The sequence below is a fragment of the Eptesicus fuscus genome, chromosome 22 (genome assembly GCF_027574615.1).
Source record: "Eptesicus fuscus isolate TK198812 chromosome 22, DD_ASM_mEF_20220401, whole genome shotgun sequence".
In the NCBI taxonomy this organism is placed as follows: Eukaryota; Metazoa; Chordata; class Mammalia; order Chiroptera; family Vespertilionidae; genus Eptesicus; species Eptesicus fuscus.
This window is the reverse complement of record NC_072494.1, coordinates 14984835-15265885: the sequence shown is the minus strand read 5'-3', so window position 1 is coordinate 15265885 and position 281051 is coordinate 14984835. Positions and strand designations below refer to the sequence as shown.

Genomic DNA, 281051 nt, shown 5'->3' with positions numbered 1-281051 from the left:
TCGGAGGGAGACACCAACCCTGCAGACGGAGTTCCTTTCCAGCCGCTGTTTCAGGTCCTCAGGGCTACGAGTTTGAGGGGAGGCCAGGCATTGTTCTGGCAACTCTCCACGTGCTGTTCTAGGAGAAGTGCGTTTCCATGGGGCCCAGACACTGCCCCCCCCGGAGAGCTGTCGGAAGCCTGTTCTGGCCGGCGGGTGAGGGCGTGTCCTCGCACACACACCACCAGGAAGGCCTCGGTCAGCAGGGAGCCCTGAGCACACCTGCATCAGGAGGAGCTGACCCAGAAGGGAGGTCAGGGCCAAGGCCAGTTCCACCTGAAGATGCTCCAGAGAGACCCACCCGCTAGACCAGTGGTCGGCAAACTCATTTGTTGACAGAGCCAAATACCAACAGGACAACGATTGAAATTTCTTTTGAGAGCCAAATTTTTTAAACTTAAACTTCTTCTAACACCACGTCTTCAAAATAGACTCGCCCAGGCCGTGGCATTTTGTGGAAGAGCCGCATGTGGCTCGCGAGCCGCGGTTTGCCGACCACGGCGCTAGACTCCCAGAGCACTCCCTCCAGCTCTCAGTTCCCCCAGACACGGGCCCTGTTTGGAGCGACTTGGTTTGTTCGAGAAAGAGATGGGGTAGAGGAGAACCAAGATGTCCCGGCTTGGGCTTCAGACTTCGCTGAAACCCTCCAACCAGCGGCAGCTGGTGACAGCGTGCCCCAAGCCCGTCAATAGACGCCTGCTCTCGCCGCCTCCCACAACCACATCAAAATCACAGCTGAAATGCAGAACCACCACGAAAGCTGGCTGAACGGAAGGCCTACTTTCCATCACAGCTAGAAAGGTAACGAAGAAAGCACTCTGAGACCCGTAGGAGTGGGGGAGGCGAGGGACCGGCCGGTCTCACACCCGTGTGTGCTGTATTTTTAATCCGGAGGGAGACTGTCTCTGCGGAGGCGGCCCGTGAGGAGCAGGGGGTCCCAGCCCCACCCCAAACCCCAGCCCAGCGTTCCAGAGCTGGGGAGAGAAGTCCACGCACCTACAGGCTGTAAAAGCCACCAGGGACTGGGGCTGAGTGACACCGAGGCTGCTGGAATCCCGGGTGTGAAGGGCCGGCGCACAAACTTACACGGTCGGCTTCTTCTGAGCTCCAGCGCTGGGGACCCAGACACACACGGGGAGGAACTCGGGGCGGCTTTCTCCCAGACAGGGGTGCTCGCAAGGGTCATGGTCCCGGTGCCGGGACCTCCCCTGTGGCAGGGCTGACTGGCAGGCACATTGGAGTCTCTATCAGCCTGGAGCACACTGTCTGCTCCGCCCTAATGAGACCCCGCCCCATCCAATTTGCAGGCTCACCCTAAGCTGTTTGCAGCAAGAACAGCCTCAGGCTTCAGACAAGCTGCAGCTGGTGACCACGTGCCCCAAACCTATCAATAAAAGGCCCGAGACCCAGCTCTAGCACAGCAGCTCTCCCACTGTTCTCACAGCTGGTCCTCACAGCCAATTGGCCTGGAGGTCGACTCCTCCCAGAGACGCCAACAGCAATCAAGGCTCAACTATAAGACTGTGCACACAGCCCACACAGGGGTGCACCTAGAGTGCCCACTCAGGTGACTGGGGAGGCTGAGCCACTGGGCCCTACAGCACCTACTACACAAGGCCACTCCCCCAATTCCAGGAGACAGAGTAGCTCTATCTAATACACAGAAACAAACACAGGGAAGCAGCCAAAATGCAGAGGCAGCCCTAACTGGTTTGGCTCAGTGGATAGAGCGTCGGCCTGCGGACTCAAGGGTCCCAGGTTCGATTCCAGTCAAGGGCATGTACCTTGGTCGCGGGCATATCCCCAGTAGGAGGTGTGCAGGAGGCAGCTGATCGATGTTTCTCTCTCATCGATGTTTCTAACTCTCTATGCCTCTTCCTTCCTCTCTGTAAAAAAATCAATAAAATATATTTTAAAAATGCAGAGACAAAGAAACATGTCATAAATGAAAGAAATGGAAGCAAGCAAACTACTAGATATAGAGTTCAAAACCATGGTTATAAGGTTACTCAAGGATCTTATAATGAGAATGTCAAAGACATGAAAAAGGACCAGTCAGAACTTAAGCATACACTAATTGAAATAAAGAATAATTTACAGGGATTCAACAATAGAGGATTCCAAGAATCAAATCAATGATTTGGAGTATGAGGAAGCAAAAACACCCAATCAGAAGAGAAAAAATAAAAAAGAATCCAAAAATATGAAGAAAGTGTAAGGAGCCTCTGGGACAACTTCAAGTGTACCAACATTCACATTATGGAGGGGGTGGGGGGCTAGAAGGAAAAGAGAGAGAGCAAGATATTAAAAACCTATTTGAAGAAATAAAGACAGAAAATTTCCCCTACCTGGTGAAACAAATAGACTTACAGTCCAGGAAGCTCAGAGAGTCCCAAATAAGAGCAACCCAAAGAGGCCCACACCAAGACATATAATTAAAATGCCAAGGGTTAAAGACAAAGAGAATCTCAAAAGAAGTAAGAGAAAAGCAGTTAGTTACCTACAAGGGAGCACCCATATGACTGTCAGCTGATTTCTCAACCGAAACTATGCAGGTCAGACGGGAGTAGCAAGAAATATTCAAAGTGATAAATAGTAAGGACCTTCAACCAAGATTACTCTACCCAGCAAAGCTATCATTCAGAATTGAAGGTCAGATAAAGAGCTTCACAGACAAGAAAAAGCTAAAGGAATTCATCCACCAAACCAGTATTATATGAAACTAGAGGCCCAGTGCACAAATTCATGCATAGATGAGATCCCCTGAGTTGGGGGGAGGTGATAGGGGGGCAGGGATGGCAGAGGGGAGGGGCCGCGGGAGGTTGGCCAGTGGCCCCGCTCCCTGCTTGAACTCGAAGTCGAACTCCTGGTCGAGGGGACAATATTTGCATATTAGACTTTTATTATATAGGATGTTGAAGGGTATTATTTAAGAAGAAGAAGAAGAAGGAAAGATTAAAAATATGAACAATAAAATGGCAACAAATACATATCTATCAACAATTAAACCTAAAAATCAAGATGAACAAGAAATCTAATGAACAAAATAAACTGGTGAATAAAACAGAGTCAGAGGCAGGGAAGCATGGAACAGACTGACGAATCTCAGAGGGAATTGGGGTGGGGGGCAGGAGGAGATTAACCAAAGATCTTACCTACGGACACAGACAATAGGGTGGTGAAGGCCTGGGGTGGGGCAGGAACTGGGTAGAGGGGAGCAGTGGGGTGGGGGGGGGGGGAAGAGGGACATCTGTAATACTCTCAACAAAAAATATTTTTTTTAAATAAAATAAAAGTACATAAAGACTAAAAATGAAGAGAGAGAGGGTAAGCAAGGGTCTAGGGGGAGGCTGACATGACAGGTGATCCCTTCCCACCAGCTCTGACTGCTCTCTGACTCCACAGTAACAGACCATCCACTCTGCCCGAGAGAGCACTGGGCTTTTTCACAAACATCACCTCATCCTCACAGCAGCCCCATAAAGAGGGCATCACTGCCCCCATTTCATAGGTGAGGAACAGAGACCTAACAGGGCAGAGACTGCTCCAGATGGTTAAGTGGCAGGGCTGGGACTAGAATCCAGAATGTGACCCCTGTTCAGCGCTCTGCATATGCCGTGTGTCTCCTCTCCCCCCCCCCCCCCCCCCCGGCACCCCAACCTGTGCTGGGCCTGGAGGCACAGGAGTCCCGCCGGGCTCGAGAACAGCATGGTGTGTGGGGGCCAGACCCCTCAGTGCACTTGGCAGACTGACCCCTCTGTGGCCGGCCACCTGCTGGCCCAGCACTGAGCACAGGCTGGGACCATAAATCAGAGCCAGTCCCGTGGCAGGGATGGGGACAGAAGATCCCGTAAGATTTCTCCTGTGCTAACAGGCCAGGCGGCCTCCAGCTGCCCCCTGGGAGCAGGGTCAGAATACAGCCTCCACAGCCTCCCAGGACGGGGTGCCTCTGGGGAGCTACTGGCAGCAGCAGTCCGGTCCCACTGCACCCTGGCTCGGGTTCGGGTGGGCGGGTAAGAGGAGGGGCGAGAGCAGGAAGAACAGAGCCCTGAGGAGTAGGGCGGAGCAGGAGCAGCCCTACATCCTGATGTGGCCACTCCTGGCAGCCGGCTCTGCTGAAGCAAAAAGGCTGGGGCTGACCCGGCCAGTGTGGCCCAGTGGTTGAGAGTTGGCCTATGATCCGGGTGGTCATGGTTCGATTCCCAATCAGCGTACATGCCCAGGTTGCAGGATGGATCCCCAGTGTAGCGTATGCAGGAGGCAGCCGGTTGATGTTTCTCTCTCATCCATGTTTCTCTCTCTCTGTCCCTCTCCCTCCTCTCTAAAATCAATAAAAAATATATTTTAAAATTTTTTAAAAAGCTGGGTCTGCTTACAGCTAGCATCCTTCACTTACTTCAAACAAACCAGTCAGTTCAACTGGGGGTAAAAAAACAGCCTTCTCACAAAGTGTGTATACTCAGACCTCAGGCTCCAAACAGGTCACGCAAAGACTCAAAACTCAGAGGCTCCCCATCCCCAGGCTTGCCCATCACACCCTGACCGAGCAAGAAAGGAAGGGAAGTCCAGGGGGTGTGGAGAATGCCTCACCAGGAGGAGGGGAGCTGGGGGTGTGGAGAATGCCTCACCGGGAGGAGGGGAGCTGGGGGTGTGGAGAATGCCTCACCGGGAGGAGGGGAGCTGGGGGTGTGGAGAATTCCTCACCAGGAGGAGGGGAGCTGGGGCTGTGGGCCTGGGCTGCAGGCTTCCTCCAGGAGGCTGACCACAGCAGCAGACAAACCCTCTGGGCAGGAACCTGTGCCCACGGTGAGGCCCACCCAGCCCAGCTGCAGTTCACCGGCGCTAAGGCAAGCGTCAGGTCACACCCAGGCCTCTCTCCTCTTGCTCCTCCCTGCTGAGCTGCCATTGTGTTGGGCCAGCCCAGCACAGCGTCAGAGCCCCTGTCCCTCTCCCCTCCTCCTCCACACCCTTTCCCAGACTGGGAGGCAGTGAAAGATTCTGGCCCCTTCGTGGGCCCTTCCCCTTCACACTGTCCTCAGGCTGGAAGTCGCTGATCCCTCCATCCTCCTTTTCTCAGCCTTCATCCTCCACCAGCAGCACGATTGGTGCAGGAGGAGGAGAGCGGCCGGCCCAGCTTCCCCGGTGCAGCCGGCTGTGAGTGGGCCCAGGTGTGGGGGCGAGGGGCTCCAGGAGACGTGGAAGGATGGATCTTTGTGGGCAGCGCCCCTCTTCCTGGTAGCTCATCCTCTTCCACCCAAAACTATTGTGCAACGGAGGGCAAAGGGGCGAAGGGCCCTGGAGCTGGGTGAGGGAGGCTCACTTGGAGCCGGGAGCCGAGTGGTCTGCATGGAGGAAGGTGGCGGTGGTGTAGTTCTGGAAGAGAGGCTGCAGGAACATCCCGATGGTGCCAAAGACACAGACGAAGACAAAGATCCAAAGGAATAGCCGGTCGATCACCATGGCGACATACTTCCAGTCCTCGCACACCTGTGCGGAGACAAATGATGCCCAAGTATATCAGTCACATGATGAAAGATAGGAACGGAATGGGTATAAGCAGGTCCCACCTTACACACACACACACACACACACACACACACACACACACACACCACACGCCCCTCCCTCATGACCCCAGAGTGACCTTTCCAACGCATGCTTAAAAGCCTCCAGCAGTGGCCCCCCTGCCTTCAGGACCTATCTAAACTCCCAAATCCGGAATCAAGACCCACCCATGGCAATATGAGCCTACCCCCTATCCTCTTCCATGCTATACCTCAGATTTACCAAACCCCACATGTTCTCTCAGTTCTCCATGCCTTTAGGTTTCTTTTCTGTCTAGAATTCCTGTCCTCTCTGTTTACACCCGGTGAACTCCTATACATCCTTCAAAGCCCAAATCAAATGTCACCTCTTCTATGAAAGCTTTCCTGATGCCCCTGATAATGAACCTTTGTCCCTTTAACACTGTGTACACATTTCTAGCACTGTATTTTTACTGCACTCTGTTACCATTCCAGTTTGCATATCTGTGCCCCAACCCCACCCCATACCTCTTCCTTCAGCTCCTAAACTACAAGGGCCCGTCAAATTCATCGTTGTAATTCCAGCACATGGAGCACGGAGTACCAGTAAGTGGGTGTTGAATTAGTAAATGAATGGCTCCCTCTGCTCCTGACATGACTGCATGGGGAGCCCCATCCAACAGTATCATCTTGAGCACAGAGGCCCCAGGCGGTGAGGACTAAGTCCCAGAGGTGACCAAATTAGTCAAAAAGACAATGTCCTCTGTGGGTTTCCGGGGAAGCTCCGGCTCCCCTCAGAGCTGCTCCACTCCAGCCTGAGTCTCGGTCTTCGCCCACATGTTCACCTGCAGCCCAGCTAGCTGGGGGATGGGAGGAAGGCACCCCTGCACCTTCATTTGGTCGGCAGCTGAGTAATGACGCATTCAGGTCACAGGTATGCCTGCTATGTGCCCGGCACCGTGCTGGCACTGGGGACATAACGAGGGCAAGACAAACACATCCTGTGGTTACAGTCTCCTGAGGGAGGTGGACACAAAATAAACAAAAATAAAAGCATTACGCCCTGGCCGGGCAGCTCAGTTGGCTGGAGCATCATCCCAGGCACCAGAAGACTGCAGGCTCCATTCCCAGTCAGGGCACACACCTAGGTTTCGGGTTCAAACCCCATTTGGGGCACGTACTCAAGGCAACCCATCCATGTTTCTCACATCAATGTTTCTCTCTCTCTCTCTCTCTCTCTCTCTCTCTCTCTCTCTCTCTCCCTTCCTTTCTCTCTGAGACCAATGAAAACAAATCCTCAGGTGAGGTTAAAAAAACAACAACAAAGCAGCCTTGGCCAGCATGCTCAGTGGTTGGAGCATCACCCTGCGCACCAAAGAGTCTCAGGTTCAATTCCTGGTCAAGGGCATGTACCTGGGCTGTGGGTTCATTCTCTGCCCCCTATGGGGGTGCATGCAGGAAGGCAACCAATCAATGTGTCTCTCTTACATCAATGTTTCTCTCTCTCTCTCCGTCCCTCCCTTCCATTCTCTCTGAAAAAGCAAAGGAACAAATATCCTCAGGTGAGCATGGCTGGTGTGGCTCAGAGGTTGAGCAGTGACCTATGAACCAGAGGTCATGGTTCAATTTCCCGATCAGGGCACGTGCCCAGGTTGTGGGCTCAAACCCCAGTGAGGTGCGTGCAGGAGGCAGCGGATCAATGATTCTCTCTCATCACTGATGTTTCTATCTCTCTCCCTCTCCCTTCCTCTCTGAAATCAACACAAGTACATTTTTTTAAAAAATACCCTCAGATGAGGATTAACAAGGAGAAAAACACACCGGTGTGGCATCGTCCTATGCACTGTAAGGTTGTCAACTGGATCCGCGTCAGACTACATGCCCAGGTTGAGAGCTCAATCCCCCATAGACAGCATGCACGAGGCAGCTGATCCATGTTCTCACATGGATGTTTCTCTCTCTCCCTCTCCCTTCCTCTCTCTCTAAAAAAGAATCAATAAAAATATATATATTTTAAAGAATTACTCCAGAAGTCGAGAGTCACTCCAGGTTTTTAGTCTGAACCCATCAGGTGGAAGGTGATGCCATTTGCTAAAATAGGAGGTGAGAAGAGGAGGAGGTGGGGGTGTAGATGAAGCACTGTTTGGGACATGTTCAGTTGGAGATGCCTGGGAGGCAGCCAAGTAGGTCACTGCATCCTCGGCACCCTGCTGGGTAAATGCACATGATGTGCGTGGACTGCGCAGGGGGCGGAGCTGTGAGAAGCTGGCTGGATTCCTGCACCCCCGCCCCCACCCGTGCAGCCTCTACTTGGCCTCTGCTGGCTCCGAGGCTTCCACCCCATCACCTCCAGCCTGGGCAACACCTCTTTTGCCATCAGGACCTGCTCAAACGCCAGGCGCTGAAGTCCTCCTCCCCCTCCCCCCAAACAGCAGTGCAGGAGCTCGCCCTTCTTCACCCTCAAACTGGAATGGCAGCGACCCAGCAAAAAACCTCACCGGTCACCATGGCAACAGCTGAGCAGCTGCCTGGACCTAGCCAGGTACCCAAAGACTGAGTTTGGGGGGGGGGGGGCACTCAAAGTAGGGGCATGTCAACTCTTCATACTGGCTCTCCGATTCGGAAACCATGGGAGTCGCCTTTCTGGGGAGCTGCCAGGAAAAGCCAGCTGTGCAGAAAGCTGGGGGCGAGTCTCACCTACCCCTACCTCCATAAATAGGTCACAAGGCCATTCCCCTGGACCCAGACGAGCAGAAACAGTATATTGATTGGGGACTGTCTCCTCCACAGCAGGCCCTTGGAACCTCTGAACACCTACCCCTCCTCAAACCCCCCCCACTCTCCTCCCGCTGCCTTTAGTTCTGCCTTCCCTTCTCCCGTGGGGCTCACGAAGAACGCAGTCTGGGTTTGTGCTAAGAGCTGAAGATTAACAACTTGGACTTGGGAATGCGAGCGGCGGGTACAGGCCCACTGCCAACTCGGAGGGGCCTCCTCCCCTTCCTGGCCGCCCTCCAGACACTAGTGATGCCCCGTGGGGCATCTCCCCACTGGGTGCTGGTCCTCAGGAAGCCGCAAGGTCATCCTGTAGGACCCCAGCTTGGGCGGCGCCTCATCCCGGAAGCCAATCCAAAACCCTGGCCAGCACCCAAGCCCCCAGTCCCCCCCGCTGACTCCCATTCCCGCATCCAGCCGGACCACAGCTTTGCGGGTCTCTACACCACGCGACTGCTTTCCAGATGCCGCAGCACCCACGCCCTGAGTCCCCCGCCCCCCGTCCCCGTCCCCCCACCCATCCCGGCCCGCACTCACGCTCTGATCCTCGTCCTCGCTGCGCATGTGGTCCGCGATGAAGCGCACGCCGTCCACTGCCTCCCGGAGGCCACAGCCGCAAGGCCCCCGCCAGCGCCCAGGGACGGCTGCGGGCGCGGGCTCCGCCCCGAAGGCCCCCGCCAAGCCCTGGACAGACGCGGCGGCGTGGTTGACGAAGCACGTGCAGGAGTCGGCCCCGGGGGCTCCGCGGAAAAAGGGGGCTCCCGCGCCCTCGCGCTCCCGCTGGCGCCGCCTCTGGCGCAGGCGCTGGCGGGCGCAGGGGCGGCGCGGCTGCTGCATGAAGAGCAGCGCCGGCAGCTTCTCCAGGAAGAGCGCCTTGACCCAGGGCGCCATGGTGTGCGTGGTGGGCGAGCGGTGGTGCACGTTGAGCACGCACACGCTGGTGACGATGGAGAAGGTGACCAGCACCATGGTGAACATGAGGTACTTGCCCACCAGCGGCACGTCCAGCGAGGTGGGCGGCACGATCTTGGAGATGAGCAGCAGGAAGACGGTGAGCGCCAGCAGCACGGAGATGCACAGCGTCATCTTCTCGCCGCAGTCGGACGGCAGGTAGAAGACCAGGATGGCCAGCGAGGTGATGAGCACGCAGGGGATGATGAGGTTGATGGTGTAGAAGAGCGGCTTGCGCCGGATGATGAAGTCGTAGGTGATGTCCACGTACGTCGAGTCCTCGGGGTTCTCGTTGCGCCGGCCTGGCAGCGCCACGATGTCCCACTCGCCGCTCGGCGTGAAGTCGTCCAGGCTGGCCACGTCGCTCTTGAGCACCAGGTCGATCTCGGTGCGGTCGTAGGTCCAGGAGCGGAACTTCATGGTGCAGTTCTGCTGGTCGAACGGGAAGTGCTTCACCTCGATCTTGCACGCGCTCTTGTAGATGGCAGGCGGCAGCCAGAAGATGCTGCCGTCGTAGGAGACCAGGGCGTTGGAATAGAAGGACACCTCGTACATGCCATCAGCGCTGCCGAGCGAGGAGAAGGAGTCAGCCCTGGCCTCAGCCTTCCTCCACCCCCACCCACCAACCCAGCCCTCGCTGGCCGGAGAGGAAACCCAGGTCCAGGGTAGAAGGTGGTCGAGCAGGAACTGAGCGAGAATGGCATCTGGGTGGGTTTGTGGGGAGAAGAGGGGTTCTCTGAGGAGATCTGGGAGGCCTCAGAGATGAAGAACTGGATGAAGGGGGTGAGGGCCACGTTTGCTACTTGCCATGCATTGTGTAAGTTGTTTGCTTCGCATGCAGAAGGGGGAGCTGGGGGAGCAATGGAGGGGGACAGAGGCGGGTGGGAGGAAGAGATAGTCCCACTGGTGGTTTTGGATCTTGGGGGTAAGAGGGATTATTTATTATTTCAGGAGAGAGTCTGGAACCTGGAGGAGAAACTGAGACCTCCATGTTCTCTGATCCTGCCTAAGCCTCCAGGAAAAAGTCTATTCCTTTTTTAAAAAAAATATTTTTTATTGACTTCAGAGAGGAAGGAAGAGGGAGAGAGAGACAGAAACATCAATGATGAGAGAGAAACATTGATTGGCTGCCTCCTGCATGCCCCCCACTGAAGATGGAGCCCACACCCCAGGCATGTGGCCCGACCGGAAACTGAACTGTGAATCAGTTTAGGCACCGAGGGCTGTCCATCCTTATTTGTATCCCACTGCAGCTCCAAACACAGGGACTCCTAACTGGCTGAGAGGGGGCTGACCAGGGGCCAAGTCACCTTGGCCGTCCATATTATACATCTCTGGTCTGAGTCTGTCTATCTGGGTAGTGACTGAATCTGTGCCAAAGAAAAATATCTTCTCTACACCCGGCATGAGCTGACTTAGTTTCCCCAGGACCCCTTCCTCCCCTGAGCACTCCCATGGTCTCCCCCAGCCTCCCCATTACTCCAGGGTCACCTACTTGTTGTATAGGACCACATCTGGGAGCCAAATGTGCTTGGAAGGGAGTCGAACTTTCTTCATGTTGTCGAACTCCTCAGGATTCCAAGTAAGGCGATAATCCTCCCATTCCTGAGGAAGGGAGAGAGGGAAGCAACATCAGCCTCTGCCCTGGGAAGGGCTCAAGGTCAAGAATAGGGACAAGAGGGGGCCCACCTGGCTTGAGGAAGCTTTTCAAGCCATCACCTTCCGACGGTGACTAATCTCTGCCCAGCAAATGTGAATCATAAAATACTTTCTCATTTAATTTTAACAGCTGATCCAAGACATTAGAATCCTCATTTTACAAATGAGAAAATGAATCTTGCAGAGTTTAACATGTTCACGTCACAGAGCCAGTGAGTGGAAGAACCAAGATGCAAATCCAGTTCATTGGGACTCCAAAGTCTATACCTTTCTGCCTCTTTTCAGGAGATTAAAGGAGGGGAAAGACACATGAAAAGAAAGGGAAAAGGAGGAAAGAGAAGACCAGGGGTGTGGGTGGGAAGAGCACTAACCTGGGTCAGCCAGACATTGGTGGTCATGACCTGCTCCCGCTCATGCTACAGGAAAGAAGAGAAGCTGTTGAGAAGGCCCTCCAGCTGTTCAGCCCACCACACCCACCCATGGGTCCTCCCACACCTCCCAAGCCTTGGGAACCCCAGAGGAGTAAGCACAGCACAAACATGAACACATTCTGGCGTGTTGATTTCAGCAGCTGAGCATAGAGTTTGGGACACACACACACACACACACACACACACACACCCCACTCACCACACTGATGAGCTGGGCCAGGGATACCATGAGCTGTACTGTCACCAGCTCAGAGCCATTGGTCGCTGGGCGGATAAGCTTGTTATAGCGGGAAGGATCCAAGAGATGCTCCACCAGCCGCTCCTCTGTGTCCGTACCCCCGACTCCTGGGCAGCAGGTTGAGGGGCAGGAAGTAAGTAAGTAGGCAAGAAAGGCCCATCCAGGATCCCACTCTCCCTAGGCAAATGGGGCAACCCAGGCCCAAACAGGAGGCTGTACTTCCCCGCGCTCCATCCCCAAGGTCTCAGCCGAATGCTTAGGTTTCCCCATGGAGGCCCCTCAGAGAGAAATCCCTCCCTGGCATCACTGACCAAGTTGCCCACACAGCCCAACATCGATTCCTCCAGACTAAGAAACCATCCTGCAAGCATCACTGGAGACCTGCTCTTCCTGCAAGGTCTCGGAGGGTGGTTTCAAGAGAAACCCATGTTTCATGGCTTCTCCTAGAACAGTGGTCGGCAAACTCATTAGTCAGCAGAGCCAAACATCAATAGGACAACGATTGAAATTCCTTTTGAGAGCCCAATGTTTTAAACTTAAACTTCTTCTAACGCCACTTCTTCAAAATAGACTCGCCCAGGCCGTGGTATTTTGTGGAAGAGCCACACTCAAGGGGCCAAAGAGCCGCATGTGGCTCGCGAGCCGCGGTTTGCCGACCACGGTCCTAGAAGATACCTACAATTCCGGACGGCTTTAGAGGGTGGTCAAAAGGAACAGTTATTCATGTCCCACCACACACCCTTCCCCTCAGTCAGTGCTCATCTATGCATGCAAGTCACATTCTGTGCCTCCACATGTGGGAGTCTCATTAGGTTGTACATTTCCTTTGCACCTGCCCTTCATATACTCTCTCACCTTCTGTAACTCTGCACAAATACACCCCATCCCCTCAGAGTGCTCCTCCCTGGCCCCAGTCTGGCAGAGCTTATGCCCTCCCAAGTCTTCTGTCCTGCTCTAGGAGAGCGTTGAAGAGTCACTTCTCTCCCCGCTCTGCCTTGCCTCTGTGGAGCGACCAGAATCAGGACCCCAATGTGGTGGACAGGGAATGATGGAGAGACAAAGGAGGGTGCTGAACCAGGTAGATTTCTTGATATAACGTTTCCCATGGCACCTCAGCTGCAGAGACTGCCCTCCTGCTGGCCTAGAGAGCCTGGGGAGATTCCCTCCCTCCTTCCTTTGTGTGTCCACACCCTTCCCAGCACCACTGCCCCGGTTTCTACCTCTTCCCTGCATCACTTACTCCTTAGGGGATGTCCTCCTCCCAGTGCAGCACCCCAGGGCCTCCCTGCAGGCCCCGAGGTCTGTCCCCTAACTCCCAGCAGACTCCTCCAGCTCTAGGAATCCCTTCCTTCCACCTTTGACCCTGACCGGGGTGAGACAGAGCGCAGTGACCTGTGATTACCTGAGCACAGCCAGAGGAGGCCGAAACCGAGTAGCAGCGCCATGGGCTCGGAGCGCCAGGCCATGCTGTGGGCATAGCTCGCCGCCTCACCTAGACCCGCGGGAGCGCGCCGAGGGCGAAGGGCCGCGGTCCGGGTGCTGTCCGTGGTGCTGAAGTCTCGCCGGAGCCCGCGCCGCCTGCTGCGAGCTGGGAGCTGGCCCGGGAGAAGTACCGGCTTCTGAGCGGCGGAGGCTTTTCCGGCTGCTCTTGCAGGGAATACAATTGGGACGGTGAAGGGGGAGGAGTCTTCGCCCCGGAGGCGGAAGCGCCGGAACCCAGTAAAAAGGGGTCTCTCGGGATGGGAATCTTCTTTTGCTGGTCCTGGTTAGTGAGCGTGTGTGTGTGTGTGTGTGTGTGTGTCAAGCAAAAAAAAGGGCGGCTCGCCGACGGCGGAGGGGTTGTGAAACCCAGAAGTTGGGGCAGGACGTGGAGGTTGAGAAGGGGAGGGAGAAACAGTGCGAGTCTGACAAATAGGTCAGGACCCGCTTAGTGCAGAGGATCGGAAGGCCAGAACGAGGGGCGGGAGTCGGGAGGAGGTTCTGGGTCCCCCCTCTCCTTTTTTCTCTTATCAAACCCAGACCATCCTGCCTCCCCGGAGGGCTGAGGCTGCAGCAGAGAAAATGCCCTAAGGAAAAGAGACAGGGGACTGTGGGTTTGCTGACCTTAAGAAAACGAACAGTTTTGGAGTCTGGGAGCAGGGTCCCTCACCTATCCATTCTCTACCTCCCTCCATAAATTCCCTAAAAGGCCAAGCTTTCTGTCCTCCCCCAAGAAGCCTCAGGTGAGGACCTCTGGACAGAGCCTGAAAAGAAGGTAACCTTAAAGGTCTTGAAGAGTGGAAGAAAGATGAGTGGCTTTCCTTAGTTAGCCTTTCACCCCCCATTCCCTTCCACTCGTCTTCGGCTTCTGTGTGACAAGGAGGATCAGAAGACTATTTCACAGAGACCAGTCCTAGAATGAAACTCTCACAAAGGAAAGCAAAGATGAGACAGAGAGAGGTGTCAAAATTCAATGACATCTTTGATCTTGAAAGCCCTGAACTTGTAGCTTCTGAGCCAATAAAAGCTTCCCTTTTTTCTTAGGTGGATTTTGGTCACTTTCAACCAAAAAATTCTTAACTAAAGCAGGCTTATCATATATCAAGGCTCTGTCTTATTCCATCTCTACCTACTTCTTCAACCTCATCAGGACCCCTACCCCTGGCTCCACACTTCAAATATTGGCAATGTCTTTAAGATCCTTGAACATTCTTTCCTTTCCACCCTCTATACTTCATGGCCCTTTAAACATGTAGTTCACTTGGCTCTTTTGTTACCCATTTCCCCTTAACCTCCATGTACTTAACTTTGAACGTCTGGCAGAAATGTCAGTTCCTTAAGGAAGCTATGCCTGACCAAGGACTCAATCAGATGACTTGCTATATGTTTCCAGAGGATGTCCGATGAGTACATGAACCAGTCTAAGGCTGTGACTGTCTCTCCTGCTAGACCATGAGCCAGCACAGTGCCTGGCATATTGTGAGGGCTCAACAAATAAGGAAAGGGCTAGTACAGGACGGACACCTTTTACCGTGGAGAGGGACATTCCTCTCTAAAAGCTCAGTTCCTGGGCTCTGGCTGCGGGTGCAGCACAGCTGCCAAGCCAGCCCGCTTCTCGGAACATGGCCAGCATGGAGCTCACCTGCATCGCCATCAAGCCTGACGGCATGCAGTGCGGCCTGATGGGCAGCATCATCAAGTGCTTTGAGAAGAAGGGGTTCCGCCTCGTCACCAATGAAGTTCCACCGGGCCTCTGAGGAGCTCCTGAAACAGCACCGCATTGACCTGAAAGACCACCCATTCTACCCTGGGCTGGTGAAGTGCGTGGACTCAGGGCCTGTGGTGACCATGGTCTGGGAAGGGCTGAATGTGGTGAAGACAGGGAGATCGATGCTTGGGTAGACCAATCCAGCAGGCCCTCAGCCAGGCACCATTCACGGAGACCTTTGAATTCAGGTCGGCAGGAACATCATTCGCTGCAGCGATTCAGTAAAAAGCGCTGAGAGAGAAATCAGCCTGTGGCTTAAGCCCAAAGAATGGGTGACTACACGTCTTGTGCGTTTGGCTGGACCTATGGATAAGAGGTGGACAAAGCATCAGTCCCCTTTGACTCTTGAGTCCATTGACTTGGGAGCAATAGGATCTATCCTTCTTTTCTAACGCGTATTTACTAATAAAGCCTTTGGAACCTGGGAAAATAAAGAAAGAAAAGCTCAGTTCCTGGAATTGTGGAGGAAGAGCAGGGCAAGGACTCGAAAAGGAAGGACTGGAGAGAAGTGGGGCGGCTGCAGGCTCCGTTCTGCACGCGGAAGTGGGCCATAAACCTGCACCACAGGCTCCAAGGCAAGTGCATGCACGAACATGTAATATTATCTGAAGAATTTAAAAAATCTTGGAACCAAGGGAAGGACTGAAGAACAAAAGCCTACAGAAAAGGAAAGGAATGTATGCCGTCACATCACGTGGGGAGAGGGTCAAAGGCAGGAAGAAGGCCCACCTTCCAACAATCAGATCCATGTTTGTAGGGTCTCTGCTGCAGAGGTGTTGAGATGCAGTGATCAAAAAGACCTAGTCCCAGCTTCTTTATTGCCACAGTTTGGCAACAAAGACTTATAACACAATATGGTGGCTGCTCGGTAGAGATACAGACAAGGTGCTATGGAAGCACAGAGGAGGGAGAGGTTAGTAATGTCTGCGTGCCTAGAGGGGGTGGAGATAAAAACTGAGATTTGAAAGATGAGAAAGCCAGTAAGACCAGGTGGCTTAAAGGCATTTTGAATTCTTGAAAGAGAGGGATGGGGAGCTTGCATGTAGATAGAACTTAGTACTTTCCTCTTCTGGTGGATGTGGGTGATTGAAGAGGGCTTCTTTTATGAAAATCTCTTTCTGGCCCAGCTGGTGTGGCTCAGTGGTTGAGCATCGACCCATGAATCAGGAGGTCACAGTGCGATTCCCAATCAGGGCACATGCCCAGGTTGTGGGTTCAATCCGCAGTAGGGGGAGTTCAGGAGGCAGCTGGTCAATGATTCTCTCTCATCATTGATGTTTCTCTCTCCCTTCTTCTCTCTGAAAGAAAATCTCTTTCTGGAGTGCTTGCTTGTCTCTGGTTTGACAGACTGGGGGGACATTTGCTTTCTTGAAGCCCTTGGTTGCTACCTGATGCTTTTTTAGGCCAGTCCAGGCAGTCTGCTCACCTTGGCCTTTACCTTATCTTTTCACATTCCCCAGCTTTTACGTGAAGATGAATTCCAGCCTGGCAGGGAGTGAGTCCTCTCAGCATAACCACCCAGTGGCCAAGGAGAGCTGGAGCATCCTCTCTCCCTCATTCTCCCCCCCACACTCCTTCCATCCCCACCAGGAAGAAAGGCAGCCAGAGAGAGGGGGCAGGTCCGAAACCAAGCAGGGCGATGGACCGATAGAGAAGTATCAGCCCTGAGGCAAACCAGGGACCAGGCCAAGTTGGGTGTGACACTCCCTTTGCCTCTGATGGTAAGGAACATTTTCTTTTAAAGGCATTATAAATCAACTGATCTACACATTTATGTATACTTAGATATAACATACATCCAAAAGTATATAAATCATAAATGTACAGCTAGGTAAACTTTCACACGAACACAGCCATATAATTCCCACCCAGACTTTTAAAAACTAGGACACTAGTAATATCCAGAAGTCCCTCATTATGTCCTTCCCCCACACCCCCGTAATTATTCTCTCCTCTTCAAAAGTAACTTCATGGGGGCAGGGAGGAATGGGGAGTGACTGCTCAGTGGGTACTGCTTAAAGTTCTGGATCTGATGGAGGTCATGGTTACACAACATTGTGACGGTAATGAATGCCACTGAATTGTACACTTTAAAATGGTTAAAATGGTAAATTTTATGTTATGTGTATTTTCCCACAATTAAAAAAATGACTAAAAAAAAAAAAAAGTAACCGCTATTGACTTCTAAGAGCACAAATCAACTTTGCCTGCTGAATTTCATATAAATGGAATCATGATCTTTTGTATTTTTAACATCATTGACATTGTTGAATGCAGTTGTAGTTTATTCATCTCATTGTTATAGAATATTCCATTGTATGAATATACCATCACTTATTTGGGTTGTTTACTATTTTGTCTTGTCTTCTTTATTTTTAGAGAGAGAATAAGGGAGAAAGAGAAGGAGAAACACTGATTTGTTGTTCTACTTATTTATGCATTCATTGGTTGATTCTTGTCAGAACCCTGACTGGGGATCGAACCCACACCTTGGCTTATCGGGACGATGCTCTAACCAACTGAGCTACCTGGCCAGGGCAATTGTTTCCTATTTTGGACTATTAAAAATATTTCTATGAACATTCTTGTTAATTTCTTGGTGTACAAAAATGTGTTTCTGCTTGGTACATAACTAAATTGTGTACATTTTATTTTTAAAAGGAATCCTATCTAATAAAGAGGGAATATGCTAATTGACCCCACACCATCGCAAAGATGGCAGCGCCCACAGCCAATAAGGAGGTAATATGCTAATTGACTGCCCCACCCTCAAAGATAGCAGCACCCACAGCCAATAAAGAGGGAATATGCTAATTGACTGTCACGCCCTCAAAGATGATGGCACCCACAGCCACAAAATGGTGGCGCCCAGTCCCCTCAGCCCCACAGGGGCAGCAGGTGCCGGCCACTCCACATACCTGCCTCTGGAGTCCCCCCAGTCCCCTCAGCCCCTCAGCCCCCCAGGGCTGGCCTGAGGTGCAGGCAAGCCTCGGATGGCAGCTGCCCAGCCGCCCAGTGCCGCCCAAGGCTCAGGTAACCAGGGCTGGCCAAAGCTTGCGCTGCTGGCAGTGGCAGCAGCGGAGGTGTGATGGGGCGTCGCCTCCCCCTGATCACCAGGTGGCCTCCCGCCCCTGAGGGCTCCCAGACTGTGAGAGGGGGTAGGCCAGGCTGAGGGACCCCCTCCTCCAGTGCATGAATTTTCATGCACTGGGCCTCTAGTATGCTATAATACAATTTGTAACCTTCCTTTTTCATTTACAATTTCTCAAATATTTCTTTATAACAATAAGTATTCTTTGATGGCTTTTCTTTCTTTGATGACTTTTTAAATAGTTACAAAGTATTCTACTTTCGGTACATTTTTGCATATGTCTTTAATAATTTCCAAGTGAAATTGCTGGGCCAAAGGTTTTAAAGTTTTTTTATTATTTATTATTTATTGCTAAATACTTATTTTATTCTACCTCCAGAGAATTAATACTATCAGGGTTACACGGGGGCCTCAGTCTAAATCACTGATGGCCAACATCTCTACAATCATGCCTATGCTGAGCCCCCTCCTGTCTTTCTCTTCTTTTCTCCTAAGTCCCTCCTCCTTGTCTTCCCAACCTCTTTCTACTTTAAGGCCCAGTTCTTCCAGAATATCCCTTCATTTCCATCTAAGTAACTTCCGTCACATTCTTTCTGGGGAGTTAATCCTGAGTAATATCACCCTTCAAGGCCCTTACCTTTCATCCCTATTATTGTTTGCCACATTGTACTACAGTTGATTATCTCTGCCCCCAGTTCACCCATTACCATGTGCTCCTGAGGGCAGGAGTAAGAAATACAACAAAAACGATGAGTAGCAGCTGTCATGGAAGGAGCCCCTCCTGTGTGCCAGGAATGAAGCCAAGCACTCCCCACAGGGACTGTATTCTATTTGTCTCTGCATCCCCAGTGCCCACTACAGTTCCTGACAAAGCACAAGGGCTCCCCTCATATTTGTAGGTCAGTGTCAGAGTGCTTCGCTTCTGGGAGTAAGTCAAAGGGGATGCTCACTCTGCCCCAAATAAGAGCATCTGCTTCTTCTGAGAACACATGACCTTTAGAAGAAAAACATCTCTATGGTCCATTTTACATACAGCATCCAGAATGATCTTTTAAAACTTAAAGTCAGATCATGTCACTCACAGCTTAAAGTCTTTCAAGGGTTCCCCACTGTCCCATGAATAAACCCAGACACTTCCTGTGGTCTCTGTAATCCAGCCCTCGCTTTTTTCACTGGCCTCGCCGCCTACCTTACCACCCCCTCTCTTTCATCACTAGACTCAAGGCATAATAATCCCCTCTCGTTTTTGAAAAACCAAGTTATTTTTTAAAATATATTTTAATTGATTTCAGAGAGGAAGGGAGAGGGAGGGACAGAAACATCAATGGTGTGAGAGAATCATTGATTGGCTGCCTCCTGCACACCCCACACGGGGATCAAGCCCTCAACTCAGTCATGTACCCTGACTGGGAATCAAACCGTGACCTCTTGGTTCATAGGTCAATGCTCAACCACTGAACCCAGTCGGGCGAAAAACCAAGTTCTTACTTTGTGCACGATTCTAAGCACTTTTCGTGCATCTCACTTAATCCTTCCACCAGCCTTATGAGGTAGGTACCATTATCATTTACACGTTACAGATGTGGAAACTGAAGTACATCCAGGCGAAGTCACACCATTAACAGCTGCCAGAGCTGGGGTTCAAAGCCCATAAGCCCAGCCAGGATATCATTAACTTCCTATTTCTAGTCCAGCCATCTTTGTTCTCACTCAGGGTCTCTGAAATTGTTGCTCTCCTTGCTGGAAGGCTCTTCCCCTCCTGCCATGCCTGCCTTCTCTTCTTCAAATTTCAGCTCAAACACTGCCTCCCAGGGAGACCTCCCCAGACTCGTGGACTTAAAGTGACCCCAGTCCTCCTCTCCCACATGACCCTACTCTAATTCCTGCAGATACTTACCAGTCACTCTTCTGGTCATGCATTGGTCTGGTCTCTGACTCTTTGCATTAGAAAACAAAGACTAGAGAGCCGGGATCTCACCTGTCTACTGCTATATGTTCATACCTAGACCACATGGCAAAGCCCTACCCATGTTTACTGAATGGTGAGTACCTTTTGACTTTGTAGCAATAACAGTAATCATAGTAATAGTAGTATTTAACATTTGCCGAGCAATGTATCAGGGGCCCATCAGTGTTCATCACTTTACATATCTCGTTTCATCTAAATTGGAACAAGGATCCACCCTGCAAGGCAGAACGAGTATCATGCCCATTTTACAGATAAGGAAACCGAGTTTCACAGAAATTAAATCACTCGCCCAAGGTCACACAGCCAGCAAAGCAGATGAATTCAACTCCAAGCTCAGTTCTGCCTGACTCCCCAGTCCATGCTCCGTCAGCTCAGCTGTGCTGCCTCCTGTATGGGCTAATTCAAAGGACAGCTGTAGCCGATTCTCTAATTAACACCTATGGCTCTGCCTTTTTCCTGAGCTCAGAACACACTCCACTGATGTCTGCAGGAGAATGTCCCACATCTCCCCTCCCTCCACACGCTCAGTGTATTTATAACCCAACTCCCCGCTCTTCCCACGAAACTCAGCTCTCCTTTGGGACGTCTCATGAGCTTCTGTTAATGCTACTGCTGTTAGTTGCCCAGGCTTGCACAGCTTCTCAGAATTCCAGTGATCTTTTCATCTTCCTTGGTCTGAACACAAAGCCCCAGTTCCCAAACCTGGTTTTGGACGTCTGCCAAGATTTAAGCCTTGCCTGCCTTACCTGTATCTCTCCCCCTTGTTGCAGACACAGGCCTTCTTTCCTGTGTCTTGCCAGGTCCTCCTACTTGCCATGGTCCTACCTCAAAACTATTGCGTGTGCTGTCCCTTCCACCCGTGTCCGTGTCCTGCCCTTCCTCCCCTCATAGGTAATTGCAATGAAGTGACTGGATGTGTAACAACTCATAAAGTATCTGGTTTTCTACCAGACTGAACGCACAGAAGAGGCGAGGACTGGTTCTGTCTCATTTAATGCTGCATCCCCAGTGCATCCCATGTAGTAGGTGCTCAGTAAATATTTGCTCAACTTCTCTTACATCTAGAGCCGTGGTCGGCAAACTGCGGCTCGCGAGCCACATGCGGCTCTTTGGCCCCTTGAGTTTTTAGCAAAGGCCAGCTTAGGAGTACCCTAATTAAGTTAATAACAATGTACCTACCTATATAGTTTAAGTTTAAAAACTTTGGCTCTCAAAAGAAATTTCAATCGTTGTACTGTTGATATTTGGCTCTGTTGACTAATGAGTTTGCCGACCACTGATCTAGGGAGTCAGCTGGCTTTGTAGACTCCACCTTTATCACGCCTATTTCCCCCAGCAGAAGCTAAGCTCCACGAGCTCAGTGACTTTTTAATATATTCATTAAATGAATATACGCACCATTTCCATTCCATGCGTAAGGCCCCTTCCCTTCACATTTTAGCAGAACACCAGATATGACTCCATTCGAGGCTCCTGCCAGAGGGCTCTCTCAGCCAGAGAGCGGAGGCACTGAACAGACCAGCAGAGAGGAAGAGACAGGCCTCAACCCAGTAACCATGACTTTTGAGTTTCCTCACTGGGCGACTTGGAGTCTGTGCAACATTGTGGGACCATCTCATTACCTTGGTTTATTCTTTTTTTGTTGTTGTTGTTAATCCTCACCCAAGGGTATTTTTCCCCATTGATTTTTAGAGAGAATGGAGGAGAGGAGGGGAGACACAGAGAGAGAAATATCGATGTGAGAGAGACACATCGATTGGTTGCCTCCTACACATGCCCTGACCGGGACCAGGGATCAAGCCTGCAGCCGAGGTACATGCCCTTGAGCAGAACTGAACCTGTGACCCTTCAGTCTGTGGGCCAACGCTCTAACCACTGAGCAAGCTTGTCTTATTCTAATTAAAGTCATTGCTAAAATATGGAATTCAGGATCTTTCAAATGGCTGCATTTGTAGGGTTTTGGGGTAAGGGCTAGAGTCAAGTGACATGTAAAAAACTCTTAAAGAAGGTAAGAGAGAGAAACACTGTAGCTTGACTACCTCTGCTAAGAAATGCCATCAGCTTTAAACACCTCTTCGGCAGAGGGAGGTTTCCAGCCATCTTGGGCTCATTTATTCATTTACTGGCTTGTGACAGGAAGTCAGGCATTGTGGCAGAAAGTCTAAAGAACACAAATATGTGTTATGCACAGACTTCAAGTCCTGCAGAGAACTGGGTGATGATCAGGACATCACACATAAAAGAAGAGCCTATCAAGGAATGACTGCAACATCCTCTGGCTGTGGGAGAACCAGCCACATCCTCACTTTTCACAGTCTGCGTGAGCCTGGAAAAACATGGCCGCCTGAGGTCAGGAAAAGGTTAAACACAGAGAGAGCAGCCCTTTCAGAAGGCCACTTCAGGGCACAAAAGGAAGGGCCTACAGAAACCAGCCAGCAGCTTGGGCACGTAAGAAGCTCACAGGTTGGTGGGAACGAGTACGGTCTACAAAGGCGGCAGCAACAGTATGAAAAACGCTTTGATGGGGTACGGCCCCGGGACCACATGGTGAACGTTACTGTGGGCCAATTAGGAAAAGTTTCACTGAGGTGTTGACACGAAGTTAGGTCCTTATTTCCAAAAGCTCCTTGTTTAGGAATTCATTGTCCACAAGATGAATGAGGAACCAGCCATATCTAATATAAGGGATTCCTCTATAGGGAAGAGTGGAGGTCAGGGCGGTAAGTCACTCTGGGCCCTTTCTGGGAATGGCACAGGACACACACACACACAAGGATGCGTACGTCGGAAGGAGAGGTATCCAGTCCTTTTCTCCAGGGATAAGACCACCAACAGCCACGACAGCAATCACAATAGTAGTGATGACTAACACCTACATAGCATTACCATGTGCCAGCGGCTGTTCTACGTGCTTTTCACAGATAAGCTCTCATAGGCAAAAACAGGTGGTGGTGAGGTGGGGCCCAGATAAGGGGTCGTGCATTCTGGCAGGGGCTTACCTGGCTTGAATCTCCCATGGATGCCAAAGGAAGAAGCACCCAGATTTTCTTCTCCACTTGCCCGGATGTGAGACGCAGGAATAGAGGCTTAAAAAAAAAAAAAAAAAAAAAAGCATCGGAGGCCCCAGCTGGCTTGGTTGAAGCATCCCATACACCAAAAAGGTTTCAGGTTCGATTCCCATTCAGAGCATATCCTCATTCGGGATGTGTGGGGGAGGAAATCAATCGATGTTTTTCTCTCACATCAATGTTTCTCTCTCTCTAAAATCAATAAGGTGGGGTTTTTTTGTGTGTTTTTTTAAGCATCAGAGGAAGGCAGAGTGGGATAGGGTGCGAACTTTGGAGACACACCCAAAAACTCTGCTTACTAGTTGTATATCCTTGGGCAGTCATCCTTTCCCCCACTTGTAAAACAGGGATAGAAAATGCTTCCTTTGCAATGTTGTTGGGTGGTAGGGGGTTAGAAATATTTACAAGATACCCTGGCTTAGGAAGTGCTCAATAAATGGGAATCCTTACTACAGCCTTTTATGCTACGTGTAGCTAACTGTTCAGGCTCCCCAAAGAAGACATATTCTTCGTCGTGGGGACCATGTCTCAGTCATCTTTAAAAACCGAGAGCCCGACTTAACCACAGAAGGCCCTTATCAAGCCCACTGACTACTTAAATGAGTAACCCAGCACCAAGCACCAAAGCGCTCAACTTCCAACAAAGGCTAGCTCATTTTGGCCCATATGGGAGAGAGGAGGGTGGCACTTTGCCAGGGGCTCAAGCGCTGGCTGCGCTGGCCCAGCAGAATTCACCTGGCCCTACCACAGGTTCACATTTGGCAGGGGAACTCCGGCTCCCAGCCTCTGGACCCTCAGCCAGCTTTGTCCTTTGTGACAGTGCCACCTAGCGAGAGCCCGGAGGCACTGCCGCCTGCGCCCGGCAACTGCTAGGACCACTGCGACAAAAGGCTAGTCCTTTAGGCTTCGGGCTTCGGACGGAGACTGTGGTCCTCCGCGTCTGCCTCCTTCCTTTCTACTTCCAGGCTAATGGTTTAGAGTGACTTTATTGAAGCACTCCTTCCGTGACCCATGGAAGCCCATGCTGTCCCTCCCCGACCTCGTCCAGACCCCCCGGATCTGATCAGCGCGAAGGGTCAGCAACCTACTACCGCTCACACGTAATTGACCAGCGATCTATCATCACACACTTCACGGTCTCCTGGCATCGAATCTTCGGGAGCAGGCAGAGCAGGCATGACCCTCATCAGTCATGGCACAGATGAGGAGGCTGAAGGAAGGTAGTTAACCCAAGTCACACAACGCAACGAACTAGCGGCTGGGCCGGGCGAGAATCCAAGGCTCTGGGTCCTGGGTCCCTACCTCCTTCCCCAACTACACGCCCCTGATCCGGTGTGGCGACAGAGCATGCCCACGTGGCCTCACGAGGGCAGGGGCTGGGGACCCTGCGCCGAGGACCAGCGCGGGGGGTGCAGGATGAAGGCGGCACCGCGGCGACCGCAGGTCCCCCTCTCTCGTCTCTGCCCCCCGAGTGCCCAGCACGCCGGTCGCGACGTGGAGAGGCAGGGAAAGGCACCCAGAGCAGGAAACAGGGTCCCGCGCGAGGAGCCCCTGGGAGCACGCGGGGCCGGGTCACGTGAGACGGGAGAGCGGCACGCACGCACGCACGCTGTACGTAAACGCGCACTGGGGCGCTTAAAATCGGCGAGCCGAGAGCCGCGGTCACATGTGGAGGGTGGCAGGCTAGAACAAGGGGCGGGAAAGCAGGAGCGGTCACGTGGAAGAGGCCGAGCGGGGAGGTCACGTGAGGAGCGGGGGCGGGGCTTCCGAAGAGGAGGAGGAGGGGCGCGCGGCTTCCGGCGGCTAGGGGTGGGGGGAGCGGCGAGCGGAGGGGGGGGGCCCTGTCCCGGAGGTGGCGGCGGCGCCATCTTGGCGAAGGGGGGATCAGGAAGTGCGGACCGCGGCGGCGGCGGCGGCGGCGGCGGAGCCCGGAGCGGAGGCCGGAGGCTCCCGGCCCGCCGGCCCCGGAACGGAGCGGAGCGGAGGATGCAGCAGCCGCAGCCGCAGGGGCAGCAGCAGCCGGGGCCGGGGCAGCAGCTGGGGGGCCAGGGGGCGGCGCCGGGGGCCGGGGGCGGCCCAGGGGGGGGCCCGGGGCCGGGGCCCTGCCTGAGGCGGGAGCTGAAGCTGCTCGAGTCCATCTTCCACCGCGGCCACGAGCGCTTCCGCATTGCCAGCGCCTGCCTGGACGAGCTGAGCTGCGAGTTCCTGCTGGCTGGGGCTGGAGGGGCCGGGGCGGGGGCCACGCCCGGACCGCATCTCCCCGCACGGGGGTCGGTGCCTGGGGATCCCGTCCGCATCCACTGCAACATCACGGTGAGGATCCCCTTGCGTGCGCCTCTCTAGGAGCCCCCTCTCAGGGACTCAAGATCCCCCCACACAGCTTTTATCTCTAAAGATCTGGGAGGCCGAATCCTCTCTCGGGGCTTGCTCCTTCTCTCCAGGTTACACTTGTTTCTGCCCCTTGAGGTTCTGCCGAGCACCCAGAAGCTCTCCCGTTGACCCTTCAGAGTGAGGGACACCCTGACATAGAGCGCCTCCACTCCCCCTTTCCACTAACCCACCCGCATCCCAAGGCTCATGATTTGGGGTACTCCACGACTTTACCTTGCCACCTAGGAATGCCCTTTTCTTCCCCTCACTCTCATTTCAAGGTTCCAGGCCTCCGCACTGACCTCAGCTGGAAGGACTTGGTTGGGAACTCCACACGTTTCAGTGATGCCCCTTCTCAGCAGTACCTTTAACTTAGGACGTTGCCACCTGTGAGATCCCTGCCCAGGCATCTCTCATGCCGCCCCTTTGCTCTCTGAATTTTACCGGGTGGTAGTTTGCAGTACGCCGACTCCTCTTCTTCCTCTCCCTTGGATTCCCTTTTCTTCTGGTGTAACCTCTAACTCTCCTTTTGCCCCAGCTGGTAGCAGACCTGCCACTTCCTCGCTGTTCCCTGAGGATATCTCCAATTGTCCTGGGTTGTTTGTTGCCTTTCCTGGTGAGGGTGGTAATATTTGAGGACTATCCCGCTCTGAACAGTAACAGTTCCTTTTCTCCCCAGGGAACATCATTCCATCCTAGGCATGCTGGACTAGCCCACCCTCCTGCCCAGTCCACCCTCACAGACCCCTTGAAGAGGGTTGGCCTCTGGTAACCTGGGAATGCCTGATACTGTCTGGGATAGCACTTAGGATGTGCTCCCAGGCCAAGCATTGGTTAAGGACTCGGAGAACAGTACTCGATCCAGGCAGGCAGCGGACTGCAAATGAGAGCAGCCTGGGAAAGACGGGCTTGTGAATTGTGTGGTACTTTGGGTCCTGATTCAATTTACATGGCTCCTGTTGTCTGTCCCTTTCCTTCATCAAACCAGGGCAAGGTTTGGTGAGGCAGGCCCCAGCTCAGATTGGATGATGCCCCACCAAAACTCTGTGTCCCACTTCTTCTTCCATCCCCACCACCACACACACCACCTTTTTTTCTACTGAAGTGGGAAGTTCAGATTGAAGCACTAGGTGTGGCTTAGGTGAAGACATGAGCATCTTTAATAATTTGTTTACCTCCAGCGTGGAGGATGAGGACCATGGCAGAGCTAAAACTCCTACTAAACGTGGATATGGTTTCCTTAGCAGGTGTGGAAACCTCGGGAGTTAATTTTGTTCCTCAATTTAGCTCCCAATTCCTTAAGGGTAGGTTTTCCCCCCTTCTGCCTGCCCTTCCAGTTGCCAGAGGCCATCTACTATCTTGGTCCCTAAAAGGAAGTTAATTTAGAAGGTTCTCGGTTAGGCTCTCTGTGGCTCCTGTAAAGGAGACTCGGCCTGAACTGGCCTGGCCCCCTTGGTGTAGGCAGAGGGGGAGTCTGGTCAGGCTGCATTTGGCACTGTGGCTCAGGAATGCTGGGAATGTTAGCAGCGTAGGCCTCTTCCAGCCTGCCATGTGGAGCCCTACATCCTACGCCTGGACGAAGAGGGTGGCAGGTTCCCAAGAGAGAGGTGGGGAGAACTGGCCTCTGAGGGGTCCTGTTGGAAGTGGGGTGTGGAAATTCTTCTGCTACCCTTTCACTTTTAGATTCTGGAGATACAATCTAGTCTTCAATCCCTGCTTCCACAGTTAAAATGAAAGTGACCTATAGTCTGCTTTTTCCCCATCAGTGTGATTGTGGTGAGGTGATCTGTTCCTCAACTGATTATAGAGCTGGAAAATCAGAAGAGGACTTGATGCTGGGTGTGGGAGAACTTCAAGTCCAGAACTTGGATAAGCCTCCCTCCCTGTTCTCGGAGTTTGGCTGTGCTGCTTTCTCTTCTCATGGTCTAGGATTCGTTGAAAAGCTGCTTGATTAGATACTGCCCTGCTGAGCTGGGCTTTTATGAGCTGGAGAAAGAGCAAAGGAACGAGAAGTTTTGAGGAGTGGAGGGCAGGCAGAATCTAGCTTTTCCCAGAACTGCCCACCTTGACCGCTCTCTCTGCTCTTTTTCCCGCCAGGAGTCATACCCTGCTGTGCCCCCGATCTGGTCGGTGGAGTCTGATGACCCAAACTTGGCTGCTGTCTTGGAGAGGCTGGTGGACATAAAGAAAGGGAATACTCTGGTAAGGGGGCCAGGGTGTTGAGGTTGGGCCCGTATCTTGAAGACGAACTGTGAAAGGGAGATACCTGGAAAGTGGATGGTGCAGTAGGCTGAACTTTGGGGGCAGACTTCTTAGGGGAGTTGCTTGCAAAAGACAAAGGGGGAGACCTGTGCCAGCCCCAGGATTGGTCCAGTAAACTCTCCCACAGCTACATGGTCCATAAGGTTTAGTGAACTAGGTACCAATTTGGGTTCTGAGCTAAGAGCTCATCCATGTACCTGTCAGATTGGGTTGGAAAGGAGTATTTGATGTCACTGTGGTCCCCTACCCCCAGCTATTGCAGCATCTGAAGAGGATCATCTCCGACCTGTGTAAACTCTATAACCTCCCTCAGCATCCAGATGTGGAGATGCTGGATCAGCCCTTGCCAGCAGACCAGGTGAGGAGTCGAGGAGCTCCGGCCTTGTGCAGCCTTACCCCACAGACAGCACTCATGCAGATTGAGACAAATCGGCAGCAGTGTCTCTACACCCTACCCACTCCAAACACATGCATGGATTGTGACTCTTGGCTTCTTTTTTCCCGACAGGAATCTAGTTAAATGGGACGCTAATAGCTTCACCTATCAAAACTCACTCTCGTGGGCAGTATCCCTTATGTGGAGAAGAGTGGAGGTGGGGGGAGGGGTGTTTACCAGAAGTTGGTGGCCATTGGGGTCTCCGGCCCCTTGTTAAGAACCAAGAAGCAAGAATCCCTCAACTGTCTAGGGATTCTTGGGGAAAATAAACTGGGATTTGTGAGGTGGGCGACAGAAACAGCCATTTTGCTTCTCTTTTATTCTTTGGCATATGGTAGGAGGAGAGTAATGGGCTGCTAGTGAAGTCATTGCCCGAGCTGTTGCTTCCACTCAGATCTGGCTGGTGGACAGGCTGGCAGCATTATGGATAGGCACACAGCTTCCAGACCTGGAAGTTTGGGGGAGTAGGTGAGGGGTTGCGTTCTAGGAAGCCACTGGGGCCCTGATCTCCCACCTTTCCTCTCCCCATTGCAGTGCACACAGGAAGACGTGTCTTCGGAAGATGAAGATGAGGAGATGCCTGAGGTAGGCTTGCACCTGAGGCAGCATTGGCAGGAACCTTTCAATCAGCAGCTGTGAGCACCCACAGTGTACAGAGCTCCAGTGTAGCCCTCGCCTGTTTTGCTCAGTGGTTAGAGCATCGGCCCGTGGACTGGAGGGTCCTGGGTTTGATTCTGGTCAAGGGCACGTACCTCGGTTGCAGGCTTGATCCCTGGCCCCAGATGGAGTATGTGCGGGAGGCAACCAGTCCATATGTCTCTCTCACATCGATGTTTCTGTCTGCCTCTCCCCCTTCCTTCCACTCTGTCTAAAAATCAATGGAAAAAAAATATCCTCGGGTGAGGATTAACAGAGCTCCAGTCTAGAACTGGGGAGGGAAAAATGCCAATGAGTAAAGACAGATTTACTGACCTGGAGGAATGGCCAGTGTAATAGAGGAGACAGGGCACTCACATCCAACCACTGAGGACAGTTAAGTGCAAAGCTGTTTATACCAAATAGCAACAAGTTAATTTCTTTTTTTTTTAATCCTCACCCGAGGACATTTTCCCATTATTTTTAGAGAGAGTGGAAGGGAGTGGGAGAGACAGAAAGAGAAACATTGGACTGGTTGCTTCCCGCCCCAACCTGGGGCCAGGGATCCTGCCTGCAACCAAGGTATGTGCCCTTGACTGGGAATTAAACCCGAGACCCTTCAGACCATGGACCACTGCTCTATCCACTAAGCCAAACTGGTCAGGTGCAGAAGTTAATTTCAGATGGCTTTGGAGTCAGGCCTGGGTTTACATCCTGTATCTCCAAGATTATCTTAACTGGGGAATTTTACCTAATTTTACTAAGCTGCAGTTTCCTTATTTATAAAGCAGAATTATGATAATCTATATATGGTTGTCTTGAAGATTAAATGAGATATTGCACGTAAAGAGCTTCATGCAGTACATAGTGCTAAACAATTTATCTGATATATTTTAAAAACATGGATACTTCTGCATAACGTTACAATTAAGACTTGAGCTTCAGAGCCAGGCAGATTTGATTCACATTTTAGCTCTGCTAAGAGTTGTATGACTTTGGACATAAGAGTTAACATTACTAGATCTCAGCTTCCTTACCTGTAAACAGGGGAGTAACGATCACATAAAGGCATGGTGGTTGTAAGAATGAACTGAGCTGGTGCGTGTAGCATCCAGTATCGTGCCCGACGTATAATAAACATTCCGTAGATGTCAGCATCAAGGTAGTAATTAGGACGTCAGTATTGCTGTGTCCTGCTAGAGCCAGGAGATCACTTGGATTGCTTTGTCTCCAAGCATTGCATTAATGTCCGGGTTCTATAACTTTGTTAAAGTCTTAAGACACACAAGACTCGTGACACATGAAACTTACTCCTGTCAGACAGTAGAGAGCCCTCTGCGCTATCCCCCCAGCATCTAACAGAGGGTTCAAATCCTGGATATGGGCTTTCCCAACATGCACAGTGAACTCTGTGTGTGATGGAAAGGCAGGGTGAATTCTGTTCTTGACCTCTACCAAGCTCCCTCGCTGGACCTCCTTCCCCATTTCCCTCTTGTCAGTGGGTGCCTTTGCTTGAATCAGGTCATGCACCTGGGAGGGCATGAGATTTCTGATCCAGGTTTCTCCTTTAACTCTTGGGTGCAATAGTCACCTGGTGAAACATGATCTTTCACAGTGTCAGGCCAAAGTCATTCTAGGAATTAAGAGCTGCTGCCAAGGGAGAGTTTTAGGAATGGTTGGAGCAGGGTCAGGCTGGGAAACGAGGACTGAGTCTCTGCTTGCTTCCCCTGGAGCCATACGTGGTTCTGCTGAAGAACTGACCGGGAGGGGGATTTGCCATGTTGTTTAGATTGTGGAGGGAATGAGGCTGGGAATTGTTGCCGAAACAGGATGCTGTGTTCTTGGCTTGCTGGAGAGTCCACTGTTCCTTAACTTGCAGCTCTAGACCAAATAGGACTGGGAAGGCGATGGCCCCTCTCCACAACCTGTATTGGTTTCTTTTCTCCTCCATCCCATACCACCCCCAGGACACAGAAGACCTAGATCACTATGAAATGAAAGAGGAAGAGCCGGCTGAGGGCAAGAAATCTGAAGACGATGGCATCGGAAAAGAAAACTTGGCTATACTAGAGAAAATTAAAAAGAACCAGAGGCAAGATTACTTAAATGTACGTACCTTCTAGGGAGAAGCTGGGCCAAGGGTTTGGTGGGTACTGGCTAGAAGGTGGTAGGCCATCACGAATCAGTCTGGGGAGCAGATTGTTTTCTGGGGTGAGTTATGGGTGTGCCTAATCCTTGCTCAGATCCTGAGCAAGCTGCCAGGCTGCCCCTAAGGTCTAGTACAGTGGTCGGCAAACTCAGTCAACAGAGCAGCAAACCGCAGCTCGCAAGCCGCAGTTTGCCGACCACTGGTCTAGTATGTGTGTTTTCAAACCACACGACCCTGAGATGTTTGTCTTCTCTCCCTTGCAGGGGGCAGTGTCTGGCTCGGTGCAGGCCACTGACCGGCTGATGAAGGAGCTCAGGGATATATACCGATCACAGAGTTTCAAAGGTGGTGAGTTTGCCTCAGGGAGGGGCCTGAACAGGAGCTTCTCATAAAGAAGGATATGAGCCAGAATGGAGCTCCGCAAGCCAGTGGCTTAGATTGGCTGCATGTCCATGGGGTGCATCTGGAGCCTTGATACTTTTCCTCTCAGCTGGGTGGATCCTCAACTGGAGCACCCTACTAACACCTGTCTTCCCGCCTTCCAGGAAACTATGCAGTCGAACTCGTGAATGACAGTCTTTATGATTGGAATGTCAAACTCCTCAAGTGAGTGGGGACTCTGGGATTGAAAAGGAAGTTGAGGCCTAATATGTGGGGAGCCACTGCTGGGAGTCTCGGGCAGTCCCAGGAGCAGGTGTGGGCAGTGGGGTGTCCCTCTGCTGCTAGCCAGGGGAAGTGGGGGTGGACATGAGGCTCCTGAGCTAGGACAAGGAGTCTGAGCCCAGACTCATTGCTTCATAGAGTTGACCAGGACAGCGCTTTGCACAACGATCTCCAGATCCTCAAAGAGAAAGAAGGTGCAGACTTCATCCTACTTAACTTTTCCTTTAAAGTAAGTCTGTTTCCCTCCCAGCTCCTCCCTCCTGGGCCTCGGCCTCCTTCTCCACCTCATTAGTACAACCTTGGGGCCGACACTGGCCTCCCCCGCTCATCATGCCTTTGTCTCCCACAGGATAACTTTCCATTTGACCCACCGTTTGTCAGGGTTGTGTCTCCAGTCCTTTCCGGAGGGTGAGTGGCTGAGGGCAGCTCCTGTTACAGAAGGTGAGAAAGGGGCGTGAGCTTTTGCCAGGCACAACTGACCAACCTTTCTTCTGCAGGTATGTTCTGGGTGGAGGCGCCATCTGCATGGAACTTCTCACCAAGCAGGTGAGCCTGTCTCTTGCTCTTGGTCAGGCTGGCCAGGGCAGGGCTCAGCTGAGCTTTACCGCACACCTCTATGGGTTTTGGGCGATGGGCTTAATGTGGCCCTTTCATTTTGCCAGGCAGAGCCTGGCACCCATTGCCCCAGACAAACGGGTGGTGGCTGTTCCGGGAGTGAGGGGCAGGGCCCCTTCCACAGATGCAGCTCCTCGCTGGAGAACGGGTGTAAGGTTTCTGGGCACTCGCCTGACTTGCTGCTCTCTCCCCCCGATTCCCAGGGCTGGAGCAGTGCCTACTCGATAGAGTCCGTCATCATGCAGATCAGCGCCACCCTGGTGAAGGGGAAAGCACGAGTGCAGTTCGGAGCCAACAAAGTAAGGAGCTGGGCCTGGGCTGCTCGACGGGCTGGAGCCAGGTTCCATGGGGGCCCAGGCCGCCTTCTCTGAGGGCCAAGAGGATGAAGCCCTCTGGGCTGGTGGCATCGGATGAGTGGGCCTGGGCACCCGTGGTGGGAACAGGAGAGGGCCTGGGCCTGAGGGGCTTCCTAAGACTTTGGGGAGGACACGGGTCTGGAAAGGGAGGGCTGTGGGATTGCAGCCCAGAGGGCCCTACAGGTGGGGGCACTTACATGTTAGCAGCACAAGCCTGGGTCTCTGGGTGACGGTTTATGGAAGGTGAGTAAAGCCACAGCTGGCCATGGCCTGATTGGGCGGCTTCCTCTCCCCAGTCTCAATACAGTCTGACAAGAGCACAGCAGTCCTACAAGTCCTTGGTGCAGATCCACGAAAAAAACGGTGAGGCTGGAGCCAGGACTCGAGACTCGGACACTGGGAAGGCCCGAGGTTTTCACTTCCAGCCAAATCGCAAGAACCCCTTCTCTTGGTTTCTGAGCCTTTATCACCCATTAACACAGCCACCTGCCCCTGTTACCCCGAGAAGGCTAGAGGTGGCTACCCCCACTGCCTCTTCTCCCAGAAAAGTACCAGTGATCATCCCCATGTGGACTTGGTGCTGCCCCTTCCCGACCACCCTGTGAGAAAGCTCACCTCACGGTCACCTCAGGCTGGGCACATCCTTCTCCCCTGCCTTGTGCTCTCCAGTGGGCAGTTTCCGCTTCCCCTGCACCTCTCCCGCACCGGAAGCCCTGCCTCGGGTCATCTCACCTGGAATCCTGGCGTCTTCAGTGATGGGACTGGGAGCAGGGCCTTCAGCCGCCCCCTCACTGTTTTGTTGGGTTTCTTTGCAGGCTGGTACACACCCCCAAAGGAAGATGGCTAACCCTGGAGCGCCGTCCCCTGCCTCCTTCCCCAGGCACCACTGGACCAATTACCTTTGAATGCTGTATTTGGATCTTACGCTGCCTCTGTGGTTCCCTCCCTCATTTTTCCTGGACGTGATAGCTCTGCCTATTGCAGGACAATGATGGCTATTCTAAACGCTAAGGAAAAAAACCAACACCGAACTGTCTCAAGTACTCAAGACTGACTTACAGACCAACCAACCACCTGGCTGGAACCCTTGCTAGCAGGCATTCTTATAAAAGAAACTTTTGAGCCTCCTTATATTGCTGGAAACTCAGCTGTGCTCCAGACTAGAGCCTCCTTACCTATGCTATGGATTTTTAATTTATTTTCTCTTATTTCATGTACACTGCTTTTTTTGGTTACAGTGTATGATGGATGTGTATGAAAAAAAAATGTATCTTTGGGAAAACAATTACAGTTTGTTAATTTGAAGATGCTGGTCTTGACTCATCTTTATTTTTGTTCCCACATCCACCCCACCCCCATCCCCTAAACTATTTGGGTGGTGGGGGAGGGGTCGAGATGAGAGGCTGCACTTCACTGCTAAAGCCAGAGGAAGGTGGAGCTGAAGCACAAGCCCGGCACTCAGATCTCTTCTGAAGGCCTTGGAGCGACCAGCACTCGTTCCCCTGGCATGCAGAGCCTGCCCTGCTGAGCCACGGTGTAGCAGGCTGAAATGATGACCTTAATTCTTAGGACTACTTTTCTCTTCTACTTGCAGATGTTTCCAAATTTCTAAGAACGAGGAAATGGGAAAGGAGGCTTACCAGGCTGCTGTTTCATGGAATTGCTTTTAAATGAATTGAGCGGGGATGGGGGCAATCTGGTGTGTACGCGGCCTCTGGTCTCAGCAATATGCTATGTATGCCACAACTCCGGTGTTCGCCGATTCCTCCCTCCCTGGAAATGGCTTCTGGCTAGCACTGAAGGCTGTTCACTGGTCGCTTCTTTGCTCACCTTCCTCTCCCTCGCTTCACTTGGTCTCGTAAGAGAAAACAGGTATAGCTCTGAAATTGTTTGGCTTGAAAAACTGTGGATTCTTTTCAAGCCACTTCCGTAAGATGGGTCCTCTGGGAAGGTCAGCTTTAAGGGGGCTGTTGTATACACCTGTGTCCCCACCCCAGGCTCTGGGAACTGCTGGGGCGGGGAGAGGGAGGGAGGAAGTCTGCTGGGCTAGAACCGTCAGCGCTGTGCTGCCTGCCTCCGTCAGTGAGCTTGCGTTGGGGTCGAGACAGGCTCTTAGGGACAGACTGCCTGCAGACTAGATGATGGCCGCAATAACACGCCAGGGGCGGCTCAGTGACGATGCTCGTCTCAAAGCCCAGAGCTGAGACCGCTGCCTGGGCGCCCACAGGATGTCAGTTCTGTAATGCTTTAACATTGGTCATTCCCCCCGTTTTCTTTTAAGGGATTAATGTCTTGCTGCTTCAGGTGGATGGAGAGTTCAACAGTCCCCCTCAATGCTGCTCTAACTCTACCCACACCCACCTGATATGGGGTGCTAAAGTTTAGATAAAAGTGGGGACCCCAGGGGCAACCTTATTCCATAGAGCGGAAATCCGGTGTTCTAGGCCTTTGTGGCTTTCTTCTGAACTTATCACCAGCCCTGGCTGAAATGTAGATTGTGTTTTTAGTAATGTGTACTGTGAGCTGTCCTCTGTATAATGTATTTTGTAATGTATTTTTCTCATCTACCAAAGGATGAAACAAATAAAGTTATTTAAATAGTTTGGCTCTAATCAATTTTTTTTTAAAAGAAATAATGGGGTCCCTGTTCCCCCGCCATAAGGGAAGCACCAGCTCCTGTGAGTTGTACACCAACGCTCAGAACCCTCCACTTTTCTTGTCAAACCTAATATTCCCTTTATGACCTTAAGTTTAGGGTTCTCGTGGCGTTACAAATCATGGGAGAATCAACGCCATATCATTGTGAATCCATTTTCTTCTAAGGCAAGGAGAAATGAAACAACTCTTTGAGGTCAGTATCCTACACCTCAAGTGTGAATGAATCTACATCCCAGGCAGGGTCTGCCCAGCCCAGAGCCCGGTGAGCACCTGAGGCAGCTTAGCCTCACTGCCGTGGGTAGGAGAGGGCAGGGCTGGGGAGGGGTGGCCAGACAGGAATCAGTCACCCAAACTCGTGAAACCTGCCAACATTTATTCACCATAGTGATGGCTCACTGGTTAAAGGTTCCCCCGCCCCCTGGTTCTACAATGGAATCCCAGGAAAATTAAGCAGTGGGCCCTTCCATTCTCCAGAATCTGTTAGAGCAATTTATATCATGCTCTGGGGACACACACAAAAAAAAGAGAAAATAAATACATGGCCACCTGAAGCTTCCCATGTAAGCTTCCTATGTTTGGTCCAAATGTTCATGCTGAGTCCTGAACACCTGACAAATTGAGACTCAGTTCTGAGAGGAGCTGAGGGTAAAGGCAAATGCAAATCAAATCAATCCTGGGCACCAGTGTGGCCTTTCTCACTCCCAAGGCCTTACGAGTGGAAGGGGACAGGTCAGGGCAGGCAGGGGGAGGGGGAGGGCGCTGCTGCTAGCCACATTATCTTAACTCTTCAAACTTCAGGATGTGTGGCTGCAAGAGAAAGAGCAAGTCTCAGTGGGAAGGAAGGACCACCGTAGCCAGTCTACCCAACCCCTTGGATAACTTCAGTTATTTTGTCTAAGAGAATGCCAGATAAATCCGCAATCCAGGCCTTGGCAGTGGCCTGCAGCTGAGACCCTGGGGTGGGAGGAGAGGGAGAAGGGCTGAGTTAGGTACAGGGGCAGTTACCTCCAAGTTCAAAGCCCCAGTGATTTTCCCCTTGAGGATGTGATGGGTCAGCTGATAGGAACTCAAAATGCCTGCGAAACAACACACAACAACAAAACCCTGGGGGCACTGGGTCAGGCAGGAGGAGCCAGGGAGGGAAGGGGAAAATGCAGAGCAGCTCCTACAAGTCTCTGCTAGTTAGGGCTAACTCCCTGCGGCAGGGTAAAACGAGATAAAGCTGGAATGGGGGAGGGGGGAGGGGAAGGGTGCACAAAGAATATATAAAGGAGGGGACATTATTATGGTTACTAGAATAATTACATGAATCTGGGATTCTACATTCATTCTCTCTCTCTCTCTCTCTCTCTCTATCTATATATATATATATATATATATATATATATATATATATAATTTTTTTATTTCAGAGATGAAGGGAGGGAGAGAGAGAGAGACAAACATCGATGAGAGAGAATCAATGATCGGCTGCCTCCTGCACACCCCACAATGGGGATCAAGCCTGCACCCTGGGCATATGCCCCAACCGTAAATCAAACTGTGACCTCCTAATTCACAGGCCGAAGCTCAACCGCTGAGCCATGTCGGCTGGGCGGATTTCACATTCTCGAGTGGGAAATTCTGGGGACAGAAAACTTCATCGTCTCTGCTCTGAGCATCTGGGCTAGAGGGTAGAAGCAGAGGCTTTCACACGAGCATGTTTACATGTTGGAACGAGGCAGGGCAGGCCGCTGGTCAAAATGTCAGCTCCTGCTGTCCTGCCAACCTCCCAATTCTGGGACTGTCCACGCAGGAAACTGACCGTATTAAGTCAGACCTCATTTCCATCCCCGCCTATGCCCGTTTCTTGCTGTGAGAGGTGAGGAAGCTCCTTTCACTTTTTTTGAGCTTTGTGCTCCTCACACAGGGAGGGCTGTACGCCGCCTGCCTGACCGCTCAGGGCCCTCTCTAAGTCCAGGAGGGAGCTGAGCACAGCCCGTATCTGGGTAGGGCACTCTGGCCCCTCTGACAGGCGGGGAGCTGCTCTTTGGGGCCATCCCCTAACACCCACGCGGTCTGCTTCAGCCTGCCTCAAACTCCAGAGCCCTGGCCCTGGCCCTGGCCCTGGCCCTGTTACCCGCAGGCCCCTTCATGCAATTACCCAAGGTGACCTGTGGGTGGTGGCCCTGACCACGAGGCACCATTCCCCTCAGCCTCCCAGGGCTGCGGGGGCCTTGGGCCTACACTTTGGGAGTGAGTGTGTCTGTCCGTCTGTTGTCTTCACCTCTGCTTCTCCTGACCCCCCAAAACATTCTTTCACCCTTTCACAGAGCAGCTCAGCTTTCATCTGTTTTATGTGCACTGAGTTTTGCCTTAAGATTTCGCTGGGAAAGGATTCTGTTACAGAAGGAAACTAGAATTTGAAAACAAACCGTTAGGTTTAGAGCACTGGCCTCTGGGTCTTCTTTGGACGTGCTGTTCCTTTAGACACAGCAGCTCTGGCAGAAGCCGGGGTGAGGAGCCTGCCCCCACCTCCCTGCACCCAGAGAGCTCAGCCTTTGGACAGCACCTGCTGCGGCCGGCCGCGGAGCCCAGGTGTGAAAACTAATACCCAAGAGGCAGCTCTGCAAGAGGCAGATGCCAAAAACCGGGCAACGATCAAATGACGCGAGGCTTCAGGGTACGCTGAGGGCCTCGGCCGCCCCCACAGCCTCCCCCACGGAGGTCCTGGAGGCAGACACAGCATCTCCCCTCCCTGAGCCTCGGGAGGAGGTCGGAGGGCATCTTACCTTTCTCCAGCATGAAAGGCTGAGTCAGCGGGGGGATGGTCCAGAAGTCATCACCATCCAGGCTGCGCAGGCACTGTACCGGGACGGTGGCCGACTGGCCGAAGTCGATGAACCAGACCACAGCCCAGGCATCCACCCGGTCCACTACCCAGCACCTGGCCAGAGGGAGGGAGGAGCGGAGGGCTGTTCCACCTGGCGGCATGCATAAATGGTCCTCCACCAAGAGGCTCAGAGGTCAAGGCTCACGGAGCAGAGTTCCCTTCGTTCTCCCCTTCCTCGGGCAGAGAAGTGGTCATAGTCACAGGTCTCGGGAGAGGAAGCAGCAAGAAGGAAACCAGAGTCCCAAGGAGGGAGACGGGAAGGAGTGGCTGTCCGCCGGCCTCCCTTACACTGTCCACCCTTATACCGTGCCCCCCCGCCGGGCACATACCTGTTCCAGGCCCGCCCGTACGCGCCCAGGTGGTACTCGGCCAGACAGCGGGTCCCGCGCCGCACGGCGGCGTCCTGCAGGTAGGGCTGCTGCGCCTCCGCCTCGGCCAGGGTGCTGAACAGCGCCTGCATGTTCTGGTGCAGGGTCTGCGGGGGCACACGGGCACGAGCCTCGCCGCCTGCGTCACACCCACGTCTGTCTCCGCAGATGTCACCGGCTGTGCCCGCACCACGGATCTGCCCCCCAGGGAACCAAGGTCCGAGGCGGGAGCGAGGAAGACACGGAACCCGGGGATGAGAACGCACCCGTCTGGATCCCCCCGCTGACCGGCCCATCACCACCCCCACCCCAGGAAGGCTCTGCGAGAAGGCACCGAGCCCACGGGGGCCCCCACAAGCCCATACCTCCGTGATGCGCATGGCCCAGAAGAACGGGGTCTGAGGGACAATGCTGGTCACCAGCAGCCCCGCGTCCCCGCCCGCGTGGCAGAGGGTGGCCAGCCAGCTCAGGTCGCGGAAGCATTCCCTCAGGAGCAGCACCAGGAAGGAGCCTCTGGGGGAGACGGGGGAGCATGGGGTGAACGGGTGAGCAAGGTGACCAACCTGGTCCTGGAGGATGCTGGGAGGGCCAGGCAGGGCGGTCACCTGGGTCAGGTCCACTCCCTCCAGGGAGGGGATGAGTACATAACGCAGGTGGCACCAGGCAGCACCAGGGCGGGGGGGGGGGAGAGGGCCCTGGAGGAAAACACCCCCCCCCCCGGCTTCCACAGACAGAGGGGGCCAGAGCCCTCCCTGGGCCGACTCGGCCTGAAGCAAGTGCGGACTGGACTGTCCAAAACCCAGGACACGTTTCCAGCCCCAGACCGCTCCTCCTGTGTCTAATTCACGCCCAACTCCAGCCGCCCACCCCCTAACTTTGTCACGAAGGCTCACGTGGTCAGCAGACACACCTGCTGCTGTGGAAACACACACGCCACTCAGCCCACAGCCCCTTCCCGTCCGGGATGGTCCTGGCACCTCTGACACTACGAATGGTGTCCACCGTCCAAGCAGAGGAGGTGGTGGACATGATGGCCGCAGGGGACCCAGGGTGGGGGACAGCCACAGGCCTTCACTGTCCCAAAACCGAAACAGATTTTCGTAGGTCCCTGTGGGTCCGGTGCAGGAGCTCCTGAGAACTTCATGCCCACACGGGGACCACCCCTACCCACCCTCTAGGGACGGAATGATGTTTGCAGGTGCCACTTGCTCTGGGGGGTCCCTGCACCCCTCCACTAACCTCATTTCCATGGGGACTGCAAATAAGGGTGTCCTCGGTCTCGCTGTCTCTTGGGGGTTACCGGGAGCTTTAGGGGTGATCTGTAGATAAGCTGGAAAGCAGGAGACTGAGTCTTGGAGGCACCAGAGCTGCCCCTGCCCCCCAAGATGCCCTGGCCCCTGGCCCCCAAGATGCCCTGGCCCCACCCTCAGAGGCAGGACAGGATGGGCCACGCGGCCTCGTCCTTCCGCGTCTCAGCCTCTATCCCAGGGGTCCTCAAACTTTTTAAACAGGGGGCCAGTTCACTGTCCCTCAGACCGTTGGAGGGCCAGACTATAGTTTAAAAAAAACTATGAACAAATTCCTATGCACACTGCTAAGTTGGCTGCTAAGCAGGACAGGCAGCGGGGGCAAAAACACCCGGCGGGCCGGATAAATGTCCTTGGCGGGCCGCATGTGGCCCGCGGGCCATAGTTTGAGGACCCCTGCTCTAGATCTTCAGCGGGGTGGGGAGGGTGTGCTGCCTGATAGTCATTCATCGAGAAAGCATCCTGGAGGAACGACCAGGGGTATTTCCCCCACGGAGAGGCCCACGGGGGGCAGAGCTGAAGGGGAGGCTGGGAGAATTGAGTCAGGAGTTGCGAAGACCCGTCCTGGGGAGTCGGGATCTCACCGGTGATTTTGGCAAATCCTCGACCAGAAGCCCTCTCCAAAACCTGGGGAGAAGAAGACACGGCGTCGCTCGGGCACGGCGCAGTCACTTCACTGGTTTGTACGTCGAGTCGCTCCAAGCGGACCCGGCGGCACAGTGTCACCGCCCCCCTGCACCCCAAACCCCCGCTGGCTCCCCTCTCCACTGTGCTCGCCTGGAAAACACTCAGCCCTGGTTAAAGCCATGTCTGTGCCCGCCCTGCTGCTCCCCGGCTCTGGCCACTGACGGCTGCGGCGAGCACCTGCGGCCCCTGTTCTCTCGTGGACACAGGCTCCAGTCCCACCGTGAGCCCCCTCGTAAGCTGCCTTTCCTCTTCGCCAAATGGACGACTTCACGCCCCGGACCGCCCCACTCCCCACCCCACCGAGGAACCTGCCTCTTTATCAGGTGAAAACTGGAAGCAGTGGGAGGGAGGTCCCTCCCCTCCTCTCCATGCAAACCCCTACCCCGCCCTCTCTGCCATCCCTCCTGCTCCCAGGCCACCAGGCGCCTGCTCTAACACTCTGGGTCTCGCACCCTCTCGCCTTCTGAAGGGCAGCAGCCCTGAGGGCATGCCCTCTTCCTCCCCCACGGCCCTCCCTCCCGGGAGGATGTCTCCCACCAGGAACATGCCCTGTTATCCCTGTTTGAGACCCTGCCTTGACCCCACATCCCTCTCGCTGCCAGCTTTCTCTGCTCCGTCACCGGCCCTGCTGTCTCGAGTCCTGCCTGCTTCCCCGCCTGACATTTCCCTGCAGCACATCCCGGTCAGGCTGCCGTGAAATGGCTCGCACAGGGTCAGCATGACCTGCAGGCTGCTGAATCCCCATGTTCTCCGCTCTGAACTCACTCGCGGTATTCCACCCACGCCCTCTTTCGAGAAACACTGCTCCTCTCGCCTTCCTTGACATTGCACACATCCGGTCTTCCTTATCTTTCACTGGCTGGCCCTCGAATAAATACCTTTTTATTTCAGAGAGGAAGGGAGAGGGAGAGAGATAGAAACACCAATGATGAGAGAGAATCATTGATCGGCTGCCTCCTGCACGCCCCGCACTGGGGATCGAGCCCACAACCCGGGCGCGTGCCCTGACCGGGAATTGAACTGTGACCTCCTGGTTCATAGGTCGACGCTCAGCCACTGAGCCACGCTGGCCGGGCTGACTGGCTGGCCCTTGACAGGAGCTGAACCCGTAAATGCCGGCCAACCCCAGGAATTGGTCCTCTCTTCCGTCTACCTTCTCTCCGAGGTCCTCTCCAGTTCTGTGATTTTTAGGAATCAACAGTGTAACCCAAAATCAGACCTCCAGCCTTCATCACTCTCTGGAATTCAACTGAAATACAGAGATGTCTACTCGACTGGACAGCTAAGAGGTACACGAACTCAGCATGTCTCTAAACTAGACCCTGCACAAGCCGCTTCGCCCAGCTCTCTCAACTTCACAAATTACGTCTCTATCTACCCAGTGGCTCAGGCCAAGTTCCTCTCTCTCCCCGGCTCCCTACAACAAGCCAAGCCATCTCTTCTTCCAAAACACACCCGAACCCACGAACTCCCCGCTTCGCCACAATACAAGCTGTTGCCACCTCGTCCCAGGACCCCAGCAGCCGTGTCCACAGAGTCCCTGCAGCCACACTGGCCCCATAACCCAGTGGCCACCCAGCAGGTACGATCTTTTACAAACAAAAACCCAATTCCCATCACTCCCCCGATTAAAGCCTTCCAACATCTTCCCACTGTGCTTAAAAGTAAAATCCAGACTCTTTGGCTCATCGAGGATGCCAGGACATGACCCTCCTTCCCACTGGGCTCCTGTCTGCCCATGCCCCTTCTCCCGCCACATCACACCTTGGGGCATTTGCGGGTTCTGTAGCCTGAAATTCAATGTTCTGCCTGTGTTTGCAGGATGGGCCCCGATTTGTCCATTCAGACCTCAGGTGAGACGTCACTTCCTCACAAAGAGGCTTCCCTACAAACCATCTAAAGAAGTGATCCCCCTCACATTCACCACATCAGCGTATTTTAATTAGTACGGAGGGCTGGGATGTTCTTATTTATTGGTTATTGTAGGTCTCTTCCCACTGGAACATAAATACCATGAGAATAAGAACCACATTTGTCTTCCGACAATTACACGGAGGTAGCCCGGGGCCTAGAACGCTCCCCCGTGCCTATTAAGCTCTCGGTAAACAGATGTTGAATGAATGGATGGATGGGGTGGATGGCTGGGTCAATGGAAGGGAAGAGAAGGAGGAAAGGGAAGAAAAAGAGAGCGGGAGGGTGGGAGAGAGGAAGAAAGGAAGGAAGGAGAAGTCAGTAACTTCTGGGGCAAGTTATTAACTCTCTCAGCCTTGGTTTCCTCTTCTGTTCCGTGAATCACATCGGCACTGATGGGAAGGTTTACTTGGGCTCGTATTTGTTCAGGACACGACAGGAAGTAGGTGCTTAATACACAGAAGCGGAATGAGGGGAGGGTGACAGGTGCAGGGCTCCATCCTGCTTCCAGAACTGACAGGGCTCCTTCACTCTGGGCTAGTGACTTGGTCCTCATCTGCAGGACGGGAGAGGAACAGCACCTGCTGCTGTGATTACACGAGTTCACAGGGCAACGCGGTTAGAAAGAAGCCTGCAGAGTGAACCCTCCACAGAGGCTAACTCCCTGTCAACCAAGGAGACCAGTCAGATCTGCATGTGAGACCTCCTGCCCCACCTGTGCACCTGCAGCGAAACAAGGTGACCGTGCAAACAACTGCTCTCCAGCCAAGCACAAGTGACTTTTTATTTAAAACTAGAGGCCCCGCGCATGAAATTCATGCATGGGGGAGGGGGGTGTCCCTCAGCCCAGCCTGCACCCGCTCCAATCTGGGACATCCCTCTCACAATCCAGGAATACTGGCTCCCAACTGCTTGCCTGCCTGACTGCCTGATTGCCCCTAACCACTTCTGCCTGCCAGCCTGATCACCCCCTAACATCTCCCCTGCCAGCCTGATCGATGCCTAACTGCTCCCCTGCCGGCCCGATTGCCCCTAACTGCCCTCCCTTGTCAGCCTAGTCGCCCCTAACTGCCCTCCCCTGCCAGTCTGGTCACCCCCAACTCCCCTCCCCTGCAGGCCTGGTCGCCCCTAACTTTCCTCCCCTGCAGGCTTGGTCGCCCACAACTACCCTCCCCTGCTGGCCCGGGCACCCCTAACTTCCCTCCCTTACCAGCCTGGTCGCCCCTAACTGCCCTCCCCTGCCGGCCCGATTGCCCCTAACTGCCCTGCCCTGCCAGCCTGGTCACCCCTAACTGCCCTCCCTTGCCAGCCTGATCGCCCACAACTTCCCTCCCCTACTGGCCTGATCGCCCACAACTGCCCTCCCCTACTGGCCTGATCGCCCACAATTGCCCTCCCCTGCTGGCCATCTTGTGGCGGCCATCTTTGACCACATGGGGGTGGCCATCTTGTGTGTTTGGAGTGATGGTCAATTTACATATTACCTCTTTATTAGATAGGATCTCTTAAGACAGTTCCAAATACCAATCCCGAGAACCAATTCGCAGCAGCGGCTTCAAGCTAAAAGTTATCATCAATATGTAAACATTTTAAACCATTTCTGTCTCGTTATTATCCCCTAATGACTTAAGAGATAAATATAACAAGGCTTTTGTGACAGTTTGTGAGATTAAGTTTCAGAGGAAAATATGTAATTATCATCCAGCCACCATAGCACGTCACCCAAAAACAAGCCTCAAATGTCAAGATGCGTGTGTAACAAAGGTGGCCACCTGGACGCTACAGAGGTCAGGGCAGCATCTCCATCTCTGCCCAACCAGACCATTTAAATGAGTTCTCTTGTTGCTGTAAGCACAGGAACCCTCATGCCCAGACCCATCCCCAGCTGTGAATGGGCTCTTTCCTTTGTTCTGGGCACTGCTACCAGCTGGTCAAGTGTCCTAAGAGGCAGCAGACTCCAGAGCGATGCTGGCGAGTCTGAGCAGTGGGGGAGAAGGCAGAGGGCACACAAAGGTCAGCAGCCAGAAAGCACTGGGGTGGATGGGGGTCCATTGGTTCCCCTGCACTAGGGGTGGGGAATGACTGGCCTTGCAGACCCATGGGCCCGCCTCCCTCCCGCCCCCATAAGGCCCGCAAAATCATTTGGTCTGGTCCTGCCAAGGCATTAGGAGTTAATTAAATGTGTGACCAAATACAGCAGGCCAATTTTTAACTGGATAATTTTGTGTGGCCCAGGCATGATGTTACAAACATCCAAATGGCCCTTGGCGGGAAAGAAGGTTCCCCACCCCTGCCCTACACACACCAGCGAGAAGCTCTCGGTCCACTGCCCAGCAGGGGTGCAGGCCTCACGTCTCGCTCGGAACAGCGGCAGCTTCCCTGCCCGCAGCCTCTGGGTCTGCTCACGGCCACCCCCGGGCTGCGGCTGGTCACCCGGGCCACGTGCCTTGAAGGCCTCTCACCCTACCCAGGGAGCTGCACGCGGGCCGCCTGCAGGGCGCGTCTTGGTGGACATGTAACATGTACGGTGTTAACCCCCCACAGCTTTCCTCTCCTCCGGGTCATGCACATTGTGCTTCCCCTACATGCCAGGCGCCGAGTGCCAAAGGCAAATGACGCAGACCCTGTTCTCAGGAGGCCGACATGCAGCCGCTCCACAAATATCTATAAACTGTGTGCATTCCAAACACTGCCCTCAGGTGCTCACACTCTGATGGGGGCAGCAGGCAGTGAGCATACACACAGGTATGCCGCCACAAGGCCACAAGAGCCACGACAAGACACAGGCAAGGAGCAGGGATGAAGAGGGCGGGACGGGAGGTGGGGGTGACCGCTAAACAGGACCTGAATGAAGTGACAAAGCACGCCCCCTCAATACCTGGGGAAGAGCCTTGGGGCTGAAGACAGCAGGTCCAAGGCCAAGGCGGGCATGTGCTGGGCGTGTTGGCAGGACAGCACGGGGGCGGGCGTGACAAGACACTTTCATTCTTGTCTTGGGGCGCCTGTGGCAGGCCTTCCTGCTTCCACTCTGCTCCCTGGAAGCTATTCTGCAGGGTCCCTTTAAAACTCAAACCTCGGTGAACGGATGGACGAACAGTGACACGTCCACGCCACAGAATACCACGCGGCAACGAAAAGAGAATTGCTGATGGTGCAACCGCACGGGTGACTCTCCATCACATTCTGCTGAGTGGAAGAAGCCAGACACAACGACGCACAGACAGCACGATGCCATGGCCACTAAACTCTAGGTAACCCTCGTCTGCAGTGATAGAAAGCGGGTCGGCGTTGCCGGGGACGTGCAGGGGGACTGCTGAGGGGAAAACACCGGAGAACCTGGTGGGTGGTTGAAGTGTTCTATACTAGATTGCAGTAGTGGTTATGTGGCTTCATACTGTAAACCCTGAGGACTAAGAAGGCTCTGGTGGCTACTTGGTCTTAAAAAAACAACAACAAAAACAAAGCCTAGCCGCCATTTCTGCACAGAGGCCTCTCATGAAACAGCTCTTGACCCAGAAGGCTCTGCGCTGCACTGCCAGTCTCCACTGAAGGGCCTGCCTGCACCGCGCTTCTGACATCTGAGCCAGCCCTTCCAAGTTCTTGGAGTCCCATTTCAACCAATAGGACTGAGGCTTTCCCCATCCAATTGGAGCTGCACAGCTCCAACCAATCAGGGCAGCTCTATTCTGACCAATCAGGGACGAGGGGCGGGGACTTCTGGCTCTAAGCCAGCTCCCCTCTGGCTCCGGGGGTGCCCATTTTCCACCCAAGACGGAAACCTGGATTTACTGGCTGAAGATGGTTCAGAGAGGGCAGAGTGGAGCCGACCTGCAGACCATGGCAGAGTGGGACTGCGGCAGACCATCACAGAGCGGGCCATTGCAGAGGGCAGCTGCCCAGCTGGAGAGAGGCCTGGCCCCTGGGCCGCCTGGCTCAGCAGCCTTACTGCACCCGGCCGCACGGTGGAGCTGTTTGCACAGCAGCAGCCATGCTGCACTAATGGGGAGCTGTTCACACTCACGTTTCCTTCTTCCCTGCACCCCAAATTGTGGATTCCTGTTGGTATTTGAGTTGGCACCAATGACCATCCGCTGACGTTAGGTATGTCAAAATTCATCAAACTTTAGGAAGCCATACTTCAATAGTATACTTAATACTTCAATTAAGTTGGTGTTTTAATGTAAATTGGTTAAACCTGGTTACGTTGCTCCCTGCCCAAACTCTCTTTTTTTTAATCGTCACCCGAGGATATTTTTCCATTATTGACTGGCTGCCCCCTGTACCCGCCCCTACCAGAGCCAGGGATCGAGCCTGCAACCGACATATGTGTCCTTGACCAGAATCGAACCCGGAACCCTTCAGTCTGCAGGCCGATGCTCTATCCACCGAGCCAAACTGGCTAGGGCCAGTGTTCTCTTTATTATGTAACTACTAGAGGGCCGGTGCACAGATTTGTGCACCAGTGGGGTCCCTTGGCCTGGCCTGTGCCCTCTTGCAATCTAGGACCCCACCCTGGCCGGGGTGGGACCGAAGGAGGGCTCCAGGGCATGTCCGCCATCTCACCCAGTCCTGATCAGCTGGACCCCAGCAGCAAGCTAACCTATTGGTCAGAGCATCTGCCCCCTGGTGGTCAGTGTACATCACAGCGACTGGTCAAACAATCGAACGGTTGAAGGGACAATTAGCATATTAGGCTTTTATATAGAGAGAGATGTAAACACCAATCACAGATGAATCAAGTTATGTATTATGATTGATTGTTTTCATTCTTACACAATCTTTGCCCCAGGAATTAACTGCTTTTTCCTCCCTCCATTTACTACTTGGATTTTCTTAAATCTCTGGCTCAGTTTTCCCACCCACCAATAGCTCTTTATCATACCTCTCCACTCAATTTTCCATTTTTCTTCATGCAAATATTATCCTGCAGTCTCACACCACCCTGCTCTGTCCTGGACTGGCTGCTGAACAACTCTTCTACCCCTTTGTCATCATCTTGGAAGTCTCAGACCCCTCCACTGGGTTGGATCTCCTAGATCACCTCGTTGTTTAGCTTACCGCTTCATTTTATTGGAGCACATCCCTCTGTAGCTTTCTGAGAACAGGTACATGAGGAATTCATTTCTGAGATTCTACATTTCTTTTTTTTTTTTTTTTTAAGAGAGAGAATGGATTTGTGGTTGGACATCATCTTCCTGCAGAATTCAATGACACCACACAATTCCATACCCTTCCATGTAGATTCTCATTCTGAAGCTTTATCCCAGAATTCTAAAATATTTCTATAACGTGCCTTGGTGTCCATTTTTATTTTCCCGTCACTTATCCTGGGCACTCATTGGTGGTTCTCCCTCTGGAAACTCATTCCTTTCCTCCTGAGAGAGTTGATGTCATTTGATGCCTTCTCCTTCATGTTGACCTGAACTCTTCCTGGATGCGCATGTTGCACTACTGAAGCTGATTCTCTAATTGTACCTTTCTCCTCTTGAAAACAATTTTACCACGAAATATCCCAACTGATAAATCCTCTCCCCAAAAAGCATGATAAAACTTGACACAATTGTGAAAAACAGCCATTTCAGGCCCTGGCTGAGTGGCTCATTGGGTTGGAGACTTGTCCCGGGTTCAATTCCCAGTCAGGGCACATTACCTAGGTTGTGAGTTCAATCCCTAATTGGGAGGCAACTGATTGATGTCTCTCTCTCTCTCTCTCTCTCTCTTCCTTCTTTCCTTCCTTCCTCCCTCCTTCTCTCCTTTCTTCTCTCTAAAATCATAAAAAATATATCCTACAGTGAGGATTAAAAACACAAAACAAAAATAAAGACAACCATTTCAGGACTCTGGAAACTGACCAGAAACATACAACAAATTGAGAGTGTCTATTAAAAGAACAGTGGTTAGAGCGTCGGCCCACAGACTAAAGGGTCTCAGGTTCGATTACGGTCAAGGGCATGTACCTCGGTTGCAGACTTGAGTCCCAGCCCCCCTCTCTCACACCGATGTTTCTCTAACCCTAACCCTCTCCCTGGCTCCCTCCCACTCTCTCTCTAAAAATCAATCGGAAAAAAACATCCTCAGAGGTAGGATTAACAACAAGTTCCCCTAATTTCACCCACGGTAAAACCAGGCTGACGGAGGAGGTCTGCAGCCCCCCGATGAGGAAGCACAAGCCCCCCCGCACGGAGAGCCTGGAACATGTACCTGCAGCTCCTGGGGCCTCTGGGCCACGGCAGGGGTCCTCTTGGGAGCGCTCCTGTTAGAATTCACATACAGTTTTCGATTGTGGAAGAGCGTCCCATTCAGCTTCTGGATGGCAAGCGCCACTCTCTGCACGGAGCCCAGGTCCACAAATGCGAAGCTGCAAGGAAGCACACAGGGCAGCTCTGAGCGCGTCTCAGGACAGAGCGGCAGGAGGCAGCCACGCCCAAACGCGGGCGCTCTCCTCCCCTCCCCGCCAGAGGGGGGCGCTGCAGACACACCAACAAGTCACTGAGGCCCAGGCTTGGGATCAGAAGACGTGTGTGTGCGCGTTGACTATACCGCTCAACACCACCTGGCTACGTATGGCCTTGGGTTTCTTTCCTACTGCTCCCCCCAAAGGTTCAAAGCACTCTCGCTGCCCTGAAAATAAGGGGAAATATGAGTAGGTCCGGTTTCCTGCGGCAACCAAGGCTGAGGACGGTTTGGTCATTTACCTCCAGTCAGAAAACAGAGCAAGGGTGCTACCGAAAATAAATCCAGGTCTCCGGACTCCTAAACCAGGGCTGTGTGGGCAAGACAAGTCCACGGGGGCTCCCAGGTGTCACCTGGCCAAGTCACAGTGGGTGCGGACTTGGGAGCGCAACGGCGAGGGCGCAATGTGGGTGCATCGGCAGGATGGACCGAGAGGAAAGGAGTTGCTTCCCAAAGCAAACAAAGGAAGTCCAGTCATTACCATTTGCAGCCGCTCTGGATCCTGTGGACACGGAGAGGGTTGAAGTCCTTCAGAAGGTGCCGAATTTCGTCCTACACGGCGGGGTTTGAAAGAGAAAGAGGCCCAGAGACAAAACTTACAACTCGTTCTCAGGGTTTCAGACACACACACACACACACACCCCAACCAGCTCATCTGTCATCAGTGGAACACATACTTCCTGAAAAGTCTACTATGCCCTAACCCAGTGGTTCTCAACCTTCCTAATGCCGCGACCCTTTAATACAGTTCCTCATGTTGTGGTGACCCCCAACCATAACATTACTTTCGTTGCTACTTCCTAACTGTAATTTTGCTACTGTTAATGAATCGTCATGTAAATATCTGTGTTTTCCGATGGTCTTAGGCGACCCTGCCAGCGGTTCTCAACCTGTGGGTCGCGAAGTATTAATGTCCACTAACCGGTTTGGCTCAGTGGATAGAGCGTTGGCCTGTGGACTGAAAGGTCCCAAGTTCAATTCCAGTCAAGGGCATGTACCTTGGTTGCGGGCACATCCCCAGTTAAGAGGTGTGCAGGAAGCGGCTGATCTATGTTTCTCTCTCACTGATGTTTCTAACTCTCTATCCCTCTCCCTTCCTCTCTGTAAAAAATAAATAAAATATATATTTTTTAAAAGAAAGAAAAGTATAGTATATGCTGTGTGCGCCAGGTTTTGTGCTGAGTGATGCAAACACAGAGGCAGGAAAGACATATCCTGCCTCCAAATGAAGCTCACCAGCCCAGCGGGGCTACAGACAGGACCATCAAGGGAACCGACCCTGGGCAGAGTGAAGTCTGAGTGAGAGAGGTCAGGACAGGGGCGGGGCAGGCAGCGTGCGGAGGGAGAGGACCTTTGTCTGGTCAGCCTCCCCTCAAGCGGCTCACACCCCTTCTTTGCACGTCTCCCTGCCCCCTTTCCTCACTGTAGCCCTCCGCTGCCCGGCTAGGGTCACCTTCCCCCTCTCTGGGCACCTCGCCACACCTGCTCTCCACTCTTCCTCCCCTGCCCTCCGGCTGCCTCCCTTCCCAGAGGCGACTCCTTGCACCTGGCTAGCGAGGGCCCTCAGTGCATACACACACCACCCCCTTTCTTGGAGCGAACGTCTTCAGGACCCGGAGGGCCTTCTGAGCTGCACCCTACTTTTCCTCCTTTCTGCCCCACCTGCAGAAAGACCAGCTCCTCCGAACGCCTGTTTCCTCTGCCCACTCCCTCCTAATTCCCTGCAGTCTGGCTCCTGCCCTACTAAAAACGCTTTCTCTTTTTTTTTTCCTTTTTCCTTTTTTGTGTGTTTTGTTAGTCCTCACCATGAGGGAGTGGAAAGGAGGGAGGGACGGGCAGAGGGAGGGTGGGCGGGAGGGAGGGACATCTATGTGAGAGTTACATGGATAACTGCCTCCCCGCACACGGGGCAGGGGATCGAACCTGCAGCCCGGGTACACGCCCTGGACCGAGAATCGAATCCAGGACGAAATGCTTTCCTTAAGGTCCCAGATGTCTCCCCCCCCCCCCCCGCCCACCCCACCGGGAAGCGCTCCCGCAGCCTCCATTCTGAACCCCTACTTCCGCCTCTCCTCACAGCCCCTTCCTGCCGCCCTCCCGGCACACTGCCCTTGGAAATTCCACAACCATGATAAAAACCATTTCTTTTCCCTAGAAAGTTCTATTCTGGAAAAAAAAAAAAAAAAGTGTGACATTTAGACAATCTTCTTTTAAAAGCAGCTTTTACCAATCTAAAGTCACTTTGTTGGGTGAGGAAATTAGACATACATTATGTATAACTCATTTTCCCCCCCGTCTTCATGTTTATATTACATCTAAATTCAAATTTTCTAATTTGCTTTTACTTTTAAATATTTAATGTTTATTACACATGACTCTACAAGATGCTGAGCAACAAGCCAATTTGTCAGCACAGGCAATATATGCTTAGCGTGTTCCGTTTACAAAGCACTTTCACCAACCTTGTTCCATTTGACCCTTAAAATCACCCCGAAGAGTACACATTATTATTGTCCTCATTCGCAGAAGCATAAAATAAGGATCAGAGAGGCTAAGGGACTTCCCTAAGACGACACAGCCAATTTAGAGTCGGGGTTTGAACCAGGGATTCTAACTTCACATCCTACATTCTTTTCTTTCTCTGCTAAACCTCAGCTGTCTTCTTCTTAGGTTTTACCATTATTAACGTAAAAGAGGAAAATACTTCATATTTTTGGTATCTTCTATAGCAGGTGTCAGGAAACCACAGCCTCAAGCCAAATCCAACCCACCACCTTTTTATCAATAAAGTTTTATTGGAACACAACCACACACACACACACACACACACACACACACACACACACACACACGGTCGTTTACTTATCGTCTAGGCTGCTTTCTGGCTACTACCCCCGAGTCGAGTATTTGCGACAGAGGTACATGATCTGCAAAGCATCAAATACTCACTACCTGACCCTCTGTGGAGAAAGCCCGCCAAGCCCCGTGCCCTCGCAATGCTGGCTGCAAATGAGATCCTGCTGGACGGCTCCTTTTCTTTGGGGTTGGGATTAAAGCATCAATATTTTTTAAAAGCTCCCCAGATGGTTTTAATGGGCAGCCAAGGTCAAAAATTACTGTTCAATGGTATCGAGCAGATTCAGGAAGTACTGCTTTTCAGAAAATGTGCTTGAGGGCGAGAGGAGAGAAAAACCACCACCACCACCACACACACAAATACAAAAGCAAAGTACAAAACCCTGCCAGCATCTTCCCATCCACGGCCTTCAACCAACGCTCTCAGGGAGGCCAGCCCCCCAGCAAATGCTGCTACTGCTAACGGCTGTCATCCGGCACTCCTAAAATCTGAAGACATGCCCTAGCCATGACTTTCTTTCTGCCCCTTGTATGGTAGTTATCCCCCCCTTATCCACGGGATGTACATTCCAAGGCCCCCAGTGGGTGCCTGGAACTGCAGACAGTACCAAACCCTATATATACTGTTTTTTTCCTACACATACATCCTATCTAATAAAAGAGTAATATGCAAATTGACCATCACTCCAACACACAAGATGGCTGCCCCCATGTGGACACAAGATGGACGCCACAAGATGGCCAACAGGGGAGGGCAGTTGGGAGGGACCAGGCCAGCAGAGGAGGGAAGTTGGGGGTGACTGGGCCTGCAAGGAAAGGCAGTTGGGGGGGACCCAGGCCTGCAGGAGAGGGCAGTTGGGGGGTACCAGGCCTGCAGGAGAGAGAAGTTGGGGGCGACCAGACCTGCAGGGGAGGGCAGTTGGGGGGTACCAGGCCTGCAGGGGAGGGAAGTTGGGGGCGACCAGGCCTGCAAGGGAAGGGCAGTTGGGGGCAATCAGGCCTGCAGGGGAGGGAAGTTAGGGGTGACCAGGCCTGCAAGGGAGGGAAGTTGGGGGCGACCGGGCCTGCAGGGGAGGGCAGATAGGGGTGACCAGGCCAGCAGTGGGAAGTTGGGGGTGACCGGGCCTGCAGGGAAGAGCAGTGGGGGGGGACCCAGGCTGGTAGGGGAGAGCAGTTAGGGGTGACCAGGCTGGCAGGGGAGGGCAGTTAGAGGTGACCAGGCTGGCAGGGGAGCAGTTAGGCATCAATCAGGCTGGCAGGGGAGTGGTTAGGGGGTGATCAGGCTGGCAGGCAGAAGCGGTTAGAGGCAATCAGGAAGGCAGACAGGCGAGCAGGGGTCCCAGATTGGAGAGGGTGCAGGCTGGGCTGAGGGACACCCCTCCCCTGTGCATGAATTTCGTGCACCAGGCCTCTAGTACCTATAATAAAATCTAATCTATAACTAAGCACAATAAGAGATTAACATATAGCCCAGCTGGCTCAATAGTTGAGTGCCTACCTAGGAACCAGGAGGTCACAGTTCGATTCCCATCAGGGCACATGCCCAGGGTTGCGGGCTCGATCCCCAGTAGGGGACATGCAGGAGGCAGCCGATCAATGATCCTCTCTCATCATTGATGTTTCTATCTCTCTCTCCCTCTCCCTTCCTCTCTGAAATCAATAAAAATATTTTTAAAAGATTAACACATATAATAGAACAATTATAACAATATACTGTAATAAAAGATATGTAATAAAAGACATACAAATGGCCAATAAGCACATGAGCAGAGGCTCATTAGTTAAGGAAATCAAAACCACAATGAGATACCACCTCACGGCCACTAGGTGGCTATAGTCAAGAAGAGGTTTTGGTGAGAAAGTGGAGAAATTAGAATGCTCATACATTGCTGGTGCCACTATAAAATGGAACAACTGTTCTGGAAAACGGTTTGGTAGGTCCTCAGAAAGTTAACCATAGAGCTATCATGTGACCCAGTAATTTCACTCCTAGGTATATACCCAAGAGAACCGAAACATATGTTCACACAAAAGCTTTTACACCCAAGTTCAGAGCAGCATTATGGGTAACAACCAAAAAGTGGAAACAACCCAAATGTCACTGAATGATGAGTTGATGAACAAACTGTGCTATATCCACGTAACAAAATATCATCCTATATAATAAAGAGCGAATACGCAAATGGTCACCACGCCCTCGTGCCGGGGCTGGGGGACCTGAGGCCACGCTCCCCGCCCAGCGGGGCTTGAAGGGGGACCTGAGGCTGCGCCCCCCCGCTCTGCGGGGCTTGACGGCAGTGGGGCCGGCCGGGTCTGGGTCTTGCACGATTTCGAGGCGCGTGTGGGTGGGCAGGGACTTGACTCTGGCTCCCGTGGCACACCCCAGACTCTGACAGGAGGGAAATTTTCATATACATTTTACTAATTTTCTTTCATCTCTGACACTTCTATTATAGAGAAAGGGCAAATAGCAATATTAAAATATTTCCTCTAATTAATTCCCTTTTAATGTGCACGAATTTTGTGCACCAGGCCACTAGTTCAGTCATAAAAAAGGAGTGAAGAGCTGAGATGTGCTATAACGTGGATGAACCCTGGACACGTGCTAAGTGAAGGAAAACACAGAATGCCACACGTTGTATGATTTACTTCCTATGGCGTGTCCAGAACAGGCAAATCCACAGAGACAGAAAGTAGACTCATGGTTTCCAGGGACCGGGAGGAAGGGGGAGGGCGGAGGGACTGCTAATGGGTATGGGATTTATTTGGGGGATAATGAAAATGTTCTTGAATTTAGATGTTTGCACAACCTGGTGCATACACTAACAGCCACTGAATTTTATGGCACGTGATTTCTATCTCAATAAAAAGTGTTAATGCAATGAAAGAAGATGCTGGCTACTGTTACTGCTACGAGTAATAAGTCAGCCTTCATCTCTGACCCACAACTTGCATCTTCTACCAACAGCCATGAAACTGCTACGAGCTAGTTTGTTGGTTTGCAAGTCAAGTCCCAGTTCTCCACAGGACATTTAGGACTCTTTCCGGAACCCTACTCCATTAGCTGAAGTCTTTCCTGGGAGGCTGGTCTGAGTGTCCCGGTCTGTGGGAGAGGCCGTGTGCGCCCTGTGGAAGGATGAGGGCCAGAGGCCAGGTGCTGGGCTTTGAAGCAGGCTCCACTTTGAAACAGGGTACACTGGTAGTGCGGACAGGAGCGATCCCTAAAGGGAGGGGAAGAGATCCTCGGAGAGTTCTGCCTTCGAGCATTAAGAGGGTTTTTATTTTAAAGGCTGCCTGCACCAGGCCTTGCCTCTCGGCACCTCGCCTCCCCCGACCACCCACTGTAGGACCTGCCTGCAGGGGATCCTGCCCGTTGCTGTCCCGCAGCAGGTTCGACCAGCCTGCCAAGAAGAGGAAGGGGAATCAGGTGCCAAGAATCCCCCACCCGACCCCTTGGATTGAATAGGACTTCATTAATTGGGTCAACGGAAATTACTTCATTGTGTGTGCCAATATCCTTTTCTTCTCTGTCAGATTAAAAAAAAAAAAAACATAATAGATCCACTTTCATTATGGCGAGTCATTTACGTGTCCTATCGACTATGTGGTTTGGTACTTGGGGGCAACTAGATACGGATGCAGCTCTTGGCTGACCTCACCAGGTCTGTGTACTTGGACCTCTGACAGAACGCGGCAGCCTCATCGCCAGGGCGACGGCGACACCCACCGCCCCGAGTTATGACACAAACTTAACAGAACCACACGAATGAAGCCTTTAGCCTATTTCCTGGGGCATGCCTGATAATTAAAATAGAGCAAGTGGTACAAAAGGAATAAAATACAACTTGGGCAGAGAGGGCTGAGCTGAACTGGTTGGCAAGGGGGCACAGGGAACAGGAAGTTTTTGAGGTTTAGCTTGCCGCAGGGGGCCCCACAAAGATGACTTCTCTCAGACTCCCACATCTGAGCTCCTGAGGGTCAAGACCTGGCTATGTCTCTAACGTGCTTGCTGAACGTCAAGCACATTACTTTGCATACTAGAGGCCCGGTGCACGAAATTTGTGCACGGGGGGGGGGGGGGGCGGGGTCCCTCAGCCCAGCCTGTACCCTCTCCAATCTGGGACCCCTCGAGGGATGTCTGCCTGCCCATTTAGGCCCGATTCCCGACTGCTGGCTCCCAACCGCTCGCCTGCCTGCCTGAGTGCACTAACCGCTTCTACCTGCCAGCCAGATCGATGCCTAACTGCTCCCCTGCCGGTTCAATTGCCCCTATCTGCCCTCCCTTCCAGGCTTGGTCGCCCCTAACTGCCCTCCTCTGCCGGCCTGGTCGCCCACAACTGCCCTCCTCTACTGGCCATCTTGTGGTGGCCATCTTTGACCACGTGGGGGCAGCCATCTTGTGTGTTGGAGTGATGGTCAATTTGCATATTACCTCTTTATTAGATAGGAAGGATAGTAGATGCTTCCAAAGAAAGTCAGGGGGTGCTTCAATTCAGTAGATTACGCTTCCATTTTCCTTCCGTCTGAACTTCAAATGCACGTATTACACATGTTAAGTGCTTGTGTGATTCTATAATTATTTCAGGTTTGTTCATGCGGCCTCCCCAAATAGACAATAAAACTCCTGGGTTCAAAAGCCCTAGTGCTTACATTCTACTCTCTAAGCGTCACAGCCACTGGCTCAACTGGCCCAATTCCAGGTGAACCGGGTGCAGGTTTTGGCTGAGACCCGACTGCTCCCCGTGCCCAAAGGATGGGCACTGGAGCTCGAACGAGGCCCCTTCCTGAAGACAAGCCGCCTCGTGGCAGCCCCTCCGTCCACCCAAAGCAGTAAGTGGGGTGACCAGCCATCCCGGTTCACGTGGGAGGAGTGGGGACGAACCGCGCAGGAGGCTACAACCAGGAAGGTCCTGGCAAACGGGGACGAGCCGGTCAGCCCAGCCACCACCTGTGACGGCTTGCACACCCCCGGCGGGGGACATTCGGCTGCTGGCCGATCAATGTCCGATGGGGGAGACCGGAAAGGAGAAGCCGCGGGATGAAGAGTACCTCAGAGATGTCCAGAGGAAGGTTGCCAACATACACCTGGGTCTCCCTCTTCCTGACGCCTGAGCAGAAACACAGCATTAAAAAGGCAGGTGTACGGTCAGAAGGTTCGAAGGAGGGGAAGCATGTGATGAGGGACACCTTTTCTTCAATGGGAAAACACCCCCCCACACACAAGCATCCCGCCCCGAGTGAGCAATGATTGGCTACGCCGCACCCAACCACGCGCCAAGCACCCGGGGTGCGTGCTGGCCGTGGGCATCACTGCCTTCAAGGCGGGAGCTCGCTCTGTGGGGGACGGAGAGCCACCAGCACACCTGGAAGCCAGTGCTCTCAATGAGGCATGAAGTGTCTGGGTCCAGGGGATTGCGTTTCAGGGTTAACATGGCCCTGGCCGGTTTCGCCCAGTGGGTACAGCGTCGGCCTGTGGACTGAAGGGTCCCAGGTTCGACTGCGGTCAAGGGCACATGCCCAGGTTGCGGGTTTGGTCCCCTGTTGGGGGCGTGCAGGAGGCAACCCATCAATGATTCTCTCTCATCTTTGATGCTTCTCTCTCTCTCTCTCCCTTCCTCTCTGAAATCAATAAAAATATATATTTTTTAAAAACTATGAAGCAGGGATCCGGGCAGAGGGACCAGCACGTGCAGAGGCAGGGAGCTGTGAAAAGGCCCGGCACCTGGGGGCAGCTGCATGTGGTCGGGAACAGCTAGAGCGCACGTGCATGAGGGCGAGGGTGAGAGAGGAGGCCAGGCCACATGGTGAAATCCGCGGGCTGCGAGGAGTAAGGTTTTCACCAGAGAGGTGACATCAACAGCTGGGTTTTAGAAAGGTCACTCTGGAGACCGGGGAGGGTGAAATGAAAGAAGGTGAGCATTAAAGAGAAGCACCGAGTTAGGAGCAGCAAGTGCAACAGTGACGGGAGGGAGGGGACGGGGGGGCGGCGGGGGGAGAGGGAAAAGGGGGCGGCCTGACCAGGCTGGGGCAAGGGCAGGATCTAGGTGGGTCCCGAGTTCATGCAGGAACAGAAACGCAGTAGATTAAGTAGGATCCACGTATAGACGGAGGGTCCCAGCACCAACCAACCGCCCAGGCTAACTCACTCAGAGGCTTCTCCTCCGACACTCCCTTCTTCCCCAACGGCTCAGCGGAGGGTGGGAAGTCACTGTGGCCCCAGAACCTATCAAAACAGGTCTCAGCGTCTCGCCAACCAACGTCTGGGCATCAGCAGCAGGGCCCAGCCCAAGCCCCCAGCCCCCTTTCTGACGGAGGGTTCCCACCCCACCCCCAGACTCAGGTTCCAAACCAGGAAGCCCGCCACGGGGCCTTTGTCGTCGTTAACCAACAGGCAAGGAACGCTGGGGGTGACTCCCGAGCTCTGGGCACCGCGAGGCAGGAGGAGAAGGAAGAGAAGGCTTGTCTGTCACAGAGGAAGTGACTTACATGCTGCCGCTTCTTCCCAACAGGACCCTCTGCAAAGCCAAGCAGCCGCCGTCAGAGGCGTGCCGGGGACTCCACCAGCACTGAACTACCCAGCAGGCACTGTGGCAGGCCCCTCGGCGGTCCGCGTACCAATCTCCGGGACCTAGTAAGGATTCCAGTTCCAGGGTGGGGTTTCCACACCCCCAAGCGACGCTCCGGACATCAGCTGGTGTCCAAGGCCTCCACTCAACGCTAACACGCTCCACCTGGGAGGAGGGTGAGCTTCCGTAGGTGCGGGGCTATGGTTATCAGCTGCGCTTCTCACCGAGGTTCCCCGGGCCTCCTGCTTGGTTCCATCCAGTTGCTAGAGCGGCTCACAGACTGGAGCCGCCAGGTGGGAGCGATGCCTAAGGCAAGGTATGGGGAAGGGGCGCAGAGCTTGCCGGCCCTCCAGGTGAGGCCCTCCCCCCAAACCTCCACTGGTTCACCAACCCAGAAGCCCTCCGAACCCTGTCCTCTGGGTTTTTACGGAGGCCTCGTTACATAGGCAAGATGGACTATCTCCTTGGCATCGGCAAGTGGTTCGACCTCCAGCTTTTCTTCCCTCCCCAGAGGAGGGGCAGAAAGAGGGGTGAACCAGGGAAAACTGCAACCCTCTAATCCTCTGGGGGGGTCCCCTGCCAACCAGCCCCCTTCCTTAGGGCTGCCCAAAGTCGCCTCGTTAACATAAAAGGTGCTTTCCTGGCTCTCCTCACTTAGGCAATTCCCAAGGTTTTAGAAGCTCTGTGTCAGGAACCGGACAAAGCCCAAATGCGTATCTCTTTCTCTCTTTTTTTAAAAAATATATTTTTATTGATTTCAGAAAGAAAGAGACATCAATGATGAGAGAGAATCATTGACTGACCACCTCCTGCACGCCCCACACCAGGGATTGAGCCCGCCATGAGGCAGGTGCCCCCACCGGAATCGAACCCTGACCTTCTGGTTCATAGGTCAATGCTCAACCACCGAGCCACGCTGGCCAGGCTACAGGTTTCCTATTAAAAAGCACAATATCACACCCATGAATATGTTAGTTTCATGGCAAGGGGGAATTAAGGTTGCAGAGGGAATTAAGGTTGCTGAGGAGCCGGTTTTAAAATAGATTCTCCAGCCCTGGCCAGTGTGGCCCCGTTGGCTGGGCATCACCGTTTACCGAAAAGTTTCTGGTTCTTATTCCCTCCGGGCACCTGCTTGGTCCCCAGGGGGTCGCGTGCCGAGGTGGGGGTCATACAGAGGCACCTGATCGATGTTCCGCTCTCACATCAATGTTTCTCTCTTTCTCCCTCTCTCTGCCTCTCTCTCTCTCTCTCTCTCTCTAAAAATCAACTTAAAATCATTTTTTAAAAACAGATCATCCAGCCTTGGCCAGGTGCTCAGTTGGTTGGAGGGTCCTGTACACCAAGAGGCTGGGGAGGGCATGAGAGGCACACGACTGATGTCTCTCTCACATTGACGTTTCTTTCTTCCTCTCTCTCTCTAAAATCAATAAACATATATCCTCTCCCCTTTCCTCTCTCTCTAAAATCAATAAACATATATCCTCAAGTGAGGATAAAAAAAAAAAAAGGTTATCCAGGTGGGCCTAATGTAGTAATCCCAGGAGCCCTTCAGAGTGAAAGAGGGAGACAGAAGAGGGTCGGACAGAGGGATGTCACAACAGAAGCAAGATTACATCAACGCACTGTGACGAGAACTGGACCGCTGTTGCCGGTTGAACACAGAGGCGGGGGGCCACGAGCCGGGGCATGCAGGCGGCCGCTAGGCTCTAGAGTCCAGAGGCTGGAAAAGGCGAAGAAACGGCTCTCCCCGTAAGCCTCCGGAAGGAACGCAGCCTGCTGACGCCTGGATTCAGCCCAGGGAGACATGGCAGCCTTCTGACCCACACAGCTGGAGTTCTGTGTCTGTAAAACCACTAAACACGTGGAAATTTGTTATAACAGCAAGTAGAAAACAGTTACCATGAGCACACTGAAAACCACATCCATCTTGCCCTGGCCTGTGTGGGTAGGTGGTTAGAGCATCTGCCCAAGCATCAAAGGGTCTCAGGTTCGATTCCCAGTCAAGGGCATGTACCTGGATGGCAGGTTTGATCCCTGATCCCAGTCAGGGCAAGTATGGGAGGCAACCAATTGGATGTGTCTCTCTCACATCAATGTTTTTCTCTTTCTCCCCCCTCCCTCCCTCCTACTCTCTAATAATCAATGGGGGGAAAAATATCCTCAAGTGAGGATTAACAAGCAAAAATATTGAAAAACACCCACCTCCGCACGGGGGTCTGCGTGTGGCTAGCACGGGGCCTTCGGCTTGTAGGGATGTGGATCAGGTCCAGCCCAGAGCCCGAGGGCACATTTTATCTGTCCAATGAGCCCTATGCCCGCCATCACCAGGGTGAAGGGCGGTGCTGTGCTAAACGCACTCGCCCCGTATCAAGAGCTCAATAAATGGTGGCCATTGGCTTTAAGGTTATGCATTTCCCAGGCCCTTTCCTATGTGACCCTGAGGAGTACTGACTTCTCATTTTACAGAAGGGAAAGGCCAAGTTCAAGGACATCAGATGATTTCCTTACGGTTATAAAAGACATTGAGGGAGCGCGGGTCTGTGACCCTGAGGGGCGCCTTGGTTCTTTCCCTACAGATACGAAGGCTGTCAACGTCATATGAAACGGTTTTTTCTTTCCTTTGCTTAAAGCGTGTAATTAAAACATTAAATTTTTAAAGAAAATGGTAACTCTCTCAATTGTTCCCAGCTGCAGCAGGAAACCACAGCTTTCGCTGCAACTAACTTTAAATAGAACCAAAAGTGATTAAGGTAATTAAAAGACGTTGGTACAGGAAAATAAAAACAGAGAGGGGTTTACGGGCAGAATCAGGGTTGTGGGTGTTTGTCCCAGTTTCATGGAATCCCCAGAAAAGTCAACTGGCTGGGCTCCTCACTGGAAGCTCTTAAGAGCTGTACATTATTACCCCATTGTACAGAGCAAGTCCCGGAGGCTCAAAAAACAATAATCTGGTCATTTGCCCAAGATAACGATCTATGCTCATTAATGGAGAACCCTGTTTTTGGAATCCAGACAACACCACTCTCAAGGGAGTTTCCACTCTCTTGCTTGGCCTGGAGAAATCTCTTATCTGTGTTTTAAAAAAGACAAAGAATATATAAAGAGCCTGTATAATTCAATAACAAGATAAAGAAACCAATTAGAAAGTGGACCAACGACCTGATCAACATTTCTCCAAAGCTATACAAACAGCCAGTAAGCCCACAAAAAAGATGCTCAACATCATTAGTCATTAGGGAAATGCAAATCAAAACCACAATGACAGCCTTGGCCAGTGTAGCTCAGCGGTTAGATCCCCGGCCCTAGGACGAGGGGTCTCGGGTTTGATTCCAATTCCCGGTCAAGGGCACATACCTCCCTTGCAGATTTGATCCCTGGCCCCGGGTCCCAGTCCGGGTGTGAGCAGGAGGCAGCCAGTCGGTGTTTCTCTTTCTCTGCCTCTCCCCCTCCCTTCCACTCTCTAAAAATCAATGGAGCCCGGCCGGAGTGGCTCAGTGGTTGAGCGTCGACCTATAAACCAGGAGATCATGGTTCCATTCCCAGTCAGGGCACATGCCTGGGTTTCGGGCTCGATCCCCAGTGTAGGGTGTGCAGGAAGGAGGCAGCCAATCAATGATCCTCATCATTGATATTTCTATCTCTCTCCCCCTCTCCCTTCTCTGAAACCAATAAAAAAATATATTTTTTAATATATTTTATTGATTTTTTAAAATATATTTTATTGATTTTTTTACAGAGAGGAAGAGAGAGGGATAGAGAGCTAGAAACATCGATGAGAGAGAAACATCAATCAGCTGCCTCCTGCACACCCCCTACTGGGGATATGTCCACAACCAAGGTACATGCCCTTGACCGGAATCGAACCTGGGACCCTTCAGTCCGCAGGCCGACGCTCTATCCACTGAGCCAAACTGGTTAGGGCAATAAAAATATTTTTTTAAATAAAAATCAATGGAAAAAATGCCCTCAGGTGAGGATTAAAAAAAAATAATACCCCACAATGACACCACCTCACACTCACTATGGTGGCTATAATAAAAAGGACAGCGATAATAACGTGTTGAGGATGCGGAGAAACAGGGACCCTCCCGTTGCTGGCAGAAATGTAAAACAGTGCGGTCACTTTGAGAAAACAGTTTGGCAGTTTCTCAACCCGCTAAACAGAGAATTCCGTATGACCCAGCAACTCCACGCTTGGGTATCTACTCGAGAGAAATCAAAACGTACGTCCACAGCAAAGACTGGTTCACAAATGTTCACAGCAGCCTTGGTGGGAACACAGCTTCAAAGCGGGAGCAACCCAAATGCCCAACAACTGACGTACGAATGAATCAATAAAATGTGGTATATCCATACACTGGAATATTACTCAGCAGCACAAAAGGAACGAAGCATTGACAAATGCTACAACCCAGATGAGCCTCAAAAACGTGATGCTAAAGGCAATAACCCAGACACGAAGACCACCTGCTGTATGATGCCACTTACATGCAAAGTCCCAAACAGACAACTCTGCAGAGGTGGAAAGGGGATGAGCGGCTGCCTGCGGCGGGAAGGAGGAGATGGGGATGAGCTGTAACTGCTAAGGGGCGCAAGGCTGCCTTCGGCGGTGATGGCAAAGTTCTGACATCAGATTGCGATGGTGGCTGTACTGTAAACATATTCGATATTTTTAATTGCACACTGAAAACGTGAATGTTGCCGAAACCGGTTTGGCTCAGTGGATAGAGCGTCGGCCTGCAGACTCAAGGGTCCCAGGTTTGATTCCGGTCAAGGGCATGTACCTTGGTTGCGGGCACATCCCCAGTAGGGGGTGTGCAGGAGGCGGCTGATCGATGTTTCTCTCTCATCGATGTTTCTAACTCTCTATCCCTCTCTCTTCCTCTCTGTAAAAAAAATCAATAAAATATATTAAAAAAAAAAAAAAAAAAAAAAAACGTGAATGTTAGTATCGCAATAAAACTTTCTTTTTTTAAAGTCAAGAAACATTTTCTCTTTTGCCACGCCAGCTCACAGCACAGTGCTCGCCAATGAAGCCCAGGGGTGGCCAGGATCGCTCAGTCCCCGCGGCTTGCAGTGAGGATTTAAAACGTATTGTATGAGCCTCTGTGGCACGTTCATTTTTTTTTTTAAGCTAAAAAACAATTAATATTGCTTCCAAAAGTAGGGTGGCGGCGGAGGCCTCTTGTAACGTAGAGTGTCCCACAGTTCCCCGAACAAAAGGCTCCGCACCTGAACAGCTTCAGTCACTGCGGTCCGCTCCCACCCGCACCCCCACCCCCACCCCCACCCCCACCACCCCCACCAAAAACCTCGGCAGACGCCCCGGGGGTGAGGCCAGCGACCAGCCCTTCGGTCACAGTGCGCCCTGCCAACTAGGAGAGGTCATGGGGGTGCGAGTCCCGCCACTGCCTCCCACCGCCCGGGTCCCCACCGCTCCTCACCCTGCAGCCCGGGGCCTGGACCCAACAACAAGCCGTACCTCTGCGGGCCCGGCGCAGCCACCCCACCGCCCCGACGCCGACCCTCGGCGCCCAATCGCTACAGCCCCGCCTCCTCCAAGACCCGCGGGGCGCAGGGCGGGGCGGGGCGCTCCTCCCGCCACCAATCCCGGCGGGAAGAGCCCGGTCCTCGAGGCGCGGGGCGGCGCTCCGGGAGGGTGACCCCAGGGTCCCCAGCGCTGGAGCGAGCAAGCGCTGCCGGCTGCGCCCAGTCTTATTGGACAACCCCCCCCACCCCCCACCCCCCCCCCCCACACACCCCCAAAAGTAACGTTCCCGGAGAGCGTGGGGGGAGCGGACCGGCTCGCCTGGCGCTCAGGGGAGGGGTGGGGCTGCTTTCGGGGTGAGAGAGAAGCACGTGGCGCACCCTGAGCGCATTTGACGGCAGCGCCCGGCCGGGTGCAGAAGTGGGGGCGCTCTACGCTCCGAGGCGTGGCCGGCCTGCACGTGCAGCGGCCGCCACTTCCCGAACGTGCACCCCCGGACCCGCCTCTGCAGAAGCCTCGACCCCACCGCCCCCGGATCTGGGCGGGAGGTGGCGGGGCTGGGTGGCGCCACCGCGGAGGGGTGGGGCGCGGAGGGGGTAGGCGGCCCACCGTCGGTCCATCGTCTGTCGCGGCGCCGGGACACTCCCGCCACCTCCGCTCGGTGCCCTCTCGTCCCCGGGAGTGTGGGCAGGGCTGTCCGGGCTTCCGCGGGCCGGACCTCTCCCACTCCGGAGGAACACGCAGGGGGAGCCCCCGGCGCCCGCCGCCCCCGGAGAGCCGCGGAGTCCCCCCGGCCGAGCCGGCGCTGAAGACGAGCCCGGGCGGAGCCCCGCGCGTCGTGCCTGTCGCCGGCCGTGTCCGGAGCAGCGGCCCGCGCCCGCCCGCTCGGCGCCCCGGGCCGGAGGGGGGCCCCACCCTGCCGGGCGTGGGCGAACGCGGGCCGGGGACGCGCGGAGCAGCCGTCGCAGGGCCTCGCCGCGGCTCCAGCGCCTCCGCCCCGGGGAATGCAGTGGCCCCCGGCCCCTGGAGCCTCCCCGGGTCTGCGCTGGGCCTCCTCGCTCACCTGCTCCGCGGCCACGACGCTCCTGAGCCGCGCCGGCCAGGCCCCCCTCATGGCGGCCAAGTGGTTCAAGGAGTTCCCCCTGAACCTGAAGACCGTGTCGGAGCGGGCCAAGCCCGGCGGCGGCGGCGGCGGCGGCGGCAAACCCCGCAAGAACTCCGAGGCGGGCGGCGCGGTTCCCGCCGCGGGCAAGGGCCGCAAGAACTCGGCGGCCGAGCTGGGGGGCGGCAGGGCCGGCCTCGCTCCCCCCAAGGACAGCCGGCTCTCCCGCGATAGCCTGCAGGGGCTGATCCAGGCCGCCGCGGGCAAGAGCCGCAAGAACTCCCGGACCGCCGACGAGGAGCCGCACCGGGGCGCGGCCAAGAGCTCGGGCTGCAGCACCTACATCAACAGGCTCATCAAGGTGGACGCGCAGGAGAAGATCGGCAAGAGCAGCTACCCCGGCGGCGGCGGCGGCGGCGGCAGCAGCAGCAGCAGCAGCAGCTCTTCCTCCGCGTCCTCCTCCCCGTCCTCCCTGGGCCCTGAACTGGACAAGGGCAAGATGATGAAGCAGCAAGACACGGTAGGAACCCAGTCTCCCCTCGACCGCCTGTCCCCCGCGGAGGCGAAACCGTGGGAGAGAGGATAGCGAACCGGCGAACCCCTAGATGAGAGTTCCTTATGCTTCAGAGAAGGGAAGGATGCGTCTCACCCCCTCTCACATTGGTGACCTCTAGGTGACCATGCAAAACCTTCCGTTTTTTCATCTTGGAAAATCCTCACGCTAGGGATGGGGAACTCTGCAGAAATGTACCGTGCATTGAATGTTGCTAGCCGTGTAGGTGAGGCATCATGGAAGGAGACGGTCCTGCTTTGTTCCGTGTGGCCCCCCCTTATCGGTGGTGGTTTATTTTAACTTTGAAATCCAGGGAGGGTTGCAAAGCTAGACTGTGTATAACTTTAATTCTTCTTGAGCATAAGGAATGGTGACCTTCAAACTTGTGAGTATGGTTTTCAAAGCTCCAGAGAGGGGCTGGCCAGCCCACCCCCAGTGTGGAAGCCCCACCTCGGAAGGGGCTTCTCCAAGCTTACCAGCTCCCCGAGGTTACAACCCCTTCCATTCAGCCCATGGCCACTGGCCGTGCAGCAGCCAAAGAGGATAAGGGCCACGGGGCTCTGCAGGGGGGCAGAGAAGGGAACAAAGAAACACTCCCAAGGAGATGACAGACGGGGAGATCTGCTTCCGGCACCCCAGAGCTTTTCTCCGCCCTGTGAGCGGGTAGAGAGACTCCTCCGTTTTTACAGAGATGAGCTGGGTGCGTGTCCGGTTTAAATTCACGCTTCTGTGTGGAAAGGGGAGGGAGACGAGGTCACGCTGGGCTTTCGGACTCCAACCGGGATGATCGCTTTCTGCCGTGGGAACTTAAATTTTCTCTGGCCCCGGCTTCAAACATGCGGCCCACCCGAATGGAGTCAGGAGCCGGAGGGACAGACCACGCATGTCTGCCTTGGGTCCTTCCATCCCTCCCTCCATTCACTCTTCCCACAAATACCTGCAGCTTGCCTACCTTGTGCCAGGCACTGGGGGCTGCCCAGGCCCCAGCTGGTCCGGATGGGAGTGGTCTACCTGACTGGCTAGATCGTAGGCACCTTGCAGCCCAGGCCTGCCCATCACACTTCCTGTTCCTTGCGGAGCTTGGGGGACGTAGTTCACACGGCGGGCAGTCAGAAGAATAGAGTCAGGGAGGGAGTGGGTCGTCCGAGTCCCCAGCAGTGGTTGCCTGGGTATTTGCGTGGGCACCACGTCCAGGTGTCTGCGTTTCGTCGGCCGTGTCCTCCCAAGTGGAGGGCTCTTGTGCAGGTGGCCGCCCTTCTCCCTGGGTATCTCCGCTCTCCCGGCCAGCTCCGGTGGTCCTGCCCCGTGAGCTCTTTGGAGAACGGAATCAAAGATGGTGGAGCAGGCGTCTTCCCAGGGAAGGGGCTTCTCCCTTGACCCCCCACGTTGTCACACAGCTGCTGCAGGACAGAACTATGGCGCGTGCGCGCGCACACACACACACACACACACACACACACACCACCTTTGCAGGCCCCTTTGTATTTTTAGAAGAATAGGTGCTTTCTGACACAAACACTGATCAAAACTCTGATTGTAGCCTCTGAGGACAAGTCTGCCTGTGCATTATTGAACCTAGAACTTCCACAGTGGTGTTTAGTTCCGACCTATTTCTTCTTATGAAGCCTGGCCCCGTTAGAGCTGTTACAAATTCCTTGAAAGACAAGAAGCAGGTCTCGGTCTTACTCTGATTCCCTAGCCAGTGCCAGCGGACATTCAGCAGGGCCTGGGCGGTTGACTGACTGACCATGATTTGCTGGCATTAAAGAGACCAAGTCATGGGGAAGGTGGGAGACCAGCATTTTTTTTATGCTCTAAAGCTATAGACCCCACTCCCCACCACCCACCCCGGCCACCCTTGAACCCAGCAAATGCTCTATTGCTTAGGGAGAAAAAAAAGGAGGTGACAACCAATTATCCTACAGAAAAATAAGATGTTTGTGCAGCTCGGTGAATAACATGGTCAAGTGCAAAAGCTATCCAGAACTAGAGATATTTTTTTTAATATATTTTACTGATTTTTTACAGAGAGGAAGGGAGAGGGATAGAGAGTCAGAAACATCAATGAGAGAGATACACCAATCAGCTGCCTCCTGCACACCCCCTACTGGGGATGTGCCCGCAACCAAGGTATATGCCCTTGACCGGAATCGAACCAGGGACCCTTCAGTCCGCAGGCTGACGCTCTATCCACTGAGCCAAACCGGTCAGGGCAAGAACTAGAGATTTTGATGTCTTTTCAGATCAGCAGATTGTCAGTAGCCATTTTGCTGCCACTGCCTCTCTGGCGTATGATCACCCTTAGCAACTCTCCTCTCTGGTTCTCCTGCAGGTCATCATTTTAGAAGACTACGCTGACCCGTATGATGCCAAGCGGACAAAAGGTCAGCGGGACGCAGAGAGAGTAGGCGAGAACGACGGCTACATGGAGCCCTATGACGCACAGCAGATGATAACAGGTTTGTAACCAGGGGCTGCCCCGCGGGGGCAGACCTCTCACACTCGCTTGGAGTGTGCAATGTAGTAACCACTCTATGTTTAGGGAAGAGGAATGCAGCAGTTTAACCAGGGCATGCTGAGTGGAAGGACCAGAAATTAGACTCAGAACTAAAGTCAAGTCCTGGCCGGTGTGGCTCAGTTGTCAGTGTCGGTCCATGTGCCAAAGGGTTCGATTCCCGGTCAAGGCACATACCGGGACTGTGGCTTTGCTCCTGCCCCCGGATGGGGCTGCCTGCAGGAGGCAACCAGTCGATGTGGCTCTCTCACAGCCACGCTTCTCTCTCTCCCCCCACCCCACCCCTCTCTCCCTCCCTTCCACGCTCTCAGAAAAAGCAATGGAAAAAAATACCCTCAGATGAGGTTTAACAACAACAACAAAAAAAAAACACGAAAGTCAGATACCTAGTTAACTTCCTGTATAGTTTGTATCCTTCAGTTTTAGAATGTACAGGGGTCTTTAAAGTTTTTCTAATTCTGTGTAAAATGAGTTCATAGTGAGTTTGCAGATCTGCTCAGAATGTGATCTCCAGTGTTAAGATTGCCCACTTTCAAAATCGAACATCTATCATGGGAGTCATAAATCTGCACCAAGAGACTAATACATACTTAAAGGGTTTAAAGTTGTCAAAAGATACAAAATGGCCGAAACCGGTTTGGCTCAGTGGATAGAGCGTCGGCCTGCGGACTGAAAGGTCCCAGGTTCGATTCCGGTCAAGGGCATGTGCCTTGGTTGCCGGCACGTCCCCAGTGGGGGGTGTGCAGGAGGCAGCTGATCGATGTTTCTCTCTCATCGATGTTTCTAGCTCTCTATCCCTCTCCCTTCCTCTCTGTAAAAAAATCAATAATTAAAAAAAAAATTTTTAAAAAAAGATACAAAACGACGGGGTCCTCTGTATTAGAGAAGATTGGTTTCTCAACAAGCTCTACAACATTTGGAGCAAAATGTTTAATAACTAAGGAATGATTCCTAGTCACTGGCATGAGCCACGCCGTTCAAGGCAAAACTCCTAAAACCAGTGGACAACCTTGTAACTTCTCAAGTTGGGGCAATTCAAACTTAGGAGCTAAGCAATCCCCCTGTCACTTTCGGTATCCAACTTTCCCCTTCTATTCGTAAATCTCTTAAATTGGTGTAAACAGTACTTTAAAGTGATATACTTACTAATTACTTCGTTTTATTTGTGAGTTTTGGAGTAAGTTATTTACTCGCCGAATTGCCCTTCAACATGCTTTAATCCGTGATGAGAAATGACGTTTCCGAGTTTGAGTGCCGTGCATTTCGTGCCTGAATACGTGGTCACACGGGAGACTCTCTCCTGTTTAAAAGCGGACTGAAAAGCTGTCCAACTCAGGCCCCACAAGCAAAGTCTGCGAGGAGTTGAGCCGAGGGTCACGCACGCAGCACCCTGGAAGGGTCAAGACAGGCTCCCGCTCCCCAGCGCGACCGGCCAGCCACGGGAAGGCACGGCTGCTTCCTGCGCCCTGCCTGCAGAGATAAGGCCCGGGCTGGGGAGGGTGTACCCCGGCCACGCTGTGACCCTGAAGGTCACTGGACGGTGACCTCTCATGAAATCTGTGAATGAAAGGAAGTGAAAGCGGAGTTAAGTCAGAGTTTTGAAAAATATCGGAGGCTTGAAAGAAATAGGGGAAAAGATTTACTTTCACATAAAATTGAGGGAAAAAGTGAGTCTAAAAAAAAAAAATTGTTTCCTTTTTATTCGCCTTCCTTTGTCTTTTGGGTCTTGCTCCTTTCTCTTGAACTGGAATACGGAGTTTGTCTATACTGGCCCCACGGTTTATTTGTTGGGCCACACTGATAATAGGGGAAGTGTTGTGCTTTTTAGAGATGAATATATCTTTCGTTCTCCATAGAATCCCCACAAAACTCCAGGCCATCCCCTGGTTACAGGATCAAGGAGATTCTGGCTTGCCTAAGCTCCCAAGACTTTGTAAGAGACAGAGCAGAAATTAGAACTCAGATCTTCCCACTCCAGATGGGGTCGTCTGCTTCCTATAACAAGTTGCCCCAAGAAATATGAAATGAAGCATGCAAAGGCACTTCAAACTTGATTCATCAGTAAGGCATCTTTCCATTCAGACTCAGAGAGGGTTATAGTGAAAACTCAAAGTTGTCCAACATGAATAAGTGTAATAATAACGACAGCTAGCATTTAACATGTGAGCACTTGTTCATTCCAGGCTCGTGTGTTAAGTCGTTTATGTGAATGAATTCATTTAGGAATGGGAAATTAATATATTCAGTTGGAGACTAAATGCAAATCTATTAAAAATTTAATTTAAAAATTATTCAGTCTTTTCTGTGCTTTTTAAAAAATACATATTGGTGAATTTTAAAGTTTCTTCATTTAAAATATATATCCAAAAGCACTTTCTCAGTCCATGTGGCGAGAATACCTCTTATTCTACCCGTAGGTTACACAGCTGGGCAGAATAACAGGAAGTGAGTTTATCGGAAGCTGGGAATAAAAGATTTGCTGCCTGGTGTGGTTTTTTTTTTTAAAAAAAAAAAAAAAAACCTTTTACCTTTTTTGTTCAGTTTGTTCCTTGTGTGATTTGGTGTCAAGCCCAAGTTCAGAAATGTCCCGTATTTCTTGGGGATCGTTAGGGGTTTCTTTTTAGTTTGTTTCCGCATTTCGGGAGCAGAAGGAGACAATACTAATGAATGGTTTAACGGTGGAGCACCCAACCTCTGTCCCCTTTTCATGACCGTGAAGTGGGAACAACATGTCTGATTTTAACAGTATCTTGGGTGTAGAGAACACTGTCCTGATGTTATAACAGCCAACCAATATTTCTTTACTGTGTACCAGGCCCCGTGCTGGGGTCTGGGCTTACAGGGAACAAGACCCACATGACCCTTGTCCTTATGGACCTCCCAGCCCAAGGGGCTAACAGATCTACCACCAATGCAGAGGAAAATATGTCACTGAAAAGGGTGGTAAGTGCCAGGAGGCGGAGAATCACAATCATCATCTGCCTCAGGGAACAGAGGAAGAAACAAATTAAGAGGCATTTAGTACTTTTCCTGTGGCCAAATCCCTGGGACCCGGGCTCCCTGGATCCCTGCCAAGACTTTGCTCTTAACTTTTAAAGGCTAACACTGTATCAATCTATGAATAAGTTCTTGCTTAGATTGATTCAGAGGATTGTTCATAAAAAGATATGACTACGAATACAAGGCAATAATAGTACAAACTTCTTTGTTGTTCTGCTAAATTTGCAGAATCATTGCAGCTAAATAATTAGTAGAAATACTCCATATAGTTTAGCATTATGGGTTTTAGCCACCAAATTTAGCCACTTAAGCATTAAAAGGGTCTTTTGTTAAAAATATATTTTATTGATTTTTTTTTTTTTTTTTTTTTTTTACAGAGAGGGAGGGAGGGGGATAGAGAGTTAGAAACATCCATCAGCTGCCTCCTGCACACTCCCTACTGGGGATGTGCCCACAACCAAGGTACATGCCCTTGACCGGAATCGAACCTGGGACCCTTCAGTCCGCAGGCTGCCGCTCTATCCACTGAGCCAAACCAGCCAGGCCCAGAGGGTCTTTAGAAGCTCCCTAAGATAACCATCATTCAGTATCAAAAGTCCTTCCACAGCCCGGGCCGGTTGCACAATGGTTAGAGCGTCAGCCGTGAACCTAAGGGTCGCGGGTTCTATTCCTGGTCAAGGGTATGTACTTCGGTAGCAGGCTGGATCCTGCCCCGATTGGAGCACAGGTGGGAGGCAACCAATCGATGTGTCTCTCTCACATGGATGTTTCTTTCTCTCTCTACCCTCCTCCTCACTCCCCTCCACTCTCTTTAAAAAAAAAAAAAAAAAAAATCAATGGGAAAAAAAATATCCTCAGGTGAGGATTTAAAGAAAATTTCCTTCCGCAGCTGGTATCACACAAGTTGAGTGCTTGCTAGGTGCCAAGCTTGCTAAATTGCTACACTAAATCCTACAGCCCTAAGAAGAGGGTGTTAGCAGTCCCTGTGTTACAGTTGGGGAAACCAAGGTCCAGAAAGATTCGATAACTTGTCCAAATTGTGCAGCGTCAGAGTGGAGGCACCGGGTCACTTAGCAACCATTGGTTTTAGTTACAGAGCTCCAGTCGCAGGTGGTTTAAAATGGGTATTTGTACCTCCAAGTGGTTTTGTTTAAAAATTATGTTTTTGCCTCCAAATGGTTTTGTTGGTTTTGTTTAAATAGTGAAATCTAGCCCTAACCGGTTTGGCTCAGTGGATAGAGCGTCAGCCTGCAGACTGAAGGGTCCCGGGTTCCATTCTGGTCAAGGGCAGGTACCTTGGTTGCGGGCACATCCCCAGTGGGGGTGTGCAGGAGGCAGGTGGTTGATGTTTCTCTCTCATCGGTGTTTCTGGCTCTCTATCCCTTTCCCTTCCTCTCTGTAAAAAAAAAAAAAAAATCAATAAAATATGTTCTTTTAAATACTGAAATCTAAAGGAGAATGTCATTGTTCGGGTCTCCATTTAAAAATTTAACCATAATTAAAAATGTGTACATAGAAGACTACTTTTTATTTATATAATTTGTCTAGACTTGCCTTGTTACACTTAAATGTCAGGGCTTCTGAATTATATCCGCTTTTGTTCAGAAAACGTGAAAGTGTGGCTCCGTTGGTGGGAGTGTCGTCTGGTGGCAGGTTCGGTTTCGTGGGGGAGGGAACCCTTTTTCTGATTCTGTGAGGAAATAGGAGCTTTAGGAGGCTCTAAGCGTAGGCTGGCACAGGCTAAATTATGAAATGAATTCGGGGGAAGGGGGCGTTATAGAAATTGTAACTCACGTTTTACAAGAGATCGTTGGGGCTTCAAGTAAGGAATGATGGAGAAAGCTCTGGAGTCATTGCTAAATGGCTCCCCCATCGACGGCTGCACAGCCTCGGTTTATCCACCTGGGAGAATGGGATAACACGTCTCTACCTCCAGGACGAGGCTTCACTGAGATACTGGGTCGAGCAGGCTCGTGCATGCATGCACAGCGAGCACGGCCACCCTTTAGACACGCCAGAGGATTCCGTTTTCAAAGAGAATCCTGGACAATTGGAGGAATGACACGTCCCGGCGACAATTAATTTAGTAGAAGGAAGTCCTGGTCTCCTGCTATGCTTTTCAATGCAAGTGGCCTAATTATGTGCAGCCGGAGCTGGGAAGGGACGATGGCAGCCCGCAGTCTGTTCCACGCCACCTTGTTCGCCGGCCGCAGGGCAGGCCCGGGTTCCAGCTGCAGAGGGGTGTTTATCTGCAGCCCGTGGCCCGCATTCTGTTGTCTGCCATGTAAATGGCCTCTATCGGCAAAGCCAGGGCGTAGCTTCCTCTCGCCATTTCCTCCTTCTCAGGCTCGCTTCCTCTCGGAGCCAGCTCTGCACGTCAGGGGCCATTCTCCCTGCCGGAAGGGTCGGCTTGCAGCCCCGCGATTGTTTCTGTTTCTATGGCGCCGCTGGCCGGGGGCAGCCAGGTGTTGGAAGGGACTGGAAGGTTACTCCCCTGGAGGGGGCGGAGGGGCCCTGTGCTCAGGCTCCTTTTTCACCCCCCTAATGAAACATTGTTTAAAAAGATGATACAGCCCTGGCTGGTGTGGCTCAGTGGATAGAGCGTCAGCCTGCGGACTCAAGGGTCCCAGGTTCGATTCCCGGTCAGGGCACATGCCCAGGTTGCGGGCCCCATCCCCAGTGCGGGGCGTGCAGGAGGCAGCCAATCCATGACTTTCTCTCATCATTGATGTTTCTTCTCTCTCTCTCTCTCTCTCCCCCTCTCCCTTCCTCTCTGAAATTAATAAAAATATATTTTTAAAAATAAAAAGATGATACTACTTTGCAGATTTTGCCCAATCCCAGGACCATCTCGGGGAAGGAACATGCTCGGTTGTGTGCTTTCCAGTGTTTTCCCCAGAACTCCGGGCGCACCGACGGCCTGAAATAGACGTGCAAGGACCTCATCTCAAAAGTGAAAACTCAAACGTGTATCATAACCACTCAGGGGCCTAATCGCTGTGCGTCGCTTTCACACAAATGTATTGACATTTTCTTAGGCGTCTGACGTCTGTCTTAAGGTTGGAATCAACTCTTTTTTCCATTTATCTCAACTGGGACAGGACCGAGGCCCGGACCTTGGGAAAGGTTACCCCAGCTCGTGCCAGACTAAACTGAGGGCAAACTTAGGTTTACATCAGAAACTTAAAAATTCTAAATCCATCCTATGAATTCCTTTGTGTTTTCTCTTTAAAAAAAAAAAGAACTTCAGCCTTATCTTAATTGAACCAAGAGCAGAGTGTGTTTTTGTTTCTTATTTTCCGTACCTCCATTTAGAATAAGCCCTGAAGAAAAAAAAAAGCTGTTGGATTAAAAGTCAAGAGGCTTGGACTGGAGATGCAGGAGACCTCAGGCAACCCCCCGGCACCTTTCCTGGCCTGGGGGTGGGGCCAGATGGAGCGCTCCTGTTCTGAGTGGGGGGAGGCTTTAGATACAGGAGAACTCTCCTCTTCGCAAGCAGGAAAACGAGAGGGACCAGGGGAGCCAGGAGGTTCTGGTGGAAGTGCTTCCCAGGCTTAGCTTCCCGTTAGAATCACCTGGGGGGGGAGGGGAGGGGGAGGCTTTTGCAACTCTAACTCCCAGGTCAGACCCCAGACGGATTCCATCAGGACCTCTGCTGACAGGACCCAGGCCTCAGTGGGTGTTCAAACCCCCAGGTGACTCCCGTGAACCGCAGTCGGGGACCCCTCTCCAGCAGAATTCTGTCCTCGCCCTATGAATACGTGCTGTCCTTTCTGATTTAGAGTCCTGATGGTAATAACGTTCCCCTTGAACGTTTCATTTGTTGTCCTTTCCTTGTTAAAGACGTCGTTCCGTGTGCCTGGCCGGCGGGGCCACGGTAGTTGAGCATTGACCTATGAACCAGAAGGTCTGGGTTCGATTTCCCGTCAGGGCACATGACGAGGTTGCAGGCTTTGACCCCCCCAGTGGGGGTTGTGCAGGAGGCAGCCAATGGATGATTCTCTCTTATCGCTGATGTTTCTCTCTCTCTCTCCCTCTCCCTTCTTCTCTGAAATCAATCAAAAGAAGAAGAAGTCTTTCCTTGCGGGTAGAATCAGTGATGCCTCTCCATAGAGTGTCTCCATGCCCCTTCTCCTTTGTGTCTTGTGATCCTCTCCCTCCTCACTGACCACTCCTGCGCAGTCCTCTTCGCTGGGAAGTCCCAGTTCTTCCGTGGATCCTCTTTTCAACCCACCTCCTCTCCTCTGGTGACTGCTTCCATTCTCCCAGGACTAACAGCAATCCATTGGCGAGTAACTCCTGGACGCATACCTCGGACCTACATCCCCCTGCTGAGCTCCGGATCCATATTGTCACCTTTTTGAAGAAGTTCTAAAGCTCCTTCCTCTCTGTCTCTCTTACCATCCATCCAATTATTATTTTTTTAAATATATTTTATTGATTTTTTTACAGAGAGAAAGGGACAGGGAGAGAGAGAAACATCGATGAGAGAGAGAAACATCGACCAGCTGCCTCCTGCACAACCCCTACTGGGGATGTGCCCGCAACCAAGGTGCATGCCCTTGACCGGAATCGAACCTGGGACCCTTGAGTCTGCAGGCCGACGCTCTATCCACTGAGCCAAACTGGTTAGGGCCCATCCAGTTATTATTTAGCACAACCGTGTGTCCTACAAAAAATCAACAAGACCGGTGGTAGTCCCTGCCCTGGCAGTCGCCACCAAATTGGAAATAGAGACACAAAAACCAATGAATCCATACAGTGGGAGAAGTGCAAGGTGAGAGTGGATTGGCCAAGGGATGGCACCTGGGAGAGGTGGGGACTTGGAGGGGGAGAGGCTAGGTTAGATTTTAAAGGGTGGAAGATCACCCTGGACACGAGTGGGCGTAAGGCAGTGTCGTGCTCATGGAATTTCACAAGTTCCATTGGGTTGGAACGAAGAACCGGGTTGCAGAGAGATGGGGCAGGGTGGTGTTGAGAGAAGAAACTGGGGAGGGAGACAGGGATCCGGTCACAGAAGGCCTCCCATGCCACGCTGAGCAGTTTGTACCTTATAAGTAGACAGGCGAGAGCTACTGGCGTGTTGAGTGATGAGATGAGATGTTTGTGTTTAGAACGGTCCTCCTTGACCATGACCAAGTGGACAGATGGAGAGCTTCCTGGATGGGCATTTAGAAGAACCACATGCGGCTGCTATTGGCCTACATCCCCGGCTCTGGTTGTCCAGACCTTAGACATGAACTCTGCCTGCCGAGGCCTGTGGGCTCTACCCTGGTCACTCACAGATGCTGCTGATTCTTCCCACGGTGGCTGGCTGGTTAGCTGGCGGCTGATGGATTTGCATCAGGTTTTTTGCATCCATTTCTTACCTGATCACTCCTCCTTCCCAGTCTTCTTTGTCCAAGTCCAGACCATACCGTTCTGGCTTATTCCATCCTGTACACTGTGTTGGCGTTATCTCCCAACAAAACAGAAATGTAACTGTTATTACTTGGGTTTTTTTTTTGTTGTTTTTGGTGGGTTTTTTTGTTTTTTGTTTGTTTTTTACACCAAGCAACCTACAGGGCTGCTGCTTCTATTACTTGTTTTTTTTGTGGTTTTGTGTGTTTTTTTAACAAAACAAAACCGTGCAATCATTTTTCATTGCATCCTTGTCTTTCTACACTCTGGTGCCCGGACCTGCTTGCTCTTCTGGCTTCTTCTCCCACTCCCTCTCCCCTCCCCTGGCCTCTGTCCTTTGAACTTATCTCTCAACTCCGCTTTCTGGGAACAGGCCCTTTATGGTTCCCACCTCCATATCTTCACTCATGCAGCTTCCTCCGCTGGAAATGACCTTCTCTATCAAAGTCAGCTCATCTTCCATTTCTCTTCTGCTTGGAGTCCGTCCAAGGGTCGTGGTGAAGAGTATGGCTCCTGGAGCCCAACTTCCTGTTTTGGAATCCAGGCTCTGCCACTTAACGGTTTGGGCAATTTCCTTAAGCCCTCGGTGCTTGGGTTCTCCCTCCCGTGACACCGGGGCGCTGACAGCACCCATCTCACACGCTACCGTGTGTTTGGAACAGTGCTTAACGCATAGTGCACGGTCGATACATGTTAGCCGTTTTATCGTTGTTTTTGTCTTTCCTCATGACGCCTCTTTTACTTTTATTTATCCTGCAATTGTTAGCCTGTTACGTGTCATTTGTGGACGTGTCTGGCTTCCCCCGTTCTGTTGAAACCACCTATGTCTAACGCCCAGTGCTGTGAATATAGTAAACCCTCCGTTGATTTTTACTAAAATGCTTTGATCTCCTGACAAGTAAGAACTCTGCAGGTAAATTACACTCAGAGCCAACACGGGATCGGGAGCAGTGGAACGAGTTGCCCCGAGGCCACTTCTGTTCTCCCAAAGTGCAGGTGGCCGCCAGGCGCACAGCTGTCTCCAGAGCGATCCCTCCTCGTGGGACTTGGTCCCAGGATCTGGCTCGGGCTCCGGGAGGGCGGTTGTAGGCTCCTTCCTGCAGCAGTGCGGGGGGCCTCTGCCCCGTCTACCGCACAGACAGACGGCCGGAGGGGACAAGGCGGCCCGGTTCAATACCGGGCTCCATGGCACGCTTCTCTCAAGGTGCTCCGTGCGCTGCGTGTTTTTCAGAAATCAGACGCCGAGGATCCAAAGATCCCCTGGTGAAGGCCCTTCAGCTGCTCGACAGCCCCTGTGAGCCCGGGGAGCCGGGCGCGAAGCCGGAGGCGCTGGCCCGGAGGCGGAGTTCCAAGGACCTGCTGGGGAAGCCGCCGCAGCTGTACGACACGCCCTACGAGCCGGCCGAGGGGGGCCCCGAGCGGAAGGCGCGGCCCCCCGACGCCCACGGCCGGCTGCCCCAGGACGACGAGAGGCCCGCGGCTGAGTACGAGCAGCCGTGGGAGTGGAAGAAGGAGCAGATCGTGCGGGCGCTGTCAGGTGAGGGCGCTGTCAGGTGCGGGCTGTCAGATGGGGGCGCTGTCAGGCGGGGGCGCTGTCAGGCGAGGGCGCTGTCAGGCGGGGGCGCTGTCAGGTGAGGGCGCTGTCAGATGGGGGCGCTGTCTGGCGGGGGCGCTGTCAGGTGGGGGCGCTGTCAGGTGAGGGCGCTGTCAGGTGCGGGCTGTCAGATGGGGGCGCTGTCAGGTGCGGGCGCTGTCAGATGGGGGCGCTGTCAGGCGGGGCGCTGTCAGATGGGGGCGCTGTCAGGTTAGGGCGCTGTCTGGCGGGGGCGCTGTCAGGTTAGGGCTCTGTCAGATGGGGGCGCTGTCAGGGGGGGGCGCTGTCAGGCGAGGGGGCGTCACCCTGCGCTCTTCGCTGCCCTGCTGGGAAAGCTGCGCCCACTGGGCAAATGCCATGTTTTTTACTTCCTCGACTGCAAGTCTCCTTTTCCGAGGAGTTTGGTAGAGGAAACAAGAACTGGGCCTGGTGGGAAGACCAGGACCGAAGAGCCCTTCCGATGGCCGTTCTCTTTCATCCTTCTGGGCATTTTATTTTCCTTTCTCGTCCCAGGGCACACCTCCTGGAAAAGCCTTAAGTGACTTGGAAAACCTTATCTGGTCACCACGGAGGCTTCCTGGTTGGGAGCAGCTTTTGTAACTCGTCCTTGGTGCTGCTCCCCAGACCTGTTAGAATCCCTGTTCACAGACTGACGGGCTGGGTCAGATGCGTTACAGGTAGAGGTGGTGGGGACGCTGGGGGAAGCCAGCTGTTTCATTCTCTCTTGTCAGAATTCCTCCCAGAGGAGTCAGTTCTTCACATGTGAATTTTTAAAATAACTTACAAGGAAGGTGATAGGCTGTCAGTAGTTATTAAAGGTAATTCGCCCTCCTGCTTCCATCGGGACATAGTTTTTCCACTTGGCTGGCCACATAATTTCTTTTGCCTTTGATTTGTAAAGTTAGGGATGCCTTTTCCCTCCAACAGCCAAGCCAAGTTTGCGATGAAAAGCGTAGTTCATGGCCCTGGCCAGCGTGGCTCAGTGGTTAGAGTGTCAGCCTGGGCACCGAAGAGCTTCAGGTTCAATTCCGGTCAAGGGCTCATACCTGGGTTGCAGGTTCGATCCCCCGCCCCGGTTAGGGCCTGTGCAGGAGGCAACCATTCGATGTGTGTGTCTCTCTCTCCACCCCGACCCCTCCTTCCCTCCTCCTCTCCACGCTCCCCCAAAAATCAATGGGAAAAATACCCTGGTGTGCGAATTAAAAAGAAAGTGTCGTTCATGGAAAGGCTGAACACAGAAGGTAATACAGTTGCTAGCGAACCTTCAAGTCCGTTTGAATTTTCCTTCCGTCTTGTTTTCCACAAATCTCTCTTGGGCACCTGCTCTTGTGCTAAGCGCTGCTCATTTTCTCTCATTATCCTCTCTCCAGGCTCCACGCCATGGCATCTGTAAGGCGCCCTTCAGTGGTGACTTCCTGTTCCGCCATTGACTTTTCTTTTTGTTTTATTATTTCGTGGTAAAAGCTGTTCCCTCGATTTCGTAGAGCGACACAGACTCTGACCAGGAATCGTCACCCGTAACTATGTGCAGTCTTTTCATCTACACGTACTACCACTTAAGCTTTTTTCCCCTAAAGTTGCGTGCTGAAATCTGTTAAAGCGGTTTCCTTTCGTGTTCTAAAACTGTCCCACGCCGAGGAGTATCTCACAGAGGAAGGAGCTGTCTGTGGGCGCTCCCGTGTGATCTGATATCACCGGCGGCGGGCGCACAGCCACCCCAGGGTGCTCGCAGAAGGTGTGAGCTCGCGCGCGCGAAGGGGAGGCAGAGCAGGAGGGTGTGTGCTCTGAACATCCCGGCGGCCCGCCTGCCGCCGGGGCCTCTGATGTTAAACGGAGCCTTCCTTCCAGTTCAGCTCGAGGGCTCCGAGAGACCTGCCACCAAGGAGGAGCCCCTGAGGCAGCACCACCGGCAGAAGAGCTGGACCCAGAAGATCCTGAAGCCGGCCCTCTCCGACCACGGCGAGGGGGAGCGCGTGGACCCGGCCCTGCCGCTGGACAAGCAGCCGTGAGTCTCCCGCACGGCCACGGCACAAACCGGCCGGGCGCTCACTCATAGCCTGGGGGTGGCGGGAGCACGCGGGCCCATTTCACATGGTCATTAGGGCTCGCGAGTCCCCGTCTGGGTGGGGCGTATGAAGGAAAACCCACTTCCAAAGCCCAGGGCCCTCGTACAGAATGGAAAGTGGAATGCCCCCCAAGAGCCTGGTTTTACGTTTCATTCCCCGCGATGGAGTGACGACACGGCCCTGGGAGCTCCCTCTCGGGGGATTGGTGGGTTTCGTGACCCAGGATTACCCAGAGCTGCATCTCTTGTCTGTTCTAAACGTGAAGCGGGGTCTGGTTCGGGCTGTGGCGCTCCTACGAGACGTGCATTTCACATAACGCTTTGTGGGATGAGGCCCCGCCTGGATTTCTGTGTTGACGCTCGTGGTGTCTCCCCCGCACCCCGTTTTTCAGTTGGTATCATGGTGCCATCACCCGTGCTGAGGCTGAGAGTCGACTCCAACCCTGCAAAGAAGCTGGTTACCTGGTTCGAAATAGTGAGTCGGGGACCAGTAGGTACTCCATTGCACTAAAGTAAGTGTGGCAGCCTCATGGGCTCTCCCATTTGGATGGGGGGGGGGCAGTTGGGGGCGAGCAGACCATCAGTGGGGGTCAGTTGGGGGTGATCAGGACAGCAGGGGGGCAGTTGGGGGCGAGCAGGCTGGCACGGGGGGCAGTTGGGGGTGATCAGGCTGCCGGGGGGGCATTTGGGGGTGAGCAGGCTGGTGGTGGGGGGCAAGCAGGCCGGCAGGCAGAGTGGTTAGGGGCAGTCAGGCAGGCAGGTAGGTGTGGTTAGGAGCCAGCTGTCACGGATTGCAAGACGGGTGTCCGACTGCCGGTTTAGGCCCAATCCCTGTAAACCGGCAGTAGGACATCCTTTGAGGGGTCCCAGATTGGAGAGGTGCAAGCCAGGCTGAGCGTTCCCCCCCCCCACACCCGTTCACGAATTTCGTACACCGGGCCACTAGTCCTGAGAAAGAAGAACAAAGGAGGAGGGATTTCAATACCAGATATCAAGCTGTATTACAAAGCCATTGTTCTCAAGACTGCCTGGTACTGGCACAAGAACAGACATATAGACCAATGGAATAGAATAGAGAACCCAGAAATTGACCCAAACCAGTGTGCTCAATTAATATTTGACAGAGGCAAGAATATACCTAGAGCTAATTTAGTTATTATTACTACTTGTTCCAGAATCTTTCCTATCATGGGTAGATGACCAGACAAAAAAAAGATATCATTTCAAGGTAGTCCACAGGGGGCAGGTATTGCCACATAGTAAAATGCATTTGCTTGGACAAGGGAATATGAAATGCTCTAATTAGAATGCAAAAGGGGTGTGGGGTGAACGCCTCAATATCTCTCAGGATAACGGGGGTCCAGTGTCATTGTCACTGCACATTAGTCAATTTGTCCCTTCCATTACCCAATCTAAAGTAGGTCCTCTCACCAGAGAAATAACTCCTGATAAAAAGAATAATGTCTGACAGGATAATTCAGTCATTTTTCATTCGTTCCCTAGTGTTTGGGGATTTTAATAAATCAGATCCCTTGATTGTTCCAATGCCAAGTGCCGTTCGGATACCAGCTCCTTCTGGTGGAGAAGGAAACGCTGACTCGCTGTTCCTCCCCTGGCTGACTATACACAGAGCATTCATTTTTGCCTGGGAGGCCTGGTGGAGCTTGAATCATGGAAATTCTCATTGCTCCGCGAGTTCAGCGGTGCTATATTGGAGGATCATTGTCAAGCACCCTAACAGCATTTCCTTCCTGAGGAAGCTGAGCCCCTGCAGCTGAAACAATCAGACTGGAGGGGAAAAGAGGTTGGGGCGGGAGGGTGTTTGAGCAATATGGCTCAGAGAACGGGATAGGCCACCAGATATACAATACCAGGAATAGCTTTGCTGTGTTCCTGAAACTGGTGCTCACGGATTAGATCTTTGAGCCTCCAGTGCCAGCTGTCATTGCATACAGCCAAGGAGCAGTCTTTCCAGACTGAGATGCAGTGGTGGGCGGGGGGGTGAGGGAGGGGCAGGAACAGTTTTATTGTTGTTGTTGTTGTTGTTGTTAATGTATTCTTTGGGGAGGAAAGGAGGAGGAAACCTTATACAGGTCCTTTTAGCCATGATGAAGAATATGAGTTTAAACTTCACCTTAGTGGCCTCATACTTGGGCTAAAGCACACTAGTTTGGCAATTTGAGGACCAGGCAGGACTAGACTTATTTGTTTGTTTGTTGTTTTTGTCTGGTACCCGATGACTTGTGTGTACTAAGGACGAACAACTCAAGGACACACGTTTATTGAGGGCTGTGTGTGTTTATAACAATTCCGGGAATGGATGAGAACCTGTCCACCTGTGAATCTGACTGGGGTTTTATTTTCAGGGAGGAGGGGGTCCCCTTGCTCACTCATTCACGTCTCCTCCTTGATTTGTTTCGTTCCAGGACGAGTCAAGGGTGTGTCCACATCATCGTGGCTCAGACCAAAGACAACAAGTACACACTGAACCAGACCAGCGCGGTCTTTGACAGCATCCCTGAGGTGGTACACTATTACTCCAACGAGAAGTTGCCTTTCAAGGGGGCCGAACACATGACCTTACTCTACCCCGTGCACAACAAGCTGCACTGAGGTTCAGCCAGCCAACGCCCTGGCCGGGCCTCTCGCACCTAAGAGGGCATCAGCACCCACCCAGCACCTCAGGGGACAAGGCTGGGCTGCGCCATAATAATTGGTAGGAAGTGGGGGGTCTTCATTGAGAAGTCAAAACGTCTTTGGGCTTGAATCCATTTCATGACACTTGGTCACTGACCTGTCCCTTCCCTCCCTGCTAAGTAGTCCTACAATAAGAAATCATAACTTGCCAGGTGCCTCCACTCCCTGGAGTAGGGTGTTCTGTTTGGGTATGACCCTAAGCAAAGGTAAGTCAGGAGTCCAGGCATATTAACGTTCTCCAGAAATTGTGCTCATTTTTACCTGGATTACCTGGTCTCCAAACAAACCAACAAAAACGAACTTAGCTTTTACATAAAAAGGACCAGGTGGAACAGAAGAGCAAATACTACCAGACACTCCTTTTGGACAAAAGTCTGAACAGAAAGAATAAGTGAATAGTGGACCTTAGAGAAAGCTGTCTTTCTCAAGTGTCCTAGTTCAGCTTTGGAGTCCGTGAAATGTCACAACTTTAGGGTCTGGCAAAGGATTGTTTTGTTGGTCAGCCTTCTAAGAAAGTTGGTGCTTTCTTGATCTCTGAACTTTTTCGTCATTTCAACAAATCCGTAATATACGCATAAACAGGAAGGACAGTTTAAAAATCAGTACAGGCTTCTGGTCAAGGTGGCATCAGAGGTAAGTGCGGTACCTGCACCCTCCCACAACCACATCAAAATTACAACTAAACTACAGAACAACCATCACTCAGAACTGCCTGAAATCTAGCTGAACGGAAGTTTTACAACTAAGAATATATAGAAGATGCCACATCGAGACTGGTAGGAGAAGCAGAGACACTGGATGAGCTGTTCTCGCACCCACATGTGGATAAAAATTGGGAGGGATATCTTGACCGTGGAGGTCCCCACTGTGGAGTGAGAGGTCTTGCCCCGCACCAGGTCCCCTAGCCCAAGGTTCCAATGCCAGGAAGGGACGTCCCCAAAACTCCTGGTTGTAAAAACCAGCTGGGATTGCAACTGAGTGAGATGGAGGGCTTCTGGAGTCCCAGGCAGTTCCTGCTAAAGGGCCTGTGCATGGACTTATCCGGACGACTCCCTCTGAGCTCCTATGCTAGGGCAGCAGCTCAAAAGGCACCAGGGACATACGGGGAGGAACTGAACTGTCTGACATCAGGGTGAGGTCTGGAGGGGTGGCTTTCCACCAGATAGAAGTGTTGGCAGAGACCATTGTTTCTTTGCTGAGTCTTCCCCCAACACAGAGCCAGCAGGCGGTGCCATATCTGAATCTCCATCAACCTTGTTATCACTGTTTGCCCCACCCTGGTGATTCCCTGAGACCCGCCTCACCCAACTTTCAGACCCACCCAAGCTGTTTCCAGTGGCTTTTCTATACAAAGGGCCTGTCTGGGCTCATGCTTCAGATGTCCCTAAAATCTCTCAAATAAGCAGCATTTACTTACATCTCACTAAGTATCCCCAGGCCAAGCATTAGTGGTAGTTGGCTGTGGTTCATAGCTTGGCCTCACCTGGGCCCTCCAAGCCCAGCACAAGTAACAGTCCTCTGCAGGTCAGTCTGTAGCTCATACCCATGCCAGGAGGCCCCAGGCAGAACACAGGTGGCAGCTGACCTTGGCCTGTGCCTCCTGGAAGGCTCCAGAGCCATCGCACCGGGTGGACAGCTTCACACCAGGTCGAGGCACCACCCAACCACCCCCATAAGCAACACACTCACGGCGTGGACTCAGTGGGCACCAGAGCCCTGCTGAAGTAAGTCCTGCTCTGCGGTGTAAGCCCCTACATCTGATCCTCCACCGTGGTCGCAGCCAGTTCTTGCAGCTGATTGGCCTGAGGATAAGTTCCTCCCCTTGCTGTACCAACAGCAATCAAGGCCCAATTGCAACAGGAGGGTGTACACAGTCCACAGTGGGGGAGGAGGGCACCACTGGGCCCTACAGGACACCTACCACACAAGGCCACTCTCCCAAGCCCAGGAGACGTAGCAGCTCCATCTAATACATAGGAACAAACACAAGGAGGCTGCCGAAATGAGACCAAAAAACGTCCCAAATGAAAGAACAGAACAAAACTCCAGAAAAACACTCAACAAAATGGAGACAAGCAATCTGCTCGATGCAGAGTTGAAAACACTAGTTATAAGGGTGCTCAATGAACTCGGTGAGATCTGCAACAGCATAAAAAAGGACACGGAAACCATAAAAAACCAGTCACAAATGAAGGATACGCTAACTGAAATGACGACTACTTTACAGGGAATCAAGAGTAGAGTAGGTGAAGCCAAGAGTCAAATCAGCAATTTGGACTATAAGGAAGAAAAAAAACAAAACAGAACAGCAACAAGAAAGAAGAATCCAAAATAATGAGGCTAGTGTAAAGAGCCTCTGGGACAACTTGAAGTGTATCAACATTTGCATTGGGGGTGCCAAAGGGAGAAGAGAGAGAGCAAGAAATTGGAAACCTGTTTGAGAAAATAATGACAAAGCTTGCCTAACTTGGTGAAGAAAATAGGAATACAAATCCGGGAAGTGCAGAGAGTCCCAAGCAGGATGAATCTAAAGAGACCCACACCAAACACATCATAATTAAAATGCAAAAGGTTAAAGACAAAGACTCTTAAAAGCAGCAAGCAAAAAGCGGTTAACTACAAGGGAGCTTCCATAAGACCATCAGCTGATTTTTCAAGTAAACTTTGCAGGCCAGAAGGGAGTGGCAAGAAATATTCAGTGATGAAAAGCAAGGACCGACAACTAAGATTACTCTACCCAGCAAAGCTATCGTTTAGAATCTTGTCTTGGCTTCCCAGACAAGAAAAAGGCCAAAGGAGTTCATCACCACCAAACTAATATTACATGAAATGTTGTTAAAGGGTCTTCAAGAAGAAAAAAAGATTTAAAATATGAGCAATAAAATGGCAATATATACAAATCTGTCAATAATTGAATCTAAAAATCAAAGTGAACCAGCAGAATAGAAACAGACTCCTAGATAAAGAGAACATTTTTAAAAATATATATATTTTATTGATTTTTTTACAGAGAGGAAGGGAGAGGGATGGAGAGCTAGAAACATCGATGAGAGAGAGACATCGATGAGCTGCCTCTTGCACACCTCCTACTGGGGATGTGCCCGAAACCAATGTACATGCCCTTGACCGGAATCAAACCTGGGACCCCTCAGTCTGCAGACCGACGCTCTATCCACTGAGCCAAACCGGTTCCGGCTAAAGAGATCATTTTCATAGTTGCCAAATGGGAGGGGTTTGAGGAGAATGGGTAAAAAAGGTGAAAGGTTTAAGAAATACAAGTTGGCAGTTACATAATGATCATAGGGATGTAAAGTACAGCATAGGGAATATAATCAATAATATTCTAATTATGTATGATGTCAGATGGGTACGAGATTTATTGGGAAATTATATAATGTCTAGTCACTGGGGTGTACACCTGAAACTAATATAATATTGTATGTCAACTATAATTTAAAAATTTTAAATGACTTAAAAAATGAAAATTTTTAAAAGGATCACCAGTATAATTAAGGATTGGCATTATTATTCTGAATTTTAGAACGAAATATACAACAAAGGTTTAATTTCTGATTTTTAAAAAACCTGAAAAGTTACAAGGCTCAACAACTGTTTTCTTATTGGATAATTATACAGAACTTCTGGTACCTTTGGTTTCGTCTTTATGCGTTGTGGTTGTTATGAAACTGTTCATTTTTGTCCCTAAAATTAGATTTGCTTTGTGTTTGTAAATTTTAAAAATATGTATAACTCTAGGACCTGATTGTATGAACTGGGTCTCTGAAGCCTGCCCAGTCTCTCTCATGCTGTACACAACAGACCAGTTCACCCTGTATGAAAATATTTTAAAAACCTGGGATTTTCTCTGGACTGTTTAAATTTACACTCATAGTATCGTTATCTTTATGATTTATTGTGAACTTTTATCGCCAATTTACTTACTGTGAAAACAAAACGTGGCAATGGCATAACATAACTATGGGAAGGTGACTCCAGTGATTGTCATTGCAACTGAGCAGATGTTTCTGTGTCCTGGGGTTTGTGACTGGGGTCTCAAAACTGGTCCCGTTGCAAATGTGTTGACTGTCACTAATGAAAAGTTAACTTCGGTTGTTTCTTTGAAATATAAAAACAAATATTGATTTCATTAATTTTGGGGGAAGCCTACCTTCCTAGTTATTAGTCATCATTTCACAATGATGATTTAGAGGTTAGTAAACATCTGTTTCCTTATTCAGTTAAGATTGTAGCCCAAGGATTGTGTGATCTTTGGTTTTTAAAAATCTGAGAGAAAATTTTTCTCGCTGGATCCCAATGATTTTATTAATAAAGATTGTTCTGTTTTTTAAGTACCGATAGGATTTTTTAAATGTGTATTGGTTCATGTACTCTACCTTTAGTAAAAGTGGTGTTGTTTTTTTTTTCCATTTTTAGCATCCATAGTTCCAGTTCCATTCAGCAGATATTTATTGTCTTGCATATATAAATAATTCATTATGTTAAACTTATTTTTAGTTCAATATTCTGGAAATGAAACCTTATTTTTTACTTAAACTTATTCTACAAAGCAAATACAGCAGTTATCCTAATTTTAATAAATACTAAAACCTTTGCAAAATTTTCTTGGTGTCCTAAATGATTTTTGGCCCATACCCAGCAACTGTGGTGAATATAGTATAATGAAATACTACTTTGAAAGCAGACCTGATATATTAAGTGTTGCTTGAGCTTCTAGCAAATGCTCAGTATTGTGGCTTTTTCTATACTCATTTTCTGTGACTCTGCTCATTTCCATACTATTTTCTCTATATAATTAAAAGCGGAGATGTGGAGTTTATTTGTAGACCAGTTCCTTCACAGGTGTCCAGGAGGTTATAAGAAGAAGAAATATAGTAAATTAGTAGCAGGGGGGGTGGGTTAAGCTACTGTTTTCTTCAGGTTGTGACACAAGTTGACCAAGCCAGGGAATTCACAGCTGAGCAGTGGCACGAAGTACCGAAGTACCGTTCGTTCTAAAAACAATTAGGCCCAGCGGGGTGTCCCTAATGGCTTCCTCGCTAAGCCTCGGGGACCAGCGGGTCCCCAGCGCTCCGCCAGCTTCCTCTCTGAGCTCTGAATGCCTGGGCTTGGTGTCCTGTGGTCTTGGCGCAGGTGTTTTCCTGTCGTCTTCATTCTCTTGAGCTAATTCTGTCCCCCAGAGAGATTCTTTCTGGAGAGAATCATGTCTTGGTGTGGTGGTGTTTTTTTCTGGAGAGAACCATGTCTTCAAACAAGTTTGTGCTCACGTGGCTTGCATTTTGCATCCGTAGAGCTTCCTGCATCTGTGTCCTTCCTCCTTGGTCGCACCTCCTTTTAGAAAAGGTCTCCGCGCCAGGTTCACAGCGTTTATTTAATTGGATTGTTTCAGGCCTATGAAGATCAGAGGGTAAGAGGACTTTTCTTTTTAAAATATATTTTATTGATTTTTTTTTTACAGAGAGGAAGGGAGAGGGAGAGGGAGAAACATCGATGAGAGAGAAACATCGACCAGCCGCCTCCCGCACACCCCCCACTGGGGATGTGCCCGCAACCAAGGTACATGCCCCCGACCAGAATCGAACCCGGGACCCTTGAGTCCGCAGGCCGACGCTCTATCCTCTGAGCCAAACCGGCTAGGGCCGAGGACTTTTCTTTTTATGTTGCTACCAGTTCCATCAGGTTGGATTTCAACCTTGGGAGTTGTGCGTATTCCAATGAGTAGGAATAAAATAACAGAGAAAAGTTGGCACGTGTACGGAATGGTACATATTGACATCCTACTCTCTACTGGGGACAGATACGTCCTGTGAAGTTATCCAAAGTGGTTTCTTAAGAAGCGTTTATATTTTAAAAATCAAGAGTCTTTATTTTTTTGCTGTTAAAAGTCTCCCGACTTTCCTGAGTTGTTGCTCATTTATTGGCCTCTGCCACAGAATGGGGAGGTGGGCAGATGGTCTCGAGCCAGACGTTTTTGGCACAGGTGGCGAAAGAGTCCTATCCCGTTGCCTTTTAAATGAGGGTCGCCTTTCTACTCTATTAAGATGCCCTTTGTCCAGTCACAGGTTAACGCCTCGCTTCTCCTTCTGCCTGGAGAGAGAGGGGACGGAGATGTCTAGATGTCATCTCCCTTCTCCGCATCCTTTCAATATGGAGCAGAATTTATGTGATGCCTCCCTCATAGGTGTCTTTCACTCATCCCTGGTCTCTCTTATTTCCCATAACCAGCCCTGTTTTGGCCTTCTGATCTCTTTAGAATCACTCTTCTTTTTTTCTCCTCTCCGATTTTTACAACCCCATTCACTTGGATTTGGAGAAACTCGTCCTGCTGTGGACCTTAACTTCGCCACCTTAATTTCGGATCCTGTAGAAAGCAAGCCATGGTGTGTCACTGCCATCTAATGGAAAGAGAGCAAACCGCAGTGGGAAAACTGGTTAGGGTGTTTTCTAAAGGATTTCTGATACAGTTCACAGCATGAAAAATGATGACACAGCGGTTGCCATCTTGAAACCGGTCTTTTTCCTGTGGAAAGGGTGGTTACAGCCTAATGCAACGCCCATCACCCGGCCCCTGGACTGTGGCTGGATCATGTCGTTTAGAATCTTAAATTGTACTTTAATGCATACGCTAGCAACAGATCATTGAGACAGCCATCTCATTTTGCCAAGTTCTGAGCCATTCGGTTATGTGTCAGGGGGCTTTGCCATTTTAAATATGAACTAATACATAGTTTTAACTTTCAGAAATATTTGAAGATCGCATGTAAAACAGGAGCCTATCTGGTAGAACTTTAGTTATGTATATTAAATCAGGAACATTTTTTAAAATATATTTTATTGATTTTTTACAGAGAGGAAGGGCGAGGGATAGAGAGTTAGAAACATCGATCAGCTGCCTCCTGCACACCCCCTACTGGGGACGTGCCTGCAACCAAGGCACATGCCCTTGACCGGAACCGAACCCGGGACCTTTCAGTCCGCAGGCCGGGGCTCTATCCACAGAGCCAAACCGATTAGGGCAAATCAGGAACATTTTATAACATGTATAGGCTACATGTCCGCCTGAAGATGGTTTACTATGAAATGTAACTTTAAATAAACAGCATTCCAAGAAAACCATGGTTTTGCTTAATTAGTTTTGAGAGTCACATCCTTCATTAAAATAAAATCCTATGGAAACTGCTATAGCAGAGAGGGTCAAAAATTCCATTTGTAATCATTGTTAATGAAATGTGTAAACAAACCATGATTGAACATAACCAGACCGGATCTCAATTTTTTTTTAATATATTTTATTGACTTTTTACAGAGAGGAAAGGAGAGGGATAGTTAGAAACATCGATGAGAGAGAAACATCGATTCAGCTGCCTCCTGCACACTCCTTACTGGGTATGTGCCCGCAACCACAGTACATGCCCTTGACCGGAATCGAACCCGGGACCCTTCAGTCCGCAGGCCAACGCTCTATCCACTGAGCCAAACCAGTTAGGGCGGATCTCAATTTTTTTCCTCAGTTCCTTTGCGAAGCCCTCCGGTCATGTTTTCATTACCCCATAAAACAGAAAGCGTGACATTGCTCTGTCTCCTTGGCCACCTTCCTCCCACGTACACAGCTGTTGCCTTTGCCACCAGCCCATGAGGCATCCGAGTTGTGACGTTGATTTTATTGTTGTTTGGTGTTCATATAGATGCCCTCATCCCATCGTGGGATTTGATGCTGTGGTCTGTGGTGAAGCTTGAAATCTGTGTATTTTGTTGATATCTGTTTTTTTAACTTCCACAAACCATGACCACTCCCCGCCCAAACTGTTTTTGCTTTGTGTGTGTGTGTGTTTTTTAAGTGATGCTGTGTGCAGATTACCATTTCCACTCCATGATGTTGATAACCGGTTATGGCTGAAAACCACCATTGGAAGCCACTATTTAGAAATTCGCAAATAAATTCATTTGAGATTCTAGAAGAAGGCTATAATAGTGTTGAGTCTCTGGTAGCAAATTTTTTTAAATATGTTTTATTGATTTTTTTTACAGAGAGGAAGGGAGAGGGATAGAGAGTCAGAAACATCGATGGAAGAGAAACATCAATCAGCTGCCTCCTGCACACTCCCCTACTGGGGATGTGCCTGCAACCAAAGTACATGCCCCTGACCGGAATCGAACCTGGGACCCTTGAGTCTGCAGGCCGACGCTCTATCCACTGAGCCAAACCGGCTAGGGCTCTGGTAGCAAATTTAAAATCTCCATTGAACATTTATATCAGTTGCCACCAGGTGGTACAAGTGCCTGTTGTTATTTTCCCATCTGTGTTAACAGAAAAGGAGGTTTGTGTTGAGGAATGTTCACCTCCCCTCTCCTCCCCACCACACGCATACACACAAAGCCATTGAATAATGCTTTGCAGAACTCAGATGGAACCCATGTTTTTAAGAGCCAGGGTTTGGGGTGTTCAGTGTTGGATTCGGGCCTTGTGAGAGCCAGGCTGTAAGTAATGGAGTAGATTCTTGCTACCTATCAGGTGGGTTGGTAGAGAAATGCTCTCCATACTGCATGATCCTGCTTGAACCCTCCACAACTCGGCGGCCGGGCAGCAGCCTGGTTTTGAGATCAGGACACTGGTGCCAGGAGCAATCCAAGAATCTGTCCCGGGTCAGTCACGCAGTCAGCGGCAGAGCCCAGACGCAGCCTGTCTGATTCCAGAGTGACTCTTAACGGCTGCGCCTCTGCTCCCGCTTTGAGACCGTGTGCCTGGCCTGGGGAATTCTCCCCTTCAAATGTGAATAGAACTGGTCAGACTTGAGCGAGGAGTGATAAACTAGCCACTTTGTTGTAGTTAGCAAAGGAAAAAAAAAAAGCTTAAAAAAGAAATCATGGCCCTAGCTCAGTGGTCGGCAAACTCATCAGTCAACAGAGCCAGATATCAACAGGACAACGACTGAAATTTCTTTTGAGAGCCGAAAACCGACTCCTGCGCGTGGGCCACGAAGTTTCAATCGCACAGTACGTGCGCGCCCGCACGTGGTGTTTTGTGGAAGAGCCACACTCCAGGGGCCAAAGAGCCACATGTGGCTCGCGAGCCGCAGTTTGCTGACCACGGGCCTAGCCGGTTTGGCTCAGTGGATAGAGCGTCAGCCTGTGGACTGAAGGGTCCCAGGTTCAATTCCGGTTGAGGGCACACACCTGGGTTGCAGGCTCGATCCCCAGTAGGGGGCGTGCAGGAGGCAGCCAATCGATGGTTCTCGCTCATCATTGATGTTTCTATCTCTCTCTCTCTCTCTCTCCCTCTCCCTTCCTCTCTGAAATCAATAAAAATGTATTTTTTTAAAAAAATGAAGACATTCACAATAGCCAAGAAGGTCAAGCAACGGAAGGTCCATGGACGGATGAACGAATAATGTGATCTATACAGGGGTGGGCAAAAGTAGGTTTACAGCTGTGAGTATGTGAAACAGATTTTTCTTGTATTGTTATTTATTAATTATTGTATTATTTCCCAAATGAACCACGGTAAGCCTACTTTTGCCTACCCCTGTACATCCGACGGAATGTTGTTCTTCAGCCTTAAAAAGGAATGAAATTCTGACACGTGCTGCAACGTGTGTGTGTATCTCGAGGATATTTTGCTACGTGAAATAACCCCGTTACAAAAAGACACACACTGTACAATCCCACCTCTATGCGGCACCCGGAGGACTCAGGTCTTCGAGACACGAGGTAGAATGGTGGTGGTAGCCAGCACCGGGAAGGCCGGGAAGGAGGGAGCTGTTGAGTAAGTTTCGGCTTTGCAAGGGTTGTTGACACAACAGTGTGAATAGACTTAACAGAATACACTGGACACTACTGAACTGTATACTTAGAAATGGTTAAGATGGCAAATTTTATGTGTCTTTCACCACAGTTAAAAAAGAGAGAGAGAGAGAGAGAGACATCACACGGAATGCCTGCCCGTTATCTTCCAATGAGCATCTATCTGGCAGACTGGACACCCAGGTCGCCAGGTGTGGCCAATGTGCTCGCTCCCCTCAGAAGAGGCTGCGGACTCCGGGCGGGAGGTAGGAATTGGGGTTGAGGGATCCATGGCCACCGCCAGGACGCCCGGTGCCGGGCCTGGCAGGTCATGTCGGGGGGCCCGTACCCTTTCTCCTGGGTGGAGCGGGGCAGCCTGAAGTCCGGCACCATGTGGCTGTATGTTAAGGAGGTTCACTTGGAGACGAGCAGATGACCATTTCCAGAGCCTTCCCGGGCACCAGAATGACGCCCCCACCTTGTGAATCATCCAGTATGAGTCACGGCATCATCTTGATTCAAACTTAAAATGCTTCCTGCGTGACATTTTTTTAATGATTCAGATTGCCTTCTGATTCTGTGCATAAATAGAATTACTAGTTTGGATTGAAGGGAAGACATTAGTACTTGTTGTGCATGTAAAGCCAATGAGTTCATCAAGATATCAGTGTGTGCCCTGGCTGGTTTGGCTCAGTGGATAGAGCATCGGCCTGCGGACTCAAGGGTCCCAGGTTCGATTCCAGTCAAGGGCATGTACGTTGGTTGTGGACACATCCCCAGTAGGGGGTGTGCAGGAGGCAGCTGATCGATGTTTCTCTCTCATTGATGTTTCTAACTCTCTCTCTCCCTTCCTCTCTGTTAAAATCAATAAAAAAATATATTAAAAAAAAAAAAGATATCAGTGTGTGACGGAATACTACGCTGCGGTAAAAAAGAAAGAGTTCTTAGCATTTGCAACAACATGGATGGAGATGGAGAGCATTATGCTAAGTGAAATAAGCCAGGCAGAGAAAGATAAATATCACATGATCTCACTCATTGGTGGAATATAATGAACAGCATAAACAGATGAACGGAAATAGAATGTTTCTCTCTGGAGACAGAAACATCAATCAGAACGTCAAACCTCAGGGAAGGTAGGGGACAGTGGGGGTAAGGGAGAGAGATCAACCAAAGGACTTGTATGCATGCATATAAGCCTGACCAATGGACACAGACAACGGGGGGGGGGTGGGGGGGGCATGAATGGGAGGTGGGGGGTAATGGGGGAATAAGGACACATATGTAATACCTTAATCAATAAAGAAATTAAAAAATTAAAAAAAGGTATCAGTGTGTGGTTGATCAGTGAGAACGTGGTTTACATTATAGCATCGTTAAGACAGGTGTGTTTAGGGAGCCGGCGCAGGCTAGAAGGGGTCATTGGGGGAGAAGGGGGGACCTGTAATACTTTCAACAATAAAGATAAACCCGTGGTCGGCAAACTCATTAGTCCACAGAGCCAAATATGCACAGCACAACGATGGAAATTTCTTTTGAGAGCCAAACTTTTTAAACTTAAACTTCTTCTAACGCCACTTCTTCAAAATGGACTCGCCCAGGCCGTGGTATTTTGTGGAAGAGCCACACCCAAGGGGCCAAAGAGCCGCATGTGGCTAGCGAGCCGCAGTTTGCCGACCACGGAGATAAACTAAAAAATAAAGTCTCAGAATGAAAGAGGGAGAAGAAGGTGCTCATATTCACTTTGTATTGTTTTAAATGGTACTTGTGCACGTGAAACGTTCCCCTAAAATCCTTGCACTTTTTAAACCGGAGAATGCCAAGGCTTTTTAAAGACGAGTAGAATGAATCATTCTGTGCCGGCTTCAACAGTTACTGCCTCGTAGCCAGTGTTGTCTTATCTATAATATTCCCCACCAACTGCTTGCACTTTTTAGTAAACCATTTTTCTAGGCAGTACAACATGATTGAACTATTCCAAAACAGGATTGTCATTGTTTAATAAGAAGCCTTCTGTAATTGTAAAAACATGCATGCTCACGAAAAAAATATAAAAAGGTGTAAAAGAAAATAAAGAAGGAGCAAACACGGTCTTCGGTGACCTCCTAATGCTCTTAGAATATTGCAAAGGTTGCGCAACATGGTCCACGTCCAAGGCGGGCCTCCCCCCTCCCCCCCTCCCAGCCTCTCCCCGTGCGGCACCCTCCCATGGAACCCTCCTCCTCCACCTCCCCCCTCCCTGTTTCTATCCCTCCCCTCCCGGACTCCCTAGAGCAGGTTAGTCATTTGCTCAGAGCTGTGCTGGCTGGACGGCCTGCCGGCATCTTGAGGAAGCGGTCGGACCCTCTTGTATCCCCGCCGGGAGCACCGGGGTTCGGCCAACATCCCTTGAAGGGCTCTCACCGCCCAGGGAGCACCGCACTCCGTGTGGTGACCGCTCACCCCTTCCGAGGGAGGTCTTCATACCACGACTAAAGCACAGTTTGAGGATTTCCAGGAAATCGGTTAAAGGAAGCAGCGGGAGAAAACCCACTCATTCCCGCAGAGCTCGCGCGGGCCGATGGAGCTGGCGGGGGAGCGGCTTGATCCTGATCGGGGATCACTGAGTATCGGGAACTGGTTGTATCCCTCTCTTGTCTTCTTTGCGGCTGCCTGTTCCGGGAGCAGCGCTGGGGCCTGGCTGCCTCGGGCCACCCACGGGCGCCCCTGAACCAGCCTGCGTGGGCTCAGACTCCAGCCCCTTCCCACGCGGACAGGAAGCTAGGCCCATCTCCCTTCCAGGGTGAATGGACAGGCCCCTCCCCAGCGTAGGGTGAGGGCACCTGGCCCGGGAAAGAGAGACTCACCCAGGTAGTCACCAAGGGGCTGCAGGGCAGGGCGAAGAGCCCAGCTTTGGAGCCAGGCAGACCCGGGTTTCCGGGCATCTGGAGCCACTGCCCTTACCAACACGAGCCCCAGTGGCCTCACCTGCTAACGGAAGAACTTACAGGGTCATTAGGATGAGAAAGGCCTCCTGGCGGTAAGGCGCCCGGCGGAGGGGCCACAAATGGCAGCCATTCTTTTCAGCTCATTTTCCAGGAACATCTCCACCAAAGAGGGTCCTGTGGGTTTCTGGGGAACCCCGTGGGGCCGGGGGTGCCGCTGTTTGCTCCCATGAAGCATCCCTGGTTAAATGGGTCATGATTTTACGGAAAAACTTGATTCCACTTGTGTTTCGGACTGCCGCCTCCAGCTGTTGGTATGAAGCAGGACAAGGCGGAGGGATGGTTGCTGTTACTTGGTTCTGCTTTGCTTTTTTAAGCGACATCCGTGTGCAGGAAGACGGGAACGTTCCCAAGGAAACCGGGGCTTGGCCGGCATTTGAAGGATGGAGCCGGGCTCGCTGCCATTGCCCAGGACTGGTCTGAGCCACAGGGCACACAGCCTGCCCACCTGGCCTCCATCCTGCCCCGAGTCACAGCAGTTTAAGGCAAGCAGCACCCCTCTGCTGCTGGGGCGCGGCAGGCTCCCGCCTCCGGTCCGACCTCCTCACAGGCAGGGAGGAAGGTGTGGTCTCCTGTGCCGCAGTCCGTGAGGAAAAGGCTTTCCGACGCGCCTGTTCCAGTGAACTGAGTGTTCGTCACCATCCTCGGCAAGGATCGCCATCTGCTCTCCCCAATCCCCACCACGCCGTCCTAACAGCGATGCTGTGGAGAAGAGGGGGGCCCTCCCTCCACTTCCTGCTCCTCACGCCCACTCCTGCGCCCCTCTGCCCGGCCCCCACGGGGGACATCTGCTTCCTGTTCCCTTTCTGCGAGACAGGGACCAACCTCAACCAAGACCCTCAAGGAGACAGTGTGTGGGCTCGGTCCTAGGGCTTCCCTCTCCCCGGGGTGGGGTTGGGGGGCGCACCGTGGGGCCCCACACTTCAACTTTTCAGTCTGAGTTACTCGGTTTCCAGGCCTCCCTGCAGGGCGCTCCTCCCGACACAGCTCCTCTTATCCACAAAGCGCGCCCACGACGCCTTTCCTGTCCAGAACGTGTAGGCAGGATGGCTGTGGCCCAAGAAGTTCCTACCTGGGACCCTGGACAACAGGGAACTCCTCAGGCTACCTGAGGACCAAGACGCAGCCGTGCCGCGTGATGCCGCTCACGCCCCCCTGTCCAGTAAACAGTCTCCTGGTGAATAACGGGCCTCCCTGTTCCTTCCGCACGCCCAGCGGCTCGGAGTGCCGGCGAGCCGGGCAGAAGGACCCACGCCCCTTCCAGAAACCCCAGCACGCATTCTGGGAAACACTTTCCTAATTAGTGTCTTTTGAGAAACTGCTATTTATTTCTTTAAACTAATCTCATTTTTTCCAGAGGTAATTTCATCCTGCACTAAGGGGAGGCCCGCCCAAAACAATGGTTCCACTTTCGTTTTACACCCATCTTTTCTCACTCCTTTCCCCTCATGAATCAGGCAAAGCGTTCCCCTCAAGGACCCAGGTGCCCAAAGCATAATTCCATCTCAAGCACAGCTTTAGAAATTGTTTATTTCAAACACAATTTTCACCTTAAATGCAAAATAGCTGGTAAAACAAACAAAGAAACACACATTGAAATACATATTATACTGACCCTTTGCCCCATATACAGACATCAGCCTTTGGTATTTGCTCTCAGGTAATTAGGTAAAAAAATAAAAACTTAAAACTATTATTTTCATCTCCAGAAGAAAAGGTGAGGTATTTAACAGTTGTGTGATCGCCACCCAAAAGTGGTTTCTCTAATTAATTAACAGCCTTTGCTACATGCTGTTCCAATCCGTTCCTTCTACAGCAGATCTTGGTTCGAGCATATGTTCATACGACTGGCAATGTTCCTTAATAATCATTAAGGTTGCAAAATAATATTGAACGCCAGCCGTAATTGGAAAAAATAAAATAAAAATTAGCAAATTAAAAATAATCATGAAGGTTGCCATAGAAACACACCTGCGCCAGCACCAGAGCACAGAGCGCCGGTGATGCTGGCAGGACCTCCAGGGGGCGCTCAGGAGCGTCTGGCGCAGGCCCGGAGCCAGGAGGCCTTCCAGTCGCAGCCCCGCTGTCCACATGGGGAAGCTGGGTTCCATGCTCCTGGTCGGAAAGACCCACCGTTGCCCCTGCTTCTCCAAATTAAGGCAAATTTCTCACCCACTCCACCTGGAGCTGGATGCCAGCTTCCTCCCCAGCGGAGTCAACCTTACGGGGGGCAATACAGCTCAGCACCAAGCAGCAGGGCAAGACGTTCCTGGACGTTCTGCAGGAGACCCACCCGCCACGGTCCCTCCCCGCCTGCTCCACGGGGCTCTGTTCGCCTCCAGGTGGACTCCCGCCCCAGGCCCAGCAGCAGATTCCACCCCTTAGGATGGTGTTTCCTGCCTCCACCCTCTCTCCCCAGGAGAGCAGGGAAATCAACACAGAGCGAGCCCAGAGCCCGGCAGAAAACCAGCGGGGCCTGGGCCGCATCCGAGCAAAGAGCTCCCGGAGTGACCGGTGGCTTCATGGGCACAGCCCAGGCCAGCCCCGGGACATCTGAACAAACAGTTCCTTAATGCTACGCGAATTAGTGACCACTTCAGTTTAGGCCTGAACCAGCACATTTGTAACTTTTCCAACCCAGAAGGATAAGTTGTCACGTTTACCATCCACTGTCAGCATGCCGACCTCTCACAGCTCTCACAGCTGGCTGCGGCAGACGGCTGCGGGCACTGGGCGGGGAGCATCTCTGCCGAGGACGAAAGGCAGCGCGTGAGCTGCATGGCCCGTGGGCTGAAAACACAGGGTCACGGGCCAGAGGTCCGAGGACAGAGAAAGCGGAGGGCGTCCGCCGGTGTCCGCTGGGCAACGCCCACAACCCAGAGACGACGCACGCGTTTCCTTCATGTACACTAGCTTATGAAAATGTAAAGGGGAAAATAAACCAAAACCCTCTGCAATTAAAAAAAAAAAAAAAAGGCAGTTCCGTTACAATAATAATGAAAGCAATAACAATTTGGAGATCAAAGCTGCCTCGCTCTCAGTCCTCAGGAGCTATCTGATTTCACATCTCCTCCCGCTCTGGGGATAGAGGTTGCGGTTAAAACCTTTACAAAGCGTTAAAGAACCGGGGGCAGAATCACCCTTTCTCAGGCAGTCTCGTTTGTTTTTTTTGTTTTTTTTTAAAATATTTCCCTTTAACAGCATTTTTGCTGTTCTCAAAGAAACTTTATAGAAACACACACACACACACACACACACACACACACACACACACACCTGCCTGCCTTCCGTCACACTTAAGAGAGTTGCCTAAGGCAGCAATGGGGTCTGGCACGTGAGTCAAAGCCAGCAATGAAAACCACCACTAGCCCAACACAGTCAGAGTGTGAACCAACAAACAGCGCAGAAAAGGCCGTCCTGGTCACCCTTTGCCACCTGCCCGGTGCGGGCGGCTGTCTCTTCTGAAAGGGGAGACTCCTAGGAAAGGTTGCGGTCTGGTCAATGTTTGGTCCTCGGTTACCCCACGGACTTTAATCACAGCCTCCTCCTGGGACACCCCGTGGTGCTGGAGGGTACTTGTCTGGGGAGCCCCCCCGCATCACTGAATTTTCCAAGCCCGGACAGAAAAGGGAGCTGAAGTGGGTTAGGCTCAGAGTCCCGGCCAGACATTTAGCTGAACTGAATCCAATTCAAGGAACCGAAGAAGAGGAAGGCACCGGTTGAGGCGGGAGGGCGAGCGGGGGACAATGAATCCCCCTGCCCCCGGATAACCAGGGCTCCTGGCTGTCGTGGGTGGGGGTTTGCAACTGACCTTGCTTGGCAGCCGTGGGAGGCCACTTCCCAACACCGGCCCGGAAGCCGAGACCAGGTCCTTCCCAACCTCGGGGGAGGGGAGGAGTCACAGCTGCTCTTCCCTTAAGTTAGAGAAGCAGCAGGCAATTTCTTTCACTTTTAAGACAAAAACAAAATTTAGAATGAAACCAGAGTCTCTTCTCGAAGAGGGGAAAATCATTTCTTTTTTCTTCTCCTCCTCTTTCTCATTTGACTCAGTTTTGTGCCAGACAGAGTGACGGCTTCTCCCCGAGCTGTTTACCTACAGACCCTCCCGGCACGGGCCTTCCGTGCTCTCAGGGAGAAACAGCGCTTCCGTCAAGACCAAGTTAGCACACATTCCTGCCGGTCCTTCTGTCTTTTCACATAAACACGTTCTCTCCTCGGTACTCAGGCTCAGGTGAGAACACAATCAACAGTTTGGTCTCCCTGCCCCCCCCCCCCCCCGCCCCAATGCTGTTCTCCTTTCGGGGGGCGGGGGGGCACGGAGGAAGGAGAATAGTGGTTTTCAGAGGCTGTGACTGTGAGTGGAGACCCTGTCGCCACGCCCCTGCTTCCTCTCTGCTTCTCTCCCCCTCAAGTCCTGGGATCCAGAGAGGGAAGCGGAGTCAGTGCAGTGGCTTCTGGGTCCAGCAGGTGCTTAGGGTTAACATTCACAGTGAGCAACGTGCTAATGAGGAGCTCACGGCAGTTCCACTTCAAACCACCTGGTCCTGAGATGCTACTCACGCCCCCCTCGGCTGTGTCCGGCGTGGGGAGGGGAGGAAAGACGGCCCAGAGCTCCCCCAGCCTGGGCGCCTGAAGAAACGCCGGCCTCGGGCCTAGGAAACTGAATTGCAAAGGCACTTGGGCTTCCAGAGTTTGCGCTAGAAGGTGAAACTGTGCCGTGGGCCAGGAGACAGGCGACTCCGGGCGGGGGGGTGTCTTTGGCTGGAAATCCATCCCACCTCCTGAGGGTGCGGCGCGTGGAGCCAGGTCAGGTGAGAGCCAGAGGGCCGGCAGCTTGTCCACACGAAGCCCAGGGTCCGAGGCCTCTGCAGACGCCCGGCTCTGCCCGCCCGGGTGTCCAGTGGACTCGACAGCGCTCCCTGCACGGGGCCCCACGTTCACTGTAACCCCTGCAGGCAGGGCGGTGGGGAAGAGGGGTTCAAAAACTCAACCACCTCTTCTTCCTTCTGATCAGGCCAGCACACCTGTGTTCGCCCAGCGGAGAGCCTTCCGTGAGGCCCCACGCACCTGAGAGGAGCTGAGACGGCGGTGAGAAGCCGCGTGTGCTCTGTCACCCACACATCTCAGCGGGTCTGACACCCCAGCCCGCCAGGCGCCAGCCCGCCGGCTACTGGGGGAAGAAGTAATCTCTGTTGCTGATGTCATACGGGCTCTGTGGGCCGCTGGCGTGGGGTTGGCTGTGCCTCGAGGTGTTATCCGACCCCAGGCTGCTGGGGGACACCGGCGGGGAGATGAGGGGGACCAGCACTGGGGTGGGCTTCGGCCTCTCGGGCACCAGCTGTCCCAAGGAATACGGTGGGTGCATGCTGGTCTTGCCTTCTTTCAGGGCCTGCAGCTTCCATGTCTTCCAGAGCCTGCACAGGGGCACACAGAGACAAACCGCACAGACGTTTAGTGCCCCCGCGACGCCCCGGAGTGAGAAACACCGGCAGCTGGCCACCCCGCTGGCCTGGCCGCCCTGGTTCCAGCTCAGAAGAGGGATAACTACTTAACTACTTATTCCGCCACCTGTTCTTATCACCAGGCATTACACAACACTCTGAGGAGCTGGGGGGGGGGGGGGGGTCCAAAAACACCCCAAGAGAATAGATCTGTATTGTCTGCACGCTGACAGGTGGAGCCACGGAGGCACACGTGGCCGTGAACGTCCCTCTGCGGCACGGAGAACCTCTGCTCCAGAGGCTGCCCGTGGTACACATCCGCAGCCCCACAGCCATGGGCTTAAAAGAGACAGAGAGAGCCCTGGCCGGTCTGGCTCAGTGGATAGAGTGCCGACCTGCGGACTGAAAGGTCCCAGGTTCGATTCCAGTCAAGGGCATGTACCTTGGTTGCTGGCACATCCCCAGTAGGAGGTGTGCAGGAGGCAGCTGATCGATGTTTCTAACTCTCTCTCCCTTCCTCTCCGTAAAAAATAAATAAATTTTTTTTTTTTTTTTTTAAAAAGAGAGACAGAGAGAGCCTTCTTCCAGTGGGGAAGGAAAATGGCCGCTCCGTGGAAGGAAGGCTGGCAGGAGGCAGGTCACAGGCAGCTGCTATTTCACAGCAGGAAAGGGCCGCCCTGATGTGAGGGCGATCTGGCTGCGACCTCTGTCACCCCATTGATCGCCAGGGTTGACTCGGCTGATCTGGCTGGCTAGGCGGGTGTCCCCCTCCTCCCTCACCGATCCATGTGCACGCTCGGTCGAAGAGGACGACCTTCCCCCCAGAGGAGAGGACCGGTCTTCGGTCAAGGGTACACGAGTAGCTGCGCTCCCCCTGCTAGAACCTCCACACACGCTCTCAAAGGGCCACCCTGCTCCCTGAACAGCCCCCCTGTTCCTCCCGCGGCCCACACCCCCGTCCCCCCCACCTCTCTGTACACCGCCGGGCCCACTCCCACTCCCCCGGGGAGTTCTCAGAGCCTCGGCCGTGGGCACCACGCGGGCACAAGTGACTCATCTGACAGGAAAGTGGATGTTAAACAGGAAGGAGATAGGCATCTCTCTGATCACAGCTTCGCTCGCCCTGCTCCGCTCTGGGCCCCGCGCCACGGCTCAGTCCCTGAGCAAAGTCACCCGACAGCCCCCGAAGAAAGACGAGGCGGTGATAGCAATCTTCAAAGGCACAGCCAGGTCTCCTTCCTGAAGGGGCCCGTGACTGTGAGGCTGCAGGGCAACCCATCCCCTCCCTCCTGCTCCCCACGTCGTCCCTCAGTGACGTACTGCCGGCCGACCGGCCCCACCACGGGAGCAAGGTGGTCTCCCTCAGGCCCGCCGAGGTCGGCTCCCCCGGGGAAGGGCTGGGAGGCAGGAGGGGAAACCAAAGTCAAAGACAAGGCCTGGAGCCCTAAGCCGGTTTGGCTCAGTGGATAGAGCATCCGCCTGCAGACCGAAGGTTCCTGAAATATGGTAGCAACCATACTTAGGTAAAAACTGAGTAATGAATCTAAGGTTTAGAGTCATTCCCAAAAGACCAGTAGGGAATAAAATAAGGCTTTAAGGACATTCATACATTCATCTCGGGTAAAAACTGCTGTTTAAATTTTAACCCTGCTCTTCTGGCTTCTGCACGCACTTACTTGCCTAAACAATAGGGTAGCTACCTCAGCCCCCAGATTGAGACCTGGAAACTCTCATTAATCCATCCCACATCACAAAGGTCATTTTCCTGTGTCTGTGGACCAGAACCACAGGAGATGGATTCCCACGGACTCAGGGGCTCCAGGAGTTGACTACCTTTAGAGATTATTAACCCTGCTCAGTCCTGCTTTTGTACAACCTGCTTTCGCAAGATAGATCCACATTCCAATGTATTTAGAATTCAGAACAAAGGGAAATTCTTGTGGTTTGGACCTTTGAAAGGGCTGCCTACACCTGGGACGGCGCGGTCGTGAGGGTGGCCACCTGCGTGTGGTGCCCTCGCGGCCGTCCTGGCCAGTTCAATAAATCCTCGCCTGCTTTTTTTAATCAATCAGCAGCCTCCGGTGGTCTTATTTTTGACTCCAGGGTTCGACCCCACAACAGCTCCCAGGTTTGATTCCGGCCAAGGGCACCTGCCTGGGTTGGGGGCTCGATCCCCAGGAGGGGGCGTGCAGGAAGCAGCCAACCAATGATTCTTTCTCTCACCATTGATGTTTCTATCTCTCCATCTCCCTTCCTCTCTGAAATCAATAAAAATATTTTTATTTTTTAAAAAAATACAAGGCTTGGAGATTTTCCTTGGGTTTCTCTTTATATAGACAGGCTATTCCTGGCCTTGTTGTGATAAATAATTTGATAGTTGGCTCCAAATCTGCACTGGCTCTTAGCCTTTTTTTCCAAATGGAATAAACAAGCTATAGAATATTCCAGAGGACTCTGCCAGGCAGGCACGAGGCAGGACGGAGCACAGCAGGATCTCACTGGAGCTGTGCCGGGCCCTCGGATGGAACGCTCTGCCTGCCTGAGAAGACGGAGGACAAAATCATCGCACTCCGGATTCCAAAGTATTCCGACGCTGTGGCCCAGGAATTCCACTTCTGGGAATGTGCCCCAAGGAAAGCACCTCGCTGTGGGGAACACTTTCTGCACAGAGAGGTTCCACCCTGCTTTTCCTCAAAGCAGAGCCACCACCCACATGCCCAGCAGGAGGCTGGGTCAGTGGACGTGGGAACATGCCCCTAATGGAGGAGCCGGCAGCTAAAGAAAGCGAGGCTTACAGGGAATGTGTAATCATGTGGCAAATGCTTACGTTGTAATTAATACTAAATTTAAAAGGCAGGAATCCAGAGTTATAGTTACAGAAAAACCATGGCTACAGAAAAGCCAAACAAGACATTATGCGGAGGAAAAAGACTCAGAGGACATTCATTCACTATGAAGTGTTCTTGATCGGGGTACTGATTGCATGGGTGTGTTCACCTTGCGAAAATTCTCGTACAGTCATGACGTGTGCACTTTTCTGTTTGTTTGTTAGCCTTCTAGCACATTTACATTAAAAAAGTTAACCGTGGTTCCTGAGCGTCAACCTAGGAACCAAGAGGTCACGGTTTGATTCATGGTCAGGGCACATGTCTGTGTTGCGGGCTCAATCCCCAGCGGGGGGCGTGCAGGAGGCAGCTGATCAATGATTCTCTCTCATCACTGATATTTCTATCTCTCTCTCCCTCTCCCTTCCTCTCTGAAATCAATAAAGATATACATTTTAAAAATAAAATAAAAATTAACAGTGGTTAATGGATAAACAAATTGTATTTCTATATAATGAGTGTATTTCCAATAAAAAGGAAAGAACTAAAAAAAAAATTCAAGCCGAAACCGGTTTGGCTCAGTGGATAGAGCGTCGGCCTGCGGACTCAAGGGTCCCAGGTTCGATTCCGGTCAAGGGCATGTACCTTGGTTGCAGGCACATCCCCAGTGGGGGGTGTGCAGGAGGCAGCTGATCGATGTTTCTCTCTCATCGATTGTTCTGGCTCGCTTCCTCTCTGTTAAAAATCAATGAAATATATTTTTAAAAAAATTTAATAGTGGCTGTCTTTGCATAACGTAGACTTTTTTCCTTCTTTCTGTTTGTCAATATTTAGCAAATTGCCAGTATTTAGTAAATAAGCATATATCACAACTTTTAAAAATCTCTATTGATGTTATTTAACCAATACGAAAAGCAGTCTCCATCCTCAGCAACTAAATGGGTAACGGAGAAAAACGGGCTTTCCTTCTTCTGAAACGTTTTGAGGAGTGAATGAGACACTTTCTAAAAATCACTACGCTCCCAGGGGCTGGAATAAGAGCCAGTCTGAGGGTGCCCACGCCTGACAGGGCTCTGCCCCGGGCAGGGGTCTGAGCAGGGCCGGGGGATAGAGAGGGCGTGGGGCAGAGGAGGAGAAGAAAGGCAAGCTGTCAGACCCCACCTGCACCTCAGCCTCTGCCTTTTACCTCGTGGACATCTTTGAGCTTCAGGACGTTTGCTTAAAGAAAAGGTTCTATAGCCGAACGTTTTTAAATGTTCATAACAACTCTCCCTCTTTCTAGAAAATAAGAAACCAAGGCTTAGGGAGAGAAAGTGACCCCACCCCCCAAGGCCACGAGGGTGCCCACAGCACCCAGCCACTTCCCCGGCCCAGGATGCTCTGAGAGTCCCTCTGGCCCCACCACGAAGGTGAGAGAGTCTGTGATTTTTACATACTGGAATGAGACGACATTCAATACAAAACTCTCTAAATCACTGGCATAGACACATAGGACAGTGATGGCGAACCTATGACACGCGTGTCAGCACTGACACGCGTAGCCATTGAGGATGAAACATTTGCTGCTCCTGAGGATGAAACATTTGCAAAATAATGTTTTTTCCTCAAAGTGACACACTACCCAAGTTATGCTCAGTTTTTTGGCGAAGTTTGACACACCAAGCTCAAAAGGTTGCCCATCACTGACCTAGGAAGTCCTCACTCACAGTGTCAGCCCATTACATAATAAAGAGCTAATATGCTAATTAGGCTGAACAGCAGAACAACCGTCTGGATGACCTTCTGGATGAAGCTGGGCCTGCGAGGGTCTGCTGACGTAGCTGGGGCTGCGAGGGCCGAGCCCCTTGCACGAATTTCGTGCACTGGGCCTCTAGTTCTAGATAAATGTGCTGAGAGAGAATTCTCTGCTGTGAGAATCCCGTTTCCCCAGCTCAGCGCGGCATGCAATGAAGACAGAAAAGTGCGGGGCCCAGGGAGTAGGGTGAGGAGAACTACCCGGTAAGGCACGACATCCACTGAAGAAGATGGCCCGTCCTTCTGGGTGGCACACTTGAAGTTTTAAAAATTATCCCTGATCCTCGTGGAAAATAGCTAGGAAGATACTTTGCTTGAAATGCCAAACAAATGTGTTAAAAAGAAGAATATGGTCGCACGGACTGTAAGGATGTGCCTCACCTGCCCCTCACATCCTGCCTGTTGTGATGTGGCCTGGGGCTCAGCCACTTTGGCAGCTCTGGCCTGAGGGACTTGGAGAACAGAGGGGTTTTCATCACTCGAAGTAACTGGCCTTTTTTTCAATAAGGTTGCCTCACACGGGCGAGAATGGAAGCTCGCCAGGCTAGGAAATAAATTACTGACATGTTTCCAGCTCTGGGCACCGAGCCCCCAGGGACCCTGGTTGTGTAGCAACCAGCCGGTGTGCAAGCTCCGTCAGCACATTAGCGAACTCAGTCCGCGAAGCGCGCTGTGGCCAGTTCCCAAGCCAACGCTCACTGTCAGGGATTCACAGCCCGCCAGGATGGCACTGCCTGTAAATGCAGCCGAAGGTGGGCTGCTAGGACCAACTGGGTCCACCGCTTAGCGGGCAGCAGGCCGGCGTGGTTGGCTGGGACTCTCAGGGCGTGGGTTCTAGTCCTGGCTCTGCTGGTAACAAACCCTGTCCTTAGGCAAGTCATCTGACCTCTTGGGGCTGTTTCCTCATCCGTAACATTAAAGAATTTGACTAAATGACCTCCAATGCCCTATCCCAGTGGTCGGCAAACCGCGGCTCGCGAGCCACATGCGGCTCTTTGGCCCCTTGAGTGTGGCTCGGCGGCGTTAGAACCACTTCTTCAAATTAGACTCGCCCAGGCCGAAAACCGACTTCTGCGCATGGGCCACGAAGTTTCAATCGCACTGTATGTGCGGGCGCGCACGTGGTATTTTGAGGAAGAGCCACACTCAAGGGGCCAAAGGGCCGCATGTGGCTCTCGAGCCGCAGTTTGCCGACCACTGCCCTATCCAAAGACCAAGCGCTTTGGGTTTAAATCTTGGCCTTGCCATTAACTAGCAGTGATCACTCCTCCTCTCAGTTTTAATCTCATCTGTCAAGTGGGAATCATGATATTTACTCTATGGGGCCTGTGATAGGTTAGGAGAAAGGCCTGTTGAAAAAGCTCTAATGATATAGAAACAGAACACAGAAATACGTGCCTGAGGGCAAGGAATCCCTTCAAAGACTGTAGAAGGCCCCTGAATGCTGGTGTGGCCTCTCTCTGGCCCAAAATTAAAAGGCAGTGAGTTCTCAGCTACTCCCAGGAGCTACCTCCCCTATTAGGAGCTTCAGCTTTTGCACACACAGGCTTTGGCAAATGTGCTTACTACTTCACTGGAAAATCTAAGTGGAAACAACCTTGGAACACACTGCGTCGCCATCTTGCTAACCTTCCGGCCCAGACCGCCTCATGGTCCAGCTAGTTCAGGGTCACAGTGAGGACCCAGTGAGCTCTCTCTGCCAAGGTCTTACCCTTCCTTCCCCGACCCCCTCACACACCATCTCCCACAATCACCAACTGGAGTCTCCCGAAAGTTACACGCAAGGTGAGAGGGAGGAGGACAGAGACGCTTCTCCTCCGCCGCGTCATCACTGTAATGAACCTCCATCCAAAGTCAGGGCACAGCCTGGCATCCTGCAGGGCTTCAGCACACGCAGGAGTGTGAGCTCCTGCAGGGACACCGTGAACGCTGGACGCTGTCGTCACGGCCCAGTCAGTGACAGCACGGTTAGCTGATTGCTCTGCAGGCTTGGGCGGGAAGGACAAAACCAATGACCAAATAGAGAGACTGGGATGCATGGGCATGGAGCTGCAGCGGCCAGGTGCCCACTCGGCCTGTGTCCTAACCACGGCCAGAGGGGAGCACTAGCACTGGGCATTCACAGGTGACCCTCTAGGTTTGCTTGTGTTTGGGTTTTGTTTTTAAATATATTCTTATTGCCCTGACCGGTTTGGCTCAGTGGATAGAGCGTTGGCCTGCAGACTCAAGGGTCCCAGGTTCGATTCCGGTCAAGGGCATGTACCTTGGTTGCGGGCACATCCCCAGTAGGGGGTGTGCAAGAGGCAGCTGATCGATGTTTCTCTCTCATCGATGTTTCTGACTCTCTATCCCTCTCCCTTCCTCTCTGTAAAAAATCAATAAAATAAATAAATATATTTTTATTGATTTCAGAGAGAGGAAGGGAGAGAGAGAAATATCAATAATGAGAGAAGCATCAATCAGCTGCCTCCTGGCATGCCCCCCCCCCACCCCCCCACTGGGGATCAAGTCCACAACCCAGGTATGTGCCCTGACCGGGAATCGAACCGTGACCTCCTGGTTCATAGGTCGACCCGCAACCACTGAGCCACGCTGGCTGGGCTAGCTTTGCTTGTTTTGAGACATGGAATAGTCCCCCGGAGGCTGACCAGGCCCCGAGATTACTGTGTACATACTGATGTTCTCACGTGCTACTTAATCGCCTTAGTACGGGGCCCTGGAGGAAGAGGTCGTGTTCACCTCACAATCCCAGGGCCTGAAGCTTTTCTACAACCAGGTTTTCCCGGTGCCTCTCCCTCTCCGGCCACGCCTCGGCCCCTTTCTTCTCACTCCTCCTCCTCCACACTTTCCCAGGTCGGAACCCTGGGACCCACAGGGCACGGCCACTGGCCTTATTCCTCTGCCATGGCTCCAACTACCACCTGCACGCAGCAGCGATCGGAACTGTCTGCCAAGTATGTCCACTGGGGGTTCTCACAGGCGCCTCAGACTCAGGGGTCCCAAACTAGCATCGTCGTTTTTCGCTCCATTGTTCTCCCTCCAGCGTTTCCCATTTTAATGTGTGACACCCCCCCCCCCCCCCCCCGCCCCATCTGCCCAATTGCCAGAAACTTGAGGGTCAGACTTGACTCCTCCGTCTCCTTCCTTCTCCTCATCTACTGCCATCGAATCTTGTCGATCCTACCTCCGAAATACATCTCGAGTCATTTGTGGCTCATGGCCACCGTCCCAGCGCAGGCGAAGCTAGCGAGATAAGAAACAGGCGAACACCCAGGGCCACCCCCCAGGACCCATCTCACCTCAGGACAACGCCAATGCAGAGGAGCGTCCCGAAGGCCAGGCTTCCTCCAGCCACCAGGAATGTGTACAGCGGTACTGGAGACTCTTGCACTACAGCGGGGAAAAGAGGAGGAGGAGGAGGAGGAGGAGGAGCAGAAGGAAGAGAAAAAAATAAACCACTCAGCTGGTGCTATCAAAAGTCTCCAAGGACCCTCACCCCGGAGGAGGACACAGCTCTGCTCACCAGCAGGCCGCCTGCCCGTGTTTTGGCCAAAGCCCCTCCAGAAGAATCACTCCCAGCAGCGTCTGACAAACCCCGGGACCCTGCCACTTGGCAAGAGGGCCACCCCAAGGTCAGAGCTTCTGAGCCCCTGTGGCCAGCCACAGGCTCCCCCTCCCCTTCAGGGTGGCTTTTCTAGGGGTGCTCAGCCTGCCCCCGTAGGCACAGATGGGGGGGCCAGCAGCAGAAAGCTTCGGGGACCTCACTGATGGCAGCTCCATTGAGGACGATGCCAGGGAGGCCCAGGTGCTTTAAGCCAACTGTTTGGGTGCAGTGCTCTCCAGGGGGCGTCATCTCTGCCTGTCTCCCCGCTTGGTAGTCAAGCCCCAGCCATAGGCCCTTCATTCGCTCTTCCACGTGCCATGTTCTCCTCGCCCCCCCCTGCCCCCCCCCCGGCCCCTCCGCACATGGTCTCGCATCTCCCCCCGGAACACTTTTCCCACCGTCACTGCACCCCCTTTCCCTCCAGTCCTCCTTGGCCTTCGGGTCTCGGGTGAGATGAGGACACTTCCTTTGAGCCGTGACGCCACTCCAAGCTGGGTAAGTGCCAGCTGTGAAAGAGTTCGCTGATTTGTCCCATCATTCTCGTGGTCCCCTCTTAATACCTTCGCTAACGATATCCAACGTGGACATGCAAGGCAATAAAAGCATGTCTCCGCCATTGGTCTTCTCCAAGGAGCAGACTGGCCCCCTGCCGACATTTCCAAATAAGAAAGCACTTCCTGCCCTGACCGGTTTGGCTCAGTGGAAAGAGCGTCGGCCTGCGGACTCAAGGGTCCCAGGTTCGATTCCGGTCAAGGGCATGTACCTTGGTTGCAGGCACATCCCCAGTGGGGGATGTGCAGGAGGCAGCTGATCGAAGTTTCTCTCTCATCCATGTTTCTAGCTCTCTATCCCTCTCCCTTCCTCTCTGTAAAAAATCAATAATATATATATATATATTTTTTTTTATTTTTTTTTAAAGAAAGCACTTTCTACAGAGTTACAAGCCTTTGGTGCCTCTTGGGCCACAGAAACACAAAACCATCAGCGCTCACCTGGGAAGCCGGTCGTGTTTGCGGGGTAGTTTGAGGAGATGTCGTCGCCTTTGCTGGTAGTAGGTGCCTGTAAAAGACATTTTATAAAAGACATTCCTCACTGGAAGCCCGTGTCTGCAGATTCCACCTTCATTCGGGACCCAGCTCAGGCACCTCCTCAACCCCCACCTTGCCCCGCCCCCCCGAAGCCATTCCTTTATCTCCTGTACCTCTCCAATTCTGACCTGTCACTCTCAACATCTGCATGATTGTTGGCGTTATCTGCAGCTACACCTTGCTACTCAAGGTGGGGATTTCTTCCCATCCGCCACTCCACCAAGAGCTTACGCTGTCCTACGGGTCTGGCCCAGGGCACAGGCACCACCCCTGACTAGGAAAATCACTGACTAGAATCCTGGGTCCACCACTCCTCGCTCTGCGGCCGTGGGCAGATTTCCTAACCCAGGTGGGTGTCCGTGTTCCTCCCCGAATCTCAGTCCACGTAGGATCGGTGAGAGACAGCAAACGCAAGGCTCAGGGCCTGGGGCCTCCTCGGCCGGCTCTCGGTCAGTCAGTGCCCCTACACCCTGTGCTGGGAGCTCTCTGGCCCAAGGGCCTGGACTTCACCCGGGAGCTGCTTCCGCCGGTCCTGGACAGGCCGGCACTGACGGGTGAGGTGCCGGACCCGGGCTCCGCCTCTGTGCTGCCCAGCTCCGGGAGCCTGGGGCCTCCCCGCTTAGCGTTTGGGAATTGGGGACCACGGAGGAGAGGCCGTTGGGTGGGAAATTGGATTACTCTAGGATTTGTTTAAGCAGCTTCAGCAGTAATCCTCTTTCCAGATCATTATGACACCAGGAGTCCACAGGGAAGGGGCTCGGAGGAACGGAATCGGAGTCGCACGCTAAGCCTCCGGCGGTGTCCCGAAGCTCAGGGTGGAAGAGCGTCCGCTGACAGCTTTGTGAGCCAGCCCCACGCGGCTCTACGATCACAAAAGCCCCGATCCAGAACTGCCCCTGCCCTGTCTTACAGAGCCTTTGAAAGGACACAGAGTTTGCCCACAGCCGCACTGCCAGCAAGTGGCAGAGCTGGGACTTAAACTAAATTCTGCCTGGTGCCAGCCACAGCACCAACCGACAGGTGCTGACCCTTGGACAAGAACACGAGCTCACCTTCGTGGAGGACACCCCCACCGCGGGCGCGGTTGAGAAGCTCGTGGGTTCTGTGGACAGAAGAAGTATTATTAATGACTCATGGACCCTGAAGTCCTGTCTGATGGGCCGCAGGAGCAGAATAAAGTTCATCACAATGTTATTTAAAAGGGCATCATGTTGCCCAGACGGCATGACTCAGCGGTTGAGCTGCAACCTATGAACCAGGAGGTGACGGCTTTATCCCCAGTCCCGGGCGTGCAGGAGGTAGCCAATCAGTGACTCATCATTGATGTTTCTATCTCTCTCACTCTCCCTTCCTCTCTGAAATCAATTTTTTTTAATGTTTTTTAAATAAATAAAAGGGCACAATGTTGGAATTAACCAAATACCCAACCATAAGGGTCCAGCTACATAAATGACGATGTAACCATATTTTATAACCGCTTTTTTAAAAAATTGATCCCAGCCGAAACCGGTTTGGCTCAGTGGGTAGAGCGTCGGCCTGCGGACTCAAGGGTCCCAGGTTCGATTCCGGTCAAGGGCATGTACCTTGGTTTCGGGCACATCCCCAGCAGGGGGTGTGCAAGAGGCAACTGATCGATGTTTCTCTCTCATCGATGTTTCTAACTCTCTATCCCTCTCTCTTCTTCTCTGTAAAAAATCAATAAAATATATTTAAAAAAAATTGATCCCAGAGAGGGGAAGGGAGGGAAGGAAGAAGAGAGAGAGAGACATCACTGTGAAAGAAAAACATCCATTGGTTGCCTCCCAGCATGTGCCCTGACTGGGGATCAAACCCAAAACCTGGGTATGTTCCCTGACCGGGACTCGAACCCACCACCTCCTGGTGCACGAGATGATGCTCCAACGCACTGGGCCCCCCGGCCAGGGCTACTGCGATAGCTTTAAAAAGTATTTTAGACAAATATTGAGGACGTGCTACAAAGTCATATGAAAAATGCAAGGCAAGACAAAAATCCAAATAGTTGGATCCAAAATTTTTAAAGAAACGTATCTATGTCATCATTTATTGTATATCACATTATATACCATACTATATAGTCACACACGGGAAGAAAAAAACTGGAAGGATACACATCACCAGAGGTAAGCACTGTTACCATGTTAGTTACGACGGCTCGCTAACCCTGACAAAGGCCCGACTGCGGGCGAGCTCTGTGTCCTTCCGAAGCCCCCTCCTTTTCTGACACGCAGGAACGGCGCTACGAGAGTAAACCCCGGGAGTTCTCGTCACAAGGTGACATGTGTTCCCTCCTTTCTCTTCTCCTTTTTCTTTTCTTTTTATTGCACCTACATGGGACGAAGGCTGTCAGCTAAACCTACTGTGGCAATCACGTCACGATGTGTGTCCATCAAACCATCACGCTGTCTGCCTTGCACTTACACAGCGACGCGTGGCAATTCTTTCTCAATAAAACTGGGAAATTTTCAATAAAATTTAAAAATAAAAACATGTTCATTTCCTTCTAGGCACCTTTCCGCAATACAAAGTATTTGTCAGCCCAGCGGGCGTGGCTCAGTGGCTGAGCACTGACCTGTGAACCAGGAGGTCAGGGCACATGCCTCAGTCCCATCCCCCCTGTGGGGCGTGCAGGAGGCAGTGGGTCAATGATTCTCTCTCATCATTGATGTTTCTCTCTCTCTCCTTCTCCCTTCCTCTCTGAAATATATATATACATACACACACACACACACACATATATACATATATACATATATTATATATATGTATACAGATATATAGGTATATAGATATATATATTTAAAGTATTTAACATAAACAACAAGTTCTCATCCTCCTGGGTGGATTTCGTACACTTTGCTCGAGAAGCGGCAGGGACCCGGGCTCCCTCTCGAGGCCCCTCCCCTCCATGGGAACTGTTTCTGCAGAAACCTCCAGGGCAGCAGGAGGCCAAGAATCAAAGAGCGCGTGTGACCTGAGGCCCGGCTCAGCAGCAAGCGTGAGCCCGAGGGACCAGGAACTGAAACAGGACTGGCTATGCGTAGAGCGCTCTAAAGTTTAAAAGCATTTTCTTTCCAGCTTATCATTTCTCCATCAAGAAGTTAAAAACACCAGAGAAATGGTTTACACAAAGATGTCCAGCCTCCCTGAGCCGAAAGCAAAATAACTAGTAAGCGGTGGAGGAGAGGGTGCCCTCCCCCGGAGAGAACACCACCCACTGGAGGGGACATCCGAGCATGTTCATGCCTCCTTCCCATGGTGCAGAGAGGAAACAGAGGCCCAGAGAGGGAGAGCAACTTGCCCGAGGTCACACAGCAAGTGAGCCCCAAGTCAACCAAGAATAAACGGGAAGAACCCTTGTTCTTATTCCTTTGTGTTCCTCCCAGCCGAGCCCAGCAAAGGACGGACTCACAGCGGAAAGTGACTGAAGGAGGGTATGGGGGGTCTGAGGGCGCTAGAATGAAAGCAAACACCAGGAGATGGGGCAGCACTACTTAGAAAACATGGCTGACCATGGATGGTCATTCAGGCCAGTGGTTCCCAAACCCAGCCATGCCCAGCCTTTCCTGTGGCCTTTTAGGCTCCACCCTTGACCGATGGCCTCAGAATCTTGGGGATAGGATCCAGACATCAGGGCTTTTTAAAGACTCCCCAAACCAGAGAGATGTTTTAGGAAGAAAGAGAGACCTGTATAGTTTCTACCCTCAGCTCTGACCCCCATCATGGCATGTGGTCCAGAGAACGGCGTTTTACCTTTGGCGACTCAGGTTCCCAGGGGCAAAGTGGGGGTTTTAGTTTGGTATTATTTCAAATAACCCAGGAATGTCACCAGAACGAATAAAAGTCTTCTAATGCAGAATAAAACTGTCTTACATAGCAGGACTTTTTAAAGATCTCCCTAGATGACCATGGAGGCCCCTAATTCAGACCATTTTGTCCCAAGACGGAAAGTGGAGCAACTTTTACATCATTATTAATAATCATTTCCATTTCCCAGATGAAGGAACTTGGGCTCAAAGGAGATAAGATTAATAAGGCTAATAGCATACTAATAAAATACCACTAATATTCCTAGCACCAACATTTTGAGGGTAACTACACGCCAGTTCCAAATGGCCCATTTGGTGCATCATCATCCCATTTCGCCCTCACAGCGTCACACGAGGCTGGCACCATCACCCCCATTTTACAAAGACACGGAGCCTCACAAAGGCTGTGGGAAGTTGTTAGCAATGAGGAGCACATTCCTTTCCGGTTTAGACAAAAGAGCTTTATATTTCTCCTCACGGATTTTGTATGTCCTAATGCCTCACTTCGCTGGAATGTTGGGTGAAAGAGGGGAAGGAACTATGATTCACTGCCCCCTGTGTACTGTTATCTTTGTAATAAAACTAGAGGCCCGGTGCATGAAATTTGTGCATGGGCAGGGTCCCGAGGCCTGGCCGGCGATCTGGGCCTTCCAGCTGCTGGCCGGGGCCTCCCTTCATTCCGCGCCACCCCCTGGTGGTCAACACATGTCATAGCGAGCGACTGAACTCCTGGACTCCCGCGGGGACACTCTGCATATTAGCCTTTTGTATATATAGATGAATGAATGACCGTCCTCTAATAAATGAGATTAATAGAAGACCGTGTGTGAGTTGCGTGATTTTTTTCCCATACGCGATTCTAAAACAAGAAACTTTTTTCCATTAATTTGAAAATTAGTTTGGGTTTACTTGCTTGAGTTTTGGAATACAGAGATTCAATATAAAAGGCGGCAGAGACCTTCTTCACGCAAGATGTGTAACCTTGGTCAAGACCCTTAACCTCGTTTTAGTCCTTGTTTCTTCATTTCTAAGCAAGGCGGTGGCTTCCTCCTGCACAGATCACCCGAGATCACACACTAAAAGCGCCTAACACTGGCCCGGAACACAGTAATATTTGTTTAAAAACTGGCCCAACTCTCAAAATTAGGAACAGAGAGCACAGTAACTTCTGGGCTGTAATGTACAGCATGGTGACTATCCTACCTAATAATAGACAAATATGCAAATTGACCGTACCTTCGCTATGCCTGTGATTGGCCAGGAGGCACGGGGGGGCGGGACTCGGGGTGGCTGGGGTAGCCGATTGGGCCGGCAGGACGCTGAGTTCACGTCCCCAGCGGCGGCTCGAGCTCAGCGTCTGTGCCATGGCTGTGCTGCAGCACAGAAGGGGCCTCTGGGGCAGCGAGCTCACGTCCCACCGCGGACCATCAAAAGCGGGGGAGCTGGGTGCCTGTCCGCTCAGGCACCAGGCCTTTCAGAAGCCTCCGCCCTGCCAGAGGCTTCTGAAAGGCCTGGTGCACCAGCAGACAGGCACCCAGCTCCCCCGCAAACATGCATGATTCAATCATGCACTGGGCCTCTAGTAGTTAATAACACTGTATTGTATATTCGAGAGTTGCTAAGAGAGTCGATCATAAAAGTTCTCATCACAAGAAAAAATATTTGTAACCACTTGTGGCGATGGATTAAGTAAACTTACTGTGGTGATCAGTTCACAATATATACATATATCAAATCATATTGTACACCCCAAAGTACAGTATTATAGGCCCATTATCCTATATAATAAAAGGGTAATATGCAAATCGACCGAACAGCAGAACAACCGGTCACTATGATGCGCATTGACCACCAGGGGACAGGCGCTCAACGCAGGAGCTGCCCCTGGTGGTCAATGCACTCCCACGGGGCAGGGATGGGGAGAGACCAGGACACACACAGGCCGAGCACCCACAACGCCTTCCACTCCGCACATGCTCACTTCCTCCCTTGGCCTCACACCTTCCTTCACACCCTGTAAACCACCAACCAGAAAGTTAATCATTGCTCCACCATTCGAGGGGGAAAAAATAAAAAACCTCAGGAGGAGCTGACAGCCTCCCAGCGGGGTCCCAACACCCCCAGGATGGTCTGTAGACAAGTCTACTGGCCTGAGGTCAAAGGAGAAACATCCAGAAAAGGCAAGGTGGATACCTCATTGAAGTAAGGTTGCCAAAGTGTCCTTCATTCTGAGCTTATGCCCGTTTCACCCTCTCTTTTATGAAATAACTAGAGGCTTAGTGCACAAATTCGTGCACGGGTGGAGCCGATCAGGCGGGCCAGCATGGGGGACACAGGCCTTTGGCCAGCCGGCCCCACCCCGATTGAACTCCCGGTCAAATGGACAATTTGCATATTAGCCTTTTATTATACAGGAAAGAAAGATGGTGATGGTAAATAGCCACAGCTATTTTTTCCTTAATTGTTTAATTTTATGTCCTTACTCAACAAAATTAAAAGTTGATGACCTTTGCCGAAACCGGTTTGGTTCAGTGGATAGAGCGTCGGTCTGCGGACTGAGGGGGTCCCAGGTTCGATTCTGGTCAAGGGCATGTACCTTGGTTGCGGGCACATCCCCGGTAGGGGGTGTGCAGGAGGCAGCTGGTCGATGTTTCTCTCTCATCGATGTTTCTAGCTCTCTATCCCTCTCCCTTCCTCTCTGTAAAAAAAATCAATAAAATATATTTTAAAAATAAAAGTTGATGACCTTAGCCCAAGCTGGATGACTCGGTTGGTTGTGGGTTCGATTCCCAATCAGAGCACATACCTAGGTTGTGGGTTCAATCCCCGGTTGGGGGAGGTATGGGAGGCCACCAATCCATGTTTCTCTCCATCTTTCTCCCTCACTCTAAAATCAGTAACATGCCCTCGGGGGAGGATTTTTTAAAAAGTTGATGACCTTCCTGGTCCCTTCTGAGATGGTACAGCCCCGTGAAAAGGAACCTCTGAGCTATGCAGACAGGTGGGGCAGGCAGCGAGGACGCAGGAGGAGGTGATGCAGATGAGCTGGACGGAAGAGGGAGCTGACCAGAGGACTATGCGGCAGGAGGACGGAAGGACATGGTGTGAAGCTGGGCCAGGCTCAGTCCAGCTGGAGGCAGTGAGGTAAGTGAAGGGGAGCCAGGCACGCGGCCGAGGCCCAAGGAGGCCTTCTGCACACGCTCAGGAGTTTGAACTGCACGGGAAAAGTGACGGGGAGCCGTGGCTGGGGGGCGGGGGGAGGGGGGGATGACAGATGCAGGCTAATAGTGATTTGGAAAGATGCCCGCAGCAGTGGGGTGGGGTGGCTCACACAGGGACAGGAGCTCAATAAGGAGGGGCCGTTGTCAAACGCGCTCCCAGCAGGGGAAGGCCAGCGGGTTTAGTGGACAATACAGGGTGGGACAAAAGCAAGCTCACAGTGGTGAGTCCGTGAAACACAGTTTAGTCTTATTATTCTTATTCTTCATTAATTACTGCATTATTTTCCATATGAACAAAAAGCCTACTTTTGCCCACCCCTGTCTATAGCGCCCCTGGGATCCAGGCCAGGGAAACCCACCTGCCTGGAGAGGCCCCAGCCCTGGCCTCGGGGCACCCCAAACCTCTAGCACCTCCTTCAACCCCTGCGATTCCCCAAAAATGGGTCCACTCTGCTCTCTGCCTGTCACAAGTAGTCCTCATTATTTCTGGGTGTAGGTGAGCAGGGCATGAAGCAAAGTGAAAGGGATTTGTTAGGAGCAAGAAATAACCCTCTTATGTCCAATGGGCTTTTCCCAGGCACCCTGCCCCACTTTGCAAAGGGGGGGACCCCAGACTCACTTGGTGCCAGTGGTTTCTGGAGAGAGCTACTGACCAGCTGCCCTGTCAGTAACCTCTCCTCCCTGCCCTGCCCTGCCCTCAGGGACAGTCTCCGTGAGTCACCGCCACAGGTGCTGTCAGCAGTCACCTGCCTTTGCTGGCTGGAGCCGGGACCCCAAGACCTATGACTCAGTGCCCTGCCCTCCAAAAAGGGGAATCTCCCAGGGAACATAGCCCGTTTGCAGCCAGGCCCCAGCCTCAAGGGGGCAGCACCGCTGAAGCCCAGCTCATCAGCCCCCGCCTCAGCGGGGTGGAGGATGGGGGGTAAAGGGGTGAGGGGAGCAGCTGGTTTCGCTCTTGGGGATATATTCACCCCTGGGGCTTTGAAGATCCCCCCCAAAAGCACACATGTAAAAGCTCCAGCTGCTTATGGGAGAAGAAGCCACGTGTTCTGACTGAGCTCACAGGGTCACTCCAGCCAAGTCTCAGAAGCACAGTGACCCGAGGCTGGAAAGCCAGAGGCGGTGCCCCTGCCGTATCACCTCCCACAGCGGGGGGGGGGGGGGGGGGGGACATCAACAACTAAAAAGGAACATCAGAGAGGAGACCAGCTTCAGGGGAAGGTGCATGGACAGGTGAGGAACCCACCAACCCGCCGCAAACAGCCTGGGAACGGAAGCCCACGCAGAGGCAGATCCTCTGGGAACTCCAGAAGAACTCAGAGAGCAGGCCAGCAGACTTGTCAGGGGTGACCCCAGAGGGCGAGGCCCAGCGAGGCCAGAGTTGTTCACATAAGAAAGAACTTCCTACTTAAATAGACATTTCTGCAAAAGAGATAAACAAGTGGCCGATGAGCGCATGAAAAGAGGCTCAAGGTCACTGTTCACTATGAAAATGCAAATCAGAACTACAATACCACGTCACACACATGGGGATGGCTACTGTCAAAAACAAACAAACAAAAAACAGAAAGTAAGAAGTGCCGGCCAGCATGTGAAGCAACTGGAACCCTGTGCATTGCTGGCAGGAATGTAAAATGGTGCAGCCACTTGGAAAACAGGATGGCAGTTCCTCAAAAACTTAAAAATGAATTATCATGCCCTGGCCGTCATTGTGGCTCAGTTGGTTGGGCGTCGTCCCATGCACCAAAAGGTTGCCAGTTCAATTTCCGGGTCAGGGCTCGATACCCAGTAGGGGTGTGCAGGAGGCAGGCAGGAGGCAGCCAATTGATGTTTCGCTCTCACATAGCTCTCACATCGAAGTTTATCTCTCCCTCTCCCTCTCCCTGGCTCTCTCTCTAAAAATCAATTAAACATGCAAATAAAAAGGAATTACCAAGTGAATTCCACTTCTAGGTTTATACCCAAAAGAATTAAAAGGAGGGACCCGAACAGATCTCCTGACTCCCCATGTTCATAGCAGCATTGTTCCCAATAGTCAAAAGGTGGAAGCCACCCAGAGGTCTGTCCATCCAGAGAGGAATGGGCAGACAAAATGTGACACACACACCACGAGATATCGCTCAGCCTTACAAAGGGAGGGAATTCTGACATTTTACAACATGGATGAATCTGGAGGGCACTCTACTAAGAGAAATACACCAGACACAACAGAAGACAAATACTGTGATTCTACTTAGACGAGGTACCTACAATATCAAACTCAGAGACAGAGAGTAAAATGATGGCTGTTGCCCTAACCGGTTTGGCTCAGTGGATAGAGCGGCGGCCTGCGGACTCCAGGGTCCCAGGTTCGATTCCGGTCAAGGGCATGTACCTAGGTTGTGGGCACAAACCCAGTAGAGAGTGTGCAGGAGGCAGCTGATGGATGTTTCTCTCTCTAATCGATGTTTCTAACTCTCTATCCCTCTCCCTTCCTCCTGTAAAAAAATCAATAAAACATATATATATATATATTGTAAAAAATCAATAAATATATATATATATTATTAAAAAAAAGTAACCAAAAAAAAAAAAATGATGGCTGTTAGGGGCCGAGGGAGGGGGAATGGAGAGTTAGTGTTTATGGGCACAGAGTTTCAGTTCTGCAAGATGAAACAAGCTCTGAAGATGGATGGTGGTGATGGTTGCGCAACAATGTGAAAGTCCTCAATGCCACGGAACTATATATACTTAAAAATGGTTAAAATAGGAAAGTTTAAGTTATGCATATTTTTACCACAATTCAAAAAAAAAATTTTTTTTTTTAAGGAACAAAGGACCGACAAAAACAGGATTTCTTAGAGCTGTTTGTGGCGATCTACATTCGGTGGCTGGAATACAAGGGAGGCGGGCGTCCGCCTGTATCCGGGACACTTCCTCTGAACAATGTTGTAATTAACGTTCTTGCCTCACAAAGGGCTCCCAAGGCCACAGTCATGTTCGGTATTCGCGGAGCGAGTGCGCTGCGGTTCAAAGAGGGTGCAAATCAAAGACCACCAGGATCAGGTCCACACAACCTAGCCCGAAGGGTGCCGTCGTTCATTTAAACGCTTTTCCTCCGGAAGACAGAGCAGGGAGGCCTCCCTCCTTATCCACGTCCGAGGGGAAAAGGAGCTTTGAAGAAAAGGGTCCAGCCAAAACCGGTTTGGCTCAATGGATAGAGTGTCGGTCTGCGGACTGAAAGGTCCCAGGTTCGATTCCGGTCAAGGGCACGTACATTGGCTGCGGGCACATCCCTGGTAGGGGGTGTGCAGGAGGCAGCTGGTCGATGATTCTCTCTCATCGATGTTTCTAGCTCTCTATCCCTCTCCCTTCCTCTCTGTAAAAAATCAATAAAATATATTAAAAAAAAAAAAAAAAAGAAAAAGAAAAGGGTCCAGTGGAAAGCTGCTCCGCTCTTGCCGGCCAGGAGCCGGGGAAAGCGCCAACCAAGATCGGAGCCTGCACTCGAGGTCACGTACGGCCCAGCCCGCCCCGCTGGCTCTCCCAGGACAAGGAAGACAAGGACACCCAAACTGCAAAGCCAGGTTCGAGGCGACACCATCACATCACAGCATCCATCCGGGGGGAGCATGTGCAGCCTCCACATAAAGTCCTCTCCGTGGGCCTGGGGCCAGCGGAGGAGGAGGGGGCAGGGGTGCGGACAGGCCTGGGCAATGGATGTCACTTCCATCTTTCCCTTTTGATCCAGACACACTCACCTGACGAGTATTTTACTCTTTTTAAATTGCTGAGTGTTTAAGCACCACGGGTTTGGTTCACGGCACTGAACAGGCTGAAGAGATCGGACCGGGAAACAACCCTGGGAGTCCTTCTCCACTAACACTGGGGTCTGCGCGGCAAAGGGCGGTCCGCTCGCCATCTCCGGAAGCATTCAAGCCGAGGCGGGTGGCCACTCCCTGGGCTGTGGTCAGAGCGATTCCTGCCCTGGGTCTAGGTCTGCTAAATCCTCATCTTTCATAGGAAAGAGTCAAAAGATAATGTCTCAAGCCCTAACCGGTTTGGCTCAGTGGATAGAGCGACAGCCTTCGGACTCAAGGGTCCCAGGTTCGATTCCGGTCAAGGGCATGTACCTTGCTTGTGGGCACATCCCCAGTGGGGGGTGTGCAGGAGGCAGCTGATCAATGTTTCTAACTCTATCCCTCTCCCTTCCTCTCTGTAAAAAATCAATAAAATATACTTAAAAAAAAGATAATGTCTCAAATCATCTTCTCGGAAAAACAGACCAACAGCCATATCAGGTTGTTGTTCAGCGTTGAGGAGGGAGCCAAAGAATAGAAACAGAAGGCCAAGCGGCTTCCTCCAGAAAGCAGGACTGGACATGGGCAGGGGTGGGGCGAGGGACACTGGCTGTTAGAAGCCCTTCTTTGCTTCTTTGCCTTGGGCAAGTATTCATTTGATGAAAATTTTAAAAGTTAAAAAAAAAATTCCAGTGGTGGCCCAGCTGGGTGGGTCAGTTGATTGGAGTGTCATCCCATACACCAAAAGGTCGTGGGTTTGATTCCTGGTCAGGGCACATACCTAGGTTTTGGTTTGATCCCCAGTAGAAGAGGCAACTGGTTGATGTTTCTCTCTCACATCCATGTCTCTCTCTCTCTCCCTCTCTCTCTCTCTCTCTCTCTCTCTCAAATCAATAAAAACATTTTTTAAAATTCCCATGGGTTAAAAAAACAACAAACATTAATCATGCAATTACTAAATAATACATTTCCAAAAATATTTAACAACATGGAAATGCGTGCAATATTTTATAAAATTCACACACACAAAGGAAAGAAGTATACTAAAATGTTCTCACTGGTTTTCTCTAGCCGGGAAAATACCATTGGTAATTATTCTTCATATTTTTTTCTGGAATTTTTCATGTTCTATAAACACACTTATTTCAATCATTCCTCTCAAAGGCAATTATTACTACCTTTAACATCTCTTGTTGTTTTTATTTACTTATTTTAAAATATTTTTATTGATTTTTAGAGAGAGAGAGGAAGGGAGAGGGGGAGAGAGAAACATCGATGTGAGGGCGGAACATCAACTGTCTGCCTCCTGCACGCCCCCTACACACCCCGGGCATGTGCCCTGACCTGTCATTGAACCAGCCGCCTTTTGGTGCAGGGAATGACGCCAACCAACGGAGCTACACTGGCCAGGGCCTTTCACATCTTTTTTTTTTTTTTTAGAAAGCACTAGTAACCGTGGTAAATTAAATATAGCTACAAATTCTTTGCGGCTCCCGCCATCGAGTTGTGAAATGATTTCCCCTCCTTGAGTCTGGGCCGGCCTCCTGCAAGGCGCCAAGCTTCGGGGAGAACCCAGGGCCCCAGCCACCTGCCAGCACCAACCGTCAGACATGTGAGGGAGGCCCCCTAGGGTCCCGCAGGCCTGATGCAACCTCACGTACCGTCCCAGGCAAGACCAAAGGAGCGCTGCCTCGCTGACTCATTTCCAAAATCTCGAGCAGATCACTGGTTTCTGTTTTACCCCGAGTTTGGGGGTGACTTGTTATATAGCAATAGGTGGCCGATACAGCAGCCAAGCGGAAACATCCCTTCCCTGCCCACCAGCTCCTACCTGTCCAGGGGGTGCCCAGGACCTCCTCGCTCCACTCGCTCCACAGGCCGTGCCCAAATTCCTCCCGGGCGCGCAGCTGCACCACGTGCCTCCTGCCACTCCAGGCATCACGGATGGTGCAGTGATACTGGAGCTCCTTGACCTGAGGGCAGAGGCACGTTACTCGCCACAGGGACACGGATGCCCTTGGCTGCCCCGCCCTTCAGCGCTCCCTCTCTCGGGTCTAGTGGGTGACTCGGCTGGGCATAGCTTCTCCCCAAGGCTGCCGTCACCCCAGCGGCTCAGAAACACGGGTGCCCTCTGGGCCAACACGGGCAGAAGCTGGAAGTCACCGCCCCACCCGCGTGCACCGTGGGACCCTGCCGGCCACGCCCCGACATGCTCACAGCCCCACTCGCTTCCCAGGTCACTCCGCTCTCACGGATAGACCCATGGAGGGGAGGTTTTCATTTCCCTGTCATAGTGGATGCCGCCATTTCAGAAAGGCCCGGAGACTTCTCAGGAGCCATGCAGGTGGTGAGTGCGGAACAGGACCCAGAACCCACTGCTTTCTTTCCGGCAGCCTTTCTCCTGCCCCTCGGCAGCCAGGGGCACTTTTCCATCCCGAAGGAAGAGAAGTTACCATCCATGTTGTGAATGTCTTGGACCGTTCGGCCCGGTATCGGAGCTCAAACTGCAGCCTGTAGAAATAGGAATTCCAGGAGGGCGGGTCTTGCCAGGTGACAGTGAGCCAGCGGGGGTTTCGGTCCACGGCGGTGACCGTGATGTTGACGGGTGGGTCGGGTCGCACTGTGGGAAAAGGATGCACTCGTGTGGCGGCAAGTGTGGTGCCGAGGAAAGACACCCTCCCCACCCCGAGGCTGTGCAAACCCCCACAGCAGGATGCCACCCCGGCCCCGAGCACTTCCCCTGCTCTCCTGTAGCCCATAGGCCCCAGCTCACCCAACCCTCGCCCAGCCCCTCCCTGCCCCTCCGAGAAGCCCAAGAGGGAAGCAGCTGGAAGGGGTCGAGGAGGCGTGGGAGAGCTTACGTACGGATTCCATAACCCTCAAATGTGTGGGGTCTGCTGGACTTGCTGCCAGCACTGTTGGCCACGCACAGGGACACGATGTAGAAAGAGTTGTCTCCCTCGGGGACGGCCAGCTGGCAGGAGAACTTCTGGGACTCCCGGGAATACTGGCATGGCTCCTGGGAGTCTTCCGCTGGACCGTGCTGGCTGCCGACACAAAACAAGAGCAGTCCACACTCAGATTCTGCGAGGACTCGGGACTCGGGAGGGGAGAGGCCATGGTGAGAGGGGCGGGGCTCTGCAGGCTGGCCCTGGCTCTTGCTACTTTGAGGAAATTATTCTCTCCGAGCCTTTGTTTGCTCATCTGAAAATGGGAATATTAGTAGTACCTGCCTGGTGGGGGTTGGTTAGGGTTCATTGAAAAATGAGTGTAAAACATCGAGCTGGGGCCCATGGGTCCAAGGTGCTGAAGGGGGGTGCACTCTGCCAGGTCCTGTGCTCCCTGACCTCAGGCCTGCTGGCGAGCCACGGGAGAAGGCGCGGGGGGCGGGGGGGGGCGGCCAGGAGAAAGGCCATCCAGAAGTAGAGAGTGCCGGGGGTTCGAAGGAGGTAGCATTTCTGGCAGGTGAGCCCAGAAAAGAAGTCTGGGTGACGGAGGATATCGGAGGTGAGTCAGACACTGGCCCACCTGGCCTGGAAGCCTGAGCCTTCACCCGCGTCTGACATGCGTGGGCATGTGAGGCCACGGCAGCCGCTCGCCCCGCCGCGGGGGTGACGCATCACCCACCAACCTCCTGTTACGGGTTTGAACCCCAGGCCCAGAACTAGCTTCCGGGAAGCCCGCCCCAACCTCTCCAGTGTGAGCCAGAGCTTCCCTTACTCCCCGCTTCCCTCCCTCCATCCCACCCAGGCTGCCATCCCACCCGGCCGGCCCACGGCAGATGCCGAACTCCCCGCAGGAACCCTGGTGGAGCGAATGGGTGAGCAAGCACAGCTGGGGAGGGTGTGGGTGTGTGCACAAAGCAGACACACAAAGCCTCCTCCCAGGCCTGTTCACCCCACAGCCCCGGGTCTGGGTCGGGCCTGAGTGTCTTCTGTGGTCCCCAGGCTCTCAGTCTCCCTACCCCACTTCCTCACTTCAAGGCAGAGGCACCCGACCCAGGAGGAGGATAGAAGTGCCTGAGGCTGCTGCCAGGAGGGTGTGAGCTAAAATCTCTCTCTCTCTCTCTCTCTCTCAAAATGCCAGTAACAAACACACAAAGTCGTCTATAAACTTGCCATAGGCTGGTCTAGGCAGCTGACCCTGGAAACGGAATCACCCTGTTGGCTGAACTCCCTGTTCAGATTTTTTGATTCTCTGGTGACTGACAGCCCAAACTCAGATAGAAACACCTGGGCTGAGGGGCCCTTGGCTCTGGATGGAGACAGAGCAAACTGCAGAGGTGTGTCCGTTTTCAGCATCTCCCCCTCCTCTACATCCCTGCCAAACTCATCCCGCCTCCTAGAGCAAAGGGACACGACACCCCCTCCCCCCGCCTCCCCTTCCCAGGCAGGTGTGACTTCCACCCCCCCTCCAGCCCCCTCTCCGCCTATCACCACTTCCTCTTGTCTGCCATTGTCATGGAAAGCGCTCGGTAAGCTCTCTAGGTCAGGACACCTGGACACAACAATGAGCCGGCTTCCCTTCCCCTCCCAGCGCCATTTGCATCTTCAGAACAACGCCCCAGACCTTTGCGCGTTGATTAATGAATGTCAGACGACGGGGTTGGGTCCCTAGCAGAGCTACCAGCAGGGTGACCTTACACAAGTAAATCAGTTTCTCGGAAAAGTCGGTTTCTCTATCTGTTCAAGAGAAAACTCACACCCACTTCCCGGGCCGGCTGTCGTAGTTGATAGGACAGGTATCCCAGCCCAGTTTCCTCTCTCGTTCCCTCCTCTTCATCCCGGAGGAATTACTTCCTAATGTTTTCTGATGATAACATTTTGGAATCACTGGCTGGCCAGTATCACTTGGCTCCTCTGAGAGCCCTCCGACCCCTCACCCAGGGTCTCAGTTAAGGACGAGCAGACAGCCCTAGCCGGTTTGGCTCAGTGGAGAGAGCATCGGCCTGTGGACTCAAGGGTCCCGGGTTCGATTCCGGTCTAGGGCATGTATCTTGGTTGCAGGCACATCCCCAGTAGGAGGTGTGCAGGAGGCAGCTGATCAATGTTTCTAACTCTCTATCCCCTCTCCCTTACTCTCTGTAAAAAATCAATAAAAATATATATTTTTAAAATCAATAAAATATATATTTTTTAAAAAGGATGAGCAGACATACCCACAGCCCAGACCAGGATACTTACAACTTCCTCACCAGCAACACGGCCCTGGTGCTGGGGGCCGGCGGGACCCGCGGGCTCCACTCACAGACCACGTTGCTGACGGGGCTCTTCCGGAAGCAGGAGAGCGTCGGCTCTTCGGGAGGATCTGGAAGGCAGCACGCCAGGCAGAGGTGAGCTCGCCTCCCTGCCCTTCTCAGTGAGCCCCGGGCTGAGCCCTGCTCACCTCCCCACCCCAGCTCTGGCGCCAGCTGGGACCCAGGACGCCACGGCCAAAGAGTCACACTCACAACAGTGGCTGGCAAATTAAAGGACCTCAGAGCGGCAAAGGGAGACGCCCGGGGCTAACCTGTCTAAAGGGGAGAGAGAACAATCCCCAAAAGAGGGGCTTTGGGGTCACACAGGCCTCTGTGTGGTCTCAGGCAAGTCCCACCCTCTTTCCAGTTTCCTTCTCTAAAACGAAGTGATGATCAGTCATCACGACACTGCCTCCCCGCACAGGGTCCCCGGGACACCCAGGGAGACGGTGCCTCGGCACGGGGCCGGGCGCACAGGGCACCTGGCTCCAGCACGTCTCTGTCGAGACGGGAGGGAGCTGAGAACCTGCTGATCCTAACAATAAAGAGCGCTGGTGTGGGACGACGCAGGGTGATCAGCATCGTATGTACACGTGTGAGCCTACGCACACTCGCTCCCTCACTTAATCTTTGCACTGGCTCTGAGGGAGGTAATGAAACTAACTTACTTTACCGAAGAGGAGCCTGGGGAGCAGAGGAGTTAAGCTGCGAAGGAGGATTCGCAGGAAGGCCAGGCCACCCTGCTCCCCGCTCAAGCCCTCACTGCACAGTAAGGCCACCACCAGCCAGCGGCACCCACCCAGCGGGAATGCCCGCCTCTCGCTGGCAGACGTCCGTGGGCCTGTCCCCAGGATCCACGGGCCAAGGGAAAAACAGGAGTGGACCGGGTCAGGCAGGGAACCCGGGATGCGGAGCTGCTGGCAGGGAGCTGTCCCCGGGAGCTCTGCGGACACCACTCACCCTCCACCAGCAGGCGCACGGTTCCCCCGGGGAGGCCGTCCCGGTAGCAGGAATAGTTCCCGGAGTCGCTGAGCCGCACGGATCTCAGGAGCAGCCGACTTCCCAGCCCGGCCCATCGGTCGTGGCTCGAGACCGTCCCCTGATTCCCGAGCACCCAGCGGACCGTGGCGTTGTCTCCCGGTATCCCGCCCGGACAGGTCAGGGTCACGTTGGCGCCGGGCCTGCTGGTCAGCACATCGCTCTCCACCTCTGGGGAGAGAGGAGACACGCCGTAAGTCCACAGCCAACGGAGGAACCTCGTTCCTGATTTGGGGGACGCCCCCAGAGGCTTCAAGACTAAACATTTCCCACGTCCACCCATGGTCCAGGCCTCCGCCCGGGTGATGGCAACAGCCTCCCCGTGGCCCCAGGCCCCAGCCGTGGCCCTCTCCCCCCCACCCCCCGCCCCGCTGCCCCGGGGAGCCTTCGGAAGCCTCGATTAGAAAACCCTTTGAGGGCCTGCCGCTGTTCACAGCACAGTGTCCAAAATTAAAGGAACAAGTAAGCTTTTTTTTTTTTAGTACAGATTATATATTCACACTCGAAGATCTAAATTAGCCCAACCACCTTGGACTAATTTTTGTTGTTGTTAATCCTCACCCGAGGATATTTTTTCCATTGGTTTCTAGAGAGAGTGGGAGGGAGAGGGAAGGAGGGAGAGAAACATCGATGGGAAAGAGACACATCAATTTGTTGCCTCCCACAAGCTCCCTGACCGGCCCTACGGGACCGGACCAAACCTGCAGCCCAAACACGCCCTTGACCTTGACCCAAACTCGAAACGCTTCGGTGTGTGGGCCGCCACTCTCTCCGAGCCACACCTGCCAGAGCCCACCTTGGACTGAGTTATCAACCCGTCTACTGAGCGAGTCCAGCCAGCTGGGGGCGCTGGGGCCAGGGACCAGAGCCGGTTTCCCACGAAGCACTCTTGGTCCTTCACACCAAATGCACAGCCACTTCTCAGCAAGCAGCAGCCATGAATCTGGCCCAGGGTTCTGGGGCGGCCCCGCGGCTGCCCGAGCACCTGGCCTCACCTCCCGCCCCTGCTCTTGGGCCTGGAGGAGGAGCACCGGTCTCTCTCAGGCCTGCAGAGCCTTCTTGCTTGTGGGGGAGTTTCTAACCTCACACCTGGCCGACTGTCCTTCCTCCCACCCCATCCGAGGTGGCTGTCAGAGAGGAGGGCCTGAGGCTCAGTGACTCCCAGAGGCTGACATTCCCAAAGCCAGGGCTGGCGGTGGGTGCAAACCGACCATCGGCCACAGTCCAGGGACCAGGGACATGGGCATCCGAGGGACAGAGACGGCGTCTCCTGGGCCTGGGCCCTGCCTGGTTCCACAGGCTGCCTTCCAGCTGCCTTCTCACCTCCCCCACTTGGAGCCTCTGCCCCGAGGCTGCAGATAACAAGCAGGGCATTCACTGACCCTGAAGCACCCTCTGACTTCTGCACCCTCCAGCCTCCCCACCTGCACACACAGCGTTCCGTTCTGGGGTTATTCTCCCTAGCATTTTTTTAAAATCCTCATCCGAGGGTATTTTTTCCCTTGATTTTCAGACAGAGTGGAAGGGAAGGGAAGGGGGGTGGGGGGGGAGAAACATGGGCCGCACACACCCTGACCTGGGCCAGAGATTGGACCTGCACCGGAGGTCCAGGCCCTTGGCTGGGAATCAAACCAGAGTCCCTTAGGTCAGTGGGCTGACGCTCTAACCGCTGAGCCAAACTGGCCAGGGCATCCCTCCCTGACTTTGAAAATTAGACGCACTACTCACGCCATGTATTTCTACCCTTCGCTGTGCTTCTGTGGTTCATTTACATCAGGGTTCCTCAAGCTTTTTAAACAGGGGGCCAGTTCACTGTCCCTCAGACCGTTGGAGGGCCGGACTATAGTTTTAAAAAAAACTATGAACAAATTCCTACGCACACCGCACACATCTTATTTTGAAGTAAAAAAACAAAACGGCAAAAACACCCGCATGTGGCCCGCCCGTTTGAGGACGCGGATTTCCACGGAGCGCCAGTGTGTTTGTTCTCGCCGCTGTGTAATATTCCACTGTGCGGCCACCGCAGATCCCCTCCCATGGAGGGAGGTTTGAGTCATATCTCAGAGTGTGGCTATTGACTTTCTCACATGTGGCTTTGGGTGCATTTTTCCGAGTTTCCCCGAGTAGAATCGCTGGTCCTTGTGTGTGTGGGGGGGTGTGGGGGTGTGTGTGTGTGTGTCACACGTGTCCTTTTCCTTCATAACGGAATACACCGTCCAATGGGTTTCAGTACGAAAAGCGCCTGGTGGAGATACAGCCTCCCACTCTCGGTTCACACACTGATTCCCATCGGTGCCTGGATGAGGTTCCGTGTAGAAGACACACCGACACTTCTAATCACTGTATGGATTTTCTCCCTTTTCCATTTTCCACTGGATAAAGCAGCTGTAAGGATTAAACCCCACAGGGGCATTGAGCTCATGCACGAAGTACCACCTCTGCAGGAATAAAGACGGAGACACTCCAGCCTGCTGGTGGGCGGCTCCGCGGCAGGTGCGTGCCACTTCCCTCCACCAGCTGATGGGCAGACATCGGAGCTCACGGCAGCCAGGAGCACCAGAACAAAGCGCGGGGCAGGTTGCATGAAGGTCCAAGGAGGGGCCGAGGACCAGGGGCGGCTCATCCTCTCACTGGCTTTTCCCAGGGCGCTGTCCTGGCTACACACAGCTCCCCACCCCCAACCACAACCACGAGATCGCGGGCTCCTGCGCGCCCTCATCAGAGAGTTCAGTGGGCGTTTAATAAACGTTTGTTCCACGTCGGGCACCTAAACGGTCTCCACCTGGACAGGGTCTCCACGTTAAAACCAGCTGACTCACTGCCCTAGCCCAGGGGTCGGCAAACCGCGGCTCGCGAGCCACATGCGGCTCTTTGGCCCCTGGAGTGTGGCTCTTCCACAGAATACCACGTGCGGGCGCGCACGTACAGTGCGATCGAAACTCCGTGGCCCACGCGCAGAAGTCGGTTTTCGGCCTGGGCGAGTCTATTTTGAAGAAGCGGTTCTAACGCCGCCGAGCCACACTCAAGGGGCCAAAGAGCCGCCTGTGGCTCGCGAGCCGCGGTTTGCCGACCACGGCCCTAGCCGGTTTGGCTCAGTGGATGGAGCGTCAGCCTGCAGACCGAAGGGTCCCAGGTTCGATTCCGGTCAAGGGCACATGCCGGGGTCGCAGGCTCGGTCCAACGTGCAGGAGGCCGCCGATCAATGATTCCCTCTCGTCACTGATGTTTCTCTCTCTCCCTTCCTCTCTGGAACCAATAAAAATGTATCTGAAAAAAGCCCTGACCGGTGTGGCTCAGTGGATAGAGCATTGGCCTGCGGACTCAAGGGTCCCGGGTTCGATCCGGTCAAGGGCATGTACCTTGGTTGCGGGCACATCCCCAAGGGGGTGTGCAGGAGGCAGCTGGTCGATGTTTCTAACTCTCTATCCCTCTCCCTTCCTCTCTGGAAAAAATCAATAAAATATACAAAAAAAAAAATGTATCTGAAAAAAAACCCACAGCTGACACAGTGGCCTGGAGGTGCCCCCTCTGGTTGACCCGTGGACAGGCCTCCCCTGAGACCAGAGCGGCAGCCTGCCCCAACCAGGAGGCGCGGGGGAAGCACTCCTCGGGGTCCAGAGCCAACGGGCGCTCTTTTCGCTTCTGCTTTGCCAGTTCCAGGAAATGTGCGTCTCTGGCCACTTCCCTTACCCAGGGCAGAGGGAAGCTCTCGCCACGTTTGGCGACCGTCCGAACAATAGCAGGGGCTGTTCTGTTCCTGCGCTCGCTAACAATGGCCGAACTATTTGGGCAACCCGGAGAAATAGCAAATAAAAAGCCTATTTTCCTCTTCCACAAAAGCAGAGCTGCGGGAGAAACATAATGGCCACTTCCTCTGCCAAGGAACTTGAGTAATCGTGTTCTTTAAAGCTGACTCACTTTTTTTTTTTTAATGGGAGATGATTAATTATAAACCAGCCACGGGCAAGGGTTGCCCCTCCCGGCCCTTCTTCCCAATGGATCTCTGCCGGAGCCCCAGCAGCACTGCTCACTCGGCTCCTGGAAGCACGAGATCCAGGATGGTCACAAATACGCGGAGCAAAGGCCACAAGGAAGCCAACGCGCTCCTGTCAGAGTGGGCAGTGCTGCCCCCTCCCCACCCGCCTACTCGCCCCGGCCCCCGCCCCATCTCTGAGTCAGGCCCCTGACGGCGGGTGGCCACGTCACATGGGAGCCCACGGGCGTTTCTGTGAGGAGGAGGAGGGGTTCACAGAATGCCCTCCTCATCTCTGCCCACCTCTCCGAAGGATGAGGCCGGAAGATGTCTTTCTTTTCATCTTTCTGTAGTTTTTGAATTTTCTATACGTTGTTTGTATTACTCTTAATATTATATATTTTTTATATTATATATAATTATATATAATATAATATATTTATATATATATATATTTTTTTTTTAAAGATTACATAGCCAGCTCTGTCCAAGTTATTCTGTCTAGGGGAGAGGGCAGAGAGTGGAGGGTGGAGGGCGGGGACGGAGGTGGGACACAGCACGATGGGCACCAGGAAATGGGGGGGGGGGGTGGCGGTGAGGGTGGATTTTTCTGAGCACCTTCCCGGCCAGAAAGTAGTCTCTCTCTCTCTCTCTCTCTCTCTCTCTCTCTCTCTCTCTCTCACACACACACACACACACACACACACCCTCGCAGCGTCAGCGCTTCTGGCCTGATCCCCTGGTGCACAGAAGGTCACCATTCCTCCCCATCTGCCGCTGTTTGTTCCCTGGAATCGGCCAGAGCCCTCCCAAAATAGGCCCTACTAACCGAGCGGGGACACAGCGGGACACAGTGAGGGGCGTGCTCCTGAGAGCACCCCTCCTGCTCCTCACACTGCGCCCAGCCTCGCTCACACGCCGGGCCTGGGCAGCAGGGGCGGCGGGGAGGGGCTGGCCCGGCCGGCCTGACAGTTAGCGAAGAGCACACGGTTGAGCATTCGTGCTCGAGCAGTTCGCTGCTGGGTCTCCTAAGGCCAGGGCTGCAAGCCTGTGCCTGTCTTAAGAATTCAAGATTTTATGTGCCCTCATCGTGCACGCACAGGGCCCAAAATCCCCACCCCGGGAGGGAGAACCGACAGTCACTGAACACCTGCGACGCACCGACACACCTCTCCTTCTCCCTGTCACGGTCTCGTTCATCCTGCACAAAACTCCACGGGGAACTTAAAACCACCTATAATACAGGCCACCCTGAGACAAATGCTCCCGACATACCGAGGGCGTCAGGAGGGTGAAACCATTCAAAAGGGGTGGGGAGGGGAGCCATCGGGACCCAAGGGCAGGGAGCTTTGAGTTGGGCCTCGAGTTGGGAGTTGGAGAAACAGAGCCACGGGGGAATGGCTTTCTGTGAAGAGGGAACAGCCAAGGGACGTGAGAACCCAGGGAGGGCCAGTACCTGGTATTCTCCATGGGATGACATCCCCGACCGGGTACAGTCTTGTCTTGATTTGTTATTTAATATAAACTACGTCTCCGAACGCGGGAGGCAGATGGGCAGAGAGGAAACAGCCCGGTGCTGTCCGAAGACCCGGGTTCTATTCCCGGTCCGGTCGACGACTCGGGCAGCCCTGGGGGCGTCACAGCCCCATTCGCCTGCTCCGTGGGAGATGATCGGAAGCTCCCTGCTGCCCCCATTCCTGCAGTCTAGCATCTTACCACGCAGAGCATTCGCTCCCAGAGGGCAGGAAGCGTGTGTGTGTGTGTGTGTGTGTGTGTATCTCAGACAACAGCCCCGCCTGAAGACACATAATTAGTCTGTGGATTTATTCTTCTAAGAGTTGATGACTTTTGGAGAGGAATGACAGCCAGGTCACCCCACTGCCCTCGGACACATGTCCCTCCTCTCCCTGGAGAGCAGCCGGAGAGAGGAATTCCCACACCCTCCCTCGAATCCCATTCTCTGAGGGGAGGACAGTTTAGGTCCTCATCACCCCTGGCAACCTATCCCACACCCCGGCCTGGAGCCACATAGCCCCACTCCCTGCGACACCTCTCAAAGGGGGGGCCCAGCCCTGCGAGTGCGGGTCTTCCTCGTTCCGGACCTAAGCCAGGTTGTTGTTTTTCTCCTTTTTCCCCTCTCCAAGGTAACGTGCAATGCCCACAACTGGAGAAAAACACGCACACGGAGACGTAGTTCTCAACTCTCTCACGGCTTGTTGCTGCTCCTGACAGCAAAAACAAGTTCAGCTCCCCGGCCCAATTATGTAAGCCGCGAAGCAGCTGCCAGCAGCCGCTGGGGACACGGGCTTAGCACACGCCTGCTGCTCCCACTGCCCTGGTTTCTGAGCTGAGACGCAGGTCCCGCAGGCCAGCTGGGCAGCTGGCAGCGCGGCGGGCCCCCCAGCCTCTCCGGGTGCAGGGACACGGGACGGCAGAAGGGGTCACAGGGAATGCAAGGCCCTGTCTCGGCGACAAAGGGGGCGGCCGTTGAGAATCCCCGGGAAGCGAGTGCAGAATTTGGTCCCACGGGGCCAGGGGCCTCGGACAAGTTCCCAGGGTTCATCCCCTCTCCCTGCCTCCCCATCTAAGGGCTGACACCAACCTCCTGGCTTCCGATATAATAATAATCGTAACAATCATTACCGCTCATTAGCACTTAGTACCACGTGCCGTGTTTCCCTAAGAGCTCCCCACCCCGCACACAACCCTGCTGAGGGAGGCTTGGCCCCAGGCCACTGGAGAGTCGAGGAAGTTCAGAGACGTTAAGGAACTTGCCCACCGTCACACCCCTAGTGACGGAGGGAGTCCGCATGGGCTTCAGGTGAGTCTGGCCCCAGCCTCTCTCTCTGGGGGAGGGGAGCGCCTAGCACCCTTGACCTTTCTCCCCCTACCCTACCTTCAGCAGCAACACTCAAAGGGCTAGTTTCAAAGAGCCCCCACCGCTGACTCTCACCAGCTCACCCCTTCCCTTCCCCCCCAAGTCCCCAGAACGCCTTCCTCTGCCTTTAGGGAGAGGCCAGCCCTCAGGGTCTACACTGTGTCCCCGCCCCCCCCCCCCCATGTTCAGTAACTCAGCTCCCCGCCCCACGCCCGCCTCAGCCCCTCTCCTCGGATTGCTGCTCCTGCTGGCAGCCCCGGCCGGCCGCTCCTCTCCCTCGGGCGTGTTTGTGCTTCTGTGGCTGCTTGTATTTGCCTTGTAGCTGGTGGTGTCGGTATTTACCCTGGCAGCCTCTCCTCGCCTCCCGACCTCGGCCTGTGTGCTACTTGGAGGCAGGGAGCCGTGGAGGCCCTTCTGGACCCACAGAAAGGTGATGCTGGCCGCCGCCTCGGAGACCAGCAGGTCCCGACTCCTCAGGAGAAAACATTGACTCCTCCCTCCTCCTCCGGCAACATCAGAGATCAGCTGGCTCCGGCCCAGAAGGTCTGGCCTGGATCACCTCTCAGAGATTATAAACTAATTAGAGGAAAAGATATCTGAGGACGGCAAACAACCCAACCCCGTCACCCCCACCAAGCCCCAGGGAGCACATGAGAAATGGAGACAGCCAAGCGGGACGGAGCAGGGTGTGAAGAGGGCACAGAGGGCCCGGCGTTGGCTGAGCATTGTCCTTGCACCAAACCGTGTGGGTCCGATCCCCCCATCAGGGTACATGCCTAGGTTGCAGGTTTGATCCCCAGTCAGGCGCATACAGGAGGCAACTGGTTAATGTTTCTCGCTCACATCGATGTTTCTCTCCCCCCACTTCCTCTCTCTCAAAAATCAATAAAAAGAAGAAGGGCAGGGTGCCTGCACATGGACACACACAGGACTGGGGTCCAGAGAGGGGCTGGCTCACAGAGCGCGTGCTGAGCGAAGGGTCACTCTTCCAAGGCTGTACGGGGCCTTCAGGGAGATTAAAGGCCCGGGCTGGGTGGTTCCGTTGGTTAGAGCATCATCCGGATATGCCAAGGGTGTGGGTTCAATCCCTGGTCAGGGCACATACAACTGACTCAACAGTGAAATGAGGCCAAGCCTCCCTACGTAAATGAAACAACAAATCAATGTCTCTCTCTCTCTTTCTTCCTTTCTCTCTCTCAATCAATCAATAAGAATACAAAAGGAAGTCCTTTATAAAAGAGAAAAAGGATGATTCAGGTCAACCTGCCCATTTGGACAGCCGAGGAGAACCAGGGCCAGTCACGGAGCCAGTGTGTCATGTAGCGGGGTTGGAACCCTGGGCCCTGGGCCTCAGTCATGTCTGCCCCATGGCCCATGACCTTCACAAAGGGGTCTGTCTTCCCATCCCTGAATTTGGCCTCGGAGTCTACCCGAGAGCCTGACCCACATGAGGGTTTTGTGTTTGTGGAGGAGGGTTGGGGGGGGAGGAAAGAAGGGACCTGATCTATGCCCCACATCCCATCCCAAACCACACCCACCACCTCTCCCACTCCTGCAGATGCGAGGAAGCAGAGCTAGAGACTTAAGAAGTCACAAGTGGAGGTGCAGGAGGGACAACAATGCTCCCCATTTTCCTCCCATCACTGGGCTCGCCTTCTCAGTCTGCGCCTCCGCTTCCAGCCTGAGAAGGTTGGGGTGCCCCAGGGCCCAGCCCAGGGGCCTCTCCTCTCCTCCATCTACACTCTTGCTCTAGATTACCTCAGCCATTCTCATCGGCCACTAGCTGACTCCCAGATGCATACATCAAGCTCAGTCCTCACTCCCAAACTCCAGACTCCTGTATCCAACTCCTCAGCATCTTCTGGTTTCCTTTGTTCTCTTCTTTCTTTTAAATACATTTTTATTGATTTCAGAGAGGAAGGGAGAGGGAGAGAATCATTGACTGGCTGCCTCCTACACACCCCACACTGGGGATCAAGCCCCGCAACCTGGGCACGTGCCCTGACTGGGAATCAAACTGTGACCTCCTGGTTCATAGGTCAAAGCTCAACCACTGAGCCATGCCAGCCGGGCAGTCCTGGTTTTCTAATAGACGCCTCAGCTACAACATGTACAAAACTGACCTCTGCTCTTTCCCGCCAACGAAACCTGCTTGTCCTATAGCTTCCCCCAAGTATGCAATGGCTCTAACACCCCCTCACCCAGGGGAGGTTCTGGGAAGAGTAAATGAGATCACGGAGGCAAAGAGCCTAGCGTAGTTCCGTGCATACAGCTGGCACTCAATATGGTAACAGATAGTCACCATCGCGTAGAGAGGGGTATAGAGAGGGAAGACCTAAGGATGCTTTCCGGGAAAGGAAGCTGGGAGGTGGAGGGGAACGGAGAACAGGTGCTAGGAGACCTCCTGGGTGAGGGCCTCAGGGGCACACCCCACCCCCTAAGGCTACAGCCGCAGGGCTGGGCGGGCCGGGGCAGCGGAGCAGGGGTGCTGAGGTGCAGCTGAAAGTTGAAACTGAACCCAGAACCTGAACCAGGACCGTGCAGGAGAAGTTCCTGACTCTGCCAGAGACTTGGGACCTCTTTGGCCCCCCAAGGGCCAGAGAAGAGTCAAACACACAGATTGACAACCCACAAGAACCCACCCCCCCCCACCCGGGCCTTCACCAGACAGAGAGCGAAAAGCTTTTCTTTGCGGCTCCCCCTGGCCACGCCAGCCCTCAAGGATTCTCTCCTAAAGACGGTGCCTCCACGACAGTTAAGGAGCCAACATTTAGCCCTTCCCTCTCCCGCTGGAGTCCAAGGGGCCCATCGCTGAGGCCTGGTCTCCCCAGAGACAACCGTGCCCCATGGAGCCCTCTGCCCCCCACGGAGCCCTCTGCCCCCCACGGAGCCCTCTGCTCTGGAACCTAGCAGGCCCCCGGGTCGTGCCAGGGTGTTACAGAGGAGGCAGGAATTTTCCTGCCCAAGATGGGAGGAACAAGGCGCCCTAAATTAAACCACAGTGGCTGGGGCGGGAGGGGGGGGGCGGTGGCAGGAAGAGACCATCGAAGTTAATCAGTTATCCAGTCCAGGCGGCTCGCACTCCTGAGCGTGTGCTGGAACAGTGAGCTAACTTTCAGGTGGCTATCTTCACGTTCATCTAAAGAAAATAGCCAGGCGCCGCCCACCCCCAGGCACCTCTGTTCTCGCTCAGGCAAGAACGTTCCGGACCGCTGCCCGCCACCAACCCAAAGGCGCAGATCCTTCTCCTGGTGGACTCTGCACCCATCTCAGAACTCGCCCGCTCCACCTCCCCGCCCTCTTGATCGATAGCCAATGCCTATTCTTTCCACACAGCTCCACCGTCTTCTTCCCCCCACAGCCATGATGCCTGAAGGCACCGGGGACGCAGGCCGGCAGACCGCGCTCCCGCCAGCCCCGCCGCTGTGGTTTAGACTCCATGCCCAGGACCTGGCCCTTTCCTGGCGAGCCTCTGGCTCAATCAACACTTCCTTTCAGAAAAGCTTTGTCTGAGAGGAGTATATAATCCCTAAACATGTTTACATTTCCTTCAGGCCTTCATTCAAATATCATGTTCTCGGTGAGAACGCCCCTGGCCCCCCCTGGAAAAGATCAGTTCCACTTGCCCCGTCCTCAACAGGAGCGCACGGTTCCTACCTCCCTCCCCGGCGTTATTTTTCCTCCTTCGCATCCGTCACAATCACACCACACCTGTAACTTACATCCCCACGCAAATGAAGCTCCAAGGAGCCATGGATGTCTGTCTGTTTTGCTCGCTGCTGTGTCTCTATAGCTCTTAGCATAGTGCCCCGGACACAAGAGGAGCTGAAACTATTTTTTCCAATGAATGAACTACCAGCTACACTTATTTAATTAAGCACTTGCTCTGGACCGGGGACTTTTTTTTATACAACCTAGCTCATTTTCATCTTCATAACCACCCCGAAAGGTAGGGTAATTATTTACGTTGTCTAGATGGGGACCGGGAGTCTCTGAGCGGTAAGATCCCTCACCCACGCTCAACATCATTTCTACCTGGCAGGGCTGGGGAGGGAGATCTGTCTGGCTCCAAAGCCTTAGCCATTACCTGTACACGACGAGCTGTGTTCAGGTGGAGGGTCAAAGAAGGACCAGAGAGGGATAAAGGGAGACGCAACAGAAAATCTCTGGAAGTTCTATTGGACCAGGACTGTCCAGTAGAACTCTCTGTGGTAACAGAAATTCTATCTATTCTGACCAATTCGGAGGCCACTGGTCACATGTGCTATTGAGCGCTTGAAACGTAGTGAATGCAACTAAGGAACTACACTTTTTATTTGACTTCATTTTAATTAATTTAAAAAAATTTTTTTAATCCTCACCCAAGGATATTTTCCATTGATTTTTAGGGAGAGTGAAAAAGAGAGGGAAAGACCGAGAGAAGCATCGATGTGAGAGAAACACATCAATTGGTTGCCTCCTGCATGCGGCCCAACCAGAGCCAGGCCGGGGAGGAGCCTGCAACCAAGGTACATGCCCTTGACCAGAATCGAACCCAGGACCCTTTGGTGCACAGGCCGACGCTCTATCCGCGGAGCCAAACCGTCCAGGGCTGCATTAATGTAAATGTCTAGAGCCACACTTAGAGAGCCGAGCTGTAGCCTGTAAGACTGGCTGGAAAAGCCCAGATGTGTGACAGGAGTGCTCTCACTCCCAGGGTTGGTGGCCTGCAGGCCTGGGGAGACAGGGGGAGAGGGGAGGGGTGCGTATTTACAGCTGAGACAACCCAGGCCACTTTGTGTAATCCTCCCAAACAGCCTCGGAGGGAGGATTTGTTTACCCAGCCCCGGGATGAGGTAACACAGTCGGGGTCAAAAGGCCTGCTTCTTGGGGCCCCGGTCCCCAGTCAGAGGAGCTTCCTCTCTCCACCGCCACCCCGACAGTTTGTCTTTGGGTAGCTGGTGCTGAGCAGGACGCCCGGAGAGCTGGGCTTCCTCGGTCCCTTTCAGGGATCTACACACCTGACCACGTTCAAGCTCCTTTCGCGTGGCGTCGGGGTGGCTGACCGCACACGCACACAGCCCCTCCTTCCACGGACTCAATACCTGTTTGTCGCAATGAATAAACAAGGTCGGAGCCAAAGCAGGAAAAGATCTCTGGCAACTGGAAGCCCCCTGGGGGAGGGCCTTCGTTCACTTCCTCAGCCACACCGATCGCCAGTCACCCTCAAACGTGCCAATCACAAGGGATTTTTGTTGAAAAGGGCATTTCCCAAGACTCACTCCCTGGTGTTTCTCTTGGGTAAATCTGGAGCCAAGAACCATTTCTGTCAAGCCCCCACCCTGCACACACACACACACACACACCCCAATTCTGATGCAACTAGACCCAGAACTACCCTTATGAGAAACACCGATAAGGCTAGGGGTCAGGCGAGGAAAGCGGGTAGACATTTGGGGCCGGAAGAAATTACCATAAAGGGAAGTGCAGAAGTGGAGACAGGACCTTGAGAGCCACAGAGGTGTATGTTTTGGGTGCTATGAACCTGGGTCTCCTGTGTCCAGGCCTTCCACACCCCACAGCTCAGCCCAGCTCGTCCAGCCCCCCGAGAAGGCAAGTCCGCCTGAGCGCCAGGACTTGCCGGCAGCTGCTGATCCCAAGGGAAGCGGGCCTGCTGGCTATCGAGAGCCCGCAGTCCGGGAAGCCAGTGGATTTCCCCTCCAAACCCGTCCCGGCCACTGCTACCCCTCGGCCCCTCACTTCTCCAAAGCGAGAGACACCTCAGTCATTTGCTCCAGACTTCCTGCACAAGGTCTTTATTTTTACTCTGAGGCCTGTGGGCTGAGTGTGTGTGGGTGTGGGAGGGGAGCTGGGTATTTTCTACATCTCTGTATTTTCCTCCTGAACTGGGAGCGCTTTCACTTCCGCCCTCAACTCTCGGTTCTGCCTTGAATTCACAGGCGGCCCAGGCCGTGAGGACCACCTTGCCCGTCCCTCCTGAGCACCCGGGAAATGGAGAACTGACGGGCAGCTGGCTGCCTCCGCGGCGCCTGGCGCTCTGTGATCACTGAGGCGTGGAAGGGAGCCTTCACTGCAGCGGCAGCTCCCCGGGCAGGTGCCCCGGCTGCGGTGTGAGGGGGCAGGGGAGCTCTGCTCCCTCCCGACAGCTGCCTCAGCCCTGCCTTGCATCCCTCTGACCTGACACCGTGGTGGGCAAGCCCAGGCCTCCACTTCCCTGCCGTGGCCTCTTTCTTCTGCTCCAGCACTCAGCCAGCCAGGGGTGACTCTCAGCCTGCCCCCAACCCCCCATCCCCTTGCCCCCCCCCAGCTCTTCCTGCTGGGCTAGTTCTACATTTGGGAATCTTGGGGATCTACCACACTGGGAGCTCAGGGACATGGGGGGGGGGGGGGTGGCCTCCACCCAAAGGGCCTGGCAACTTCCCATCTCAACCTCTCTGAACCTGGGTCTCCGCTTCGGAACAAAGTGTACTGAGATCCAGCGGAGGGTTAGAAAACGTGCCTAAGGCACAGGAGGCCTCGATCCACAGTGCCCTGCTCCTTAGGCACGCGTTGTAAGCGTGTGCCGAGCAAAGGAATCCTTTCCTGGTACACCTCCCAGCACAAGGAGCACAGCCATGCACAAAGCGGGGAGCTGCAGGCACGCGGGGCTCCGGCCCCAGGCATCATCTCCCCGCAGGAGACAGCAGCTGCCCGCTGGGTGTTCCGCTCTGGCTTCAAAAGAAGCCCTCAGACCCGAAAATAAACCTCTGGAGAAGCAGTTACCCAGCTGGACTAGAGAGACTAGGCATGCGACTGGGCACGCCGCCAGGGGCAGATTACAGTCAACAGGAGCAAAAGTGCCCCCTGCCCTCTGCCTCCCGCCTCCCTCTCCCCTGGAAGCGGAGTCCCGGGTGTGCCAGCCCCCAAGACGTCCCAATTCCTGGCCCTCCTCCCCACTGAGGTCCAACTCCCAGGGCTGGACACAGCTCGCAGAGCCGGAGTCTGCCGAAGCCTGTGCACGCATCCAGAAGGTGGTGACTCAGCGCCCCTGAAGGCAGTCCCTACACAGGCAGGACACTGTCACCCACACACACAGCCGGGGGGCTGAGGGGGGGGGCCGGGCCGGGTGCGCCCCCAAAGCTGAGGGTCAGAGGGGCGCCTACGGCGGGAGCTCCGCCGGCTGGGGTATCTGCCCTCAGTCACCCGGGACGCAGTTGTGTAAAGCCTCCTGGGAACACTGGTGGGGAAGGGGGGGGGGGGGGACCCGAGAATCCAGGTTCTGGGAACACACCAAGCCCTGCGCTGAGGCGGCACAGCGCTCCCCGCCACGGAGCCGTCGCCGGGAGAGCGCAGCTCCGGACACACAGGGCGCAGCGGGGACCCAGGAGCCCCCGCCCGCGACGGAACAGCTGGGTCCCCGGGAGCCCGCACCCTGTGCCCGCGGGGACCTAAACCAGCCACAGAAAAGGGCCGCCACCACCCCTCCTTCCCTCCCTCCGGCCGTCCCCCCACCACCCCCACCTGCGGTGACCACAGCGGTTTCCCCCATCCGCCAGCTGGCCCGGCACTCCAGGTGCGCGCGAGCCCTTACCCGGCGCGGAGCAGCGCCCCGGGGCCGCCGCAGCCCCCGGCGCGGCCAGCAGGGCGGCGAGCAGCGCGCAGCGGACGGCCAGCATGCTTCCTCCTCCTCTAGCGGCCCATCGCCACCGTCCCTAAGAGGCCGCGGGCGGGCGGGACCCGGGAGGGACCCGGGAGGGCGGGGCGCGCGGGCGGGCGGGCTCAGGCGCGGCGGGCGGCCCGCATCCCCCGAAGGGCGCGCTCTGGACACTCCGGGCGGGTCCCGTGGCCCCACGCGGCGCCGGGCTTGGCTCCTTCGGGCCGCGCTCCGCGTCCGGGCGGCTTCCCACTGGCACGTGACTCGGAGCCGCTGACAGGCCCGGCAACGCAGGAAAACATTTGAGGAACTCGCGCTGGGCGTCCCCGGCCGCCCCAGGGTGCTGTTACGAAAGCCCGAGCCGGTGGCGCAACCGCCCCGCGACCCGGCTGACCGCGGGCTTCCTGCCGGGGCGCCACACCTGAGCCGCGCGCGGGACCGGAGACCCCGAGCCGGCCGGGCGGGGGCGCGCTGGGCCGGGGCCCCTCCTTCCGGTTCTAGGGACTTCGCCGCCACTCGCCGGATTTGATTTTTGGTTTCGTGAACGGGGTTGCGCTGTGAAAGGCGCACCTGGGAGCCGTGGAGGAGGCGAGGTGCCTCTTCCCACCCCCCCACCCCCCCCCCCCGCTATGGGAAGCCGTGGTCCCAGCCCGGCTGCCCCCGGCATCACCTGGAGGGAGAGCCCTGCAAACCACCGCGTCTGAGTCTCAGCCCCAGAGACTGATGGAGAGGGTCTGGGGGAGGCTCGGGCACCGAAAGACGCGGGGCTGGGAAGGCGCGTTCCCCGAGCCGGCCTGTGCCCCGCAGGCTGCAGCGCCGCGGAGAGGGGCCCGGGAGGCGGGGGGGGGGGGGGGGGGGGGAGAGACCTCGCTTCGCCCAGGCCTCCGCCGACTGTGACTGCTCTTCAGAGTGTCTTGGGTTTTATTTCAGCATCTGTCGGAAAGACATTTTTTTTTGCAGTCTATGCTCAGGAGATGGCATGGGTGCACCTGGCGCAGGGTCACGGGGGCTCAGTAAGAGGTCAGACCCTGCTTGTCCACCCTCCTGATGGGAGGAATAGCAGTGGGTGCTGGCTCTCAGGAGCCACCGTGTAGACCTTTGGAAAGGGCCCGCGAAGGTTGCCCAGGGTCCTGAAGCCGAGACGGTGGCCTCAGAGCTCACGGTGAAGGGAAGAAAAGTGCTGAAATGAGGCCTAGTCTGAGAAGCTTCTGGACCAGCAGCTGCTAATTACAATGGGCTCATCCACTCGGACTTCCGGCTGACCCTACCAGGACCAAGGTTCCTGGGGCAGCTGGAACGGGCATGGCCTGGAGGGGCCCCCAAGTGGACAGGACGTGGCAAGAAGAACAGAGCTCCTGCCTGGCCGGTGTGGCTCAGGGGTTGAGCATTGACCAGTGAGCCAGGAGGTCACGGTTCAGTTCCCAGTCAGGGCACATGCCCGTGTTCTGAGTTCCATCTCCAGTGTGGGGCGTGCAGGAGGCAGCCGATCCATGATTCTCTCTCATCATTGGTGTGTCTGTCTCTCGCTCCCTCTCCCTTCCTCTCTGAAATCAATAAAAATATATTTTTTTAAAAAAGGAAGGGACAGAGCTCCTGAAAAGGCGGCTCTCAGACCGCGTGCATGTGGCCTGTCGATGGGAACCACCCATCAGCAGTGCCAGGCAGAACCAGCCACATGCCCCGACCCATCCGTGATGGAGTCTGATTGGGGAGGAATTGCTTCAGCCACACCCACAGCCAGGGAAAGAAAGGCATGTTGGGGGCAGGCAGATCTGCCCTCTGGGCTGGAAGGTGGTTCCCACTGTGGTTGCCCCGTCCCCTGTTTGTGGGAAATGCAGACCTGAAAATAATCCTAGGACCACAAGCCTCCGGCCCGAAACCAGAGGCTGCAGGAAGCCGCCTGCTCAGAGAGGGGGGCTTGAAAGATGGGTGTTGAAGCCCAAGTCTTAGACCCCACGTGGCTGCCCCAGCAAAGTGGGCCTCCCCCTCTCTCATCCAGGTGGGGTGACTGGGTTCTGGAGTCAGACAGATCAAGTTCCCATCCCAGCTCTGCCACTTGCTGGCGGTGTGACTTGGGCATGTTATTTAAACTCTCTGAGCCTCTATTGCCCGATCTTTTAAAATATAGTTTATTGATTTTTTTTATTTATTTATTTATTTATTTATTTTATTTACAGAGAGGAAGGGAGAGGGGTAGAGAGTTAAAGACATCCATGACAGAGAAACATCAATCAACTGCCTCCTGCACACCCCCTACTGGGGATGTGCCCGCGACCAAGGTACATGCCCTTGACCGGAATCGAACCTGGGACCCTTCAGTCCGCAGTATTGCCCGATTTTTGAAAAATATTTTTGTATTGATTTCAGAGAGGAAGGGAGAGGGAAAGATAGAAGCATCGATGATGAGAGAGAATCATTGATCAGCTGCCTCCCACATGCCCCCACACAGGGTATCCGAGCCAGCAACCTGGACCTGTGCCCTGACCGGGAATCAAACCGTGAGCTCCTGGTTCATAGGTCGATGCTCAACCACTGAGCCATGCCGGCCGGGCTCTATTGCTCAATTTTGTAATATGAGAGCAGCAATATGCAAATGATTGATGTTATGGTTCCCATGAAAAGACCTGGCCCATCTTCTTTCTTCTACATCTCTGTGCTTTGAATACAATTACGTTTCTATTATTTATGGCTTCTCACCTCCATGCCCTGTGTTTCAAGCTATTCCCTCTGCCAGACATCCCCTTGTTTGTCCTACACCCTCCTCACACTTAAGACTCGGCTGGGCTGTGTTCTCCGGGAAGGTGCCCGTCTCATCCCCACTTCACAGGAACCCTACCGCTCATCCACAAGGTCAGATGAGGCGGCGGGGCCCTGCGCTCCCTCAGAACCCCCTCCTGACGTTGTTCACCACCCTGTCTTCCCTGCCACACCATCAAGTCCATCTCTGCCCCACTGCTGAGCGGGGCCTGGCACAGAGCGAGGGCCTTTGTCTGGGAGACGTGACCTCCCTGGGGTAGTCCGAGCAAGGTCTCTCTGACCTCCATCCATGGCCACTTGAACTCAACACTCAGGGGAGTTTCAAAAATTCATGAGGCCGCATTCCGGTGTTCATGATGGAAAGCACTGATCAGGGAGAGAAGCCAACATACCTGTACGGGGCGGCCTGACCTGCTTGCATCCTGGGGCCACTAGGGCTCTCATCCGGCTTCTCGACTCAGAAAGGCGAGAAGATTCGGGCCTGTCTCGATTTGTCTAGAGCCCCAAGATGGGAACAGGGAGAGCCAGTCACCAGCAAACAGAACTAAGAACCAACCAGACAGGGCTGGGGGTTCGGGCCCCCGCAGGGGGAGGAACAGTGAGGACTTCCAGGGGGCCCCTCTGCCCGGAACCGTGCTGCTGACGAAGCGCTTTCAGACACGATCTCCTTTGAACTCCTTGCCCCTGAGGCTGGGAGATTTCGGCTCCCATTTTCAGATAAGGGCACTGGGGCCCAGAGAAGTAAAGCGACTTGTCCGAGATTGCACAACTGGTCAGCGGCAGCTCTAGAGTGAGGGCTGGCTCCTGGCCCAGAACCCGCACCGGGGGAGGGTGTGGAGGACACAGGACCAAGGACAGCTGTCTGCCCCATTACAGGGGGCCGGGAGGGGAGGGGAGAGGAGCAGAACCTGCCATTCCTGTCCCCCCCTTCTTGGGCCTCACGGGTCGCTCTCCCTTCAACCCGTGTGTGTTCCTGCAGTTGCCTTCGGTCACCCCTAGAGGGGGCAGCTCGGGACCCGCTCAGCTCCTATCAGTTCCCTTCCCAGCAAGCAAGTCCTCTCCCACCTTTGACCGGAAGAGATTAAGCTTCTTCAAGTTTGCCACAGTCAGAAGGTCAACTTGGAGGCCCTAGAATTAATTCGTAGATTGCTGTGAAGCCAAAAGGTACTTATTTATCATCTGCTGCTCCTCCCTCCAGCCTCAAAAGGTGATTTGCCAAAGATGACAACTGACAGGAAGTCAAGATCCCAGATAGCCTGACTCAAAAGGGCGATTCCTTTTCAATTCCTACCCTGCGCCCACCCTCAGGCGAGGGCTGATGGGTGATTGTTTTAACATCTCAGCTAGGAGATGTTAAAACAATGCCCTTTGTTGCAATGATAATCCTAAGAAGTGCATGGGGGTGGGCTGCCCTGCAGACCTCTCCCCTGGCCTCTGGCCCTGACTTATCAATAATTACTGGAAGGTGCTCTTTATTCCCTGAACCCTTCCCCTCCCCTTTCTCCACAGCCCAAGAGGAGGTAGACAGACTGCGGCCCAACGGAGGTATAATAAGGGGGCCCCTCTGCTTGGCAGAACTCAGTGGCCTAGACCACTGACACCCCCACAGAATCAAGACCCAGCCAGGGCCAGCGACCCCCTGCCTGGGAAGACTCCTCCACTGTGACAGGGGAGGACGCGGCATCACCAGCTCCGGCAAAACCACGGTCAGGCGCACCCAGTCACCACCTGCAGCGGAGTTCAGTCCATTTTCTGTTCCATTTCCCCATCACATCACCAGCTGCGTTTCCCTCCCCGAGAAGGGACTTTCAGCCCCATTTTCAGAAAGGGGTTATAACATTCCTCCTCTCCTTATACTATTTAGAGTGCTATGGTTCCATAACTGTTTAAAAGCACAACTAGGATTAAATACAGAATTACCCTATGATCTAACAACTCCTTTTCTGGGTAGATATACAAAAAATTGAAACCAGGAACTCAGGCCAGCCAGCGTGGCTCAACCTATGAACCAGGAGGTCATGGTTCGATTCCGGTCAGGGCACATGCCTGGATTGTGGGTTCAACCCCTAGTCGGGGGGGACTACAGGAGGCGGCCGATCAAGGATTCCCATTACCGATGTTTCTTTCTCTCCCTCTCCCTTCCTCTCTGAAATCAAGTAAAATATATCTTAAAAATTAAAAAGAAAGCAGGAGCTCAAACAGAAATGTGTACACCCATGTGCACAGTGGAGAGGGGGTAGGACCACAGTTGTTTAATGATTACTAACTGCAGATAAGACCCCGGGACACCCGAGGATGTGCTGCAAGAAGAAAAACAGAGCTGTAAAAAGATAAGAGACGCCTTGGGGCCCATCCCGATGGGTCCATTGCTCAGCAAAGAAAAGGCATGTTGCAGAAAAGACAAAGGACAGGACATGCTTTGATTTGTGCCTGGATCCTGACCCCCTCCAGGAGTTTGCCTCCCTCAGGAATGACCATTCTCCCCTCCCAGGAACCTTCCAAGCTGAGTTTTAACACCACTGAAAAGTAACGACCTCTTTATCCTCCTTATCCTCCTTATCGCACTTCAAGATCCTGGAAGGAGACACACGGACCCCAGGCCCTGCAGCCATTATCCTGCCACCCGCGTTCCCCCTCCCCCCCACCCCAACCTCTCCCTTGCAGGCAGCTTTCATCCTTCCTCTATATAATCAGCCAGCTAGTAGGAGGTGTTAGAGCAGAATTTACCAGATGACCTGCTGCTCTCTCCATACTGCCAGAATAAACACTCACATAGGATTCAGCCTTGTCTCGGCTTAATTTGGCTCAAATAGTGACAGATAGCCTGGACCCATTTAGTGCCTGTATCAATAGCAGTATTATACATAACAGCCAAAAGATGGAAGCAACCCAAGTTCCCATCTATGGATGAATGAATAAACACAATGTGGTGTATATATACAGTATATACGAATAAGATTCAGCCTTAAAAAGGGAGGCAATTCTGACACATACTACAGCATGAATGATCCTTAACGACATTGTGCTAAGTGAAACAAGCCAGACACAAAAAGACAAATATTGTATAATTCTACTTACACGAAAAACCCAGAGGAGCCTGGCCAGTGTGGCTCAGTGGTTGAGCATCGACCTATGAACCCAGGAGGTCATGGTCGGATTCCCTCCCGGTCAAGGGCACATGCCTGGGTTGCGGGCTTAGTTCTGAATAGGGCGTGTGCAGCAGGCAGCTGATCAATGATTCTCTCCCATCATTGATGTTTCTATCTCTCTCTCCCTCTCCCTTCCTCTTTGAAATCAATAAAATATATTTAAAAAACAAACAAACCAAAGCAGTCAAAACTCAGAGAGACATCGTAGAAGAGTGGTTGCCAGAGGCTGGGAGAAGACAGGAATGGGTGTCATGGTTTCATAGGGATGGAATTTCAGTTTTGCAAGATGGAAAGAATTCTGGAGATGGGTATAGTGTGATGGTTGCAATGGAGTGCAACAATGTAAATATACTTATCACTACTGAGCTGTACTCTTATAAACGGCCAAATGGTAAATTTTACATTATGTATATTGTACCACATTTTTTTTAAAAGCATCACAATTGTAAGATTAAACAAGCTAGGAACATGAAAATTATGATATGCAAAATAGACACATTATTCCATATTGAGTAGGTGGGGGCAGGAAAACTACTCGTTATTGAAGGATACAACATGAAATTCTTTTGGAAAGTGGCTTTTAAAAATGCAATACACAATACAACCCTATGTGCACAGACTCTGGAGCCAGACTGCCTGGGAGTTTCAGTTCTACCACTTATTGAACGTCACTGTACGTCAGGGTCTCCATCTGTGAAAACGGAATTCTTGGACTAGAACCCGGATTCTTTGTCCACCGGAGTCGAAGAACGAATCCATGGACCGAAGATGGTATCGCAAAGGTGGAGGTTTATTAAAGAACACATACAGACTCCCACCCACCTGGGGAGGGGGAAAGGGTCCCACTGAGTTCCTTTTCCCTAAGGCTTATAAAGGCTGTAGATTTTGGTGCTTTGATATTCCCTCTGATTGGTCACGATTCCCCTGGACTGGTTACTATGGTAACTCCTAGGCTCAAAGGCCAACCCTCACATGGGAGGTTCTCCCCACACCCACTTCCTTCTTGTTTTCCTGTTCCCCTTGGGCTTTCTTCTTCTCCCTCAGGATGAAGGGCTTCCTTCTCTTTATTTTGTAAATACGGACCTTCTGCTGTTCCCAGCTCCCTCATTCTATGGAAATGTACCTGCTGCAGCTTTTCAGCTTCCCCTATTCTATGGAAATATGCCTTCTGCTGCTCTGCAGCCCTGTGCTTCCTCCATGGTCCCCTTGATTTCTAAAATTTTTTAAATTTTCTAAAACCTGTCTTTTTCATCCCTAAAAAGTCCTTTTTCATCTGTAAAATAGAGAAAATAAAGACACTTTCGTGGAATTCTTATGAGAACTAAATGAGTTAACATCTGTAAAATGTTTATAACATACCCAACACATGGTAAGTCCTATATGTTTGTTAAATAAATGTAAATGAGAAAATTTTCCCAAAATATATCCTCTAGAAAGACAGAAGAGTCCATCTGAATATGCTTTTTCGTTATTGCGCATTATATCTCCCATAAATGAACAGGTTGCAATAGAACTTGTTCATTAGCTACTCTTTAAGGCCCCTTCTCGCTCCCGGGTTTCACCGTGTTCTGATTAAAGAACAATTTGCCGGTTGGCTTAACAGCTCCAGCCAGGTTTGCTCCTGCTGTCAACAGCCATCGCTCATCTGCCATTTCATCTTTCCTGGAAAATATTCTAAACTTGGACTTCGTGCGTCTGTTCTCGCACTTCCCCGCAGAGGCCGCATTACACTCTGGCTGTTGGCAGATGGAGGGCTGACTAATAACCACCCTTCACATCACTGACCATTTGCTCCGTCTGCATCCATCAGCTGGCTCTTTCGCAAGCATTCCTGTATGCACAGCCATATGAGAGGTGACCTACCTGGCCAAGCAGACTGCTGAGCCAAACTGCCTCCTTTCAAACCCAGCTCTGCCCTGTTGCCTCGCTGAGGACCTTGGGCAAGTGCTAAAAGCCATTTCTCTACATATCATTTTCCTCTTCTGTAAAGTGGGAATAGTAAGAGTTTCTCCTGCACAGGGTTATTGTGAGGATTCCCTGAGAAAACTACCTGAAGTGCTTAGCGCAGTCTCGCACCCGGCAAGTGCTCAGTAAATGTCAGCCAGATGATAATCCTCTGTTTGTGTGAGAACCTCACCCATCCCAGAGAGGAGAGAAGAAAGTAGATGTGACTTATAATCTTTTTTTTTTCTTCTGTTAACTGAAATTTCCCTCCAAGGGAAAAACCTTCTTTATGTTGACCATTTCCATGAGTCTCTTTCCTAGGTAAAGCGTACACTTTTCTGGCCCATAAAATGGATCATGTTAAACATAATCTTATTAAGTGTGAAGCCCTATAGCATAGAGATTTAAAGCTCTTGAGTGTGCTGGAATTTAAAGTCAGATAATAGTAAGTATTGGCAAGAATGTGAGGAAATCAGAGCCCTCTATACACGGCTGGTGAGAATGCAGGCTGGCGCAGCCACTTTGGAAAATATTCTGGAAGTTCCTCAAACGATTAAACATGGCGTGACCATATGACCCAGCGATTTCAAGAGAAATGAACACTTGTACACAAATGTTTAAAACAGCACCGGTTGCGGGCTCCATCCCTACAGGGGGCGGGCAGGAGGTAGCCCATTGATGTTCCACTCTCACATAGGTGTTTCTTTCTCTCTCCCTCTCCCCTCTTCTCTCTCTAAAAATCCATTAAATTAAAAAAAAAAAAAAGAATTGAAAACAGGGACGGACAGACATTTGTACACCACATGCATAGCAGCATTACTCATAACAGTAAGAGCATTGCCTGATGGCCTTGGGAGTGGACTTTTTCCTGCCTTTGGACTTGAAGGATCAGCTCTTCCTGGGACTCCAGCCTGCAGGTCCTCAGACTGGAACTACACCATTGGGTCTCCTGGTTCTCGGGCCTTCAGATTTGGGCAGAATTACACCATCGGCTCTCCTGGACCTCCAGCAGATCTTGGGATTTGACAGCTCCTGTGATCACATGAGCCAATTCCTTATAATAAATCTCTATTATATATTATAACTAGGGGCCCGGTGCACGAAATTCGTGCACTGGGGTTGGGGGTCCCTCAGCCCAACCTGCCCCCTCTCACATACTGGGAATGTTCCCGCCCCGCCAAGGCTCCCAGTGGCCAGGGGTTGTTCTGGGCCCCTGCTGCTCAGGACCTAAGCACAGGCCTACAGGCTCTGAGCGGCCTGGGTCTGGAGGATGTTTATGGGACCCAGGCTGCTCAGCGCCCGCATATGCAAATTAACCGCCATCTTGTTCACTCTGATTGGCTGTGGGCGTAGCGAAGGTGCGGTCAATTTGCATGTTTGTCTATTATTAGTTTAGATACATCCTATATAATAAAGAGCTAATATGCTAATTACTAGTAGACCAAACAGCAGGACGACCGTCCGGACGACCGTCCGGATGAAGTTGGGGGCGGCAAGGGCCGGCGGAGGCAGCCAGGGGTGTGAGGGCCAGCCGAGGCTGCGAGGGCCGAGCCCCTCGCATGAATTTCGTGCACCAGGCCTCTAGTAATATAATAAATATATATGTAAAGAGATGTATTACGTACATGTATAGAATATGCACATCCATTCATATACATAGACCTATTGGTTCTGTTTCTCTGGAGAACCTTGACTAGTATAGACAGGAAGTGAGAGGAAAAAAATGACCATCATTAAAGGTTTGAGAGTTTGGCAATTCCTATTCCGTTCGAGGGCAGCAGGTTCACAGTGGAGTGGACACTGAGCTGGACCTTAAAGGCTGAGATGAGGGAGAAGATAGAGAAAATTCCAAACAGAAGCAACAGTATGAGCAAAGACATGAAAACAGGAAAATTCTGGCTGCGTTTGAAAAATAACACATCACAGCCCAGCACTTCATAGTTTACTGCTTGCTCCCACACACACCCTTTTGAGTCATCACATAGGAAGCAAGAGAACACGGACGCCTAAATGGATGATAAACTTGCCAAACATCTCTATAGCTAGACCTCGGCTGTCAGCTCCCACCCCAAACCCACGGCCTCCAGGGCGAAGTATAACCCACTCCAGACACTTCACAGCCTGGTCGGAATGCCTTCTCTCCCTCTCCCCCTGAAGCCCTCTCCAGACAGTCTGCATTCACCTGGGGGTCACCACGCCCATGTGAGAGCCTGGGTGTGGTTTCTAAAATAGAGGACTGGCAGTGTGCGTGCTTCATGCTCCCACGGAGGCCCGCAGCCAGGACACCGGGGCCAGATCTTTTCTCCCCTGGAAGGAGATTGGCATCGTCTTCTCTGGGAAATCTGACAGCCCAAGAGGAGAGACCTAAAGATCCAGGTGTTGGGGGATTTTCCCAGCAAACTGCCCTCTCCGAAGACAGAACTTCCAACCAGCATTTTGGTTCTCTTGTTAGGCATTTCCCGTCTGCTCCTCCATAACCTCTCCCCACCCCATGCTCTGCCCTGGGAAGTTCCCAGGTATGGACAGCAGGAGCCTTCCATGCACTAGCCCACACTCTAACCACTGAGCCACCGGCCAGGGCCAATTGAGCTTCATCTTTTATGAATTTCTGCAGTCATTGTCTTTTAACTAGGTCAGTTTGTTCTTTATATTTAATTGAATTACTGATATACTTGCATTTGCTTCTTACCATCTTATTTGTTTTATATTTATCTCATCATTTCTATTTTTTTTCTTCTGTCACTCTGACTTTTTTGTATTAATTTATTTTTTCATTTCCTCCTCTATTTAATCCTTAGTTATACATTCTTCTACTATTTTTATTGATTTCCCTACAGCAATTCTTAAACTTTTTAAAAATATATATTTTATTGATTTTTTACAGAGAGGAAGGGAGAAGGATAGAGAGTTAGAAACATCAATGAGAAACATCAATCAGCTGCCTCCTGCACACCCCCCACTGGGGATGTGCCCGCAACCAATGTACATGCCCCTGACTGGAATCGAACCTGGGACCTTTCAGTCTGAAGGCTGACGCTCTATCCACTAAGCCAAATCGGTCAGGGCAACAATTCTTAAACTTTTTGATTGAAAGACCCCTTTATAGCCCTGGCCAGTGTTGATAACTGGTTAGAGCATTGACCCACACACTGAAGGGTTGCAGGTTCAATCCCTGGCCCCAGTCGGGGCACATGCAAGAGGCAACCAATAGATGTGTCTCTCTCACATTGATGTTTCTCTCTCTCTCTCTCCCCCTCCCTCCTTCCCTTCCACTCTCTCTAAAAATCAATGGATCCTAGTAGGGGGCTTGCAGGATGCAGCCAATGGATGTTTCTCTCTCTCTCTCTCCCTTCCTCCCTCTCTAAAATCAATAAAAACATTTTTTTTAAAAGATAAAAATCAATGGAAAAAAATATCCTCAGCTGAGGATTAAAAACACGAAAGAAAGACCCCTTTATACTCTCAAAAATTGTGAAGAACACAACTGGATATTCATGTGTAAAAAGAATGAAGTTAGATCCTTATCTCACATTGCACACAAAAATTAACTAAAAAATAGAGCAAAGACATACATTTCAGAGCTAAAACTATAAAAAGTATTAGGAGAAAACACAGGGGTAAACCTACATGACCTTGGATTGGGCAATAGTTCCTTTTTTTTTTTTTTTTTTTCCAAAAAATATATTTTATTGATTTTTCACAGAGAGGAAGGGAGAGGGATAGAGAGCTAAAAACATCAATGAGAGAGAAACACCGACCAGCTGCCTCCTGCACACCCCCCACCGGGGATGTGCCCGCAACCAATGTACATGCCCCTGACCGGAATCGAACCTGGGACCCCTCCGTCCGCAGGCCGACGCTCCATCCACTGAGCCAAACTGGTCTCGGCAATAGTTCCTTGACTATGGCACCTAGCCCAAGCAACAAAAGAAAAAATAAACAAGTTGGACTTCATAAGGACACCATCAAGAGTGCAATGACAATCCACACAATGGGAGAAAGTATTTGTAAATCATATATCTGATAAAGGTCCAGTAGCCAGAATACATAACGGACTCTTACAACTGAAAATAAAAAGCTCAAAAAAAGGACAAAGACTTAAATGTTTCAAAAAAAGATATACAAATGGCAAAAACAGCACATGAGCCCGGCCAGTGCGGCTCAGTGCTTGGGCGTTGACCTATGAACCAGGCCATGGCTGGATTCCCGGTGCGGGCACCCGGTAATAAGAGCCCACACTCGCACAACCAAAGTCAAGAGGTGACAGATACAGAATGAGTAATCCGCTGCGGCTGACACGTGACCCGCCGCAACTCCAGCTGGGACAAGTGGACACCCCTGCTCAGCAGCCCCTTCATAGGACTTGGTGTCTTACAGGCTAGAGAGCCCAGACTTCACTGTATAAGGAACTACTTAACAGCCAAGCACTTCTGTTGTATACAGATTTTCTCACTTATGAATATGTATTATGCCTTTTACTCACTTGCCTATCCTTGGCCACACCCAATGGAGGCCTAGTATCATGGTATTGCATAAGCAACTTTGGACTTCATGATAAATTGTGCTAGAATTCCTCACCAGTTCAAGGGTCTGTATTCCAAAAGTCTTCTGCCACTCTTAGACTCTTAGGAAAGAAAGGTTACTCTCTCCCTCTCCTTTCCTCCCTTCTACTCTCTCTGAAAAGCAATGGAGAAAATATCCTTGGCACAGCCAGCATGGTTCAGTGGTTAAGCGTCGACTTATGAACTAGGAGGGCCCTGTTCGATTCCCAGTCAGGGCACATACCCGGGTTTGGACTCCATTCCCAGTAGGGGGCGTGCAGGAGGCAGCCAATCAATGATTCTCTTGTCATTGATGTTTCTCTCTCTCTCTTTCTCTCTCTCTTTCTTCTTCTCTGAAATCAATAAAAAAAATATATATCCTCAGGTGAGGATAAAAATAAAAGCTCATCATTCATCGGAAGCACTGTTTTAGACTCTGGCATTTTCTGCCCAGAGACCTCAAGCCCACTTCCAGGGTCTGCAGCCTCTGCCTCAGGTGTCCTCAGGTGGGCAGACCCCTCCGTGATTGTGCACACGCGGCCCCCACAGGTGGCCAGGAACTGTCCCAGTGGTGGGATGGAGCTGGTGTCCACTTATGTGCATGCCTGGCCCCTCACAGTGCAGAACAAGGACGGGGAGAAATGGGGACAAGAGGAGGGCGGGCTGAGGGCTGGGGCGCTATGGGTGGTGAGTTCTAAATCCCAACGTGGCCTTCTAAGCTGTTTGCAGACATAGCTGTCAAGTACGGGGACAGGACATTCTTTCAGTCTGTTCACCTGATCTGGAACGCCTACCTCAGAACTAGACACGTGGTATGCGGGTCTCCGCTTTTTATTTGCCCTGGGACCCACCCGAAGGCTTCCCTGGATGGACGGCTGAAACCTGCGTGCATTTGGTGACGCCACATGAACATCTTATTGCATAGCGTTCACGGGGACCCTGAACCAACATGGCTAAGAACCACGAGCGGAGATTCTGCCAACAATCTGGTGAGACCAGTTGGCCAGTTTCACCGAGCTAGTTCCAAGGCAGGGTCAAGGGCTGGCGTGGGGTTAGACCTGGAGAAGGCCGTCGAGTGGCCGAGGTCTCCCATATTCTCCCCAGACCCTTTCTAGCTCCACAGAACAGGCTTTCTGCATTTTGAGAACCCCTCCCTCCCCCTCCAGGGAGGCTCTCCCCACTCTCATGCATCCCCGCGCCCCCTCAGCGGTTCTCGCAGGTTCTGTAGAAGCCGCTTCCCCGCAGGGACAGCCACCCGCCTTCCTCCCACAGGGCCAGGGCAGGCGGCAGGGAGCCTGGGCCGTGCTGGCTGCCCTCCGGGGTTGGCCACCCGCCCCGATGGTGCTCCAGCGGGCCGGGCCTGCAAATCCCGGGCAGCGGGCCATGGGCGGCGTGGAAATCGGAGCCTTGGGAATCTTTCCTGTGGCCAACCCAGCGCCCCTGGCCCAACAGCCCCGCACCCAGGAGGTTCCTGCAGAAACGCCACAGTCCAGGCCGCCAAGAAGGCCGAAGGGAGTGGGATACAGAGGGAATGGGGAGTGGGACATGGTCTTTTTCTTCTACCCACAGTCACCCCTCCTGCAGGCCCTCAAGTAAACCCGGGCATCCTCTCTGCCCCCGGCCAGTACCTGGGCCCACGCAAGTCCTGCCGGGCCCTGGGAGACAGGAGAGGGTCCTGCCCAGGAGGCTCGGGCCTCGTCCTGCAGTCCCGGCAAGGGGGCAGATTCCCGCAGCCCCCAAGCCGTCCTCGCCTCGGGGAGCGCCCGTGTTCTCTGACCAGAAACACTCATTTCTGAAGGAGACGCAGCCCATCACGGGAATTGGTTTGTTTGTTTATAGACTCTAGGCCCAAGGAAATGTTTGGGAAACATGTCCCTTTCTCACGCCAAGCTGAAGGCCCTGGCCCGGTAGCTCCGTTGGTGAGAGCGTCTTCTGGATACACTAAGGTTGCGAGTTGGATCCCCAGTCAGGGAACATACAAGAAGCCACCAATGCATCACAAGTAAGTGGAACAGCAAATCAGTGTTCCTTCTCTCTCTCTCCCTCTTGCTTCCCCCGCCTCTCTCTCTCTCTCAAACTCTCTCAAACACACACACACAACACACACACACACACACACACACACACACCAATAAATAAAAATTAAAAACAAAAAAGAGATGAAGGCTACACTCCCCAGCTGTCTACCAGCTGCTCTGCAGGGCAGCTCCCAACAGCTCCCTGAGCAGTGGGAACCTCCCCGTGGAGTGTGGGAGGGTCAGACGGGAGGTCACTGTCTCCCACTGGGGTCAGCACACAGTCCTTCAGGACGGGATGCTGAAGACCCAGAGAAACGTCTGCCTGCAGCCAAGAACAGACGGCCTTTACTTTCGCTGGACACGGACCTCCCCCACCTCCCCCGTCCCTGACCTCAGGCTGTAGCTCTCCAAGCCCACTCTCTCCCACACAGCGGGGGGAGGCATGGGTGCCACCTTCCCAACTTGGTTCTGAGAACAAAGCTAAGGGAGAATTCAGCTCCTCCCTTCAGCGGTAGGTGCAGGGAACCTCTTAGTCGCTGATCCCTCCTGAGCGGAGACCACAGTGCATAGACCTGGGGCTTTATCAGCCACTGCCTCCCTCGTGCTGCAGCCGGCGACACAGCAGGAGGCTCAGCTGCCTGCCTGTCTGACCTGAGCACCCTGCTCTCTCCCCATTTGCTCCTGCAGGACCAGGGAATGTGGGATTATCAAGCCTTTCTGGCAGAAGAATGTGTGTCTTGAGCCCCCATCTAAATGGCTACTCCTTGGGGGCAGAAATATGTCTATCATGACCCTGCCTGGGTCACAATCACTGGAAAGGGTGGTCCGGGACAGAAGGGATTGGCACAAAATACTCAACGTGACGAAAAGCAAGGACCTACAACCACGATTACTCTACCCAGCAAGGCTATTATTTAGAATTGACGGAGAGATAAAGAACTTCCCAAATGGCCCGCCCAGCGTCGCTCAGTGGTTGAACATTGACCTATGAACCAGGAGGTCACAGTTCGATTCCCGGTCAGGGCACACGCCTGCGTTGCAGGTTCCGTCCCCAGCTCCAGAGTGCATGTGGGAGGTAGCCAATTGGCCTGTCACTCTTACATCGATGTGCGTGTTTTTCTCCCTCCCTCTCTCTCCCACTCTTTCTAAAAGTCAATAGAAAAATACCCTCAATTAAGGATTAGCAAAAAAAAAAAGAAAAGAAAATGGCAACAATACGTACCTATGAGATGTAAATGGATTAAATGCTCTAATCGAGACACAAATGGCCCGGCTGGTGTGGCTCAGTGATTGAGCATCAGCCTATGAACCAGGAGGTCACAGTTCAATTCCCAGTCAGGGCACATGCCTGGGTTATGGGTTTGTTCCCCAGTGGGGGGCATGCAGGAGGCAGCCAATCAATGACTCTCTCTCATCTTTGATGTTTCTATCTCTCTCTCCCTCTCCCTTCCTCTCTGAAATTAATACAAATATATATATATATTTTAAAATATATTTATTTTTAAATATACTTTATTGATTTTTTTACAGAGAGGAAGGGAGAGGGATAGAGAGTTAGAAACATCGATGAGAGAGAAACATCGATCAGCTGCCTCCTACACACACACACACACCCCGGCACTGGGGATGTGCCCGAAACCAAGGTACATGCCCTTGACTAGAATCGAACCTGGGACCCTTTAGTCTGCAGGCTGATGCTCTATCCACTGAGCCAAACCGGTTACGGCTAAAAATATATTTTTTTAAAAATCTTCACGGGTGGGCTGGAGGGGGTCAATGAGGGAAAAAAGGGGACATATGTAATACTTTCAACAATATTTATTAAAAAAAAACAAAAAACTTACATCTGCGACAGCACGGATGAACCTAGACGGTATTATGCCAAGTGAAGTCAGAGAAAAAGATATACTATATGATTTCACTTACATGTGGCACCTAAAAAACAAAATAAACGAACAAACAAGAGAGAGAGGAGCTCGCAGGTACAAAGAACAAATTGATGGCTGCCTGATGGGAGGTGGGGGTGGAGGGCTGGGTGAGACGTGAGAAGGGATTAAGAAGTACACATTGGGCCAAAACCGGTTTGGCTCAGTGGATAGAGCGTCGGCCTGGGGACTCAAGGGTCCCGGGTTCGATTCCAGTGAAGGGCATGTGCCTTCGTTGCGGGCACATCCCCAGTAGGGGGTGTGCAGGAGGCAGCTGATCGATGTTTCTCTCTCATCGATGTTTCTAACTCTCTATCCCTCTCTCTTCCTCTCTGTAAAAAATCAATAAAATATATTAAAAAAAAAAAAAAAAAAAAGAAGTACACATTGGGCCCTGGCTGGTTTGGCTCAGTGGATGGAGCGTCAGCCTGTGGGCTGAAGGGTCCCGGGTTCGATTCCGGTCAAGGACACATGCCTGGGGTTGCCGGCCAGTGGGGGACGTGCAGGAGGCAGCCGATCGATGATTCTCTCTCATCATTGATGTTTCTATCCCTCTCCCTTGCTCTCTGAAATCAATAAAAATATATAAAAAAAACACACAAGTACACATTGGCAGTTACAGAACAATCATAGGGTGTGAAGCACAGCGTGAGGGATGCAGTCAATAATGTAACTGGCATCGTGCCAGGTGGGTGCGGGACTCTGGAGGGGGATCACTGTGTAAGTTATGTAAATGTCTAACATGCTGTTCGCTTGAAACTAATACAGTATTAAATGCCAGCTGTAATTGAAATTTTGTTTTAATTAATTAAAAAAAAAAAAAGCCAGCGGGAGGACAGAGTTTGGTGGCCGACCAAGTCAAATGGCTAAGGGACCGCAAGATGAGACCTGCACGCCTCCACGGGGCACGGCCACTAGAAGGTACAGGGTGATTCCATCGAAGGCGTTTCGGGGGCGGGTAAAGGAGAAGCTGGACCGCAGGGAGTGGGATGAGGAAAGGGCTGAGACAAAACCTGAGCGTGCCTATTTCGTGATGGGAAGAACCAACGGAGAGGGAGGTGGAGGGGGGTAAAGGGACAGTGGGTGGAGGAGGTGGGGGGGGGGGGGGGAGGAGCCAGAGTGCAAGCAGGGGGCCCAGGCTTTGCTCTGCCCAGTGAGACGTGTAGGGGACAGGGCGCTGCAGCAGCAGTTCTCTGGGGAGGAGGAGCCAGAACCACCTGCTGGGAGCAGGGGGAGGTGGTGGGAAGGAGCGGAGAGGGGACAGTTAGGAAGAGTCCGCATGGACGGAGAATGGAAGTAGCTGGGCTGTTGCTGGGCGGGGTGGCTCATGTCAGACCACAGGCTCTGAGCTGGTTGGGGAGGAAGGAAGAGCCCACACTGAGGAGCTGGTGCCCAGAGGGAAGGCAGGAGGTCGTGTGGGGAGCACGGGTGGAGGGTGGAGGAAGGATATGGAGGGTCAGATACTGGATTGTGACAGTTCAGACGTGGAGCTGCTCCGGGGGCAGTGGATGTCCGTGTGCTACAATGGGGGGCGGGGGGCGCAGGTGACTGTCAAAATGAGGAAGAACCAAGCCAGGGCGTCAGGCAGGCTTCTCATCGGCAGTCAGAGAGGGCACCGGGGTGATGGTGGGGTGGGGACCGGAAGATGGTCGGACCGGAGCCCAAGTCCTCGGTGAAAGAAGTAGCAGATCAAGGGAAGAACACGGGGAATCTGAGTGGCAGGAAGCTCAGAGGAAGCATCTTACACAGAGATGGAAGAAAAAGTGACTAGAAGTGGCACTGAACCTAAAAGTAATGCTGCCCCCACCTGGCGGGCACAGCTCAGGGGTTGAGCCTCAGCCTATGCACCAGGTCATGGTTCGATTCTGAGTCAGGGCACATGCCCGGGCTGCGGGCTCGTTCCCCAGCAGGGAGCGTGCAGGAGGCAGCAGATGGATGATGTTTCTGTCCCTCTCTCCATCTCCCTTCCTCTCTGAAATCAATAAAAAAATATTTTTACAACTTTGTCTGCAGCCTTGCTTATAATAGTGAGGTCCCTTGATATTCACTTCTATGAAAAGCCAGGACGATGTGTCTGTGAGGCCGATACTAATGGATGAGGTATGGGGTAAAAGCAAAAACAAACAAACGGAAACATAAAATATTTACCTGGTACTTCCCCTGCACATACCCACCCACTTGGCACGTATTACAAGGGAAAGGTTAGCTTGTGTTTGAAAAAGGGGCCAGGTCAAGGTCCTAGGCACAAACACACAGTCCCTGTGACGTGCCTCTCGGCCCCGCCCACCGCCCCAGCTTCCAGCTGAACCCCAGTCTGGGAGGTGAGCTAACAGAGGGGCTCCCCCCGCCAGCCGGACTGTCTTCTCCACGCAGCCCAGATCCACCCATCCCGTCCCACTCAAGAAAAGGTCTCTCTCTTCACTGTGACCATCTCGGTTCAACATCAGAAAAGAAACAAACTAGACATTTCTCAGAAACTGAAATTTTATAAAAAGGCATCTTTCTCTTATATCCATAAAATGATATAATTTTTTCCAAGTATAGAAATGTGTCATAAATTATACAGAATGTTCCTTAATTACAGTTCAATGCAACTTGGTACTTTCCTCCCTCCCTAAAAAATGAGAGAGAACCAAAAAATAATATATAACTGTATATATATATATATATATAGATTTATATTTATATAATAGACAAACCAAATATGAAAAAAAAATCATTTCCTCTTTGGTATAAAAATCAGACTCTCACCTTGAGACACACAAACAGACATGATGTTGGGTTTGTAAACTGTGTGGCCCAAAGGGCTTTCCCTGTCGAGCTTTCCCCTCCCCCCTCGGAGGCCCACCCACCCTGCCTCACCACAGCCCACCGCAGCTCCACCTAACGGAATGTTCCAGATCTCCGTACCCCACACCCGGCTCCGCACCCTCCCTGAGGACCCCTCCACCGAAGACGAGGAAAGGGTTCTTCCCAAGATGAACGGAGGAAGGAGGGGCCGAGGCTCCGGGCAGTCCGGTCCAGACCACGCCGGGCACAGCAGCACCTCCACGCCCGGGCGCGTGGCCTCCACCACCGCCGCCCCGACACCGGGCCCAGGGGGTGGGCCCTTGTTTACCGGAGGGAGAGGCAGAGGCCAGCTTCCCCTTGCGGGCCGCCTCAGGTCCTGGGGTACAGGTGCAGGAAAAGGCCAGATGAGGAGGGAGGAGGGAGTCGGAAGGGACTCTGCTAATGGACTTGAGTCTACATTTAAAACGAAACAAAACCTTTTTTCAGGACTAAACTTCATCCCCAGCTTTTGGCCAGAGAATGACTGGGCCACTTTCCCAGGCTCCAGCCCAATGCCAGCAGGACTGACGGAAACCAGGAGTTGATATGCGTGTGTGGTGGGGGCGGGGGCAGCTCTTCACTCTCAAGGTGAGGAAGGAGGCAGGACCAAACCCTCCTTTCTTCTCTGCGCACCCGCTCTGGCTCACAGGCGCCTCCCGCCCTGGTCAGCCTCTCTGCCCCTCAGCCCCTGGAGGGCCAACCCGGCGCTGCAGCTCCCCCCAAACCACCCACAGCCAGCCAGGCTGGGCACCTGCGTGTGCCAGCCTCCTCTTTCCCAGGAGAGTTAAGACCCGACCACAACACAGAAGTCACCTAGAGGCCTCCTCCACTTGCCAAATAAAAAAGACAAAACCAAACTAGACACAAACACAAACCAAGGAGAGACATACCCGATGTGCGGGGCCCAGGGCCCCAGCAGGTCTCTGGCTTCCCGGCACGATACATTCTTATGATTGGGGAACGGGGCCGCGAGGGCCCCCGGGCAAGGGGAGTAGAAAAATACAGAGACGGGAGTCTCCCTGTGGGTTCCCAGGCAGGCAGGGGCAGACCCCATCTCTCACAGTTTTTTCTTGTTTTTGGTTCCACATCCGGGCCCCCACTGGGGCTGGTTCCAGATGGCCAAGCCCCTACTCTGCTCGAGGCCTGTCCCCTCCACCCTCCCAGCTAGCGGGAGGGCCCCCGGCTGGGAATGTCCCAGACGCTCCCGATGGGGCCAGCAGGACAGAGTCCACCAGGGGAGATGCCCGGAGAGGCAAGGCAGGAGGGCCCGCCGCTCTTAGCCACGGTCCTCTCGGCGGCCGCCTGCCCTGGGTGCTCTGATCGCCGGCACGGGGCAGAGAGGTCCCAGCCTTCATCCCTTGAGGGGCTTGTCGGCCCCTCCGCTGGGACTGCTGGTGCCGTCACTCTTCCTCCTGCGCAGGCTCTCGATCCAGCTGGAGCTGGAGCGGGCGGTAAAGCTGGAGAGCGCCAGGGAGCTGAGCCGCATGTTCTTGCCGGACATGATGAGCTCCCCGAAGCCTTCCTGGTGGGAGAAGGCGTAGCCAGAGCGCCGGGACCCCGTGCGGCCCACCCGCCGCATGCAGCGGTGCTGGGCCTTCTGCTTCTTCCTCACCAGCTGGGTGTAGCGGACCTGGGGGGGGGGGGGCATGAGGAAGGAGTGGCCATCAGTGCGGCTGCGTCAGACCCCCCCCCCCCCCCCCCCCGAGAAGGGACCCAGAGCCCCAGGACAGGGCAGCATGGGGACCACCACCACCGACACAGGAGGCACGGAGCCCAAAGCGGCAGCTGCGAGAGTCCGTGCCAGAGGGGCTTTCAGGCGCCGGCTTCTCACCGTGTCGGAGAGATCGGGCCTCAGGTTCAGCTTGAGGAACCGAAAGGCGACCACAGGCAGGATGCAGACGACCGTGGTGAGCGCGATGGTCAGCCACACGGCGGGCTGGGCCAGGGTGTTCTGCGCGTTCCCTGAGAAGGCAGAGGAGTCAGAGGCCCCGGGAGCCCCACGGTGCACAGCTCCCCGTTTCTATTCCTGGCGGCCCCCCTCCCCCAGTCTCACAACCTAAGTCATCCTGGCTTCCGGCTCCTCCCTGCTCCCCATAAAGATGTCTCCAAATGTGACTCCAGCTCCAAGCTCCCCCCAGAACGTCAGGCCTGTTTCTTTAACTGCCTTATGTGACGTCTCTCGAACATCCAACACCATCTCCATTCCCAACGGCCACAAGTGAGCTATCGTTCCCTCCACCCCAACCTGCTCCCTGGCCCCAGCTCCAGAAACACGCCCTCCCCTTCTGCTGCCACCACTGAAGTCCCGAAGCCACCTCGGACCTCCCTCTCTCCAGCTGCTCGTCCAATCCGTGGGCTCTATTCCCAACATGCCTGTGGCATCCCGCCCCGTCCGCTTCCCGCAAGCCACCCCTGCGCTCACCGGGGTTACTGCTGGAGCACCTTCCCCCTACACTTCCTTACCCCAAATCAGCCAGCGTGACCCTTTAAAACCACACGGCGGTTTATGACAACTCCCTGCTCCGCGCCCTCTCGGGGCTTCCTCTCACGTTTAGGTTAAAATGCTAAGTTCTTACTCGGACCTATATGGGCTTAAATGATCTGGACCGATTCTCACCGCCCCCCACCCCACTGCCCCAGCCCTAACCTCCAACTCTATTTCCTATACACACACACACACACACACTCCTCCCCTGCCCAGGCCCTCCCTGCGAGCCCCCACCTGCGGCTTCTGTATCACTGCTTCTTCTTCTTGGAGCATTCCTTCCCTTCATTCAGATTTCTCTGCTCTTCCTCAAGAGGAAGGATGACTGTTCCTACCCCTCTCTACCCTACTTGGTGTTTCTTTATAGCTCCAAACAGTGTATCTATGAACTTATACGCTGTGTGTCTCTCTCACTGAAATAGGAAACCCAGGAGGGCAAGGATTCTGCCTGTTTTGTTAACGGCTGCATCCCCAGCATCCAGAACAGCGGGTGACCTAAGTAGGGGCTGACCGAAGGCCCACAGGATGACTAAGTGAAAAGATCTAGAGAAAATGCCAAAAGTGCAAATGCATCTTTCACCTCATGCCCCCCAACCAGCCCCTCCGTTCGCCACCCACCACGGCCACCTCGTCACCAGTCCTGAACAGCCGTACACTCAGTCCCTGCCGTAGTTTCCTCACTGGCCATCACTGCCAGAGTCATCTTTCCGAAGTAATCCTTTGCTGTCATTCCCCACTCTCTCCTCAAAAGACAAAAAGCCCTGGCCGGTTTGTCTCAGTGGATACAGCGATGGCCTGTGGACCGAAGGGTTCCAGCTCCGATTCCCATCAAGGGCACGTACCTCGCTTGCAGGCTCCTCCCCGGCCAGGAGGCAATCAATCGATGGGTTTCTCTCACATCGATATTTCTCTCTGTCTTTCCCTCTCTCTTCCACTCACTCTAAAAATCGATGGAGCCCTGACTGGTTTGGCTCAGTGGATAGAGCGTCGGCCTGCGGACTCAAGGGTCCCAGGTTCGATTCCGGTCAAGGGCATGTACCTTGGTTGCGGGCACATCCCCAGTAGGAGATGTGCAGGAGGCAGCTGATCGATGTTTCTCTCTCATCGATGTTTCTAACTCTCTATCCCTCTCCCTTCCCCTCTGTAGAAAATCAATAAAATATATTAAAAAAAAAAAAAAGAAGATAAAAATCGATGGAAAAATATCCTCGGGTGAGGATTAAAAATAAAAATAATAACAATTATTATAATAATTTAAGAAAAAATAAAGACTCCTGCCCTGGCCGGTTTGGCTCAGTGGATAGAGCGTCGGCCTGCGGACTCAAGGGTCCCGGGTTCGATTCCCGGTCAAGGGCATGTACCTTGGTTGCGGGCACATCCCCAGGTGGGGGCGTGCAAGAGGCAGCTGATGGATGTTTCTCTCTCCTTGATGTTTCTGACTCTCTCTCCCTCTCCCTTCCTCTCTGTAAAAAAATCAATAAAATATATATTTAAAAAAAAAAAAAAAAAATAAAGACTCCTGGCAAGTCAGATGCCAACCTGACAGCCTGGCATTCTGACGCCTCGAATGCCCGACCTTCCGCGGCCTCCCCGCCACGGTTCTCGGCGGGTGTTCCGGCGCCACCCTGGCCGGAGCGCTCTCCGTGCCCTAGAAACAAGCGGCCCTTTCACACTGTCAGCTCCCTGACTTGGACCGACTCCCCAGTCCTGGCGCACTCACAGCAGCCTCCTGTGTGGGCCTCTCCCTGGCCACCCCACAGGCACTCACTTTGCTGACCATGGCCCCTGCCAGGCCCTGGCCTCCTTTGGGCCCCGACTGCGGACAGGCTAGCAGGGCTGCTCTTCACTTTCACGGACACGGAAGCCCCCTGAGGGCAGCGCCGGGGTCAGACACACCCAGCCATCCCCCCAGAACTCCTGGCACCTGAGGAGCACCGAATAAATGCTCGCGGAGTGCGACCGGCTACCTACCCTGTTAGTCCCAGAACAGTCGTGACACCCCAGCGCTCCCGGGGGAAGCCACAGACTCACCCACAAACCGGAACTGGTTGGGAAACATGTCGAAGAGCCCATTGCTGTGCATGGCGAAGAGAATGGCAAAGTACACGGCCACGCTGCCCCAGATGAAGAAGTGGTTGATGGCCGTCCAGTAGCCCGTATCCAGCCCAATCTGCAACAAGCAGGAGCTGTCACAGGCGGAAGGAGCCAGCACCCCAAAACCCGCCCCCTTCCCAGCAACAGAACGGCAGTGCCCGGGGAGGCCCAGGACAGGAGGCTCACTCCTTCCAGAGGCGAGGGCAGTTCCCCAACTGCCTCATACCTGCACGCTGACCACGATGACCAGCGACGTGGCCACAGTGACCGCAAAGGACTGGTAGTCGGCCAGCTGGGTGCCATCATCCCGGGTGGCCTCCGCAAACACGCCGTAGGGGATGAAGAACATGAGGACGGAGGTGTAGATGCCCTGGGCGATGCAGATGAAGAATTCCCGCTTGTTGAAGAGGAGGTTCAACTGGCCTGGCTCATACAGCTTAGGGTACTCCATGCTCCGCTGCTCGGGGACGTCCTGTGTGGGGAGGATCAGGTCACAGACGAGGCCTCAGAAGCGGCCGTTCTGACTCGGGCAGCCCCTGTCCCTGCCTCCTCCTTCCTAAGTTCTTTGACACTAGATCTAACTTCCAGCCAACTGCCCCCAATCCGTCTTTGCTCAGCCACCCAGGGGAGTTACAGGTCCGCTGTGGCTGAGAGGAAGAACACCCTGCCGGCTGGGAAAAGGCCGTCCCCGGGGCCACAGGCAGAGGGCACAAGTCCCAGGCCCACCACTGTCAGCGTGCCTCCTGCACAGCCATGTCTTTCTCCCCATCCTGCTTGATCATCACACCCCATACCTGATCGAAGACCCCCATGGCCAGGACTGGGAGGGAGGTATATACGATGTTGTAAAGGGTGATGAAATACTGGTCGTAGACGGTCTGGAAAGAAAACGGGGGGGGGGGGGGAGGAAAGAACATGTAGCCTTTCTTCACGACAAACCAGGTGGAGGAAAACGGCGATGTGGCGTATATGGAGCCCCAGGGAATTTTCTGGAAGCCCCGCCCACTCCTTCAACAAGCATTTTTTAAATGCATGAACCAGACAAAAGCTAGGCCCGAAGGGACTGAGCTTTGAACAGAACAGATACAATCTCTGCCTTAAGGAACTTACAGACGGACAAGCCAGTGGACTATGAGCTCACTACCTGGGCTGAGAAGCCGCAGAAGAAGCCAAACCAGAAGTGGACCATGGTGAAAGCAAAGTTCTTGTAGAAAAAATAGCAGAGGAACTTGCACATGCGCAGGTAGGACCAGCGCCCGTGCACCAGCAGGAGGCGCTGCAGAAACTTGAACTGGGAGAAGGAGTAATCGGAGGCCAGGACAGCCTGGATCCCTTCTTGCCCGCTGATGCCCACACCGATGTGAGCCGCTGCAGAGACAAGAGGGCACACGAGGGTGAAGATGGCCACACACCCGAGAATCCCACCAACGCAGAGCCCCGTCCCCCGTTAGTCTTCCCTGGTTCCCAACCCTCGGGGGCCCCTCCCTCCGTCCTCCCACCCAACCTACACACCGACACACGGCACTCACTTTTGATCATGCTGACGTCATTGGCTCCGTCCCCAATGGCCAGGGTCACGGCCTTCTTGTACTTCTTCACCAGCTCCACCACCTGCGCCTTCTGCAAGGGGGTCACCCGGCAGCAGATGACAGCTTTGCAGGCGCAGGCCGTCTCCAGAAACTCCAGCTCCATGTCGGCCTCTAGCGCGTGGGCCTGCGACACAGAGAGCTCTGAGAGGCCCCGCCTTCCCCAGGAGGGACCTGGAGTCAGCCCCGCCCCGGCCCCTGAGAGCCCCGCACAGCCCCCTGAGAGCCCCGCACAGCCCCCTGAAGCCGAGGGAAACCGGAACCAGGTAAGACATAAAGGCCATTCGGAGAGAAGTGCTCTCTGGGAAAACGCTGCCCAAACTCAGGATGGCATCACTCACCAGACTGTGCCCGTTGATGACCAGGGCGTACTCCCCAGCAACCGCTTCCAGGACAGAAGTGAGCTTGGGAGAAGAAGGGTTCTCGTGGTAGGTAAAGCCATTGCCTACGGTGCGGGACGGGTCCACCATCTTCTCCCGCGCCTTCCTGGGAGGGGATAACGGAACCGTGGTCTCCCTGGACAGGAGCAGGGATTCCAGCCCAGCCAGGGCCCAGGAGGCCCTGCCCGACCCGTGCTCACCACACGGAGCACCCGCCAGCGCGGGCCCGTTTACCTGAGCTCCTCCCGCACCTCCAGGACGGTGTGGCCAGTGACCACGAACACCTCGGACATGTCGTCCGTCAGCATCTTGCAGGAATAGCCAATGTTCACAGCCGTCTCTACCAAGAGAGAACGCAGGAGCTACGGGCAGGCCCCCAACAAAGTCAGCGCCTCTCCTGCCTGGCGCCCTAGGCTCACGCAGGACCCGAGGGGGCTGCTGTCCAGAGGCAACGGCCTCTGCCCCACTGGCCTCTCACCTTGTTTGTCGCCGGTGAGCACCCAGATCTTGATGTTGGCCAGTGTCAGGAGGGCTATGGTCTCCGGAACCCCTTGCTGCAGCTTGTCCTCAATGGCCGTTGCGCCCAGCAGCTGAAACACCACAAGGGTCCCTGGCACGAGAGGCCCAGACCCGAGCCTTCCTTGCTCGCTCACCCTCGGCCCACGCAGTAGCCCGTACCATCATGTCGCTTTCAATCTCCTCGTACACGCTGGCCAGCCTGTCCTCCCGGCTGTCCTGGGCCAGGCTGGCCTGGAGCCGCCTGTCAGCCCACTCCTCATAGTGCTCTTCCTCCAGGTCCTTGTAGGCCAGCACCAGGGTCCTCAGCCCTTCCCCTGCATATTCCTGGAGGCAGAGGCAGGAAAGTCACCCCTCGCCCCGCCCCCCGCACGGAGAGGAGCAGAGCCCCGGGGCCCTCCTCGCCTCACACCTACATTCAGGTGGTCAGTGGTGCTGGTGAGCAGCTCCTGGGTGGAGGGGTGGAGCCTGTCCAGCAGGATAGTGTCAGCCCCTTTGCAGTAGAGTCGGATCTTGCCCTCTGGGTTTCGCACTGAGTGAGGAGGGGGAGGGGGGCCCAGAAAAGCTCAGGCCGGTGAAGACCCCGTCGTCCACATAGCAACAAGGGTCACCCAGCACCCCTCACCCCATCCCACGCGTGCAAGCTGCCCCGCGTCCTCCGGCACCCGGGCCCGGCCTCACCTATGACCGACATCCGCTTCCGGATATTGTTGAAGTCCAGGATGGCCAGCAGCTGGTAGGTGACGGCTGAGCCCAGCTCATGGACAGTGATGGTCTTGGGGGTACGAGAGCGGAACACGAAACCAAAGTTCCGGGCGGCGGTGACCAGGGCCCCCTCGTCCGGGGACTGGGCTTTGTAGAACAGCTCCCCTGGGCGGGAGGAAGAACACACGTGGTGTAAGTGGCCACCCTCTCAGCCGTGCGTCCCCCCCGGGGAGCCCCAGGGCAGCCGCAGTGCACGCAGTCCCCAAGCTTGAAGGCCCGCGTCAGGTAGGCGAGAGCGCCAGCCAGCTCTGCAGCTCACCTTCGTTCTTTTCTTCTGACATAACAGTATGGCACAGGGAGAGGAGGCGGAAGAACTCATGCACGTGGGGGTCCCCCATCTTAACGGCCTCCAGGAGGGTGGGGTCCCAAAATAAGAACTTCTGGTCCGCCAGAGGATTGAAGGAGAAGTCGACGGGTTCAGGCCTCTGTGGCAGGTAAGGGGGCAATCAGGAAAGAGTGGGTCACCAGGCAGTACCCCAGGAAAGGCGCTGTCCCCACCCTACTGCTCCCTGCCCTTCTAACTCTCAGGAGGAGAGCCCAGGATCCTGTCCACTGTGGACCTCAAAATTCCCAGCTGCCACCTCTCCCTTGAAATACCCATTTCTCCACGCAGCTCCCACCTCCTGACCAGAGAACACAGCGCTCCTAACTACACCACCTGCTCCGGGGGGCCCGTTTAACTGGCCAACAGAATCCACAGGATCCCCGTGGAGGCTGCACCTACCTCTCCCACTTCAGCTTTGTGTCCCAGGACATCGAACACATCACCTACACAGCCAGCACGGAGAAGCAGCATCAGTGCTAGCGTCCCTTAGAGCAAGGTGAGAAACCCCCAGCTCTCCCTCCTCCCCCGCCCCCACCCCCAGGCACCTGAAACCCACAACCCGAATTATTGAGCAGACGTCACACCGATTCACACTGCTGACTCAAAGGACAGGCGGCAACAGGCACCCTGGATCCTTGGAACCCCAGGACTAAAAGTCATGGCACCCACTGCTCCCCATCCTGTCCCTGGGACCCCGCCCCCACCGCATGCCTCCCAGGGCAGCTCCTGTTTTACAGCCCCCCTCTCCCCCCAGCAAGGGCTCCCAAGCCTCCTGGGGTGCCTCTCACCCTTTAGGCCTACACAGCAGACAAGGCCTCACACCCTGGCCCTCAGGCCCGAGTTAGTACAGAAAGCAGTTACAGGAACTCCCTGTGCATGAGAGTCAGACATCGCACACCCTGCCCAAGCCATCCCAGCAGCTCAGCCACAGGCCCTGCCACAGGGCCACACCAGGAAGACCATGGTCACATTCCAGAGACTCACGAGGCCCCTGAACAGCAACACAGGGTGAGCCTAGCACGCCACAGGGCAGCCCAGATGCAACCTGGCCAGGACGCCCCGGGGCCAGGCTCTCCGGCTTCACTGCCAACAGGTGCTCCCCCACTGCCTGGAGCCGAGGCCGGGCGAGAGGTCAGCAGACGGGAGGGAAGCACTGTCAGTGTCTGCTTCCTGACGGGGGACCCCGAGTGGACCCTTTCAAGGCCCCGCCCCCCCCCCCCCCAGGCCCCAGGAGGAAAGAACTAAAAACCCCAAATGTCAGGACAGCCGTGGGAGCCCCGTCCCGGCGGCGCCACCCACCGTAGCTGCGGCCGTGGACGGAGCACTTGCTGAAGACCATGATGTTCTGGGTGAGGGTCCCCGTCTTGTCGGAGAAGATGTACTCCACCTGGCCCAGCTCCTCGCTCAGGGTGGTGGTGCGGGCCTCCGCCGGCGTCCGCTTCCTGGAGCAGAACATCTTCTTGTCCCAGTTGATGAAGTAACTGTGGCCCAGGCGAATGACCTCCACGCTGCACGGGAGACAGGAGGTGAGGCCGGGCGGGAGGGGGGGGGGGGCCCACCCACACAGGCCTTCTCCGCAGGCGCTCCGGCTGGGGCTGGGGAGAAACGAGAACAGTGACACCTGGGCACCCCCTGGGTGGGGCGGCGGGAGGAGAGCCGGAAGGTGGAGCCAGCCACGCGCGGCCGGCAGAGCAAGTCCCCGACCCCGACCCCGACCCTCGGATGCTCTCCAGACAAAAAGGTGCAAAGGGTCCGGCAGGCGGGGCAGACAGCACAGGCAGAGGAGCGAGAGGGACTGGAGACAAGGCATTCGGCCAGTTCTTACCTCGGGACTAAAAATACAGAAACCATGCAGAGAAAACAAGAGAACGTGTGAGAGAAAAAAAGAGAGAGAAATAATGAGGGTGCTGCGCGTGCCACAGCAACGCACGTGCCACCTCCTCAGGGGCCGCGGCGGGAGAGGGAACCACTGGCCACACGCCGCGGACACCCTTCCGCCTGGCTCAGGGCTCCAACCCCGACCCGACGCGGTGGCTTTCAGAAAGAACCGGAGGCCAACGGGGACGCTGACTCTGGAAGGCGGGGGGGGGGGGGGGGGGGGGGGGGCCTCAAAAACCTGGGAAAGGACCTCAGTTCACAGGGGCACGGTGTTTTCAACCTGCCGAGGTGGCCCACACCCTCTTCTTGGCTGGGCGTGTCCTCTGGGATGTGGACTGTCAGGGTTTCGGAAAAGGCCCCGTGTTAGGTCCGGGACAGCCAGCAATGGGGCCACGTCTGGGACCCTGCTTCTGACCCGAGGTTGCGCTCAGGATCCAGGTGATAGGCAAACACTGAGCTAGCTGGAGACACCTTCTCGGACGTTCCCCCCACTCAGCTGATGAAGCGCCACCCCCAACCCCCATTTCCCCCAACCACACGCACTGTGAACTTGAGGAGACTTGGAAAGAAAACTTCCTTAGGCGGCTACCGTGGGCTTGAACACAAAACACCGAACAGCAAAGCCCAAAGATGGGGGGAAAGTTAGGTGGGAAGCAAGAAAACACTTAAAAAGTGCTGAAGAATCAGAGTTACCATGGCAATGACGGACATGCTACCACCCAATATTTGAAAAGTAAGTTTTAAGTTTTAAGCTATTTTCCAGTCCAGTGTCTTATATCAAGGCATCCCGATGAAGGCAGACCAGGTATTGTCATTCCCATTTTACACGAGAAAACTGAGGCCTCGAGTGACTGTGGATTTACCCGGGCCACGTAACTAAGGAGAAAGCAGGGCCGAACCACAAACCCGAGTCTCCTCTTAATGTTCTAGGAAAGCCCTCAGCCCAGGAGCTCTGCCTCCTGTCACTGCCATCGGCACTAGGACTCGGGGGCTAGTGGGGAGACTGCAGGACTATCTGGGGAATCTGCATGAACAACAAAATGGCTTATGGGAAGAGTTCTCAGGCTCCAGAAAGCATTTCCTGAAAAAGGTGCAGGGTCACGTAACTCCAGTGCAAGGCACTAAGGACAAAATTCCTCTCTTGGCCACTCTTCCTTCCTCCTCTTTTTGTTCATCCTCACTGGTCCAGCCCTCGTTAACAGCGTCCTCAAGCATCCTAGATGTCTCCTTGATCCTATTAATGCACACCACTGTCTGCCAACACTTCCTAAAACATTTAATTTTTTTTTTAGGAATCTGTTAATGGTTTATTAAGTACAAAGGTCAGAGGCAAAAATTCAAGACCCTCCACAATTGGGAACAAACTTATGTTTCCAGCTCTCTGCCCCACAGCCAAGTTGTCCTGTGACCATTCCTAGGTTCCCATTTCCAAGCCTGTGTTTCTAGCCCTCTTCCCCATCCCAGCCACCACTCAAAGCCCAGTTCCACAGCCACCTCCTCAGAGATGTCCTCCCTGATTAGCTGTGCAGGGAACGACGCCCTCCCACATGGCATCTCAGTGTCTTACGCTGCTGGTCTCGCCCCTCCCCTAACAGTCTGCTGCTTCTGAAGGCAGAGGCCATGTTCCACGTCTCCGCGTCCCCTGGCTGTACACAGAAGCCTGCAGGCGGAAGGACTTCTAAGACGCTTGTTCCCGATCTGTTTTATAACGCGTTCACATCTTTCTTCCTTGCCTAGAGTGAAGGAGATCCATTCCTACCTCACCTCTGCATGTGCCACGCACCTAACACGCTTCCTTGCACAAAGTCAGCATGCAACAAACATGTGACAAATAAACAACACCGTTCTCATTCTTGCACAGTCGAAAGTGCCCGGGAGCTGTGGTGAAGTGAGCTCTGCACACAGAGAGAAACAAACAACATAACATGTTCACAGCACGGGAAGGGGACGCCACGTTCCTTCTCGAGGATGTCACCTTCACAGACAAGAGAAGCTGGCCACGGGGCAACCCCCGCTCCCTGGAGAGACCCCAGGCACAGAGAGCAACATACCTGACGTAGAGCGATATGGGCACGACGGTGTTGAGGATGATGATGTAGGACCAGAAGGAGAGGAAGCCAGAAAAAAAGGCACTGTCTACCGCCTCGTCCCAGGGCAGGTAGACCTGGAAGCGCATCCCGACCTCGTGCTCCCAAATGGCATTGCCAATGGCCAGGATCACCCCCATGCAGACCAGGAATCCAAAAATCTGGGGAGGAATGAGAAGCAGAGGTGAGGCTGCCACGTAGGAGGCCCCCCCAAACCAAGTGCGTCCCTGAAGGTCATCGCTCACACCTGATCCTGCAAAAGCTCAGACATCTTTTTTGTTTGTTCATCCTCTCACCCGAGGGGATTTTCCCACTGATTTTTAGGGAGAGGGGGAGAGAGGGGGAAAGACAGAGAGAAACATCGATGTGAGAGAGACACAATCGATTGGTTGCCTCCTGCATGCGCCCCGACCAGGGCCTGGGCCAGGAAAGAGCCTGCAACCGAGGGACGTGCCCTTGACCAGAATCGAACCCGGGACCTGCCGGAAACCAAACATTGTCACTTGGTAGTTATGTGAAAAGGGAACCCGGCAAGGCTGGTCAACCTTGAAGCTAAAGGTCAGAGCCAACCACTCCCTATCTAATTGAGACGATGGTAACTGAGGCAACTTCCCCACCAAATAATCATGTAAATCCATATTGATAAAGATCATCTGTCTGTTACTGGAATTACCTGCCTAAGGGCAATGGGTGTATCTCAGAACTCTAATAAAAGGGATAGAGCAAAGGCCAGAGCTTGGTAGTCCTCCCACTAGAGGTGGGCTCCCGCCTGGCCCCACATTTTCCCAAATTGATTCTTTTCTAGCTTCTCTTCATTTTGATTGCGGCCTTCTCCAGAAACCGGACCCGAACGGGATCTCTGAAACACGCGGGACGTGACAAGGGATCCCACACAGGGACCCTTCCGTCGCGGGCCAACACGCTATCCACTGAGCTAAACCAGCCAGGGCCAGCATGTTTAAAATGGTGGCACACGTGGACATGACCTCAAAACATTTCCCCAATAGGTGTTTTTTTTTCCTTGCTATGTTGATAGCATAGCAGCATTCAGCCTACTGGGGACATTTTACTAACCTTAATTTACATTGCCAGATCACTGTCCACTATAAATCTAACACGAGCTATAGGAGATTTTTGTAATAGCCGTTGGTAATCAGTGAGATTTGATGATGGCCATCTTAGATGTCTGGGGCCTTGATGTCCTTTGTCTAGCTAATCCTTCTCAGTTACCATACAGCTTGTGATCATGATAATCTCTATTCCTGTTATATAGGACAGACCGAAATGACATCAGGATTGAGCAAAAAAGGGAGTAAGATGATTAAGACTCAAACTCAGGAGGAACTAAGGCAGTGGAAGAACTCAGAACATGTGAAATTCCTTAAAGAAATAAAAGTTTGTTAACTTTAAATAATTGTGCCTATGTTACAAATAATAAAAGCCCTCTGTACTTTTTGTAAAAATAAAATAAAATGGTGGCACACGCCAGTGGGAAGCACCCAGAAGTGGCAACAGGTTCTAGTCTGCCGCCGACAGCACGTGGCCTTCTCTCTGAACATTTCCCCATCTGTCCGATGGGGCGCTGAAATCGTTGTGCAGCTCCCGCCTGACAGCCTAGAACCCTTACGAGACCTCAACGATGATAAAAGTGGGAAGCATTTGAGATCTTGCTTCCTGATATGTCCTCAATGTTGCTCAAATAAACTCTTATAAAATTTTCAACAGGCTTTTATTTAAAAAAAAAAGAAGAAGAGGAAAAAGATGAGAAAAGTGGGGGAAAGCTGCTTTCAAAACTCCGAAAGAAACTTACTGGAAATCACCCATTTACTTGAGCTGAGCCTCCACAAGCCAACAACAACGCCAAATTTCTGTCATGCTCATTATCTCATACAGATTGCCCCCCGCCCCCAAATTTTTAAAATATGTTTTTATTGATTTCGGAGAGGAAGGGAGAGGCAGAGAGAGACAGAAACATCAATGATTTGAGAGAATCATTGATCGGCTGCCTCCTGCACATCCCACACTGAGGACCCGAGCCTGCAACCCAGGCACGTGCCCTGGCTGGGAATGGATCCGGGACCTCCTGATTCATAGGACGACGCTCAACCCCTGAGCCATGCCGTCCGGGCATCCCCCACTTTTTAAACCAGGAAACAAATTGTATTTTCAGAAATGTAGATTTCTCGATAGCCAAAAATCTTATAAGACTTGTAGTCCTTGGAGAAGAATCCTAAGAAAATTTTGAAAGTTGAAAGTAAAAAATTGAGACCATTGTCTGATTTCAGACATCGATTTGCCAAGCTGCCTTCACTTTTTTTTTGGTTGTTAATTCTCAACCGAGAATATTTTTTCCATAGATTTTGAGAGAGAGAGAGAGAGTGGTAGGGAGGGGGAGGGAGAGAGAGAGAGAGAGAGAGAGAGAGAGAGGGAGAGAGAGAGAAACATCAATGTGAGAGAGACACATTGATGGGTTGCCTCCCACACGTGCCCAACTGACCGGGGCTGGATATTGAACCTGCAACCCAAGTATTAGGACATGCCCTTGACTGGGAATCAAACCTGCAACCCTTTTTTAAAAAAATTTTTAAAAAATATATTTTACTGATTTTTACAGAGAGGAAGGAGAGGGACAGAGAGTTAGAAACATCGATGAGAGAGAAACATCGATCAGCTGCCTCCTGCACACCCCCCACTGGGGATGTGCCCGCAACCAAGGTACATGCCCTTGACCGGAATCGAACCTGGGACCCGTCAGTCCGCAGGCCGACGCTCTATCCACTGAGCCAAACCAGTCAGGGCCAAACCTGCAACCCTCTGATGCTTGGGCCAATGCTCTAACCATTTTACCCCACCGGCCAGGGCTGCCTTCACTCTTTTTAAAAAATATATATTTTGTTGATTTTTTTACAGAGAAGAAGGGAGAGGGATAGAGAGTTAGAAACATCGATCAGCTGCCTCCTGCACGCCCCCAGGGATGTGCCCGCAACCAAGGTACATGCCCTTGACCGGAATTGAACTTGGGACCCTTCAGTCCGCTGAGCCAAACCGGCCAGGGCTGCCTTCACTCTGGATGCTTTGGAACAAAACAGGAGCCATCCTGGCACACAGGAGCCACCAGGGGGCGATGCAAGCCTCTGCCTGACAGACCCACTCTCTCAGGCTGGGTTTCCACAAGACCTTCAAGACCAGGGGGGAGACGGTCTCACCGCAGGCTGGGCGGACCGGCCTTTGCAAGCTGGCATGGGGAGGGGGAGGGCGGGCAGGCAGCAGGCAATGGGGGCGCATGAAGGGAGGAGAGAAGGGGAGAAGAACCTGACAAGGAGCTCAAATTTCTAGCCAAACAAGAGAAGGATTCGGGAATTGCCAAAAACTGAAACAGAAACTTTTCCTTGGGGATCCTTCCCTCTTGGAAGGCAGGGGGAAACACCCCATTAGACCCCGTTCTCCATCCCCCAAGTGGAAATTTTTCTTTTAATTCCTTCTCCATCCCCATGAAGGCCTCCTTGTCCCAGGCAAAAGCAAACAGAGGGTCACATGCTACACTAAGTCATCGTCATAACTGGAATCCAGAGAAAGGAAGACTTGTTTTAGCTTTAAGTTGTTGATTCATACGCGTTCTTTAAATAATATCTGCCAAAGTCTAAAAGGAACCTGAAATAAACACTGCCTTTGAGGGGCTGACCTGCCAGTGGCTTTAAAGCCAAAACCTGAAGCTTGGCTGCTGACCAGGGAGGAGAGACGGGAGCAGAGGGAGAAGCAGGCGGGCACGGCAGGGAGCCGTAGGCGGGAAGCCTTACCCAAAGCACCAGAGTATTCATTAGGCGATCGATACTCGTTCTCTTGAATTTCGTCCTGCCACTGTTCTGCATCAGCTTCGTATCAGGGCCTACCGAGGAAGAGGAAGGGCTAGCAAAGCCAAATCAGGAAACTGCCTCTGGGCCTCTGCCCAGGCCCCAGACTGCAGGACATCAGAGGGGAAGAGAGACCCAGGCTGGATGGGCAGGAGGCCTGGTGTTGGGGCGGCAGGGTTTTTACCTTCCTCATGGTCCCAGCCCTCTCGGCCTCCCACGCCTCTGAGGGCGGGCGGAGGAACCAACGCCTCCCTCCTTCCTCGGGGTCCTAGGGGGCTCACCTGCGAAGATGACCAGCCCGAAGCACCACTCGGTGTTCCGCAGCACGCAGCCCCGCAGCAGCATGTTCTGGTTGCTCAGGGGGAACTTGTTCTCCTTCCAGTAGAGCGTTCCACTGAATTTGTCCAGCTTGTTGTTGGGAGGTTCGCAGATCACCTCACCTGAACGGAAGACAAGAGCGCCACGGGCCCTAACCGGTTTGGCTCAGTGGATAGAGCGTTGGCCTGCGGACTCAAGGGTCCCAGGTTCAATTCCGGTCAAGGGCATGTACCTTGGCTGCGGGCACATCCCCAGTAGGGGGTGTGCAGGAGGCAGCTGATTGATGTTTCTCTCTCATCGACGTTTCTAGCTCTCTCCCTCTCCCTTCCTCTCTATAAAAAAAATCAATAAAATATATTTAAAAAAAAAAAAAAAAAGAGCGCCACGGCTCAAGGTACAGTCTGTAGCTTGACCAGGAGACAACGAAACAGAGGAAGCAGCTGAGGGAGAGGGTGTTAGGGCCCATCCCCACACCGCTGTGTCACTGTGAACTGATGGGAAAGGAATGGGGCCACAGGAACTAATATTAAGAGCACACACACCCTAAAGCACCGAACAGACTGTCAGATTACAGCGGGAAGGCAGGGGAGTGGAGGGGAGGCGGGGAAAGAGATCAACCAAAGGGCTTGTATGCATACATATAAGCACAACCAATGGACACAAGGCACTGGGGGGGTGGGATGAGGGCATGCGACAGGGGGTAGGGGAGGCTGGGGGAAGGTCAATGGGGGGGGAGGAGATATATGTACTACTATATGTAATACTTTAAACAATAAAAAAAAAGAAAAATACGCATTACATACAGAACAACAATAAAAGTTATGATGGATTTAAAAAAAAAAAGAGTACACACACCCTTGGACCCAGTCATCCCACTCTGGGGACTCTATTCTACAGAAATAATAGCACAGGTCACAATTTTTACTGAAGCATTATTTGAATAGAAAGACTAGACACAACTGAATGGTCAGTGAATAGTTGAGTAAATTATGATACATCAATTCTATGAAACAATATGCAGCTAGTAAAAAAATGAAGTAAATTTCTTTATATAGTGATGTGATAAGATGATGATGAAATGAACAGGTAGAGGCAGGTTGCAGGGATTTGGGTACAGTACGATCCCACTGATTTATGTTCGTATAAACCGAAAAAAAAGTATGAATAAAAACACATTCAAGTGCCAGTTAACCTTGACTATCTAAGAAGGTAGAACCGGAGGACAGGAGAGCTTTTTCCTGTGCATGCTACACAGTTTGTCTTGTTAAAGGAACATATAGCACACTATTCTGAATTGAATAAGAATAAGAAATAAGAATAAGCTGAAATTCTATCAACATACACAGCCAGGAGGGAGTTATCACCCATAAAGATCTCTTGAAATGACCATTAATTAAAAAATAAGTGGTAGTGCCCGACTGGTGTGGCTCAGTGGTTGAGCATCAACCCATGAAGCAGGAGGTCATGGTTTGATCCCCGTCAGGGAACATGGCTGGGTTGCGGGCTCGATCCCCAGTAGGATGCGTTCAGGAGGCAGATGATTAATGATTCTCTCTCATCATTGATATTTCTCTCTCTTCCTCTCCCTTCGTCTCTGGAATCAATAACAATATATATATATATAAATATATATATATTCATTTAAAAAATAAACATAAGCCCTAATCGGTTTGGCTCAGTGGATAGAGAGCATCGGCCTGCGGACTGGAAGGTCCCAGGTTCGATTCCGGTCAAGGGCATGTACCGTGGTTGCGGACACATCCCCAGTAGGGGGTGTACAGGAGGCAGCTGATCGATGTTTCTCTCTCATCGATGTTTCTAACTCTATATCCCTCTCCCTTCCTCTCTGTAAAAAATCAATAAGATATATTTTAAATACATAAATAAAATAAACATAAGTGGGAGCCACCTGGCATTCCTGACACCTCCACACCACCCACCCCACACCAGTCCAGGGAGCTCCATAATCACAGCAACAAGAAGCCAAAAGGAGAAAGTACAATTTAAACCCCAAAACCCAACCACCTCCTCTTCCCGAAAGGCACTTCTCCGAAATCACTCACCATCGAACTTGGCCAGCTTACTGATGTCCCCCAACTCCCAGGTGACGGGGATCGCCTGGCGCACTTTCATGTTGGTCTCTCTGGAAGGACACCCACAGTCCTGCTTACCCCAAGTGTTCTTAAAGGTGCACATCCCTCAGGCCTGGGGACCTCTTTCCAAAACAAGCTTGTTACCCCTTCGGAGGCAGCAGGAGAGGTGTGACCCTGAGCAACTCACCCATCGAGTTCTGCTGTCTCTATGTAACACAACCCGTGAGGCTCACTGCTGGAGAGGAGGAGGAGGTCCGCCTAGGGAGAGACCTAATGAGAATCCCAAAGACCCGATCCTGCACCCGCCATGGACTCTGCGATGGTCCCTCCTTCCGCCAAGCACTCTCGGCTTGCTTAGTCCCAAGCATGCGAATGGCCAGAAAGGAGCCAGCCCCGACCGTACTAATAGGACACAGGAGCTTCTCATCCAACGTGTTTAAGAGGCAGCAGTAAACCAGGAGCGGCTCATCCTTTCTGCCAAGGAAGCACCCTGTAGGCCTAGAGGGGCACCTGGTGCCTTACCGCCACAAACTGGTTGTTTTCTAGCTTGATGATATCACCAACACAGACATTCATCCACTGCTCCTGCTGGAGGCTGAGGCAGCGAGAGGACAGAGAGGAGGCTGTCAGTAGCCAGAGAACTTCCCAGGGAACCCCTGTCCTCCCAAGGCCTTCCGTCTCCGACTGGCACTCACATTCCATTGATCAGCACCTGAGACTGTCGGTTATTCACCTGGTTATCACTCTTGTGGCGGAACTGAAAAGAAGGAAACGAAGAATGGTAAGACACCTTCTCCTGCTCCCAGCGATTTAGATGAATCAGTGGTATGCAGAGCATGCTGGGTACCAGCTATACAATGAGTGGCCAGATTATTATGATCTCTGAACGCAAAGTAATCTGGCCACTCAGAGTGTGTGTGTGTGTGTGTGTGTGTGTGTGTGTGTGTGTGTATTAGAGGCCCGGTGCATGAATTCATGCATGGGTGGGGTCCGGCCAGCCTGGCCAAGGGGAGGGAACATGGGCGGCTGGCTGGCCTGCCTGCTGGTCAAACTCCTGGTCGAGGGGACAATTTGCATATTAGCCTTTTATTATATAGGATATACACTGAGCGGCCAGATTACTATGCGTTCAGAGATCATAATAATCTGGCCACTCCGTGTTCATACACCTGTTCACAGATCTGCTCTCTCTCTGCCTCCCCCTCCCTACTCTCAGCCACAATAGCATGAATCTAGCTGGACCGGGTAAGGGACGGCAATGAAAACAACTCACATAGTCATCAGTGGCATCTTTAACAGCTGTGATGGTGAGGACAAGAACCAAAGGCACAATGGTGGTGAACCAGGACAGGGAGGAGATCTGTGGGATCAACTGGAAAGAGGAAAGAGAAGGCATGCCTCTGAGGCCCCATCCTACGCCTTCTTCTCCCCTCGACCTTTCTCACCCTGGACTGTAGTTGGCCTTGTGAGTTGCCAAGGGCCTCCCACGGGTTACTACTTACCTGCAGAATAAGAAGGAACAGGAAGTAGGTATTGGCAACTTCCTGGAACTGCTCAAAGAGGTTGACAGGCAGGAAGGTGAGAATATTGTACTTGGAGGTCTTGATGCAGTTACTCTGTGGCAGTGGAGAGAAGACGATGAGGCAGCCTCCAACCCCAACCCCGAACCAGACCGAGGGGGCCTCTTCATCTGCACTGCCCGACACCTCGGTCCCCCAAAGGCAGCACCCACCCACCCACTGTGCGGGAGGGGAAAAGAGAAGAGAAGGGAGTCTCATGGGGTCAGTGGAACCTCATCGCTGACAGGTGAAGGCATGAAACATTCAGCACAGCAGCAGGTGGAGGCTGCCTGCCCCTCCCCCAAGCACGCTCCAGTCAGCCCCGACCGAGGATGCGCCTGCACCTTTCCCGCTTCCAGCTCGGGAGGAGGGTCTGAGCGGGGCTCCAGGGCCACTCACCGCGTACTGGAACTTCTCATTGTATTCTCGGTCATTGGCCCGTGCCCTCCTTTCTTCTTCTGCAACGGAACAACACTGCGGTCAGGAGGGGCGAACCGAGGCCGGGCCCGACCACGTGTCAGGCCCGCCCCACCTTGTGGGGTTTACACTGAGGGCCCCCGGTTCTTTCCACGGTATCGCTCTAAGGAGCTGGCGCCACAGCCGAGGTGTCACTAAATTCCTCCCTCTAGTCCGCCTCTCCTCTCACCACCAGCCTGACTGCGGGGCCTTGCAGGCATCACCTTCACAAAACACGATGCCTTCTTTCCTCACCAGCCACCCTCAAGGTCTCCCACTGGGGGCAGGCCGTTCCTCTCCCCGTCCCATTAATTAATGCCTGAGGGTCCCATTAATTAATTAATGCCTGAGGCGTGTATGGTCTTGGGAATCCCAGAGGAATAGCAACTGGAGACAGAAGCTCCTTCTCCTGGGAACCCTGCAGACCTAGCCGCAGTGGTACCGTCCTCTCCGACTGGGAGGTGGGGAGGTGGCAAGACCGAGGGTCACAGTGCCCTGGAACTGCTCTGCGGCAGGATCCCAGCCCCACGTGCAGTCCCCCCTACAGGAGCCTCTGCTTGTCACATGTCACGGCAGTGGCTTCTGACTGGCCCGCAATGACATCACCTTATTTTAAAGCTCATCTTCAAGTAGAAGGGGGGGTTCAGGGATATGGGTCATGCGGACGGAGACATAGACAGGAAGGAGAGAGGAAAACAGTTGCTCTCTAAATGTGTGCCATCTGCACACATGTCCCCTATGTAACACATGTGTCACTGAGTGACCTATGACCTACACCTAGTCCTGAAAACTCCGCAGATCTGGGGCTGTAGGCACCAAGTTCAGGGACAGGACATGGGGTGTCTTAGGAGGGGTTCTCCAGCCCATCTCCCAGGGTCACGTTTACCACAGGCAGAAATAGGGGGCATCCTGGTCAGGCAGTCAACACAATGCCTTAAACCTGTCCTGGAGCCAGAGCAGCATTCCACACCCCTCCCCTCTCCCCTCTCCCCCCACCCCCTCCCCCCCTCCCGGGACCCCTGCAGAGCACACTGCGGAACAAACCTCAGACCACAACATCCTCTGCCCCCAGAGCCCTCCCTCTCGGACATCACTTTGCTCCCAGAAACTTCCCCAGAGGGGACCTGGGGCTGAGACCTCTGCTAAGCCACCAAAGACCATGCAGGGGAGAGTTAGGGAGCGGGCCCTTCTGAGCCAGGACCTCTGGGTCTGGAAAGGAGAGGTGCGGGGAAGGCGGGGGGAGGCTGAGGACAAGCGAATGTCAGGGTGGGAGAGGGGACACTGTGGGCCCGGGAGAGCCGCCAGTCGCTGCCTCCCGTTACCTGTCCCCCAAGAGGGCTTCTTTCGGCTCCAGGAGGGGGGCGCCCCGGCCCGGGCCCACTTCTCTGGCATCTCCTTGGGGACTGTCATGATCCCGGTTGGAGCGGGGGAGGGCGGCCTGGTGGTCGGTCGGTCCTCGGGCTCAGTGGCGCCGATGGGGCGGCCCCCCGGGGAGGCGCAGGAGCTGCGGCCGCTCAGAGGGGAGCCCGGGCCGTCGGGCGCGCACCCCAGCTGCAGCCCCAGCCATCCTCTCGGCCTCCCTCGCCCGGGGACGCCGCGCGCTCAATTACGCCGCAGCTGCCGGCCCGGACGCCCCAGCGACACCGCGCGCCGAGCGGTCCCGAGCCGAGCGCACGTCCCGGGCTCCGCCCCCGCCCGCTCCGGCCGCAGGGCAGCCGCCTGCCAGCGCCGCGTAGGCGAACGCCGGCGCCCCGCCCCGCCTCCCGGTCCGGCCAATGCGGGTGAGGGGACGACGGTGTTGTCGGGGGCAACCGCTTCCGTCCCACCCCCACCCCGCCGGCAGGAAAACTGGGACCCGGAGGATGAGAAAGGAGGGAAGGAAGGAGGGAGACGGGAGGTGAGAGGACGGAGGGGAGAAGGTGGAAACAGCTCCCCAAGCTCTCCGGGCCAGAGAGGAGCTGCAGGCCCCCCGAGAGAAGAGCCTGTGTGTTTAGGGCTGAGGGGCAGGCACTCGGCACCTCCCAGGGAACCCAGCTCAGGAGTCAAAGGGAAGGGATGAGGAGTTCCATCCACCCTCCTTCCGACTCATTACCATTGTCCCTCTCCCCTCTGCTCCCTGAGCCATAACCCCTCCTTCCTATCAGGTGTCCCTGAGAGTCCATGGGACAGCCCCCCCCTCCTGCCTGTCTTACCTGGGGGGCGCTTTTTTGCACACAGTGCCATCTCACCCAGCAAGGTCCCAGCAATCCCATGGGAGACCCTGCAGGAAGGTGACAGGTGGGTGAGGTCAAGAACCTGGGGGTAACCCTTCATTCCTTTCTTCAGACTCCTCCTGAAGGCTTTCTGCCCCAGGTCTAACCTCGCTCCTCCGTCCCCAGCCTCACCCACCAACTCCCCACCAACATTCTGCTCTGATGGGTCCCGGAAAAAGGAGACTTCCTCCCCCCGTGCCTCTGCCTTGGATAACACAGGGGGACTGACAGTTCACAAAAAGCAAGACCTGCAGGGGAAGGAAGGTGGCAGAGAGAGGAGGCCAGAGACTGACTGGAGGGGCACGGCTCTCAAGGTACCCACCCCAGGGCAATGGATGCCCCCACGTGCCCTCCTCGTGGCAATGAATGGTGCCTGTGTTTACTGGAAAGCAGAATTTCCACCAAAGGGCAGGGTGGGGTTGAGGGAACACCTGGCAGGGCATCAGGAAACAGGGTGGGCAGGCTCTCCCCTCCTCACAAGTGTGGAACCCTCCAATCCCCTCTCCCCCGTTCCTGGGGCTTTCCTGACCTCCGCCTGCAGGGGAGCTCACATCGGCAGCACGGCCTCCACTTCCTGTGCACAGCCCCCAAACCACTCCTCTAAGACGAGGTCAGCCGCCCTTCTGGACAAGCAAGGGAGCTTCCCAACCCCAGGAGGAGGTGTCCCTCCCCCTCTCCCACCCCAAGCCTATCCTGCCGGCCTGGCATTGGGTGCAGGTGCCAGGAGCATCAGTCAGCTGGACCTCTGCATCCTTCCGCCTTCCCTGTCCTTCCTCTCACCGGACGAGGTAAAAGTTCTGGCTTACAAGGCAGGGTCACAGAGCCTCACCCCTACTCCCCAGCCTGACCCAAAGGACACTGCCAGCCAGGTCCTGGCCCTCTGGTCACCTCCTCTTTCTTTGTCTGGATGGACAGCCTTCCTCCTCCTCAGTTCCCCTGCCTCCAGCCTACGGGGCACACCCCGCCAGCCTGTCAGCCCCGAGAGATACTAATTGCCTGTCTGCCCAACCTCTGTAATTACAGACTCTGGCCACAGCCCCGTCACCCACACCGGGTGTCTCTTCACAAACTCAGACGCCCTTCCTGAACCCCAGAGCAGGCAATACTGAAACCCACAAGTCCTCTTCCTCCCTGGCCCTCCCCAACCCTGGCCGCCAAGGGTGCCTGGCCCAAGAAGAAAAACCTCATCCACATTTTAGAGATGCCAAGCCTCCCCGAGGGCCCCCAGCCAGGGTCTCCACCCAGTCTAGAGTGTGAGTCATGGGAGGGTGGGGTGTGAAGGGAACGGTCAAAGGAGAGGATGCGAGGGTGGGCATCTCCAGTCCCCGGGCCAGCCCCACCCTCCCAGGGAGGCCATCGAGAAACACTTATCAGCCCACAGGTCTGGGTTTGAGTTCCGGAAGGAGCTGCACAGCTTTGGGGAGTCCGGAGCCTGGACACTGACCAGGAAAGTTGTTTAACCTCCAGGACCCTGGGGAGACCGAAAGCTGGCTGGTCCCAGACCTCCTCCCCTCTGGGGAGCTGGACTAGGAAGGGAAAGGGGGGGGGGAGACCTTCCAACAGGGACTCTTCTCACTTCTCTTTCCCAGCCTCACAGGGCCACTAGCCACTAGCCCTGCCCCCTCACCCTGCCCCAGCCCCAGCCCCTGCCCCAGCCCCCTCACCCTGCCCCAGCCCCAGCCCCTGCCCCTGCCCCAGCCCCAGCCCCCTCACCCTGCCCCTTCCTTGCCCCCTCACCCTGCCCCTGCCCCTGCCCTCTCTGCGGCCACATTGGGATAAAAATAGCCAGCTCTGGGAAGAAGGCAATGCTCCACGGAGGAAAACGCTCCTCCTCCGGGCCTGGCCCCGCTCCCTTCCACCCACCCCACACCCGGGAAGACTGACCCCTTCCTTCAGGGGGACGGGGTGTCTGTGGGCAGGGCAGGGAGCCGCAGAGACGGAACCAGGACCCCCGGCTCACCGCCGCCGCCGCCACCGCTGGCCGCCTTCCACCCAGGGCTCACTGCCCGCTCTGCGCCCCCAGCTGCCCCTCGCCCCACCTGGCTTTTCCTCGCGCCCACAAAGCCCGCGGCGCCCACCCCCCTCCAGGCGCCCGACCCGGGCCCGCCGCCCCTCTCACCCGCCGCCGCTCCACTCGCTTCCCCAGGGCGCCCCGAGCCCCGAGCGCCATCCTCCGTCCCGCAGACCCTTCCACGCCCATCCGCGGCTCCGCGCCCTCCGCCCTCGGGTCCCCCTCTCCCCGCCTCCCCGGCTCCCGGTCTGCCCCGTCCTCCCACCTCCCCGGGTCGGCGTCCGCAGCCTCCGCTCGCCGGCGCCCCGCGCCCCGCAGCCGCCCCGCGCCGGCCTCACCTCAGCGCTCGGCGCTCGGCGCCCGCCCCGGCGGCCCCGTCCTGCCCATGCCGGGGGCTGGGGCGGGGGCGCTCGGCTCGGCTCCCCGCGGGCTCCCGCCCCCCAACTGCAGCCCCGCTCCCACCGGGGCCTCGGCCCGCTACTTTGTGTCAGTTTCGGCCACGGCGGGGCGGAAGTGACGGCAGTGGCGGGAGAGGCGGGGGGCGGGAGTGGGTTTTGGGGAGAGGGCGGGAGGCGGGAGCCGCCATCTTTGTGCCGGGCAGGGGGGGGGGTCCCAACCCCCCGGAGGCCCCGCCGGCCGCGGCCCCGCCCACTGTCCCCGCCGCGCGGCCTCCGAAGCATCCAGGGAACACGCGGGAGGCGCGGCGGGTCTGAGACGGGCTTTATACGGAGGAAGGGAGCGGGCCGCTGTCCGCTCGGCTCAAAGGCGGCTCCTCGGGGAGGCAGGAGCCGGGGGCGGTGGAGAGCTTGTCCCGCAGGCCCGCCCCCCCGCACCCTGCGCTCCGCCCCGGCAGCCCGGGTCCGCTCCGCTCGCCCCGGCTCCGCTCCGGGCGTGGCGCCCCGTCCTTGAGTGACACAGCCCGAACGTCTCCGCATCGCGGTGCCTCCGCGTCTTCGCCGCGCTCTCCCTCCCGATCTCGGGGCGCTTGGATGGCGGTGTTCCACTGCCAGCCCTCCGCCCCGCCTTGGGGGAGGCAGCTCCCCCCGCCCGTACCTTCTATGAGGCGGGGGGAGCTGAATGCGGGGGCGGGGGCGCTGAGGTTAGGAGAACTGGGAGTCAGACCTGGGGACCAGGCTTCGGAGGAAGTCCCCACCACCCTGCAGATTTCTGCGGCTTCCCCAGCCCGGCTTCCAGGGGGGGGGCGCGCCCTCTGGCGGCCACAGGGAGGAACTACGTTCCTGGAAGCCCGCTGGGTCCCAAAACAGGCTTGTGGGAGGAGAGGATGAAGACGGATGGACCTTAAGCTCCTCCGGGTCTTCCTGTCCAGGCATCCTCCCCAGTTCAGGAGGAAGCGATGCTTCCATGAGTAAACACAGAAGCTGCCCGGGGCCTGGCGCCTTAGTAAAGAGAAAGAATGTCGTGTCTCCGGGTCTGGGTCTCTGGCCCTCTTCAGTGACCGTGAGGGAGGTAGGACTGCTGTGGCATCTGAGTTGAGGCAGGAGTTTCCAAGTCTTTATATTGGGCAAGTACTAGATCCTGAGCTGGCTCCGAATCCTCAGGGTGGTGCAGAGCCACCAGAAGTTGGTAAGTGGCTGTGCCAAGGGTGGCCCCCACCATAGGGGCCACCACAGGCACCCACCACCAGCCATTACCAGCCCTGTAAGAGAAGGACAACAGGGAGATACCAGGGTGACTCCCCCAGTCTTCCCCCAAAGGACTGGAGGCAGTCACAAGAGAACTCCCTTAAGCAGTTCCTGGGGTGACAGGCACCAGGAAAAGGAAAACACTTAGAGAGGAGGAGTCCCCAGGAGGGCTTCGTCCAGCCTCTTTCCTTAGGTCAGTGGTCGGCAAACTCATTAGTCAACAGAGCCAAATATCAACAGGACAACGATTGAAATTTCTTTTGAGAGCCAAATTTTTTAAACTTAAACTTCTTCTAACGCCACTTCTTCAAAATAGACTCGCCCAGGCCGTGGTATTTTGTGGAAGAGCCACACTCAAGGGGCCAAAGAGCCGCAGTTTGCCGACCACAGACTTAGGTAATTATCTGAATATCCCCGTTTTGTTGATGAGGTCACAAATACCCAAAAAGGTCATATGCATCCCAGAACACAACCTCTAGACGTCACTGTTTCAGTGAAAAGGGTGGGGGTGGGGGGGCAAGAGAAAAGGGGAGGCCTGGGGCTTAGAGGAGGAACACTGTCCGGAGAAGCTAAGAACCATTTAAGAGGAGAATGTTTAGGCTGGGAACCCAGGGGCAGAGCCGTTAGCAGAGGGAGGGTGAGTGGAGGGACCAGCGGAGGCTGTCTCGCACCTGAAGACTTCAGGGCCCCAGCCAGCCACGTAGGTGAAAATCCGTGGGCCCAGGTCCCGGGCAGGGTTGAGTGGGTATCCACAGTTGGCACCCATGGATAGCCCAATGGCCAGGATCAAAAGCCCCACTGCCACGGGCTCCAGACCTGCAGGCACTCCCTTGTTCCGTGTGTCCAGGATGGCCAAGATCCCCACAATCAGGACCGCAGTTCCCAGAACCTTCGAGTGGACAGATGCAAAGGATTCCGGTGAGCTGGCAGATATTATTCCATCTGCCCTCTCTCACCCAAACAGTACAGGCCACCACCCTATGTCATCTGACTTTGTCCAATACAGGCAGCTGGGGTAGGGGGGTAGTGCGAAGACAGACCTAACCCCACATCCCATCTGACCCAGAGGCTGAACAATAGGCTCTAGTGCCAGAGGTCAGGGACAAAGGTCACTACCAGGTCTGCCCCTCACACCTACCTGATCCAAGAAGCCATTGTTCAGGGACAGGTAGGGAGCAGGGTAGGTGGCAAAGATGGAAGCTGTCTCCTTGGGGCCAGTCACCGTCAGGTTGCCACCCGTATAGTTCTGTAGGGCGTCTGCAGGGGAGGGGAACACCCAGGATTCCCATCTTTCTCATTCGAAACCATTCCAAGGCACCCCTGCCCACACACAGACACCCCAAAAGTCGCTCCCTCGGTTACCATAGTAGAGAGCGTAAGTGGCTCCAGAGGCGCAGAAAGCAGACAGTGTCTGCACCGAGGAGTAAATGGGGAGCTTGGCCCAGGGGAGGCGTCCCAGGAGGCACATGGCCAGGGAGAAGGCTGGATTCAGGTGAGCCCCTTCAAGGATCGAGAAAAGACAACCAACATCCACTGAGTGTCACTGCCAGGCACTCGCCGGTCACCTTGCCACTCTCCCCCACAGCTCTGAAGACAGACGGACCATTCCCAGCGTATACATGAGGACAGTGAGGCTCAAGGTAGAGCAACTTGTCAAGGTCCCACAGGGAAGCCAAGGTGTGAACCTGGGACTGTCTGCTCTTTCCCCTACGGTGCTTGTGTCTCAAGGCTCCAGCCAGGCACACGGATGCTGTGTGCTTCCTGGGGGACGGCAGGTGAGGTCTTGAGCAAAGGTGAACCCCAGCGGGCTTCAGGTGGGAAACAGTAGGGGATAGCACTCGCCCGTCACACCTTGCCACAGATCTCTCAGTGGGCAGAGAATTCACGTGAGGAAGAGGGATGGAGAGAGGTGGAAAGGGGAGGGGCTGGACTGGGCCAAAGGTATATCTCAGTCCAGGGCACTGATCAAGCTCAAAAAGATAATGTCCATGAGTCACCTTTTCACGATAACCAGACATCCACACTCACATGCATATCCTACCTGCCTAATCATCGGACCCCTCCCTCCTTACCTGAGACATTACCACCCACGTAGATGGCCACCATCACAGCCAAAGAGCCAGCCAGAAACATGGTGAAGAAGTTGCCTTTGGTTTCCTCACTGGTGACAGCCTGGGCCACAGCCCCCTGGGTGATGAGCTGGTGGGAAGAGGAACGATGAGGAGCAGAGAGCCAGGACTAGAGAGCCTGGTGGGCCCACAGGGGAGAGAGACTGGGAAGGTGAGGAGAGTGGCCGAGAGAGGTGAACTATGAACAAATGTGAGGGATCAGCAAGGAAGGAAGGAAGGAAAGCAGACAGAGGGAAGGGAAAAGAAATGGGAGAAGTGGGAAAAAAAAAAAAGTTAAGAAAGGGAAGGAGGGTGAGATTGAAAGGGAGAGGAATTGGGGGGGGGGGCGGCGGGGTCCATCGGGGAAAAGGAGACATGTACAACTTTAGACAATGAAAAAAAAAAAGGGGGGAGAGGAATAAAAATCAGGAAGTTAGAGAGGAATACAAGAGACAAGAGGAGGACAGAGAGAGAGAAATGATGGGTAGTTGAAAGGACACAAGACCGGGAGAAAGAGATGAGAACACCAGCGATGAACAACAGCTTCTGCCCACCTTTTGTTACCTTCCCCCAATGACCCTGCCTACCATGAGCACAAACACACCCAGAAACTCTGCCAGGCACTGTCGGGCCAGGAGGCTGCGGATCCGGAGCCAGCCCTTGACTTCTGCCAGGAGCCGAGTATGAACCATGGTGAGGACACCCTGTCTCTGGTCACCGCTCCCTCCGTTTGCATAGGCACCCGGCTGCTTCACTATATGTCTGCCAGGGGAAAAGATAAGGAAAAGACTTTAAAACCAATTAGCTCAGCTCTGGAACAGCAGCTAGTGTGTATGCACGTATATGGAGAGGACAGAGATAACGAGAAAATGTCCCCATGTAAGCAGGCTCTGCATGACCAGGGCCTGGAGTTTGCCCAGGTGCCCTCGTCTTCTCTTTCGTCCCCTTTCCTCTCAGGAGTAGCCTCTGCCTGTGCTGACAGAGAAGTCCACCCAGCACCATCTTGGAACCAACAGGGGCCATGGTGCCCCACCGGCTTCTCGTTTTGCATTGGGGGCGGACTTGAGTGAGATTCTTGGAATGCTGCATCTCCTTGTTTTATTAATTAATTAATTAATTAATTAATTAATTTTTGTTAGTCCTCACCCCAGGGTATTTTTCCATTGATCTTTTAGAAAGAGTAGAAGAGAGAGGGAAAGACAGAGAGAAACATCGATGTGATAGAAACACATCGATTGGTTGCCTCCTGCACAGGCCCTGACCAGGGCCCGGGCCGGGGAGGAGCCTGCAACCCAGGCATATGCCCTTGACTGGAATGGAACCCGGGATCACCAGTAAGTCTGCCTTCAGAGTACGGGATATGCACTCCACACCCCGGGTATTTCCCGGGCGATAGGGAACCTGCCCACTGTGGTTCTCAGACAACTGGACAGCCCAGAGGCTAGCAGAGATGCTTCTAAGTCTTGGCTCAGAATGCGTCTGTCTCTCGGTAGGTGGGGAACCAGGCCTCAGTACCTTAGGATACCCCTTTTGGGATGCATATTTGCCAACTGGGAGGAAGTTAACCCTGAGTCCCTCAAGCTTTTGTCACAACACAGCCTGGCCCCACGATGAAGTGGGTAATGGAGAGGTTTGGCCACTTCTTGGCACCACTGGGTTTAATACTATCCTGCAGCTAGACCTGCTTGCGCTGTTCCCAAGGGAAGTGGATGGAGGATGGAGCCTCCTGAGATCAACGTGCCTTTTCCGTACAGCCAAGCCTTTATGGCTGTCAAACGTGACCCTCACTATGCAGTAAACTAGCTCTCTCTGTAATTGCTACAGAGCCTGAAAAAAATATATATACCAAATGTAAAGAAACATTCCAAAAATGGATGCATGAATTTGTCAATCCTTTGCTAACATTTGCCAATCCTGGGGGTATTAAAAACTACTGTTTTGTCCTAGCTGGTTTGGCTCAGTGGATAGAGTGCTGGCCTGTGGACTAAAGGGTTTTGCATTCGGTTCCGTTCACGGGCATAAGCCCGGGTTGCAGGCTCAATCCCCAGTAGGAGGCGTGCAGGAGGCAGCCGATCAATGATTCTCTCTCATCATTCCCTTCTCCCTTCCTCTATGAAATTAAAATCTAAAACTACCATATCCTAGGAAAATGCAAGAGATTAGCACCACTCTCAAAGACTTACAGGAGAGCCCAGGCAGGCTCAGAAGTTGACCTTCGACCTATGAACCAGGAGGTCATAATTAGATGCCTGACTAGGGCACATGCCTGGGTAGCAGGCTCGATCTCCAATGGGGGGCAAGCAAGAGGCAGCCGATCAATGATTCTCTCTCATCCATTGATGTTTCTCTCTCTCTCTCTCTCCCCCTGTCTCCCTTACTCTCTGAAATCAATAATAATAAAAAAAAGACTACAGGAGAGGTGGCCCTTTTATACCAACAGCTTGGCTCCTACAAAAACGGAATAGATCATGGCAGGTGGCAGTGATTTACCATAAAATTAACCAAAGAGTAAATCCAGCCCTAGCAGGTTTGGCTCAGTGGATAGAGTGTTAGCCAGCAGACACTGGCTAACAGTGTTCAATTCCAGGTTCAGTTCCCAGGTTCAATTCCAATCATGAGCACATACCTCTGTGGCAGGCTCAATCCCTGGCCTGGTTGGGGTGTGTATGGGAGACAAGCTATCGATTGTCTCTCTCACGTGGATGTTTTTCTCTGTCTCTCCTCCTCCCTTCCACTCTCTCTAAAAATCAACGGAAAAGTATCGTCTGGTGAGGATTTAAAAAAGAGAGAGAGAGAATACAACGCTGACCAATTCACTAGCTGACACTAAAGGCTGTCAACTTTGAAGTGGGACCAAAAGTAAAAAAAAAGTCTCTGCAGCCGTATGCACTCCACACACCTTATGAGACTAAGACATCCGTGGAAGGAAAGATGGTTCGGCAAGCCCTAATGCAGACCCCTACAGCTCTGGAGCAAAGCCATGGGAGCTGTAGCCGAGAAATACATACCATTTGAACATCAATTCTTGGAGTGTGATTGGGTTCCAATGAAGACAGAGCAATTGACTACTGTTCATCAAATGACCAACTAGCCAGAGTTGCCCATCACAAACCGAACCCTGTCAGATCCTCCATGTCATTAGGAAGGCCGGGCCCAGGCAGAACACTTTTTATACGGAAGTGGCATCTTTGGGATCTGGCATAAGCTGAAAGTCAGAGGCACAAGAAGCTGAAAAGCAGGCAGCCCAGACTCGCATATCATTCACCTCTTACCCCGGCACCTCTTCCTCTGCTCACACCTATGACCCTTTTGGGGATGGTTTCAGTCCACTCAGGTGGGCATAACAAAATACCACAGGCTTATAAACACAGAAATGGATCTCTCACAGCTGGTAGGGTGGGAAGTCCCAGATGAAGGAGCCAGCAGACTTAGTGGCTGGTGAAGACTCCCTTCCTGATTCATAGACAGCCATCTTCTCGCTGGGCCCTCACACGGCGAAGGGGCGAGAGCGCTCTCCTGGGTCACTTTTATCAGGGAACTGATCTGGTTCCTGACCTAATCACCTCCCAAAGGCCCTCCCTCAACATACCATCACATTGGAGAGTAAGTCTCAACACATGAATTTGGGGGGCAGGACACATTCAGTCCATAGCAAGGATCCCTTGTGAGAGGGAATCAGAGAAGGAAAAAGTGTAAGCTTGGTATGCAGATAAAAGCCAACTATTACTGCCACACGGCAACCCCAGTGGTGAGGGAAAAATCCTCCCAGTGAAGAGATCTGGACAGTACATCTGGTCATCCACTTGGTGTGGAGAGAAGGTCCTTAACAGGTAATGTATGTAGACCTGGGAATTAATTACATTAATCTAGGGGAGAAATCAAATAGCCTCCACTTATCTTCAAAGTGAAGATCAAGGACAAGAAGGTCTGAGGATGAGATGTCAATGGACCTATAGGAGTAGTCTTTTTTTTTTTTTTTTATAACATTTTATTGATTTTTTACAGAGAGGAAGGGACAGGGATAGAGAGTCAGAAACATTGATGAGAAACATCGATCAGCTGACTCCTGCACACCCCCTACTGGGGATGTGCCCGCAAGCAAGTTACATGCCCTGGACCGGAATCGAACCCGGGACCCTTCAGTCTGCAGGCCAACGCTCTATCCACTGAGCCAAACCGGTTTAGGCTAGGAGTAGTATTAAAAAAAAAAAAAAATTAAACCCTGACCGGTTTGGCTCAGTGAATAGAGAGTCGGCCTGCGGACTCAGGGGTCCCAGGTTCGATTCCGGTCCAGGGCATGTACCTTGGTTGCAGGCACATCCCCAGTGAGGGGTGTGCAGGAGGCAGCTGATCTATGTTTCTCTCTCATCGATGTTACTCTCTCTCCCTTCCTCTCTGTAAAATATCAATAAAATATATATTTTTAAAAAATTAAACCTTTACTATTGAAAATATTATATATGCCCCCCTGCTCCGCACACATTGATTCCTTCTAGCCCACCCCTACCCCCGGCCCCAGGCCTTCACCACCCTATTGTCTGTGTCCATGGGTTATGCATATAGATGGCTGATCTCTTCCCACCCGCCTTCCCTCTGAGATTCCACACAGGAGTAGCCTTGAAGTAGGAAGATCTTTGTATCACAGGTTAATGCCCACTAGAAAGCAACCATCAGACGAGGCACTGAACAACCAGGTGGCAGGATGAGTCACCCAGTTTTAAACAATGGGTACACTGAACAGAGTTAACTAGTGGTAGGGACAGATGAAACTGCTTGTCCATTTCTACAAAAAAATCTGCTAGGATTTTGATAGAAATTGCATTAAATCTATAGATAAATTTGGGCAGAATTGCTACCTTAACAATATTAAGTGTTCCATATCTTTTATTTAAATCTTCTTTAATTACCTCAGCAATTTTTATAGTTTACAATGTTCAGCTCTTGCACTTTTTCAAAATTATTTTATTCTCTATTATGCTAATATGAATGAAACTGTTCCTTTAATTTCATAGATTGTTGCCTATAAAAAATGCCAGTTTTTTGCCGAAACCGGTTTGGCTCAGTGGATAGAGCGTGGGCCTATGGACTGAAGGGTCCCGGGTTCGATTCCGGTCAAGGGTATGTACCTTGGTTGCGGGCACATCCCCTGTGGGGGATGTACAGGAGGTGGCTGATCGATGTTTCTCTCTCATAGATGTTTCTAGCTCTCTGTCCCTCTCCCTTCCTCTCTATAAAATAAATAAATAAATAAATAAAAGCCAATTTTTTAATTTATCTTATATCCTGAAATCTTGCTATACTGTTATTACTGCTAGTAATTTTTTAAAAGTATTTTTTATGTTTTTATTGGTTTCAGAGAGAGGAAGGGAGAGGGAAAGATAGATAGAAACATCAATGATGAGAGAGAATCATTGATTGGCTGCCTCCTGCACATCCCCTACTGGGGATCAAGCCTGCAACCTGGGCATGTACCTGAAACATGGTTTATGAGTTGATGCTCAACCATTGAACCACACCAGCCGGTGCTACTAGTAATTTTTTTGTTGTTGATTCCTTATATATTTTTTCTACACATAAGCTCATGGTACCTATAAATACAGTTCTACTTCTTCCTTTCCTTACCATGTCTTTCTCTAGCTAGAAACTTCAGTACAATGTTGAATAGCAGTGGTAAGAGCAGATATCTTGTATTTCTAATCTTAGTTGGAAAAGCACCATTAAATATAATGTTTAGTAGAGTAGAACTTCGGTTCTTGAACTTAATTCATTCTGAAAGGTTGTTCAAAAACCAAATCGTTTTTTCCCATTAGAAATAATGTAAATTGAATTAATTGGTTCCAGAATCCCAATTATCCCATTTTTAAAAATATTTTATTCGTTTTTTACAGAGAGGAAGGGAGAGGGAGAGAGAGTTAGAAACATCGATGAGAGAGAAATATCAATCAGCTGCCTCCTGCACACCCCCTACTGGGGATGTGCCCGCAACCAAGGTACATGCCCTTGACCGGAATCGAACCTGGGTGGTTAGGGCCAATTATCCCATTTTAATCTCTTATGAACAGTACATGTCTAATGTGCTATTTAATCTATAAACACATTAAAAACAAAAAGGGCATGAAATGTAAATGAAAGTTTAACAAAAAGGAAATGAACAGTAAAAAAAATAAAAATTTAATAATAAGCAGCAACAAAAGCAAAAAAACCAAAAATATTCACAGCACAATTTCTTGAGATGTTAACAACCCGAGGTTTAGCGGTAAACTGACTCATACTTGATAATTCTCTCCTGTGTCGCTTGAGAGAGACGTCACTGATCATATCAGCATGAAAGGGTTGTCAGATTGAGAAGTGAATTGTTCAAGATGGGAGATATTTGAGAACTGAGGTTTGATCGTATACGTTTTTGCTAATACCCTTTTAATGTCTAAAGGTGTCTATTATACCCCCACATTTAATCATAGTTTACTTGAGTATAAAATTTTAGAATGGAAATAATTTTCCTTTAGTATTTAAAAAGGCAATGCTCCATTAACTTTCTTTTTTTTTTTTTATAGAGAAGGAGAGGGAGAGAAAAACATCTATGTGAGAGTAAGACATTGATCGGCTGCTTTTTGCATGCCCCTTACCAGGGATCAGGACTGCAACCCATGCCTGTGTCTTGACTGGGAATCAAACTGGCAACCTTTCAGTGCACTGAACAACACCCAACCAAGTGAGCCACACCAGCCAGGGCCTGTCTATCTTTTATAGCCTTCTGTTCTGGTTTTAGGGATATATCATCTCATGTTCCTAAGGACATTAAAGACTTGTGTTCTTTTTTAATTTTATTTATTTTTTATTTTTTATTTATTTTATTTTTGTGTTCTTTTTTTAAAACATATTTTATTGATTTTTTACAGAGAGGAAGGGAGAGGGAGAGTTAGAAACACTGATGAGAAAGAAACATCGATCAGCTGCCTCCTGCACTCCCCCTACTGGGGATGTACCCACAACCAAGGTGCATGCCCTTGACCGGAATCAAACCTGGGACCCTTGAATCTATAGGCCAATGCTCTATCCACTGAGCCAAACCAGTTAGGGCAAGATTTGTGTTCTTGCTAAATTTTCATCTTTCTGGATAGTCTGTTACTTCCAAGTTGCTTCTTTTGTTTGTATGAATCTCCATCCTTCTTGCTGGAGGCTGCTCACAGATGTCTGGTAATCTCTGGCTCCATTTGTGCCTACGGTGGTACTCTAAAAGGCTGATCAAAAATATCAATCATAGCCCTGGCCGGTGTGTTCAGTGGTTAGAAGGGTCACAGGTTTGATCCCCAACTCCAGTCGGGTACTTGCAGGAGGCAACCAATCAATGTGTCTCTCTCACATCCATGTTCCTCTCTTTCCCCCTCCCTCTCTCTAAAAGCAATGGAAAAATATCCTCCAGTGAGGATTAACAACAGCAACAACAAAAATCAACTACATTCTATTTTTTTTAAAGGTGGGAGGCCCTTGTTCTACTAAATACAACTATAGTATTCAAACGCGTGATATGGCTCATTGGCTGCAAAGCTCAGTTGGTTAGAGCTTCGTCCTGGTCAGGGCACATACAAGAATCAACCAAATGGCCCTAGCCAGTTTCACTCAGTGGTTAGATCGTTAGCTCCCAGACTGAACGGTCAAGGGTTTGATTCCGGTCAAGGGCCAATCGATGTGTCTCTCTCACATTGATGTTTCTTTCTCTATCTCCCCCTCCCTTCCTTCCATTCTCTAAAAATCAATGGAAAATATATCTTCAGGTGAGGATTAACAACAACAACAAAAAAGTGTGATATGGGCACAAAGATGGACTACTAGATTAATAAGAGAGAATAGAGTCCAGCCAGTGTGGCTCAGTGGGTGAGTGTGGATCTATGGACCAGGAGGTCACAGTTCGAGTCCCAGGGCACATGGCTGGGTTGTGGGCTCAATTTCCAGTAGGGGGCGTGCAGGAGGCAGTGATCAATGGTTCTCTCTCATCATTGATGTTTCTATCTCTCGCCCCCTTCCTCTCTGAAATCAATAAAGTGTGTGTGTGTATATTTATGTATGTACACACACACACACACACACACACACACATACTAGAGGCCTGGTGCATGAAATTCATGCACGACGGGTAGGGTCCCCTAGGCCTGGCCAGAGATCAGGGCCAATCAGGGCCTTCCGGCTGCTGGCTGGGGTCTTCCTTCATTCTGTGCCGCCCCCTGGTGGTCAGCACATGTCATAGTGAGCAATCGGTCTCCCAGTCAAACTCCCGAGGGGACACTTTGCATATTAGCCTTTCATATATCTGTATATCTACAGAATATATCCACAGATATATATCTATAGGTATAGATATATATCTATATATATACTAGAGGCCCGGTGCACGAAATTCGTGCACTGGGGGTGGGGGGGTGTGCCCCTCAGCCCAATCTGCACCCTCTTCAATCTGGGACCCCTCAGGGGATGTCCAACTTCCAGCAGTCGGACATCCCTCTCACAATCCGGAACCGCTGGCTCCTAACCGCTCACCTGCCTGCCTGCCTGATTGTCCCTAACCCCACTGCCTGCCTGCCTGCTCGCCCCTACCTTGATCTCCTGCCAGCCTGATTGCCCCTACCTTGCCCTCCCCTATCAGCCTGATCACCCCAAACTGCCTGTGCCTTGGCCCCCAGTCTGGCCTCCCTCTGGAGGCACCACCCCCATAACCCCAATGCTGCTGCCACTGCAGCTGGTTATGGCTGCCTGAGCCTTGGCCTTTGTAGCCACTGCGGCTTTGTCTGGAAAGATGTCCGGAAGACAACCACTCTAATTAGCATATTGCCCTTTTATTAGTATAGATTTGGGGACCATTACAACCACGCAGAACTTGAAGAAAACACATGGCCCTGGTCAGTTTGGCTTAATGGAGAGAGCATCGGCCTGTGGACTGAAGAGTCCAGGTTTGATTCTGATCAGGGGCACACATGCCTGGGTTTCGGGCTCAATCTCCAGTAGGGGGCCTGTGGGCGGCAGCTGATCAGTGATTCTTTTTTTTTTTTTAAATATATTTTATTGATTTTTCACAGAGAGGAAGGGAGAGGGATAGAGAGCTAGAAAACATCGATGAGAGAGAAACATCGACCAGCTGCTTCCTGCACACCCCCCACCGGGGTATGTGCCAGCAACCAATGTACATGCCCTTAACCGGAATCGAACCTGGGACCTTCCAGTCCGCAGACCAATGCTCTATCCACTGAGCCAAACCGGTTTCGGCTGATCAGTGATTCTTATCATTGATGTTTCTATCTCTCTCTCCCTCTCCCTTTCTGAAATTTTAAAAATATATATTTTTTAAAGAAAACACATGATCTTCACTTTGGGCTTTGTCATCTTACAATATCCTTTGTGCAGTGTTTTAACTTCTCTCAACTTTCCTTTACCCACCTTTAAAGTGCAATCTATTTTGGGGAAGATGATCAGGAAAGTGATTCCAGTGGATAGAAGTTTTTTTTTGGAGGGGATGGGTCATGAAGATATTTAAAAATTGAGCATGGTGATGGTTGTACCACTCTGAATTTACTTTAAAAAACCAGTTCATTGTACACTTTAGGTGACATGTACAGTATATGGGTTATATCTCAACAAAGCTGTTCTTTTATTTCTTTTTAAATAAAGACCAGTCTTATAATCAATTGCAGATGTTTTCAGAGGCCCCTCAAGATTTGCTTACCATGTCCCAAATCACAGCTGTGATTCCCAGTTGCCTCCAGTCCTGGTGGATCTGGATGGTGTGGTTTGCAAAGGAGAAGGTGGCAAGAGGCTTATGGAATTTCGGCAACCCCATTCCCCCGGTCTCCTCATAGGGCATCAGGGCCATTCCCACTATGCCAGCTCTGCTCCCTTTAACCTGTTGGGCAAAAGAATCCTGCGTGCTCTGGCCAGAAAGTGCATTCTTTCTTAGGTGGCCCGAATGCTTTTTTTAAGGTTGTTTTATGGATTCAAAAGAATAAAGAGATGTGGAAAGCTTTTGTCAAAATCCTTTTACATGGTTCTTCCAGTCTCATGGGAAATGAGATGTGGCTCTGAATTCATCCTAAAGTGTGTCTTTGGGCAAAAGCACCCAGAACGGCACAACTCCTGCAGAATGCCCCACACACTTTGCTGTCAGGACTCAGGGGGGCTTGAGGGTGAGCGAGGTGGCGGTGCCAGCACAGGACCTGGGAGAAGGTAGCGCTTTCTACACTGCCCAGGCCACGTGGACTACAGCAGTACCCGCCCAGGTGGGCAGGATGTTTCTGCTGTTTTGTTTTGGTCTGGCCTCCACCCCGTCAGCCACGGACCTGTGCCTGCACTGAGACTGAATGGTTTGATGGCCCTACTTTTTGGTGGACAGTGGATGCACTCCCAGAGACTGGCAGTTAGACTCTGGCGGCTTTTGAGTCCCTTGCGGGGAGAGCCCGGCCCTAGGTCAAGAACAGACTCAGGCGTCCTCGGCCAGGAGGCCTCCTTGGGCTAGGGGCCGCCACAGTTTGAAGGCTGGCCATGACCCCAATCCTGGCAGGGGTCTCCTCTGGGGTGCTGGCAGGCCTGGGCTAATGGCCGCCCTGGTTTAGAGACTAGTCAAGCCCCCGATCCTGGCGGGGGTCTCCTCTGGGGCGCTGGCAGGCCTGGGCTCTGGCGCCGCAAAGGGAGAGGTTCCTGAACCTGCTTCCCACACACCTAGGCTAGGATACATCTTGTAGGAGGTGGCTTCAATGCCGGGGGTCGGTGACCAGGTCCTCCGGAGCCTCGCTTTCTGGGCTGCAGTCCCACGTCTCCCAGTGCCCCAGCCTCGGATGCGCCCCCGCAGTTGCCCCCACCACCAGCCACCTCAGCGCAGGCCACAGCAGCTGAAGCTAGCCTCTTGGAAGCCAGGCCACCACACCCACCACCCCTAGTAGCTCTCTGCTGCTCGCTCGCTGTGCTCTGTCCACTGGGGTGGGGGAGTGCTCCCAGCCCAGAGGCCCTCCCTCCCTCCGCAGCCTGGCTTGGGAAGCTGGCCTCGTGCTGGGGCTGCGATGCCAGCTACCCCACTCGGCCACTATGGGTGCGACGCTGACCCCACGGAGGCCAACCTGGAAAACTCGGACCCGAGCTCTGCATCCGGCTGCTGCAGATGCCCTTGGTGGTCAACTACCACCCGCTCCTTCCACCGGCCCCATTGATCCCTCTCAGCACCAGCCATTTAGGCCAGGGTGGCGATCGCCCAGGGACCCCAGCCACGGGAGCGGCTGGCTGGGCCCGGCCACGCCCGCCCGGGTGGCGATCGGCCCCGGGGACCCCCGGGGAGCGCCCCGCGACCCCCGGAACTATGAGGATTCTGCGCCGCCATCTTGGTCTTCTCAACTGCCGGATAGGCCACCCGGAGTCCCGCCCCCAGCCTCTTGCAGGCCCAATCATGGGCATAGCGGAGGTGCGGTCAATTTGCATGTTTCTCTATTATAAGGTAGGATAGAGAGAGAGAGGGAGAGAATAGAAAGACACAGGGATATATGTTATCTGTATGTGTATTTGTAATATTTGTACATATATATGACTATGTATGTTTTCAAATGGAAATAAAATTGGTTCCCTGATTCGTATCATATAGGAAGATAAATTCCAGGTGGATTTAAAAACCTAAATGTAAAAGGCCAAACTACAGAACCCGTAGAGGATAATAAAGGAGAGTATCCTTTTAAGCTTGGGTTAAGAGAGATTTCTAAAAATATAAATAACAACCGTAAGTGAAAAGATAAATTTGGCTACAACAAATCAAAAGATAACAAAGAATGAAAAGACTAAATTCCATTACTATATTTCCTCTCCTTTGTTGTTATATACCTCTTTAGAAAAATACCTTTATTTTCATTTTAGTGGGATTTCCAGAGGAAAGAGGTAAATAAATCTGAAGATCTGCTCCTCAAAGCCATAGTGCTAAAAACTTTTCTAATGAGAAAAAGATCCATAATGTTGTGCTTAATTATAGCTTATCTAACATATATAAAAAAATAAGAGCATACCAGTAAAGGAAGAAATATTTGCCCATGTAGTTCCTTAAATTATCCCATGAGCTAGCCAATCAAAGTGATCCCACACCAAGGGAAGCAGTTTCCCCTACAATTCCAAGCACTCTTGTTTTTTTTGGAATCTGATGCATCCATGTCTGGAAATTCTCTTGGGAATTATCTCTACATACCCTATCTCCTCCAAGAGGAAAATTATTTTCTACTGGTACCTGATCTTTACTTATCGAATCAGGTTTTGGAAGTAGAACAAAAAATTAAGAAACAAGAAGAAGGTTTTAGGCCAAGATAATTTAGGAAACCCTGGATGGTGCCAGAAAGTGGAACAACCTTAACAAAACCAAGACCAAGAAATTAGCATAAATAAAGGTTTTATTGGTCAGTTTGCATGAATGACATACTGACATGCCCCCAACTCACTGTCCCACACACCAAGGCCTGAGGTGGCAGGAGGAGAGGCTAAGCCCACTGATGGTGAGAAAAGGGTGGGAGGTGGGAAGAACATGAAGGCCTCTGAGGGTTAACAAGGCTACTGGGACCGGGACCGGGACCAACGACCTAGGAATAAATCCAGGATGGAAAAGGCATCATCCAGGCCTGGAGCTGTTGGTGATTCCGGATCTAAGGAAGAAAGTGATACACACAGACACACTAAGTGGCTAGGCAGAGGCAAAGGATGGGAATAATATTAAAAGGTAGAAGAGTAAGGGTTTTCCTTTTCCAAGGAATTAAAAGATGGATCACTTTGATTCACACTCTTCACTTACCATCTCTAGGACTGCCATCTGCTTCTTGATGGGTTACTGTGGTTTCTGTTCGGCCCTCACTGTCCACCACAGTCCGGCGTTCCTCTACTGTCTACAAGGGAAAGCCCCACAAATATCCTTAACATCACTAAAGGTGAGGTCCCTGGTTTCTTTACAAAGATCCCTCTGTCCAAAACATCCTTAGCCACAGTTCCTTTTACCTCTCTCCCCAACTCACCCCATCTGGCCTAGTGATCTTGGTCACAGAGACACTCTTGAAATAGGATTTGGGCTGGGGCTGCAGAACTGGGCCAAGGCCCTCCTGGGAAACCTGGGAATCAAGATCTAGAAGGACAGAGAGAAGAAACAGGAAAGAAAGAGTCTGAGGGAAAGAAGGAACAAGTGTGTCAGGAAGAAACTTTAGGGAGAGAGAACAGAGAGAACTTCTGAAGAACAACAGAGGGCTGGTAAATGTCCTCTCCAGACTCACCCTTGTCCTCTTTGGTTCTAGAATGGGGGGTCACAGGCCACATATCATCAAACTGCAGAAGAAGCCAAAGGAGATGAAATGACATCTTTCAATCTGAAACTTGAGGAGTCACAGAACCCAAAATATTCCCAAGTTCCAAAACCACCTCTCCCCAGAAGAGATAATCCTATTCAAGATCGCTTTATTTATTCCTTCTCCCTTTTTCCTAGCTGTTTTATGTATCCTTCTACCTAAAAAGCCTTTCTGCCCTGGCTGGTGTGGCTCAGTTGGTTGGAGTGTCATCCCCTGCAATGAAGGGCTTTGGGTTCGATTCCGGGTCAGGTCACACATCCAGGTTGCAGGTTTGATCCCCCATCAGGATGTGTGCAGAGGCAACCCACCAGTATTGATGTTCCTCTCTCTTCCTCTCCCCTTCTCTCTCAAATCAATAAAGACATATCCTTGGGTGAGGATTGAAATATAAAAATAAAAGTGGGGCCCTAACCGGTTTGGCTCAGTGGATAGAGCATCGGCCTGCGGACTCAAGGGTCCCAGGTTCGATTCCCGTCAAGGGCATGTACCTTGGTTGCGGGCACATCCCCAGTAGGGAGTGTGCAAGAGGCAGCTGATCGATGTTTCTCTCTCATCTATGTTTCTAACTATCTATCCCTCTCCTTTCCTCTCTGTAAAAAATCAATAAAATATATATTAAAAAATAAAAAAAATAAGTGGGGATGGTAAATTAAAAAAAAAAAAAGCCTTAATGAACTAACTTTCCTGACCTCCCCCAATAATCCTGCCTTGTCCAAGAATCACACAGACCAGTGTTTCCTTTGTGTGTTTTTTTTTTTTTAAAAATTTTTTTTTACAGAGAGGAAGGGAGAGGGATAGAGAGTTAGAAACATCGATGAGAGAGAAACATCGATCAGCTGCCTCCTGCACACCTCCTACCGGGGATGTGCCCGCAACCAAGGCACATGCCCTTGACCGGGATCGAACCTGGGACCTTTTAGTCGGCAGGCCGACGCTCTATCCACTGAGCCAAACCGGTTTCGGCTGTGTGTGTTTTTTTTAAAAGAAAAAGCAGAACTCCTATTTCCCCCCAAAGAAAATACTACAAGAAGCTTAATATAGGAAACAGATAAATACACTTAGTGGGGGGCCAGTATTTCAACCCAAGTATGTTAGATTCCAACAAGGATTTTAGTTTTGCACTCTAGTAGGTGTCTCCCACAGGCTTTCATTTCAGGCTCAGATGTACTCACCCTATGAAAAGGTCTCTGGGAGCCCCAGTCTGGTGCTGGTTTTGGAGAGTCAGTTCTTGTTTCACTCTCCAAGACCCCCCCAAAGATCCTGTGTTGGTGACTGTCTGGATACTTAAGCATTGAGTCCCGAAGCGTCTGTCCCTCCTGCAATCTCCCACTAGATGTCTCTGACTCAGGACCTGGAAGTTCTGCAGGAAGATGGCAAGTGTATGGCTGCTGGGGGAGGGAAAGGACTTGGGATCTTTTAATCCCCCTTGAAATTATCAGTCTTCTCACACTTCCCACCCCCCCAACTACTTTCTGCAGGCTCTTTATTTCACCCACCAACCCAGTAGAAACCATAGGTTCTCCCTCAGGGGCAGCCACACACCAGGAGGACGGGAAGGCAAGGTCCAGGCCCCCATCTCGCTGAAGATGTTATTAAAATCCCGTACTAGGTCATCAAAGCCGAAGTTGTCGTGGAAACGCATCCCTCCTCCAGGGGTGAAGCTGAAGCCGAAGCCAAATTCCTCAGGGGGCTGGGGACCCTCAAACCTCGAGCTCCCAGGGCCCCAGGTGGCTCCTCCTTCTTCTTCATCCTCATCCTCATCTTCATCTCGAGTCATCCCTCCAAAAAAGGGATCTCTGTGGCTGGGGTGGAGGCAGATTGGCCACCAAAATTTCAGCACTCACTCCTTAAACCATAAAATCAACTCATGGGTGGCAAAGCGGAACAAGAACAGGTGTCTGGGGAGCTGATGTGAGGAGTAGAAGACTGGCCATCGGGGTATTGTTTTTAATCAGGTAGTCCTCACCTCGCGACTCCTCCCAAGCACCTCCCCTCGGCTTTCCTTCCGTGTCTCCCAGCCCCTCCCTTCTCCCAAGGTCCTGCTCACTCGCTCATTGTCCTCTACCCCAAAGCCCCACTGTCTCCCCGCCCAGGCCCTGTTGCATCACCCCCGATTGGAGAAAGGCTTAAGCTGTTGCTTTTCCTCCTAACGACCGCCTTGGTTACCGTCGCGGGGTGAGTGTTCAATGTTGTGACTTCTGTTCTCTCCACGAGTTGAAGGAGTGGAGATAGAGGATGTTTTTCCAAATATAGGGTGTCAGAGGTCAAGCTCCCCTCAGAAGAACCCCCTCCCTTGCCCGACCCGAATCCATTCTCACCTCCGAGGTCCAGAAAAGCCGAAAAAGCCCCGAAAGAGGTCAAAGAGGCTCATTCCCGTATTGGGACTCGAACCTCCGAATCCCACCTGAGGCCCATTCACACCAGGAGGAAAGCCTGCGCTACGCCGTCGGAAATTGAGCGAAGAGTCAGCTCACGCTGCCGGAAAGCAAACCTGCGATAGACACCCTGTCGTAAAATGACCGTAAGCCGGACGCGGAGGGGGCGGGGCAGGCGGGCCTCTCAAATTCGAAAGGCTTTCATTTCACAGCAGCAGTCGTTTTTTTCTGGTAGTGGGCGTCCTGAATTTTCATCTTCCGATGATCACCAGTCTCCTAAGCCAATTCTCCTTCTTGCCGACCAACCCGGCCCAATAAGGTATTTCCCTCCAAAAAGGGATCTCTGGTGCCGATACAGCCGCCGGACGGCAGCCCATCCGCACAAATGAACCGGTCCCACGCCCACCCTCACCGCCGGTTCACCACATCCGTGGACGACCAGTCCTCCATCTGAAACCACCTTGCCCCTTCTTCGGACCTGTTTCTTGACTGACCTCAGTGAAGTCTAAGTGGGATGGACAAAGTATTTTATCAAACTCCTTTAGTACTGAATTCCCCAGACTTGAATAGAGTTAGACATGGGGACACATGCACTTAATCTCATCTCTCCAGCTAAGGAGCTTGTCATAACCATAAAGGATTCTTTTAATTTTTTCTATGCAGGCTTTACAACCAGCAGAATAAATGCTTTGTGAGACCAAGGGACATTTAGTGAAGAGTCTCGGAAGAGAATAATTTGGGGCTCTTAAGTATCCCCCTTTTCCTACCATTCATGGCTTTCAAAGCCTCTCCCTCCTGCACCCCTACCCCAATCTCATCCCTGGCCTTCCTCTAGACTCCTTTTCAGGGGTGGGGTATAGCTATGGAAAATGAAAGCACTCAAGCAGCAAGAACTACTCCTAGGAAAATTTGGCCCCAAACTTCAGTTTTGCCAGCACACAGCGCATGTTGCCCTACTTTCCAATTCACTTGCTTGGACCCAACTAAATTATACTTTGACTTTACAAAGGCATTTCTTTCAGCTCCTCCTTAATCCTCTCCCTTTCCACCCAATACCCACTATCCCACTCCCTTTACTGCCTGAAATCTGCTGTATATGTAGCAGTTTTTGAAGGAAATGAAGATTTGAGGTGGCTCTTTCCAGGCAACAGGCTGTGAAATTCTTAGGGGAGAAGGGAAGAGAATCCCCTCAAGGGCACAGTACTAAATCATTAAGGTCAGAGGTGTTCTTAAAGGATGAAGATTTCATTTTATTCCACTGCCTTCGGGGCCTGCTAGAAGAGGCCCAGTTGGTACAGTAATACTTATTCACCAAGCTGGTCATCCGCGAGACTGAGGATGTCCTAGACGGAGCAAGAATGGGCAGAGGCTGAAGGTAGATGTTTTCTTTTTATATATACAAGACACATTAATCCATTAAATTTGAAGACACAGTACAAAAAAAAAAAAAAAAAAAAACCACTTCAACTAATCCATCTGACAATGCTGTTCATATTCATGACGCCATTTTTTGTTGTTGTTTTGCTTCCTAATAATAAAGGAGGAGACATAGGGCTGTTGGGCTGATATATATTTGGGGGTTCCCCCCTCCCCACCTTACCCATACACCACCAGGGTGAACAGGAGGAAAAGGAAGGGCAGGGCCCACAGCAAAGTTTCATAATCTTGAATGCAAGGGGGAAGGAGGAAAGGAAAGGGGGGGGGGGGAGTGAAAATACAAATCCTATAATACATACAACAGAGTGGGGATGGTATGGGAATGAACAGACATGAAGCTGAGGCATGGGGTGGGCCACTGGGGGTGAGGGTGGGGCAGCGGAACCCCTCCACATTCCTCTCTTTGATGCTGTTTCCATAGTTGCCAGGCTGAGAAGCCCTCTCAGAAGATGGGACCAGGAAGAGAGGGTCAGGGCCTCAGTTGGCCCCCCAGCTGTAGCTGTTGTAGGCAGACTTGTTGGTCTGGGGCTTCTGCGGGATGGAGCTGGTCTGGCTACGTTGCCCGCTGCCCGTCTGCAGGGGAATGGGAGGATGATGGGGAGGAAAAAGGTGTCTAGTTAGTGTTGACAAATTTGTGACATCTTCAGGTGGAGATTTGGAAATCATCTTGCTTTCCCATTCCCCTTGCTTAGAAACTATTCTGAAGCTTCTCAACCACAGAAAATTTGGTTTATATGGCTGCTAAAGCACCTCTGACCAAAACAAAAAACAAAAAAATCACAAACAAAAAGCACCAAAAAAACCCTTTAAATAGGGGAAAGATGAAAAGAGGGCAAGATACCTTCAGAGATTAGACAGTGAATCAGTTCTACTCATTTTCAATTGTACCTTCTCCTCTCCTCATCCCCCTGCTCTGAGAAAAGGCAACTCTCTAGAGAGAATTATGGCCTCTTGGAGATGAGTGATCACAAGTGATTTCATTTTCATTGATCCCCAGGAAGGCCGAATTTGGAAAGCTGCCTTTGAGAGCAAAGAAGCTCTTATTCCAGTTCCCCAGCCACCTATGGTGGAGGAGAGGTCACTTGTACCACCCCATGGCTCCCCACCCCTGCCACATGTATCGTATCTGTGAGCCCATTACAGGCAAGGTGGAGAGACAGTCTCGAGGCCCCAGGCTTCAGGTGCTGCCCCAAGAATCCTTTCCATTCCAGTAACCAAGTGTTCCCAGAGTTGGGGAAGGGCAGAAAGAAAGAGGGCATTGAGGAGGGGAGGACAAGAGAGGAATGGGAGGCCAGAGAGCTCAGCAAGGTGTTTATGTTTGTGTATCCCGATTTGTGATCGTGCAAACTTTTCTCAAATTCCCTAAGGCTGTGGAGGTGTAATGGGGACTGAAAAGGAGTGGGTTCAAGCATATCATTCAGTTTCATTACCTGCTCCTCCTGCTGGCGCTGGCAACAGAGAATCATCTGCAAATATGGTAGCTGAGGCAGAACCAGGATATATGGAAAATAAAGGGACAAACTTTGACAATAGAACTCCACCATTATCAGAAGGGAAAGCTATAATGTTGAGGGAAGGGGGAGGGCTGGGAGAGGTAAGAGGGAAGGTGTGACCCAGGTCTGATGGGATGAGGAAAACTGTGATATGGGAGGAGGTGGAGGAGAAAGGCACCGAAGGAATTGGGCAGAATTAGGTTTCAGTCTGGCCCCTTCTCTGACGTCTCCTTTGCCGGCCACTTGTGTTATGTGCGCTTGTGTCTGTAATGTGCTGTGTGCCCATGGCTGGCGCTGGGGAGGATTGGGTGGAGGTGGTGGTGAGGAAGGGTAAGAAAAGGAAAGGGAAGGTAGTTTTAAGGGATAAGAAGGAAGAGGAAGAGAAAGGAGAGAGGGAGGGCTATTACCTGGCCATCCTGCTGTAGGTGATGGTGAAGGATCTGGGAGTGCGGCTGCTGATGGGGGGTCAGAATGTGCATAAAGGGGGCAGGTGGGTAGGCAGCAGCTGTGGCTGGATTGATGGGCCCCCCACTTCCTAGGGCTGAAGGCAAGTTGAAAGAGGCAGCAGGAGTACCGGAATGAAAACCTTGTTTCTCAAAAGATTGCTATCCAGGAGGATGGGAGGAGAGAGTAAAAGGGATCAGCAAATGAATCCTTAGGATTTGAGCCCAAGCTCTCCCACCCTCAAAAAGCAGCATGGTGTCATAGAAGGAATGCTGCACCTGAAGTCAGATATTCAAGTCTCAGTCCCAGCTCTGTGCTTTAATAGCTGAGTGATCCTGAGAAAATTACTCTCTGAGCCTGTTTTCTCATATATAAAACGGATGCTTATCGACCTCTTAGTTGTAAGGACCAAATGAGAGGCTGGATGTGAAAGCACTTTGTAAAACCTGTCATATACAAACATAGTGAAATCTGCTGACTACTTCTTAGCACCCCTATCTCTGGAGTTGGGTAGAAATAGGAACTCCATGGATTTTTTTCAAAAGAAATGCTGAGTTATCTTTAGTATTAAAGGTCTTGGCCATGAAGCACTCCACCATAACTCCTAAACTTTGTATCAAACTTTAAAATATTTATGGTGGTGGGAGAAAAAAACAAAAACAAATCTGTGGATAATTCAAATGCTGATAACTAAAAACACTTTAGTTACTGAGTTGGGCTTTGCCCACTCCTTTCCCACTCTTTATTGTAGATATACTTAGAAAGAATGGAATGAACTTATTTTCCTTCATTCCATATTCATTCTCTTTGGAAGTTATGAAAAGGTTTGTTGTGTGTAGGTTAAGGACCAGTTACACAATAAATCACATGACACATTACAATTTTCCAACCTTCCTATGATATTCCTCATTTGTTCTCTCCCTCCCTGAAGAATAAATTTGAGCTTCCTCGAGAAACTAAAGTCTAAAGATGAATCATTTTTTGTAGAATGGGTTTTCTGACACCTGCTCACAGGTGTTAGGGCTGTTCCTGCTCACTTCTATCAATGCAACTCCATCTTTTCTATGTCCGTCTCCCTTTTTCCACTTCTATCCAGAGCCAGGCACCTACCTGGGTTTTGGAGTACACAGAACCCGAGATATCTGGCACGCCCGTGTTACTGGAGGTGACTGATACACCTGAGGGAGGAGGAAACAGATAGGAGGATTAGCTCAGCTAGCTGCCTGATCCCTCTCCCTGGGAGGTGGTGAGAGACATGTGAAGTCTTTCTAGCTATAACACAGCAAGGGAATTTTGGTCTGTTTTTCCAGCTTCAGGTCAGTCTTGAGGGGTAAGAGCTCATGACACAAAGGCTAGCTAAGTGTTCTCTTGTCTTTTCCAGGTGTGTACTGAGTATATGTGTGAGAGTGAGGTGAGTTGGTTTTGGAGGGACAAGGGGAAATAGCCAAAACTCACTAGTACATAAGTTTTCAAAACACCTCTGTAGCAAAGCCCAACAGGAATGTATTACACTTATATTGTCCATTTCAAATCAATCCACCCAAACTTCACTCACTCCTGCTGCAGAAGACAGGTAATCTGGCTCTTTTCCTGTTCATGAAGAGACAGACACTCCTGGGCTCAAAATCCATGCTTTCACAGCATAAGGTAAGTACTAGAGAAGCAGTTCAATTCCACCTCCAAAAGTACTTTTATTCTCAGAGCTTTAGCTCACTTAGCTCAGCTTCTCCAATCATGGAGCTTCTAGGCTGTATACTTACGAGCTGGCATAAAGATGAAGATCCATCTACGCATTTTAAGGGAAGGGGGGTAAGGAAGGCATATAGGAATAGGCTATCTCTTGCAGTCTCGGTGGAACACAAAACCTAAATGTTACTCTAGTTTACAACTTTAGCTTCTTCATGAGATAAAGGCTTCAATCCATACTCTTAACAACTTGCATGTTTCCTTTTGAAAAACTCGTTACCACCACTACAACTTAAAGGAAACCAAAGTAATACAATTCCTCATTTTAATTTATACTCCTTAAACTGAAATACACATAGTCTACATCCTGGGGCAAAAGGTCAAGGATAGAGGAAAAAAGCCATCAGGTAAGCTAATCCAGCATCTTATCTTATTAAAATTGTATGCGAAGATTTGAGGTAAAGTAACTCAAATTTAACTAGGAACTTAAAGCATGATTTTAAAAGGTATATTAGTTCTCATGAATTGAGATAAAATGAAACTCCAGAAGAACTTTGTATTTTAGTTTATGTCCTTGGAGCCTTCTCCTTTGCTGTTAGGATTACTTTGACAGAAGAGTTTTTTAGAAACACTATACTGAAGTGACCAAATCACAAATGAAGAATCCTCCATTCACCCGCAATTCAGCAGCAATCCCCCTTCAAACTCCAGAACCCAAATCCTCCCAATGTCTAGGACAAAGGCAGCCATCAAAAGTTAAGCCCACCTTAGACAGCCACTTTAGAATCTTCCCAATAGAAGTGGCATCTTAACCTGGAAACCCCTCCCACATCACAAGTCCAGATAGTTCCAGGGAGGAGCAAACACCAACTAGGAAAAAGAACAGAACTACAGAAAGCAAGCATGAGAAAATACTTCCCCGTGTCCAAAGTATCAACTCTATACTTTCTAGGCACAAAAGTAAAAGGCAGGGGCAATATATGACCTGATCGAGTTTTCTTCCCCTTCCCTTTTTTCAGATCCCAGGAGCCCATCTGGTAAATCACCGGTAGTTGGCCTAACTTGAAAAAACTAGCTTATTTTTTTTGTATGGAAAAGGCTACGCTGATGAGGTTTATATGGAAGGTTTGAGTAAAGTGGAATAGACAGGATATAAATAGAACATGTTTTAGGAAAATGAGATGATAGAATTTTACTGCAAAGACTCAAACAGCTTGCTGACACCCCTTGGTCATCCCACACAAATGGAAGAAATGGCTAACTTGACTCTCAAACTGGGTGGTAAGGAGCAATTTAGTTTCAATGTGCCCCTACTTGGTCATTCTTTTCAGAGGCTGGACTAGCTAAAAACCAGCTTATAGTCCAGAGGCTTTAAGTTGGATATTGGCTAAAGGGACTGGAAATACAGGGGGGAAAAGATTTCTCCTTGTAGCTGCCATAATAGCTTCAGTGTAAGCATTAGAGGTCTCTACCTACCCTTTACCAGTTATTAGAAAGCTCCTTTACCAGTTATTAGAAAGCTCCTCAGGCTCGAGTTATCTTGTTTTCCTTCCAAGAGTCAAAATCCCCTTCTATAACCAACTCCCAAACATGATGATCACACTAACACCATGTGGACAACAGGGAGGAGAACCAAGAACCAACTCTCTCCCTTGGAAAGTTGGTTACATCCCCAGGACAAAATTACTCCAGAGGGCTAGGAACAAAGAAAGTAATATCGGGGTTTCCAATTAACCAAGAATGGTGGTCTCACTGTGCAAGTTAATTGTAAACAAAGGGCTGGTGATGTACTAGTGGGATTGAGTGGGGATGAGAATTTCTATAGTCGAGGATGTCTAACCAAACTTCTCCCACACATCATTAGCTACACCCACAAGTGCAAAACACTAATAATCCACAATCCCTGAAGGGACTAAGAACAATGCTCCAGGCTAGCACAGTTTCCACAGCCTGAGTCATCAACTAGCTGGTCCCTCAAAACTCTATCAGATCTCAACCAGCCACTTGGCCTGAGGGAACCAAATGTGGGAATTAAGCCTTGAAGATACTTCCCCAACAACAGCTCTGAACACCATCTCTTCTACCTTTCACCATGACATGACGCTAAACCTCTTTTCCTTCCCCCCTGCTTATGTCAGAGGCACGGGGAAGATCTGAGTGAAAAGTGAAGAGCTATAATAAGCATGGAGAATCAGGGATTTTCTACAAATAACTTTCTTTACCAACCAATCAACAGGTTGGAAACTGAGACTGTTTCCCCTCCCCCATCTTCATAAAATCACCATACTGAAAAGTTACCAGTTCTTTGGCTATGCTGGAGTTTGATTGAAAAGGCCACCCTCCACCCTTCATCCACTGCACAACATTGGATCCTAGTGTCCAGAAAGACATGCACGGAAAGAACGCCAGAGTTAGCTAAAGAAATACCACAGTTTATTGAAGACTACAAATATTTTTTGTTACAAGTTGAAACTACATGCCTTCCAGAAAACAAAAGCAACAGCAGGTGTGTGCATTGATGCTTCGGAGGTGCTGCACCGCTTGAACTCGAAATGGGTAAGACAGGGTCAGACACATGGGGGAGAGGGAACTGGGGGAAGGGCAAGTTCAAAAGCCCAGAAGGTATCCACCAACTCATTTCCCCAAGCCACGCAGGCCATGGCCTCAGCTCAGCAGGCTCTCCTCAGTGGTCTGGTTTCTGAAACAAGACTTCAGTGCAAATTTATACACACACACAAAACATAGCCCCCAGCCTTGGGCCAAATTAGCTCTCTGCCGTCCAGAAATGCTTGTAAGGGGGTGGATATTTTCTTCCTAAAAGGAATCAAATACATAAAAATAAATGAATTTAGAGGTTGATGAGGAATGGGATGACAACCTTCTGTGGGGCTGGGAACTGGGGGTTCTCAAAAGGGCTGTTAGAGAGTTTCTGAAATCCTAAGGGAGGTAAGAAGCTACGATTTCCAGAATCAGGTATGCTATTCTTGAACATGGTCCAGCTAAAACTTAGATCTAATCTTGGAATGGGGCAATTCCAAATCAAAAAGCTTATAATACTTCCCCAAGGATTAGGGTGGATAGTGCTCAGTGAGAGGAATAGCCAACAGGGGTCCTAGATATTAAATCTCAATGGGTGCCTCAGGATTTCTTGAGTTTAAATCTTGACCTAAGTCATACAACACAGTTCAAAACTCCACCTGGCTGTTAGTTCCCAGACCAACTGCCATCTGTGCTCAGCTCAGAGTTTCCCAATTATTAAAACCTTGGGCAATTTATCAACTTGGAGGCCACACAAGGGTGAAGAATGCAGATGCAGCTCCATCCTAATCATCATGAAACCATAACTGAGCAGAGATTTTTGAAGTACAACCCTCAATCCCATCCTCCCCCCCCCACCCATATTCATCTACAAATCACTGAAAAAAAGTAGATGGAATTGTTTTATTCAAAGACTCCTTTTCTTACTCCCTGTCCTCCAAAAGTGGAGTACAGGGTGTCAGGTATAGGAGCAAGGGATGGACTAAGAATCTTTTAGGTCAGTACCCATTCAGGAGATTCCAACATTTCCCTCCCTGCCATCAGATGTGCAAATGGATTTTGCAAAGAGCCCAGCCACACAAGTGAAGGAACCTAAAGGTCCAACTCTCACTTTACTGAGTACAGGCATACTTGGTTTTATTGCACCTCACAAGTGTTGCATTTTTTGGAAAGTGAAGGCAAGACCATCCACCATCAAAGACTACAACTCACTTTATTATGGTGGTTTGGAAGAGAATCCACAATATCTCCAAGTTATGCCTATACTCATGCCCTAATTCTTTCTCTCCACATTTTAGGTCTCCTAGCTTGGGATTTAAAGGGGGGCACATAAAAAAAGTAGTACAACAAAGATATTTAAGCTAAGTCTACTACAGCACACTAGCAAAGAAACCATTTAACCCTTCTATTCAGTAAATATGTCCCCTTTTGTATGATCGGTACCATACATATTAACACTTGCCTCCATTGACATCTCAATGAAATCTTGGGGCCCCTGGCCCTGCTTTCCCACCCAAATATTAGGCCAGCCAGCATATGCTAATAGTCAATACATGCTCCAGGCCATCCCTGTCATGAGTAGTGAATATATGGTCTAGTATCAAGCTCCTCTGTTGGGGCTGCTCAGGCAGACACACAAGCAGTCAATCATTAACAATCATACATGAGCAGCAGCACACCCTCACCAACACAATTTTATTTTATCAAGCACAGAGTCTTCCTCCTTGAAACTCATTTAATAACATCCCAGAGACACCACTGACAGCTGGGGTCAAGGTAAGCTTACCAGTGTTGTATCCATGAGACCCATATCCACTTGGCTGTTGGAAAGGGGTGGCCGATGCATTCACACTGACATTCACACCATGCTGCTTGGAAGAGGTAGGAGCCACCTAAAGAGTAAAAAGGCCAGAACTGCAGTGAAATGCCAGCAGAGTACCATTCACCCTACCCGGCTTCGTTCAGGGACTAAAGCATTCAGATGATTACCCATTGTGACATAGGCTGACCACAGTTCACTTGGTGAATGAAATAGGCTCCCTACCAACTTTCTAAAATCAGTGAAGTCAATAAATGGTATTTGAAAGAAGGAAAAAGGGCAGTGATAGCAGGGAATGAAAGACAGTCTGGGAGTAAAGCTATATGCTATCATATTCCTACTTTAGCTAATTCTAAGAACAGGTAATCCTTATCCCAATACCCCCAAATTCCAGCCCCACTCCCTCCCCCAGGCCAGCAAGAGAAACTGTTCCGCTTCATCCATTATTAAAAAGTCTTTGAAAGCACCTAGAATAGTGTCCAGGGTTAGGATACTTTACCACAAGGAAAGACCAAGCCCAGGTACTCACAGGGAACACAGCAGGCCCATACTGGAAGGTGCTGGGGAGGCCCGGAACCCCTGTGTAGTATGGCAGGCTGGTGTAACTGTAGCCAGGAGGCAGCGCCGGGTTCAGGAATGTCTGCTGCGTGGTGTGGTGAGTCTGCGTCTGGTTCTGTTGGGGTTGGGCCAAGGTAGTGGCCGGGGCTGGGGAAGAGGCATCCCCACGGCCAAACTTTGTGAGGTCACCTGTGACAGGAGAGGCTAAATGTACCTGCCTCTTTCACCCCCCACACCAATGCAGAATTACTTCTGGTTTCACTTGATTCCAGAAAATCCTGTTAAATTTGAATTACATTTCTTTGCAGCTCCATTTAGCACTGCCCAGCACACAGCAAGCACAGTGCTAGTCAAGGACTAATGTCGAATGACTGTGCAATGCTGCAGGAGAGACAGGCTCCCAGAATAAAATTCCTGCATGATTTCCCTGCCTACTCATCTTATTTCATCTCCCCCAAATCTCCCTCCAGGGGAACACTCCATGCTGGATTCAAAAAAACAATGATAGGTCAAGAAAATGGTAGATCAGTGAGGACAATAGAAGGCGGCCCATGGATAATCAAGGTAATGGCAATGAGACTGCCACTGTAGTAGGGTACAGGAGCAGAGATGAGCAGAAGACGGCCAGTTCAACCTCTGCATTTCCTGGAAAAAGCTGGAGAATGTCTGAAAACCAAATCAAAATATCATCTGGAATCACAGGGAGACAATAAAAAGTGAGATAAGGAAAAACTTGCCACATGCCCAACTTTAGCAGGATTCTGAATCTACCAATACTGATTCATCACATCCATTCTATATTTCTGCCAAAGATCTTAACTGAACTGGGTCGCTTCCTGCTAATCAGGTTTCTGCCACCAATCTCAACACACTCTCCTTTTATTTAGCACTATCCCAGTCCTACCAGAATAAGGGTTGCTGGCCAGGCTACCATCCCTCCCAGTCAGCGGCGTGGTGGGTGTGGGAAATGGGATGCTGTAGTAATCCTAGAAGAGAGAAGTAAAAGAGCAGAGAGTCAATGCCACTATTCTCCTCTCTGTTGAGAGGCAGGAAAATGTTGAAGTAATGCAACTTATCCAGCCACTGAATAGGCTGGCTAGAACTGGCACAAACTCCAAATTACTCTTGCATACACTGTCCCCCCTGCCTGGCCATGAGCAGAGTCAAGCAAGGTCTACGGGTATGCTCAGTGTAAAACACACCAAGTCCACCAGGACCAGTAATATCCTGAAACCTGTAGATAATTATTCCTAATAGTCTACTACTAATGAGAAAATAGATCTTTCTAGAATTCGAAGTGTCTGAAACATACAGAAAGCACCTTGAGAGTTCCAGGGTACCCTGAGTTATAAAATGCTAAAATTTGTTTACTTCAAAGTTGCCACAATTATGATTTTTCTTTTAAGTTATCTTCTATTAGAGCCACTTCCCAAGACACCATACTCTGATATATCTTAAATCAAAGTGTATGTATGAAGGTAATGGTTATGGAGCTATGACTTAGCAACTGAACACGTGAAAGTAATCCCCCCAACACTAATTTTAAGATTACTTTCTTTTCCTAAGCCCTACATCACATACTCACCAATGGAAATCTTGTCTGAAGCATCTGCAAGTCATCATAACCATATACTTGTGGCTGAAAGATACAAGCATGTAACAATACTAATGTGGACTGGTCATGATACTAGCAAACCAAGGAGCTAGGAAACAAGGTAAATCAACAGAACATTCATCCTCATTTTTAGGGAAGAATAGGAGACAGATTGTTTCCTTTAAGAGGAAAGAAGTAAATACAAAGAGATTAAGTGATTCATGAAAGGTATTGAAGCTTTCCTTGAGTTACATACTAGTGATTCAACTAGACTGGCTTCTGACACAAGTCATACATAAATAGCCTGCTCTTACTTTCTGTTCCACCAGCCTGTCTCTTATAGTTTTCAAAACATGGCTTAGCCCTGGGCTGATGTGGCTCACTTGGTTTGGGTGTCGTCCCATACACCAAGAGGTTGCTGATTTGATTCCTGGTCAGGGCACATGCCCAGATTGCAAGCTTAATCCCTATAGGAGGCATGCAGGAGGCAGCCAAGCCGAACGATGTTGCCCTCTCACATTAAGTTTCTCCCTCCCTCCCTTCCTCTCTCTACAAAACCAATTTAAAAGATTTTTTTAAATTTAAATATATAGTTTTTACAGTATTACAGATGTCACCTATTTCTACCCCCAACCCCGTTTGCAAAAAGCGACTACTGTCAGCCACCTATTTTCAGGTAGACCCAATAGAGTTGGGAACTCTGGTCTGACCAGGTGGGAGCCAGCAAAGACCCTCAGAGATAGGGAATCAATTCAACTAGAGAAAATAATTCTCTAAGAAATTAAAAGGGATATCAGGTGGATATTCTGGCCTTTGGCTTCTGAGGCCCAGAATATGTATTTCACAGAAAAAAATATACAACAGAGGGCCTGGCCTCCATTTAGTCCTTCCTCTCTAAAAGCTGTTATTTTTTCTCTCAAAACTACAAAGATTAAAGCCTTGTTTTCATGCAATAACCACTCATCTATTCTATATTTTAATTATAGTCTTCCACCTGAAGCCAGATATATAAAGAGTAGCCACACCATCTTCATTTTTTGGAGAAGACCCCAAAGTCTCACTTACCGGGTAGGCATGTAACAGCCCTGGAGCCATAATATACGGATTAGGCAACAATGGCGGGACCCCAGGAGGGAGATTAGGAGGAGCTTTTCCTAAAAAAGAAATTATATTTTGATGCTGTCACACAATTATTTCTCTCCTTCATCCCAAAGGAATGCCATCCACCTTTTCTATGCAGGGCTACCTGAAGTTGTAGCAACTGAGCTTCGAGTCGAGGCTGTGACAGTGGAGTTGCTGCCTAGGCTGAGGCCCAGGCTACTGCCACTATTGAGACTGGAGGAGACACTGACCACTGGCGGAGGCGCAGAGACTGTGCTGGACGTTGTGGAGAAAGTGCTGGAGGAAGAATGAAGATTCGCCTCACTCTCCACGCTTGTGTGCTTCAAAAAGAGAGCGGTGGAAGAGAGGAGGAGGAAACAGCAATTAGCCTAACAGGTCAGGAAAGATCAAAAATCCCTGCTGTTGATTATATCATCAATCAACTTCCCAATTAAAAAGGCTGAGGAATGGTACCAGAGTGTCCTCTACCAAATTAGAAGAAATTACTAACTACTTTACTGGTAGACAATTCCCTAAGAGTCATCTGATAAGAATGGTAACATAAGACCCACTACAGACCATTACACTGTTCAGAACAGTAGCAGAGAGAGTAGGGACAAACCAAACTCCCCCAAAACCAACAATGGTTGGCCAATAAGAAGACAGAGATAGTTTAAATGCGGAAAATATATCATAGCCTTTTCTCCTACACTCTTCATTAGTTCAAAATAAGACCAGTTCGTGGGACAGGAAAAAGTTCTAATAAACTTAAACATGAAATCGTATATTTGAGAAACAACAGACTCCTAGAAAAGCCTTATCCTCCATTATCTCCCCTAGGCTTCTGGCAAACGAGACACCTTTGCCCCAAATGTTAGTTGTCTTCCTCACCATCTCAGAGTAATTAAATAGTTGCTATAAATCACAACAGTGAAATTAATTATTTGACCAAAAGCTCTTATTTCATCTCTACTTTCACAGGATGCTCAGATTCACACTATTTTCAGGACTCATGTTCAGCATATCTCAGACCAAGAATAAAAATGGCTGTACCAGTTAGAAAAGATATTCTTACAGAAGTTATTGTAGCATACAAAAGCCATACCCAGCTTCAGTTAAAAAAAAAGAAAAAGAAAAAGAAAGTCACACAATGATTCAGGAAAGTCACTTCCAGGGCTTTGAGAATTGGCCTACAGCCTTGCAATATTTCTGGATTTTGTTTGCCTCTCTTGACTTCAAACATCCTTTTACTCCTTTCTTATAACCTCAGATCAATGATCATTTTGCCACCTCAGAATCCCTTAGGAAAATCTTATGGTTGGATAGTTGTAAGTATAAAAAAACCCACAATTCTTTTATAGCACCATGCTTACCAAAAGAGTGGATGTCGAAGTACGCCCAGAAGATGTTGATGACGAAAGGGTATTCTGCTGAGTAGATAACGTACTGTAACAAAAAAAAGAAGGTGTCATAAGACACAGTGCTATAGTCACATGACCCGAAGCTTCAATTAGAATACAGCAAGAGTTTGGCAAGTTTGGCCCAGTGGTTGAGCATCGACCCATGAACCAAGAGGTCACAGGTTCACTTCCTGGTCAGGGCACATGCCTGGGTTACGGGCTCAATCCCCAGTAGGGGGCATGTAGGAGGCAACCGATCGATGGTTCTTTCTTGTCGATGTTTCTATCTCTCTATCCCTCTTCCTTCCTCTCTTCCTAAACATCAATAAAAATATATTTTAAAAAAGTAATACAGCAAGAAAATAAGACAGAATATAGGACCAAAGAAATCTGAGATAATATAGTCAGCAAAATAGCCAGCCAGGGTTAGTGAACAAAGGTAGAATGGATGTTGAAAAGGGAAAATAATTCTCCTATCTTTACTTCTCATAGCTTTTAGGTAATCTACTTAGCTAAAGTGATCTGTGCCAGGTAAAGGGATAATAAGATAGAACCAGAGAGCTCTCACCAACTCTAACCTCCAATCCTCACCCCAAATCACCTGTTGTGTTGTGTGGTAGTAGTATTTGGAATCTCCTCACTGTGGCTCAAGCCACCCAAAGTGGATGAGTGCTGATTGGTTGTCGTCAATAAGGAAGCTGCAGACACCGTTTCACTGAGAGGGGGGATACTAGAAGTAGAAGGTGAGTCAGATTTCACTGCAGAGCCTGTAGCACCTGGAAATGAAGAAAGGAAGTCATCTCATCAGAGGAAGGAGAATGTCTATAGGCGTGGCTGTTGGTTGAGCATATCTCATGCACCAAAAAGGTCACTAGTTAGATTCCCTTCAGGGCACATGCCCAGGGTGTGGGCCCAATCCCTAGTAGGGGGCATGCAGGAGGCAGCTGATGTATGTTTCTCTCCTTCTCCCTTCCTTTCTCTAAAATAAATAAAAACATATTTTAAAAAAAACTTTTAAAAAGAAATGATGACTATAGTCCTAGGATGTCCCAAAGACAAGAGTCTGCGTTATTTAATAATGGATCATTTGTGTTTAGGTAGAATCCTTTTCTGTTTTTCGATTCCAAGCATTTCACAGCACTGATCTCCTTTACCCAGTGAAGGGAACCAAGGGTATTATCATCATTTTAAGACAGAAAACCTAAAAAGTTAGGATGGTTTGAGATTAAACAACATGACAGAACCAAACTAAGACTATCACCAGATGTTCTGATCATTGAGCTGGGGCTATTTTCACTACAATCTAGGAAATGCAAAAATAATCAAAGGACAGGAAAAACACTACACACTCTAGCTGGTTTGGCTCAGTGGACAGAACGTAGGCTCTCAGGCTGAAGGGTCCTAGGTCGGATTCTGGTCAGGTGCATGTGGGAGGCAACCAATCAATTTTCTCTTTCTCTGTCTCTCCCCCTCCCTTCCACTCTCTCCAAAAATCAATGGAAAAATATCCTTTGGTGAAGATTAACAAAAAAAGAAAAAGAACAACACTATAACTGGGAGGAAAAAAACCTGGAGAACACTCACCTTCAACAGATTGCGTGGTCTGTAACTGCGTGGCCTGCACAGAACTGAAGCCATTCTGATATGAAAAACAGGAGATAAACAGATAAATTCAAGTGAACAGAACAAATTAGCACTGACTGAACTGACTGACAGAGCTTAATTTCCAGCAAAATTCTGTAAATTAACATAATCTAGGCTATCCAAACAAAATAAAACAAAAATTAACAACAAAACAAAGATGCCCTAGGCAGTTTGGCTCAGTGGATAGAGCATTGGCCTGGGAATTGAAGGGTCCCAGGTTCGATTCCAATCAAGGGCACATGCCCGGGTTGCAGGCTCTATTCCAGCAGGGGGCATGCAGGAGGCAGCCGATCAATTATTCTCTCTAATCATTGATGTTTCTGTCTCTCCCCCCTCTTCCTCTCTAAAATCAGTAAAAATATATTAAAACAACACACAAAAAAATAAACAAGCAAATGAAAAAACAAAACAGAGAGACATAAACCCTGTGTGACCCAAAGCAACAGAAAGCAACCCCCAGATTGCTGAGTATCTCCCAAACCCAAAGAGCTTCAGGAGAAAGCCCAAATCCAGTGATCCCTGGGGGGGGAATGTGGGAGTAAGGTAGTTCAGCCAAGTCACTTACTTTTCTGGCTGCACCTGACAGTCCCTCCATATCACCTCTGGCATAAGCTATCCCTCTCACCAAGCCAAGACATGGCAAGGTGAGATCTACTGCTATGCACCCAGCAAGCTAGCAATCAGTTCTTCCAGCAATCCATTCAGAACACAGGCACTGAGACTGATTCTACTAGAAAGAATGACTCGAGTGCAGGGATAGTTTTCTGGTTCTGAGTCTCCAGGCTTGCTAAAAATAACTTTTTATTTCACCAACCACAGAAATGTACTTTTATCAGCTTCTCCATCAGCACTGCTGAGGTGTCTTAGCACCATTTGTCAAGAAACAAAACGCTAATATTAAAAGGCCCCTGCCCACTATTCTCCTAATCAATGCCCAGGGGCTCATGAAGACACTACCTTTGCCTGAGTCAGGTCCTTTTGGGGTGATGAAGAGATGGAGCTGGGGTACCGCCGAGTCTGCGTGGATCTCTGTTCATACAGAGGGCCCTGAGCATTGTTTTGGGAGGTATAGGTTGTCGACTGAATTGGGCCACTCTGATAACCGGACTCCTGACTCTGATTAGATGAAATTGTAGATGAAGATTCACTGTGGGTAATAAAGAAGGAATCTATCAGATAAATTAAATAAAGCTTATCGATTGATACTAAGGAAACAGTGGAGATTGACTACTAAAGTTGTTTTCAATCAAAAAGAAAATTTCCAGCAACAAATAAACCACCACCATTTTCTCCTGACAACTCAATGCATTTCCATAACCTATAGAGCTAAGTATTTGAATTAAGAATTTAAAACATTTAGTTTAAACATTTAGGAGTTTAAGACATTTCTTGTCCCTCCCCCACTATATTCTGCTGTTATAAGAAAAAGTCTAAAGGTCAGTAGAAAGGATACACTACTATTGGTCCCTTCATCATAGCATGAACCCTAAGCATGAGAGCGTCATCTTTTGCTCATATGCATTTTAAGTAATTCTGAGCCCTTGGCTCTTTCAAAAACCCCATTAAATACAAGGTTACTGGTAGAACTTTCTGAGAGGAACTTCTGAAGTATTTTCATGCATTAATGGCATATGATTCAATATATCTAGGCTAGGGCCAAACATCTATTTTCATTTATTTATTTATTTTAATTCTAAGGATTGAGAAAAGCAGCCCAGTCCCCTAAAATTCCTCCAGGATTTTCTATTGCTTAAGAAGGCCCTCCCTGAAGTATCAGAGGAAGTAGGAAAGTTTCTATTGGAAAGGTTCTTTTTCATCTGTCTAATACATCAATGCTTCCTCCTTCTTAGGAGTTCCAAGTTATACTCTTCAGAGGCCTAAGTCCCAAACCAAAGGGCTAGAAGTGTGAAAAGCATTTTTAGCTGTGGCAGATGCCAAGGTACTTTCCATTAGAGGAACGGTACACATCTGTAAGAACTGTGTTTTACCATTCTAGAAGTACTCAAAGGGTACATTTCCCTCTGTTTAGAGTTACAGATGATCCTAGTAATGGTATTTTAAAGCGCTACTTTTAAAAAGTGGCTATTATTTTCTCACTCGGTCAGAGACTTGTCATCCCCAGAGTTCGAAGAATCAGCAAGAGACTTAGAAAAAGTGGTAAAAACCTAATAAAAGAAGCCTTATGACTGAGGTTTCCTCTACCTGGCCGTGCTGGTATAGAGGCTATTTGGAGCCTGGCTTGAAGAGGCGCTCGTGGTTGGAGTGGACTCATAATCAGAAAGCACAGGCTCTGATCCAAACTGCAATGCCCCAAACTGTAGGTTTAGCCCTGAGATATCTGCTGAGCCAGGCATCTCCACAGCCAGAGCAGGAATCTGTAGAGAAGAGAAAATAATGCCTTATTGTAACCTTATTGTAAGACTAATAAAAAAAACTCGTGCTTCAATTTCCCAAACTATACTCTTACAATCTCAATTCCCAAATCATACACCGTCTTGCCCCAGGGCAATATATATCTAAAAGTTCAAGTACCTTAGAAGTCAAGGAGGTTTTTTTCTTCTGCTGTTTCAGTTTTTGCTGAGCCGGCTGAGGGCTGGAGGATTGGTTGTCTGAAGACCCAGGAGACATTTGTGGAGCCGAGGTGGGTTTGCTTGGCAGAGGAGAAGAGGGGGGTGGAGGTGCAGCTGTGGAGGTAGCCACTGCAGGTGGCTTCTCCTGAAGGAACACCTCCATCATGGTTGAAGATGGGGTGAAAGCCTGGCGCTTTGTAAAGGGGCTGTGCACTGTTGAATCATTTTGGTTCTTCAAATCTGCATGAGTAAACCCAGTACGTGTAAGGCCAGAGATACTGGTAAACCTCAAGAAAATGCTATTATCCTGCTCTAGAGCCATGAACGAGGCCTTCAGGATCAGAAACTCATATAAACAGGTCCTTTTTTAAGGCATTGTCTCATTTCTGTAGGTAACAATCATTGGAACACATTTGTTCTTATGTAGAGCCTAGGAACCTAATTGAATCAACACTATTACCCTACCTGTGTAAGACAGGAATCTAGGAACTGTCCATGTTTAGAGTATAAAGTCATAAAATGGCCAAGTCCATGAAACTTTCCAAAGGGAATATGCTGTTTTCAAACACTAAAGATAAATCGAGGGAATTCCAAAAAATCCCCTGGTCAACAGAAGACTACAAATATGTATAAAGCTAAATTTAATGAAAGAATTTATAGCCTTTTATTATAGACTTTTTATTATTCCCCAGCTTTCTGAAGTCAGCCCAGCTCACTAGGGGAAATCAGTGTGGGAAACTAGCCAGCTGGCAGCCCTTTTCCTTACTTCAGGACATACTCTCTATCCGCTACTCCTGCCAGCCGCTGGACAGTAATGCTCCAATGCTTACGGAATTCAATTCACTTTCCATTTTTCTCACCATACTGCACCAGCGATGGGGACTGTGTGGTGGAGCCCATGTCCCAAGAGGAGGTGGTGGTGGTTCCAGATTGAGAATGCTGAGCTGCCAACTGAGCCAGGGCCTGAGCAGTCTTGAATTGCTCCAAGAACTGGGAGCCTGTGGTGCTGCCACTTTTAGCTTCACTGACATCGCCAAATCCCTTCCCTAACATGCTCACCTGCAAATCAACACAGCGATTAGAGAAATCTATAGCCAACAACCTTGTTCAGCTACTCAAAAAGACACTTATCCAGGGTGAGAGCCAGTATAAATGAGACAAGTAAAGATTGTCACCAGACTGAGTACACAGCATAGTCCATTAGAACACAAGCTCTGGAGTAAGACTATCTAGATTCAAATCTGTTATGTAACCATGGAAAAGTAATTTTTCTTTTTCTTTTTAAATTCAGGATTTTATTTTTTTACAGAGAGGAAGGGATAGGGAGAGAGAGTTAGAAACATCAATGAGAGAGAAACATCGATCAGCTGCCTCCTGCACACCCCCTACTGGGATGTGCCCGCAACCAAGGTACATGCCCTTGACCGGAATCGAACCTGGGACCCTTGAGTCCGCAGGCCAAAGCTCTATCCACTGAGCCAAACCGGTTAGGGCGGAAAAGTAATTTTTCTGCACCTCATTTTCCCTCATCTGAAAATAGAAATAAAAGTAGTCCCTCATAAAGTTGTAGGATTAAACAAATAATGTATGTACAGCATTTAATGTGTGCATAGAACACAGTAAATAATAGAAATGAGAGCTATTAAAATTTATACTTTTATCAGCACTTCCTCCTCCTCCCTCCAGCTCAGGGATAAAGCTCTAATGATTAGAGGATATTTTTCCCCTTTTAAAATTTAAGTTTCCTTGCCCTTTCCACTCCACAGCTCAAAAGGATCAAAAACAGCCCGGCCAGAGTGGCTAGGTTGGTTGAGCAATATCCCGTGCACCAAAGGCTTGCCAATTTGATTCCAGGTCAGGGCATATACCTGGGTTGCAGGTTCGATCCCCAGTCGGGAATGTACGGAAGGCAACCAATAGTTGATGTTTCTCTCTCACATCGATGTTTGTTTCTCTCCCCCGTCTCCTCCCTTCCTCTAAGTAGTCCTCAGGTGAGGATTTTTCAAAAAGGAACAAAAACAACTAATTAGAGTCTCATCGCTATGCTACTAATAGCTAGCATAGAAGCAAGACAATTTTAGGGGCCATTCTACCTTCAGCACTAGACAATCAAATGAGTCAATATGATTTGACTGTTTTCTCTATGTGTATCCAAGTAAGAGGTAATCATGACAACAAAGCAAAATTTACTCGTATGCTTTTGGGAGATTCTCCCCATTGCCTGCTACACCAAGTAAAACTATCAGCCTAGCCGAAACCGGTTTGGCTCAGTGGATAGAGCGTCGGCCTGCGGACTGAAGGGTCCCAGGTTCGATTCCGGTCAGGGGCATGTACCTTGGTTGCGGGCACATCCCCAGTGGGGGGTGCGCAGGAGGCAGCTGATTGATGTTTCTCTCTCATCGATGTTTCTGACTCTCTGTCCCACTCCCTTCCTCTCTGTGAGAGAATCAGTAAAGTATATTTAAAAAACAAAAACAAAAAAACACACAAAACTATCAGCCTAGTCAGAATATGAACCATGTGACCTTAACTATTCCAGGAAACCTCCAAGGAGATTTAATCTCATTTTCCTTAAATTCTTATTTAACCCTATAGTCATTATCATGATTGAGCAACGCTTTCTTATACAGAAACAGTCTGTCCAACTCTAGGTAAGACATTTTCCCCACTTCAGTCTATTATCCCAAGATTATACAAACAAACAAACAAAAAAATCAGAAGTCTAGTTCAAAGTATGTGATTGTGGCAGAGATGATCTCACACAGCAATGATTACCAAATATTCTACAAGTGCAAAGCATATTGGAGACATAGAAAATTACTGAATCTTCACATATTGTACATAGTAATTAATAGGGGCTTCTGTATTATTCACATCTGTTAAAATTTTAAGGGAAATCAAACCTCTGTTTATTCTCAATGGAAAAGAAACATTAAATAGTACACTGGTTAATACAGGTGATGAGAAAAAACAGAGTAACATTTATGTTTAGTTTAACATACTACATTAAATAAAATGTTAGGGTTAGTGAAAATATGTTCAAACTTTAAAAAGGCAATTTAAGAGATACAGAGTGCTTAACGTTTTCCAGTCCTATCTTCTAGAGGCTGGTAGTTATTTCCTGATCTCTCTTTCACCTTCTTACAACTTTGACCCATTTTGTTGCTCTCTTCTTTATCTTTTAAATCTCATATTCCTTTCCATCTTACCTCTCTCCTACATTTTCTCACCTGTCACCTTTCACTTACGGCAGAATATCAACCACCAAATTATTATTAGCACAAAAAAATCACTTTAAGACAAGAGTTAAAAACTGACACTGGATTAGAGGCTAGCTCAGCAATTTTCTAGATAAAATAATTACTATAATCCTACTATTGGAAAAATAAAACTATATACAATACACATAGTCTTTTACCTGTTTAAACCTATAGCATCCCTCCACCAAAAAATAAAGACAGTTAAAAAAGAAAAAGCAGTACTTCTTAACATTTACTGACTATAAGAAAATTGATTCTTGCATGATCTGTTTAACTTAAATGATTCCTTTGCCATAGTTAATGACCTTGAATTTTTAAAATGTTCCGAATCAACAAGTAACGTGCCACAAATGTTCTAGGTTATTAACAGATAACACCACTAGTGCCACCATATTTGTACCTTATCCATTATCTCCCTAAAGCCCTAAAAGATAGGCAGAGCAAGCACTTAAAAACATTTTTTAAGGGGGAGAGGGACTGGATGAGGGTGGTCAAAGTGGGGAGAAATTAGAACATCTATAATAGTGTCAACAATAAGAATAAAGTTTTAAAAATTTTTAATTAAGTATATTGGGGTGATAGTGGTTAATAAAACTACATAGGTTTCACGTGTATAATTCCATAATACATCATCTGCAGAGCAAGCACTCGTATTCCCACTTACAGAGAAAGGGAGAAACCGCGAAAAGTGGGCAGATTCAGGAAAACACGAAGTTTTTGGAAACCTAGTCCAGAAATGTCTGGTTTAAATAAATATATATAGCAATTCTGCTCTATCAAGAAATAGGGGACTGCTACAACTCCCTACTGCAAAAGGATTAAAATTTGTTGATGCTATTGATTTTCTCTCTTCAAGAATAGCCAACAATGTTCAGCACAGTGAATATTAAATTATGTTAACTCATTTTTATAGGGTTCAGTATGTCTGAAGCTAACTCCTCCTTAGAGATACCCCTAGCTATCCAACTCAACATCTCTACACCAAGGGCTGCTTAACCTTTTGCACTCGGATGTCGAGTGTGACTCGACACGGTTAGCATCGGTAGCAGCTCTTTTTATACTCTTTGAATGTATCAATAATTTGAAATATAAAAAAATCCAAATAAATAAGTTTGTATGAAAAGAAACTCCAGTTTTTTATTCTACTGCTGCGCTTTGTAAAATCTGGGGTATTTAAAAAATTAAATCCCGAGTAGAATAAAGAATAATACCCCAGAGAAAAAAGCAAGCGAGTGCAAAGGGTTAAAAGGACAGAAGAGGATGCTTTACCCTGCCTCAAACTTCTGTCACTGAAGGAACTACTGTATGCAAGGGTAGGGTTTGGCAGGAAAGTTGGATTAAAATACACCATGTTTCCTACTTACCACACTGTGATGAGAAAATGTGTTCCCTGAAGCAGGCTGTGATATGGTATTCTGCTTCGAGTTACTGAACACCAGAGGCTGGGCAAGAGAAGGAGCCTGAGATGGATCCAGATTGGACGAATCATTCTCCATTGAAGATGGTGTCTTCCCCAACAGAACAGCAAGGTCAATTCTAGTGGAGAGGAGAGAGGATCTTAATGAGTAAGACTGAACATTCTAACACCCCCAACACCAGAATCACATGAAGTCACCCCCCAAAACACAAAAGTCCTGACTGAAATGTTTAATTTACCAAAAGTAACTGATATACAAGAGCCACTACAGTATCTAGCTATGTTCTAATATTGCCAAGCATAATATTTAAATATATATATATTTTAGTGAAGTTAATTTAATGATATACAATAGTTTCAATACAGCAGCTCGATAATTGAGCCAAAATTTACTAATTTTTATGTATATATTTTATTGATTTTTTACAGAGGAAGAGAGAGGAATAGAGAGTTAGAAATATCGATGAAAGAGAAACATCAATCAACTGCCTCCTGCACACCCCCTACTGGGGATGTGCCCGCAACCAAGGTACATGCCCTTGACCGGAATCGAACCTGGGACCTTTCAGTCCGCAGGCCAAAGCTCTATCCACTGAGCCAAACCGGTTTCGGCAAAATTTACTAATTTTTTTAAAGTTAATTTTTAGAGTGAGAGGGAGAGGGGAAGAGCGAGAAACATCAATTGGCTGACTCATGCACACACCCGACTGGGGACGGGACCCCCATCCTGAGTATGTGACCTAACCAGGAATTGAACCGGCGACCTTTTGGTACATGGGACGATGCTCAACCGAGCCACACCGGCCAAGACAAAATTTACTAATTTTTACCCATGACTTTAAAATACAGAATACCTGCCATTACCAATATTTAATATGGAAAACTAGATACTAGAATGCCCACATCTTCAAGTGGCTTTGGAACAAGAAAAATTGGGGGAATTTTCCCAACTTTTATAAAATTTCAAAAGTTATCTATGGCATAATAAAAATATATGTTTGTGCTTTGGCCTCAGTTCTTGGCAGAGCTCTTAAAATTTCCTGAGTGATACAGTGGTCTTTTGAAAGGAGGTAGAGCCTCCCTCAGATCTTCAAAACGGGATGTGGTAACCAAACACAAATAATGTGATTACAGGGTTAGAACTTTTAGTCCTACTATACTTCACCCATTTCTAGGGAGGGAAGAGAGATGTACATTATACTCAATCACCAGTGACTTAATCATACATGCCTATGTAATGAAACTAACAAAAACTCTTGAACAATAAGATACAGTGAGCTCTGGGTAGGTGAATGGATCAATGTAGTGGGAGGGCAGCACAGAAGAGGGCATGGAAGCTCTGTACCCCACTCCCCACACCTGGCCCTATGCATCTTTTCCACTTGGCTGTTTCTGAATACTGATTATAATAAACCAGTAATGGCAAGAAAATCTCTTTCCTAAGTACTATGAGTCATTCTAGCAAATTGTTGAATCTGAAGAGGGAATACCCCCAAATTGTGGTCAGCATGGAAGAAATGTAGCTAGTCTGGGCACCCATTTGTAGCTGACCTCCAAAGCAAGGGCAGTCTTGTGGGACTAAGCTGTTAACTAGGGTCTGTGCTAATTCTAGATAATGTCAGAATTGTTGAACACCTAGTTGGTGTCTGAGAAATGAAGAATGGGTGCAGAAAAATCACAGATAATTGGTGTCAAAAAAACCCACACAAAAACGCATTACTACTAGTAATGACATCCCTAACATCACATTCCTATCACACATCTCTTCAGGATCTTCTGAGTCAGCAGCTACCTACCATACTCAGGTCTAGAAACAACCCAAGAGGCTTTCTGGGGATAAAAACATTCCATGATGAATGTATCCTTTCTACTGACCCCAATACCTAGGTTCAAGTTCTAAAAAAGTCATTAGTCAAATCCTAGAGGAAAAGATGATCATTTTACCCAGTGGACTCAGTCAACAAAGATCATAATTATAAGTCAAAAGAACAAGTTATTGAACAGTTCTGAAAATGCAGAAATAAATGAAAACATTTCCACTTTTGGAAATGTTTCAAAGAAAAATTATATCATGCTAAATTTCTTTTTATAATATGTTTTTCTTGATATTTATTTGTTGTTATTTAATTCTCACCCAAGGATATTTTTCCACTGACGTTTTAGAGAGAGTGAAAGAGAGAGGAAAAGACAGAGAGAAACATTGATGTGAGAGAAACACATTGATTGATTGCCTCCTATATGTGCCCTGACCAGGGCCCGGGCCAGGGAGGAACCTGCAACCGGGGTACATGCCCTTGACCAGAATCAAACCTGGGACCCTTCGGTACTGATTTTTAGAGAAAGAAAGGGAGAGGGATACAGAGAAAAAAACATCAATGAGAGAGAAACATGTTGGATCAGCTGCCTCCTATATTGAGCCCGAAACTGGGCACATGCCCTCACCTAGAATCAAACCGTAACTGCTTGGTTCCTGGGTCAATACGCAACCACTGAGTCACACGGGTCGGGCTATCATGCTACATTTTATTTTATTTTTTGATATATTTTATTGATTTTTTTACAGAGAGGAAGGGAGAGGGATAGAGTCAGAAACATCGATGAGAGAGAAACATCGATCAGCTGCCTTCTGCACACCCCACACTGGGGATGTGCCCACAACCAAGGTATATGCCCTTGACCAGAATCGAACCTGGGACCCTTCAGTCCGCAGGACGACACTATCCACTGAGCCAAACCGGTCAGGGCTACGTTTTAATCAATGCCTGTGATGCTTACCTATGTGATTAAATGGCCATTTTGGGGGAAGAATCAATTTTAAAATTGTAATATACAGACTTCCATTCAGTAAACTATCAACTTATAAATCTATCAATCAACTAAAGAGAATCTAATGTGATTTGGTTATCATCATTACCAACACCCTGTAAAGGTCCAGTGTTCCTTACAGCTATCTCAGCAGATCCCTTTGGGAAAAGATACTGAATTTTACCACACTTGCCTCTGACCAGCAGTGATTGTCACATTCTCTGCAGGCAGAGGCACTGAAGACACGTTAGAGGCAGTGAAGATCTTGGTCTCAGAAAGCTGGAAAACAGAGAAATTAGTCACTTTTGGTGTTAGGTAGGTTATAGTCAGAATCCTGGCATAAGTAAGGGAAATTAATTTCATCAAGAAAAATGGAAAACCCTTTGAAGGGGAAACTACTCTGAAGAATCCTGAATGGATCGACTTTGAAGCCCCTTCTATCCATGCTCAATGATTTTATCAAGAGAGGAGAATCAAGAAACCCAAAAATATACAGTAGAGTCACATAATATGCACACTAAACTTAGAGGAAGGTGGATAGAATTGCTGGACAGAAAAAGAGAAAACACCTTTATATTTTCCCATTACAGTTCCCCACTCCCACCTCTACCTAAACTATTAATTTATCTTCTACTGCTCCTCTCAAAGAAAGGAAAATGACAGCCTAGATGAAGACAGAAATTTTTAAAGAAGTTAATTCTTGACTTTTGTAAGGGCCCAAGTGCTGGTGAGTTAAGGTCTTTTCAGGGATAATTTTAACCATATGCAATTATTGCCTTAATACTGACTTGATTACACCAAGCCTCTCCACTATGACACTAAAATCAGGTAAGCAATTATTGGGAATAATTCTTCATACTATTCAAAAGCTGATGTTTTGACCTTTTGATTAAAATCTCTCCTCTAAAAACAGGGAATCCACTTCCCCAAATATATCATTCTCTGAAAGGTGCTTAAGCAGACAAGCCAAATTTTAGAAAATATTCATTCAAAATGCAGTCTAGCTCAGCTACAATAGAAAATAATCACCCTGTTGCTGACGCACCTGAAATTTTAAAACCACCGGCCTAGCCACCAAAACAGTTTGACATATTATTTCCTCTTAACACAAAAGTTGTCTTGCCTGAACATGAATATAAGTAGATTTTAAAATGTTAAAATGGAAATTCATTCATAATCACTGATAACTGTAATTCACAGCAAAAGCTTGAGGTGACAGGAATCAGCAAAATTCCTTTACTAAGGTACTACTCCAGCGAATTCATAGAGCTTGTTTATGTGCTACCTTATGCCACCCATCTATGAGATTTCCAAGTTGTAAAGCTGGAAGATAACCAATTCTACATATAATTTTCAATTACACTTACAAAGTTGGGCTTCAAGTAACTTAAAAGGGTTCCAGAGCCAAACAGATAATAGACTTAAGGACTTGGCACTTTAACTCTCCCTTTGTACCCACCTCCAAGCCAATTTAGTACCATACACCAATGCTCAAATGTGAACTAAATAGCAAATTGTTCCAAGTATAGTCATGTGCCACCAGCAGGTGTTAATGCACTACCTGCTAACTCCATTTCCAATGCTCTACCCAACCACCATCTCTTCCTGAGATAAATCCAACAATCAGATATTTGGACTTACACAAGTGCACTTGCCCTTTCCATAGTCTGGTTCCACAGAGTCCTGTTCATGCCCAGTCTCCTTCATATAACATATGTGAAATGTTCTGGCTCAGAACACTATTTTGGATGTAAAAGTTTCGGGTCAGAATCTTAAGGATTAATTTTGAGGGGTAGAAACATACCCATTTTCTATCCCTAAACACCACTTAGGGATAGAAGACACTAAAGAAAAATGACCTAGAAATACCTACATCTTCATTCCAATCTTCAGTTCCCCACTCTTCTGTTGCGGTCCTCCATGCACCTGGGAATAAAGGAAAAACAGTGATTTTAAGTGCCAACGCACAGCACGTGCAGAAAACACTAATGTACTGACATTTTTTGGCAGCCAAAAGTGTAACCAGAATTTAGTAATCAGAAAGGATTCTTGGGTTTCAAGGGGAGGAAAGGACTATTTAGAAAAGCATACCTCAGAACACCAGGGTTTTAATAAGATTATGATTTCACAGCTACTTTCAGTTTTTGTTACATGGCTATACAGCAAAGGACAAGAGCAAGAAAATGCGAGAGTGCAAGACACCAACAAACGCAACGCTCCAGGCAATCTCATAAGAAATGCAACCCTCTGACTGAGTGGTCAATTCAGTGAAATGGCAGCAGCCAACTTAAACCAGAACATAACTCGACCTACTTATCTGGTATAAGATAATACTGCAGCCAATCTGAAGAAAGGTGGGCAGTGAAGATCAATACTGAGACCTCTGACAATTATCTGCTATTGGAACTGTACTTAAAAATGCATACTTAGCCCAGCCAGCATGGTTCAGTGGTTGAGCATCAACCTATGAACCAACCAGGAGGTCACGCTTCGATTCCCTGTCAGGGCACATGCCTGGGTTGCAGGCTTGATACCCAGTGTGGAGCGTGCAGGAGGCAGCCGATCAATGATTCTCTCTCGTTACTGATGTTTCTCTCTCTCTCCCTTCTTCTCTGAAATCAATAAAAATATATTAATAAAAAAATAAAGTAATAAAGTATACTTAGCAAATGTTTATAAATCTTATTGACTTAACTATAGGAATCTCTATGGATCTGCTCTTTTCAGAAGATACTGGACGAGACTTAAAAATCAAGTATGTGAGACCTAGCTGGTTTGGGTCAGTGGACTGAGTGTAGGCCTATGGACCGAAGGGTCCCAGGTTTAATTCCTAGTTGGGGCACATGCTTGGATTGAGGGCTCGATCCCCAGTGGAGGGCATGCAGGAGGCAGCTGATCAATGGTTCTCCCTCATCATTGATGTTTCTCTCCCTCTCTGAAATTAATAAAAAAATAAATACATATATATAAAATCAAGTATGTGTGATAGTTATTCTTCTAATCCTAATCATACAGAAAATCTGACGTGCCGAGTTCATGGCGTAGACAATGGAGGTGTGCACACTCCTCAGGGTGGTAGTGACAAAGCTGGGATTCAGTTTACACAGGAGAGATCCATAGCAATCAATATGCTCACAAAGGGGAACTGCCCTTTCTTAAGGAACATGGGTGAAAGTTTCAATGAGAACCAGTAGTTTTCCCTTTGACCAAAGGGCTACAGTAAGAAATAAAAACCTATCTGCAGAAGGGACAAGAACACTTTATTTTCTTTTCTAGAACAATAGTATATACTGAATAATTTAAAGATTTATCTCCAAATGGAGAAAGCTTCTTAGAAAAATTAAAGTCTGGCATTCAGATATTTCATTGTCACCGAAGAAATATTATAGCAGCTATAAACCCATCTGAAATTCTTTAATACATTTAATAATGAAAAATCCTATTTCCTAGAGAAAAATATGTTCAATGCCTGTCCTAGGACAATAGTTAAAATTGCACCAGGGGAGTTCCAAACCACTTACTAATGACAATGTTCTCTGAATCAAACTATAGTCCAAGCTCAGTTTAGGACAAATTATAAACCACATTTTCCTCTCCCTCTCTGGTGATACCACTCTTCCTGCCCAATGACATCCATCCCACCATGGCTAAATGAGCCTCCCCTCCTCCCCACAAGATCTGGTTTAATGCATACACACAATCCTAGAGTTGGAAGTGACCTGAGAAGTTATCTACTATTGAGAGATAATCTCTCAATGCAAGGATTTTATTTTTTGCACTCTGGCAACTACATCTGGGAAAGAAAAGAATATAGATTCCTCATTGATATTTTCTTATAAAGGATGTATGAAAATGACTGAGGAAGAGGACTATATTTAAGAAGCATTAAGGAACAGAAAGAATAAAAATGCTCTGAACAACAGATTAGGGTTTCCATTTCATCAAAAGAAAGCACAGTCGATGTAAATGTTAAATAGTCATTAAATGAACCAAATTTTCAAGAAGCAAAAACGAGCATAAAATATGGCAGAAAAAGGCAGAAAGAGAAAAAGCGGAAGACAGAAAAATGACATATCCACAGATATTTCAGTTCATAAAAATCTTTAAAAATATCCGGGGCAGTTAGGCGCCTGGATGTATCATACCAGGAGCAGTCTCAAATTTTCGGGGATAATTTGACCCCTCAACCCCAATGAAATCAAGTCCTGAAACAAAAAAGAAAAAACAACCAGTGAAATTTTGCTTGTGAATGAGAACATTTGCCCCAAAAACACAATTCCCAGTGTACCTGTGGATATTTTAAGAGTAGGTTTAAATTTCTTTTTAAGTTGAAAAAGGAATTTGAGTTTGCTACCATAAAAACACAAAAGAGATCATGCATGAAGGTGAGATTGTAATGAAATTAACAATAATAAGAATGCATGAAGCTACACCCAATACTTTTACACTAACATGACAGCAGCATCACATAATTTTTTATTCCAACACAAACCACAGATTTCGGATTCTACCCTCTCAAATCTATTTTTCCACTCAATAGAAATAAACATAAACTTCTTCAACCTTCTCATTTTCCAACCAGAACCTTGTTGAAAACAGCGGAAGTTAGCAATCCAGGACTGGGACTCCATGCCTGATTTTCTATCCACAACTGAAAATAAATCCCTTAACTTCTATTATCTTTTCTGCCAGTGATAAAAAGCCAATTCCCCAAGAACAATTTAAAGCTCAAAAACAGTAACCTTTGGTATTCAGACTGCTACCACTGCCTCTACAAAGCCATCAAGAGATGAATGAAGAGCAGTTCTAATGCCTCCAAAGTACAGAAAGTTAAAACAGAAAAGGACATTTCATAGCCAAATGGTCAAGGGAATTCACAAAGATGTCTATCCTGCCAATAACTCAACATTAGTCTCTACCAATTAGAAGGTTGTATTCCAAATGAATTTATAAGACAACTTGGTAAAACAAAAAGCAAGTACCATTCAGGACCCGAGGTGTATGTAACATCTATGGACAGTAGATGAGAAGCTGTGCCAAAGATCCTACAAAGATAAAAATCACTGATATTTAAAAAGGGGCAACGCTGCCCGGCCAGCGTGGCTCAGTGGTTGAGCACTAACCTATGATCCAGGAGGTCACAGTTCAATTCCCAGTCAGGGCATATGCCTGGGTTGTGGGCTCGATCCCCAGTGTGGGGCATGCAGGCGGTACCTGATCAATGATTCTCTCTCATCATTGATGTTTCTATCTCTCTCCCTCTCCCTTCCTTTCTGAAATCAATAAAAATGTATTTAAATAAATAGGGGCAAGGCATAGAGCCTGGGCCGGGTAGCTCAGTTGGTTATAGCATCATCTCAATACTCCAAGGTTGGGGGGGGTCAATCCCCCATCAGGGCACATACAAGAATCAACCAATAAATCCATAAATAAATGGAACAACAAATAGATGTGTTTTTCTCTAAAATCAATCAATCAATAAAATTTTAAAATTGGGAAAAAAATAAAAAGGGGCAAGGCAAGTTTAATGGATAAGAAGTAAAAAAAAAAAAAGCCCATTTCTTTACTATTAATTCATTCCCCCTTTAGAAGAGGAAAACACAAGTACTTGATGTCACAAGTACTCTGGAGCCCAGAGGCTGCGCTTATTTAAAACAGTAAAAGTGTCGTACTCCCAAATATATCTTGGTGTATCCCACAAGCCTAACATATCCTTAAATATATACACCCTACCAAGATAGAAGCACCAAAGTGAACAAACAAAAAAAGCAATCTTATTAAAATCCTATAATACTCTACCACACCCAGAAGACTGTCCAACAAAGAGAGCAAAAAGTCTCAAGAGCCCTGGCCAGTTTGGCTCGGCCTGTGGACTGAAGGGTCCCAGGTTCAATTCCGGTCAAGGGCACAAGCCCGGGTTGCAGGCTCGTTCCCCAGTGGGGGGGGCATGCAGGAGGCAGCCAATCAATGATTCTCTCTCATCATTCATGTTTCTATTTCTCTCTCCCTCTTCCTTCCTCTCTGAAATCAATAAAAATATATTAAAAAAAAAAAGTCAAGATTTCCTTTGTGCCCAGATATTGAGATTTCTCAAAAATGAAAGGAAAAAAAGATACTCCTACCTCAGTATGAGGAAACAAACTGACAGTGGGTTTTGATTCTGGAACCTCTTCATCTTTACAAGTAGTGGCTTGATTGATATCGTTTCACAAGGCAATGCTAGCTATCCTAACAAAAATACTAGGAAATAACAATTGGAGCTAATGGCACCTATATGTCATAATGGAAAGAGCATGGGCTTGTAGAATCAAATAATTCTGAGTTCAAATACTAGCAAATTTCTTCAATCCTCTTTCAATCTAAGTTTCGTCATCTGGAAGGTGATGATAAATGTCTGTTTCATAAAATAATGATGAAGATCAGGTGAAATAATTTGTATAATGTGCATGCAGACACATAGTAAAAAGAACACACAGTAATTCGATTGTGATTTTCTCCCCCTATCTCTGCACCCAAAAGCTATTCCTCCACCTTACATAATTATAACCTCAAAACAATTATTTCCTTAAGGTTCCCAGATACAAGAAACGAATAATAAACAGTCACTCACTCGTCCCATCATCTGGCTCGAAGTGGCCAGTGTTGTTCCACGTACTGCCGCTATTATTGCCATAGTTATCATCAGTACTGGCTGGTTCTGCATAATCAGCTGGGTTAAAGGTTCTGGGGGGTGGGATGGGGTGAACAACAACAAAAAAGCTTAAAAGAGTCTCCAACATCTAAGCAGTACCAAGAAAAAATTAACTCAAAGAGGAGGGCAATTAGAATGTTCAATGTCCCTTTCTTACTACAAATCAATCACAGCCCCTTTCTATAATCTATGCTATTTTTCCTCACCTATCAGCCTACCTAAAATTTCATGGCATAATCTCAATTTATATCTACTATCCATTTTGGGTTAGGACACCAATCCTATCCTATCTATAAAGAAGGAATATGCTAATTGACCGTCACACCCTCACAAAGATGGTGGCGCCCACAGCCACAAGATGGCGGTACCCAATCCCCTCAGCCCTACCAGGGCAACGTGCAGCACGACCAGGCTCGCCCTCAGGCATGTCCGGCTGCTCCACGCACCTGCCTCCAGAGTCCCCCAGTCCCCTCAGCCCCCCCACTGCCCAGGGCCGGCCCGAGGCGCAGGCAAGCCTCGAATGGCGGCTGCCCAACTGCCCAGGGCCGCCCAAGGCTCAGTAACCAGGGCCGGCCAAGGTTTGCACTGCTGGCAGTGGCAGCAGCAGAGGTGTAATGGGGGCGTCGCCTTTCCCTGATCGCCGGGTCGCCTCCTGCCCCTGAGGCCTCCTGGACTGTGAGAGGGGCAGGTCGGGCTGAGACACCCCCCACTTCAGTGCATGAATTTTCATGCACTGGACCTCTAGTAATCATAATAAAATTCACATGAAGATTGTGGAAAGATATTAGGTACATGCATTCAAATGAAGCTGTGAAAGAGATAATGATCCAGGTTGTAAATGCTTTTTCTTAAGCCCTGCCCTGGCTGATTTGGCTCGATGGATAGAGCACTGGCCTATGAACTGAAGGTTCAATTCCGGTCAGGGGGCACATGCCCTGGTTGCGGGCTCAATCCCCAGAAGGGGGCGTGCAGGAGGCAGCCGATTGAAGATTCTCTCTCATCATTGATGTTTCTCTTTCTCTCTCTCCCTCTCTCTGAAATCAATAAAAATGTAATTTAAAGGGAAAAAAGAAGTAAGTCTTAAGTACCCACCTTTCTGATTAAATAGTCTAGACATCTTTTTTATTACATTTTGGTTAAGGTTGTCTATTATTATCCTCAGGACATCAGGATATTAGCCACCCTAAAGACTTTGACATTGGATCAAGGAAACTTACCCCATTCCTTGAGCAGAAAACCTTCCTCCCCGCCTACCAGAACCACCTAAGGAAAGAGAAAAAGACAGAAATGTTGTAGAAATTAAAACTAACTTGCCAACTGAGGCAGCTCAGAATATTAAGTGGTTAATATTATCAGATGTGCTTTTTTTCACTCTGTAGTGCATCAGTTCATATAAAGCAATAGGACAATCATTACTCTTGACAGACTGTTCCTTCGCTGAACATACTACGGGGTCCTCAAATACAGTAATATCAACAATAAGATGAGAGGAAATGACATCCATCTTCTCATTGCCCACTTAGCAACCTCCAAAATTTGCAGGACACCTCAACTATGAAGGTAACTAGACTCTATGTGAATTTGTTTTGAAATAATGCAGACCCCTACAAAACTAGTAAGAATCCCCCAATGTCCAGCCCTCCCCACACTATAATGATCACCTCTGCCTCGTCCACGACCTCTTCTGCCTCTCTCTGTGCCTCTTCCAGAAGGCCCTCCGCTCTTGGTGCCATCTAATCCATTTTCCTGACCCCGAACTGGGAGAAACAAAACACAGATGGCCAGAGCAGAATCAATAGAATATACATAAATGTTATGTAAATAAATACATAAATGGTATGTATATACACTGGTGGAAGACCAAACAAGAGAAAAAATGAGCTGGAAGGATGGAACATGATGGTTACTAGGGGAATGGTGATGAACCACAACAGAGAACTGTAAGTCAAACTTTACAAATAGTTACAGGATAACTTAATGCCAAACTGGTGGTTGCTGCTAGAAAGGCTAATGTTAAGAGATGCCAAGGTCTCAGAAGAGATAATGGCAAGAAAATTTTTAAAAAGGTAATATAATGGTTACTAGGTCCAGCCTAGCAGGGTCTTGACAACCCTGAAATCTGGACATTACTGACCCACAGTTGGTTTTGTTAAAGCCCCATGCATACACTCTCGTCCACGGCTGGCACCTCTTCCCCGTCTTGGTGGCCCACCACGTCGCCGACTATAGTCTCTGTCCCGGTCTCGATTTTCTTTGCCTTCTTCATTGGATTCCGTTTGACCACCATCCTTTTGTCCTGAGACTCCTTTCTTCTTCCCGACCATCTCCCAGGAATGCTAAAGAAGGGCAGAGCATTCATAGCTAATCAACATGGATTGCTACCAGGAAAACCAGAGATAAAAGCTGGGACAGCCCAGCTGCTGTGTCTCAGTGGCTGAGCATCTATCTATGAACGGGGAGGTTACAGTTAGATTCCCAGTCAGGGCATATGCCCAGGTTGCAGGCAAAATCCTCCATGCAGGGTTTGTGGGAGGCATCCAATCAATCATTCTCGCTCCCTCTCCCTTCCTCACTCTGAAATCAATAAAAATGTATTTTAAAAAAAGAAAAAGCTGGGAAAACTGTTAACCATTCTCCTCTCAGCATCCAAGTCTAAGTAAGATACCTCTAACTAATTTACTTCTATTTAAATGGAGGGTACAGAAAGAACCTTAAAACAAACTCTACACCTAACGCTGCACAACTGAAGTTCTTTTATTGGGGAGGTGCTAACGGATTGCAGAGATCACTTCCAAAAGGATCACCAAGATCCTTATCCAGTTTAGTCACTTTGCATATTAGTCAAAGGACTTAGTTATTGGTTCCTAGCTTTCAAGTGTTTTTCCTTATCTGAAAAAACTAATTTCCTATGGATTCAGTGATTCCTAATTTTTTATAATTTCATGCATGTCAAATAAAGCAAACAAAGAAAACTGAAAGTTTCTAAAAGTTAACTTTGAATTCAGAATGAGTAAGCAGCATTCAACTCTTGGGCATATGCTCTAACCAAGCAACCCAGAATTTAGGAGGAAAACAACAACTGTACCTACTTCCCCACACAACATCCCAACTTCCTTTACTTAAAAGACCAAATAGCAGCCAGGAAGGCACCACCCTGGCCCCAAGACATGCTGACTGTAGGAAGCCTTCCATTCCAGGTTTTATGCACTGTATTCTCCCTTACACTTCCTAAACTGATATAGTCCAATTCAGCTTTCCCCAAAACAGAATATTCTATAATTCATTACAGAAGGAAAATTTGTGGTAAGAAAAATAATCTAAACAGTCTTATAAAATACTCATTCCTTAAGAAAATGAATTTTATAAATTTAAAGTTTTAAACATATACATATCTTGATTTACACACTTTTCAGAAAATATATATAAAATAAAGTTCCAGGACAAGCACCCAAATTACCAATCTTTACTATCCTAGTTACCATTTAATTCAAATAACAATGACCCTGGTTATCAGCAACAGCTATCTAATATTGAATAGCTTTCAAGAATATGAACCAGGCCTGGGCCAGGTGGCTCCGTTGGTTGGAGTGTTATCCTGTACACCAAAAGGTTGTGGGTTTAATCCACAGTCCAGGTGCATACAAGAAGCAATGTTTCTCTCCCACCCGCAACTCCTCTCTTTCTAAAATCAATAAACATATCCTTGGGTGAGGGTGGAAAAAAAAGAAAGAATATGAACCAGGTATAATATAAAATTACTATTAACTTTCTCAGGGTTGACAATAATACTGTGGTCGTATAAAACAGCAGTTTCCAACCGGTGGTCCTCCGTGGACCACTGGTCATACGTGAGGTCTGAAAGGTTGGCGACTGCTGGTATAAAAGATCATCCTTCACCCTGGCCGGTGTGGTTCAGTGGATAGAGCGTCAGCCTATGCACCAAAAGGATTATGGGTTCAATTCCGGGTCAAGGGCACGTACCTGGGGTGTGTGCAAGAGGCGACCAATCAATGTGTCTCTCTCACATCGATATTTTTCTCTCTCTCCTTTCACTCCCTCTAAAAATCAATGGAAAAATACCCTGGGGTGAAGATTAACAACAAAACAGATCATCTTTCTTTAAGGGAAGCATGATAAAATATTTAGAGAATAAAATATTATGATATCTACAAATTACTTCCAAATAATCCCAAATATCCATCGATGGACAAACAAAACCGTGGCATATACATATACTGGATTATCAAGCCTTAACAAAATGGAATTCTGATACATGCCACAAAATAACCTTGAAAACATTATGCTGGGTGAAATAACAACAAAATAACAATAAAAGGACAAGTATATTATATGATGCCACTAGAATAGGCAAATTTAGAAACAGAAACAGAAAATAGGTTACCAGGAGTTGATGGGAGGGAGAAATGAGGAGTTACTATTTAATTAATACAGAAAATCCATTTTCAATTCAGTTTGAGAAATGAAAAACTTCTGAAAATGAATAGTAATGGTTATACAACTTTGTCAATGTACTTAATGACTGAATTGTACACTTTAAAATGGTTAAAACAGTAAATTTTAAGTATATTTTACCAAAATTTTCAAAGTTCTTAAGTTCAAAAACCATCAATCTAAAATTATGGTAAAAACATATCTACATATACTAAAGTCTACAATAAATAGTTTACAAAAGTAATAATTAAAAATATACATATTAAGTATCCACCGAGGACTTGGCAGCTCCTTACTGCCTACTCTTCCAACCCAAGTTGATTTCACATTATAATTGGTGAGTTATTTTATGCTTACAGTAGCTTCAATTCATAAGTTAGCATAACCCTCTAGCTAAATCCGCATTAAAAACAATGAAAGCCAGACTCAAAAAACAGCTAGCTTTTAGAGTTTTTGCTAGTCTGTCTTAAAACCTGGCAAGTCTCAGAAACCTGTTATCTTCTCCCTCTATGGCAGTGATGGGCAACCTTTTGAGCTTGGTGTGTCAAACTTCACCAAAAAACTGAGCATAACTCGTGTAGTGTGTCACTGAGGAAAAAACATTATTTTGCAAATGTTTCATCCTCAGGAGCAGCAAATGTTTCATCCTCGGCATGCGGCCGCCTTAGCGATCGCGTGTCATCAGAAATGGCTACGCGTGTCAGTGCTGACACGCGTGTCATAGGTTCGCCATCACTGCTCTATGGTATACATTAGCTGCTGGCACCAGATAACTTATATAAAGAGAATTACTATGATCTTCCCGAAGATACTGCCAGTTTTCTGATATGATCACATCCACCCAAATACATCCAACATCCCTGGCAGCTGACTTTGCTTCCCATTGATTTCACTAGTAGTTGGTTTATTTGTAGCCCACATTCTCATTAACTTTTTTTTTAATTCTCTACCTGAGGATATTTCCCACTGATTTTTAGAAAGAGTGGGAAGAAGGGAGGGAGGGAGGGAGGGAGGAGGGAGCGAAAGTGGAAGAGAGAAAGAGAAACATGGATGTGAGAGAGACACATCGATTGGTTGCCTCCTGCACATGCCCTGGACCAGAAATCGAACCCTTCTGTGACCAGGCCAATGCTCTAACCTTTGAGTAACACTGGCCAGGGCTCCAGTTTACTTTTCTTTTTTGATACTGTGGAATTCAAACTTGAAACACTAGGCAGAAGATGCTGGAAGGTGAAAGAAAATGTGACTTGTACAAAATTAGACTCTTAAAAAGCATGAGTAGTCAGTCCTACCTCTTCCCCTTCAAAAATATCTTGGGATAGCCCTAACTGGGACAATTATTCTAGAGTAAACTCAAAATTAATCAAAGGCATGGCTATATAATTGCCCATGCAATAACTTTAAAATAAAGTGAATAATGTAAAATCAAACCTGGAACCACACTTTTAAAGAGAAAAATTCACAAATTTAAATTTAATGATTAAAAAAGTTTTCCAGCCCTAACCAGTTTGGCCCAGTGGATAGAGTGTCGACCTGCGGACTGAAAGGTCTCAGGTTCGATTCCAGTCAAGGGCATGTACCTTGGTGGCGGGCACATCCCCAGTAGGGGGTGTGTAGGAGGCAGCTGATGGCTGTTTCTCTCTCATCGATGTTTGTAACTCTCTATCCCTGTCCCTTCCTCTCTGTAAAAAAATCAATAATATATATATATTTTTAAAAACAACACTGCAGAAACATCCCAAATTAGTAAGGCAGAATCTCTGTTGTTAAGGGACTTATAATTGGGTACAATGATAAGACAAGCACAAAAACACAGGATTCTCACTGAGTGGGAAGTAGAGGAAGAGGTAAAAGCCATTCTAAATTCTAGAACAAGAGATCCTCCAAGATATTCCCTTATCATCTCTAGGGATAGTCAAGAGGCTGTAAAAGTTTGTTATCTGCTACCTCAAGAGAAATAAGTTCACATGATGAAAAGGTATAGAAAAACGCAAAGCTGATATTGATGGGAATGTGCCGATGTCAGAATCCAGTAGTTTGTGACTTTGTTCAGTAACAGTAAAACTGGTGAGCAAAGTCTTCCATGATTACAGCTAAAGCTATGAAACAGCATCTCTAATTCATTCTAATCCAGTCCTGAAAACAGTCACTAGCCTAGAATGAATAATTTATTCCAGGCCAATTAGAAGAACCTGATTTTATGTTTTCTCCTGTTTATTGTACATTAATTTTAAGTATTTGCAACCTGCAGCAAACAATCTTCTAGGTAGTTCCCAGTTCTATTTGAAGAATAAGGTACTCTGTTTTAATTGAGTTACCCCATTTGCTATTTTTAGAATACTACTAGCATCTCAGGCAGGGACCCACTTTCTATAACACTTTATTAGCACTATACCGTATCTGGGTTTCCTTCCAGCAGTACATTGATGGCTCTGTTGACATCTCCATTGCAGTCATGCAAAGCAATGACACATTCATCCTGGTTCTTGCCCGTGATATCAATCAACTGAAAAAGAAAGATCAGCAGTGATCATGAACAAGTTTGTTCTCCCCACCAAAACAACAACAAAAAAACCTAGGTGAAGAAGAGAAAACACTAGCAGAGTCTGAAAAAACCAGGCTTAAAAAAACCAAGCAGAATTTTGGTGTTCTAATCCCAAAAGCAAAAAATACCTGTGACCAAAAATAGGATTAAAGGATTTACATACAAAAGCAATCAAACAATAAAACATCTAATAGAGAATCAAACCCAGAAACACACACACTTCAGCATATCATGAACTTCCACACTTCCTAGATGCCACAATTGCTCAAAGTTGCTATAAAAGGGCATCAACAAAGTCAGTCATTAAACAAGACGTTAAAATTAAGACAAAACCTCTGAACCAAAAGGGTCAGTAAGTCAGACAATAAAAGCACTTATTTACTGGCTTAACCTATCATATTTCAGGTCATAATTCTTTTAATACCTATCACACAAAGTACCCTGGTAGGCATCTATGCATTAATCCAAATTTTTTCCCCATAGCTTACAGCAAATTAGCAATCCACTCACTTGTTTCACCTTTTCCTCAAAGTCAGCATCATTATGGTCTGAAATCATCTGTGCAAGTCGAATTTGTTCCGCAGTGGCCTAAGAATTGAGATTTTTTTTAAAAAAAAGCATGACTGACAGACAACAGTTTAGAGCAGGGGTGGGGGACCTTTTTTCATCCAATGGCCATTTGGATATTTATAACATTGTTTGCAGGCCATACAAAATTATCAACTTAAAAATTAACCTGCTATATTTGGTCAAACATTTAATTAACTCACCCCTAATGCCCTGGCAAGGCAGACTGAATGATTTCAAGGGCCTTATAGCCCGAGGGGCAGATGTTCCCCACCCCTGGTTTAGAGAAATAAGAAGGACCCATGTAGTAAATATACACTGTACCTCCCACCCCAATTTCCTTCTTGTTACAAATGACCAAGTAATAAAATCCTAACAGCCCTGGCCAGTATGGCTCAGTTGGTTGGAGCGTCATCCCGTGCACCAAAAGGTGGCGGGTTCGATTCCCGGTCAGGGCACATGCAGGAGGCAGCTGATGGATGTTTCTCTCTTACATGGATGTTTCTTGTTCCCTCTAAAACAACAACAATAAAAAAACACTAACAGCATTTGAGATGCTTAAGTCAGCACAATGACAAAAAACAAAGAGTAAAGCTGGTACTATTTCACTCTACAATACCTAAAAAAAGCAGGAAGCCTTTTCACCAATGTTCACCATTAAAGAGGCTTTCATATTGGGATCACAGCACCACTTTGAAACATCTGCACCTTAATTCACATTAATGTATTTGCAAAGTCATGTGTAAACAAACCCTTTCCCTATTTCTGCAATAACCAATGCCACCCTCCTATTCTTAGGGTTGACATAAGGGCTAGCCTAAAGGTAGATTCAGCAGATCTCAGTATCCTGTGTATGTTTACAAGATAATACAAATTGTATTGTCCCAGTTGAGACACTAACTCACTTAAGTGCTAAAATTCTGCTAGAAATTCACAGGAAAAGTAAAAAAATAAAAAATAAAATAAATAAATAAACAAACAAATAAGAGGAAAGTTCTAGTCTTACATATTCAATTTATCTGACCAGAACCAAATGCGAAATTAATTCATTCACATTACATACCAACCAACACCAAACTGGTTATAGAAAACAGATCATACCTAAATCAAATTTCAAAAAAACAAAAACCCATAAACTTTAGTACCCAGGAGGGGTACAATACTCTAGGGTGTCTCATTTGTTAATTTTGAAGAAAAACAGCAAAGATATTAACTCCTCATGGAAAAGGAAATAGCATTATTAGGCCTCAGTGAGACCAGAGAGGAAGATAACAGATCCATTAGGAAAAAGAACAAAAGAAAGACAAAAAGTGGCAAGATAAAGGTGGGCTAGAAAGATGGCAAGGTGGAAGATCTAAAAAATAAGAAATCTATTGCTAAAACATGTATTGCTACCTTAGAGATACAAAGCACAAGAGCCATTCTTTCCAAGCCTCATGGTTCAGTATTAAAGAACAAAAAGTAAGAGTGCTACATCACAGCATGGCATTAATAGTTATAAGGCTTCAAGTAAAAAGAGGCAAGGACATGCCCTAGCCCAGTGGTCGGCAAACTGCGGCTTGGGAGCCACATGCGGCTCTTTGGCCCCTTGAGTGTGGCTCTTCCACAAAATACCACGTGCGGGAGTGCACATACAGTGCGAATGAAACTTCGTGGCAGAAGTTGGTTTTCGGCTCTCAAAAGAAATTTCAATTGTTGTACTGTTGATATTTGGCTCTGTTGACTAATGAGTTTGCCTACCACAGCCCTAGCCGGTTTGGCTCAGTGGATAGAGCATTGGCTTTCCGACCGAAAAGTCCCAGGTTTGATTCCGGTCAAGGGCATATGTCCAGGTTGTGGGCTGGATCCTCAGGAGGGGGCGTGCAGGAAGCAGCCGATCAATGATTCTCTCATCATTGATATTTTTCTCTCTCTCTCTCCCTCTCTGAAATCATTAAAATATACTTAAAAAAAATAAAAAGAGGCAAGGGCTTGCAAATAAGAATGAAAAACCCAAATCAAGAATCAAAAGTATAGAATGATGCTGCATTAGACAGAAACCAGAATCAATCAGCAAAGCTACCCATGGATCCATAACACTTGTATTCTTTACCTGTGGCCGTTGCTTGTGCTGTGTCTGGTTTTGGTTTTGAGGTTGTTCCCAGTTTCCCCGGGCTCGGTTCGTGCCCACCGACGTCATCATTTACAGTATATACAAATAACAGTATTTACAAGGTAGAATACTGAAAGATTAGAAAAAAATTTAGATATTAAATACAGGCAAAATGAGGGCTTTTCACCTCTCATCAGCATCTTCACTAAACCCTTTGTTCTTCAAAGAAACAAACCAAGAGGATTCACCTGTTCTTCAAATTTAGTTTGACAAATTCCTTATGAAACTATGGATGTTAACACATTTTTGTATAAGAAATGTATAAAGCATCTGTTAAATAATGGGCTTTTTAAAAAAATTATGAGCACAGTTTGGTTCCTCATCCCCTATAAGCAGGTTTTGTGAAGTTTTGCTATCTTAGTAGTAGACAAAAATATCTCAAGTCCCTTTGACATAAAGGAAAGATAAAGCCTGGAAACAAGTCTTCCAGGAAGAGGATTCGTCTGTACTCAATTCACCTATGAAACAGCCTTACCTGCCTTACAACCCTTTGAGTTGCATGTGACCTCCATCACTTAAAAAAGCACAAACTCAAGTCTAGCCTCTTTCTCCCTTAAGTTTCTCTCTCTCAGCATGCAGGGGATTCCATAGCTTTCCACAGGCATGTATAAGCCCCATGGACTTTGCCCAGAACCTCAGTTCCCTGGTTAATTCCAACACATTGCTTTTGCAGCTGCTTCTGTTGATCTCCTAATCCACAGTCCAAGAAACCAGAATTACAGTTACTCTCCACCACTCACCTTGATATACAGAGAATCCCAAACCCAAATCATCTAGCAGCACAAAGTTTTATTTGGAAGAAAGGGCTTCTGGGAAATCATTTTAAACTTGAGACATTATTGCAGGGCAAGATGACTTAGTAAACAAAGAAAACATTCATCCTATGATGGAGTGCTCAAGATAAGGTTATTCCGCATTGTTTTATTCCCTTCCAACGCGTACAAGTTTATACTTTTATGCTCGTTTACTTATTTATTGGTTAATACCTTATATAGGGCAATTCTAGACTAGCTCAGAAGACATTGCTGGATTTGAGGTAGAACTAGAGTGGGCTCCTAAAGAAATATGCAAGGATTAACTATTAGGGAAGTGAATTTCACCTGTTTCTTGGTTCACAAAAAAAGTTGACTTCCTTATGGATAAATTCTTCACTAAGTTCGGTAATAGGTTGGATAGATAGGTTTTGTTTTGTGATGCAGTCATTAAGAATTCTATATCCTCTATCACTCAGAGTTGTAAGGGACTAATTTTTAACCATTACCTCTCCCCTCACACACATGTGCACACAAAGACCTATAAATATTTCTAGCTTAGTAAGAGATTATTTACTACACAGTAGTACAGTTTCCCAGTCTGGCATTATAATCAAGTTTCAATATTTAATTTACAAAAACAAACAACAAAAACCTATTGTTTAACCAAGTACCCCTGGATTCAACTAAAAGTGTGTGTGTGTGTGGGGGGGGGGGAATTAAAATTAGAAGGAAACTGTTATGCTTAATAACTGGCTCTAAGATGTAGTTTCTAATATGGGATAGCCATTCCTGTAGCTTACAACTATTGACTGCTTTCTACTCCACATGTGATTTCAATTTGTGAGCATGATTTACACTACAGCTATGGATTGCATGACTAGCTAGCCATGTGGACAACTGTATATACTGTACCAATTGATGTAAATAGGTTAAGTCATATTGGAAGCCACATAATCATTCAGGAAAGGGGGGGGGGGGAAATCCTCCTGATCGCTCTTGCTATTGGTTTCTATTTTTCTATTAGAAATGTTTAAAAAAGTGTGACTAAGAAAATTCTACCACCTAGGTAATAATAACACTGAGCAACAGGTAAGTGATCTGGGATGGATCACTAGAGGTCACAGAATTAGTAGCCTTTCAGTAGCAAGCAGACACATACCCGGGGTTATCACAGTGAAGGTGAGGAATCTTGTTAAATACTCCTTAAAAAATAAAAAAGTTTAAGGGAAATAGGTGAGAAGTTTTGGCGACCAAGGGACTAGTGTGGGAACAAATACAGGTTTCAACACAGGAGTGCCCTTGACCATTTTTTGAAAACCAGCTACTTAAAAAATTAGCCAGAGAAATTTTACAGAAAAAAATAAATAACAAGTATTTATTGAGTATCTACTGTGTCCAGTACTTGAGAAAATACAAAAGCAATATGACTTGGTTACTGCCCTCAGGGAGCTTACAATCTAATTTGAGAAACAATTCAGGAACCCTGAAGCTGGATTGGTGTCAGTAAGGCTTACTACTTCTAACAAAGTAACTAATTCCCCTAGATGCTTTGTGGTCATGACCCCTTCATCTCCTTCCCAGGAACTGGAATCTAATTTCTGAAAATAGTACTTCCCAGTTAGGACATGTTTAATAAGGAGGGGGTTTTAAAAACAAAAAAGCAAACAGTACATTTTAAGGCCTTTCATCATTGGTTTACATGCCAGAAATACTTCCTGTTCATAACGGAAATAATCACTGGCGTAATCTAATCTTTAAAGACAATGGTGTAGAATCTCAAAGCAGTTTTTATCAACCCATACTCAACCAAAACGTTTCAGTTCTCTACTAATGCTGGTTGTCACTGACCCTCATCACCTCCCATCAAGTTACATTACATCAAATATCCCCAAAGCACGATATGGGCGGTGCGAGGTGGATGGGGAAAAACAAAAACAGGGACTTCGTCTGATAATCAGGGACAGTCAAAGGCAAAACGACAATAACAACAAAAACACCCATTGCTGTGTTGTTTTTCTTTCCACAACATCCTACACCAGAGGTGGCTGCATTTCAAGAATGGTGGAAAGGAGCAGTCTCCTGTTTGTGACATCAGTTTGCAAAGCAAATTTAGAGACTGCCCAGAGGGGGAAGGGTCTGAAGAAATTTCTAATTCCTGTCCCATTATGAGAACAGTGAATACCCCAGTGCTCTAGTGACGTCCCTTAGGCGAAATGCCCCCCGATGGGGGCCTCCATGTCCAGCTCCCCAAATAACATCATAATCTTGGGGGGTGGGGGGGGGTACACCAAACTACAGTATGGACAACACAAAGCTAAAGACGGCAGCAAAAACATATATATTCCAAGAGCTGGGGCGGTGAGAAAGAAGGAAGGGCAGTAAGAAGAGCTGACAAAGAAGCTGGAAACGGAGCGGGGACGCAAGCCCACGCGTTAAGGATGAAAGGCTCACCCCGCTCAGCAGCGCCACATCTCCTCACCTCCCACCCGGAACAATTTAATCCCCCGCACTCCAAACTGAGGACCACATGAGCGAGTTTGGGGCAGCTCCACCCCATCGCCCTCCCTTCCCTCCGCCACCCCCAAACCAGGCCGGACCCGGATCAGAAGAGGCCCACGGTGGGTTGGAAAGGGAGGAGGCCCCCTCGTCTTCTCCACGGGCACCGGCAGGGGTAGAGAGGGCCGTACCTCAGGCGGGGCCCAGGTCTCGCTCGCTCGCGCTCTTTCTCGCTCTCCCCCACCTCAGGCTCTAGCCGCATGCCCCCCCCCCCTCCGGCTGCCCCAAGCCCCGCCCCGGCCACGCTCCCAAATCGAGGCCCCGGCTCTGGTGAGGCCCACTAGGCCGCGAACCCAACCATAAACAAAACCTCCGGCGGCCGACTCGGAGGGTAGCCAGGGCTCTCACGACTTGAGGGGGGGGGGTGTACAGTGGGGGAACACACGGTGCGGGGGGGCCTACCAAGGGAGGGGAACACGGCGGGGGTAGGAGAGAAAGGAGGAGGATAAAAGGGGGATCGCGGATTTAAAGGGGCCGCGGACAATACCCAGCCCCGCCGCGCTGCCGCTGCCGCCGCCGCCGCCGCCAACGCCGCTGCGCTCCCAACTTTACCTCAGTCTCCTCCACACTGACACCCCCGGGCCGCGCCGCCCCTGTCACGTGATATAAGGTTCCCTCCTCCCCGCCCCCATCCCTCCTTTTCCCTCTCGCGCTCGCTCTCGCGCCTTCCCCCTCCCACTTGCCTTCCTGCGTCCCCCAGCACGTGACGCAAAAGGGACGCGCACGCAAGCGTGCGCGTGTCGCCCTGCCACGAGAACCTCTCCCCCCGCCTCCTCCACGTAGGCCACGCCCCCTCCACGTGATGCACAGGTGGCCTTCGCTTCCTCTTGCTAGCGTAGTTCCGCGTCTCCGCTTTCACCGCTCCCGGGTGCCTTTGCGCGCCTGAGTCACGTGTTGGGGGAGGTGGGAAGGTGTCGTTCTTCTTTGCCAGCCTCCCCCGTCCGCCATGTTTTCTGGCCGGGTCCTCCTTGCTCTTTCCGCGTAAGGAAATGGCCGGGGGGTTTCAGAGAACCCAGGTGCCGTTGCCTCGGAGGAGCCCGGGCTGACGAGGCAGGGCAGCGGGGTAAACCGGAGCAGTTCTGCGCGGGGTGGGGAGGCCATGGCGTCCAGCAGTAACTGGCTGTCGGGGGTGAATGTCGTGCTGGTGATGGCCTACGGGAGCCTGGTGAGATTTCCCGACCCTGTTCCTGCTGTTGCGTGTGACCTAGTAGAGCCCCTCCGCGTGAGCAGCCCTTGTCTCCGTTCTCCGTCCACTCACCTGCACTGTTTCTGGGTTTTGACTCGTATCCCCGCAGTACCTGGGGGCATAAGTCCCGGACTCGCACTGCCCCGCCCCCGGCCAAGAACCCTCCCTCTGAACCCTCACACAGAGACCACCCCACGCTGCCGGCTTCCTTTTATCCACCCCTTCTCTGATGGCCTGGCTGTCCCGTTACACCCCCAGAGCCTCCCGGAGAGCCTGAATGGGGATTTGAAATGAAGGCATGCCTTTTATTCTTTTCACTGTTTTTTCACTGAAGACTCTTTACTTCTCTCGTATCTTTTGGACAGGTGTTTGTGCTGCTATTTATTTTTGTGAAGAGGCAAATCATGCGCTTTGCAATGAAATCCCGAAGGGGACCTCACGTCCCTGTGGGACACAATGCCCCCAAGGTAGGTCCTTAAGGCACTAGATAGGCCTGGTTTTCCAGATCTGTTAGGGCCCAGAATGAGATTACCTTTGCTTTTAGAAACGACTTTCAAGTCCCTCGTTTTCGTGTCCAGTTACCCACGTTACCTTGTTAGACTGAGCAATAGCTGTCAGTTTGGGGGCTGGTTTACCTGCTCACTGCTGTGGCACGTAGCTTACCCAGGAACTTCTGTTTCTGCATCTGCAGAATGAAGGGCTTGGGTTAAAATTCCCAACTTTTGTGTTAAGATACCTCCCAGTTCAAATTAAACTACCCAGTGTTTTCTGTTGGTTTGTTTTAAAAAAATTTTTTGTTTTAGCCGAAACCGGTTTGGCTCAGTGGATAGAGCGTCAGCCTGCGGACTCAAGGGTCCCAGGGTTCGATTCTGGTCAAGGGCATGTACCTTGGTTGCGGGCACATCCCCAGTGGGGGGTGTGCAGGAGGCAGCTGATCGATGTTGCTCTCTCATTGATGTTTCTAACTCTCTATCCCTCTCCCTTCCTCTCTGTAAAAAAGCAATAAAAATATATATTTTTTAAAATTTTTGTTTTAGGATGGGGTTAGGGTGGTTAAAATTAGCCCCAGCAAAGTAAGAGTTGCCTCTGCAGAACTTTAGATTTATAAGTAAATCATTTAGTTCCAACACTCACCTTAGAAAGTGAAACCTAAGAAAATGAAACAGTTTACCCAAAGACATTTTAGAAAGTGAGTAACCACTTCTTAAGTGATTGCCTTCCTTTCCTTGGCGTAGTTATTTATCTACTGATGAAATTTTATCTCTATCCCAGACCTCTTTCTTGAGTTCCATGATTACATATCCAACTGCCTACCTAACACTTAGATATCTTACAGGCATGTCACACCTAACATACCTAAATCAGAATTCTTGATAACCTACCACCACCCCCATCCTGCTGTTTCTGCCTTCCACTTCTGAGTAAAAGACACCTCTTGCCCTTGCCAACCTCTTTTTGTATGGTTCTCCCGTGATCACTGGAACCCAGCTACAGTGGTTGAATTTTCCACTTTTCCATGTGCTGTTACTGTGACCTAGAATGATCTGTTTGTTGGTCTTCACTTGACTAGCTCATTTGTTCTTTAGATCTTAATCTAAATATCATTTCCTCCCAAGAGGAGTGCTTATTATGTATTTAAAATAGGTCCTCCTCTTTGTTTCCTCATAGTCCCCTGATTTTTTTTCTAGATAGCATCTTACCACTAATTTTCTTTTATGCTTAATTTTCTATTTGTTTAATGCTTCTCTCTTCCATTAAACTTTAAGCTTCAAGAATGCAGGCCCATACCAGTTTTGTTCACCACTGTAAAGTCAGGGTCTACACATATTAGGTACTCAACTCATTTTAAGTGAAAAGCAGGTTAGTGGGAGAGCTAGAGCTAGTACACAACTCTCAATCCTAGACCAAAGTTCTTTCATTAACCAGTGCTATTAACCCTCCCCTCCTTATTCTTTGCTTATATATTTTATGGAAAACCTCAAGAAAGATGTCATGGCCTGAAATGTCAACAGAGCTCCTTTAACATTCCCATAGGTCCCCAAATGCCTGCTCACTTCCATAAGAGGATTAGGATTGGCTTCCAGTATATCATGAGCCAATCAAAACTTTGACTATCTAGAAGCCCCCTGGACTAGATGAGAGCAAGGTTCCTTTTGCTTTAAAAAATTATCAAAATTTTCACCCATTGTTGGTGGAAGTAAAAATTAGTTAAACTACTGTGGAAAATAATTGGCATTATCTAGTAAGATTGTACAGGTACCTAATCCACAGCTCAGCAATTCCACTCCTACCATAGATAAATTAATTTTTGCTCATGTGTACCAGAAGATATGTACAAGATTATAGCAGCATTGTTTGTAATACAGTAAGCCCTCGATTTAAGGGACTTCAGATTAAATGGACAAAATTTCTAGTCCATGTGTCATATGTGAAAATTAACACCCTGTTAATTTTAAAATGCTTTTAACCAAGATCCTATCTAATAATAGACAAGTATGCAAATTGACCATACCTCCGACACACCCACAAGCCATGCCCACCATCCAATCAGAGCGAGTATGCAAATTAATCCAAACCAAGATGGCTACAGCCACAGAGAGCAAGGTTCCTAGGTAACAGAGGAAGCCAAGCTTTCCCCCTGCCCTGGCCAGGCCTAAGCCTCCACTCAAGCTACAAAGTTTCAATTATAGAAGGTAAACAAATTCAAACAAATGGCAGCAGAATGGAGCTTGAGAGAGCAGGGCAGGGTTGCCGCCAGCAACAGGGGAAGCAAAGCTTTCCGCACACCCTGGCCGGGCCCACCCGCTTAAGGCAACAAAGTTTCAATTATAACCCCAACACAAATGGTTGCCAGCCTCGGAGGGAGCCCCAGGCTTGGCTCCGCTCCAGGCTACAAAGTTTCAATTGTAGAAGGAAAATAAATTCCAGATACCAGGGCCTCCGCTTGGGTTACCAGGGGGCGTGGCCAGCCTGCAAACCACCACAGGCCCCTCGCTCAGGCCGCCCCATACCCCAAGGGAACCCCCACCTGATCCGGGACGCCCTTCAGGGCAAACCAGCTGGCCCCCACCCCTGTACAGGCCTCTATCCTATCTAATAAAAGAGTAATATGCAGATTGATCATCACTGCAACACACAATATAGCTGCCCCCATGTGGTCAAAGATCCTGCCCCCATGTGGACACAAGATGGCCACCATAAGATGGCCAGCAGGAGAGGGCAGTTGGGAGGCACCCGGCCTGCAAGGGAGGGCAGTTAAGAGGGACCAAGCCTGCAAGGGAGGGCAGTTGGAGGTGATCAACCCTGCAGGAGAGGGCAGTTAGGGGTGACCAGGCCGGCAGAGGAGGGAAGTTGGGGGCAAACAGGCTGGCAGCAGAGTGGTTAGGGGGTGATCAGGCTGGCAGGCAGAAGCGGTTAGGGGCAATCAGGAAGGCAGGCAGGGAAGCAGTTGGGAGCCAGCAGTCCTGGATTGTGAGAGGGATGTCCGAGATTGGAGAGGGTACAGGCTGGGCTGAGGGACAACCCCCCTCCGTGCACGAATTTCGTGCACTGGGCCTCTAGTTTGTTTATAATTAAATTAACAGGTTACTTTGTGTTCTTTTTAAAAAAAATCTTTTTACAAAGAAATTTTAGCTTTTTATTTTTTTTAATACGTTTTTATTGATTTCAGAGAGAGGGAGATAGAAATATCAAACATGAGAGAGAATCACTGATTGGCTGCCTCCTGCACGCCCCCTAGTGGGCATCGAGCCCACAACCCTAGCATGTGCCCTTGACCATAATCGAACTCGGGACTCTGCAGTCCGCAGGGGGATGCTCTATCCACTGAGCCAAACCAGCTAGGGCTACTTTGTGTTCTTAATTCACTGCTATTTTTAACAAATTTTAGCAAATAGGCCATACGTTGGAAAAAAACACTGTAGTGATTTTATCAACATAAATATTATATATCTACAACTATAGTCTACATACTTAAATCTAAGAGTCACAGCTCTTAACAATGTTCGGCAAATGATTAGCACACGGTCAGACCACATTGTTCATGGTAATTGGTTCTGTTGTCCAATAACATGACTTTCTGCAGTAGTTTTAACTAGTGTGCTAAGCCACGCCCCAGCCATGTGTATTTGTTTACTCTCCATAACTGTTGAATGTGCAAATATATTAGATCTATTCAGTATAAATTTAAAATTACTGTAATATACATAGAAAACTTTTCTGTGAAGTTAAGCTTTTTGTACATAATTTTAAATAAATGTATCTACATAGGTAAAAATGGGAAAAGTAATTTGTCCATTTTTAACATACACATTCAGAAAACCTATTTTATTATATAACTTTCGGCTATAATGGACATCCGCTCGCCCAAATTAGTCCATTATATCCAGATTTTACTGTATTTTAAAAAGAAATTGCCTTGGCCGATGTGGTATGGTGGTTAAAGTGTCAGCCCGCTCCCTGAAGGGTTACAGGTTCCATGCTCACTCAAGGGCATGTAGCTGGGTTGCAGGTTCCATCCCTGGTCCCTGTTGGGGAGAATTCGAGAGGCAACCAATCAATGTGTCTCTGTCACAATGTTTCTCTCAGTCTTTCTCTCTCTCTTTCCCCCCTTTCCTTCCTCCCTCCCACTCTCTAAAAATCAATGGAGCCCTAGCTAGTTTGGCTCAGTGGATAGAGCATCAGCCTGCAGACTGAAGGGTCCCAGGTTCGATTCTAATCAAGGGCACATACCCGGGTTTCAGGCTCAATCCCCAGTAGGGGGAGTGCAGGAGGCAGCCAATCAATGAATCTCTCTCATCATTGATGTTTGTATCTCTCCCTCTCCCTTTCTGAAATCAATAAGAATATTTTTTTAAAAAAATCAGTGGAAAATATATTCTCAAGTGAGGATTAACGAAAAAAGAAAAAAATTTAAAAATACATATTTTCATATTTCAGTGGCTGGAATTAAAACAAACTTCCAAAAATAAATAAATAAATAAAAATATTTTTATTGATTTCAGAGAGGAAGGGATGAGGGGGAGAGATAGAAACATCAATGATGAGAGAGAATCATTGATCAGCTGCCTCCTGCATGCCCCGCACTGGGAATGGAGCCTGCAACCAGAGTGCCTCAACTGGGAATTGAACCATGACTTCCTGGTTCATAGGTCTGCACTCAACCACTGAACCATGCCAGCTGGGTGGGGGGAATTGTTAATCCAAATGTCTACTGAGAATGGCTATCTGTGTATATAAAAGGTTAATATGCTAAGTGTCTATCTGACTGGTCGCTATGATGCGCACTGACCACCAGGAGGCAAACACTCAATACAGGAGCTACAGTGACACACACTGGCCATTTACAAAGAAATGGCACTGCGGACCTGGTGCCGACAAAGCAGCACTCAGCTTCCCCCAAGTGGGACTTAGGCCCCACCACCACCCCTGAGCAGCAGCCCACCAAATCGCAATCAGTGCAGCCCACAGCGCAGCCCTGCCCGGAAATGGTCACTGTGGGTGCTGGGTAATGATGTCACGTAGCAACAACCGGCTTCCTCTCCCTAGTGACTAGTCTCCTTGGAGTTTCTTCAGCCCAGGAACATGACTTGCTTTATAGCCAGGTGCAAACATTTTACACTTCAATCAAATGTCTGAAGTATTTTCCTGTGTCTCATTTCATTTGATTCTCACAGAAGTCCTGGAGTAGGTAGATAGGAGACTCGGTAGAATCCTATTTTCTTTTCATTAGCTGGAAAATGGAGATTTAGAGAAAATTTAGAAACTTGACCTGACTGAAAAGAAGAAATGGTGGACCTTGAAAATGACTTCAGATTTTCTCACTGCGCAAAATATAGTCAAACACTGCTGCAGTTAAATATTTTACCCTTTCTTCTCCCTGCGTGATCTATAATAATAATCTGCTTCATGTTGATATTTACTGCTGTGTTGCAGACAATTACCTGAAAGAGAAGTTGGGGTGCCTCACTGGGCTGGAAAAAGTTTAGCTAAATCAGAAAGCGGGTCAAATTAAGCAAGTTTATTCTATATCTATAAAAGGCTAAGTTGACTCGTGCATGCATGATACATATAAAGCTCTTGCTGGCGCCAATCGCAATCTTGTGTTTTGATCTGTCATTGTCGATCATGAATTTGGTTGACACTTCTATTAAAGAGAAAGGGCAAATAGCGATATTAAAATATTTATTCTAATTAATTTCCTTTCAGTGTGCACGAATCTGTGCACCAGGCCACTAGTATAATTATATAGTTGTATTCTGGAATCCTATAGAAAATGAAAATAAACTGAAGGTAAATATATGAATACAAATAAATCTCCAAAGTATTTGTGAATGTAAGTCGTAAACATGAATGAATCTTGAAAACATCCTGAGTGAAAAAAGTCATTCACAAAAAAATAGGTACCATATGATTCCACTCCATTTTTTTTTTTTTTATTGATTTCAGAGACTTGAAGAGGGAGGGAAAGATAGAAATATCAATGATGAAAGAATCATTGATTAGCTCCCTCCTGCATGCCCCCACCCAGGCATGTGCCCTTGACCAGAATCGAGCCCAGGACCCTTCAGTCCACAGGCCAATGCTCTATCCACTGAGCCAAACCAGCTAGGGGTGATTCTTTTCCATTTACATGAAATTCTAGAACAGGCAGACTGTATTGATAGAAAGCACATCAGTGTTGCCCAGTGGGAAAGGTTGACTGCAAATGAGTATGAAAAACATTTTGGGGTGATGGAAATCTGTATCTTTTTTTTTTTTTTTAACCTCATCCAAGGATATGCTTTTAATTGATTTGAGAGAGAGGAAGGTAGAGGGAGAGAAATATTGATTGGTTGGCTTGTCTACAGTACGTGCCTCAACAGAGTATTGAACCAGCAATCTGGGTATGTGCCTTGACCAGGAATCGAACCCATAATCCTCTGGTGCACACAGGACAATGCTCTAACCAACTGAGCCACACCAGCCAGGGCATGTTCTGTATCTTGATTGGGTATATTCATTTGTCAAAACTCATCCACCTACACAATTAAAATGGTTGCATTTTGTTGCATGTAAATTCACCCTCAATAAAGGTTATTTAAAATTTTGAAAGACGAATTCAAAAAGTATTTTTTCTGTCCTGGTCAGTATCGACAATGGTTAAGAGCGTTGACCCAGGAAGCAAAGGGTCGCAGGTTTGATTCTGGTCAATGGCAAGTACCTGGGTTGCAGGTTCCCCGCCTAGAATGGGACTTGTTTGGGAGGCAACCAATTAATGTGACTATCTCACATCAATATTTCTCTCTCTCTCCTCTCTCCCACTCTCTAAAATTAGTGGAAAAAATACCCTCCAGCTATGATTAACAACAACAACAAAAAAAGAAAAGCCCTCTGCTTTAGTATCTGATACTTCCAGATGAATAAGATGCAGCAATATCACCTTGTATTCCAGAGAAATTTCCTTATGTTTTCTGGTGATGGAACCACTTATGATATGATATGCTGGTATTATACAGGCAGATTCATGTGGCGGTAGTAAAGCATGCACAATGGCTTTGGCAAGATCTAGGCTCACACTTGAGCGGGCTCTCAGATTGTGATAATCGTGCAGCTGATTCCTTTCCATTGATTTTCTTTGTCACTAACACTCTCCAATGGTCATGAGTACTTTTATTTATCTCACCTCTTCCACATACCTTGCTTCCAGTTTCACAGACATCAGTTGGGTCCTCTTTTAAATCCTGGATGTTCATCATTGTGTCCTGGGTCTTCCTAAGTGTGAGGGATGGCACCATAGTGCCAGATATATCGTTTATAAGGCAACAAATTTGCAACAAAATGGAATTTTCCTTTTTTCACCTCTTGTTTAGTTGGTTCCGAATGGTCCTTTGTAGTAATCTCCACTAGACCAGTGTGGTACTTGAACTACTGGAATGCATCCTTATCTGTATAAATTGGAATATCATGAAATGGAGATATTTATTGTCTTTTTTTTTTTTTTACTTTTAGAGGGAGAGGGTGAGAGAGAAACATCAATGTGAAAGCATCAATCATCTGCTTCCTACATGCCCCCTACTCAGGCATGTCCCCTGACCAGAAATTGAACTGTCAAATCTTCCGTTGCATGGAACAGCGCCCAACTGAGCCACACCAGCCACGGCTGTCCTTTTTAATTTTTCTCTCTCTCTTTTATATATATGTGTGTGTGAGAGTGTGTGTGTGTGTGTGTGTGTGTGTGTACATACATATATATATATACATATATATATGTACATATATATATTATTGATTTCAGAGAGGAAGAGAGGGAGAGACAGAAACATCAGTGATGAGAGAGAATCATTCATCGGCTGCCTCCTGCACATTCCACATTGGGGATGGAGCCTGACCGGAAATGGAACCACAACCTCCTGGTTCATAGGTCTCAATGCTCAACCACTGAACCATGCCAGCTGGGCTCTTTTTTTTATTATTATTGATTTTTTACAGAGAGGAAGGGAGAGTGATAGAGAGCTAGAGACATCGATGAGAGAGAAACATCGACCAGCTGCCTCCTGCACACCCCCTACCGGGGATGAGCCCGCAACCAATGTACATGCCCTTGACCGGAATCGAACCTGGGACCCTTCACTCCGCAGACCGATGCTCTATCCACTGAGCCAAACCGGTTTCGGCTAGCTGGGCTCTTTTTAAATTTTGAGGAAGATGCGGTACTCGAGGGTGAAGGGCTTGGTGCTCTTCAGGGCTGAAGCAGCTCATGGTGCCAGAGACGTTGCCTGCTGCTGCCACCGACCAAGCAGCCCGCACACGGTTCAGACTGATGAGGAGAGACCATTCTTTTTATTATTATTATTCCTCACCGGAGAACATGTTATTTTTATAGAGAGGGGAAGGAGGAGAGAGAGAGAGATCGATCAGTTGTCTCCTGTACATGCCCCAACCAGAGATCAAACCCACAGCCTAGGTATGTGCCCTGACGTGAATTGAACCCTCAACCTTTCAGTGTATGGGAGGACATTCCAACCAACTGAGCTACACTGGCAAGGGCAAAGAGAGACCATTATTAAATTTTTGAGTCTTACCTTGCAATTTCATTAGCCAAATGAGCATTTTTTCTGCTTCTGTCATCTTAGTTGCTCATTTGCTCTGCTCCATTTCCAGATTAATGGAAAGCATAGTACAGGGTAAGTGATTGTGTATTCTTTTCTCTATGAACAGGACTTAAAAGAGGAGATTGATATTCGACTATCCAGGGTTCAGGATATCAAGTATGAACCTCAGCTCCTTGCGGATGATGATGCAAGACTCCTACAGCTGGACACCCAGGGAAATCAGAGTGTGTGGCATCCTCTTGGAGAATACTTCAGTGAGGGATCCTACAAGTTCAAAATTCCTTTGCTCTCAGAGTTGTAACATAGCTGCTGGCAAAACCAGCAGCTGTGGGTTCTATGTTCCTGGGTATATGACATGTGGAAGGCAGTTTTTTAGCTTGGAGTTTAGAGACTTTTTTGAGGGTTATGTCTGAGACCACTCTCTTTCTCAACAGGTTGTTACAACTATTTATACAGGATGAAAGCTCTAGATGCCATCCGTGCCTCTGGTAAGGGCTACTTGACAGGAGCCATTCGGAATCCTGAAAGCTCATTTAGGGAAGAGGGGGAGGAATCCACTTTATGTATGTTAGAATTTGTCCTTTCTGCACTATCTCTGGTTAGTAGGAATTTTCCTAGAGTTTTGAGTATTGGGTGACTCTTTTGCATCAGAAAATGACTTAGACAATTATTTCTTCTCCAAAGAGTCTGAATTTGTTTTGTTCTTTAGACCTTAAGTTTCATGAACTGGGTGGTGGTAATTTGCTTGTTTTCCGCAAAAGACAAGCTCTTTTGCTAAGTCCCAGATAGATTATTCTTTAACTTTTTAAACTCTATAACCATTATCATATATACTCTGTCTCTACTAAAACATAGTTTATGTCTTAAAGGCAGGGTAGGCATGTAGGGGGTAAATAGGAGGGTGACAATCGTGTGTATCATTGGTGTAGCTTACAGTTGTGTTGCCACCAACAAATGGCAACTCTGACACACCTCTATACCTCTGGCCTTCTTAATTCTTTAGAACTTCCCTCCAACTCATTCATTGGACCCATTTCTAAGTTTGGAAAATTAACCAGAAAGGGTAACAAATGGGAGAAGGGGTAGCATTGTGCTATTATTTATCTCCTCAGAAATCCCATTTCATGCTGAAGGCCGGCATCCCCGTTCCTTAATGGGCAAGAATTTTCGCTCCTACCTGCTAGATCTTCGAAACACTAGTACTCCTTTCAAGGGTGTGCGCAAGGCCCTCATTGATACCCTGCTGGATGGCTATGAGACAGCCCGCTATGGGACTGGGGTAAGCTGGGTTGCCACTAAAGGGAGCTAAAGGGATCCCCACACTAAAAGATGTTCACTCTTCCTTCCTTTTTCCTCAGGTCTTTGGCCAGAGAGAGTACCTGCGCTATCAGGAGGCCCTGAGTGAGCTGGCCACAGTGTGAGTTTAGAGGGGAACGTGTCAAAAGGGACTAGTTAGAGAATATGTAGTAGTGCTGGACTGTTTCCATAGTGAGATGGCCTTCATAAAGCAATATGAACAAAATCCATGGCAACGTAAGAGTTGTCAGGTCCTACACAATTAGAACTGCCTTTCGCTCACATTGGAAAGCAGATGTGCCTCAACAAGCTAATAAGCGAACCTTCTGCTTTTGTACACCTCTTTTTTAATTGGTGTAAAAAGGAATCGAGTTTTCAGCACACAAAGATGCCTTCTCTTCCAGGGTCCCAGGGTCCTCCTCCTCCAGTGCCTTGGTCTGATAAAAATAAGATTTAAATGCCACCCATTTTTATTACTACTTTAAGCATTAGTAATCTTCTCTGAAACATAGGACATCACTATAGAGTCAGCTGATGAGTATTTGTGTTATAGGAAAGGAATCAGTGACTTTCTGGGAATGTTTTAGATATGTACTAATGTAGTTTCATTATGTTGTTTATGCAAATCTATACTAATAAAAACATAATATGCTAATTAGACCGGACAGCCGAACCTCAAAACTGTCCGGATGACCTTCCCGATGAAGCTGGAGCTGCGAGGGCCTAGCTCCTTGCACGAATTTCGTGCATCAGGCCTCTGGTGTTGAAATGAAAGGGTAAAAAGGATAAGCCAATCTATATAATAAAGAGGGAATATGCTAATTGGTCCTAACGATGTCCCAGTGACGACTGGTGACCGGTCAATAGGCAGGAGCTGCTGGGCGGGGACGGGGGCAGGGACTTCCGCCCCCAGCACAGGCGTATGCAGGCCTGCCCATCGTTCACATCATGCTGCCTGCGTGTGTCCTCACCCAACGCTGAAGTGAGGCTGCCTGCCTGTGTCCCTGACCTGGGACGAGGTGCTGCCTGCCTGCATCCCCGCCCAGCGCTGATGTGACACTGCAGGGAGGCCGGGCTCGACAGCTGTGCGGCCGGCCAGTTCTGGGTCTTGCCCAGTGCCGGTGGGGCCAGCCAGGTCTGGGTCTCAAGTGATTTTGAGGCCTGCACAGGTGTGCAGGGACTTGACTCTGGGTCCCACAGCACACCCCAGAGTCTGACAGGAGGGAGGAGGGAGCCTGATACCCGCACCCAGGACCCACATAGCATGGCACCCGCACCCAGGACCCATACAACAGGGCGGCAGGAGCCCCATCCTTCACAGAATCAGCCATTGGTCAGCTTGCTGTCAGCACCCTGACAGCCAGGAATCCATTCACCTGCACCACAGACCCTGGCAGCAGGGAGGTGGGAATATGTCTATAATATGTCTATAGGCCAACTATTGGCACAAAGTATCTCTGAAGCCGAAAGAAGCTATTGTTGGTGACACAATGTATCATTTTGTTAATGTTTGTTTGTTGATAAATTTATGTACTATTTTAATATACATTTTACTACTTTCCTTTCATCTCTGACACTTCTATGATGGAGAAAAGGCAAATTGCAATATTAAAATATTTCCTCTACTTAATTCCATTTTAATGTGCATGAATTTTGTGCACCAGGCCACTAGTCTAGAATAAAAAGTTAGCAGCATGAAAAGAAAGAATACATCTGTTTTCTGATGTGTTGAGTATGGATCTTTCTCAAATGATAAGGGTTATGTCTGTCCTGTATTTTCTCTGTTTCTAAGAATAAATCACCTTGTTCCTACTAAAAACTACTAGCAATGATAATGAAAATGAGGATGTGCAAAGTATGGAAAAGGGCATTTGGTTTAGAAGTCAGGCAGAAGGCCTGTTAAAAAATTTTTTTTGAAAGACAAATATTTTATGACTCCACTCACTTGAGATGCTTAGAGTAGTTAAATTCATAGAGAGAGAAAGTAGAATGGTGGTTGCCCCGGGGCTGGAGGAAAGAGGGAATAGAGAGTTAATCAGTTGAGGGTTTGTTTTGCAAAATGAAAAAAATTCTGGATATTAGTCGCATAATAGTGTAAATGTACTTAACACTACTAAACTGTAAACATTTAAAAATAGTTAAGATGGGCCCTGGCTAGAGTGGCTCATTTGTTTGGATTGTTGTCCTGTCCACAGGAAGGTCACAGGTTCAATTCCTGGTCAGAGGCACATACCTAGGTTATATGTTCAATCCCAGTCGGGGCAAGTACGGAAGGCAACCAATTCATATTTCTCAAGTCGATATTTCTTGATCTCTCTCCCTTCCTTCCTCTAAAAAATCAATAAGGTTCTATAAAAAATAGTTAAGATTTAAATATAAAAAATAGTAACTTTTATGTTTACTGTAAAATTTTTTTAATTTAGTCTCTTTGATTTCTAGCTTCTAGAAAGGTTCAATGGATGTAGTGAAAATAGTATAGGCTCTGAAACCTGACAAACTTAGGTTTGAATCCCAGCTTTCATTCACTTAATACCTTTGTGACTTCAAGCAAGTTACTTAATGGACCCTCAGTTTCCTAACCTGCAAAATGAAATGATACCACAATGTAGGAATATTGGGATGTTAGTAAATTAGATGTTAGGCAATCACCAAGTTTAATGTCCTAATGTGATCAGTACTCAATAGTTACTTTTTATTTTTTTAACATTTTTTATTGATTTCAGAGGGAGAGAGAGGGGAGAGAGAGATAGAAATATCAATGATGAGAGAGAATCATCGATCAGCTGTCTCGCGCACACCCCCTACTGGGGATCGAGCCCACAAACCCGGGCATGTGCCCTTGGCCGTAATCAAACCTGTGACCCTTCAGTCTGCAGGCCAACGCTCTATCCACTGAGCCAAACTACCTAGGGCTACTTTTATTCTTATTATTTGATATTCCATTCTCAAGAGATTCTCTCTGGACTGGGAGAATATTAGCAGCATACACACACATTAGGCAACTCAGCAGAAGTAAAAGTTTTCTTTAAGGGTAGTGAGATGAAAAGCTTGGGCCAGAGGCAGGGACTCATTGGGAAAATTGGTTACTCTGCTATTTCTAAGCTTCCAGGTAGGATTTTGGTAATTAGTTTGTAAAATAGGATAGAGACCATTTGTGCTACAACTGCATTTATGGGATGGATGACCTCAGATTCTATTCTTTCATTAGTCCTCATTCTGTCTGACCTGCCCCCTGTTCTTTAGGGTCAAAGCACGAAGTGGGAGCTCCCAGCGACAACATCAGTCAGCAGCCAAAGACCTAACGCAGTCTCCTGAAGTTTCCCCAACAACCATCCAGGTGACATACCTCCCCTCCAGCCAGAAGAGTAAACGTGCCAAGCACTTCCTTGAATTGAAGAGCTTTAAGGACAACTATAACACACTAGAGAGTACTCTGTGATGGCGTTGAAGGACTTGCTGTTGATGGAGCCAGAGAGACTGCATTGTGCTTGCCGGGTGCCCCTCAGGTCATCTGGATCAGCAGGCCCAGGCTGGATCGGCTGAAGCTCCCGGTCGTGTCCAGAGCTCTTAGAGCTCATGCCTAGAGAATCATTCTCCAAACCTTCCTTATGGCCAGTTTCAGAACATCAGTTAAGACTTTATTTTCCCTTGGTAGCACTTTATTTCTGGAGTTGAAATAAGATTTTTTTTTTTTTAATGTTTCTGTCTGAGCTTCCTTAAAAATTCTCACTTGGTTTTGATCATAGTTCATCTGCCTTTTTCTAGACTATAATCCCAAGGCTGAGAGAGTTGGGGTGACAGACAGGGGAAGAATGGTCAGACCAATGCACTGGTCTGACTTTATAAATTAATAAAATAAACAATTAAGCAATAAAGTATATGATTCATTCATTTACAGTTGCCTTTTAGTAAAACAGGCATATGATATGTTCTCTGCACCTGCCTCAGGATACGGCATGAGGATTTGCCTACAGAGAATTGATAGGACTGGACCCTGAATCTGGGACCATACAGATACTCCTTGGGATCCCAACAGAAGAAATCTTAAAATTGGGACTCTGGTCCTTGCTCATAAAATTGCCTGTGTCACTAATAAAACACAAGAACCAGGATTATTTCAAGTGTCTCGGGCATCAGGCCAGGTGACCAATCAACTCCTACCTGTAGGGTCATTGTTGGAGGCAAAAATGTTGCTATGACTACTGAAACCTTGGTTACTGAACCAAACAGAAAGAACCTGCTCAGTCTCCCAAGAGCACATCAGACAGTCTATAAACATGTCTACGGAAGACCTGCCTGAGACAGAAAAGGTATGCAGAGTTGGAAGGAGAAGCTGGGGTGGAGGGGATTTTCCTTGATGGGGTTTCCAGATAAGCTTACCAGGAGTGGCCCTTATGAGAGAGGCCCTTGATATAACAAGGATAGTAAGAGAAGTGGGAGACTATATCTGACACATACTATGCCTGGCACATAGTAGGTCATACCAACTCCTACCTGTTCTCTCTGATCCGTTCTGAAAGGAATAGACCTTTCTTCCTACCTCCCCTAGAACATTAGCCCCTCTCTAAGGAGATCTCTGTGTCTCCCACTAGAGCAGGGTCCTAGGGGTGAGGAACTGGAGATAGAAAGCAGACCAACAGAACTCCCTTTTCTTGCAGAGTTTTCACAGGAACCTGATACTTAAGAAGATGTTGGACAGGTAATCTCTGCTTCTATTTCTTCCCTTACTCTTCAGTTTAACCTTTACCCTCCTGTACTCCCTGAGCCATCTCTCAGCTCTGGATCACTTTCTAGGGGCTCATCAAGAAGAAAAACAGGCCAGAACCGGTTTGGCTCAGTGGATAGAGCGTCGGTCTGCGGACTGAAGGGTCCCAGGTTCGATTCCGGTCAAGGGCATGTACATTGGTTGTGGGCACATTCCCGGAATAGGGTGTGCAGGAGGCGGCTGGTCGATGTTTCTCTCTCATCGATGTTTCTAGCTCTCTATCCCTCTCCCTTCCTCTCTGTAAAACATCAATAAAATATATTAAAAAAAAAAAAAAAAAGAAGAAGAAGAAAAACAGGCCCTAACCAATTTGGCTCAGTGGATAGAGCGTCAGCCTGTGGACTGAAGGGTCCCGGGTTCGATTCTGGTCAAGGGCATGTACCTTGGTTGCGGGCTCGATCCCCAGTAGGGGGCAGGAGGCATCTGATCGATGTTTCTCTCATCGATGTTTCTAACTCTGTCCCTCTCCCTTCCTCTCTGTAAAATCAATAAAACATTTTTTAAAAAAAAGGAAAACAGGTGTGAAGGGGGCCAGAGATAGCTTCCTAGTGCCCACTATGTTAAGCTGAATAGACAGTGGTGATTGGTTTTTAATCCTCAGTAGAGGCCATGCTTGATTTGTTAGAGAGAAGGGAAGGGAGAGAGAGGGCAATGTTGATGTGAAAGAGAAACATCATTTGCCTTTCCATACGTGCCCAGAGTGGAGATGGAACCTGCAACTTAGGTGTGTCCCCTGACTGGGATTCGAACCCACAACCTTTTGGTGTATGGGACAATGCTCCAATCAACTGAGCAGCACCAGCCAGTGCCTAGACAATGTTTTTTATTGTCCCTTACTTACCATTCTCTAAAGGAAAATCGGAGTTTTTGTTGTCTTATTTTTTATTTTTATTTACTTTTTAAATGTTTTTATTGATTTTTAGAGAGAGGAAGGGAGAGGGACAGAGGTAGAAACATCGATGAGAGAGTAACATCATTGATCGGCTGCCTCCTGCACACACCCCCACTGGAGATCAAGCCCGCAACCCAAGGCATGTACCCTGACCAGGAATTGAACCAGCGACTTCTTGGTTCCTGGGTCCACACTCAACTGCTGAGCCACACCAGCTGGGACGGAAAGTATAGTGTCAGTCACCGGTAACTGACCGGGCGCTTAACATGTTAACTCTTAAATGCCTTTAAGGAGAATGCAAGTATTTGTTGCCTGGCATTGTACTAATCATGTGGTAGGTATGCAGTATTTGTTGAATGAGTGAGAAGATTCAAAAGCCTAGGCTGTATATCTCCTGTACCTGAAAGAACTTTTTAAAAAGCACGGGTACGCAGTCATGGGCAGTCTGTCTCAGTGGGAGCATCATCCTGTGCACCAAAAGGAGGCAGGTTTGACTCCTGGTCAGGGCACATACCAGATTGTAGGTTTGATCCCTGTGGGAGGCAACCAACTGATGTTTCTCTCTCTCTCTCTCTCTCTCTCTCTCTCTCTCTCTCTCTCTCTCTCTCCCTCCCTCCCTCCCTCCCTCCCTCTCTCTCTCTCTCCCCCTCTCCCTCTCTCTACCCCCCTCTCTTTGTCTCTCTCTCTCTCTCCCCCCTCTCTTTGTCTCTCTCTCTCTCTCTTTGTCTCTTTCTCTCCCTCCTCCCTCACTCCCCCTTCCTCTCTAAAATCAATCAGTCAGTAAAAGTGAAAAAGGTGAAACCACCCAGCTAGGTATAGTATGATACAGAAATGCTAGGCAGCCTTTAAACAGAATGAAGCAAAACTTCTGTGTGCTGATATGAACAGTCCAAATTGTTAAGTCATGCTGCCTATATAAATAGGCTTTTATGAAAAAATTAAAAGATTACTTGCTGGTATCTGATAGAAACATTTTCTGGAAAGATACACAAGAAACTGATAGTTTTGTTGAGAAGGACTGGAGCAGAAGAATGAAGCTTTCACACTATATTTCTGTATGGATTTAATTTTCTAGTAATCTGTAAAAAATACTTGAATTTTAAAAAAATCTCTGGGGCCCTAGTTGGTTTGGCTCAGTGGATAGAGCGTTGGCCTACGAACTGAAGGGTCCCAGGTTCAATTCCAGTCAAGGGCACATGCCTGGGTTTGCAGGCTCGATCCCCAGTAGGGGGCATGCAGGAGGCAGCCAATCAATGATTCTTTCTCATCATTGATGTTTCTATCCCTCTCCCCCTCTCCCTTCCTCTCTGAAAAAACACACACACACACACACACACAAACAAACAAAAAAAACCCAGCAGACACATTGATGGGGTTTTTGTCTCCATTCCTAACTCTCACCCACTCTCACCCTACCTCTATACCTGGGCAGGTGGCGAAACGCACACACTCTCTGTCTGTGGCAGACGACGCTGAGCCAGAGGAGAAACCCTTATGCTATTCTGAGGCTTCAGGAGTCCATGGTACAGGAGTTGGCACTGGCCAACAAGCAACTATTGATGGTGAGTTCTAGCAAGGATGACCTTAAGTCTCATCCACTTCCGCTCTGTGCTATGCACACTGAGATTCCCAAACTCTTAATCTCTGCCATTACTCACCCTGCCATTACTTTCCTCTGAGGTTTTCACTATTGCACCAAAGCAATAACTCTTTAACATGTTAAGCACCCAGCCTGTTTTGTCTTCCGGACGGGAAGTATAGTGTCAGTCACCGGTAACTGACCGGTCGCTTAACATGTTAACTCTTAAATGCCTTAAGCTCCTTTTTACTAAGTGATTCTTTGCATTCAGCTGCAGATGGAACATTACAGAGTTCCCAAGTTCAGTCTAGCCCTTGCTCCTCTCATCCTGGTGAGACTCAAAACTGCTTTAGTGCCCAGCACCTGTCTCCCAGAATCTCTCTCCCTGGGGTCCCCAATTGTTGTCATGTTACCATCTTTGTATCCCAGGTGCCTAGCGGAGTTCCTGGTTCATGATATGTTCTCAGCAAATATTTGCTGAACATGGGGCTTCACCCTGGAGAAAAAAATCTGATAGGCTTCTCCTTCAATGGTTTAGCCCAGTTGTCGGCAAGCTCATTAGTCAACAGGGCCAAATATCAACAGTACAACGATTGAAATTTCTTTTGAGAGCCAAATTTTTTAAACTTAAACTTCTTCTAACGCCACTTCTTTAAAATAGACTCACCCAGGCCGTGGTATTTTGTGAAAGAGCCACACTCAAGGGGCCAAAGAGCCGCATGTGGCTCGAGAGCCGCAGTTTGCCGATCACGGGTTTAGCCTCTATGCTCCTGCTTAGCTTTATGTCACAGCTAAGTCCAGACCCAAGAGAACATGATAGAATAACGGGAAAGCAACCTGGGAGAGAGAATGAGGAAGGGGGGTAAACAGAGGACAACATCATATTGTGGATGAAAAGGGGCCACATACTAAAACTGACAAGTTCAGGGAAGGCCTGCATGGCGGCCTTACAAACTCAGAGGCTTAAAATAACCACAAAGAATGGTCTGAAATTAAAACTTTTTAACTAGCCTGCTGGAGTGGCTCAGGTAATTGAGTGTTGTCCTGTGCACTGAAAGGTTGTCAGTACCTGGGTTGTGGGTTCGATCCCTGGTGGGGGCACATATGGAAGGCAACTGATAGATGTTTCTCTCTCTCACTGATGTTTTTCTCCCCCTTCCTCTCTTTAAGTATGACCTCCGGTAAGGATTAAAAAAACAAAACTTGTTAACTAAAAGAAGTTTATGGTGGGTGATCATGTCCTAGAATAGAATCTTCCCTGAAAAAGATCAATTTTCACCTTAGTTAAGTCTGTCTATTGTCTTTTTGTATCTACGATAACATACCTTTAGAATGTCAAAATAATTCACTTAAAAGGTTTATTTTGTTTTTTTTTTTTAGAGGAAGGGGGAAATAGAAACATTAATGATGAGAGAATCACTCATCGCCTGCCTCCTGCAAGCTCCCTACTGAGGATCAAGCCCTCAACCCAGGCATGTGCCCTGACCGGGAATCGGGAATGAAACCATGACCTCTTGGTTCATAGGACAATGCTCAACCACTGAGCCACATCGGCCAGGCCAAAATAATTTACTTTTTCTGGACCCCTCAAAGTACAGCTGCTGAACCAAAGTGGAGACCACAAATCTCCTCACTGTTATTGAGTTAATTGTTGACTTAATTTTTTATCCAATCCCAAAGGTTCCCTCACCCCTGCTTTGCTTTCTCCTACCTCCCTAATCTATCACCAATGAATTTCATATAACCCACTTACACCTTCTCTTTTGATTGTAATGTGTAAAATAAGATGCAAAACTGCCATTCTCTGGAGCATTTTCTCAGTCCATTGAGATTTTGCTTTCTGGCAGTTGTCAACAGTTTGGCTCAAATAAACTCACAAAAAATTTTCTATAGCTCAGCCAGTGTGGCTCAGTGGTTGAGCTTCGACTTATGAACCAGGAGGTCACGGTTTGATTCCCAGTCAGGGCACATGCCTGGGTGTGGGCTCGACCCCCAGTTGGGGGCATGTAGGAGGCAGCCAATCGTTCTCTCTCATCATTGATATTTCTATCTCCCTCTCCCTTCCTCTCTGAAATCAATAAAAATATATTTTTAAAAATTCTTTACAGGTTTGAATGCTTCTTGTGTTGACAATATTCTATTGTGCCTTCCCACCAGGTCCGTCAAGCCGCCCTGCACCAGCTGTTTGAAAAGGAGCATAAGCAGTACCAGCGGGAACTAAGTCAGATGGGCAAAGCTTTTTACGTGGAAAGATTCTGATGACATCCGAAACACTGTCCTTCCATTTTCATCACGCCCACTAACCTAATCTTCTCAAGCTCCTACCACCTTGAACTTCCTTCCCAAAACACATCTGGATCTAGTTATCTGTCCACAACTTAAGGTGGTGCTCCTACTCGTGCCTCTCAACCGCCTGGTGCTATTTGGGAAACCATCTGTGAAAAACTGAAGAAAAAAAAATACACCAAGGGTGACACCTTGTGGTCAGAATGAGAGATGTAATGTTGATAGAAGGCTGTGGGGGAAGATGGAGAGATGGACAATGTGAGAGAATCCTGATTTGGTTTAATAAATAAAGCTAGTTCTTAAAGCTTCAAACGTAGCTCCTGGCCGGTGTGGCTCAGTTGGTTGGAGCATCATCCCATACACCCCAGAAGATGCTGGGTGCGATTCCTGATCGGGGCACATACCCAGCTTGCAGATTTGATCTCCAGTTGGGGCCCATTGCTAGAGACAACGAATTGATGTTTCTCTCTCACATATATGTTTCTCTCTCTCTCCCCACCCTTCCTTCCCGTCTCTAAAAAATCAATTAAAACCCTGGGCAGCCCTAGCTGGTTTGGCTCAGTGGATAGAGCTCGGCCTGCGGACCAAAGGGTCCAGGGTTCAGTTCCAGTCAAGGGCATGTACCTTGGTTGCAGGCTCTTCCCCGGCCCAGGCCCTGGTCAGAGCTCATGCAGGAGGCAACCAATCAATATGTCTCTCTTATTGATGTTTCTGTCTTTCCCTCTCTCTTCCACTCTCCCTAAAAGTCAATGGAAATATATCCTCAGGTGAAGATTAACAAAAAAACCCTGGCCAGTTAGGCTCAGTTGAGCATCATCCCATGCACCAAAAGGTTACTGGTTTGATTCCCATTCGGGGCACATGCCCGGGTTGCAGGCAAGCGTGCAGAAGGCAGCCTCCTGAACACCTGCCCCACCGGGGCAGGGATCGAAACTGCAACCAAGTACCTGCCCTTGACTGGAATTGAACCAGAGACCCTTGGGTGCTTGGGCTGAAGTTCTAACCACTGAGCAAAACGGGTCAGGACTCCACTAATATTTTTCTGTACACTTGAAAACTCTGAATGTAGCTATTAATCCACAGCCACTGTGGTGCTTGAGTATCAGGAGGTCTGGGTTTTAGGTTTTGAGTCAGCCAGTTATTGTGAGACCTTGGGATAAGTCTCTTTCCTCTGGGTCTCAATTCCCACCTCTGCAAATGATAGGGTTCCAATCTCAAATGCCTACAGATGTAAGGAAATAAGTAGTTGTGGAATTTATAGGGGACCAGAAACAGCATTAAATCTACAGACATTTAAAATTTGAAAAATACTGAGAAATACTGATTAATCATATGCATCTATAGGCCACTAAGAAACTTACTTTACATTCAAATGTATGTAAAAATCCACTTTACATTCAAATGACATCCCAAACCAGAGAGACCCTGCCAAAAAATTCCCATCTCCCTCCCCTTCCCCTTTGAGAACTACTAGCTTGTTCCTTATATCTATGGAGAGACCCCCATTTTGCAGGCAGTAACAGTTGCCAGAACAATCACTCTATGATGTAATTAATCATCATACGCTTTTTCCTTTTCTCTCACTTTGCCATCTGCATCCAATTGGTCACTCACCCTTCACACTGATCTTTTTCTGCCCTCAACTCCATGTGGCTATGTCTTCACTGCAAAACTCAAACCTTTTCCTAAACTTTTCCCGAAAGTCTGTCTCATGCACCAGTTACCCTCTAGGACCCTCTGGCGGGATGTCCCTGCAGCGTGTGGAGGAAGGAGCAGAGGGCTCCAATCCTAGAGGCTGCGTACAGGTCCTGGCCGCCTCGTCCCAGCGTGGGCCCTGAAGGGCTCTCTGGTAATACAGCCCCAGTTACAAATGCACAGAGGGCCCCGGAGCCTCCTGGGTTCGTGAAAATGGGGACCACACACGTCAGCTGCAGAGACCGACCTGGTTCCCAATCCAGCTCTGCCCCATCCCAGCTGAGGGAAGCGCGGAGGCCTGGTTCTGACCTGTGGAACGGGAATGATGTGCTGGGCCTGCACTCAGTGAGCACCGGCTGGATGGCGGGGTGACTCTTACTTTCTGCAGTAACGGGAACTGGCCAGCAGAGGGCCATAGCCTCTGCCGCCTCCCAATTCAAGCAGCTGGGCTGGGCGGAAACCACACCTGGCTCCCCTTCAGAAGGGGTAAGGGGGAGGCAGAAGGGTGGCTTTGGGGCCAGGTGGGCACCCAGCTGCCCTGGGAGGCCTGTTCTGCCTACCACCCTGTGGACGGGTCCCCTCTGGTGGCCGCACTGCGCAGGCTGAGCCCTCCAGGAGCTGGACGTCAGCACAGACTCGGTGCTCTCGGCATTTCCTCCGGGGAGAGGGGAGGCGGGTGTGGGGGCCCACCTGGTGTCTGCACCCCTTTGTCTAAGGGGTCAACCTCCCCCCCCCCCCCTCCGGCCCCTCCCAGACTGGTTTGAGGACCCTGGGGCTGCAGGCAGGACCTGGGGAACTGGTGACCGGGCTCAGCAGGTCCCTGGAGCTGCAGGGGAGCGCTGAGGGTGCCGTGTGCTGAATGGGGGGCCCAGGGGATGAGAGATGCTGCCATGGAGGTAGGGTGGCATCAGGGACTTGGACCAGGAGGCGCCGGGGCAGAGCCACGTCTCACAGAGCGAATGCAGGAAGTCTGCTGGTTTGCAGACCCCGAATCAAGTTCCTTTCGAGGTAAAACAAAATCTGCCAGGAGAGGCAGGCGGCGTAAGCCAGACGGGAAAAATCATGGCACTTTGTAATCAAAGCCACAGACGGCGAGGGGAGGCGGGACGGTCTCCACGCAAGGCCCTCGCCCCAGGGCAGCGGGAGGGACGAGGGACAGAGAGAGCAGCCGCCCGGAGGCACTGGTGCTATGACAGGACCCTGTCTGCTGGGGGTGGAGGAGCGGGTGAGGGGAAGGGTGAAGCCCCTCAGAGCAAATGGCCACAGGGTGAAGGGCCGCTTACCCAGAGGTCACAGGTCACGGAGACAGAGGCCCTGGGCGGCCGAGGGTTCCATTCTCAGTTCTGTCCTTTCACTGCTGTGTGCCCTGGAAGGAAGAAGCCACTCGCCCTCTCTGTGCCTCAGTAGCTTCACCTGTACGATGGGCACGTGAACAGGGGGGCGTGGCCACGTGATCGGTCGGATGTGAGCACGTGATGGGGGCACGTGATCGGCCGGAAATGTGCACGGGAACACAGTGTGAGGTTCTGTGAGGCCGGAGGAGAGGCCACGTGAAGACGAGGGGAGCGTGAAGGGATGGGCCAGGAGCAAAGGAGCCCCAGGAGCCCCCAGAAGCTGAGGAGGCAGGAAGGACCCTGCCCCGGAGCCCTCCGAGGGAGCACAGCCTAGAGCCCTGATTTCAGATTCTGGCCCCCAGACGGGAGAGCACTTGTTCCTGTTGGTTTAGGCCGGTCTGTAGTCATCGGAGCAGCAGCCTCAGGAAATAGACCGTCCTTTTGGGGCTTTGACCGGGTTCTGGGAACAGCTGAGCCCTGTGCTCCGCGTCCATGGAGACCCCCGCCCCCTAGACCTCTCACTGCAGGGCTCACAGGGAGATCCATCCCTGTGTCTGTGCCTGGGCCCTGTCTCCTGCTCCCTGGGGCTCCTCCGAGTGACAGTGCAGTGGGCACACCAGGCAGGCTGCTTGCTGGGGAAGCGCAGGCCACGAGGCTCAGGGACTCCCCACCGCCTTGCCCAGCCCCCAGCTGCAGGATGAGGCAGGGCACTCCCGGGCCTTCCCCTAAGGCAGTGATGGCGAACCTATGACACGCGTGTCAGCACTGACACGAGTAGCCATTTCTGATGACACGCGGCCGCTAAGGCGGCCGCATGCCGAGGATGAAACATTTGCGAAATAATGTTTTTTCCTCAAAGTGACACACTACCTGAGTTATGCTCAGTTTTTTGGCGAAGTTTGACACACCAAGCTCAAAAGGTTGCCCATCACTGCCCTAAGGAATCCAGCCTGGGCCTGGGCTTCCTGGAGCATCTGGGTTGCTGTGCCCATATTCTAGATGCCAAGACTGAGGCTCAGAGAGGGGGAGCAGAGGTCCCTACCCCCAGCCCACCTCCCCCTCAACTCAGCCCAGCTCACAGGTGGCTTCCCCAGCTGCCTCCCGGTTGCCATGGTGTCGGGGAGGAGGAGGAGGAAGAGGAGGAGGAGGGGGAGGAGGAGACGACTTCTGAGAAGCAATCCCAAAACACACACCAGCTGGCCCCTCCTTCCTCACTCCCTCTCTCCAATGTCACAGCATCCATTTGTGCAGCTGGGCCGGGGCCTCTTCCTAGCCGGGAGCAAAGGAGGTCAAGAAGGCAGAGGGTCCAGGGAGTGGGTTCTGGGACCCCAACCTCACCCAGCAGATTCCCTGGCCCCGGGCTCCATCGCCCTCCCACAGTTCCCAGGCCAGGCGGGATCTTTCCTGCCTCCCTGCCTTCGTGCATGCAGTTCCCTCCACCTGGAGTGCCCTTCCTCAGCCTTCAGGTCCCAGCCGGCTTTAACTCCACTGGAGAATCTTCCCCGAGTCCCTTGGGGCTGCCCCTGCATCCTGCACCCACCGCGGTCACAGCCATTTTCTTGATGATGCTCTCACGGGGCGGTGAGGTCTTGGGGATGCTAGCTTTGTCTTTGTACCCCAGCGCCTGGCACAGACAGGTGCTCAGTAAAGTGGGAAGGAAGGGAAGGAGGGAGGGAGGGAGCAAAGAAACACCTCTCATGGGATTGGAGAGGATCTGGGCCGTGAGCACCTGGCACAGGGCTGGGCACGGAGCAAAGCCCACTCCCTTCCTGCCGCCTCCACTTGAGCCTGGGCTCCAGCACCTTCTGCCTCATCCCATTTGGAGCCGGCTCAGGGGTCCTCTCTACACCCACAGGCCTGTGTCTGTTGTCCCTTTGGAGGCAAGGTAGTCACACCAGGATGCAGACGTGCACTTGACTTCATCAGGAGCTCCGAGTGTTTGGGAGAATTGGGAGAAAGGCCTCCATTCTCCCAAATCCAGGACCATGCAAGCTTGCAAGGCCCGAGGGCTGACCTTGAGCAGGGGACTTCAAAGAGTTTTTACACTGAGTACTTTCTGCAAACAATGCCTTACCTGATGGCCATGACATACAACAGATGGAAACTAAGCTGCTTGGGGCGAAGTTGTGGGTGCTGAAGGCGCTGGGAGAGGGGACCAGAGTCCCCTTTCCCCTGTAGCTCTGGGTCCCAGGAAGATGGGGAGCAAAGCCCACTCCCTTCCTGCCGCCTCCACTTGAGCCTGGGCTCCAGCACCTTCTGCCTCATCCCACTGGGAGCCGGCTCAGAGGCAGCCTCCACACCCGCAGGCCTGAGTCAGTTGCCCATTTGGAGGCAAGGGACCCCCTTATTTCTCAACTGTCAGAGCTTCTCCTTCCTTCTCTCCCTACATACCCTACTGATGGGGAGCGCGAAGCAGCAAGGGACAGAGGAGCGCACAGGCTTTATGGGTTCAAAGTCTGGCTTCTAATTGTTGTCATTGTGTATAAGTTAATTCTCTGAGCCTCCATTTCCTCTTCTGAAAACAGGGACAATAATTCCCATATCCTCCTAGGATTATTAAGAGGATTAAATAAAACAACGTATGTAGGGCAAGTATGTCAAACTCTGGGCCATAGGGGGTTGGGCTCAGTAGATAGAGCATCGGCCAGAGGGCCCCCCAGTTTGATTCCGGTCAAGGACATGTACCTCGGTTGCAGGCTCCTCCCCAGCCCAGGCCCTGGTGGGGGCACATACAGGAGGCAACCAATCCATGTGTTTCTCTCACATAAATGTTTCTCTCTGTCTTTTCCTCTCTCTTCCACTCTCACTAAAGAGCCAATGGGCCCTGACCGGTTTGGCTCAGTGGATAGAGCATCGGCCTACGGACTGAAGGGTCCCAGGTTCGATTCTGGTCAAGGGCATGTACCTTGGTTTCGGACACATCCCCAGTAGGGGTTGTGCAGGAGGCACCTCATAAAAATTAAAAAAAAAGCCAATGGAAAAATATCCTCGGGTGAGGATTAACAAAACACACACACAAAAACCCGAAACCTTGGTGTATTGGGATGATGCTTTAATCAACTGAGCTACCTGGCCAGGGCCTTTTTTTTTTTTTTTTTTTTTAATTTGGTCTCCATTAACAGCTCCCCCACCCCCACCGCGCCTCCCACCACACTTCCTCACCAACCCCTTTTATTTCTCTTTCCTCTGTTCATTTGGACCCACAGAATACCCAGCCCCCTCTGCCTTGACCCCTGACCTTGGCCTCTTTCCCCAGGGCTTGTCAGTGCCAGGCTGGCTCCGGTATTGGCAGGCTGGCCCCCTACAAAGCCCATCACTTCTGATCCTCTCTGCCTACTCTGTCTGTTCTCATCACATCAACTGAGTAGTTCACCCATCCAGTCCCTTTTCCCTCTGTGGCTGGTGCCTTCCCCAGCTCCTCGGGTAATGAAATGGCTGCATAGAAGGTACTTCCGGGAGAGCCAGAAAGCTTTCACCAGAGGCCATCTGATGTTTCTGCCTCGCTTTGCCATCCAGAGTCTCCTTTTAAGAGAGCTGTTCTTCCCTTACATCAATATTCCTATCTCTGCGTCTGTGACCCTGTGCCCCAAACACGGAAGTCCTTTCAGTTCCCCCTAGTCCTTTCCCCGGCCTCTGTCCCAGTCTCTGCGGGTAGTCACCTTTCTCAGAGAAGGGAACTATGACTTGAGGAGTAAGGGTAAAAGGGAAGGTCAAGAAGGTAAAAATTACACACCGCCCCTCACTGCGAGTCATAAAGGAACAAGCCCTAAGACAGCGCCATGGTTGCCTACCTTGGGGCTTATACACCCATGTGTTAGTCTACCCCTGGAAGGCAAGAGCCACACAACAGGAATCGACTGGGGCTTGGGACGAGCTATCTATCTAGATCAAGGGCACTGTGGTGTTGGTATATGTGGGGGCGAGGGGGGGGGGGGGGAGTGTCCAGACTAATGGGAACAAGGACACATGGAACAGGCCTAGGGGCTAAAGCAGAGCATCCTCCTCCCACCCCCAGACTCCACCCAAGCCCCCCACTACCCCCACCTCTAGTGTAGCTATAACTTGGGCTCCTTGCTGCCATCGTAGAGAGAAGCATCTGCCTGCCACATGACATTCAACAGATTTGATTCTCTTCAGGAGAAAAACCTCCCAGAAAGTAATCAGGCTGCATTCCTGTGAGGGAAGACCTTCAGAGCAGCCGGCCCAGGGTTGTGAGAAGCCTCAGAAGAGGAGAGCCCTAAGGACTGCAGGCTGCTTCCTGGTAGAGGGTTTCCTCCCTTACCCTTGACCTCCTCAAGTCTTAGTTTCAAGGAGCCAGGCAGGCGAGACCATAAGTCTCTGGAGCCCAGGCTGGAGCCTGCTAATAAGACATGTCACTCTTCTCTCCTGGACATCAAGGGTGACTTTAAGAAGGACCTGGAGGACTTTGGGAGAAGGTGAGAAGGGACAAGATGGTGGGAAGAAGCAGCCAAGCATTCTAGAAGTTTCTCCCTTTCACAGCTGCTCATCTGTGGTACTCAAGAGCAGAAAGGTTCCAGGATGGTGTCCACTGAAAGGCCCTCAGCTATCTTGTGGAGGTGCCTTGGAAAGGTTAGGACTTCTGTTGGAAGAATAAAGCAGAATGCACGAGCCCCCCACCCCCCCTCTCGAAGAAAAGCCTCGGGGCAGCTGGAAGGGGGGTTGAGGAGAGCAGGTGGCAAGGCTGACAAGGAGCTGCTGACACTACTGATCCCCTGGGTGCTGGGGCCGTGACATCGGGGGAGAAGCTCTGGGTGGGAGCTTTAGGGGAAGGACGGGTGCCCGGAGGTGGAGCCCTGCCAGGTATCTTCCTGGTTTAGGCCAACGTGATCCAGCCAAGGCCAGGCACTGGGAAGAGAGGAGCTGAGACAGGGGTGGCACGAAGGGCAGATGAGTGAGAACTGGCTGTCTTGGGAGGCAAAGAGCAGGAGTCGGTGCCCTTCCCCAAGGAGGGGGCCCCCAGCTAGCCATTCTTGGTGCCTGGTGCATCTGCTCTGGCCTGCCTTTGCAGGGGGAAGGGGCAGATGGCCACCAAAGCTCTCCTGCCTGTTTCTGTGTGATATGTTTGATATTGGGTTGTTTAATTAGGAACCAACTAAATGTCAAACATATTCTTACAGCAGTGGGCAATGTGGCATCACCCTCTTTCCTACCTCTTGGGGGTCTGGGGCTCCTATGATTTTTACTGAACCTCTCCTCTCCAGGACCCATTGGGAAGAACAGCCTACATGAATTTCAGTCGTAAGCTGGAGGGCTGGTAGAGAGCAGGAGGGAGCTGGCATTGATTTGAGTATCTAACCTTCCTATATCTTTGCCTTGTACCAAAAGTGATATGTCTCTGATCTTCTCCCCTTTATCCAATATGCAACCCCTTTTTTAAAATTCTGTATTGTTGAAAGTATTACATATGTCTCCTTTTCCTCCTACTGACCTCTCCCAGCCGGCCCCCACCCCCTGCAGCCCCCTTTCTTATCCACTGCCTCCTGACCCTGGGGCTATCTGGTTTCCTAGTCCCACAGTAGGAGTCCTTAATTTCTCTGCTTTCCTGCAAGAGTTAGCTGATGGTCTATCTGCCCATCCACCTCTAGTGACTGGAAGCTCTCAAGAGTGGACTCCAGTTTTGCCCTCTGTCTCAGTTCCCCCATTGCTGGGGCTTAGTATTAACATATACCCATCCTATCCTTGGCATAATGAGTAATGAGAGCCGTTTATATTCTTCCCTGATAGCTCTGGTCACCTTGAACAGTGTCCCCCTCTCTCTTGGCATTTTCTCAGATTGTGTGGTGCCAGTGTACTGGGATCAATTGCCACCTGTCCATGACAAGCCTCCAAGTGGAAGAATAAACATGGCCTGGAACTAAGCTGGGGAGAATAAAGCTGGCAATGATGATGAGGATGATGAGTGTGTGGGAGGTGGGGGTGGAGGATATGAAGGGAGCAGAGGGTGAGAAGAGGAGAGAGCAACACAGAGCTTGGTGTGTGTGGGTATCAAAGTTCTATTTAAAGATCACTATGGGCCCTAACCGGTTTGGCTCAGTGGATAGAGCGTCGGCCTGCGGACTGAAGGGTCCCAGATTCAATTCAGGTCAAGGGCATGTACCTTGGTTGCGGGGACATTCCCAGTAGGAGGCATGCAGGAGGCAGCTGATCGATGTTTCTCTCTCATCGATGTTTCTAACTCTCTATCCCTCTCCCTTCCTCCCTGTAAAAAAATCAATAAAATATATTTTAAAAAGAACAAAGATCACTATGGGAAAACAGAAGGCATGGTCCTATCTAGACTATTCTGACCATGCCCTGAATCTCTCCCCCACCCCACTTGATGGCCTTCCAGATCTCCACCCTACCCTCTTACTCCATCCCTGTGGCTCTTAAGGGGGAGGAACAGGTCTCCCTGCCAATTAGAGATTCTCAAAATAACACAGTAATTTGATCAGGGGATTTGGGGGAATTT

The 281051-nt window shown here is 50.4% G+C and overlaps 11 protein-coding genes, 1 non-coding gene and 1 pseudogene across 47 annotated transcripts; 5 read left to right on the top strand and 8 right to left on the bottom strand.

Moving 5' to 3' along the window:
* Window positions 1-5137: 5137 nt before the first annotated feature.
* On the bottom strand, window positions 5138-13146 carry CHRNB2 (cholinergic receptor nicotinic beta 2 subunit). Its single transcript, XM_008155746.3, has 6 exons — window positions 13018-13146; window positions 11577-11722; window positions 11318-11362; window positions 10783-10892; window positions 8874-9852; window positions 5138-5526 (listed from the first exon to the last, which is right to left on the bottom strand). Exons 1-6 carry the CDS (start codon window positions 13079-13081, stop codon window positions 5356-5358), a joined length of 1515 nt encoding a protein of 504 aa, XP_008153968.2. The 5' UTR covers window positions 13082-13146; the 3' UTR covers window positions 5138-5355.
* Window positions 13147-14716: 1570 nt separating this feature from the next.
* LOC103298920 (nucleoside diphosphate kinase B-like) lies at window positions 14717-15175 on the top strand (annotated as a pseudogene).
* Window positions 15176-24854: 9679 nt separating this feature from the next.
* UBE2Q1 (ubiquitin conjugating enzyme E2 Q1) lies at window positions 24855-33782 on the top strand. Its single transcript, XM_008155889.2, has 13 exons — window positions 24855-25303; window positions 27458-27562; window positions 27876-27980; window positions 28593-28643; window positions 30662-30802; window positions 31107-31191; window positions 31389-31449; window positions 31645-31735; window positions 31856-31914; window positions 32004-32052; window positions 32325-32420; window positions 32774-32840; window positions 33293-33782. The coding sequence occupies exons 1-13, from the start codon at window positions 24977-24979 to the stop codon at window positions 33322-33324; spliced, it is 1269 nt and encodes a 422-aa protein (XP_008154111.2). The 5' UTR covers window positions 24855-24976; the 3' UTR covers window positions 33325-33782.
* A 1721-nt stretch (window positions 33783-35503) lies between these two features.
* On the bottom strand, window positions 35504-64263 carry TDRD10 (tudor domain containing 10). Its single transcript, XM_054712255.1, has 12 exons — window positions 64253-64263; window positions 57736-57797; window positions 56639-56697; window positions 49215-49285; window positions 48482-48638; window positions 40267-40309; window positions 39615-39705; window positions 38741-38888; window positions 38337-38482; window positions 37907-38061; window positions 36141-36211; window positions 35504-35942 (listed from the first exon to the last, which is right to left on the bottom strand). Exons 1-12 carry the CDS (start codon window positions 64261-64263, stop codon window positions 35910-35912), a joined length of 1047 nt encoding a protein of 348 aa, XP_054568230.1. The 3' UTR covers window positions 35504-35909.
* Window positions 64264-64647: 384 nt separating this feature from the next.
* SHE (Src homology 2 domain containing E) lies at window positions 64648-82485 on the top strand. Its single transcript, XM_008155747.3, has 6 exons — window positions 64648-65265; window positions 67631-67757; window positions 77445-77750; window positions 79656-79812; window positions 80265-80384; window positions 82299-82485. Exons 1-6 carry the CDS (start codon window positions 64648-64650, stop codon window positions 82483-82485), a joined length of 1515 nt encoding a protein of 504 aa, XP_008153969.3.
* On the bottom strand, window positions 68985-141928 carry IL6R (interleukin 6 receptor). 5 transcript variants are annotated; one of them, XR_008555073.1, is made up of 11 exons: window positions 141626-141928; window positions 127127-127375; window positions 126114-126237; window positions 123796-123977; window positions 123384-123550; window positions 122762-122903; window positions 111156-111205; window positions 110008-110074; window positions 108711-108801; window positions 99445-100765; window positions 98603-99299 (listed from the first exon to the last, which is right to left on the bottom strand). XR_008555073.1 is itself a non-coding variant. In XM_054711386.1 (10 exons), the coding sequence occupies exons 1-10, from the start codon at window positions 141708-141710 to the stop codon at window positions 69118-69120; spliced, it is 1410 nt and encodes a 469-aa protein (XP_054567361.1). In that variant the 5' UTR covers window positions 141711-141928; the 3' UTR covers window positions 68985-69117. The 5 variants fall into 5 exon arrangements, 3 of the variants coding, with proteins under 3 accessions (XP_054567361.1, XP_027987109.2, XP_054567362.1); XR_008555072.1 differs by having other exon boundaries at window positions 98603-100300; window positions 100419-100765; XM_054711386.1 differs by lacking the exons at window positions 98603-99299; window positions 99445-100765 and adding an exon at window positions 68985-69370.
* An 18566-nt stretch (window positions 141929-160494) lies between these two features.
* Window positions 160495-186661, bottom strand: ATP8B2 (ATPase phospholipid transporting 8B2). 5 transcript variants are annotated; one of them, XM_054711771.1, is made up of 28 exons: window positions 186561-186661; window positions 183437-183504; window positions 181188-181246; window positions 180732-180845; window positions 180503-180601; window positions 179925-179986; window positions 179752-179824; window positions 179417-179487; window positions 179200-179279; window positions 177100-177258; window positions 176765-176853; window positions 172932-173128; window positions 170302-170510; window positions 169402-169445; window positions 168937-169102; window positions 168594-168782; window positions 168329-168444; window positions 168075-168239; window positions 167875-167986; window positions 167631-167736; window positions 167358-167502; window positions 166960-167143; window positions 166575-166798; window positions 166225-166308; window positions 165657-165902; window positions 165368-165506; window positions 162683-162813; window positions 160495-162481 (listed from the first exon to the last, which is right to left on the bottom strand). In XM_054711771.1, exons 2-28 carry the CDS (start codon window positions 183465-183467, stop codon window positions 162203-162205), a joined length of 3573 nt encoding a protein of 1190 aa, XP_054567746.1. In that variant the 5' UTR covers window positions 183468-183504; window positions 186561-186661; the 3' UTR covers window positions 160495-162202. The 5 variants fall into 5 exon arrangements, with proteins under 5 accessions (XP_054567746.1, XP_054567744.1, XP_054567745.1 ...); XM_054711769.1 differs by lacking the exon at window positions 186561-186661 and adding an exon at window positions 185846-186005; XM_054711770.1 differs by lacking the exon at window positions 186561-186661 and adding an exon at window positions 184876-185015.
* Window positions 186662-186956: 295 nt separating this feature from the next.
* AQP10 (aquaporin 10) lies at window positions 186957-189950 on the bottom strand. Its single transcript, XM_008155893.3, has 6 exons — window positions 189846-189950; window positions 189223-189349; window positions 188513-188650; window positions 188289-188407; window positions 187822-188039; window positions 186957-187164 (listed from the first exon to the last, which is right to left on the bottom strand). The coding sequence occupies exons 1-6, from the start codon at window positions 189948-189950 to the stop codon at window positions 186957-186959; spliced, it is 915 nt and encodes a 304-aa protein (XP_008154115.2).
* Window positions 189951-201641: 11691 nt separating this feature from the next.
* HAX1 (HCLS1 associated protein X-1) lies at window positions 201642-205074 on the bottom strand. Of its 2 annotated transcripts, none has more exons than XM_008155750.3 (7): window positions 204914-205074; window positions 204138-204397; window positions 203768-203955; window positions 202524-202575; window positions 202272-202378; window positions 202055-202145; window positions 201642-201908 (listed from the first exon to the last, which is right to left on the bottom strand). In XM_008155750.3, the coding sequence occupies exons 1-7, from the start codon at window positions 204964-204966 to the stop codon at window positions 201817-201819; spliced, it is 843 nt and encodes a 280-aa protein (XP_008153972.1). In that variant the 5' UTR covers window positions 204967-205074; the 3' UTR covers window positions 201642-201816. The 2 variants fall into 2 exon arrangements, with proteins under 2 accessions (XP_008153972.1, XP_054567791.1); XM_054711816.1 differs by having other exon boundaries at window positions 204138-204441; window positions 204914-204986.
* A 1133-nt stretch (window positions 205075-206207) lies between these two features.
* UBAP2L (ubiquitin associated protein 2 like) lies at window positions 206208-251048 on the bottom strand. 22 transcript variants are annotated; one of them, XR_008555135.1, is made up of 30 exons: window positions 250942-251026; window positions 247084-247213; window positions 244935-245012; window positions 244275-244385; window positions 239562-239763; window positions 239089-239184; window positions 238645-238690; window positions 237347-237459; window positions 234882-234941; window positions 232610-232662; window positions 230930-231015; window positions 227879-228050; window positions 224115-224313; window positions 223217-223494; window positions 222887-223059; window positions 221642-221831; window positions 220625-220679; window positions 219642-219816; window positions 219014-219086; window positions 217786-217981; window positions 217605-217693; window positions 216531-216584; window positions 215850-215931; window positions 214917-215134; window positions 214355-214460; window positions 209455-209522; window positions 208308-208505; window positions 207838-207888; window positions 206707-206980; window positions 206341-206498 (listed from the first exon to the last, which is right to left on the bottom strand). XR_008555135.1 is itself a non-coding variant. In XM_054711806.1 (29 exons), the coding sequence occupies exons 2-29, from the start codon at window positions 247171-247173 to the stop codon at window positions 206275-206277; spliced, it is 3351 nt and encodes a 1116-aa protein (XP_054567781.1). In that variant the 5' UTR covers window positions 247174-247213; window positions 250942-251026; the 3' UTR covers window positions 206208-206274. The 22 variants fall into 22 exon arrangements, 21 of the variants coding, with proteins under 21 accessions (XP_054567781.1, XP_027987290.1, XP_054567785.1 ...); XM_054711806.1 differs by lacking the exons at window positions 206341-206498; window positions 206707-206980 and adding an exon at window positions 206208-206313; XM_028131489.2 differs by lacking the exons at window positions 206341-206498; window positions 206707-206980 and adding an exon at window positions 206208-206313 and having other exon boundaries at window positions 239595-239763.
* On the bottom strand, window positions 215998-216133 carry LOC114227842 (small nucleolar RNA SNORA58). The gene has a single exon (XR_003613941.2). It is a non-coding gene; the product is annotated as a small nucleolar RNA SNORA58 (small nucleolar RNA).
* C22H1orf43 (chromosome 22 C1orf43 homolog) lies at window positions 250444-265919 on the top strand. Of its 5 annotated transcripts, none has more exons than XM_054711817.1 (7): window positions 250444-250516; window positions 252006-252107; window positions 260839-260986; window positions 261167-261220; window positions 261845-262011; window positions 262091-262149; window positions 265272-265919. In XM_054711817.1, exons 2-7 carry the CDS (start codon window positions 252045-252047, stop codon window positions 265465-265467), a joined length of 687 nt encoding a protein of 228 aa, XP_054567792.1. In that variant the 5' UTR covers window positions 250444-250516; window positions 252006-252044; the 3' UTR covers window positions 265468-265919. The 5 variants fall into 5 exon arrangements, with proteins under 5 accessions (XP_054567792.1, XP_008153978.1, XP_027987307.1 ...); XM_028131505.2 differs by lacking the exon at window positions 250444-250516 and adding an exon at window positions 251345-251619; XM_008155755.3 differs by lacking the exon at window positions 250444-250516 and adding an exon at window positions 251346-251619 and having other exon boundaries at window positions 260839-260956.
* An 80-nt stretch (window positions 265920-265999) lies between these two features.
* Window positions 266000-271862, top strand: CFAP141 (cilia and flagella associated protein 141). 2 transcript variants are annotated; one of them, XM_028131509.2, is made up of 5 exons: window positions 266000-266338; window positions 266687-266727; window positions 266823-266903; window positions 269118-269247; window positions 271422-271862. In XM_028131509.2, exons 1-5 carry the CDS (start codon window positions 266306-266308, stop codon window positions 271521-271523), a joined length of 387 nt encoding a protein of 128 aa, XP_027987310.2. In that variant the 5' UTR covers window positions 266000-266305; the 3' UTR covers window positions 271524-271862. The 2 variants fall into 2 exon arrangements, with proteins under 2 accessions (XP_027987310.2, XP_027987311.2); XM_028131510.2 differs by lacking the exon at window positions 266823-266903.
* Window positions 271863-281051: the final 9189 nt, after the last annotated feature.

Coding starts and splice junctions, on each gene's coding strand:
- IL6R (XM_054711386.1), bottom strand. CDS start 141,710: ATGCTGGCCGTCCGCTGCGCGCTGCTCGCCGCCCTGCTGGCCGCGCCG. Junction 123,978..126,113: donor GTGTTGCTGGTGAGGAAGTT/GTAAGTATCCTG, acceptor TTGTGTCGGCAG/CCAGCACGGTCCAGCGGAAG. Junction 122,904..123,383: donor AGACATTCACAACATGGATG/GTAACTTCTCTT, acceptor CTCTGCCCTCAG/GTCAAGGAGCTCCAGTATCA.
- TDRD10 (XM_054712255.1), bottom strand. Junction 39,706..40,266: donor AGGATTTGCCAAAATCACCG/GTGAGATCCCGA, acceptor CCTGCTTTCCAG/CTTATCTACAGATCACCCCT. Junction 38,889..39,614: donor GCAGTCCCCATGGAAATGAG/GTTAGTGGAGGG, acceptor CGTCTCCCCCAG/AGGCTCCTTCCTGGTGCTGC.
- SHE (XM_008155747.3), top strand. CDS start 64,648: ATGCAGTGGCCCCCGGCCCCTGGAGCCTCCCCGGGTCTGCGCTGGGCC. Junction 65,266..67,630: donor TGATGAAGCAGCAAGACACG/GTAGGAACCCAG, acceptor GTTCTCCTGCAG/GTCATCATTTTAGAAGACTA. Junction 80,385..82,298: donor AGGTACTCCATTGCACTAAA/GTAAGTGTGGCA, acceptor GTTTCGTTCCAG/GACGAGTCAAGGGTGTGTCC.
- UBE2Q1 (XM_008155889.2), top strand. CDS start 24,977: ATGCAGCAGCCGCAGCCGCAGGGGCAGCAGCAGCCGGGGCCGGGGCAG. Junction 28,644..30,661: donor AAGATGAGGAGATGCCTGAG/GTAGGCTTGCAC, acceptor TACCACCCCCAG/GACACAGAAGACCTAGATCA. Junction 32,421..32,773: donor TGCAGTTCGGAGCCAACAAA/GTAAGGAGCTGG, acceptor TCCTCTCCCCAG/TCTCAATACAGTCTGACAAG.
- UBAP2L (XM_054711802.1), bottom strand. CDS start 247,173: ATGATGACGTCGGTGGGCACGAACCGAGCCCGGGGAAACTGGGAACAA. Junction 228,051..230,929: donor ACAATCACTGCTGGTCAGAG/GCAAGTGTGGTA, acceptor CCTCTCCACTAG/AATTGACCTTGCTGTTCTGT. Junction 223,495..224,114: donor CCCATCGCTGGTGCAGTATG/GTGAGAAAAATG, acceptor TTACTCATGCAG/ATTTGAAGAACCAAAATGAT.
- C22H1orf43 (XM_028131505.2), top strand. CDS start 251,554: ATGGCGTCCAGCAGTAACTGGCTGTCGGGGGTGAATGTCGTGCTGGTG. Junction 260,987..261,166: donor TCCTCTTGGAGAATACTTCA/GTGAGGGATCCT, acceptor CTTTCTCAACAG/GTTGTTACAACTATTTATAC. Junction 262,012..262,090: donor CAGCCCGCTATGGGACTGGG/GTAAGCTGGGTT, acceptor CTTTTTCCTCAG/GTCTTTGGCCAGAGAGAGTA.
- ATP8B2 (XM_008155748.3), bottom strand. CDS start 182,654: ATGACAGTCCCCAAGGAGATGCCAGAGAAGTGGGCCCGGGCCGGGGCG. Junction 168,445..168,593: donor GAAGCGGATGTCGGTCATAG/GTGAGGCCGGGC, acceptor CTCCTCACTCAG/TGCGAAACCCAGAGGGCAAG. Junction 166,309..166,574: donor TCTGCGGCTTCTCAGCCCAG/GTAGTGAGCTCA, acceptor TTTTCTTTCCAG/ACCGTCTACGACCAGTATTT.
- CFAP141 (XM_028131509.2), top strand. CDS start 266,306: ATGTCTACGGAAGACCTGCCTGAGACAGAAAAG. Junction 266,904..269,117: donor TGCGGACTGAAGGGTCCCAG/GTTCGATTCCGG, acceptor ATACCTGGGCAG/GTGGCGAAACGCACACACTC. Junction 269,248..271,421: donor CCAACAAGCAACTATTGATG/GTGAGTTCTAGC, acceptor CCTTCCCACCAG/GTCCGTCAAGCCGCCCTGCA.
- CHRNB2 (XM_008155746.3), bottom strand. CDS start 13,081: ATGGCCTGGCGCTCCGAGCCCATGGCGCTGCTACTCGGTTTCGGCCTC. Junction 11,363..11,576: donor TGGCCCAGCTCATCAGTGTG/GTGAGTGGGGTG, acceptor TCTTTCCTGTAG/CATGAGCGGGAGCAGGTCAT. Junction 9,853..10,782: donor GATGTGGTCCTATACAACAA/GTAGGTGACCCT, acceptor CTCGCTCGGCAG/CGCTGATGGCATGTACGAGG.
- AQP10 (XM_008155893.3), bottom strand. CDS start 189,950: ATGGTTCATACTCGGCTCCTGGCAGAAGTCAAGGGCTGGCTCCGGATC. Junction 189,350..189,845: donor TGGGTGTGTTTGTGCTCATG/GTAGGCAGGGTC, acceptor TCTTCCCACCAG/CTCATCACCCAGGGGGCTGT. Junction 187,165..187,821: donor TGGGGCCCTGAAGTCTTCAG/GTGCGAGACAGC, acceptor CTTCTCTTACAG/GGCTGGTAATGGCTGGTGGT.
- HAX1 (XM_008155750.3), bottom strand. CDS start 204,966: ATGAGCCTCTTTGACCTCTTTCGGGGCTTTTTCGGCTTTTCTGGACCT. Junction 204,398..204,913: donor GGCTTTTCTGGACCTCGGAG/GTGAGAATGGAT, acceptor CCTCCACCCCAG/CCACAGAGATCCCTTTTTTG. Junction 202,379..202,523: donor TAGAACCAAAGAGGACAAGG/GTGAGTCTGGAG, acceptor CTGTCCTTCTAG/ATCTTGATTCCCAGGTTTCC.